Source organism: Thermobia domestica, chromosome 9 (assembly GCF_964235325.1).
Source record: "Thermobia domestica chromosome 9, izTheDome1.hap1.1, whole genome shotgun sequence".
In the NCBI taxonomy this organism is placed as follows: Eukaryota; Metazoa; Arthropoda; class Insecta; order Zygentoma; family Lepismatidae; genus Thermobia; species Thermobia domestica.
In genome coordinates this window covers 10,471,639-10,759,372 of record NC_137462.1, presented here as the reverse complement: position 1 = coordinate 10,759,372, position 287,734 = coordinate 10,471,639, and the positions used below count along the sequence as shown (strand labels likewise).

The 287,734-nt window shown below is 36.2% G+C and overlaps 3 protein-coding genes and 1 long non-coding RNA gene across 7 annotated transcripts; 2 read left to right on the top strand and 2 right to left on the bottom strand.

Moving 5' to 3' along the window:
- Nucleotides 1–1,678: 1,678 nt before the first annotated feature.
- Nucleotides 1,679–8,381, bottom strand: LOC145693892 (uncharacterized). Its single transcript, XR_014132840.1, has 3 exons — nucleotides 8,174–8,381; nucleotides 3,734–3,860; nucleotides 1,679–2,348 (listed from the first exon to the last, which is right to left on the bottom strand). It is a non-coding gene; the product is annotated as an uncharacterized LOC145693892 (long non-coding RNA).
- Nucleotides 8,382–116,366: 107,985 nt separating this feature from the next.
- On the top strand, nucleotides 116,367–142,363 carry LOC145693891 (C-signal-like). Its single transcript, XM_081770060.1, has 5 exons — nucleotides 116,367–116,633; nucleotides 128,806–128,857; nucleotides 136,735–136,925; nucleotides 139,607–139,759; nucleotides 141,976–142,363. The coding sequence occupies exons 1-5, from the start codon at nucleotides 116,508–116,510 to the stop codon at nucleotides 142,198–142,200; spliced, it is 747 nt and encodes a 248-aa protein (XP_081626186.1). The 5' UTR covers nucleotides 116,367–116,507; the 3' UTR covers nucleotides 142,201–142,363.
- A 28,670-nt stretch (nucleotides 142,364–171,033) lies between these two features.
- On the top strand, nucleotides 171,034–256,855 carry LOC145694406 (C-signal-like). Of its 4 annotated transcripts, none has more exons than XR_014133002.1 (8): nucleotides 189,159–189,296; nucleotides 215,389–215,591; nucleotides 222,186–222,445; nucleotides 224,022–224,111; nucleotides 228,248–228,597; nucleotides 229,658–230,632; nucleotides 233,319–233,824; nucleotides 256,455–256,855. XR_014133002.1 is itself a non-coding variant. In XM_081770598.1 (7 exons), exons 2-7 carry the CDS (start codon nucleotides 215,414–215,416, stop codon nucleotides 233,324–233,326), a joined length of 1,698 nt encoding a protein of 565 aa, XP_081626724.1. In that variant the 5' UTR covers nucleotides 189,159–189,296; nucleotides 215,389–215,413; the 3' UTR covers nucleotides 233,327–233,461. The 4 variants fall into 4 exon arrangements, 2 of the variants coding, with proteins under 2 accessions (XP_081626725.1, XP_081626724.1); XR_014133003.1 differs by lacking the exon at nucleotides 189,159–189,296 and adding an exon at nucleotides 192,670–192,804; XM_081770598.1 differs by lacking the exon at nucleotides 256,455–256,855 and having other exon boundaries at nucleotides 229,658–230,469; nucleotides 233,319–233,461.
- A 2,672-nt stretch (nucleotides 256,856–259,527) lies between these two features.
- BCL7-like (chromatin remodeling complex subunit BCL7B-like protein) lies at nucleotides 259,528–280,659 on the bottom strand. Its single transcript, XM_081770600.1, has 4 exons — nucleotides 280,435–280,659; nucleotides 276,329–276,404; nucleotides 270,790–270,895; nucleotides 259,528–264,138 (listed from the first exon to the last, which is right to left on the bottom strand). The coding sequence occupies exons 1-4, from the start codon at nucleotides 280,524–280,526 to the stop codon at nucleotides 264,020–264,022; spliced, it is 393 nt and encodes a 130-aa protein (XP_081626726.1). The 5' UTR covers nucleotides 280,527–280,659; the 3' UTR covers nucleotides 259,528–264,019.
- Nucleotides 280,660–287,734: the final 7,075 nt, after the last annotated feature.

Here is a 287,734-nt window from a genome sequence, read left to right as displayed (position 1 = left end):
GGATACACATCAATTTATGATTATTTGGACATATGAAACTGAATAATAATAATAATAATAATAATAATAATAATAATAATAATAATAATAATAATAATAATAATAATAATAATAATAATAATAATAATATCTACTCTAAAACACACAGCTTACAACACATTTTTTTAAAAAAATGATAAAAAAGAAAAAATCATACTTTTTCTATTTTCTTAACTGCGTTTTTTTTCTTGACAGTTCTGAACTGATCTCTGGCCGCAACACTTTTCTTGGGTAAAAAAAAGTCTACGAATAACAACTGGACAACGATTATTATAAGTAAAAACAATAATGAAAATAAATTTATCCTTGTGGCTGCTGCTTGATTTTTCACCATTGTGTTGTAATTTGCATAATAATTTACAAGCTCCTATACCAGATAAGTAAGACCACTGGGTTATTGTAATAAATAACAGATCAGGATAGACCCTAAGAACCCTAGATCTTGCCACAGCGAAATACATCACCACCCTCTCTCGGAAGCACACATTGGGGAACGTCAAAGTATTGTGGTCTATTTGATTGGTCTGTACCAAGAATTTGGAAATTTCGCTTCTCCGAATGTTCGTATTATCTATGGATTGGGGATTTCTATATCCAATTAACCACCTCTAGTGTTGTTGATTTATATTTTTTTAGTATTTGGATACTAGCCTATTGAAGAGTATATATTCGCCTTAATGTGTGGTATATTTATCTACACATTAAGAAACGAATATACAATAGCTGTCGAGGAATAATTATATACCTAATGCAACAGGAAAGAAACGGCAGCGCTTGCTCCACGAAAGGATAAATTTAAAGCCATACATTAAAAAGAAAACCGAGACGCATTGAATCGACTTGAAAAACATTAAAAAAAGCCCTCGAATGTAAGACTCACCCTTGGCGGAAAAAAAAGCCCTACATAACTTTTAAGAATGAGAAAAGACGAATAAACATGGTAAAAACAAAGAATGAAATGGAAAAATAAAGGAACATTGTACTTACAGTCCTAAGAAAATGAAATGAAATGAAATGAAATCTTTGAGTTTTACGTCCCACGCTTATACCGGTTAGGCTAAAGGAGACGGTGATAATGAGAAATGAATGAAATGGTGGAATGAAGAAAGTGGGAGGAAACGGGAGAACCCCGAGAAAACCCACGCACACGGTGTTTGTCCACTACAAAGTTCACTTGGCGGGGGCTGGGATCGAACCCGGAACCCCAAGCACCAGAGGTGAACACTCTACCACTGAGCCACCGCGGCCCTTAGTACTAAGAAGAATCCACTCATTTCGTCACTGGAATTTATTCATGTGTATTTACTAGTACCTTCTTCTTAATGAAATTACGGTACAACACGTGCTTCCATAAATTTTATAGCTATCCATTATTACGCTAGTATGCGCACACATACACACAAACACAACCACCCACATCCAACACACACTCACATACACAAGAACAATGGGTTTTATTGACAGTGCAAAATTTAGGACTAAACTTTCATAACTCCAATTTAAGACACCTTTATTTTGGAGGTTAAAAATCGAAAAAGAAAGTACATCTTAAAATTAATTAACCTCTGATGGATGAAAGCGAAAACACATAACCATTAATTTGAATTCTACATTTATTAGTTATATGTACAATGTGCACGTTTTGTCGTATAAAATAATATTCATGCTATTTGTAATGCAACAAGAAACACTGATTGTCTTTATTATTTGTAATACAAACAAGAAATATGTAGACAATGCAAATCTGTTGGTTATAATCTAAAACTTACAGAGATCTTTTAATAATATAAAATAAAAAGAATCAAATTTTTCTATAAATTTCGTATGAAGGAAAACACCTTTCATAGTTATTGAAAGTACAGAAATGCAGCATCATATCAAAAAAGCCTCACGTACTTAAGTAGGTTAAAAATGGGGACTGCGGTAAGTATCCCACTTATTATCCCATCTGTTATACCAGTAGCAGTTTCTTCCATCTTTTAGTTTTCGAAAGAGATGCCTTTACTTTGATTTCCAACAAAGCGAGGAGGAACAGGTCAACATGCTTCAAGCATGCCGAATCCTTTTCATCCTCAAACAACAAGGCAGATGGAAGTGAATATCTTTCTGCTAACATTTTGAAGATTTGTGGCATTCGTTCATTTGAAGATCTTTATTTTTACTCACGAATGATAAGTGTCTTTAAGGCTAGTTTGCACAACGTGAACTTTGCTCTTTTTTCCGCGGGAGTTAAATTCCATCGCCAGCTCTTTGGAAACCAAGCATCAGAGAAAGGTCCCTTTTCCTCCCAACGATGACAGATAGGAACACTGAAACAGAAAAAAAAATCATGAACAATCATAGTGCAATTTTTCAGGTGGGGAGAAAATTTTAAAAAATAATTACAATACGTCATGTGTAACTACAATCAATACGCAATAAAACGATTAGTTACTGCACTCGCTTGCATGAAGTCCCACTTTTAACGGCCTTCCAAACAGCGAAATTAAACTACCATTAATTTTAGTTATTCTGTAATAGCTTAACTTTTGATTTTATTGCAGCTGTTAACTCTGATTGTTCAGGAGGATCAAACAAGTTGGGGGATATAAGACTTTGTATATACAGATACCGGTACATGACAAATAATTCTGAAACACTCATAGAAGGCTACATTACGTATGTGCTCACAATATAAAATGCCACTCCAAGACCAACTTTAGGATGTGAGCTAAAAGTGACGATCAAGTATATTGATACGATATTGATACAAACAAAATGGTGTATAACTTATGTATTCCGAAAAGTAAAAAAATTGTGAGCAAACGCCCCTCACTTGTTACTGGAGTATTTTTAAAAAATAAGACTTCTAGAGCCAGAATTCTGTCACAAGCAGTAGGGTGAAAATCGTCACATTATTTGTTCTGAGCAGGGTTAGAAGTTGCGGCAGTTATTATTATTATTATTATTATTATTATTATTATTATTATTATTAATAATAATAATAATAATAATAATAATAATAATAATAATAATAATAATAATAATAATAATAATAATAACTTCTCTTTGGTGAAAATTATATTTTACCCCTCTGTTGAGAAAAATATTTTCGGGAGGAGTACTTTTATCCATTCAAAAAAAAAAAAAAAAAAAGCGCGAACACTATAACATGTGATACATTCCATATTAAAGCTTTGCTTATATATAAATACTCAAGTCAAATAAAATAATTGCTGAAGGAATAAAAATTAATAAACAGGGAAACCTTTAAAAATCTAAAATAATAAATAAATAAATAAATAAATAAATAAATAGAGTGTATCTGAAGAAGACAAGGGTAGTTGGTGAAACAGTTACATTTAAATAAAATTGGCGCAGCTGTGGCTCGGTGATAGAGCGTTCACCTCTGGTGCTTGGGGCCAATGATTCGATCCCAGCTCACTTCAAGCGGCTTTTCTTGGAGTTCTCCAATTTTTTCCCCACATTCATCATTCCACCATTTAATTCACTTCTCATCATCACCGACTCCCTTAGCCTCAGTGCCTGATCGTGGAACGTTAAATTGAATATTTCATTTATATAAAAGTATTGCCTTGTTCAACAATTATTTTAATTTAGTTAAGTACTAATAAAATATTACTACTTTCTTTCTTTTCTTCTTACTCGGCATTTTCTTACATGGGTATTATAAAATAACATGTCAAAAACTCACCTGTCGCAACTTTGGTATGTATGTCATCCTCCACAGTGATATTTCTAGAGCAGCTCGACGAGCAGAAAGGGGTCAGGTGGTCTGCTGTTGATCAATTCATCATTTGCAGGAGCATTGGCCACACGCTCTGGAAAGTGGGAGTACATACAAGGCTTATTTTGGCAAATAACATGTATTTACACCTAGGCTTATTACAACGACTAAATACATTTAACATGAAATGAAGCAGTTTAATTTTATGTAAACAGTAAAGTGGGTTTTTACTACATTTTGTATTTAAAAAAAAACAGAGCTTATAGAAAGAAAAATGAGTTGGCAGGAAAATATCAGCCATAAATTTCACATGCTTTCTGTTCTGGATATTTTCAGCGTAAAGGAAGGTGTGAAGAAGAGTCCGAAATCGTCCCAACCTCGATGCAGGAATGGCCACTTCTTAAATGGAAAGATACGCAAAATAAATATTGACAAACTTGTGGACAGATAGATTTTATGGATTATTGTCTGCCCGTTGTTAACAAGAAGCAGGGATCGGAAAATCTTTGAGTTTTACGTCCCACGATTATGCCGATTAGGCTAAAGGAGCCGGTGATGATGAGTAATGGATGAAATGGTGGAATGAAGAAAGTAGGAGGGAACGGGAGAACCCCGAGAAAACCCACGCACACGGTGTTTGTCCACCACAAAGTTCACTTGGCGGTGGCTGGGATCGAACCCGGGACCCCAAGCACCAGAGGTGAACGCTCTACTACTGAGCCACCGCGGCCCCATAAGAAGCAGGGATCGGTTTTGAGAACGGAGTGAGAGCGTAAAATATCGCATCTTGAACACAAACACAAATGACTACCTGCGTTTTCGAACGCGGACATTTTCTGACCAAAAACACCAAGGCAAGTAATTTATTGCTATGTATTGCTTCATTTAAATTCTGCAACGTGAAAGAAAAAAAAAGTTTTTATCTTACATTTATAATACAAGCTTGAAAAAATCAAGAGCTCCAATTCTGGGGTAGGTTTTATTTTTTTAAAAAAATAAAAAAAATATCCTACTCTGGGAGGGGCAGTCGTCACCCTTGGATCCGCCCCTGTTGTGTACACACCTTCCTTTTGGTGGCAGCAGATATGTAAGCCCCGAAGCAATGAGGTACGTTTTTTTTTTTTTTTTACTGATGGGGCTGCAGTGCCTCAGTGGTAGAGCGTTCACTTCTAGTGCGTGGGGTCCCTGGTTTGATCCCAGCTCGTGCCAAGTGGGCTTTGTGGTGGACAAACACCATGTGCCTGAGTTTTCTCGACACTCTCCCGTTTCCGCCCACTTTCTTCATACCACCATTTTTCACATTTCATTATCACCATCTTCCTTAGGCTCGGTGCCTTTCCTGGGGCGTGAAACTAAATATTTAATTTCATTTCTTTTTAATGATGAGGAATTGGTGTTCCACCTGAAAGCAGGTTTTTGACCCAAAGAGACTTCCGTTGTTAATGTGTGCATAAACATTAGGAGGATATTCCCTATGTCAAGAGCTCTCTTAAACACATCTGACTGGAACCAGCACCAGCCCCCAACCACGGTCCCTTAATAAGACATTTGGTTTCCTTTGAATCGTTTCACGATTAGCAGTGGAAATCATAATAATATAGTCATGTAGAGGATACTTAATTGAGCTGGAATATATTTTTTTGAACTTCAGTGGCAACATTGATAAGTATCCATCATCACATGCTGGCACTGGAGTAAGTACTGTAATCTAAAATGCGAGGGAGCTGTCTACTCAATTAATGAACAAAATACTCGAACAGTCAAAAACCCGTTACATTATTACGATTTCCACACCGAATTCTGTAGCACAGTTACGGTAGCCAAGTGTCTTGTGAGGGTGTGTAGGTGCAGCAGGGCGATGGTTGCAGTTTGAGAGTGCTCTCAACTCAAGGTGACCAGACGTCCCGTTTTGGCCGGGACAGTCCCTTATTTTCAACCGTTGTCCCGTTTCTTTCAGATTCTCAAACGGGACGCCTAAATGTCCCGTTTTTAAGCAAACGACCCAGGTGTCCCGTAATTATTATTCAAAATATAAATAGCCAATGCTAATTCTACACTCTTCCGTACCAACACTTACTGGGAAGGTTCACCCGTGCCTAGAACTTCTGAATATTCAAATGAGAATTGAGTGTTCTGTGGTTCAAGTGGAAATTGAGTGGGAATTCTGAGTGTTGAAGTAGTTAAAAGTATTGTTGGGTAATACTTAAGATAGAAACGCTGTGTTATCATTCTTACTTTGTATTTTGTAAATTGAAAACACTGCTGAGTCCCAAAATGCAATGTGGAAATCACCCCACCTCCCGTCGCCGATTCGTATGCGTCCCGTTTCTGAAAGTAAAAGTTCTGGTCACCTTGTCTCAACTGGGGTAATATCCTCCCACTGATTATGCACATATACAATGGGGGCACTACTTTAGCAAACGGGTCTACCAAATATTCATCTATTTTGTGGATTTTTTCACTAGATTTAAGACAGTAGTGCTACAAAAGGTTAAACAAAACATAACTGAGTGAGCGAAGGGGTTAGAACTTCCATAGGGCTCGTTGTTTCTAACTTTGAAGTCATACACGATTGGCATTGCAACAATTGCCGAGGGTCATTTCCCAAAGAGGTTCACTCGAGCAGTCGGTTCTACCTAACAGAAAATTCATAGGTAACATACGATGTGAAACATATTTTTGTGAAGGAATAAAAGTGTGAATGTCAGTAATTAATGTCAGTACACAGCAAATTGAAATGAATTTTGGGCATTATTCGAGCAGACGGTTCTACCAAATTTTGACATATTTCTTACAGTTTCATATCAGGTTAGAACAATGCATTTCTTTTAGCAGAGCATGAACTAAATCAGAAGCTCCATTAGTGCTTGCAGATGGACTTCAGGCCTCAGTACAAATACAGCGTGGACGTAAAGCGTAACAATTTCAGTGAATAAAACACGAACCAATTTATTTCAGCTCCCCACTAAAAAGCAGGGATAGGAGCACAGCAACAGGGTCCGAACGGCAGAGACGGGATGCGTCCGTAGGGAGCAGGCGCGTCAGCGACGGGGAATATACGTCTAAACGAGAATAGTGGAAGACCACACTTACATATGCAATACTTTCACTGATCACTTAAAATTCATTTCAATATGCTGTACACTGACAGTAATTACTTATATTCACACTCTCATTCCTTCACGAAAAATGTTTCTTATAATATTTTACCTATAAATTTTATATTTGGTAGAACCGTCTGCTCGAGTGAAGCCGCATTTTGAGTGATAGTGAAATCATTGTAAGCGTAAGTGTGCTTTTCCATTATCCTTCTTTACGCGCATAGTCCCCGTCGCTGACGTGCCTGTTCCCTACGAACGCACCCCCTCGTTGCCGCTCGGGCCCTCTTGCTGTGCTCCTGCACTGATTCCAATAGAATGCATTTGTGCTTTTTAGTGGGCACCTAGCAAAAGTTATTTCGTGTTTTATGCACTGTACTTAATATGCTACGCGTCGGGAAGGTTCTAGAACACAAGCCCCCCCCATATAGGTTAACAGCTAGATTGGTTCTTTTCTGTACCAAAGTTTAACATTTAATTCACATAGTATTGTTGAGCGAGCGTCAGCGAGTGAAGGCGGGTTAGAGCCCCGCACGGCACGTTGTTTTCTGTCTTTGTTACAATTAAACGGGAAGGGGTACCTGTGTTCTAGAACCTTGCTCCATGCGTCTACTCTATATTTAAAGTAACCCCCGTGAAGTCAATCTGCAAGTAGTAATGGAGCTCCTCATTTAGTGCATATTCTGCTATAGGAAATACAATGCTCTAACCTAACCTGAAAATGTAAGAAATGTATTAAAATTTAGTAGAACCGTCTGTTCCAGTAATGCCTCCAAAAGCATATACTTACTGTCATCTCGTTGTTTGCTTGTATTTATCAGTCTTTCGCCTTGGCAAATAGTACCACAATGCGTGCAGCTTTTATTATACGGATTCATAGTATAAGTAGTAGTAGTAGGAACGGGTTAGAAGCCCCGCGGAGGTTGGTTGGTCCTGTTCTCGACATGAAATAGGCAAATTAAAGACTTGTCCAATTTTTTTCGTATATTTTACAATCTACGGATCTGTATAATAAAACTGCACCACAGAATGACATACTTTCCCATGCATACTCACTCCCATATACGGTTTATTGAGAATAAAAACACATACATTATCATTTTACTACCTTCACTATTAACATTTTATATAGTATTCTACCTAAAATATTTAATTTGATACAGGCGTCTGCAAATGTTAACCTAATGTAGGTATCCTCGTTCTTTCTACGGTATTTTAATACACTGTAATAAGAAACCGTAGAATACTCAATCTGCTGAATTTTACACAGAATGCACCTAGATAGGAATAGGATAGGAACTATACTTACTTGTCTTAAAGCTGACCTTTATCACAGGTGACTTTAACAAAACACATTATTTATATTCACAAACAATACCATCAAAACACGATTCCGCAAATGGCTCACGATTCCCAGCATGCACTGCTCAAACTGCAGTTACAGTACGGGGAACGTCCGCGCTTTTTAGCACCTAAAAAAGACGTCTATTTTTGGTGATGTCCGACACGTGATTCTTTGTACCATTCTGGCACGTGATAAACTCGTACAATTTAGGTCATGTTTGACACGTCATTTTTGTTACCATTTTGGTACGTGATAAAGACGTTCCAAATTTTCAAAAGACGTCATTTTGAATTCGAACCCCAAAAAAAGACGTGTTTATGACGTGACTGTGCTACTTGGGATTGTACATTCCCAGACAGCCTCTGTAAACACATTTTTGTTAATAAACTCGACTAGTTTCCTCATTGCCTTTCCGCATACCTTCAAGCATAGCCTGATACTTCCCGATTCATTGAACTCCTAAGTCATCATTCTTCAGCCACTCAGAACCACGGAGGACACATCAACAAGTGGTATTCGACACACGGTTAGGATAGGTGCAGGATCGACAAGAGAAGCGGATCGCACCGTTGGAGAATAACCAGCACCATAAGTCAAGAGTACCATTCTGTTGGTTTACCACCGCAAATACATCAAGCTTAAGTTGAGACTAGTGGAATGAAGGTGTAGGAGAACATCATCGTAAAGACGCATTATCGACGCCCCTTACAGATCAACAGGATAGAGATCCAGATGTTGAGTATCTCCAGCTTACCCAGGCTCCTCCAGAGAAAGACATTCATCGTTCCAGATGACCGGGACGACGCCAGCCTCGTTGGATCTATCAGGCTAATGCTCATTCCTTTATCTCAGTTAAAACTTTTCTCTTTCCCACAACTAGTCATTTTTCAAAATTAGAAACGTTTTAATTTTATTTAAATTCAACCACAATTTCTCAGTTAAGTACCGTTTTGTGCATCAGTTTCATCCCCACTTGGTTGCGTTCATTTTCCAGTAGCGACTCGTAGTCTGTACAAGCACCGGTTGCAATGTTGCAATATAAAGGTATGTAGGTACGCGCAAGTGTTCCCCTCCCCCAGCATTCTTGAGTCTTATCCAAAAATATTCAGGAAATATGAAGAGGAAAGTCTTTTAAGCTCTATTTGTATGTTATTGATTAAATTATTTCTCTAATATTGATTTAATGTACTATCAATGTACGTTTATACACTATTTATATACAAAACCTCTACACTCATGTTATTGAACACGAGATAAATCGAATATATAGTATGTGCTGTAAACCATGGATGATGGCGTTAATCCGAAAAGAAGAAAAAAAGCAAGAAAATTGCATGCACGCAGTTAAACAAAAGTATTTAATTATATAAACTATGCATTATTTTAGAATGGAAGGTCCATCTTCTCTTCCATCTTTTGGGCTTCACATTTTTCTATGACTTTATTGAAATCTGAAATGCTGCTCGCCAAGTTTCTCTGAATAGAAAGCATCGCTACCGCAAATATTTTCCGCTTTATTTTCTTTAGGGTCCAGAAACACCTCTCTCCTCCGACAATATGCATTTTGTTAGCATTTCTTTGTATAAATATACGGTACAAAAAGTCCATTTTCAGAAACCACGTATTTTTGTCTGTAAAGAAGCATGAAATCTAAGATGTTTTCCTTCGAAAATGAAAAAAAAAAAATAAAATAAAGTAGTTTAACATTCCAGCAAATTAGGCTAAAGAAGACAGATGAGTATTGGAAGTGAATGATTTGATATTAATTTATGCTCTCCGCCGGAAATCGAACACAGAATCATGTGCACGAAAGACACAGAGCTAGGAATTAGACCAATAGTAAGACATTTTCTTCTTCGAGACTCGATCGACCCCCCAGAATAGGATTTTTTTAAAAAATAAATCTTATCCCAAGAATTTTCACCTTTGTATTATAAATGTTAAATAAAATCTATTGACTTCGAACGACCGCCCCCAAACTTTCAGCCTGGATCCGTCCCTGCTACCACCAGACTTATATTTGTTCTTTGCGAGTTTGTTTTGTGAATAACTTCTTTCTTCCAAGCGTCTGTATCTCGCTCACCCTATCAATTGAGTCAAGCGCTGCTAAGCGGAGGAATTCGTAACTATTACAGAAGCTGACCAGTTGCGGTAAGAAAGGCAACCGCATGAGTCCAATAGGGGAAGATAGGAGCGATGCAAGAATAAATCCACTTCCCCATGTTAAGAGATAGGAGCTCGCTGCCATATGCTCAATGTTACTGCTTCCAGTGGCAACGTTCGCTGCCACCGGAAATGTAAATCTCTCTCTTTCTTTCCGTTTTTTAATTGACTTTTTTTCAGAAATGCATCAATAGTGTTTTGCGCTCAAGAGCAGAGGTTTATTTTTTACTAATATACACTACTTTAATACTTAAAAATAGTTTTAGTATTAAAAAATATCCGGTTGCACAACCATGCAACATATAGTACCAGCCGCCGCTGTCATTTAATAAGAATTCTGAGCTACAATTGATGGCACAGCACAGGCACATTATTTATTTGAATTCTAACAATTGCAAGCAGACAATAAAAGACTATTACTTTGATTTTAAAAAAATAATTTCCAAAACAACTGCAACTATTAGAGAAGCGCTCACTATATGAAGATGTATGGTAAGCTTAGGCTCACATTTAATTCTGATAAATTATTTTAGTTTCTACCATTTTTCTTTTGAAATATGTAATTGTATAATAGAATCATTACATTGATAATTAGGAACAAGAATGTCATTTTATTCCAGGCTGTTGCAAATATGTTGATACTGCTTATTATGACTGATTGAACGCGTAAGTTATAAGAGACGGAATATTGCTTCTGAAGTTCTATCCCAACTGCTATTCAGTTTCTATCCAGTTTAGAAACACCAAAGAAATCAAAACCAGAACCACAGACGATTGACATTTGACCAAGGATTATGATTAGTCGACCACTTCCTAGAGGAGAATGTCACAAGTATCAAACCTTGTGGTACTAAAAATTGTTGAAAGAAGTGCAAATGAGATTCTTTCCACAATACCTCGCTGGATTCAAGAAAATAAGCTTAAATTAAACATTAAGAAGACACACGCAATCAATTTTCATCACCTGCGCAACCAGTGTTTCTTTCAGGAACAATGTTCCGGGGGGGGGGCGCACTTAGTATTCTGGGGGACAGTGCTGGTACTATTCTATTTATTATTATATTAAAGATGTATTATTTTTGGTCTTCTCCGGGGGGCACTCTCAAAACTCCGGGGGCCAGTGTCCCCCCAAAAAAAACATGCCTGGAAGAAACACTGTGCGCAACAAACATGCACAGCCTGTGAATATTTTAATTGGAAACAACGAAATAGACTATGCGAAATCAACCAAGTTCTAAGGAATTTGAATAGATACAAATCTCTTCTGTGATGCGCATATAACTAAGTTTAGTAAAATATTAAATTAGATTTATTTCACAATTAAAGATTTTACTTTAAAAACAATTTACTTTGGATTATTCCAGTCGAGTTAACATATGGCATTATATTTCGGGGAAATATATACAAAGCCAAAGTAATTTTTACAATATAGAAACGAATAATAAAAATGATGGCAGATGCTAAGCCAAAAGATCACTGCAAACCAATAATATATATATATATATATATATATATATATATATATATATATATATATATATATATATATATATATATATATATATATATATATATATATATATATATATATATATTAACGTATACTTCCAGTACCTTGTTTGTATATCTTAAACTTGCTGATACTTGTAGAGACATCTAAAGCAGAGCGTCTTAACCTTTTTTTACTGACAACACACTTTACTGAAGGTTGTCCAGGACATCGCAACACACTTGTTTGATATAATAATAATAATAATAATAATAATAATAATAATAATAATAATAATAATAATAATAATAATAATAATAATAATAATAATAATAATAATAATAATAATAATAATAATAATAATAATAATAATAATAATAATAATAATAATAATAATATCTATTATAATAGTGAAACCACTTAGTTTTCATAATAACTCTGTATAGCACTGAGCATTATTGCTACAGCTGTAGGTGTTGACTGGTACATGCCGTCTGGATTTAACCAATTATTATTAAACTTTTAAAACTTTCTAAAATTTCGCGACACACCTTAGGGGACTGAGTGACACACTAGTGTATCGCGAGACATCGGTTGAGAACCACTGATCTAGAGGGTGTCATTACGCTAGTAGTAGTGCAACATAATCACGGATACAAGCAGTGTGGAATAGGGATGGCCAAAAATTTTCGGATCCGGATATCCCGGATCCAGTGAGATCCGGATCCGGATCTTGCCGGATCCGGACCTAGATCCGGATCTCGGATCCGAATCTCAGATCCGGATCTCGGATCCGAACCCAGATCCGGATCTCGGATCCGAACCCAGATCCGGATCTCGGATCCGAACCCAGATCCGGATCTCGGATCCGGATCCGAAATTCGGATCTCGGATCTGGGTCCGGATCTCGGATCTGGATCCGAAACTCGGATCTCGGATCTGGGTCCGGATCTCGGATCTGGATCCGAAACTCGGATCTCGGATCGGGATCCGAAATTCGGATCTCGGATCTGGATCCGAAACTCGGATCTCGGATCTGGATCCGAAATTCGGATCTCGGATCTGGATCCGGATCTCAGATATTGATTGGTATCCAAACCTACATCTGAAATTCTGATGATAAAATTGAATATCTAAAATTCGTCAAAACTTTTTTCGGATTCACTAATATAGTAGGATGCTGTGCTTTTAAATGTTTCCATAACACGTTTGTGCTACCTTTGTTCTTTATGTTATTTTAACCTTGCAATATTTACTTTCTTATATAAACATTCTTATTTTCTCATATACAAATGAAATATCTTTTAGATAAGACCCTTCTAATCGCAGGAATACTGGACAAAACAAACTCTTTATTAATAGTAGATTCTGACTCACTAGAGTCCAACCATCAACAAATCTTTCACTTCGAAGGTACAACAAAAAATATAAGACTGGTTGGCGTGGAACAACAGTAGATCTTTAAACATACACACGAGAATTTCAGGAGAGCGATATGGTTGTGTAGTATTATTAGTATTAATAAAAGTGTTCGTTGTACGACTTTTTATTACATAACTTATGGCTTGGCCTTTGAGGTCAGGAGTTTGTTGAAGGAGTAAATATAAAAGAGATTTCTGTTATTTCTTCTTCACCCTCCAGGTTTCTTTAATCATACATTGCAGGACGTAACCAAAACATATCCATGCATCGTATCATTGAAGCGTTTTGTGTTTTGTATATTAAAGTGTTCAAAAATATTTAACATATTCGCATTTGTTCATGTGATCTCAGGTTCAATTCTCAGTGGAACATACATGAGAAAATTGAAAGCTGAAACAATATGAAAATAGTATTTAAAAGTCAGGAAATTAATATTAAAACTTTAGCTATCTATTGGGACTGTAAGGCTGTAGTTAAATTAACCTACACGTTTCGTGAAGATATATTAAGTCGTTATTGTTTATTTACTATAAGCTACCAGATACATCCTCAGAGGCCACTTTACACTGTAATAATCAACAGATGAAAACATTGGGAAAGGAATGGAAGGAAGGTCTCCAGAGCCTTAAATCAAGGTACTAACCTAGCATTTGCCCAGTATAACTAAGGAACAACCCTGGAAAATCCTCAGTCAGGATGGCTGGTCTCCGAATTCGAACTCGGTATAATCCAATTGCGAAGCAAGAATCCTAACAAGTAGCCTGAGCTCACTCCGTATTATTATTATTATTTAATTAACGTAATGTTCTAAAATTAGTGCAAATTAAACCCTGCTTTCTTTATTGCTGATGATATAGTTAATAAGCCTACATGAGACATCAGTCTCCCATTAAATAGGCCTTGCTCAAGAAAGAATACCAGAACTGGAATTCAGGAAGCGGGGGTGAAGAGATTAATGAGGATGAGGAAACTATGTGCGATGCAAAAACTGAGAAATTATGACTTCATCACAGATATATTCACTTACATACGTCAATTAATATTTCTCTGATACAGGGCACTCTACTTTCTATAGTGGCAGGAAAATGGCCCGCTTTTGTAAACGAACACATTAAGCGCGTGCATATAGGCGCAATATCCGTGCAAAGAAACATAGGTAAAACTAGAAAAAAATAGGGAAAGCGAGGGGAAAGTGATAAAACGCCATTCAGCTTTTTTTTTAAAAAAAGCTGAAAATAACTTAGAGCTACGAAAGACGCGAGGCGAATTTTATTGAAATGATTGTTTTTCCTTAGTGATTAGTTGTGCTAACTATGAACATGAATTAAAAAAGAAAACAAGTAGCTAGCTCTGAGTTTCGCAAACTGGTTGAAAAGAAAATATTGGATAAAATTTAATAATAAAGAAGGCATTTATGATAATTTAAACAAATTAAATTCTTGGCACGACAGTCCTTTGGTTCCTACCATCGGGCTTACGTTCATTTGAAGCGGGATTTGCATCCAAGACATTTACAGTAAAAGGATCCACAGCCTAATGCCGCAGACCACTCGACTATGGCTGTCGGGTTTTCTCGGCTAATCTGTAGCACATTTACAGTAACTGATTATTTTAAAAGTTGCTCCTAAATACTGACAATCTAAGTTTTATGTATCAAATATTTCCTGCGATAATACCATACACTCTCCGACTTCTATAGACGAAAAGCTATAGTTACCCACATTATCTAATACAGAAATAAGTTCTGATTTTCTAATAGCTGCTGATGGTGATAGTCAAGGTTCACCGAAGCATGATCCCAAACCCAAACTGAGATATTGATGTCACTGGAACGCCTGAAAAGTCATTGTGGGTAAGTGAATTGCCCACTTGTCAAGATGAAGGGCGATGGTGATGTGAAATGCAGGGCTGTCAGAGGTACTACTTATAATAATTGGATTTGTAATATTCTATGTTGCCGTAAACCCTCTTCAAGAAGATAACTGTTAATTTTAGCTTTGAAAATGTTACATAAAGAGTTTTATTGCTATCATTAGGTTACATATAAATCTCTTTATTCCGGAATTATCGGATTTATTTTACCGCTTAACTTTCACATCTCTTCTGATTTACGAATATTTAAATCACGATTATCCCCTTAAGGTCAATTAGTGATATTTTAACTTATTTCGAACCAACTATGTATATGGCTACTCTTGTTATATGGGAATAATTGAGACTAGAAGCAGTCTACAGGCTACGTTCAAAAGAATCTTGTCCGACCTCCTGATAAACCACGTCTTTCAGCAAGGTGAATTGTGGCAATCCGATACTCACATGAGGAAATCTTCCGGTTCAAGTGAAAGCTTCCATAAGAATCAGCACCCTAATCAGTGGTATGTGCCTTGCTAATTTTTCTCCAATGTGAAAGTACCTAACTTTATTGTTAAAAATGAAAAGGTTTTTATTTTAAACAAGTTGTCATTACAGTTTTCATATTTGAACACAACACTCATGAAAAGTCATGTTAAAGCGCGACTTACTCCTGAAAAAGAATATTTATCTGTTTTTAATTTCTCGTGTTCCTCAAACTACATGCGGAATTAGTGCAAGTGCCTTCCGCTCGCATTACCTAGGTACAAACGCAATGGCGTATTTAGGGAAGAGGCTTCCGGGCTTAAGCCCCCCCCCCCGAAATCTTACTTACTATAGTAAACTATATGAAATATCTTGCAGAATTTTCACATTTTCAGGCAAAGCCTCCCCCCGAAACAAAATCGTAAATACGCCACTGTACAAACGGCTACGATCTTGATACTAGCACATGTTTCGGTTTCCAGATCTCAAATATTTATATTTCAGCCTGATTCTATGTATGAATCCGAAATTTCAAATCTATATAACAGGCACCAAAATTCATAGTTTATTCTCGGTGCTCATATTGTGATTTACTAAATAATTATTAAATCTAATTGTAGGGTATACATTTGATATTTTGAGCAGACTGAGCAAGATAAATATACGTAAAAAGTAGTCAATACTTGTCTTAACTGTTTATGTTTTCGTAACTGTCAATGAAATAGGTGCATTGAGGAATTTTAAATATTCACCTCGGTCCTGCAACCGAGTGGAACTAGATTCGACATTCGAACTCTCATCCGGATCATTGTTTTTCTTAAGTAAGCCAAACATTTGATCTTTAGAGTAGAATGAAGGAAACAAATAGACTTGTCAATATTCGTCTTAATTTTCTGTAGTAGTAAGGGCGATACTCTGCCTAACTCTTAATAATCCAATTTGGTTCCCCCATGGACCATAGTGAATGAATCAGGGATGCTTTGGCCCGGGATTACGTCACCTATTGAAATTTTGCTTATGCTTATTCAGGGGCCATGCACGATGGTACGAATGAATCAGAGGTACCTTGGCCATGCTATGACGTCATTGAATTGGGAATATTGGATCAGAGGTCATGATGATTCTTTAAAATTACTAAAAATATGGTCTTGATGATTGATTACGTTATGAAATAGTACAGGTTTACGAATGCTTTCGTTCCCTTTTATGGTATAAATTTGGAGATTGTTATGCATGGACTAACACGGATGCAAATGAAATCTTTAGTTTTACGTCCCACGATTATGCCGGTTGGCTAAAGGCCCATACAGCGGAGGTGAACGCTCTACCACTGAGCCACCGCACCTCTACTGGTATGAATGAATTAGAGGTAGTTGGTTTGATCTAATATGTTCGTGTGACGTCACTGAACTGGGATTTTTAGCATGGAGCTTATGATGGCTTGTTTCGTTCCCTTTTATGGGTATAAAATTACCAAAACAAGGTTTGATCTCTTTCTTGATGACCTATTACATTATGAATTAGTAGACCCCAGTAATAGTATAAATTAGTATTAATATGAAACTCGAAAACTTTGGAGTTCCTCCGTGGCTAACCGGTTAGCGTATGCGTCTTTAACGTGGGAGACCAGGGTTCGATTCCCGACAGGAGCTCATGCGGTTCGGATTGTTATCCCTTTGATGAGATGGACTAACACTGGTGCAAATGAAATCTTTAGCTTTACGTCCCACGATTAGGCTAAAGGTGACGATGAGAAAGGAATGAAAGTGTAGGAGGAAACTGGAGCATAATGTTACCCACCACAAAACTACTTTTTGCGGTGTTTGAACCAGGGACCTCATACAGCAGAGGTGAACGCTCTACCATTGAGCCACCACCTCCCTTACTGGTGCGAATGAAGTAGAGGTATTTGGTTTGAGGTAATGTGATTGTTTGACGTCGGGGTGACCCTATTTCACTTTTGGGACCCCCCCCCACACATGGACCATAGCGAATGAATTAGAGATGTTTTGGCCCGGGATTGCATTACCTATTGAAATATTTTTGCTTATGTTTACTCAGGGGCAGGGATCACTCAGGACACATAAGATCACATTGATTTACATCAGGAGTTGGGGGAGGGAGGGGAGTATCGCACCTCGTACTCTTTGATGAGTATAAAAATATTAAAATTTGGACGTTTTTAACTTATCCTATTATCTTTTACGAGACATTTTCGTTGTATAATAGAGTACAATGATTTATTTTGGGAGTTATCGTTCCCTTTGGAGCCTTATTACGTTATATGGATGCATATTTAAAATGATTTCCTTAAATTTGATAAGCACTTTGTGATCCATTTTTTTCCGCTTCAGGTGTGAACATGGATACGTTACAATTGTCCCGAGTTCGATTCTTGGAAATGTTGAAGTTAATTTAATGTTTCCGCGAAAACGATGGTGATAGACCGAAACATGGAAAACATGAACTTACTTGACTGAGGATTGAAGCAGTGACCTCATACAGTAGAGACAAGCGCTGAGCCATCGTACACGTGTGTTGATTACTATGCAACGGTCCCGAGTTTGATTCTTGGTGCTAGTGTTAGAAAAATTTAACGTCCCACTTGAAAACGATGATGAGAAATGAGAAAACATCATAAACTTACTTGCTTGCGGATTGAAGCAGAGATCTCACACATCAGAAATAAGAGCTGAGTCACCATGGCCCATTGAGAAGTTCAGTTTGTTGATTACTATGTTATGGTCCCGAGTTCGATTTTTTTTTTGTGTGTGTGTGTGTTAGTTTAAGAAATGTTGAGTTTAACGTCCCCTTGAAACGATGATGAAAAAATGATAGGAGGAAACATGAACTTACTTCGTTGTGGATTGAAGCGCTGAGCCGCCGTACTCCATTCAGTGCAAACAGTTTCGCGTATGAAAAGAAGACGAGCAGATTATGTTACATTACACATTTCAGTGCGAGCAGTTTATACTAGGTTTATGTTTCATATAGAAAGATAGAAGATCTGTGTTGTCATCTTTTTACTTCGTGTGCGATTTTTGACCTTGAAGAAAACCTTGTTGACTCAGTGCAAAGCATTGACGTATACACATAATCTTATTGTTTAGTTGGCTGTATTTAGAGATGAATCAGACATGTAAGGTTGCTGGTTCGAATCTAGTTGTGTTCGCTGTAACTCAGGGTCTGAGCGATACTTACCGAAATTTTTCCAGTGTTGCCAACACTATCAGAATGAATCGATTCATTTAGTCGGAGCAGTTTCGTGACGAAAACTGATTTTTGTTTTGCACACAAAAATTTTTCTGAAACAGAATTTTGTTTGTACATAAAAATTTTTTCTGAAACAGAATTTGTTTGTACATAAAAAATTTTCTGAAACAGTTTTTGTTTTGTACACACAAAAAAATTTCTGAAACAGAATTTTGTTTTCGTACACAAAAATTTTTTCTGAAAACATTTTTTTCGTACACAAAAATTTTCTGAATCAGTTTTTTTTTCGTACACAAAAAATTTTCTGAAACAAAAATTTAGTTTGATTTTTTTTTCGCAAAACATTGATTTATTTTATCGGTAAACTGATTCAGAAAAAATAAATTGAAATCGCAGTACATGAAAAGAATTTGATTTTAGGATGTGAAATAAAAACAGAATCATGTTTTTGTACATTTATTTTAGCATGTGAAATAGAATACAGAATTTCTTTTTCTTCAAAGGAAGACGTGTCCGTGACGGGTACAAATTCTGTAAAGAGAAAATAAAACATATGAATATACATGGTAATATTTATTTTGTTTCCTGTGAAAGAAGAAAAAACAGATTATTAACATCGAACTAAATGATCAAGAGAGAGAGAGAGTGAGGTGAGAAAAGAAACGCAAATGTGACGTACCTGAATTCCTTTTTTTTTCTCCACGGGTTTCTGCAAGGTGATGTCATCTGAGTTTTGTTTCCGCTGTGGCCTCGTTGAAGCATGTCCCGTGTTGCGTTGATTCTTTGCCCCGTCTTTGGGAGGTGATGTTGGTGGGATTAGGGGAAAATATGGCTGTTATTCTGTTCTGGCTTTTTTATACCCATAGGGCAATGTCTCGTATGTGTCTGGTATTAATCGGCGTTTTTTATAGTTGAAACTGTACTTCTTTTCTTCAGGTTTTGTGACAAGATGATGATCGTGGGTTCTGTAAATTTTGTGCGGCGTGCTAATGGAGATTTTTTCACTTGATTGATTTATGATCATTTGCTCCAGACTATTAAAATTTAACTTTTGACTTGCAGTATAATTGAGTGTGAATCCACGAATTTTGCATACATAACTGGTTGATTTCGTGTCGGGGTCGTAGATTTCCAAGGCGTACTGTTTTGGGCCACCAGACACGAATTTTTTAATGTATGCTTTTGGTCCAATTGATTCAAGTTCATTTGACATTGAACCAAGAAATACTTCTGGTTCTATTGTGGGCTCTGATGGTCGCTGCGTGAATATCACGGAATCTGTATCGAAATATAATACTCTTTCTTGCAGCAGTTCTAAATATTTGTAGAGTTCCAGACGAGCTTGACACGTTGTAAATGCTCCAAGGACAACATTAGCATTGTGATTTTGTACTGGAACATCATCTTCATACTGCCAATAAAGGTATAACAACGAATCGTTAACAGGTAAAATTTGGTTGACTTTTATATCTGGAGCAGTTAATTTCTGATACAGTTCTTTGGGGTCGTTAATGATGGTCGTTTGGCTGAAATTGTCTCTTATAGCGAGTCGTCCCCAGAAGGCATTCAAACAGAGCTTTGCAAGACTACGACGTGCTGAATTTGTCATTATATTTGCTGCATCCAAAGTTATGCCTTCACGTTGTTGTACCACTTGAATATACTGCTGCTTTTCTTCTTCGGTGACGCAATTGGCAGGCCAACCAGAAGCTTCCAGCTTAGATTTCAAAAATGTGTTAATGTATTCGCTGAATAATCCGCCAGTCTTGGTTTCTGGATCATATACGGTGATGTCGTAATCCCAAATTTCGTAAATTTCAATGACTTGATACCCAAGTTCAATGGCTTTTTGAATTTCATAGGACACCCATGTTCCTGTTAGACTTCGTTCACTGTCCGAATGTGTACATTCAGAATCTTGATTTAATGCTGTGGCACAGGCAGCACAAAGTGGAAACAACAACTTCTTATTTGAGCGAAATGGCAGCACTGGATGAAACACATTTCTGCTAGGCAAAATCTTCAACTTGACCAATCCGTTGACATCTTGAATGTCGGGCATTTCTGGATCTCCCTGTAGATATATTCGTGGATGCCCTATTGGATACCGTCCACATTTATTCACATAAGGATACAGGGAGACGATATCCAAGAATTTTATTTCTTCGCCTTCATTTTCATTTGCGACGTGATACAATTTAATGGCATTTACACGGCCACCATAGAAGCTGTCTCTTGGATTTAATGGTGTCTTATTAGTATAAGGATGTGTGCTTAAAGAAGAGGCCAATGCTGGATTGGATTTTAACACTTGACGAAATTCACATTCCCACATTTCATGTATTTTATATCCCATGGATCGTAATAACTTCATTTTACGCTGTGTTCTCTCGTAGCGATAGTTCATCGTTTCTTCGGAGTTCTCATAAATGGGCTGATCACGGCCTGTAGGGACACATAGAGGACAGCCGTGAATTCTGCAACCTTCAAATTCATACACGTGTTCCTCTTTAGTGTCGGGATCTTTGTAGTAGCCGTCCAGATGAAAACCAGCAACATAAACTTCTTTTCCTCTCGCAGCATGTTGAATTGAATGACCCTCTTTTTCCTCCATGTAGGCAAGCCACTGCAAAGCAATCCGTGACTGATTGTTTCTGTGACGATATCCTCGTGCAGGGAGAATGCTAATAGTATTAGGTTTTAAGAAATTTCGTCGAAATACTAAATTGCACGCACTCGCCAAAGTGATAGCCTCCAGGAAAGGATTGACGTGAGTTTCTTGTTCAAAAGTGATCATGAAAGATATACAAGCCATTCGAAGTACGTTGACGTCCTGGACACAATAGTTTACCAATTCTTCTTGGAAAATAAACGTATCGTTCTGATGTTCGTTGTACCATGTCATGAATTTTTCTCGTTCATCCACTTTCATTTCATCTGCACCATAATAATGGATGTCCGGTAATTTTCCCACATACGCTTGATTTGCAGCAGTATTAAAAAAGTGTGGAAAATATCCTTTGGTCGCTGGTAAATGAAATGCCTTGGATAATTTACTTAAAGCCATTGGCATGAAATTTAAGGAGTCAATAAACGATAAGTGATTCACTTTCATGCTTAAAATTTTTGCTCCGTTCAAGATCAAAGTAGGTTTCAATTCATGTTCTTCCACTAAAGATTTAAGAATAAAATGACCATCATATCCCTTACAGTTATGTGCCAAAGATACAATAAGTTTGATGTTGGGTCGTGGTTGACGTAAATACGCAAGAAAGGCATTGATCGGATCATTTTGAAAAACATGTTCCCGCTGTCCACAAACTTCACACGGATGATGTATATCCTCATCTTGAACACAGTTGTAACATACTTGTTGGGCCACCAGTAAATTGGGCTTATGAATGAATGTGTCTTCATCGAAGAAAGTATCCTGTGTGGCTTCGATATCATAGAAGACAATCATAGCCTTCTTGGTATGTAACACTGATGGAACTCCAGGTTTTAATTGAGTCGTATCAGGCTTCATGTAGCATTGGTGGGTAGACGTAACGTGTTTATGGCATACATTACAAAAATAATCTGTACAATCATGTTGTCTTTCCCCTGTACGGACAAACGAATAAATGCGTAGACATTTGGCACACTGTTTTACCATCTTGCATATTGGTTGGCCCTTATGGTATGGTACAGTCAGATGATTTGTATAGCATGTTTCACCATAAAATTCACGATTGCATTCTAGGCACTGCTTCTCTGTATTGGTCTTACTGCATGGCGGTTTTTGCAAACATTTCTCACACATGGCCGAACAGTTCTTAACGTGTCTATTTCTGTTATTATATTTTTTGTGGCATGCTACACAATAATATCCAGTAGAAAAAACAGACGTTAATGACGTGATGATGTCATAATGAGAATTGATGCACATTAAATTGATTGGAATCTTGTCTTCGCCACCCGGCCCTTCATACAGAATATCTTCTCCGGAAAAGCTGGTGTATACGGTAAGTTTATAATTTGTCAAGTAGCGTTGCAATTGTCGTAATTCTTCCACAGATCCCCCATGGTCTAAATTCACTGATGATCTGGACAAAAGTTCATGTACGGCTGGAATAACAACACACTTGCTCTGGTTGTGATATTGTCTGTACAGTTTCTTGTTCGTATCCTTATATTTCTTTAAACCAATAGCAATCACAATTGCATACGCTAAACATTTCTTGTCGGTGTTTTTTACACGTAAAATGCCAGTCTTGCGTTTTAATAATTCGTCGTTTGATAAAAGACCTCGACGCATTCTCCCAAATCCACGGGGCACAGCCACATGATGAAAATGTACAATGAACGGTTCGTTCATGAGAAAACTATCGTTACTTTGAAGGATGCGATCAAAGGATGCCCATAAAGTCTCCAGTGTCAAATTACTTGCATGCCGGAAAGATAGATAAAACGGTTTGTTCTTCTCATCGTGGGATAAAATCGATAATCCAACCATCGATGATTCGTCGACGTTTTCCAATAAGTAATCCAACATCTGTTGAAAGGAGGCCTGAACCCACTCCACAATATCGGTGCCACTGGCCGGAGCATTAATTTGAATTTCCAGCATTCGTCCTTCGAGATTAAAACGCCGATAATGTCTATTGATTTCTCGCAAGACAGTAAAGCCAGAAGTAGCCATATTCAAATAGGAAAAAGGTAAGGTAAGCAAAAAGGAATAGGCAAAGAAAACAAATATCTAAAACGAAAAAAAAGCACGAATTAAAATTGAATTCAGAGATCACTACGTTATCAAAATGACTACACGATCAATCCTAAAAGAATGATCATATCTCAAATAGTTCTACTACTGAAACGTTTTATTGTCGTCAAACCCGGGACCAACATCAACATGTAAATGACCTAAGTTTCTGTAGTGATAAAAAGAATGAATGAAATTGTTTTTCTAACTGTGCTGAAAGAATCATTGTAGTAAGCATTTTTTCCTCTGACACTGAACTTTAAACGTATGACGAACATGAAACGAAAACAAAATCTCATGCGCTTGCTTTTCTCGAGCTAAGGCAAGAAAGACTCGAATTCGTTTCTCGGCGGAAGATCAGATCCCACATTAAACTGTAGGTCCACGTCTCACGTTGTAGGGAACAAATTCGTGCGTAGTTTCTTTGTTTACTATCAGAAACTGAGCTAAGTGGTTAGCGTTACGCACCTCTGGCCCGGGTTCAACACCCAGTATGCGATCAGATTCAACATTAAGCTGTATTCCTAGCCCCACTACTGAAGGGACGCTAAAACCAAAATCAACAAATTTCTCGTGCTTACTTCTAATGTGTGGGATGTGGCCCCGGGTTCAACACCCAGTATGCGCTCAGATTCAACATTAAGCTGTATTCCTAGCACCCCACTACTGAAGGGACGCTAAACCAAAATCAACAAATTTCTTGTGCTTACTTCTAATGTGTGGGATTCCCGGTCAAGTAAGTGAGGGTTATTCTTCCATTTGCTAAATAATTCATGTTAAATAAAACAATGATAACAATGTTATCCTCATGCAAAAAAACACTCCATTGATGTTAAGAAAACGCGGTCGATACTTACCTCAAATTCAAGGAACGGAGTAAAGTCACGCTGTCACTAGAGGTACACCTACGTTCATTCACGATCTTCGTGGAAGTAGGACTTCAAAAATGAAATTAAGAAATTTATTTAGGTCTAAAACGTGTTCAACTATAAAGTGACATCACTATCAGCCAATCAGAAACGAGGAAAATGAATCAATGACATCACGGAGAACCAATGAAAACACAGCTTTCATCATGAGCCGAAACGTGATATAAGAAGCAATCTGATTGGTTGTGACATTATTCACGTTTTTCTCCTTACACATCAATCGTTACGACATCTAGTATTGCAATTTTGATCATGACATCATACCGTTGACTCGTTAGTTTCTTACGACATTCAAATTAACACATCTAAAATGTGATTCATTTTCCTTAAACTTGATTGAAAAAATGTAACACTCATCGATATGTTACGAAACTGTCTTTGACATAAATGTAAAGTTGAGCTTTAAAAGTCCGTCAGCTGAGAAAAAATGCTGATGTAGTAAAAGCAGATTCTGCAATTTCACAATAACAAGCTTCTATGCGTAACAACAAGCAGAAATGTGTAGTAATGTAACATAATCTGTTCATGTTCTTTTCATACGCAAAACTGCTCGCACTGAATGGAGTACGGTGGCTCAGCGTTTTCTTTTTCTGATGTGTGAGTTCTCTGCTTCAATCCGCAAGCAAGTAAGTTTATGATGTTTTCTCATTTCTCATCATCGTTTCAAGTGGGACGTTAACATTTCCTGAAACTAGCACCAAGAATCAAACTCGGGACCATTGCATAGTAATCAACACACGTGTACGATGGCTCAGCGCTTGTCTCTACTGTATGAGGTCACTGCTTCAATCCTCAGTCAAGTAAGTTCATGTTTTCCATGTTTCGGTCTATCACCATCGTTTTCGCGGAAACATTAAATTAACTTCAACATTTCCAAGAATCGAACTCGGGACAATTGTAACGTATCCATGTTCACACCTGAAGCGGAAAAAAATGGATCACAAAGTGCTTATCAAATTTAAGGAAATCATTTTAAATATGCATCCATATAACGTAATAAGGCTCCAAAGGGAACGATAACTCCCAAAATAAATCATTGTACTCTATTATACAACGAAAATGTCTCGTAAAAGATAATAGGATAAGTTAAAAACGTCCAAATTTTAATATTTTTATACTCATCAAAGAGTACGAGGTGCGATACTCCCCTCCCTCCCCCAACTCCTGATGTAAATCAATGTGATCTTATGTGTCCTGAGTGATCCCTGCCCCTGAGTAAACATAAGCAAAAATATTTCAATAGGTAATGCAATCCCGGGCCAAAACATCTCTAATTCATTCGCTATGGTCCATGTGTGGGGGGGGGGTCCCAAAAGTGAAATAGGGTCACCCCGACGTCAAACAATCACATTACCTCAAACCAAATACCTCTACTTCATTCGCACCAGTAAGGGAGGTGGTGGCTCAATGGTAGAGCGTTCACCTCTGCTGTATGAGGTCCCTGGTTCAAACACCGCAAAAAGTAGTTTTGTGGTGGGTAACATTATGCTCCAGTTTCCTCCTACACTTTCATTCCTTTCTCATCGTCACCTTTAGCCTAATCGTGGGACGTAAAGCTAAAGATTTCATTTGCACCAGTGTTAGTCCATCTCATCAAAGGGATAACAATCCGAACCGCATGAGCTCCTGTCGGGAATCGAACCCTGGTCTCCCACGTTAAAGACGGATACGCTAACCGGTTAGCCACGGAGGAACTCCAAAGTTTTCGAGTTTCATATTAATACTAATTTATACTATTACTGGGGTCTACTAATTCATAATGTAATAGGTCATCAAGAAAGAGATCAAACCTTGTTTTGGTAATTTTATACCCATAAAAGGGAACGAAACAAGCCATCATAAGCTCCATGCTAAAAATCCCAGTTCAGTGACGTCACACGAACATATTAGATCAAACCAACTACCTCTAATTCATTCATACCAGTAGAGGTGCGGTGGCTCAGTGGTAGAGCGTTCACCTCCGCTGTATGGGCCTTTAGCCAACCGGCATAATCGTGGGACGTAAAACTAAAGATTTCATTTGCATCCGTGTTAGTCCATGCATAACAATCTCCAAATTTATACCATAAAAGGGAACGAAAGCATTCGTAAACCTGTACTATTTCATAACGTAATCAATCATCAAGACCATATTTTTAGTAATTTTAAAGAATCATCATGACCTCTGATCCAATATTCCCAATTCAATGACGTCATAGCATGGCCAAGGTACCTCTGATTCATTCGTACCATCGTGCATGGCCCCTGAATAAGCATAAGCAAAATTTCAATAGGTGACGTAATCCCGGGCCAAAGCATCCCTGATTCATTCACTATGGTCCATGGGGGAACCAAATTGGATTATTAAGAGTTAGGCAGAGTATCGCCCTTACTACTTCTGTTCTCTTCTTCACTGTCAGGACTTCGTGAAATTACTTTCGGCGAATTTTAGATATTCAAGTTTATCATAATTTGGATGGGATGTGGGTTTGGATAAGAATCAAGATCCGAGATCCGGATTTCGGATCCAGATCCGAATTTCGAACCCAGATCCGAGATCCGAATCCAGATCCGAGATTCGAGATCCGGATCCAGATCCGAAATCCGAGATCCGGACCGAGATCCGGATCCAGATCCGAAATCCGAGATCCGGATCCAGATCCGAAATCCGAGATCCGGATCCAGATCCGAGATCCGGATCCAGATCCGAAATCCAAGATCCGGACCCAGATCCGAGATCCGGATCCAGATCCGAAATCCGAGATCCGGATCCAGATCCGAGATCCGGATCTAGGGATGCGCACGAGTCGAGACATGTCTCGAATCTCGACTCGACTCGACTCGAATTCGAGTCGAGATTCGAGTCGAGACACACTTTGTAAAATTCGAGACGAGTCGAGACAAACGTATTTCTCGACTCGAATTTTCGAGTCGAGACTCGAGTCGAGTCGAGACAGCTGCTAAAAATCTCGACTCGACTCGAATGTCTCGAAAATTTTTCTATAATTTTTAATATTATTTTGAAGAAAGTGCTCGCTCAGAAACACTCGGTACGAGTATTTCGGAAACTGCAGGACTTGTCAGGTGTTCGAGGAGTGCCGTGGTGATTGTCTTCAGCAAGTGGCGAAACCAAGGGGAAAAGACGTCCAAATGTCGAGGGGTTGGGTGCCCCCACCTCATTACAGATGTCGAACGTTCTAGTCTGGGCAGATTGGTAAAACAGAACAGGCGGCGAACTGCGTCGAAACTAAGATCAGAGTTTAATGCTGGGCAAAGTACAAGTGTATCTGAACTAGTTTTGTCAAATTTCCGGAAATTTTGAACCTGTATTTTAAAAAAAAAAAGTTTTTTTTCGATTTTCTGGAAAAATTGAAAAAAATAAATATGTTTGTATTAGGTTAATTTTACTAGTAATGATATCTTTTTTTTTTTCAAACACGGGAAAAATTTAAGTTCAAAAATTTCAATATTGCGAATATTAAAAAATAGCACTCGAAAATAAAATTATTCCAATTATTATCTATATATTAAAATACTAGATTTACGCGTATATGTTTCTCCTCACAGAAAACTTTATGTTTGTCTCCAATCCTTTCAACAATGAGACCTCGAACCCACAAGTGCTGGAAACGTGCCGTTTTCATTTGTCGATTCCAAATTTTATGTAAATTGTCCAGTTCTAATTGAATATTTTTGTAAAAAAAAAAAAAAAAAAAAAAACATGGCCATTAGTTCTTTATTGCATTTATAGGGGTACACAAGAAGTACTGTGGGGGCGCGGTGGCTCAGTGGTAGGACGTTCACCTCCGGTGCATGGGGTCCCTGGTTTGATCCCAGATCGCGCCGTGTGGACTTTGTGGTGGACAAACACCATGCTCGTGGGTTTTCTCGGGGTTCTCCCGTTTCCTCCCACTTTCTTCATTCCACCATTTCATTCATTTCTCATCATCACCGTCTCCTTTAGCCTAACCGGCATAACCGTAGGACGTAAAACTAAAGATTTCATTTCACTAGAAGTACTGAAAGTTTTGTAAAAGTAAAGCATCATACCCTACGAGTTATATATTCCAACATCACATAGTTGTATATAGGGGTTGTATATCTGTCAGGCGTTTGTTTCATGGCCAAATGATAATGAAAACGAAGGATAACCATTTCTCCAGTCTAAGATTAATCTTCATTGTTTGGAGAGTTTTTTTTTTTTTTTTAATAAACACCGTTTATCACTGACATAATTAATTGTGTGTGTACTTTATTTACTTATTAAATAATGCATGCAAATGCATGCATACACGATATGGGCATTCAGTAAATGGATACTTGAAAATTTGAACTCAATTATCTATACAAGCCGGCTACGAGTTTTTTGTTAGCCGGCTACGGGTGCAGTGCAAACTACTCTTTGGATTGAGCTTCTTACCAGATGTGTAGCCTACCGAAGGACCACACAGATGTTATCGAAACTATTGTGCTTTGTGTTTTTTTGTATGCTTTGGCAGAAAGTTCTGTAGATATCGAAGCCCGCCAGTGAAGCCATATCTAGCATCCTGGTGCTAGATCTAGTATAATTCACTCCCATCTAGCATCTAGCATCTTGACTTTAGCATCTTGGCAAAATCTCATTGTTTCCTCTGGAGAACAGAAAAAGAACGAAAATTTAGATGGCTCACTGAGCGTTGGGAATTACCCTTGGTTGAAGCGATGGTTGGAGTAATAAAACCAGTTAGTATTCCGCTGTTGTATTGTTGAAATCACAGAAATGTTCAAAAATAAGCAAAACGTGACTCTGTACAAGATGTTTACTTACCCATAGTTTTATTATTGTCAACTGAACCCTGAGTGTCTGGGATGTTTCTGTCCCTTCTCACTTTACAACTTGAGAGGGGAGGGGGGTATGACCGCTAAAAGAAATGCTTCAGTGCTGCGTCGGAAGCGGCATGTTTTGTATATATTTCTTCCCCTGATTCTCTTTCCAATACAGAGAACCGACTCTTTAAATGAAGAAAGAACCCTGAACCCTCCCGAAAATGCAAAAATGAATGATGCGTACAAATAACAAATCTATGGATGAATCAAATAATGCAGATACATGAGAAGATGATGACGTGTGTCTTGTAATTGTTATATTAATATCCACTGGATTAAGTGAAAGTATAAAATGGATTTGATGACTGCCAAATTGACGTCACCTTGGTAAGTCATTATTTTTTAATATTTAGTAATATTAAATTAGATTATAGTTTAGCGTCGTTTTCAGGAGCAAAGCTCTACAAGACGTGAACGTACAGTTTAAAGTCGGATTTGAAACACATGAGCTCCTACCATGAATCAAAACTCGTTCGAGAAAGGCGCATACGCTAACCACATAGCAACGGGGAGCTCAACATTAAGTGATATGTATATTAAGTTGTAAAATTATATTCATTTAATTTTCACTAATATAATCTTCACAATGTAAAGCATTCGCTAGGCACGTTATCTTGTTTAAAAACAAAAAGCCTATCTCTTATGTTTCCGTCTCGGGGTTGGACTGCGGGATGATAGAAATCCGAAAGAGATGTTTTTATTATATTTTGTGCAGTAGATCTGCTCCTTCTTAATCTCCGTGTTTGATAAGAATGAACCTCCCTGGCTCACGAAAATGTACACGTAATATAACAAATCATGCACATTAAATGCCAGACTAATATAGCAAACATTGAAGATGCCCCCCTAGAAAATTTTCTTCGGCCGCCCATGTCTGGAGGTACACAATTTCGCAACTTAGTGGATACGATGTGGATGTATTCAAAGTCTACTGATTTACCCATAAAATTTTAATTTTATAACATTATTCTCAGTGAATACTATTATGGAGAACTATTTTTTTTTTAATTCGATCGCTAATTTTTTTTTTCACCAGGTCTCGGTAATCGTCTGGCACGAAAAATGAAGTTTCTACAAGTGTTTACCCAGCATTTTTTTTTTTTTTTTGAGAAAGGGGTCCTCCAGGAGTGTTATTGAGGGTGTAATTCCTACGTTTGTTATATACATATATAGATAGATATGTATAGAGATACTGCGTATATATATATATAAAGATAAGTAGGAGCGGGTTTTTAAAATTAGTTCGGAAAGATAATATGAAAATCTGGCATAATTTGCAAGAATCTATCTAGTCTAATATATATAAAATAAATAGTTTGTTTGTGTTTGTCTGTTTGTATGCGGTCTGGGGACCAGACGAGTGGACCGAGAGTTACCAAATTTTAGTCAGGGGTACCCTGGCCCAAGCCCCAGATCAAGACGATTCTTTTTTTTTTAATTCGGACCAGGAGGTCTCAGGGGGCGCTTACAGGGACATGTAAAAGTGGTAGAAAATGGCCGATATTACTGTCGAATTCGTAGTTTTCGCGGTCGCTGAAAACTCTGATCACATTAACTTACAAATTCACCCTATTCGGGCCGGGGGTCACCGGGGGGATCGGATACCGAGACAAGTAAAAGTAATCCAAAATGACCGATATTAGTGTCAAATCCATAGTTTTCGCAGTCGCTGAAATCAATGGTGACAATTCCATTAGCGATGATATGCAAATTCAGCTATAATTTTATGCGGACCGGGAAAAATCTTTAAGTTTCTACGTCCCACGGTTATGCCGGTTAGGCTAAAGGAGACGGTGATGATGAGAGATGAGTGAAAGGGTGGAATGAAGAAAGTGGGAGGAAACGGGACAACCCCGAGAAAACCCACGCACACGGTGTTTGTACACCACAAAGTTTACTTGGCAGGGGCTGGAATCGAACCCGGGACCCCAAACACCAGAGGTGAACGTTCTACCACTGAGCCACCGCGGCCCCCAATGAGGTTGGAAGCTGGTCAGTCATGGCGGGAGGTGGCACATGCCATAGGAGTGGCACAAAGTGTGATTTCCCGATTGTGGAATCGATTTCAAACAACTGGAAGTGTTCGAAGAAGACAAGGACAGGGCCGTCCACTAGCAACTAAAGCCAGAGACGATCGTTATCTGTTGTTAACAGCCCGTCGAAACCAGAATACAACTCTGCTACCGCGAGCCTTCCGAACAACAACAGGACGCATAATATCTACTCAAACGGTCCGCAATCGCCTTCGAGAAGGTGGTCTCTACGCACGTAGGCCTATGGTGTGTGTCCCATTAACTGCACGACACCGTGTTGATCGAAGAGCGTAGGCGGAGGAACATCGTGGGTGGGGACGCAATGAATGGGGCAATGTTTTGTTCTCTGACGAGTCTCGATTCAGTGTAGAGCCTAATAATCGACGTGTTTTCATCTGGAGAGAGTGTGGAACACGACACAATTCCATGTTTGTGCGAGAAAGATCCCAGTATCATAGTGGTGGACTGATGGTGTAGGCAGGAATCAGCATTGGTGAGCGTACTGAGCTCCACATCATCCGAAATGGCTCTTTGACTGCTCTCAGATATAGGGATGAGATCATGAAAACTCTTGTTCTTCCTTATGCTGGTGCCATTGGTTATTCGTTCCTTTTTATGGATGACAATACTTGTCCTCACAGAACTCAGTTAGTGGATGAGATGCTGAGGGTATAGCTCGGATGAAGTGGCTAGCATGCTCTCCGGATCTCGTTCCAGTTGAGCATGTCTGGGATATGCTTGGCAGACGAATTGCCGCTAGGCCAGTAAATCCAACAACCATTCCAGAGCTGGAAGTCACTCTTCTGGATGAGTGGCACAACATTCCCCAAGAACTCATCGATAATCTGATTGAATCCATGCCACGCAGGTGCGAGGCTCTGTTGGCTATTCGAAGTGATCATATGACATATTAAGGAACAATCAGTGTTGTTGCTTTGCCTGTTTATGGGCAGTTCGAGAGATGCACACATAACCGTCTTGTGTCATGAGCCATGTGAACAAGGTTTTCCGTGCCCCAACACCAGTATGTGCCCCATTTTTCTAGTGTATCTTAAAGCATTCCTTCTTGTATGATATATATGAGTCAAACACAAGCTTATTCATACACTATCTTAAGGTCTTGTGTGATATTTCAGCTGAACCCCTAATTTTTTTGAGCATTATATACAGTATATATATATATATATATATATATATATATATATATATATATATATATATATATATATATATATATATATATATATATATATATATATATATATATAGTGGCGGATTCAGGATATGATCAAGGGAGGGGCTAAACCATAGTTTGCAGTTTTATCCAGTGTAAAGCAGGATTGAAGCCCATTTTATGCAGTGTATATTTGAGTGTGAAGGGGGGGTTATAGCCCCCTTGGATCCGCCTCTGTATATATATATATATATATATATATATATATATATATATATATATATATATATGATCGAAAATGGCCTCGAATCCATACTCGCTGAGATGAGCAGAAGATGCCGTTTAAATCCACAAATTCAGCCCCATTAGTACTCTAAGGAGGATGGTGACATGTGAAGATAATTGAAAATTATCGATATTAATGTCAAATTCATAGTTTTGGGGCTCCACAAGTTCATTAATGACAGTTTTGGTGCCCTTTGTGTCCAAAATGAAACGTATTCTCCCCGTGCGAAGAATGGATATTCTGCTAGTCTGTGATAATAACTAACGGAAGTTTCATTTAATATATTTCTCGCTGCTCAAATTTACTCACTTGTGCGGTATATATGTGTAAAGTAGAATTAAAACCTGTTGCTTTAAGTATTTTTCCGTTAGCGAAATACATTGTATATAGTAGGACGTCGATAATCCTAACGTCAAAAATCCGAATGCGGTCCCTAGAAGCTTTTTACATTTTGTCTTAACGCTAGCGATAAACAAACAATAGCGTGTCCATCGACGTTATGTGAAGTCAGTGTTTTTACAAAATTTCATTTATATGTAATTGTTTGTCATGTATTTTTATTTTTATTTTTTCTTAGGCCTATAAGTTTTAAGTGTGACTTACAAGAACAGTGTTATTTAGAGTACAAGCAAGTTCTGCAGAAACATTAAATGTAAGTAGCCTTACGTACGGTATTGTAATTACTGTATGTACTGAATAACCACTGTATCGATAGAAGAACATACCGTACAGTATGTAAGCCTAAATGGCATTTTCTTGGTCATTTTCGAAAATCCGAACAATTTGAAAATCCGAATACCTGTGGTCCCAATTAGTTCGGATTTTCGACTTCCCACTGTATATGTTGCAGACATGTTACAGCAAGTAAGATTACTAGCATCGGGCTAACAAATAGTTTTTAAAATTCATTTTCCTGTTTTTGCCAATATTTCCGAACAAACGATTTTTTCTAATGGTTTCAAAATTTCCGGAATTTTACATAGAACAATCAAGATATCTCTATGAAATATATGTTTGATTGAACATATTAACTAAAATGATTCTGTGATTAAATGATGATTCTGATAATACCCAAATTTTCCGTTTTTTCCCCAGCTCGGAATAACAGTAAAAAAACTGTTTTTTTAACCCAAAATTTCCGTTTTTTTCACAGACCTTCACAACACTAGTCTGAACACAGACTCCTAACGATGGCGAATGTTAACACCATGACATCGGCAACTATAACTAAAATGAACACGTGACCATCGCCACTAGACCTTGGCACAATGGCAGAGCGTTGCATTGTCTGATGAATCCCGATATCTTCTTCATCATGACGATGTGAGAGTGCGAATCCGTAGTGTTCATAGGGAACAGCTCCTTGACATCTGTACTGCGGGACGGAGACAAACTGGCTGCGGCTTAATTATTATCTGGGGAACACTCAGGTGAGCATCTATGTGTCTAGTGGAGCTTGAGCAAGGCACCATGACGGCCGAGGTATCGCACGCTGCTTGCAGACTACGTACACCCCTTCATGACGGCCATGTTTCCCATCGGTAGTGGCATTTTTTGACAAGATAATGCACCATGTCGCAAGGCCAGGAGTGTGATGGAGTGGTTCGAGGAACACAGGAGCGAGTTCCAAGTGATGTGCTGGCTCCCAAACTCTCCGGATCTGAACCCAATCGATCACATCTGGGATGTGATTGAGCGTGACGTGAGGGTGCATCACCCCCTCCCCGGAATTTACGGGAATTAGATGACCTGTGTGTGCATATGTGGTGCCAACTCTCTCCAGCGACCCACCGAGGAACATTGCGACCATGCCAAGACGCGCTGCCGTTGTTATTCATGCCAAAAGGTGGATATACTAACAATTAGGTAGGTAGTCATAACGGTCTGGCTGATGTGTGTGTATATTTTAACTCGTATATTTTGTCTCGACTCGAATTTCGAGACGTCTCGACTCGAATTCGAGTCGAGTCGAGACAGAGACTGTCGAGTCGAGACAGCAACATATTTTCGAGTCGAGACACGAGTCGAGACAACATTTTCTCGAGTCGAGTCGAGACAGGCTTAAATCTCGACTCGACTCGACTCGAATGCATCCCTATCCGGATCCAAAGGATCCGGACCCAATCAGATCCGGATCTTCGGATCCGGCCAGATCCGGATCCGGCCATCCCTAGTGTGGAAGTGTACTGTGAGGCTCTGAGGCCGGGCCTACCCTGTTTTCTACGGTATACTTTCTTTATCTTTGCTTTCGTATAAAATAAAGTAAATACTTCAACATTTTTTTTCGGTAACAAAATAGTAGGTTGAAAACAATTGGAGACACTAACGTCTGAGCCTCATCAGCTCGCTCGGCAGTGATGCCAACCTGTGGGAAAAATCCCATATCGTGGGAGTTTTTGACCTTATTTTCTCGGAAAGGGATAATAAGCAGCATATATGGGATTTTTCAAGAAGATCGAAATTTACGGCTTATTCATTTAGATATTGTAAAAAGTGACTAACACAGAAAAATTTAATTTTTAATATTATAGCATACTTTTAATTAGTATAACGTGGGAAAATCACACTTAAAATGGGATTTTTTGCCACTCGACATGGGATTTCATATTGTTTCAGGTTGGCATCACTGGCTTACGGCCTATGCAACTCAGGGAGTGAAACTATTACTGCTGGGGATTGCACACTTTGTTGGGAAGAGGTGAAGGCTCGCTTCTGGGAGTTTAGTTTTTCCGTTGGAGGCATCTTTGAATGCTAATATGTTATTAAATGATTTCCTTAACACAGAGTAAGAAGTTTCTGAGTGCAATTATGTTTATATTAGTGATGATTTTTTAAAATTTAGGTATACTCTCAGGAATTATTCAGAGTAGCTGTTTTTTTTTCTACATGGTACCTGGACCATAATAGCTTGTAGAATATAAGTCTGATACATTAAACATATATAGCCTCTATAAATTTACCAAACGCTACCGTACTGAATAAAATAATAATATTTCTGTGTAATTTTAGTTTGGTTTTCCATTTCAAAGAATCATTGGGTATTTACGATTTTGTTTCGGGGGATTTTGCTTTTTTCGGGAGAGGCTTCGCTAACTTTATTCTTTGAAATGTGAAAATTTAGTAATATATATAAAACAATAAAAAGTTGCGATAAAATTTCGGTGAGTGCTTAAGCCCGGAAGCCACCCCCTTAAATATGCCACTGCATAGAATGCAATACTAAATGTGTGGGGGCGCGGTGGTTCAGTGGTAGAGCATTCACCTCCGGTGCTTGGGGTCCCTGGTTCGATCCTGGCTCGCGCCGTGTGGACTTTGTGGTGGACAAACACCGTGCTCGTGGGTTTTCTCGGAGTTCTCCCACTTTCTTCATTCCACCATTTCATTCATTTCTCATAATCACCGCTTCCTTTAACCTAACCGGCATATGCGTGGGACGTAAAACTGAAAGATTTCATGTCATTTCAATATTAAATATCTTACGTTGATTCAAATGAAGTTCCTTCTTAACATTAACATTTCTAGTGAAGTCATTTGTCACGTGATGCATTAATTAAATGCAGTATTGTACTTTTCTTAAAGTGGGAGATGCAAGTAACAAATGCTTATCTAAGAAATTTGACAGTTAACTGTAAGAATGTACTAGGGATGCATTCGAGTCGAGTCGAGTCGAGATTTAAGCCTGTCTCGACTCGTCTCGAGAAAATGTTGTCTCGACTCGTGTCTCGACTCGAAAATATGTTTCTGTCTCGACTCGTGTCTCGACTCGACAGTCTCTGTCTCGACTCGACTCGAATTCGAGTCGAGACGTCTCGAAATTCGAGTCGAGACAAAATGTACGAGTTAAAATATACGCACACATCAGCCAGACCATCATGACTACCTACCTAATTGTCAGTATGTCGACTTCTGGCATGGATAAAAACGGCGACACGTCTTGGCATACACGCAATGATCCTTGATAGGTCGCTGGAGAGAACTGGCACCACATGTGCTCACTCAGGTCACCTAATTCCCGTAAATTCCGGGAAGGGGGGCGATGTGTTCTGACGTCACGTTCAATCACATCCCACAAGGGACATCACTCAAATGTCCGGCTCCAATTTCAATGAAACTTTTTTTTTGCTGATAGAAGGCATGTATGCATCATTACTTGTGATGACAAATTTTTGCCATGGTGCATGTTTTCTATTTTTTTTAAATTAACTTTTAAGAGTTGTGATGTGGTTATTAGAGATTACTACAGAAGTCCCTTACTACCCTTTGTAAACGGAGCGTTAATGAAGAAAAGTGAAGAAAAACCATGTGGATACATATAAGTCCTGGGGGAAGTCGTATGGTAGATATGACCTTGATGGCAGCCATCTTGAAATCCGCCATTTTGAATTAAGGTCAAGTTTTCAAAATGGGAATAGGGTAATATGATACATAATTTCGGGCTAGAATTTAATTAGAAAAATAATGGTGAGGTTAGTTTTAAGATACACCCATTTGGGGGAAAGTTACAGGCATATTAATTGTTTTTACTTACTGTGTGCGTAAGTCCCTTCTTACTTTCGTCTCAAGACCTGTAAATCGATCGCAACGGCAGAGCCCGGTTTCGCACTAGTGTTTAGAAATCTTTAAACTTACTTGAGGCAATATTTGTGGATTATTGTATTGTATTTTGCCTTTAATTAAATTTGAACCCACTTCATGATCTTGTGTAAAGTATCATTAAAAGAGAATTTCTGTTTTTATGGAGAACGTAAGCATAGCAATTATAAAAGGTGAGTAAGGTGCGTATGTATTTATAAGAAAGTTTATTTTACGAGTCTTTTGTGGTTCCGCCAACCTATTCTTTAGTTGTTTTTTTTTAAATACTCATATCTCATAAATAAAAGAGCTATTATAAAATCTCTTATCACTATTCTTTAATACTTATAAAATTTTATTTATTGTAAAAGCACTGGCGAAATATTTCTTATCGCCCACTAAAATTATGGTGGAGCTCCTTCGTGGCTAACGGTTAGTATACTTGCCTTTGGCGTGGGAAACCTGGGCTTGATTCCCGGTGGGAGTTCATGTGGTTCGGATTCCACGTTAATCAGTAGGTCCACGTCTCACATAGCCTCGCTGCTGAACGGGACGTTACATTGACTACATTATAAAATTGTAATTTGTGACGACTAAAATATCAGAAATTAAAGATTATTCTTTGGGTTTTGGAACATTTTGAAAAACGTGAAAAACTGGTACTGCACCGATACAACACACCTTTTGGATTTGTCATTGTGTAAAGTGATACAAACTAAAGAAGAATTACAACTTTATGAAATTGTATTAGGACTTATTTAGAAATAAACACCAAATAAGTGTAATAGTTCATATCCGTATCAAATACCAAGTTTATGATGAATCAACTACACAACGTAGGATCCAAAAACGCTCATTGCAATTTGTTCCATCCTTCAGTCGAACCAGGAACTGAAACATAAAGAGTGACATTTTCTTTTTAAAGATACTTTGTCCAGCTAAGTATTGTGAAGGTTTATGTCAGTAGAAGGAATTGCATTCCATTATACAAGCGCAATTTCACAACTTTATGTACACATTACTAAATATCGAACACCCTTGTCCATATGATTAGCGTACGCGTCTTTGGTGCGGGAGACCTAGGTTCGATTTCCGATGGGAACTCCTATGGTTCTGAACCCACGTTAATTTGTAAGTTCACGTCTCATATAGCCTTGATGCTGAAAGGGACACTAAACTCTAATCTAATACTAAATACAAATATTTAAAGAAAAATGATGACGAACCAAGATGACGTGAATTTGGCTATCAAATCCATTTTGTGTTTTCAGTTATTTTCTAGTAGTATTTTTTCTAGGCATCCTTTCAAAAGACAGTGATGCAAATTTCGTAACTGCGAATTCCTGTTAGAAGCTATGAAATTATCCGATTAGATGCAAAATTTCCCGTCCACTAAAATAGATAGAAAAAATAAGGTAAATTTACAATATCTAACAATAAATAATTTTGAAAGATATCGCTTTCGAGGGAAAAAATGAAATGAAATCTTTGAGTTTTACGTCCCACGATTATGCCGGTTAGGCTAAAGGAGAGGGGTGATGAGAAATTAGTGAAATCGTGGAATGAAGAAAGTGGGAGGAACGGAAGAACCCCGAGGAAACCCATGCACACGGTGTTTGTCCACCACAAAGTTCACTTGGTGCGAGCTGGGATCGAACCAGGGTCCCCAAGCACCAGAGGTGAACGATCTACCACTGAGCCACCGCGGCCCCGCTTTAGAGGGGCCATGACGTATAGTTGAACTCATTCTCGTAGTATGAAAGGCATTATTTATAATTATGCATGATAGGATCACAAACAAAATTTAAAAATATTATGTGCACTTTCTTTTAACAAACATTATATTGTCTTTTATGGTGTGGAAGGGAATGTTATGTTCGAAAAAAAAAAAAAGTCCTTAACACGATTCTTTTTGCTACACACTGCATGTTCCTAGCCACAGAAAAGATGCAGCGATAGGTAGGCTATTTTTCAATTGCTTTACATTAGTTTGATGTTTCAAGTCTTTTGTGTGTTTCTGAAGTTCACTTTTACCACAAAAGAGCTCAATATTGACATGTCTTACATAGCTTTGGTTCAATTCTCAACACGGACTGCAACTACCCGTTAAATTGTGCATCCGAAAGGCACTCTTTGTTAAACCTCGCTTATCACCGCTCATCTTAATAATATATATATAACTTCACCGCGAAGCAAATGTTGCATTTCTCCAGTCTTGGGAAGTAACGTAACGCAAGTAACACGTTACTTGTAACGCGTTACTTTGTAAGTAACGTTTCCTAGTAACGCGTTACATTTTTTCCAAAGTAACTGTAACGGTAACGCGTTACAAATTTTTAAGTAACGTACCTAGTTTGCGTTACTTTTTCGCGTTACATTTCGGATGAGTAACTACAATATATGTATATTTTTTTTTTCGGAAACAAACGTTTCTTTCCTGTAAGTGAATTTCTCAGAATGGAACAATGGAGCATGAACGATGTCAGTGACCGACAATTCCTGCACTGTTCGCCTTTTCCCGTTTCGCCTTATGACCTCTAGCAATGAAATTAGCATGTAAAACCTGTTATCACTTTTCATCTTAATGCAAGGCGGAACGGGAAATCTCGATGTGCATTTTCCCGTTTCGCCTTACGAACTTTACGTTGGTAGGCTTGCAAATACATTCATAGATACAATTTGATTTGTTTATTTACATAACAAAATATAGTGCCACTTGCTGCTTTTGGAAGATGAGGACAGCCTCAGGGAAATCACGTGTACTGATTGCAAGCATCTGGAAGATTTTGTCTTAGATTTTGACAGCTCCAAGTCAATACATTCAGTGAGTGAACTACAAGTGCAATGGTACTGGTAGTCTATTTTACTTTGAATGGTGTTGTTTTTATAAAGATGGAGAAAAAAATATTTTATCGTTCGAACATTTGAAACAATACTTTTTCTTAAAAGCTGAAGATGATGGTGAACAGCTGTGGTGTATTTAGAGGTGGGGCTTCCGGGCTTAAGCCCCCCCCCCCCAAATCTTACTTACTATAGTAAAGTATATAAAATATCTTGCAGAATTTTCACATTTTCAGGCAAAGCCCCACTGAAACAAAATCGTAAGTACGCCACTGCTGAACAGAATTTAAAAGTAAAGTGGTGCCCCGGCGGGAAATATTTATCAACAATTAGGGTGCCATAATGAACGACATTCAGTAAGGGTTTAATATGAATAAACGGTGTTCTGATTACCAGGCCTACTTTATTCATGTAATGTTGATGGTATGTAATATTAGGGTTCTTTTAGATCAGTTTGCATATCCTAAAATCCCGTTGATTATAGAGTTTGGAACGACTAGCTTTAAAAAGCATGAATCGATTTTAGAGTTTTTGGCGATTTTGATTCACCCCCAGTTCACGTGTTCTCATTTCGTCAGTTGTAGTGTAATGTTTCTTTATATTCTGTATTTTCAATTTTACTTAGCAACATTGTTATTATTATATAATTAGTTTAGCAGAATAATAATAAGCAAGCATTTTTTCTAACGCATAGGGGTGGGCACGAGTCAAGCTAAAACTTGACTCGAATCCAAGTCGAGTTTCGAGTCGAGTCAAAAGTAATATTCTCGGGTCGAGTTCTGAACCGATTCACTGTTTTTGGCGTCGAGTCAAGTTTGATAAGTGGCTCGCTCGTTTTAACTCGTTTTGAAATCATGGGCTGATTGCACTGGAAAGCGAAAACAATGAGAAATGTAAGCTTAGCAGTAATATGGAATACTTTTAGTGTTGCTCACGAGAGGGGACACTGCTCGCATCTCGTCTCGTCTCGATAGCGAAACTACAAGAGATTTTTCATAACAAGCTTAGCTCGGCTCGCCTTAAGTAAGCCGATGGCTCGAGCCGGCTCGCTTGGGGTGAACCATCGGCTCGAGCTGGCGTGGTTGGGATAAGCCATCTGCGGTTCGACTCAACTGAGCGAAGGGCTCTAGCGGACTCGGTTGGGTGAGTTGTTGACTCAGCTCACTTCTCGGTTTGAGTCGATAGTGAATGAGCTGTGAGCCGATCTGCTCGAGTCGTTGACAATTCTAAACCCGGGCCGAGCACTTTTGAAGATATTTGGCCAGTGCTCTATAACTTTTAACAACGTTTGGCTCGAGCCCGAATACCCAACCTAGGCCCTCAACCCAAATTCAGAAGCTCGTGAACAATATCCTTTACTCCTAGACTTCACGACTGCCGAGGTTGGCAATCAACTACTTTTTTAGTATTCATATATAAACCGCCTATCTTTCATGTTTATACACATTGTTATAATAATAATAATAATAATAATAATAATAATAATAATAATAATAATAATAATAATAATAATAATAATAATAATAGAAGAAGAAGAAGAAGTTGTAGTAGTAGTAGTAGTACCATTGATAATAATTATATTGTCTATGTAAGATACTTGAAGAGAGTACTCGAAACTATACACCAGATTTGACTCGACTCGACTCGAAACTCGACCCGAATTCGAGTCGAGTCGGAGGAAATTTTTCAAGCCGAGTTCTCGGGTCGAGCTCAAAGATGTCTGTTTCTAGTCGAATCGAGTTTCAAAGAAAACTTGCTCGAATTCACTCGTACCCATCCCTATGAGTAACGCAGTATGGCATTTTAGTCAATGTTACATTACATTAAAATGTTCATATAGTTGTCAAGTAAAAATTTGTCCTTGCATCTACATAAATCGATTCAGAACGTGCAATAATAATAATAATAATAATAATAATAATAATAATAATAATAATAATAATAATAATAATAATAATAATAATAATAATAATAGCGGTAGTAATAGCAGTACGGAAAACTGAAGTAATAAGATTTTTTCCACATATTCAGAGTTTCGGACCTAAAAGTAACGCGTTAGTAACGCGTTACTTTCGAAGTAAAGTAACAGTTACTTTTTTGAGGCAAGTAACGCGTTACTAACGCGTTACATTTTAAGAGAAAGTAAAGTAACTTGTAACGCGTTACATTTTTACAAGTAACTTACCCAACACTGCATTTCTTCTTTCATCCTAACACAAAACAAAACTAACCACAGCTGTGACACGAAGGAGCTATTTCGAAAAGAAACAAGCTGTGCTTCATAGAGATGTGTACCAAATGATAGAAGTATAAAGTATTGTTTTCTTTCCTGTTTATTGATATCAGTTGGTGTTCTTAATGAGTTTACTCATTAGTTTAGAAATAGTATATATGGAATTTGGACATATGTTGTACGTATTTTCCTGAGAAATTGATGAGACCAGAAAAATTATAAGGACAGATGGAATAGGTTTAAGCGCATCTACGTGACTTTATCAAATATTTATTCTCCATAATGGTACCACGCGGAAAACTTGGTATACTATAATCTTTGCCTCCCTCTGTTAGCTGTTTCGTATCATATATATTGGATGGTTTTGATATTTCTTCTGATCATTAAAATATAGCAATGGTACCTGTGTGCGTGCAGAAATGCAAAAGCACAAGATAACTTCCTATTTGTTTTGGAAACAACACCACCCATTTCACGTGTGCGAGAGAAATTGAGCACAGCGAGATCGGGTGTTTATGTTTACTCACGGTCAGTTCGCAGCAGGAGTCCATGGTAAAAGATTTGGCTAACTATCTCTTCATATTGACGTGAAAACACTCGCAAAACCCTACAAATACAAAAGAATGCGCTTCAAAGAAAGTTTAGACACAGATGTTTCAATTTTCTCTTAGCATCTTTCTTCAGCAAAAGAGTCGGTTCATTGTATTCGAAAAAGGGAAGGGAGAAAGGGTGAATTTATATTTTATGGGGGGGGGGGTAACATTGTAAGTAGTATAAACAATACATACCGCTTCCGACTCGACCCTCATCCTACCTCAAGTTGTAAAGTAGAAACTACTAGAAAGGGACAGAAGTATTCAACATGACTGCGACTTGAGTTTCAGTTCACAATACTAAAACCAGTGAGCAAATAAACAGTCTTTTGTAGGATCGTGTTTTACTTCTTGAATTTATTTTTGAACATTTCTGTGAATTCAACAACAGAACGCAGTAGAAATACGGACTAGTTTTTACTTCAACCATTACTTTCGCTCCAACCCAGGGATGCCACATTTATGATTTCGTATAATACTAGATTTAGTGATTTTACTATTGAACTAGTGATCTAGTACGTACTTTGGGTAAATAGGCACATTCTAGTGATTTTTTTGCATTTTTTTCTGATGCAGACAAATGACAAGGAAATGGTTCTTAAAATAAAAGGAAGAAGTATATTGCAGTTCAAAACAAATGTAGAAACTTTAAATTTTTTTTTCTCTGACTGAGTGAAACCCCTGCTGTGTAACGACCTTAGGTAAACAACGGCTATCTTTGGTCCGCTACCTCCTTTTGTTAGCCGACATGAGATGTGTTACTTTTTTTTTTTTTTTTTTTTTTTTAAGAAAGTGAAGAAATAATTATCCAGTACATTTACGTTTTGTCAGGCACACAGGCGCAGTCTGTACTTGTTTCCTAACGAATTTTAGCAACATAACATAAATGAAACATGTGTACCAGAAAATAGAGGCAGTACAAACGGACATTTTCATCTGTGACACATTTGATGAGAAATATAGTTAGATGTCACGTGCAAGCACTCTAAACATGTCCTATCCTTTAATTCTATTCGTATGTTTATGTAGGTGAGACTGAGAAATCAAGAAACAATAATAACTGGTTTTCTTCCAGGGCAAAAATCTAAATGTGAAGGGGTGTTACACAGGGACTTTAATTGCGTCCTTTGTACAAAATTGACAAGTAATCGCAATTTTACAAGATTAACAAGTAATCGCAATTTTTTAATTTATTAGTTCTTGGGGAGAGGAAGATGGAAGCGAACCCTCGTAAGGACCTCTGCAAGAAAACATGAATACTATCCGCCACTGTTTGTTACATTACACAAAATAGTTATATATATACAGGGGCGGATCCAGGACATGATCAAGGGAGGGGCTAAACCATATTTTTCCGTTTTATCCAGTGTAAAGCAGGATTGAAGTCCATTTTATACAGTGTATACCCGAGCGTCAAGGGGGGGCTATAGCCCCTATAGCCCCCCTTAGATCCGCCACTATATATATACACAAAACACATATAATATTGAGTTTTAGTCAGGGTTTTCATTCTGCAGGAGAAGGGAGGATAGTAATACCTGGCGAACATTTTCTATTCTCAGAGTGTTGCAAATGATAGCATTTCCTTCATTATAGCTTGGCCAAGCTAGTTGCATTATATATAAGGATTAAGTTAGCCTAAAAAGCTTAAATTTTTATGGCAGTTTTACTCTGTAGCCATGTTTCTCATTTTCGGTCTACGGGACTCTGTGTCCGGAAATTTTCGATGGCTTCCAAGTCGGAAAATAAGTGTATCAAAGGCATATACAGGGTGGGCCATTTTAATTAATCCACGGAAATATCTGAAAAATGATAAAACATAGAAGAAATGTTTCAAGTACACGTTATATATTGCTAAGGGGGAAACCCAATTCCGCCAAAAGTACCCCTCCCCGACCCCCCTAAATGGGGGTAACGGGGGGTAACTTTGAAATGTCAAATGGGAACATGGGTCGAGTAATACCTCGTTCGAAAGGTCTTAAAAAACTAAGTAACGCTGTACCAAAAGATGTTTCATATTGTGCACCAGTTTCAAAATGGCCGCCATGATATGGTTCGGAAACTCCAGTACCCGTAGTGTGAAAACCATGGAAGGTAAATTAATGGAACAAATTTGAAATACGTAAATATCATAGGGCATATCGAATGATGTAGTCCCTGTGATCCCAGTGGCCTCCCTGAAGGGGTCTTGTGGGCTAACTTCAAAATTTCAATGTCCGACCGGACAACGGTTCGGGCGTACGCTTGACCTACCCAATGCTGTTTGGAAGGCAGACTTCATGCATAGAGAATTGGTGCACTAAGTTAACGCGGATGGCCACAGTTACATTTTGATTAACTATTAGCATTCATGTCATATTGTGAGCTTGAGGGACGAAACGGTGTGTACGTATATCCCCGAAATGCTTTCTGAATAACCAGCACGCATTGCATAAAAGTTTCTCTTTTTTTAGTCACTACAGCGTCATCCTTACAAACAAATGTCTCAACCACACCATACCTATTTGTAAGGTTAGCCTTAATTTACGAATTAAAGTAGAGTTCTCGTTTGAACTTTCACTTTACTTTCCACCCCACTCACATACAGAGCGCAGGGAGAGATTATTTTGCAGAACTTGGATTTCTCTCTATACATTACGGCAATTTTACTATAATATTTTTATCTCTGTTGTATTATTCTCGAGCCTTGGAACGCCTCCGTGGTTTTCCTATTTAATTTCGTTATTTTCATTTATGTCTAACCGCATTCATACTATGGGCACTAGACGTTTTCTTAGACACAGTCACCATGTCTTTGCGATCATTTTGAAAACGGTGTCTCATGTCGAAAATTTTCTTACAGAAGCTGTTTGATATTAATTTGTCTATGTAACGTGATCTTACTCGCTTCAAGCTGCTATTTGAAATTCTCAAGTTGGCCCCGGATACCTTTCAGTTGGCCCTTGGAGTCACCCCGACAACACCTCTCGATGTGCCTTACGTCAGTTAGCTACTCCAGTTTTTCTTTTGTTGATTTATCTCCAATCGCTTTCATACTACGGGTACTAAACCTTTTCTCTGACACGGATACTATGTTTCGGCGGCCTTTTGAGAACACTGCCATTCCACATCAATCGTTTTCTCCTGCAATATGTTAGATTTTGCAAGATTTATCGAACGAGGTACCACTCGACTCATGTCACTATTTGAAATTTTGAAGTTAGCCCCCAAGACCCCTTTAGGGAGGCCACTGGGATCACAGGGACCACACCGTTCGATATGTCCTATGATATTTACGTATTTCAATTTTGTTCCATTCATTTACCTTCCATGGTTTTCACACTACGGGTACTGGAGTTTCCGAACCATATTATGGCGGCCATTTTGAAACCGGTGCACAATATGGAACATCTTTTGGTACAGCGTTACTTAGTTTTTTAAGACCTTTCGAACGAGGTATTACTCGACCCATGTTCCCATTTGACATTTCAAAGTTACCCCCCGTTACCCCCATTTAGGGGGGCGAGGAGGGGTACTTTTGGCGGAATTGGGTTTCCCCCTTAGCAATATATAACGTGTACTTGAAACATTTCTTCTATGTTTTATCAGTTTTCAGATATTTCCGTGGATTAATTAAAATGGCCCACCCTGTATATTATATGTATGGTTATATGAGGCATGGATCTACAGTTTAAAGTGGAATACCGGTAACAACTTCATGAGCTTCCACCGTAAATCGAACCAGAGTCTCCCGCGATCAAGGTGTATGTGTTAACCATACAGCCACGAGGAAATTCACATAAGCACACACACATATATATTGTTGAGTTGATTTTGACTTTACCGTCTCTTTCAGCAGCGAGGATATATAAAGTGTAGACCTACTGATTAACGTGGAATCCGAACTACATGAGCTCGCGCCGGGAATTGAACCCGAGTCTTCCACGACAAAGACGCGTACACTAGCCACGGAGTTCACACACACACACACAGAATCAGAGTCCTCACACACCAAGGGTGAAAGCTGTGCCACTGAGTTACAGCAGCCACGAGGCTAGGTCGAGTCCACTTTACGTTCATAGTTTCTTAGTACATAAATGTTACGATTATGAAATAGATTTTCCTTAATGAGCTGCATATAAATAAAAGCTTTCGAAATGTATTAAACAATTAGCTCGATTTGAGTGTGAACTTAAAGTTATATCAGAGTGTAAATACGGATACGCACCAAAGCTCGAAAACTTAATACATTATTTCTCCTATATAGTCAGCATGTATCAAGCAATCGTTCAGCTTTCATTTGAGAGGATGGAAATCGAAGGCTCCTGAACAACTATGTTACTAATGTGCGGAATGTATTTATCTTACAGTGAACTGCTTCGATGCCAAGTGGCCTAACTCCAAAATTGAAATTTTCCAGGAGTGAAAGTTAAAGTTCAATATCTCATGAACAATTCATATTTCTTTTATGTTGGGAACCAAAACCATAACTACTGTATGTAGTTCATTGTTTTATAATTTAGTGTTTACAAAAATCCTTTAAAAAAATACCTATTCACAGAAGTGAAAGGTACTTATCTGTACTAGTTCTTGGCATCCAAGCAGTCCATTTACTGTAATACTAGCTTAATATACCCATTCTTAGCATGGAGGCTGTATTTGGAAGTCAACACCTGTGGAAGTATCACCATTCATTTCAGCGACCGCGAAAACTATGGATTTGACACTAGTATCAATCAATATGGGCTATTTATACATGTCTCGGTATTCCTCACCCGCTGAAACCCGGCCCGCGTACAGTGGTAGCTGAATTTGCAAGTCATCGCTGATGGAAGTGTCACCATTGATCTCAGCGACCGTGAAAACTATGGATTTGACACTAATGTCGATCAATTTGGATTACTTTTACTACATGTCTCGGTAAACGCGCCCCTGAGACCCCCCTGGTTACAATTTTGACAAAAACGCTTTGCCTTAGACTGGGACCTGGACCAAAGTATCCGTGACCAAAATTTGGTAACTCTCGGTCAACTTGTCTGGTCCTCAGGTCGGTCCCAGTAAACGTCCCCTCCGAGACCCCCCTGGTTCGAAATTTGAAAATAAACGCTTCGTCTTGATCTGGGGCCTGGACCAAGGTACCCGTGACCAAATTTTGGGAACTCTCGGTCCACTCGTCTGGTCCCCAGGTCGCACACAAACAGACAAAAAAACTCACAAACAAACTCTTTATTTTATTTATATTAGATAAGATATACTATGTAAAATAGTCTCGTATCACAATATGTGATGTACAACAAATGTTACATTATATATTATCCGTAGCTCTTGATATGCTGCAACATATTAAAGCCTCAAAATAGTTGGGCAAGCGAATAATCTAGAAGTTACGTAACCCTATTGCGTTCATGGGAACAAAAACAATAATTATAACTATGCTAAATTACTATAGACTATCAACTGCTCATTCAGAGAATTTATGAAGTCCACTTTATTGCAATAGTTTTATAAAAACTAGATTTAAACTACGGATAATAGTTTTATACAAACTAGATAATCAATTATTATTATTATCATTATATTTGCAGTACAACCAAATACAACAACATTAACTATTAGTTCTAATTAACTGAATTGAGCTGAAAATTAAATCTTGATCTTTAAAGATTAATTATTAATTTTATGCGTTCTGTACCTTTCTGAAGGAATAAAAGCTGGAATTGGTTTCAAGGCTGTTTCTGAGTGAATACTTTCTTCAAAATAATATTAAAAATTATAGAAAAATTTTCGAGACATTCGAGTCGAGTCGAGATTTTTAAGAGCCGTCTCGACTCGACTCGTGTCTCGACTCGAAAATTCGAGTCGAGAAATGCGTTTGTCTCGACTCGTCTCGAATTTTACAAAGTGTGTCTCGACTCGAATCTCGACTCGAATTCGAGTCGAGTCGAGTCGAGATTCGAGACATGTCTCGACTCGAGCGCATCCCTAGAATGTACTTACTTTTTCTCTCCTTCCATTTTCAAATATGCAGAAATAAAAACAGCAAATCAGAAGGAAATTCCCTTCATATCCGCTGCAAATCCCAGATAGAAGAAAATACGAACTACACTTCAAAATATTTGTAGTGGAGCTGAATGGGAATAGGGGTGAATGGGGGAATGGCGGTCACCTAAGCAAAAATCGTTATAATCTAGCTCGTAAAGCACGAAAAGTTTTCGCGATAAGTCAATAATATAGGTAATTATGTCTACTTTATTGTGACCAATCTCAAAATACATATCTTATTTCATTGCCAAGCTAAAAACTAAAATATGAACATACTCAATTGACCGTTATTTCCCACACGGTTGGGTAATGGCAGTCAGGGATTTCTCCATAATTTACACATGAAGAAAAAACTTCAACATTCATTAACTTTAGAATAGTTGGGTATTTACAGGGACAGATAATAAACCGCAGTTTCGTATAAAAAAGATTTTGAAAAACTACTTATTCATTGAAGTTACACGAAACGAGTTATCAGCTCTACAGCGATACTGAGAGTGACCCTGTTTTGATTTGAACACTGGTTCACATGTTTCACCATGTTGGCACCAACTTTACGAAGAGTAAAAGTGTTAATGTGCTGAATGGCACTTAAAATGTTAGTTTGCAGGTCTTGTATAGTTCCAGAATTGTTCTTGTATACCTCTTGCTTTAAGTCGCCTCATAGAAATGAATAGCAGTGTTGCCGGAAGCATGTAAGTAGAAGTTTTATCATGATAATTTCAAAGTTTCTTTTTCGTTGTTTTAAGGAATTCCATTATGTAGATAGATCCTTAACACAGCTTTTGATGCACTGAAACATCAGCAATGTTGCCAATTCAGAGTGTAAATTTATGAAAACTACGATTTCCCTAGTTCCCCTTACAGAGGCCTCATCCGATTAATTATCGGTGCAAATGAAAAATTCTTTCTTCTGCTCCATAGTTTACAAAGTCTCCAACTAAACAAACTGTAAATTAACGACAGAACGTCTATATGTATGAGTTATGAGTCAATTTACATGTTTTGCAAAAAAAATTATTTCCACCTTCAGTTACATCTGGCAATACTGTGTGGTTCCTAATGTACCTCAATCGTTCCTTCCTAGTTTAAAAATATATGCATAAACAAAGCTTCATTTCGGTATAACCATTATTTGTATATAGCTTAAGGTTCAAAAGTTCTACTATCCCAAACTCCGGGTTGCATTGTATATTGGACACTGTATTTTTCGTCAACATCTTAATATATTTGAAATATAGATCTATTGGTATTGGCAAAAAATAATCAAATGAATATATACGTCTGGATCCAGTAGAAGTTCCTTGTTCAACTTTATAATCTCTGGCCTCTGAGTTAGATTACACTTGAAGAGCTTTGTTTGGGGGTTGACTGTCAAGACTTATTTATTATAGTTTATTTTAATGTCGGGGAGCCCCGGTTACTGACTGCCATTACCCCATCCGTTTGACCGGGACTACCCAAAACGCATGTTTTGAGTAAAAAACGGTCAACACCAACATACAAACAAATGAATGCAGGAATTTATGGATTGCTTTAGAATTACATAAACATAGTGTCTACTTAAAAAGTCACTTAATAAAAATATCAAATGGAATAGTACTTTCAATGTCGAATATTTTGCCTAATATTACATCAAACGCAGCGGAAAAAAAAACGCCTTCATTTAATACCTATCACTCCTACAATGGCGTTGCTCTCAAAATTATTTTATCTGACAGGTACCAGTAAGGTGCCATCATCTGCTTCTATTTACGACAAGCTTTGCACGCTATATCGAACTGACCGGGGCTACCCCTCTCTCCCCTATTCCATTAATACACATTGCCTGTTTTCCTTCATGTAAATATTTGCTGAATAATAATAATAATAATAATAATAATAATAATAATAATAATAATAATAATAATAATAATAATAATAATAATAGACTACTTTCCGTCTACTTTTGCTTATATAAATGTTCATTCTTTCTTGTTAAATTAAACAACAACAACAAAAAAGTACAGCTGAGAAACTTCTTTAAAATAGATTTGATAGTTTCTTTTGTTTAACTCAAAAAGGAAAATAGAATTCTAAATGTAATTTTAAGCATTATATGATACATTAAATGTTATTTGTGTTATTAGTTTATCGGGCCTATCCTACTTGTAGGATTGCGCATTGCCACTGGATACAAGAAACAAACAAAACTCTTCTATTGAAGAATATAGAATTGTATTATGTGAAAAAGAGTGTAAATACGCGGGTATCATGCTTTATAATAAACTTTCCAAAGAGAAAGGCTCAGGACTGTTGCTAAATTAAAAAAAAAAAAGCCAGAAATATTTATTACAACATTGCTTTTACTCGGTAGAGAAATACATGAATTGCTGACAGTGTTAAATTCAGACTTTTGTACAAGGGGGGTGCAATAAAAATTTAAGGGGCACATTAAAAAAAAGGTCTGGATTTGGTCCAGCAAGGCCAAACACTCAAATTTTCCAAACAATTTCCTTAGTCCCACCAGGCGACTGCTGGGATGCATAAAAAGTACAAAACACAAACCATTTTTTTTTTTTTTTTTTTTTTTTAAGTGTTGAAAACCCTCCATATGAGAGAGACTGTTTCGACTTTTTGCCTTCCTCCCTTGCTCCCAGCAGTACAAGAAGGCTTCTAAAACAACATGTCTCTAAACCTAAGGAATATATATGTGAAGAATGAGTCAGGAGAATGAAGACTAAGAACCAGGCCCGAACCAGGCTAAGGGGACAGGCCACCCCCTAAACTTTTCGTGGCCCCTCCAGACCTCAATACAAAATGCACAATTTAGATATTTGTAAGAGAATTTTTAATGACTTTGCCCCCCTAACATATTCATGGCCCCCCAAACTTCTGTGACTGGTTTCGGGCCTGCTAAGAACCTTGTTTGGGGCTGTTTTATTTTGTCTAGCAAGTCCTTACTATAGTGCTCCATCTCCCAACTAGAGTTGTCAAATAAAATTAGTCGAAATAAGGGTTGGGTTGACGAGATTAAATATGTATTACGGAAAGGTTTTGATGAACATGATCTAGTGGTAAAAAAAATGAGCCAGGCAAATAAAAAGAGTAATCATTTTAAACTGAAAGAAATATAAAGGTATGAACTAATTCAAAGAGTTATTATAAGAAAAGTTAGGTAAATGTTACTTTTAAAAACATTCTATTTAGGTTACTTAAACTTTCTGCAAAAACTCGTACTTCACGCTTGACTTAACTGCACTTATAAGCTTTCTTAAGTTCGGATTTTTCTTTAGGCTGTCGAAATACTCATTGCCGCTTAAAGTCGAAGAGTTGATTGCTTATTATAAGTTCAGCTTTCATCAAGTGGGCAGAACACCTACTTCTTCTGTCAGTTCATTCCAAATTCATATGTGAGAAAACTCTTTCCCCAAATGAATTTGACGGTGGGATGCTTAAGAAAAAGGAGAAGGCCTGAAATAAGCAACTCAGAGCTTTTCTGAAATAGCATTTTCCATTTACTGCCCACACTCATGTCTTGTTCCGCCACCAAGATATCAATACAATCTTTTACTGAAGAAAATTCGTCTAATATAAGTCTTCTAACGATACCTTGTCTTCAAGTTTCAACTGTTCAACAACAGCCGATAAGTCGGTAAATTGGAGCTTGAGATTTAGAGCCATTGGTCTTAAAACATACAGCGGATTGCCATTTGGACAAAATACGGGACTTCTGCCGTCCCGTATCGAAGCTCCCCGGGACGCAGGACAAAATAATAAAATAAGGGACTATTCCTTAAAATCCGGGACATTTGGGAACCCTGTTCCCAACCTTTTTATATTTGACCGGTTACAATAACCAACACATTGCCATTTTTCCCTAACTAACGTTGTAAAGCGTTCGTGTGCATCTGTTTCTAATTTCCAAGTTTTTATTTAGCTTCGACTTTATACGACAATACAGTTTGTTAATTAGAACAATTAGGTTGGGCAAGAGGAAAAACTAATTTTCTTTTTCAAAAAATATTTGGTTTTAAGACACTTTTATTGTCGAAAAAATTAAACAAAAAAAGGAAATATTTCAATGCTTTGCATGTGTATAGATATTCTAGGATGGACGCATATATATTCTAGGGCGGGGGTGAGCTCAGCCCCCTCTTGAACATGCCTGAATTCATCACTAATTGCTGAAGACCTTGAGGTGCGGATCATACTCCCTGTCACCTTTATCTTTTTCTTTGCGCAATGATTATTGGAGTTATTTGTAACCAGTGGCGTATTTGCGATTTTATTTCGGGGAGATTGCTAACTTTCGTGGGAGGGGGGGGGGCTTTGCCTGAAAATGTGAAAATTCTGCAAGATATTTCATATACTTTGCTATAGTAAGTAAGATTTGGGGGGGCTTAAGCCCGGAATCCCCCCTAAATAAGGCACTGTTTGTAACCAATTGCATATGATTTAAAAAATCATCTTGCAGATTGATAATGAACATGTATCATTTTCTATGTGTATTTTCTTTTTTCTTTTCTTTTTTAAAGCAACAATATCTCAAACTTTTTATTTAACAAAGTTCTCTAATTTATGTTTTTTTTAAAATCAACAATTACAAACCAAAAAGAAATGGATGTAACAATGCTTTCATTTGTTTTTATTTCTATACCAACCGTAGTTATTCAAAATCATCACAACTAATGAACGGTGAGTTTATATTCAATATTTAAATTTTCATATCTTTTAAATGGTTAGGTGCAAATTTCAACAATAATGTGTTACTTTACATATAGAGTAAGCATACATTTCGGTAATGTGGTTTTCAATCCAGTTTCAGGTTACTCCATGTCCCAAACTTTAAGAAAAAAATCAGTGTACAATTTCGTCGAAGATGAACGTATTATTTGACAGAACGTCGAATTATCCAAAACACTTACAAAATATGCGATATAAATTTTTAGTGACAATTGTAAATTTCGACCCACGACGTATGTATACCTATGACCATCGAGATATCGATACTGTTCTATTTCTAAAATTTTTCGTGTTTGCAGTCAAATCATCGCCAATGATTTTATTCTTCGACGAGTTCAATGGATCGTAACTTCTGTTTAACTAATCGCTAACAAGTTGACGCTGCGACTAAGCTTCCCAACCATACGATAATTCATCGTAATATACAATAATTAAGTCTTAATGCTAAACGATTATGCTCTTGCGATAATAGTTGAATATACGATAATTTTAGAACGTACACTTTTTTTAGTTTCTGAATGTGCAAATAAATTGTAGATACTCATTACATAATTATCAAATACACACACTGAGGTTTTTAAGTCACTTCTACTAAAAATAAATCAATATCGATTTGAGAATTGGGAAATGTCAATTCTGCGTCCATTTTTTAAGTTCAATTAGGTTTGCGAGGGGACGAAAATATTGCTGTTGTTCAAAGTAGTTAAGAATGATTTAAAAAATGGTGAGGGGAGTTCGAAACTATAGATTATTATATAAGTTTTCTTAATATATTATTATCAGTACTATCATATATATATATTAGTTATCATGCGAATAAAATTGTTTGTAATATACGATAATTTTGTTCCCTGACGTTGCCAACTTTGATTACGACTTTTCAGTTTCGTGTGTTTTTGATTGAAGTTTTCATACATGAATATATATTTCTTCTATCTATTATTAATAATAAATTATTGTATGTACAAATTTGGATACGAGGAATCTGCGATCTATACATCTAATATATAAAAAATAAAGCATCTTGTGAGAGATCGAATCACCAGAAACAGGATGAACCGTTTGAAATGAATTTTTGAATATAATTATCACATGCAAGAGGGGAAAGAAAATCGTTAAGTAAAATGTAGATCTTCACCATAATTCACTAGCATTTGATGTCGTTGAGAAAGTATTGTTGTTCTTTTACCCACTATCAGCTCCTGGTAGTGCCTCCCAAAGCTCATGTGTGCCTCCTATTGTATTTATGAGTGTGCAATATTTGGCATAATTTGAGTGTAATTTGTCTTAAAATCTTCATATACATACCTTCTCCATCTGAATGGGCTCCCCCAAATTTACAGAGAAATCGGCGCCCTTGCTTACTGTTAATTTCAAGGATGTTGTAAAATAGAGGATTTGCCCATACGTATCTTCATCCTATGAACTCAGTGAAGCCAAAAACAACTGAGCATCGTCTGAGCTGGTACGTCGGATTGGCTACTCTCGTTTCCGACATGTTTGTTGGCTCGAAACATTGCGATCTTAGTGGCGCGGAGCGGGCAGAGTAGGTGTGGCGGAATTGTGACGTATGGCTTCACGATTTTGTTGTATGGGCAGATCCTCTATTTTATAACATCCTTGGTTAATTTAGTCAATGAAAGTCAATTTACGTCGTGCATTTATTTTTGAAGGTCTTATGTCTGGAGAACTATATATATAATGTGGCCAAACCCAAACTATCACTTAACTCACAAGTAAACCTTACGTTTGGGTGAATCGAGTTGCTGACTGAGACACATATGAGAAAGTAGTACTAAATGTGGTCAGTATTTCAGTGAAGTTATAGGTGCGAAGCTCCAGGGGTTTAGGAGATACAGCTACCAGAACATCACATGGAAGTACAGAATAGTCTTCATACAGTTGGAGGTAAAAGCCCTGTAAGACCTCTTGTAACGACAAAAGGTGAATAACAAATGTATGGGTACATATTAGGACTAGGGGGAAGTCATATAGTAAGGGTATACCTGACGGCGGCCATCTTGAAATCCGCCATTTTGAATTAAGGTTAAGTTTTTAAAATAGGAATAGGGTCATGTGATACATGATTTAATTCTCAAATTTAATCAGAAGAACAATGGTGATGTTAATTTTGATTTACGCGCAATTGGTAAAAAGTTACAGGGAAATTAAATATTGTTGCAGCATATGTATTAGTCCTTTACCCCACCTTGTAAATTTTGTGTTAATGATAATAATTAAATAAAAAGCAGGTGGATAAATATTAGGTCTATGGTAAGAGATGCCTTGATGGCGGCCATGTTCAAATCCGCCATTTTGAATCAGACAAAAGTTTTAAACAAAACGCATAACAGTGACACCTTATTAATAGCAAATTTTACCATAATCCATACTTTAATTTTGATTTACGACTACTGCTTTGACGGAATTGTTAACGACAAATGTGTCAAGTGTAACTCGATTGCCTTTGTGAGGTGTGCTCACTGTGAGCAGAACATTTGTGCAAGTCATGCACTCTTTTCTGAACTACATATTGATTGTACTAATTGAGGATTTTTCTGGAAGAAAGACCCAAGTTCAATTATGGCTCAATTCCACTTTGGTCATTTTTCCTTAAATTACCAACTTGTTTATACGATAACAAATGCTGGTTAATGATAAAGCAAAAATGGTTATACCGTTGGATTTATGGTAAAATTTGCTATTAATAAGGTGTCACTGTTATGCGTTTTCTTTAAAACTTTTGTCTGATTCAAAATGGCGGATTTGAATATGGCCGCCATCAAGGCATCTCTTAGCATAGACCTAATATTTATCCACCTGCTTTTTATTTAGTTATTATCATTAACACAAAATTTACAAGGTCGGGTAAAGGACTAATACATATGCTGCAACAATATTTAATTTCCCTGTAACTTTTTACCAATTGCGCGTAAATCAAAATTAACGTCACCATTGTTCTTCTGATTAAATTTGAGCCTTAAATCATGTATCACATGACCCTATTCCTATTTTAAAAACTTAACCTTAATTCAAAATGGCGGATTTCAAGATGGCCGCCGTCAGGTATACCCTTACTATATGACTTCCCCCTAGTCCTAATATGTACCCATATATTTGTTATTCACCTTTTGTCATTACAAGAGGTCTTACAGGGCTTTTACCTCCAACTGTATGAAGACTATTCTGTACTTCCATGTGATGTTCTGGTAGCTGTATCTCCTAAACCCCTGGAGCTTCGCACCTATAACTTCACTGAAATACTGACCACATTTAGTACTACTTTCTCATATGTGTCTCAGTCAGCAACTCGATTCACCCAAACGTAAGGTTTACTTGTCAGTATGCTGTGCTTATTCCGTAAAAAAATGCTAAAACTCGATTTAGAGTCTTTCAAATATTTTGTGGTCCCTGATGTAAAAACTAATTATTGGCTAAGATCGTTATCTTTTGATGCATTTTTTATCATTCCTAAAATTCTTGGTCAAGATCGCAATATTTTGATCCATTTTTTTTATCATTCCTAAAATTCTAGTTCCAGAATATCTCCTTTAAAAAGCAAATATGCTAATAATAAACATGTCCTTCAGAGGTCTAACATTGGTACATATCGAATATTTAATGAATGTTTCCTTGAAAACGTCACTTCTCTCAAGTTGCCGCAGTTGATGAGGTTCGTAATATTTGAACAGAAATAAGGCGGAATATTCCAGTACATAGCGCTCGAATAGCAAAATTATACTATTTATAAAGTGGAAGGTCGGTCATATTGTGTTCAAAGAGTTTTGATCGAATTTATTTAAGATCTTTTTCGTAGTTTTCTAATTAAACTAAAACTTGTTCCAAAGTAATCCCGTTTTACCGTAATTAACATATTGTTAACGGTTTAATCTTGTAACTTGAAATGCTTTATTATTATTATTATTATTATTATTATTATTATTATTATTATTATTATTATTATTATTATTATTATTATTATTATGTTTTTACACTTTCTCATTTTTTGCAGGTTCTCTGAGTAATCTTTAGTACGTCTTATTGGTTCATCTTTTGTCTGCCAAAATCTGATTGGGACCATTGATTGGTGTCCCGTGCGATGTCACGGCAGCATTTTTGGTGAGATATTTCTTCTCAATTAATATCAGCATAACTGATTTGTGCGAGGGTGATTCAAAAAGTAATGCTTCCTAGGTGATACCTTTATATGTGTTTAACAGATAGCACGATACAGATATCATGGAAAGATTGGAATGTCATCTAGACATGGTGGCATCATTTTTCAACATAGTCTCCATCACAGCAACACACTTGCGCCAATGCAAAACAAGATTTTTCGTGCCATCGGCGAAGAATTGTGGTGATTGCTAGCGACACCATTGTCGAACTGTTGCTTCCACCTCCGCGTCACAATTGTAGCGTTGGCCCTTAAGATGATCCTTAAGTTTGGGGAAAAGCTCAAAGTTGCAGGGCGCAAGATCCGGACTATAGATAGGATGAAACACAATGTCAACAACACTTTGCCCGCAAATGTAACGACTCTGAATTTTTTGGCGGAGAAGAAGACGTGTTGCGGTACTCCATCGAGTGACGCTTCATTTCCGAGTCGTAATGCTGTATCCATGACTCGTCGCCGGCGATGAATGTTTCTGGACACACAACCTTCCGCAGTCAGAAATTCAATGACAGCCCAATATTTTAACCGGCCGTCACCACTGGATGCCATGAATTTCTCCATTACTCTGGGACGGGAAGAGATAGGAAGGTGAAACACGTGATATTCTATAGCTTAAACATCACTGCATTAATGATAAACAGTTCAGAATGTTTGCAGTACTATTAGCCAAGTAGTGGGCTTGGAGCCATTACTTTCCGAATCACCCTCGTACTTACCGCTGTATGGATATTTGAAGTAGATATGAAATTTGAAGGAAAATGCGACATAGTAATCAGAATCCATTATCCTATCCTTGTTGAAAGTCAACTCCCTACGGTAGCTCAGTGGTAGAGCTTTCACTTCTAGTGCGAGGAGTCTCTGACTCGAACCCAAGAAATGTTTGTAGTTAACAACATCGCATTCCTGAGGTTCTCCCGCACTCTCATTGTATCAATTCTTTCATAATCATTTACGTCCATTAATTATAGGTCTTCTTCAGCCTAAACAGCGAATGCATGAGATGGTGAAATAAAGATTTAATTTCATTTCTTTCCATTTTCCTACATTGTCAAGTTCACTAAAGCAACTGCAACTGAGAACTGAACAAATCTTTTTTTTTTAATTATTATTATTTCTTTGATATCCGACGCATTCTAGCTCATCTCTCAGCCTTCTCAGTCAGGAAATGTTGAAAAGGACGCTCCCTCAATTTTTGAAAGGGACATTGAGTCCAAACTGCCTCCAACACAAGAAAGGGTTTAAACAGAGACATTCTGAATATCTATCCCTAAAAATATTCATTTGGATCAGGAGTGCTGATTGAAAGCACCATAAGACGTCGTTGGTTCATGAAATTTCGTGCAGGTGACAAAACACTGGAAAATGAGCCTCGCGGCCACCGATCAACACAGTACGTTCTGAATACTTCCTCAGGAATACCGTCAAAGGGTGCGATCGCAAAAAGCTTTCGTGCCTTTACAAACGAATTACACTTAAGCCATACCACTGTGGTTTGACGGCTCCCCTTAATGCAAAAGTGAACAGATTGGACTCACATGTGCTACATAATTTCTGTATGGAGTAACCGTGACGGTTACCTGCATCAATTGTCACTTCTGATGAAATATGTTTATGCTACAACAATCGTTAACGGTCAGAAAAATGATTGGATCGTGACGGTTTACAATTCTACCCCTTCATCCACAGGCAAAGCCCCTTTGAATTCCCTTTGAAAGTCCCGTTTGAGTACACCATGCATGGAGTCAGGAGTAACGGAGGAATGTCCTGTTCATAGATGAATTTTGGTTTAGTCTCACCAATGATTTTCGATTATAATCATCTGCAGAGAGCCTGGCGCTTAGTGAGTTGAATCACTACAGGAGTGGAGGAATCATGAGGAGGGATGGGATAGCCGTAGGGTCTCGTAAACACCTACATGTATTCCTACGGAGTACCATCATAAGTGTATGGTATCTTCACTCAGAGTAAGTGACCATGTTTCGCAGCCATACAAAACAACAGGCATGATTATCGTTTTATATATTTTAAGCTTCAAATTCCTCGACAGAATTCGCGACGACAAGAGATTTCGAACCGAATAGTAACACGAATTCCCTGCTTTTAGTCGACATTTAATTTCTTCGTGAATATGATTTTCCTCTGTTAATACCGATCCTAGATATTTGAAACTATCCACTTTATCAAAAGTATTATTTAATATTTTAACGCATCCGTAATTTGCTGTATTCAGGTCCCGACGCACTTCCATGTATTTAGTTTTCTCTGCACTTACTTCTAAACCCATGTCCCTACAAGCGTTTAATAAGATCTCTGCATTTCTTTCTATTGTTCTCCTATCATCCCCTATTAAATTTACATCATCAGCATATGCCATAGCCTGGTGCACACCGTTCAACTTTAGGCCCTGGTTGCTATCTTTGATTTTCCTTATAGCGTATTCCAGAACGAAGTTAAATAATAATGGCGATAACGCATCTCCTTGTTTCAGGCCATTTTCGACGTGAAAGTTCGTGGACAAAAATTTTTCTACCCGGACTTTACTTTGGGATTCATTTAAACATATCTTAATTAATCTAATTAGCTTTCTCGGTATTCCAAGTTCTGTAAGAACGTTGTATAATGTTTCTCTCCTAACTGAGTCGTATGCCTTTCTAAAATCTAAATAGTTGATGTACCGGGGTATTGTATTTCCACTTTTTTTGTGGCGAATGGTAAATATTTGGTCTATAGTTGATCGATTTCGTCTAAATCCGCACTGATAATCTCCAATAATTTCGTCTGCGTATGGGGTCAGTCTTGCTAATAGAATATTTGAAAGGATTTTATAGGATGCTGACAGAAAAGAAATACCTCGATAATTATTACAGTCAGTTTTGTCGCCTTTCTTGTGAATTGGAATAATGATTGATTCTTTCCATTCATGTGTCAATTCTTCCATGTTCCAGATAAGGAGAATGAGTTTGTGTATCTTGTTCCACAATTTTTCGCCTCCAGCTAAAATTAACTCAGCCGGAATTTCATCTACATCCGGAGATTTGTGTTTCTTTAATTTCTTTATAGCGGTTTCTACTTCAATTCAGTTGGGTTCTGGAATATACGGTTCTGCGGTGTGTATCTCATTTTCTTCACGCACATTAGTTTTTGGCTGCGTGTTCAGCAAATCGTCAAAGAAATCTTTCCATCCATTTAAGATGCTATCCGTGTCAGTGAAAACTGTACCGTCAGATTTCTTTAATATATAAGTACGAGGTTGATAGCCTTTCTCAAATTCGTTGATTCCCTTATACATATCCCGTATGTTTTTATTTTTACTATTATCTTCAAGTTCCTTAATTTTAGCTTTCAGAAAATCGCGTTTCTTTGTTCTAAAAGTTTTGGAAGTTTCCCGCCTGATATCTGCGAAATTTTGTGTAGTCATTTCATTCGGATTTTGTAGCCAGCGTAATTTTGCCTGTTTTCTCTTCTCTGCTAGTTTTATGCATTCCTGGTCGAACCATATTTTGTCCCTACGTATTTCCGCGTGTCCTAATTTTTCTACTGCTGAAATTTTAATTCTATCTCTAATTTCAATCCAGGTATCCTCAACATTACTGCACTCCGAATCTTCTAAAGTCGAGAATCTATTCGAAACTTCAATCTGGTGTTCCTCTCTTACCTGGCTCTCTTCTAATTTCTTTAAATTGAATCTCTCTGTTCTCGGACAATGAATATTACCTTTATTCAACGATAACCTCTCTCGTATTATCGCTGCTACCAGGGAGTGGTCAGTGTCACAATCAGCCCCTCTAAACGACCGGACATCAATTATGCTAGATTGCCTTCTTCTATCTACTAAAACGTGATCAATTTGATTATGTGTTTTCCCGTCCGGTTATGTCCAAGTGTATTTATGAACGTCGGGATGTGGGAATTTTGTACTCTTCACGATTAGGTTTTTGGATGTTGCAAAGTTCACGAGTCTAACACCGTTGTCATTACTTTCCTTATTCAGACTTTCGTTCCCTATAGTCGGTTTGAAAATATCCTCTCGTCCTACCTTCGCATTGAAATACCCTAATAGAATTTTCATATGGTATCGCGGGAGTTGGTCAAATATCCGCTCCACTTCTTCGTAAAAACTGTCTTTTATATCGTCATCCTTATCTTCAGTTGGGGCATGTACATTTAAAACAATAATATCACACCACCGTCCCTTAAGAGTAATAAAAGAAAGTCTGTCAGTAACAAATTCAACCCGTTTAATTGCTGGTAATATACGTTTATGAACGAAAAACCCTGTTCCTAACTGGTGATTTTTATTTCCTTCCCCGTAAAAGAACGTAAAATTTCCGGAATTCACAGATCCATTTCCTTCCCACCTAACTTCCTGAACTCCTACTACGTCCATCCTGTATTTCTCTAACTCTCTCGTTACGGCTTTTAACGAGCCTGCCCTATAAAGACTCCTAATATTCCATGTTCCAAATCTCATGTCCATTTTCTTTTGTTAAGGTCGTGCCAAGTTATCAGTTAGAAATCTTAAAGATGAAATATGTCGAAAATGAAAAAAAAAAAAATGGACTTCATTTCCTTGTGCAGTAACAACTGCCTCTCTGTTCTCTCCATGCGACACATCCTGGAAACCACATTTTTTGAGTGTATGTTCTTTTACTTTGCACAGGAGTGTAATTACTTTCATTTTCTTTTTTCGTTATTATTATTATTATTATTATTTTAAAAATTCTTAAAAGCCTTTCTTTCTCAACAGGAACTGGAGGCAAAGGTGTTTCCTTAGTGAAGTACTTCTATCTAATCATCACCCCCACCTGTTGCTCAGACAACACTTCCATTAAACAGTTTAAGACTATCTCAAGATGATTTCTTCTACAAAGACTAAAGTGTTTCATATGGAAAGAACGGCCTTGTTCTGATCTTAGTAAATACGTTCCAGAAGGAGACAATTTCAATATCAAATCAGAACACAAACTCACTGTACCTTTGTTCAGCTGAGTTAACCAAGTGATGAATTAAGTATATATGGACATATAACAACCGTACCAATTCCAGATCATACAGCGTTAACATGTGACTACAATATGGAATATTGTCCAGCGAATATCATTTTTGTGCGACAAAGACTGTTAAATGTTTCCAGAAACAATTTCACTCACATCTACATTTTGCGAAAGTGGTTCTGTATTTTCATCTAAATTGAAACTTATGGACCAACAATTGTGCTTTCGAGAAATTTGGCAATGTTAAAATTACAAGTCGAAAACTTCAATTCTCTATTGAAAAGCGATAAACTCATAATCACATTACGAGTTCTGTGAAATCTCTATTAAGTCTTGAATTACATTACAAGACACAAAGCTATTACACTGAAGTTATTTGTGCATCAAGTGTTTGTTTTTTAGCAAATCACCCAAAACCCACTTAAGTGTCTCGTCTTTGAATAATAATATGTTAAATAAGAGCAAACAGTTTTCTACATGATAAAAACTCCAGGGAGCGAGTGGCTACAATTTGGATTCTTTATTCCTTAGAAGCATCCTTATGGATTCGCATTTTGTGAATGTTCTATTGGCATCCACATGCAAACTAGTACCGCAGTGTGTTAAGAAGAGTTCAAATATGGATTTTCTTTTGTGTCAAGCACCAAACGTTGAGTTGATGCCACACCTTTCACCAAATCATCAGAAACCTCACGGCTGTCTTCTTCTTTGGATAGCAGCAGAAATTTAAAACGGTGTCATCACGTATTCTAACAATGTATATATATATTGAAAAAAGAAAGAAAACAAAAAGAAAAAGAAAGGTAAATTAATAAAAATCGGGGGAAGCTTTGATTAAGTGGGGTGGCTGGATCAATAGATAGATGGGGTATGTCTACCACCAATCTTCCTTGGATCTCTAGGAAGATTGGTGGTGACTGGATGGGCAGGCAGGGGAGTAGACTGGTGGACAGGACAGGTGTTTGGGCCGCTGGGCAGACGGTCCGGAAAGGGGGAGACGGGCAGACGGATGGGTTGAGGGGGTCTTGGAAGAAGGAAGGATGGGGGTGTGGGTGTTTGGCTTGACGGGCGGATATACACAACATATACACGTACGCACATCCAAACGCCTACATTCCTCATCACCACAAACACAGATGCGGCGAGGGACCACGCGCTGCGATCCAGATGGGTAAGTATGTAGCATTTACAGACTTTTACACAATGGTTGATCATCTTCGGATAATTCTTCTGCTTGCTTTAAATGGGTGTTCAATGCGTCTTCGTTCGCCTTTCTCTATATCCAACAGTTTTTATTTCTTCATAATATATCTCTCTATGATAACAACCATTGGCTACTCAACCTACATTTGTTCTATTCTTTCACACACTATGATAACAAGTACTCGCTTCTTTCTTCAATATTATTTGATTCCTTTTCCACAGTTTCCATTAGGGCATCTCTCTATCAGAATGTAGAAAAGAGTGAAGAAATGAAGCAAAAAGTGTCACTGTTAACCATATTGCATATTCTGCTAGAATGTTGTGATGGGAGAACGTGCTATCAGGTCAAAGTCTGACTGGTATCGAGATGTGAGAAAAGTTAACTAGTGGACATGTGCCACAGACAAAATCACTCGAAAGAACCCAATGGATACAACATCTGTAACGTAAAATAGCAGAGAACGAGAAAAATAACTGGAATAAAGGAGTGGTGAAAGGGTGGAGACAGTGTGGTGAAATAAATAAACAAAAATATAAATAAATAAATTAAATAAAGAAATAAATTACTTAAATAGATAAGTTATAATAGATAAGAAATATAAATAAAAAAGTTAAATAAATAAATAATTTAATTAATTAATTATAACTCCACCCCATACATCACCATCATCATCATCATTACCATCATGCTAAACCTAATCACCAACCACACTGTCTCCAGTTTCCTTTCACCCGAATCTGTTCTCTTTCTACAGTATTTCATATTACAGTCGTTGTATCTACCTGCGTCTCTAGTGATTTTCTCTGTATCATGCCTTCAGCTTTAATGTTTTCTCTTCTCTTAATATCTACCCCAGACTTTGACCTCGTAACACATCCTTCCATGCTAATCTTCTAGCATGAGATTCAATACGGTGATACTGACACTCGACTGGACTTTCGTCTAGTATTCTCCGTTTTCTTCGGTCTTGGATACACTTTGATGACGAGACACTCAATCTTGAAAGCTAAATCCTTTATTCCTTCAGTGTGCTTTTGTTCATAAACATCGCATACAGTACCTTTTATGTCTACAGATCGCACACAAACATCGTTTATACACAGAGGTGGCTCGTGAGGAAAGTCATACTGCTATAAGTTAAAGTTTTATCGCTTGAGACTAAAAGAATAAAAGTTATCTAATGTATTAATTGGTGTATACAACAATTAGTACATTAAAAAGTTTTCTTCTTTTACTTTGAAGCGAAAAAGCGTTATTTTTAGCGGTGTAACTTACCTCACGAACGCCTCTGTTCACACATCCACAAACAGTTAGTGTTTCTTTTTCAGTTCTTTCGACGAAGAAGAAAGAAGAAGAAGCCATACCACGACATATTATCTGTCTGTCTTGTTGGGCGCTTGTGCTTCTGTCTGACCTGACGCTGGGGTTCTTGATATCTGTCCTGAAGCCTGAATCCTAAATGTTGATCCCGACCTGACGCCCTCTGTGCCCTTATACCCGCCCCGAAGCCAGCCTTCTCCTCTGCCTGCTTTCCCCCCATCTATCTATTCTTTCAGCCACCCCACAAAGCTGGGTAATAAAACAAAGTTGTTTCGTTTTATTTCATGATGCTTTTTGCTAACAAATTTGAAATCTACAAAATTCTGAATGGAGTACATTTAGTGTAGAAGAGGAGTCAGTGGTAATATTTAGTTTTAGATAGATATAATCATCCTATATGCCTTCTGATACTCGAGGATGGTACTAAACTTTATACAAGTTAATACCCTGCGAATCTAATTGGATGGACAAAATGTGCCAGGTTTTATTTTCGTTAAACTACTTAGATATAATAACATAATTTCTTTTCAGGTAATACCTTAAGAGCCTGACATACTAAAAAAATACAAAATTTACCATTTTACTTTTGCTTGTTTTTCATAAGAGCAAGGAAATAATGAAATCACAATCATTGATAATGTTACTGTACAACAGCAAATATGAATATGAAAAATTTTCAGTGTTGACATCCATAGAAATTTCGGAAGTTGCTGAAACTACGTTTGGCCTATTTCGTTCCTTCCCCCTCCCGGGCAAAATGAACTCACCAGAACTGGCTCGTGGCGCCCTGCAGTGTTGTTGCAGTGGCTTCCTGGAACGTAGTTGTTTTTTCGCTCGGACGACAATAACGCACAAAACAGGGCCATTGTTGCGAGTGTTGTGTTAAATTTGTTTCCAAGTGTGTGAGTTTCCGCTCTGTGACCAAAATGCCGCCTAAACTAAGCCGGGTTTGGGAAGGTTATGTTGCGGCTCTTTATGACCCCACTTTAGTGTTTCTGTCATTAGAAAACAATGCAAGAAGAATGGTTGCAACATCAGTTTAAGTGGAATAAAAAATGTTATTAAAAGGTACAAGGGCAACGAAGCTCCACCATTTGGATCACCAACGAAGTTGCCTAGGAAACGGGAATGCACCAAGGCCACCTCCACCATGCAGAGGAAACTTCGCAAAATGGCAATGCAAGAAAATCCGCTAACACAAAGGTGTATGGCTAATCGTCTTGACGTGTCTTTTGGGAATGTGAGCCGGACGTTACACCATCAACTCAAGCTGGAAAAAGTCATGAAAGCTCGCGGCCATCTTCTCACAGATGCCCACCAAAAGGAACGAAAGTGTAACGCCCGGAAGCTGTACGAACGGCATCTGGCAAAACAAAGGTGGATGTACGTTGTAACGCTCGATGAAGCATGGATTTATCTTCCCGACTGCAGCAAACCGAGAGCCATCATGTACCGAGAGAAAGGCACCAAGAACTTCAGAAGGTGGGTCCGTGTCTGTAAAAAATCCTTCCCAAAAGGGTCCATGGTCGTTACTGGCTACTGTTACCGAGGTAAACTGAAGATTGGTAGGGTGGCAAAGAACTGCAAAATAAATTCGCAGTATTTTCAGGAGCAGACCATGCGGCCGATCTACGATCTAAAATGAATCACCCAAAATTCATTGCAATATGTTTTGTAATGAATTCTGTCTTTTCTATTAACAATACAATAAGATTAGATAATAATAATAGTATAAAATTTTAGTCAGATAATTTATTTCAAAGAATATTTCAATAAGAAATGCTGTTTCCTACGTCCAAATAGTGACGTAACTTGTGCCATAACATTTTTTTTTTTTTTTTTTTTTGCTGAACACTTGGAGCGGCGCTCTCTGAACTCTCACGCAGTAAGGAGAAATGTAAATCCCAGCAATTAATAACTGTAGACAAACGTATCCGCTATATGTCTGAAATAATACATTGAGACTTCTCGCACATTCCTGAAAATACAAGAGCTAGCTCTAGTAAAAATTTGTTTGAAGCAGTATAAAACGCTGTTCCTTTGGCTCTTCACTAGTGATTCAAAAGAAGAAGTGAAGTAAATTTTTGTAAGAAGAGCATACGTTCCCTATGCCTGTGCATTACCTGCCTATAAAATGAAGAGAATAGATAGTTTCTTTAAACCAGTGTCGAAGAAAATAGCTACATATGAAAGTGAACACAATAGGAAAGAAAGAGAAACAGAGGTTGTGAGTGATAAATTCGTTGTTAGTGATTCAACGGTAAAATCTGTGTCTGTGACTGAAACCGAAGTGGTAATAGAGAAAACTGTATCTGATAAACAGTGTGAAGTGTACGCAACGACAAGTAAAAGTACAGAAGTTGTTGTGAGTGTTAATTTCCCAGACAACGGCGAAGTTTCGGACTATGTGTTTAATTCGAATTCAACAAATCCCCCACTGACAGATCAACAAAGAAAAACTGTCTTGCCTAATGTGCTTGTACCTGATACATCTTTCATTTTCCCGATTCGCTGTTATGGGGAAAGGAAATTGCGTTTTCAGAAAGATTGGACGGCAAAATGGGAATAGCTAGTATTTTCTCCTGTGAAATGTGGAGCCTACTGTAAATACTGTGTTATATTCTCGTCACAATATGCAGGAAAAGGCCTGCATCAGAAAGTTGGAAGTTTGGTATCAAAACCTTTCGACAATTGGAAAGACACAACTGAAAGATTTACAGAACATTCTACATCGAAATTCCATCAGTTTCCAGCAGCAGAAAATTTTCTAAAGATCATGACATCAAAAATGGAGGCTGTTGCTGCGCAACTGAGTGATCAAAGAAGAAAGGGAAAAGAACAAAACAGAGCGGCTTTGAGAGCTTTAGTGGAAACTGTCATTTTCTGTGGAGAACAAGAATTGCCTTTACGAGGTGACAAAGACAGTGACAGTCCCTTATCTCTAGAAAAACCGCTTCTAAGAATGGGAAATTTCGGGCATTGTTGCGATTTAGAGTACCTTATGACGAAACTTTGCGAAAACATGTAATAAACAGTCCCAAGAATGCAACTTACTTAAGTCCTGAAATTCAAAAGAGACGATAGAAGTTTGTGGAAAGCTCATACAAGAAATAGTGAATCGAGTAAATCAAAACAAATATTTCCCCACTTTAGGAGATGAAACGTTGGACGAGAGTGGGAAAGAACAATTTTCGTTATGTGTTCGTTACACTTATGAAAGCACATCGAGAGAGGATTTCTTAAGTTTTTTAGAACTATGTGATTTGAATGCCGAAGCCATCAGTGAGACAATTTTAAATAAGTGCAGATATCTGGGATTAAATCTGGATTATCTTGTTGGACAGGGATATGATGGAGCAGCCAACATGGGAGGAAAAATTAGTGGTGTGCAAGCTAGAATAAAAGCGCAGTTTCCAAAAGCTACTTACGTCCACTGTGCTTCTCACCGACTGAATTTGTGCTTTCTCATTCTATGTCAGTTCCTGACGTGAGAAACGCCATCGGTGTTGTGAAGGAAGTATGCAATCTCTTTAGCAACAATGCTTTAGCGAAGGAAAAACAAAGTAAATACGAAGAAACTGACACCAGAGAGCAAGAAAAAACTCGTCAATATGTGTGAGACAAGATTCATGCAACGTCAGGACTCATTGAATGTATTCTGTGAGCTGTTTGAACCAATAGTTGTGACCTAGAGAGATTTACCTATGATCCATCGAACTGTGGCACAAACTGCGTCGACGCTTTTTGGCTACCATAGAGAAAGGTTATTTTTTTGGTGCCAATGAAAACGTGTGAGCTGATTTTTAGTTTTACTCCATCATTGTCGGCCTATCTTCAAAATCCGAATCATGATTTGGCATCTGCTGTTCAATATGCTGAACAAGTAACAAAGAAGCTGGAAAAAGTGCGAGAAAATGCTGATTTACAGTTCAGTGATATTTTCAAATCTTGTTCCAAATTAGCAAAGGAAATATTCGGAAGTGAGATACAGGACCCTCGGGTGATTGACGAACAAATGAGAAGGTCAAATCCACCAAGCTGTCTCCAGAAGAGTATTTTAGAAGATCAATATTTTTTTTTTTACCATGTTTGGATGATTTAATTTCTGGACTCAAAGAAAGATTTTCTGATAACAAAGATAGTTTATCTTCTCTAGAGATTCTGCTTCCAAAATATGCTGATGAAAGAAAGCTGAAAAACCTTTCAAATATTGAATTCTATTGGGTAACTTTTGTTTCTGAACCTGTCATCAAAGCAGAGTACAGCCTATGGTGTGAAAAATGGCGAGCAGAAGCAAACAACCCTCTCGATATAATGGATGTATTGGATGCATGTGATCCAGCCTTCTTTCCAATCAGCAAGCTACTCCGAATTTTCGCTTGCTTGCCCGTTTCAACAGACAAGAAGAGAGATCCTTTTCTTCGTTGAAAAAATCAAATCATATATCCAAAACAAGATGGGTGGTGAACGGCTTACAGGACTCGCATTGTTATCCATTCATTCCCAGTTATCGCCTGATGTTGAAAAGGTTATTGATGTGATGGCTAGCAGTGGAGAGAGGAAAATACTTCTTTAACTCTACTACTATTGTAATTTTTTGAGTAACACTAAATATCAGGGAGTTACCTAAGACTTCAAGTGCATTTAAATACTTTTTAAAAACATGTTTACACTATTATATTCTTGTAGTAAATACAACGTCTCATAATATTAGATTCTAATTGGTAAATGTATGGCTCGTAGTTTTATGGTATACGTTCAAACAGGTATTTATACCCCTAACACTTAAATTCTTCTAAAGCGAATCTGCACCCATAGATATCTTTCCGCCTCTAAGAAACAATTACCGGTACTAAGTTAGTGCAATTTCATATCGTAGTGAACTATGAAAGTGGTGCAAAAATAATCCATTTCACTATTTCCATAAAAAGGGTTCGTGAGCAATCTCCAGTGTGCGAAACACTATAATGATACGAAAAATGATCCGCTATATTTCATCATCAACCATCTTTATAATAAATTTTACATTAGGAGCCCGATTAAATAATGATTTGCGTGGTCGCAACCCAATATTTGCAATCAGCTTACGTCAAACCACAGAAATGCATAGTGCATACTTCGAGCATGCACACTCGAAGTCTACAAATGGAGTGTACACTTCGTCAAAGTAGTTTTTGTTTCGCACTTCGTTCCAGAGTCTCATTGTAGTGGAATATGGAACCAAAGATGTTATAAATAGAGGATCTGCCCATAGTTATCTTCTATTAAATCGGTGAAGCCAAAAAGCAACCGAGCATCGGACGGTCTGATTGGCTACTCTCGTTTCTACCATCGTCTAATTGGCTACTTTTGTTTCCGCCATGATTGTTGGCTCAAAATATTGCGATCCTATTGGGCGGAGTGGGCAGAGTAGAGGTGGAGAAAGTGTGACGTATGGCTTCAAGATTTTGTTGTAAGGGCACATCCTCTATTTTATATGATCCTTGTATGGACCATTGATAACAAAAGAACGGAGAATTTCGCATACTTGAATAAATAATGTTTTTTCTTTTCTTTTTTTTCTTTTTTTTGGATGACTGACTTTCCAGTTATATTAAAGATAAATATATCGTACAGATTGACAATATGGGGTAACCATAAAATGGTCTTAAGTCATTTTATGGTTTAAGAGTTTCTTCCATGTGTACCAACAGCTTCAGCTTTGGCGTATCTGCAAATATTTGTCATTTCGGGTCTCTCCCGCAGAGATTAACAAGAGTGAGCGTCATGGCAATATATATATATAGCATATGTATATGTGTGTGTTGTGTTGCGTTATGTGCACAATAAACTCGTAACAGCATAAAACCCACTAAACTATCGGCAATGTTCTATTTTATTAGGCATGCTTGCGCAAGGAAATATTTATTAATCCCCGAAAGAAGAATAGCACTGGTGTGGTTATGGCGCTGATGACACTGTTGCGAAGTAGCTGAGAAATTTCATTGGAAGCGAAAGTAGGCAACTTGCAAGAGCGTTAGGACACTGAAGATAGTTCAAAACTACTTTGAGAGAGAGTTCATATTTAGTATAATTGCTTCCTGTACGGTAGATTACACAAGAATGGCACTGTGGTTGTCGTAGTTCTACCGTATTGCTTCAATTATAGCAAGGGCGACCATCAGGGGGGCAAGGTGGAGCGCTCGCCCGCCCTCTAGGGGAAATTGCACTTCAGTAGATCGAAAGCCCAATATATATTTTTAGAATAGTTACCGCAGCAAAATTTGAGAGTATATTTGAAATGTCCCTCCTAGACATGGACACCTCAACATGGGCGCCCTTAAATTATAGGCATACTGATTGGACTATTTCTACCATATTGCGCTAATAATTGCAAGGTTTTTTTTTATTGAAAGGATAATGTTTTTTGTAATTTGATTTTATTAATTTATTTATATATATATATTGATAGTATATTATAATAAAAGTTTGCATGGACGGGTTAATATGTTTGTATGTTAAATTATTGTTTATTAATATATTGAGTAAGTATATTTTCAAGGATCTTATAAAATAGAGGACCTGCCCTTACAACAAAATCTTGAAGCCATACCTCACAGTTACACTACCCCTACTCTGCCCACTCCGCCCAATAGGATCGCAATGTATTGAGCCAACAGTCATGGCGGAAACGAAAGTAGGCAATTAGACGATGGCTGAAACGAGAGTAGCCAATCAGACGTGCCGATGCTCGGTTGTTTTTTGGCTTCATCGATATAATAGGATGAAGATGGATATGGGCAGATCCTCTATTTATAACATCCTTGTATATTTTGGTGTTAGATATTATAATTGTTATAATGTTGTATGGATGTTTTATTATTAGGATTGTACTTTTTTAACTGACTTATTGGACTAACTTTTTACACTTAGTGTATTTAATTACAATATAACACCACCAATTATTTATGCATACAAAATAATTTAACTGATTTTTACAAAATATTAAACACTACATAATTAAGTTCCTACTCTTTCTTTGTGAATCTACAAATTTTACCCGTAAATCTTCGAAATACTGCCTCCATTTTCTTAATCTACATCAAAAGTTAATACTTACAAGGATGACAAGGAAAGAAGTGGTGCAGTTCAACAACATGAGGACCAAAATTTACAGGAAAAGCTATGAAATACCAATTTATAAGGATCACATATACTCAAGGTGGATAACCCTAATTAAAGTAATATGGTAAAAATAACAAAAATATGTAAGATTACTATGTTACAATCCCTCTTTACTGGTGTTCTGTATATATTGTATACAGGGGCGTCATTTCAGACTTTGCTTGAGGGGGGCAAGAGCACCACCGACATAAGACTTTCACGTTTTGTACTAGTATATTAGTAGACAATTTATTAAAGTATATATATATTCCTCAAACTCTTGGGAGGGGCAATTGCCCTCTCTTGCCCTCCCTAAATGACGCCCCTGATTGTATACACTCCAACACTCGCGTGCACTTCACTACGCTTTCGGTGCCCTATATATCTTTTGATATACACCCGCTATCTCTCCCACATGCTTCCCACTGCAAAAATGATTACTCATCAGTTAATGATACAAATCCCCTTGTCCAAGACCCCTTATAACTACCACTGATATAATAACAATTTTATGAAAATTAACAGACGGTTTTATGAAAAAATACATTATGTATGTTGCGTAATGGCTCTCATTGTTCTAATATAAGGAAAGAATTATTTGTCCATAATCTTTCCATAGTGGGTACAGTAATGGGATTATATGAATTAAGAGGAATTTGTGAAATCTTTGATAAATGAGTAAAAAGAAAGTTTTGATCTGTATTGCACTTTTGATCAGCTGTCAAAAATGCAAAATGTATGATAATTAGCATATTAGGCGAACTATACACTACGAGATCAATCCTAGGAAATATCTTATGTTATGACATATCTTGTAGGAAAAATGTTATGACATATCTTATAGGAAATCCTACCCTTTTTGTGCCATACAGGTGAAGAGTTTTCCTGTCTGACCGAATGACGTTTATCAACATTGTGAAATAGTTCTATTTAATGAAAGTACAAAGTTGAAGAATAACAATGCTAACCACACTGCACATCCCACTGATATTAATATCAGGCGCTATATTGTTAAATCGGATACTTCTAAGAGAGAGAAAAAAAAGAAGAAAAAACATAAAAGTAAGGGTGCTTGTATACTTTTGGTGCACCACATTTTAGAAGATTTACAAATAAAATTTAATACTTTGCATGAAAAGACATATTTATAAGGAACAAATTTCTGCAAGCAACATAATTAAATACAAAGTAATACAGGGGTGCCCACAAGGGGGGTTATGACGCAAACTGCGTCATTGAAATATTTGGGGGGGGTTAAAAATCTATATAAATATGTTTGAGAGGGTGTAAAAATTAATCGAAAAGATTTTTTTTCATGGAAGAACACCTACGGATAGACAATTGAGGGGGGGCGTCATGGATATGAGGGGGGGCACCACTGAGTAATACACCTGTATTTTATGTTTACAACTGTAGGGTTACTAGTGTAAAATCATTATTAATGCTTTAACGACGGATAAAATAGGTGAGAGACAATGTTTAGCAAAAAGGGTCCAGCTAATTTTTCTAAGAAATGTTACAATTTCGGTAGTGTCTATTCACATTAGTTTAGGTTGCTTCAGGTTAGTTACGGTTATGTTACGTTAGATTATATTAGTATATGGGTTCAGCACAATTTTCAAAAAATGATAGAATTTCGCTTACTTCTGTTAATATTAGTTTAGTTTAAGTTAGTTAACGTCATTAGGTTAGATTTAGTTAGGTTGTGTTAGATCTAAGTATTTGCATCTTCCATTTCTCCTGTAAATTTTGTATATTTTGCCTACTTCTGGACCCTTTCTGCGAAACATTTACATAAGTGGGTGCATATGAAAGATGACCGGTGATACTATTTTTCAGCACCGGTGTATTTCTGTATAGTTTACAGAAGCTATAATTTATGTTTACAAGTGGAGCACTACTATCACGATACCATGATAAGTGCTATTCAAACTCGTATCATTGCCAAAACCCACCTGTTTTCACTACATTCACTGACGCGGTTGCTTCCTTCGCTCGCACCCCTGGCTGACGCTCGGGCCCCCGCGTTGCCCTGCCCTGACTCGGTTAGATAGCATTCGTACTTTCTAGAGGCTATCTAGCACAACTTGGTTTACGTTTTTTGCACTATAGTTTTATACTATATATCCGGCCCCCGTATTTGTACGCAAATCGTAAAAGAATTGTAGTTTATCAACAATTGCTTTTGGTGGTCCCCTTGAGGGATTTTATCTATGCTATGTGAATAATTTTAATGTCGGTCAACGCAAATCATTTAGGAAACAGTAATAAATTATAATTTTTCAACAATTATTTCGAGTGGTACACCTAAAGTAAACCTGGACGATCAGAAGATACCTCATCAGTTGTGTTTTCACTTGTTTTGTTTTCACTTCCTCTCACCTGATGTCGCTTAAATTGAAATCTTACGAATTTTCTTTCCGAAATAGAGCGTGCTCTCAACAAGAGAAATCTCATAGGATCGTTCAGAACACAGGAAATGACATGCGATCTGATGCCATACACGTTGAGATTTTGACTCTAGGACAAATCGTAAGAGATTTCCTAGGATCTATCCTATAGTGTATAGCAAGGCCTAACAGGCCTTACGGTCGCTCACACAGATCAAGTGCAAGGAAATATGGTAGCTTTCAAGTGAATTTGTTTGTTTAGAATCAAAATTAGAGAAAATTAGGCCTATCTACCTATGAATTAACATTTGTAGCTGTAGCCAAAGAGAAATGAATAATCTAGGTATTTAATATTCTGTGCCAAAGCTTAAAATTTTAATTCATATGCCATTAAAATTTGTCATTTACGTGCAAATATCTGCATTACCGATAGTTTAATTACCACAATTAAGATACACAAACCATATAATATTTATGCACAAATGTTTTTATAGCTTTATTAAAGAAACGATTTGGTTGCTTTCCCTACATTATTTTAAATCCCATTGGATACTCAGAGAACATAACAAATACGTTTGTTATTTGTGTAACATTTTATATTCTATTTGTAAAATCACTAGTATGTATATTTATCAAGTAAATTATTATTGGATCAGCACACAAAAATATTAACCTCAACAAAAATATTAAAAATATGCCTTTCAAAATCTTATTAGGTCATTTTACGAGAAACAGCCATGTTAGGCACACAAGTATACTATTACGTACTGTGCACTCGCAGACTTGTAAACTTGAGCCTTTTGACGCACTTTAAGTGACGTCAGTTCCGGCAATAAGCGTACTTTGAATTTGGACGTATCTTTTGGATACGGCCGTAATTTGCAATGTGACTAACTTCAGTATAATTCCAGGGAAAGTAAGTTCGGGAAGAAAGAGGAAAATTTTGCATTGCACTGAGATCGCAAAGTTAGAAAAACACAACTGAGTGATATAGGTAACTCGAACCTAAGGTGGTACCTGAAGATATTAAGCCCCAATTGAGATTATGAAAGAAAGAAAATAAATAATTGGCAAATATTTCAGTGTGTATTTTACAAGTCATTAATCAAAATAGGAATATTTGATGCCAATAAAATGAAATTAACTTTCAAATTTTATTCAGATATCTCCTGTGTCCTCACTACGGACCTTCTAATCATATTTCAATTGTTTTAAGGTTCAAAATTATGTTATAAATTATAATAAATGTGTCCACGTGTTTGTCAATATTGGACTGTTGTTGAGTTGAAAGTGTTCGTCGCACAACTGAGAACAAGTATTTGGAAAACAGACATATCAACCACATTACAAAGTTTCAAGTTCAATTAATATATTAAGCTTTTGTGTTATTTAAACGAAAAATTGGAGAGTTTGAAAATGGAAGATAAGTTGGAGCACTTGCAAAGACTGCTAAATGAGGACAATATGTGGACTCGACCACTTGCCTGGGGATCCGCCAAAACAGGTTTGTCAAGAATGCAACTATTTTTTGGTATTATGGCCTTTGTATTATTCAATATGTCATTTGGGTTTGGAGGCCAATTCATTAGCAATCTGGTTGGATTTGTTTATCCTGGATATGCATCCATAACTGCACTTGAGGTCCAGACTGGGAATGAATATACCAAATGGTTATCCTATTGGATTATATTTGCACTATTTACAGTTATTGACTTCTTTCTCGATTGGATTCCAGTTTACTATCTTTTGAAATGTTTGTTTCTCTTATGGTGTTCAACCTATGATGGTTGCATGATTGTGTATGCAAGAGCAGTACGTCCAGTTTACCAGAAGATTACGGATTTAGGTTAGCTTCATGGTACAACAACGAAGGAGTTACTGAAAAGACCTTCATGATCAAGCGTTTACATTGTTTTTTCTAAGATATGTATATATTATTATCCAAGTGTATATTATATGAAAATAATTTTTATTAATCACAAATTTAAATTAGCTGGAAGTGTTTTGCTATAATACATTGTGAAAGGATATTTCGAAATTCTAATATATTTATTTGATGTATTTATTTAGAAGTTTTTATTGAAATACAAGTAATAATGGAAATTAGTGTCAATATCTGGTTCGACTCTTTATTTATTTATTTCGAAAAAACAACAGTCAAATACCTAATTACAGTTTTCCATCATTGTATGATAATATACTTTAAAATACATATATAATAGCATGATAATGTGATAGCAATTATATGATAATACATATTAAAATACATATATAATAACATAATAATATAATAGCAAAATACCTGTTTTATACGTTAAGATAGACATAGCACGATCTACAGCTAATTTATAAATATTATAGAATGAACAGTTTGTTTATAATTAAAAATTTCTATATCTGGGTGCCGTCGTGACATATTATTATACAATAAACAATTCTTCTGACAAGCGATATATCCAACGTATTAGTCCTTTGCGCTGAGGGATGGAATATGACATGGGGTCTCGTTGCTCTGTGGGGGACGTGAATTTTGATTTCTAAAAAAACATTCTGAATCTATTGCACTATTAATTATTTTATCTGAGAAAGATAACATGAAATGAGTTCTCCTGCTTTCAGGTGATTGTAATGAATATTTGTTTCGAAGTCCTTCTTAGTTCTCAAATTTTGGATATACCCTTGTTTCTTTATACGTCAAAATCGCTGCATATTCAAGCTTAGACCTTACATAGGCAACAGCCTTATAACCTTAGACCTTATATAATGTTTTGAGGACATTTATGTTAGAAATATCACTTCCTAATCTCATCACAAAACCAAGGTTCCTAAAGGCCTCACCAACTACTCTGTTGACGTGAATATCGAATGACATGTTTGACTGCAAAGTGACTCCAATATCCGTAATGTAATCCACTCTCTCAATTGGCGTTTGACATAGTATGCACATTGCGTACATAGTTCATTTTTCTGGTGTACGATACTACCTTGCATTTTGTAATATTTAACAGCGATTTGTAATATTTAACACCATTGGAAAATATCATCAATGTCACTTTGCAAAGAAATAGCGTCTAATTCCTTGGAGATACTGCAATGGATTTTCAGATCGTCGTTTCATGTACAGGATGTCCCTTCATAGTAGATATCAGTAGTTATTCAAACCAATGTTCATCATTTGACTGGCTTCGAGGCAGGTACACGTGAACGTGCTCTGCCAGTTCCACGAGATACACAACAATCAGAGATGAGCCCATATTCTTTGCATACCAGTGTTCACAAAATTTGCAGATCGCAACCACATCAGTGCCATTCCAGATTTTGATTTGGGAGGGTGCAAAACACTAGGGTCCTTATGCAGAGTCACTTTGACGCGTTATTAGTGCCATAGTAAAGAGTTGGACTTAACTAGCCTTAGGTCCTAGATGTCAGTAGATTTTTTTAAAGGTTTTTGATTGGCGTATTATTTTGTGGATTAAAGTATATACAAATATCAAATTCCACGGGAGAAGGCAATTGCGTCTACCCGTGGCCCAAATGACGCCCCTGTCACCACGCAACGCTGTCACAAACTAAAATGCAAAATTTGCGTTACATTGACACAAATCGTTATGAAATGGAGAATTTTATTTGACCCACAGACCACTGGGCTTTATGCAGAGTCGTTCTGACGCTTGATTAGTGCCATACTAAGGACTAACATATGTTTCATGTAGTAGTCAGGTCTTTAGTATGACAATGTTTTGTCACTGAAGAAGTCATACGCTGCAAATTCATTTTCGTAAAGTTGTACCGCATTGTGCAGGTTCATTTTGACGTATGATTAGTAGCTTCATATTAAAGATCTGACTGCTGGAGGAAACATAATCGAACTCTTTAGTATGGCACTAATCACGCGTCAGAACGACTGCATATAGCCCGTTATGTGTAATTTTAAAACAAATGACTTGTTATCACAGTGAACTTCTTTGGATTGATGTCTAGTAATGTTTTAGATTCGGCGAAGAAGACGGACTACTTGACACCGGCCCGAGTTGTCAGGACGTTAATAGAAGAAGTACTGAATTAAAAGTGGGAACCTTAAGGAAAGTACTGAATTAAAAGTGGGAACCTTAAGGAAAATCATATAACACAAGTTGGGAAGTATTTCGCTGTTTGAGACCATGAGAAGTCAGGAGTGACTTAGCTTAAGGAACATTAATTGACATCTATAGTGATTATTTGTACAATTATGCTGTAACACTGGCCAACAATGAAAATGTTTACTAATTTTAGGCTGCTGTTAACGAGTATAACAATGTGTTTTGAAAATTGGCTCGAATTTCGAAGAAATATGTTATCGCTAAATTTGCCCCGGCACGCAAAATAAGATTTCGTGATAGCAGATGCCTTGTTATTTCAATGAACATCAAATTTTTAATGGTTAGCATTATCACTGTCCTTATTACTGACAAAATAATCATCAACCACATCACGCTTCAGTTTAAAGAGTTTGCGAGGGTCCTACGAAGTTACACTTTCCACTCCCGGATATGGTCTTGATGAGATATTGGGCTAAAGTGTGAAGTGTTTTCTTTTAATCGTTATATGACTGAATTGGCCGGAATGTGCCGCATAAGTGTGTAAACGATGCGGACAATTTCCATTATTTGCAACAAAGTAACGTTTGCTAATCAAAAAGAAATTTTACACCAGTCGTAAAGAAACCGTACCATTTGAACTTCAAGTGTAAAGTGAAAGATGTGGGCACGACACATTGTTGTAATAATCGTTCCACAAACTGGTGGGACTGGCTATATGAAAAAAGGCCATATATGCCATTTGCAATTTCAATGATATGGAGAGAGCCGATAGATCACAGTTTAAACTGCTATTTTCGCATGGTTTCTCTACGACCATTAAAAAAAAAAAATAAATAAAAAAGAACTATAATTTATTCTAATATCCCTTCAACAATTTGGGCAGTACCGTACCACATTCTGAACAATTACATGTTCCTGCCCCATCTGACTCCTGAGTTTCATTCGATCACTAGAAATATTAAGTTGGGTTGGGAACAAAATCACCTTTTTTATATTTTCGTATGCTCGAAAAGCAAAATTTGATCTCCGAAGATCGGAAATCATGCAGCCACAATTACCTCTAGCTCCTAACTTTGTCTCTATTTCACAGACTTCTTGCTTCCATTGCAGTAATCTAGAGACCTGCACGGGCCGGGCTTGGGCGGGCCGACTCTGTTATTTCTTTGGGCCGGGCCGGGCCGGGCTTGGGTGGGCCGACACTGTTATTTCTTTGGGCCGGGCCGGGCTTGGGTTGGCCGACACTGATTTCTCTTGAGGTCGGGCCGGATTGGGGCCGATCAATTGCAATTCTTTAATAATTATTGACTTTCGTTAAACGATAATTGGAATAAAGCCAAACGTTGAAGAAGTGTGTCCGTAAAAAATGTTACAGAGAATGCAATAGAATAGCTATTTACAGTTTGTGTTGCTTAGCGGCTCCCTATCACTATAGAGGATTGCAGGCATTATGCGGTAAATTGAGCTCTGACCTTGACCTTCACTGAACTCAAAATATAAAAAGAAGGGGTGGGAATGTTTTGCTGTCGCTAAACAATATTGATATCTTCACTTTATGCTAAAAATCATATAAGTTAGATTTTTGTTACAGGGAATGGACTTTTTGTTCTCTCGATGACAGGCAAAGTTCTAGGAGGCAATGGTACCATTCGGAAGGCAAGCGTCAGGTTGTGAACCAAAATTTAGAAAATGTTTCTGAAGGTTAGGTCAAATTTAGTACTAAATTTTGAGAGATTCGGGCTCGAGCTATTTTTTTTTTTAAATTTATCGAGCCGGGGTCGGGCCACAAACTTTTAAAATTTATCGGGCCTGGGCCGGGCTTGGGCCAAGAATTTTGAAAAACTTATCGGGCTGGGCCGGGCTCGGGCCGAAAATCTCCAAAACTTTTCGGGGCCGGGCCTAGGTACGTTCGGGCTGGATTGGGCTCGGGCCGAAAAATTCGGCCTGTGCAGGTCTCTACAGTAATCATAAATTGCTATTGCATACCGGTACCTTTTTCCCATACGTTGCATAAAATTCAAATATGTCCCTACACTATTAAACAACCGAATATCGCAGTAAAACAAACACGTAAACAAGGCCGCTGATCCTGGGGGGAACGGACCCACCCAAAGCTCATGTGTGCCCCTATTGTATTTATGAGTGTACAATATTTTGCATAATTTGAGTGCATTTTGTCTTAAAATCTTCATATATATATACCTTCTGCATCTGAATGCCCCCCCCCCAAAAAAAATACAGAGAAATCGGCGCCCTTGCATGTCAATACAATTTGTAAACGAGTTTTGACTAGTTTTAGTACATTTTTTTTCTAATAATGACAAGAGGATTAGACAATTTTTTCACAGTCTTTCTGTTGTAACTTTCGGTACGGGTATACAATGCGAAGAACTACTTCCAGAGGTGCAAGCAGTACCCAAAGAATGACGATAGAGGGCAGGAATATGCTATCTCGCAACAACTATTCAGTTCCAATGTCAAGGCAGGGAAGCAAGAGAACGATCTTGGAAATCGGTGAAAATAAAATAATATAAGGAATAATGCCATTTACGGGTTTTATCTTACTTTACATACATGTGCTGCTTACTTTACATACGGGATAACTGCCATTATTGTGAACCATTCAAATTTGTGAAAAGTATATATCCAAGTCGTTTTTATTATTATTATTATTATTAACCATCTCTAAATTTAAGATGGGCCAAATGAAGGGTAGGGGGGGGGGACAAGGAATGTCCATGTGTGTGCTTTAATGAGTACTTTGGCCTATCTGTTGGTGACTCTTCGTACTATTTCACTGCGTACCAAATTTCACAAAATTAAATCCCCACGTTAAGCGGGTTTGCATATCCAGGCTCCTAACTATGAAAACATTTACGCTCAGTCCAACCTCAATCATTTCACGAATTCGACCTGTTTAACGTATGTTATTAGGACATAATATCGATTGTGATTTATTCTAAAAACACTTTTATACATTGCAAGAGCTGTAACGTCCAAATATTTACTGAGAACTCATAGTCGTATCGGAATAAACAAAAGCGAGTATGGAACAGTAAACTGCTATAACAAAAGGCAAAAGAAGATATACAAAGGCATACAAAACGGTCGAGTGGTTTGGGTCCATACACTATCAATCACTGCTTAATCAATCAAAAGCATCATTGCTTAAAAGCTTTTCGTAACAAATATAATATTTCACTTGTTTCTCGTTCTACATTTAGAATTGGTAAAATCATAACTTATAGAGGATTATAATAAAAGCATAAAAATTACAATACCAATCATGTATAAACTATCCTGTAAGTTACCAACTTTGGGTCAGATTAAAACTCAAATATTTGTTTTCGGATTGCACTTAGAAGTAAGTCCTCTCTATATAATCCGGATTGGAAATATTTATACGCATATTTTTTTTTATTTAAATATTTTTACTATTCAATAGTATATACACTTCATTTCCAAAATCAAAATCTCGAAAATGTATATTGTACAAGTGCAGACTCGCAAATAAATGATTATTTATCATATATATTGGTCTCTATTCGAAATTCTATTTAATCGAATCCGACAACAACACAGACAGAAACTTCGAGAAGAGGTGAAAAAAAAAGAGAAAAAGGCGTTGTACCCGGCGTGGAGTCGAAGTAAGTTCGAATGGTGCTTTACAAGGCGAACGCCTTAGACCACTCGGCTATGGTAACAACTAGTGATTGTCGCAAAGGCTTCGAGTAGTAGTTGTTATTACAGAATAACATTTTCTATTGCCTAAAATTTAAACCTAATTTACTTTGATATAATATATCTATTAATTTGTTACATGAACACGTTTTCGTTACTTTGATGAATGATGTATGTTGTTGATATAGATTCTATTACACGTTCTTTCGTAAATATTATAGAAAGTATCAGGGTTATTTATGATCTTTCATGGACATTGAGTGGCGCATGCGCAGTACACAGACAGTTCAATTGGAAGGCGAGGAAGGAAACGCTAACACACTGTTGGAATGTTTCATCGCTGTGAAGTATAAAGAACAGCTAAAATGTATTTTACGCTTGTCATTGCGTAAAGAATCACCAGGTTAATGTTTGTCCAAGTTCTCACTAATCAACTGGACTCATGAAAATAATTAATATTGTCATTACTGCACAATATGAAGAATAAAGAATGTATATTACACCACATTGTTCTCGAATTCGAACTTAGCTAAGGAAGGGACAATAAACAAAATGTGATTTATTCATTCAAATTGAGATAATTCAATGAAACTAGAAATTACACAATCAAAAGGAAAAATATCGTTAAAAAGACAATAATACTTTTATCCGAGATGTGAAATAAAGTTATTAATTAACTGAAATGAAAGTAATATTGGGCATGATATAGAGTAAGTAAAAACAGTAAATGTATTCTTAGAAACGTTCAAAGTAAATTCACAAATGCTTTTTGAAGATATACTACTCTTCCTTTACGTTTTAACGAACTAATAAGTAAACAAGCAAAGGAAAAGAATGAAGAACGAAAGTATTGCTCTTGAAAAAATATAATAAATAAATGAAACTTAAATAAATGTTTACACAAAAAATAACACACTAGTACTTCGTGTAGTCACCTCCAGAGTCAGTAACTTCTTGAAGTCTGGAGGGGATACTAGATACAAGTCTCGAGCAATACGACGGTGTGTCACGAAAATGTTGCCACAGTTCCATAACATCATTTTGAAGAAACGTTTGGTCTCTGTCTTCACGTCTCTCTTCCCATTCTTGCACCATGTAGGCCCACAGATGTTCAATTGGGTTCAAATCTGGGGATAGAGGGGGCCACTCAATACAAATTAACTCTGGATGTTCACTTAGCCACTCTCGTGTTTGCCGGGAAGTGTGAACAGCACTGTTGTCATGCATAAATATATATTCTTCCTGTTCGGGGAAGTTTCTTTCTAAGGACGGTAACAACGTATTTTCGAGGATATTAATGTAAACACTGCTGTTCATTCTCTCAGGCACCGCAACCAAATCTCCAGAACCAGCAGCCGTCATGTATCCCCAAAAGTGTGCTGATATTCGTCCTGAACAAGAAGTTCTGATAATATTTTCTTCAGCATACCTGGTTCCGCGCGGTCTATACAATATAACTCTGCCTTGCTGGTTAGACTTGAAAACCTTCTCGTCGGTCCAGATGACTAAGTCCCAATATGACTGAGGTTGGGTTATGTTATTCTGTACCCATTCCATTCGTCTGCCTTGTGAGTTTCAGTCAGGAGAATCTTCCTAGCGGGTCTTGAACAGTGTAGACCAGCCCCCAATAATCTTCTTCTTATTGTTTCGTGAGAACAATTATATTCTCTGGCTTTGTCCAAGAGGATTGACGTGTGGCGTAGAGGTCTGTTGATTACTTCTGTAACTAAAGCTTGATCTTGAGCTGCAGTTGTCACTTTTGGCCTTGCACTTCTTGACCGAGACCTGAACCATTCACCACCTTCTTCATGTCGCTGAACCCATTTCTTGACCGTTTTCTTGTCACATCCCAAATCTCTAGCAATCTGAGGCACAGTTTGTCCCATTTTTATTATAATCCTCTATAAGTTATGATTTTACAGATTCTAAATGTAGAAAGAGAAACAAGTGTAATATTATATTTGTTACGTAAAGCTTTTAAGCAATGATGCTTTCAGGACGTGATCTGAGGGACAATTTGAGACCCCTCTCGAGCTAAAAAATTTCCGCCTTCTGGACCATATATTCGATCGTGCTCAATGTGGATTACCAATGTTTGCCCTCCACCCACATATTGAAATTCCCCCCGAGGATAATTTTCTGAATTCACCACTGTTTATAAATAGTTTTTCGTTACAAATCAGAGGATAATAGAGTAGTGAGTATACTTCATTTTTTTAGCTATGGATTTAAGATTCGCAATTCATATAATGTTCCGTTCTAATCGAATTTGAAACAAAAGAAGTTTTCAATGAGTTACTCAAAGAAATATTTTCAGCCTCCGGATGAAAATAGGAAGACACTTAAAAACAAACAATTTGATACCGGGTTTGAACACACAAACATGTGACTGATAATGTATCGACCCAAACCACTCGACCATTTTGTATGCCTTTGCACATCTTCTTTTGCCTTTTGTTGTAGCAGTTTACTGTTCCATACTCGCTTTTGTTTATTCCGATACGACTATGAGTTCTCAGTAAATATTTGGACGTTACAGCTCTTGCAATGTATAAAAGTGTTTTTAGAATAAATCACAATCGATATTATGTCCTAATAACATACGTTAAACAGGTTGAATTCGTGAAATGATTGAGGTTGGACTGAGCGTAAATGTTTTCATAGTTAGGAGCCTGGATATGCAAACCCACTTAACGTGGGGATTTAATATTGTGAAATTTGGTACAATAACGAATGGACAATAACCTTATAACTTTATTTAAATGATTGTTCGTGTAATTCAACGATATTCATTTTGTACACGGTTTTCAACATTAAAAAGCCAATTCTCGAAAAGGTAGTTTTATGACATTCCTTCTTTTTCTCCCTTACCCTTCAAATGTATCCCTACTGAATTTTAAATATAGTATCAAAAGGTACTTCTATCTAATGAAAGAATGGGACCACGAGTTCATCCATATGATTATATGTTTCAATCTATTTTAATGAGTATTAAGCACAATATTCAATATTTGTGCCTCTGTAAAAGGATGTAAGCAGTAGGAACCAAATTTAGAGAAGTATATATTTAAATCCTAGATAACATTTACCAATTTATGTTTTTGACAACTCCCAAAATTAAGACATGAGCCAGTAAACCCCTACCAAATTCTAAAAGGAAAGTGTCAATACTTATATACTATCGAAGCGAATTGTCTCCTGTTTTCATTTACATACACTACAGCTTCTTTAAAGAGGAAATGATATGTCAATAACCTCCACATTTTGAATTTTTGACATTTTTTTTACCCATAAAAGGAAACAGGTAGTACCAACCAAATTTACAAAAAAAAATATTCGAGTCCTAGAACATTTATCAAATTTTGTGTTTCTACAATTCCCGAACTTAAGGGGTAGGCCAATGTAGTCTTCCCAAAGTTTAAAAGAAGTGCGTCACTGTTACTATGTCCTATGAAAAGAGAATTGTTCCTGTACTCAACCACATAACCATATGTTGTACTAAAACCTGTAGATGATGTTTTTTTTTTACTGTAAGCCGACATAGATATGCTAAATAAAAAAATGTTCTAGCCTTTCTGTATTCGAAGAAAGGAATGTACTTGTTCAGACTTATAGTGTCAACAACATACCTATTAAATGTGTGTCATCTCAAAAAGATCTAGGCGTTGTCTTTGATGAAAAACTCTCTTTTACGAATTACATCTCTTCGATCTCATCCAGAACTATGAAATTACTTCGACTACTCTACATATTTCCTGAAATACAAAGCCTCCCTACAATTACAATGTTTTATAAAGCTTTTATTATCCCCATCATTAATTATTGTTCACCTGTGTGGAATATGGAATCTATCACGCATTGACTCGGTCTTAAACTTCACTATAGCCACAGTTATATTTAGAATTCCTGAGTTACGTTACCACACGAGACAAGCAATAATGTAATTAGTGAATTTATGTTCCTCAGACAAACGACGCTGAGCTGCAGACCCCCTTTCCCTATATAAGATTATCAATGGTAAGATTGATTATGATTTTTTACTATCACAGATTAACTTTCGAGTTCTTCCCCGGCGAACTCGCTCTTTGCTAACTTACCAGACACCTAGGTTATCAATTGTAAAACGCTCCTTGTTTTATGGACTAACTTATCATTATAATACATTGCTAACATCATGTAATATTTTTGGTTCTGAACGAAACTTTAGAACGCAGCTAATGAGTACATTGTAAATTTAGAAATGAACCTTTTGTGTTTGTATTTTATTTTATTTATTTATTTATTTTGTTATTGTTATGTTGTGCATTTTCAGTCAATTGGCTTAGTGCTCTGTGAATAAATAAATAAACCTAATCTAAGAAGATAAATGAGGTCAATAAACAACCACACGGCCATATTCTTAGGCCAAATTTTTACCCATAGAAGGGAATAAGCAGGACCATCTAAATTTATAAAGTTATATACTAGAGATGGCGACAAAGTCCCGATTCCCGCGGAACCGGTTCCTCAAGGAACATATTCTTGGAGATCCGGTTTACAGAACCGGTTCCAGACCTGGATCCGAAAACCCGGTGTGCCGTAGTGATCTTTACATTGGCATTATAGAGTAAAATGAATGAAAAAGGGATTTAATTTAAGATTAGAAACAGCGCTGTTTCCTTCTATTTTTTAGGTAACCTATTTACCTTCCTTTTTCCTCCCTGTATTTCACTACAGTATATTTTTGCGATAGAGAGTTGGTGTTTTCTTAATTTAAATGATCTGGTATTATGGTTAGTCTTTTGTCAATGTCATGTGATTGATATACTTAAATTTGATTGGTTGTTTACCCTTCCGATGAAGGAGCCTTAAAAATAAGTGATTGGGCCCGTCACTTGTTCTCTTCGCGAGGTATGTGTTACACCATATTTAATATTGTGTATAGTATATTTTATTTGTGAATTTAAAATCTATTCTGGGTTATTCCGTGAGTATATAGAAAACATGTAGATAGAAAATTGTTAAATATTCTAATTGAACTATCAGTTCAAATATTGGTATTGAATTTCTATAATATAAATAATTGTATTTCAAATATGGTTTACGCTGAATGTCTTGCGATAGGGCAGGAGCCATCTTGGAATTTTACTTCATGCAACATGTGCCTGATAAATTTTTCAGTAATTATAAATTTCTTATGATTTTTGCATGAATCGAAATTGTTTAAATCTACTAGTAGTTGAAAATATTTTTCAAAATCGGACAAACTTTTTCGAACTTCACAAATTCGTTGTTAGATTCAACATTACGTTTATTTTTTTTTCAATAATAATAAAATTTGTTAATGTTATCTGAATTTTTTGTGTTGTTTATCAAGTAGAGTTATGTTCCTGCAACCTTTGAAGACTTATTATTATTTGTTGAACTTTAGCATACCATTCTCTTTCAGTAGCTTACATTTTTACGTGCGTTAAGCGGCGTTGTAAACCACATACCTGGCCCGGGAAACTCTTCTCGGAGGGGCTACTTGTTTGAGTAGAGGGAAGGGAACGTAAAACTTTCTTTCCTGATTTTCAAAGTTTTAGTTTTTCTGGGAAGGGACGGTAATGGTAACATTACCCACATGGGCTGTTACAAAAGAAGAGAACAAGTCATTTATTTTTTTATGGTATGCTTTAAAAGTTTAAAGTCAGTTATAGTCTTCATTGGTAATATAAAGCAGGCGGGATTGAACCCAATTCTTGGCATATGTTAGTCAATATCCTTGCTTACTTGTTTATATTCATCATGGCTTGTGGTGGTGATAGTTCCTTTTTATGGATAAGATACCACTTTTTAAGGAAAATGAAAATGTATAACACGTAGAGCAAAGAAAGGTCGAATCAATATTTTTGAAAGAAATTGCTACAATGAATCCAATTGACCAAAGACAGGTCGTAGAAACGTTATCAGAAGGAGAAGCAAAATCACTACTCTATAGATTCCTTGCAAATAAAACAGCTGACCCACAGTCGTCTGTTGACCTTAATAAGCAGGAGGTAGTTAACGTAGCACCTGTGAGTAATACAAATAAGGTGCCTGTTGTACCAAGTGTTCATTCACCTTTTGCTGGCTCGCTAGTTGATAAGAATGTGCAAGGTCAGCAATGTAACTTAACTTCTTCTTCGAATGCTTGTTTTTCAAAACTAGAACAGAATTCCGCAGCTTTGGTACTTCGATCTTCCTTTGATAATTTACCAAGTTGTGATGGATCTAACCCTATAGTGTTATATGAGTTTGTTAAACAAATAGACGAGTTTTATAATGTAGACCGTTTTCCTTTCCCGGCATTACTGTATTCTTTAAGAGGAAAAGTATCAGGTCCTTTAAAAAATGTATTATTGGAATTGCCTAGTCAGCTTCGTACCTGGGAGCTCACGCGAGACGATATTTTTCATAATTTATTATCGGAATGTGCTATACAATCCATAGTTGTTGAATATATGTATAAACCCCAAGGTCAGGCAGAGAACTTGAAAGACTTCGTTAAACGTTTAGTCACAGTGGAACGCTTGCTTAAATTAAATTGTGGGGATGAGAGATTAATAAGTTTCATCACCAGTGGCGTTCTGCCTCGAATTAAAGGGAGGTTATTTTATAACCAGAAACCTAAAACTATGGGTGAATTACACCGATTGGTTAACGACTATACCTTTCATGAAATATATTCTAAACAATTTGATTTTAAGGTGCGTTCTCAAGTAGGGTTGCCACTTGTGAACAAAAACTTTACAAATAAACAAAAACAAAAACTGTTGCGTGCTTTCTTTGTGGCGGTCCGCATTTAAAACGGAACTGTAGTTTAAATAAAAGTTCGTCTACCTCTATGTCGTTTGTTGGAAATAATGAAAAGAAAGTGTGCTCTGTAGAAGATAGTGGGGGCATTGCCTTGGTGAACCTTAACGTTGGAGATTTTTCAGTCGTCTCTGCCTTAGATTGTGGATGTACGGCTAATTTAATTAGTTTGGACCTTTTTAATAAAGTCAAGAACTTAGATGAAGTCCGTGTTAATTATAAAGACTTTTTTCGTGGAAAAACTATTAACAGAGAAGCATTAGTGTTATGTCCTTCAGTGTTGCTACCCTTGGTTATAGATGGATATAAGTTTCAGTGCAAGTTTTATGTGATGAAAAATCTTGAATATGCAATTCTTTTGGGACTCGATTGTTTTCGTCGAGAGGGATTATGTATTGACTTCGATAAAAACATGTTATATTGGAACAAGTAAAAAATAGAAGTTCCCTTAGTAAAATCTTCTCCCCCTCCCCTCTTACTTATAACAAAAAGAAGTCTGTTGCTGGTTTTTATCCTTCCAGGGAGGGGAGTGTGAGCGAAGCTGCCGCCAAACTTTTCTTGGGAGATTCTTCGCCTCATTCCTGTAGGCCCTGGACTTGTAAGAGAAATTCTGACAACGGAAGTAAACATCCTAGTAGGGAGGATTTGGATGCGACCAGGGCACCGCAGATAAGGAGCCGTAAGCCTTCTAAGCCGACCAGGAGCGACACAGTGGGACTACATGGTTACAGGTACTCTTGCAGCGAAAATTTTTCTTTCAGAAATTTCATTTGCCTTCATCAAATTTAAAAAGAAAAACAAATGTTACTTCGAACTCTAATTTTGAGAAAATTAATATTTCAATGTTAGAAAATGAGCCCGTGCCTGGGCCTTCTTCGCGACCTGATGTAATGTAGTAATGTAGTAAATGACGAAAACCGGTGAGAAACGTGTAAATTTTGATGTTAATAATGTCAATTATGATAATGAAATAGGGGCCGATCCATTGTTATGTATGTTACAGTCAGGTGATGAGAGTAAGTGGGATATTACTGTAGAAGAGAGAAAGAAAATTATAGATGGTATAGACAAAAAGTTATTGGAACAAGACAAGAGGTTAGGGGCTTATGTAGATAGGTTATTGAGTAAATATGATAATGTGATCACTCATCGTATAGGCTGCTTAAAGTGATTTTGTATACCATATCCAAAGAAAATCAGATGAAGTGATACGTGAGAGACAGTACCCTTTTTCGAGAACTCAGCAGAAGGAATTATCCCATATTATTGAACAATTATTGGAAAATAATGTTATTCGTCCTTCACTCTCTGAGTTTAGATCTCCTTGTTTTCCAGTTAAGAATAGGGATTCATCTTCCAAGCTAGTAGTAAATTTCGCTCGGGTGAACAATATCATTTGTGGAGATGGGGTCCCGTGTCCGAACCTCGACGAGTGTATTAGTTCGCTTTCTGATGCAAAAATTATGTCAATATTTGATGCCCGTCGAGCTTTCTTCCAGGTCCAGCTGTCCCCTGAGAGTAGACAGCTCACCGCCTTCGCTGTACAAGACAAATTATATGAATACGGGCGTGTACCGATGGGAATCTGCATTGGGACACAGGCTTTAATGAGGGCTCTTAATGATATACTGGGAGACTTAAGAGGAAAGGGAGTTGAATTGTATTGAGGAACACAATTCCATGCTTGAACAAGTTTTCTCTCGTTTTCCGAACAGAGGCCTCACTCTCTCTCTCGACAAATGTAAGATATTGAGGACAAAAATTGAATTTTTGGGCTTCTTGATCGAGGACGGTGAGATTAAGATGTTACCCGAAAGGATACAGGCAATTAGGGATATTAAACCCCCTCAAAACCAACGTGGCCTTGTGAAGATTCTGAGCTTTTTAAATTTTTATTCTCGTTTCTGTAATGACTTCGCGGGCCTTATCGAACCCTTATCGAGAATGCGTTCTCCACTTGAGAAATTTGTTTGGGGTCCCAGAGAGGACTCTTGTTTGGAGCAAATAAAGCGAGCTTTTGAAGAACAGATTATTTTGTCCATCCCCAATTTAAATAAAATATTTTATTTGCATGTAGATTCGACGTTGAAATCTCAAGCCGCAATTTTGTCTCAGAAAACGGACGAGGGCTTGTTGAAACCAGTTTGGTTTTTCAGTAAGACTTTAAAACCCGCTGATTTTAATAGAACAATATATCAATTGGAATTGCTTGCCATATATAATGCGTTGATGCGCTTTCGTTCATTCTTGAGTAACGAATTTACTATATTTACAGATAATAATGCTCTCGTACACATGTTACGTAATCCGAAGAATTTAGGTCGTTATGGTAATATAGTACAGAATTTATTTGAATTTAAATTCAAAATTGTGCACATTTCGAGTGCAAAGAATTTCCAAGTGGATTTTTTGACGCGGGTTTATGAAATCAACCCCACGGATGTAGATGTTGATCCTTGTTCCATTAATTCCGCGGAGAATTGTATGTTTAGTCTATGGAGTTTACCATTGTCACATACAGATATTGTACAACATCAAAGAACAGAAGGTGATACTAGGATATCTATCGGGAGGTGGTTGGACATGGTGGGGAATACCAAGATTATAAGATTGTGAAGGATATCTTGTATCAAAATACTAAGGCGAAATATTCAACTTATAAGGTTTTGGTTCCCCGTTTACTTGTCCCTATGTTATTAAGTTATTATCATTCAATGTTACCTAATGGGGCTCACCTTGGGATTTTGAAGAGTTACAAGAAAATTTCCAAAAGAACATGTACGACGAAGTTCGAGAGTATGTGAGAGGGTGCCATGAGTGCCAACTCTCGAAGGCTCGAAACTATCTTCCTCAAGGGCAGTTGATCTCAGAATATTGTTCTGAAGTGAATGGCCATAACTACGTAGATTTGGCTGGGCCTCTCCCGTGTAGTTATGGATACCGGTACATTCTACTTTGTCTCGATAATGCGTCTTGATTCCTTCATTTAGTTCCTTTACGTAATGCAACAAGCAAGCTTGTTATCAAAGCCCTAAATGATATTTTTTGTCGTTCTCTTACGAGCGATAGGGGTCCGTGTTTTTCTTCCGTAGAATTCAAGAATTTCCTCTTTGGAAATGGAATAAAACATATTAGGAGCTCTCCTTACTTTCCTGGTGGAAATGCAGTCGAGAAATACGTGAGATTAATAAAAACTAGCCTGAAATCCTATTTGAATGGAAAACAGGAGAAATGGGCATATTTTATAAACCAACTGCAGTTTTCTCTAAATACTGCTGAACATTCAGAGTTGAAATTTTCTCCATTTAGATTGTTTCTTGGGAGAGATCCTATTGATACCTTGACGGTTAAGTGGAAAATTTCCTCTGAAGATATTGATGGCCCTAATAATGCCACTATATGGGATCAAGCTTTAGAAAACATGCACAAAGCTTGGGAAGAGAGACGAAGGATATATAATAAGCGTACTGTTAATGTCACCTTTGCTGCCGGTGATCGTGTTTTGATCAAATCACAGCAAAAGTCATCCCAACAGGATAAGGTTACAAAATCATTAGCCTTTAATTGGTGGGGTCCTGTTACTGTGATTGCTAAACCTACGGCAAATACATTAAAATGCAAAACAAACGATAATAAAATAGTCGTGACACATACTACTTTAGCTAAGCTCTACAGAGAGCCCAGAAATGTGTGTGGTGGAACCATGTAAGGAAAATTGTTGTTTCTTGAATTGTATATTTATTGTTCATGTTCATCATCATTCATTCGCTACTAACCCTTTTCATCATCATTTCATCTCATGCTCATTACTATATTGTATTATACATATGTGTTTTTGGTATAAAATGAAAAATATTCTGAAGAATTTTTTTAGGGGGGGATGTTGTGCCGTGGTGATCTTTACATTGGTATTATAGTGTAAAATGAATGAAAAAGGGATTTAATTTAAGATTAGAAACAGCGCTGTTTCCTTCTATACTGTTTCCTTCTATTTTTTTTGGTAACCTATTTACCTTCCTTTTTCCTCCCTGTATTTCACTACAGTATATTTTTGCGATAGAGAGTTGGTGTTTTCTTAATTTAAATGATCTGGTATTATGGTTAGTCTTTTGTCAATGTCATGTGATTGATATACTTAAATTTGATTGGTTGTTTACCCTTCCGATGAAGGAGCCTTAAAAATAAGTGATTGGGCCCGTCACTTGTTCTCTTCGCGAGGTATGTGTTACACCATATTTAATATTGTGTATAGTATATTTTATTTGTGAATTTAAAATCTATTCTGGGTTTTTCCGTGAGTATATAGAGAACATGTAGATAGAAAATTGTTAAATATTCTAATTGAACTATCAGTTCAAATATTGGTATTGAATTTCTATAATATAAATAATTGTATTTCAAATATGGTTTACGCTGAATGTCTTGCGATAGGGCAGGAGCCATCTTGGAATTTTACTTCATGCAACATGTGCCTGATAAATTTTTCAGTAATTATAAATTTCTTATGATTTTTGCATGAATCGAAATTGTTTAAATCTACTAGTAGTTGAAAATATTTTTCAAAATCGGACAAACTTTTTCGAACTTCACAAATTCGTTGTTAGATTCAACATTACGTTTATTTTTTTTAATAATAATAAAATTTGTTAATGTTATCTGAATTTTTTTGTGTTGTTTATCAAGTAGAGTTATGTTCCTGCAACCTATGAAGACTTATTATTATTTGTTGAACTTTAGCATACCATTCTCTTTCAGTAGCTTACATTTTTACGTGCGTTAAGCGGCGTTGTAAACCACATACCTGGCCCGGGAAACTCTTCTCGGAGGGGCTACTTGTTTGACTAGAGGGAAGGGAACGTAAAACTTTCTTTCCTGATTTTCAAAGATTTAGTTTTTCTGGGAAGGGACGGTAATGGCAACATTACCCACCTTGGCTGTTACACCGGTTCCAGAATCGGATCTTAGGAACCGGTTCCAGACCTGGATCCGAAAGCCTCCAAAGACCCGTAAATTAGGTACAAAGTTCATCTTCAAAACACTGCAAAGAGGACCCCACGCTTGTGCCCTCCTCACCCAGACCCGCTTGTGCACTCCAGAAAAAAATTGTCTACCAGTGGGTGCTTAGCCAAATGAGTTTGCCAGTTTGCCTGTTTAGCCAATGAGTTTGTCAGTTATCCAGTTGGTTTAGCCAATTGAGACAAGCGGTGGTCTGTGGCTTCTATCATTTCATCTAGCACACTGTCCACAGCCTGTCAGCAGCTCGGGTTTAGCTTAGGGATGGCCACAAAGTCCCGATTCCCGCGGAACCGGTTCTTCAAGGAACAGATTCTTGGAGATCCGGTTTCCAGAACCGTTTCCAGACCTGGAACCGAAAAACCAGGCTCCTGAACCGGATCCTGGGAAAAGGTTTCAGACCTGGATCCGAAAACCAGGTTCCGCAACCTGATCTTCTAGAACTGGATCCGTTCAAAGCCGAAAACCGGTTCCACTAGGAACGGGTTCCGGATATCACTCTTATATACATATGGGTCCTAGATAACGTTTAGCAAATTTTGTTTTCATAATTCCCAAATTTAAGGGTTTGTCCTATGTACCTCTTGCAAATTTTAAAAGAGAACATCCTAAGAAGAAAATGAACGCCTATATTCAACTATACATATAATCATATAACGTGTTAAGAGCTCACGAAACAAGATAAATTACGTTAATAACCGACCACGTAGAGAACAGATGGGAATACTAATATTTGACAATTTTTTGCCGACAGAAGGGGATAACCAGAACCACCCAGTTCTATAGAACATTTATCAAATGTTTCTTTTTCGACAATTCCCAATTTTAAGGGGTGGGCCAAGGCACCCCTTTCAAAAATTTAGAAGAGTATATCAATGTACCGATGTGTTGCAAAAGTGAATGGCCTCCTACACGCAACTTAATAAACGTATAACGTGTTAAACCCTAATGAAACATGATTAACTGGGTCACAAAATTCCACAGTTTGAATTTTGGGTAATTTTATACCCATAAAGGAGAACAAGATGCATCACTGAACTTTACACACTTGTATATACAGTATTTTTCTTCTAGAGAACAATTACCATTGGTTTGACGATTTACGCATGTGTGTGTGTGTTGGTGTATATGTGACATTTGCGATTCATATACTATGTCTCTTTTGTATCAACCGTTTTGGCTTTTGTAACAGTTTTTTTTTGAATCAACTGTTTTGGTTTTTAGTTATTAGATTTATCTGCATTGTGTGTGCTATAATTCTGTAAATAACATAAAAATTCTCAATGAATTCTATACCATGATGTCACCGTCCTACAGCTCATTTTTGCGATTTAAAAGAAATATTGAAAAAGGATAGGTTTATTTTGAACTTTATTAACCAACCCTCGTATAAACCCAAGTGTTCTAGAAACTCTTTGTCAACGCTTTGGAATGTTTGTTCATCTGTGTTAGTAGACTTCCGTTCGATTTCATAACCATGTATGGACATACGACGCAGAAACAACAACCCTCTTTGTGAACGCTTTCAGTCCCGAAAGAAACGGGAAAGTTGCAAAAACACTTTACTTCTTGGAGGTGCTCAACGCTGATTTGATTATTTAAAATGGCCGCACTTCTTCGGCCAAGGAGAGTGAACTTGGTAGTATACGTCATCATCGGGGCGCTCGAGCACCTAGAACTTATACACAATAGTTGACTGGACAAAGGGGCAGTTGCTCTGCACCTAATCGACGAGGTAATCGTCGACGTTCGTTCCAACGCACTTCTGAGAGCAGCAGTTAGGCTGCCTATACTCACTTTTACTAATAGTCAATGACGTGCACGTAAACGTTTTATAGTAAAACTCAAAGTGACAAAGTTTTTTATCCATATGTGGAAGTGATAGTTTGTCGTTCTTCACATCAAAATTTTTATATAAGTGTACTCGTCTAATAATACGGCGACAACTTGGAATTCTCATCGAGGAAGTACCAGTTAACATTTCAACGTTGGACTTCAACTTCAACAACTACGCATATATTTGAATACAGGACAGAGGGGATGCAGCGTCAACAGGCTAGCCGAGGAAACACGTGAGTTATTTATCATATTAAGCCACCACATTATCTGCTATTCAAGCCACCACACCGTTGTATTACTGATATTGAGTTGTTAACAGTAGATGCATTTGAAACATACATGCTTGTAATATTTGTGCTTACATAGTAACATTACACTCGTTTTACCAAAAGGTTATTTTGTCATTTGTTGTAATATCATATGTGTAACTTAACCAATATTTTATTTACGTTGCTTGCATTTTCATCTACCATATTCCCAGTTATCGTAGGTGAAACTGTAAGCATGGGCAAGTGATCGTATACGTCATGGTGTAACTGGGAATCACAATTAAGAAAAGGGGATATATGAGAAATAAAAGTTGTTCCGAACCACGACGTAAATAACGATTACACCCGAAATGGCTCAACCGTGACAAGACGTACTTTAATCTTCGGATAGAACTGCATTTAATTATTTCAGAGTTCATTTATTAAAATACGAAAATAGTAAACATTTGAATCACGTAGTTGCAAGCAGGCAACTGGGCATAGAATCATGCGTAGATTGTTTTAACTCGTGAAAAGAAAAGAGCAAGAGGAAAGAAAATAAATAGGGTTTGAAAAAGAAAAGAAAACACAAAGTAAATTCAATTACCACGGAAATATAATTAGTACAATTTGTTTTGTAAGAAATTAAAACATTTTTGTTTGTTCGCGAATTTTTCTTCCGCTAACTTTTCATAGTACGAAAGCACCGAACAGCTGATCATAGCCACACACACACACACACACTCACAGTAGTATATGCGCCTCTGTAAAATAATGAATGAATAACAGTGTGTTTGTTTATGTTGATTGTCTATCGAAACATTTTTACAAAATGAAAATTTGAAATAAAATAAAAACTTTGTGTAACTGAAATAATGAAATAGTTTGAGAAAAGTGTTTGTTTATATTGTTACTTACTTCAAGTGTTTGTTTTTGCATGTTTTGTATTGTGATTTGGTTTGTTTTAAGTTAAGTAAATATGGAAGCGAATATTTTAGAACAATTTCAGGCAATGTTAACAGAACAATTAGAGAAACAGTCTGAGAAATTAGAGCACAAAATTGATAGTACTAACGAGCGAATAAAGGAATTGGCAAACGAGTGCGCGAACAATAAGTTAGAATTAGAGAATAAGTTTGATTGTAAATTCGATCAACTAAGTACCGATATTATAACTACCAATAATTCCATTACAGAGGTTCGCGTTACATTAGCTAATCTAACCAAACGCGTCGAGACAGATAACGCGGAACATAAGAAAAGTATTGATGAGTTACGAGAAGTTGTTCGAACGGTACAGGTTGAGTGTAGGCAAGCCACCGAAAAACAACAATGCGAAATTAATGTTATTAAAGAGGAAGTGCAAGGGGTAAAAGATCAAGTGGATGAAATTGAAAAATGTCAAGTACTTATGAATGGGAAGTGTGAGGTTATTGGTTTCCGTGTAAACAAGCATGAAAACACAATACATGAATTGAACGGGTATGTTAAAGAACTCGCGGAAAAAGCAAGTGAGATAGGTGAAGAAGTGCATGCGCACCGGCAAATTTTAAAATTAAATAGTGAGCGATCCGATGGAATCGAACAGACCTTAGAAAGTTTTAGAGAACATCATAAAGCTAGTGTTGAAATGATAATTGAGCATTTCGAAAAACAACCCGCTGTCATTGTAAAATCTGAACATGATCGCGACTTCACGCATGAAATGCATAGGTTAGAAAGAATGAATCGTGAATTGTTGGCGCGACAAGAGCACATTGAAAACAAACTACAACAACTACGTACTAATGCACGTAGGTCTCCATGTAAGGAAAGTCAATCTGATCATGAGTACCACGACTCAGATTATCAAAGTGAGGGATTCGAATCCGATGGATCTGATAGTAGTGTGAAACGAGTATACTCACGTAGAATTTCTAAGCCTAAACGCGTTATTCAAGTCAGAGATTTACAGTACTTACCAAAATACACCGGACTTCCGGATGGCACAACTGCACGCTCATATATTCAGGATTTGAAAGAAAAGGCCCGAGTTGTAGGGATATACGAAGATGATTTAGTTAACCTCATCCCCTGTCTCGTTGAACAAGTTGCTAAAGAATGGGTCACAAATTACCCTCGAGAATTTGAAACTTTTAGTCAGTTTGAAAGAGCATTAATCGATACATTTGATTCAGACACCATTGTTGCTAGCCAAATTGCTTCGTGCAGAAGCAAAAGATTTGATCCCAAGACCCACGACAATGTTCGCAGCTTTGCTACCAAACAGTACCAACAATTGAGAGATTTGAATCCGGAAAGCTCACCGGCGAAGATCATTGCAAGTATTATTGATACTTTACCGCGCAGATATCGCGAAGAACTGACGTTACATCCGTGTACTTCTTTTCAACAGTTCTTAGCAAGCATTGCCAGAATTGAATCATTACGACTTACTGAAAACGGTAATATGAAGAGAAATTATAATACGTATAATAGTAATAATTATAAAGATAATCGTACATTTCGCGTGCAACAAGCTCGAACGACAAATAATTCATCTAATGCCCAACAAGGGAATAACAGGCGAAACAATCAGGGAGACGGTACTCGACAAAACTCGCGCGATACAAACAATCAGAATACTGAAAATGCACAGATGAACAATGAACAGAATCGAACCCAAGTACCCCGTAGTGAAAGGGACAATAATTGGCGTGGTAATAATAACCGAAGACCAGGACAACGTCGCGGGAACAATAGAGGACGGGGAAATTATAGACACAATTGGAGGGCCCAAAATAATAATAGGTCAAACCAGAATCGAACCCAAGGCCAGTCACGCGAAGAATCGGAAAACTGAATGAAGACGGGTTTCAAGGGGGGACATCCGTCGAAACAGCCACTAATCAAATCCCCAATAATGTATTCCGTGTTCGAAATTTCACATTCGAATCTGATTCAGATTTAGATCAGGATGCTAGGAGTGACGCTGAAGACGATAAGTTTGAAGAAAAGATAGTCAAAGCGTATGGTAGGCAATATTCTGCTTACATTAATACATGTGTGAATGGAATTGAAGTAAAAACACTGTGCGATACAGGAGCAGAGACGTCGTTAGCCTCCTATGACCTGTGGAAAGAAATTACAAAAGAGATCTCATTTCCTAAATTACAACCAGCTGATGATGTTCTCATTGTAGATTATAGTGGAAAGTTTAAGAAAAAGTGCAAGGGTAGGACCGTTATACCAGTTGAAATAGATTGACTTACATTTACATTGGAAGTCTTTGTTGTGGCAGACTTAAATGAGAAATTTATAATGGGCTTGAATGCATTAGAACAATTACAAAGCATCATCAATCTTAGTCAAGGTAATATTTCATTAGAATATGATAATATTAGGGTGGTTGTCTCCCTTTTGCCCATCGAATCACCAGACCGTGACGATGACAGTGAGTCTTGTGTTGGATCAGCTGACGAAGATGATGTCAGCGTAAGACAACCTTGTATAAATAATGTTAATTGTGGTCAGGAAGAAACTGTTCTTAAACGGGTAGCAACATCACAACAATTGAAAGCTGCTGTTGATCGTGCTAGTACATTAGGCCCCCATCAAAAGGAACAACTCTTGGATTTATTGTTTCGATATAGAGAAATTTTCACGAATTATCCCGGTAGATGTAAAGGTTTTCAGTATGAAATGGAGATTGATACTAATGAACCCTTGGTTCGTAAACAGTATCCCATAGCATACAAGCATTTACCGTTTGTACGAGGAGAGATTAAAAAGTTGTTACAACTGGGAATAATCACTAACAGTCAATCTATTCATAGCAACCCCATTCTAGTCGTCCCGAAAAAGAACAATAAACAAAGATTATGCATTGATTTGAGGGCTGTTAATGAACATTCAGTTTTAAGGCAAGTTAAACCAGAACGAATAGAAGATTTGTTAGCCAAATTGCAGGGAAAACCTTTTACTAGCGTCTTGGATTTAAATTCCTCGTATCATCATTGTCCTCTACATCCAAAATCTCAACCGTATACGGCATTCAATTTTGAGGGACAGTGTTATCAATATCAGCGAGTACCTTTTGGGTATAGGAATGGTGGGCAAGCTTTAAATGCTATGATGTCTCATGTATTGGGCCCAGAGTTACACAGCAAAATCATTCGGTACATCGATGATAATTTGATCACAAATGACAGTTTCCAGGAGCATTTACAGTTGTTAGATCAGATTTTTGCCAAGTTCAAACAGTATAATATAACATTGAATATCGACAAGTGCTTGTTCTGTGCACCAGAAGTATCATTTTTGGGTTACATCATTAGTCCCGAAGGAATAAAGAAAGATGAACGGACCATAAAAGCAGTTAGGGAATTGCCAGTACCCACCAACATTAAAAGTTTGCAATCTGCGCTAGGATTATTTAATTGGTGTCAAAATTTCGTACCGGACTATGCTACAAAAGCCGTTCCGTTGTATACATTGGAAAAGAAGGGTAAAAAATGGCAGTGGACTGAAGAATGTGAGAAAGCTTTCAATCAAATTAAAGATGACATTTGCGCAAATATTTTGCTGTCACACCCTGACTTCACAAAACCTTTTTACGTCCAGGTGGATGCTTCGACCGTCGGATTGGGATGTAAATTATGGCAAGAACAAGGTGGGAAACCACGAATCATTCAGTGTATTAGCCGTACTTTGACCTCATGTGAACGTCGGTACTCGATTTCGGAACTTGAATGCCTTGCAGTTATATACGCTTTGAGAAAATGGAGACCCATGTTGTTAGGAAGACGAATTATTATTGTCACTGACCACCATGCTCTTTTATTTCTTAAACGTGTAAAATCTTGGAACAATAGGCTATCACGCTGGAGTGCGGAAATTAGCGAATTCCAACATGACATTGAATTTGTAAAGGGAGAGAATAATAAATTTTGTGACGCCCTTAGTAGATTATTTCCATCGCATGAACATAGATTGCTTAAGGTACATTCCTTTCAAGTATTACAAGACGAAGTTCTTAACATCTCTCCTCAGCGATTAGCAGACCTTCAAAGAGAATGTCCAGATTACAGAAACGTCATACGTGTTTTAGAAGGAATGGTGGACGAAATTGAATTTCGAAACAGTCGGTCATGGAAACAAAATTATAAGTTAGAAAATGATATTTTGCTAGTTCGAGACTTTCACCATCTTAATAAGTGGAAAATTTGTATACCACCAGTTTTGGTGCACAACATACTCACCGCGTACCATTCTGATGTAGGCCACTCAGGCACTGATAGGACTATTGCATTCATTTCTAAGGCATTTCATTGGAAAGGATTAAGAACTTCAGTCAAAAACTTTGTGAGAGATTGCATTATATGTGCTCGCATGAAACCAGACCAACACCCACCAGCTAAGCTGTTAGGCACCATCCCGTCACGCCGACCGCGAGATTGCATTTCCATTGACATGTTAGGAGCGTATCCAATTGGAAAATCACAGAAGCGTTTTGCTCTTGTTATTATGGATTTGTACACACGGTATTGTACAGCATTTGCATTAAGGAATTCTACAGCCAAAGCGATTGTTAGATGTTTTGATGAATATTACTTTCCTATGCTTGGACTGCCTCGATTTATTCTTTCAGATAATGCGCCAGTTTTTCACTCTAAATGTTTCGTTCAAGCTATGAAAAAATACAATGTGGTCGTGAAGTATTGTACTGTCTATCACGCTCAAAGTTCTTTGGTAGAGAGAGTGAATAAAGAATTAGTTCAAACGTTAAGAACTTTATGCTCACAATCACATACGGAGTGGGCTGAAAATTTGACACAGGCTGTACTTTTGTATAATTACTCTATTTCACAAAACCTAGGAGTTTCACCAGCTAGTTTACATCTGAACATAGATTCTTCACGTCCCATATTTTTGCATTTTGGTGTTAATGTTAAGGAAGATGTATCTGACGAGGATGGGATAAATTGGAGCAATAAATTAGTTTTGGCCAATATGAAACGAACTGAAAAAATCAAAAAGAGGAATAAAAGGTGGAATGAAACCCAAACACACAGACGTCTAGTGCGCGTGGGAGACTTTGTATTTGTGCGACAGCATAATGTGAGCAGCCTTATAAAGAAACAAATCGCAAAGTTTTTTGAACTTTTCCGTGGGCCATATATATGCACTAGTGTGTCAAGTAACGACAGGGCAGTTGAGTTACGGGACCCTTTGAGTGGTGAAAGCATAGGATATCAATCTATGGATAGGGTCAAGATCTGGACGCCTACACCACAAACGTATAATACTTGGCTACTGTTGGCCAAGAAACATTTACCTGAAGATGAAATTGGTAAATTGCAGAACCTTCCCCATCGACTTGAGACAATCGATGATCCGTTACCTCTGTTGCAACCTGAGTGTGAAATTCATAACCATCAAGAACCCATGAGTGAAGACAGTAACGAAACACAGCTTAAACAACGTTCTGTACGATTAGAAAATATGCACAAGATAAATCATTTCCTATATAAAACACGTGATTTGTACCTCACTGATTATTGTATGCGCTCGCCAGAGTGGACCAGTGAATGTATTAAGGTGATTATGCCTAACTACTCCAGTGGACTCCAATTATGGCATTAAAAAAAAAGAGTAAGTGAAATTAAAAAGTAAGGAGTCATACCTTTCTTCTTTTAGAGACAACTATAGAAACCTAAAGATTGTTACTTCCTTTAGTTAATTATTTCCCATCGAATTTCGAAAGTTAGGAATTTGTTTTTCAGTCTCAAGTGTGTGCACACGGTCACCGACGCGCCCAGCCAGAGGAACCACCAGTATCCATTCATAATCAGGTACGTTTATTTAAATACCATGTTTTATTCTTTCTTTACAGTTTTTGGAGATGAGAGATGAATGTGAAAAGCAGAGGAAAGACAGCATTGGAAATTTTAAATAGGTAACCTACTTAGATCGCGAATTCGGACTTTGAAGTTTAAAAAAAAAAAGTTGCCCCACCACTTTTGAAAACTTTGATTATCCCGTTTCAGATACGGAACTTCTGTATCGAACTTTTGTTAGGATGCTTATGTTTTGTATGTTTTATTTCTTTTCAGATGCTTCCAGTCTTGGGAACCAAATGTCATTAATAAAATTTTACTATTTTATTTTCTTTGAGTTTTATTCATTTACCTTGTATGATTATATGAACATTTAGTTGTCCCCATACCATTAGGCATTTAGAGAAATGATAGGCAATTAGAGATATTTTAAAATTCAATTAGAGAAATACTAATGAATGTTACAATTAATTATGAAATTTGGATTTTTGAAAAAAAAGGAATGTTTCTCCTTTAGTTAATGAATCTTTTCATCTGACTGTCATTAAGTATGCCCAAGAGCATAATGAGTTTTGTAACATAAGACTGGTTAGGCGTCGAAATACTGAAAATTAAATAATACTTAGTATGGTTTTGCAAGTAATTGGAAATAATGTTGAATTTAAGAAATCTGTTTACGAATTTATTCACGTATAGCGTTCGTTATGTAAAGTCAGTGGGTATTTGTTGCGACACTAATGAAGTTTTGAACTTAATTGAATTCAATTACAAAAACTGTTTTGCAAGTTAAGAAGAGGTAAAAGGTTGAAAATTATAATTCAACCCTTAGAGGCGTCACTACTATTCTCTTTCAAAATTAAAGTGACGAAATCGGGGTAGCGTCCGATTGGGCCTCAGCTAGTGTGTGAATTTGGCCTTTGGACACACACACTTCTAAATTCCATTTCGGCTTATGACATTCTAAATCTATTTATTTAAGAACAAGATATTTAATTTGACGCTTAAAATTTCACATTTTATTAGATATTCATTTTTAATTGACGGAAAAGAGATCATAAATTGCGTTTATTTGGGTTTTTGGCAAATAACTTTTTTCTTCTTTTCTTCCTGTAGTACGCTTTTCCCGAAGTATTACGTACAGTCATAATAATGCTTCGAGAAAACTGTACTACCAATGATCATCTGTACAATTTGGTATCGACGTATAAAGTGTTTACTTCAATTAGGTAGCATTACCTACAATATATTTGGTATATTTAAAAGTAAAATATGTTATTAAAAGTGAAATATTTTATTAAGTTAAGTATTTCGCATCGTAAAGAATTCAATGTTGAAGTATTCTCGTTATTTGTTTAAGTTTGAATCAGAAACTTGTTTCAGTTTAGTGAAATGTTTTCGAAAACAGTTTTGTTTAGTTTGAAATGCTTTTGAAAAAAAAGAGAGAGAGAGACGTATAGTGGCAGTAAGTAACTGAGATTTGCGAGGAAAAAGACCACTGGTAATAAGAACTATAATTGGGCAAAAATGGAATAAGGACTAATAAGTAGTTTCCACGTTGCGGGTTAATGCCGGTGTCAAAGGCTATTTTGAAGAGCGACACCGATGTTGCGTTTCAGAATACTAGCGATAATATTCCCATAGAGGGCGATAATTGCGTATAAGGCCTATAGAGAGGCAGACGCTTATACTGAGGACCACATATATATTGCGAAGTGTGCACGATGCCAAGGGCAATGAAAGGCCGCATCTGTGTTTTTCGAGGTTGATTTTTCCCTCGTTATCGTTGTTAAGTTCCCAGCAAAGGGTGCTGGAGGAGGCAAGAAGCCTATATTTTTGCGTGTTTATATTACTAGATGACAATGGTCCACAAGGTTGATATGTATATCCTTTTATGTTCGATGTTGTGAATGCTTGGAAGATATTTCTAAGAAACGCCCATGCTTTGAGGTGAATTCATCCCTCTTATGTTGTGTAAAGTGTCTTTGTAAAGACAACCGCAATATGAATTATTTTGGCTCAGTTTTGTAAGTGCCCATAACCCAGCTAGTTGCCATTAAACGTCTATCACAAAATCGTTGTTAATAAGTTGTTATAGCCATGTTAAAAATAAATAAATAAATAAACTTAAGATGTTAAGATTAAATGTTTTTTCAGAATTAAATTTATGTTAGGAGAATACATCAACTTTATTACGTAACAGCAGATGCTAAACTGTATTAATATTTAATGAATGAGTTATAAATATTATGGAAATTTGATAATTAAATTCATCATCGATTTTGAATTCATTAACATTATCGGTTTGACCTTAGACAAAATTCGATGAATACTGTTTTAAATTTTGAAATGAGTGTATTTTAGAAATTGAGGAAATATGAATAATAAATGCCATAAGGTGAAATTAATTGAATAACGAATGTGACATTCTGATTGTAAGAGATATGGTCACCACCCGATATGGCTAAATGTATTGATTTATTCCCGATTGTGACTTAATACCGGATATGACGATATTACTGATGTTGATAAGTGCATTTTTGCCAGGAGGCCGGCACATTTTTTGGCTAGCGCTCTTTAAAGGAATGCAATTGTAAACCTACTAATTTTTGTAGGTATGAGCGGGCCCAAAATAACTAATAGTTATTGAATGGTTAATGATATTGAGATGCAGGGCTGTAGTATCGAACTTCCCCTCCCCTAGGGTATTCTCATTGTCCTTTTCATATGTTTATTTTCTTAAAATACCTTCTTTAGGTCTAGATACTGACAGTCCAATTGGGGTTGAAAAATTTTACCCGGTTATGACATAGCTACGATGCGTAAAGCATCTAGCTGGGAGGGACAAAGGATTTCGTGCAGGAGCGATTTATTTAAATCGTCGGGGAGCTCAACGACCCCGCACACTCCAGTTATGGGAAATAGTAAGTCGGTGCCTTTTGGTCTTCGGGACCAATTCATTAACCTATATTTTTGTTTAATTAACGACTTACGACCTGAGGTGTCAACCAATGACACTCAGGATGGCACTATGTAAGGCCTAACCGCCGTTTAACTTATGTACATATTAAAATGTTTTAAAGTTCACTAGTTAGGTTATGTAATGCAAATATATAGGGTGATATTTTAACTACTTTGCATATTATGATATAATCCGTAAAAATGTTAGCGTATAAGCAGGTCTTGTTTAGTTTTGAACTTTACTAGTTTATGAATAGATTTTGCATATTTGGTGAACAAATGTAATCAGAATTTGAATTTCGTTCATATATCATATTACATTTATATATTATGTTTGCATATTCCAATTATTATTCTGGAAAACAGACATTTAAAAATGAAGAAGTAATGTTAATGTGGAAAACATATTTAAAAAAAAATTGCTTTTATAATTTTCACAAAGGAGAGAATACCTAATTATGTTCCGTTTGTTTTAAATAACCTATACAGGTGAAAAAAATTTCATTTAATTCACTTTATTAGAGCTTCATTCATTTCAATACGAGAAAAGTATTAGTTGAAACTTTCGCTACATGGTTCATTTGAACAGAACGATTGTGATTAACGAAGTATTTTGTTGTTTATCCGATTATTTTTTGTGTCCGAAAGTTTAAAAAGGAGAGAATATCGTTTTGAATCAGCACTTGTCAATAAACTCACACAACTATAACGAAAATTTAGGTTGAATTTGAGCATTTTGAGAATTGAGAATTTAAAAAATAAATAAATAAATAAATAAATAATGGAAAGAAATTGGTTTTTTGTACGATTTAACAGTAACTGATAGATTCCATTGCTTATAGTATGTTGAGGCAATCAAGTTTAAATTTGATAGTCACGTTGACATTGATAATGGTCATCGAGCGAACAAAATGATTGTGTGCAAAGTATTTTGAGCTGTATATGTTTGAGTTCAACTGAATGGCAATTGAGCATTACAAATAAGTTAGGGCTATTTTGAGATGCCAAAGGCTGTATAGAGCGGCATTCTTATATGAATTTATTGTTACTACGTACGTGTATTTTAACGTGATGTCAAAGGCCATTAAGAGGGCGACTCACGTTTAGAGATGTTACTTCCTGAATACCTAGATTGCTCCTAGATGAGTAGGGAAAGTGTTTAATGTGTTTAGAGGTGGATTGTAAATCCCTCTTATTATGTGATATGCGTTTGTGATTAATGCCCGTAGAATTGAGTTGTAGTTTGCCTTTGCCAATAAGATGTTTGTTGAAAATGAGATTCAGAAATGATTGTATCAGCCAAAAGTTATATGTTCGCCAATGTTATACAAGTTCCGTGCACTAGTATTGACGCCCGCATACTTGCTGCAATTGATGAACAAGTAAAATAAAAGTTTACGTTTGCTGTGAGCAATGCTGATTAAAAAAAAAAGTAAGCTGACATGTGATTCTAAATCTATTTGAAACAATTTGATGAATCTCTTGTTTGTTGTTTGAGCAATACAATTACTGAAACTTGATAGTATATTTGATTTAGATTCCTTTAGTATTTTGATGTTTAATAAGTTGAAATATAGTATTCCGAATAATTAGTATGTGAATTATGGTATACTTATTTTACAAATTTCTGTTTTAAAAACTCTTTTGGATTATTAATACTTTATATGTATGGATATATATTAGTTGATATAATCATTTGATGTTATATTAGATTTTTATGTTTGATAATCGAATGTTATGAAAATTTTGAATAAGAAAATTTAAGTATCAATCTTGTTGTAAGAAGGTGCATATACACACATTACACTACACAAGCTACATATTAGGAATTTCAATATTACCGCTCGTTACGTTGTGAGGCTACACTTCCGAAATCGCTATACACATTTTACTATTGTTTAGTAGTTAAGTATTTTCTATATTGATGTTCATTTGTACATTTATTTGGTTTAACATGTTTAAGTATATCATGTGTTTTGCAAAAGATAATTGAAAAGTGAATTAAAATATTTTTTATTATGGCGAGAAACCAGTATTTGAAAAATAAATAAATAAATAAATAAATAAAAGAGACTATAAACTGAAAAAATGAACAATCTATTAATGGTGGCATAAAGGTGGCTTTGTTTAAACAAAAGGTGGCTTAATTAAAACTTAAAAGTGGTTCAATTCGGACTTAAAGGTGGCTTCATATAAGTAAAAGGTGGCTTTAAAGAACGTAATAGGTGGCTTTAACAAAGGTGGCTTGTTGTCATACAGGGTGAATAACCACACAGTTACTTAGTGAAGTGCAATATATAGTGCAGTCCCAATACGTCGAATTTTCATAGTGAGTTCCCAACGATCTTCGCTTCATATACAGTGTAGTCCCGATATACTGAATCTTCATGGTGAACTCTCAGTGACGGTTGATTTATATACAGGGCGTTCCCAAAATACAATGATCATTAAGTGACATTCCAGTATGGACTATTAACCCCTCAACGGCCAGGGTTCTCTTCACAAATTGAAGCAATTTGCTCGGACACTGCTCGGGCCCCAATAGGATGTCACCGTCCTACAGCTCATTTTTGCGATTTAAAAGAAATATTGAAAAAGGATAGGTTTATTTTGAACTTTATTAACCAACCCTCGTATAAACCCAAGTGTTCTAGAAACTCTTTGTCAACGCTTTGGAATGTTTGTTCATCTGTGTTAGTAGACTTCCGTTCGATTTCATAACCATGTATGGACATACGACGCAGAAACAACAACCCTCTTTGTGAACGCTTTCAGTCCCGAAAGAAACGGGAAAGTCGCAAAAACACTTTACTTCTTGGAGGTGCTCAACGCTGATTTGATTATTTAAAATGGCCGCACTTCTTCGGCCAAGGAGAGTGAACTTGGTAGTATACGTCATCATCGGGGCGCTCGAGCACCTAGAACTTATACACAATAGTTGACTGGACAAAGGGGCAGTTGCTCTGCACCTAATCGACGAGGTAATCGTCGACGTTCGTTCCAACGCACTTCTGAGAGCAGCAGTTAGGCTGCCTATACTCACTTTTACTAATAGTCAATGACGTGCACGTAAACGTTTTATAGTAAAACTCAAAGTGACAAAGTTTTTTATCCATATGTGGAAGTGATAGTTTGTCGTTCTTCACATCAAAATTTTTATATAAGTGTACTCGTCTAATAATACGGCGACAACTTGGAATTCTCATCGAGGAAGTACCAGTTAACATTTCAACGTTGGACTTCAACTTCAACAACTACGCATATATTTGAATACAGGACAGAGGGGATGCAGCGTCAACAGGCTAGCCGAGGAAACACGTGAGTTATTTATCATATTAAGCCACCACATTATCTGCTATTCAAGCCACCACACCGTTGTATTACTGATATTGAGTTGTTAACAGTAGATGCATTTGAAACATACATGCTTGTAATATTTGTGCTTACATAGTAACATTACACTCGTTTTACCAAAAGGTTATTTTGTCATTTGTTGTAATATCATATGTGTAACTTAACCAATATTTTATTTACGTTGCTTGCATTTTCATCTACCATATTCCCAGTTATCGTAGGTAAAACTGTAAGCATGGGCAAGTGATCGTATACGTCATGGTGTAACTGGGAATCACAATTAAGAAAAGGGGATATATGAGAAATAAAAGTTGTTCCGAACCACGACGTAAATAACGATTACAATGATTTCTGTAAATAACTTTTTTTATTAAAAAAAAAGCAATTTGCCCAGCTCTCCACTGAGGAAAAACTTGCAATTAAGGCTTAGACAAAACAAGCAAAGGTCAATTCAGGAGAGTGTTCGAAAAAGCATCCGGTTTAAATTCACAGAACATCTTATGACAGTAACGTTGTTTACATTAGGTATATTTCCACAATTTATTTTAAATTTTCCTTGATAAACTGTAAATAAAGTATGTTCAATTAATTTTTTTATATAACACTAATCTCTGCCACGAACTGTCTTCAGCCTACGCTACAGAGGAATGTGTATTACTGTCAGGGACTGAGTTTGCTATAATGAATTGTTTGCAATTATCTAGAATAATTATTTAGCGAATCTACAAAGCTTCTGAAAACAATATTAACTATACCTATGACGTCAGCAAAAGGTGACAAGCGTTTTTCCATGCCGAAAAGAATTGACACTTTCAAGGAATTGAATGTCCCAAGAAAGGTTATCACCATTGGTTAAGCTTTCCATAAAAAATAAAAAAAGTACCTGATAAATAGAATACCAGAATTCAACCAGGGTGTATTAAACAGATTCGCTCCAATCAAAGTGAGAAGAATGGACTTTACTAATTAAATAAGGTGACTAATCGGATAAAATGTTCTGCATTTTATTTTTATTTTTAAAACAGAATTTTATTTAATTTAACACGTCACATAGCATTTGCATCTAAAATTTTGCTGATTAGTCAATGAGCCAAGTTTATATCTTCTGTCTCCGATTCAGTGATTCTTCCAGACGTGTTTTTGGAGGACATTGCCTCCCCGAAGCTCTCAGAGTGCTCCCGCGGAGGAGACCAAATTAATATGCCTATAATATAATAATAAATAGAATAGTACCAACAGTGTTCCCCTGGAATACTAAGTGTGCCCCCCGGAACATTGTTTCTTGAAGAACACTGCTCCGATCGTACAGTAACACCAGAAATCATATTCCACCGGCCACCATTGATATACATACATACAGAGGTTGTTCAGCCTACGTTTGGCCGATTTCGTTCCTTCCCCTTCCCTGGCAGAATGGACTCATCCGATCTGGCTCGTGGCGTCCTGCAGTGTTGTGCAGTGGCTTCCTGGGAACGGAGTTGTTTTTTCGCGCGGACGACAATAACGCACAAAACAGGACCATTGTTGTGAGTGTTGTGTTAAATTTGTTTACAAGTATGTGAGTTTCAGCTCTGTAGCCAAAATGCCGCCCAAACTAAGCCGGTTTTGGGAAGGCTATGTTGCGGCTCTTTATGACTCCCACTTTAGTGTTTCTGTTATTAGAAAACAGTGCAAGAAAATGGTTGCAACATCAGTTTAAGTGGGAAAAAAATGTTATTCAAAAGTACAAGGGCAACGAAGCTCAACCATTTGGATCACCAACGAAGTTGCCTAGGAAGCGGGAATGCACCAAGGCCACCTCCACCATGCAGAGGAATCTTCGCAAAATGGCAATGCAAGAAAATCCGCCAACACAAAGGTGTATGGCTAATCGACTTGACGTGTCTTTGGGAACTGTGAGCCGGACGGTACACCATCAACTCAAGCTGGAAAAAGCCATGAAAGCTCGCGGCCATCTTCTCACGGATGCCCACGAAAAGGAAGGAAAGTGTAACGCCCGGAAGCTGTACGAACGGCATCTGGCAAAACAAAGGTGAATGTACGTCGTAACGCTCGATGAAGCATGGAATTACCTATCCGACTGCGGCAAACCGAGATCCATCATGTACCGAGAGAAAGGCGCCAAGAACTTCAGAAGGTGGGTCCGTGTTAAGAATCCTTCCCAAAAGGGTTCATGGTCGTTACTGGCTACTGTTGCCGAGGTAAACGAAGGTTCGTAGGGTGACGAAGAACTGCAAAATAAATTCGCAGTATTTTCAGGAGCAGATCATGCGGCCGATCTACGAGCATGAGATTTCAACAATGTACGGAAATGACGCCAATCTGGTGCTCATTCACATGGACAAGGCCTCATCACATACCTCACGATCGTCCCTCGCATTCTACAGGGAGATGGGGGAGGCAAGTGGTATGCAGGTGATACCTTTCAATGAGACACCTGTTAAATCTCCAGATGCAAGTCCTATGGACTATTGTGGATTTGGATTGCTGAAGCGGGCTTTGGTAAAACGGCCTGTGACAACTGTGGAAGGACTTTGGAAAGCTGTGCAAAGGGAATGGGACAAGATTTCCCTCCCAGTTCTTCAAAGAAGCTTATTACAGTGGAAATTACGCTGTCGGGCTATTGTTAGGAACCAAGGGAAACACATCGAGCATTTACGAACCTGGCGCTATGGATTCTAAATTTTTAGGTAAGTCGAAATTGGTCAAATGTAGACTGAACCACCTCTCTCTCTCTCTCTCTCTCTTTATATATATATATATATATATATATATATATATATATATATATATATATATATATATATATACAGAAGACAAATAATCTGTTCCATCATAAGGTTCGTAGATAGAATATTAAGAAGAGGGATATTTTTGGGGAAGTGGGATGACTTTTATATACTGTACATACATATTAAGAAACGACTGAAATGTTCAGGGTGGACTGAAGATGGCCTCCTCCTAGCTACGAGCCTGTAGCAACATTAAAATCTATCAACTGCATCAAATGGCCAACGAACGACATACCTTTTACCGCCACAGAAATGAGATTTTCTCGAAAACTACGGATTGTAATTCCCCATTATGCATTTCACTTTGTACAGCTCACTGAGACCTGTCGATTAATAAGTATATGTTATCTTTGGACAATATAAATAGTCAAACAAAAATTAAAACTTAGTAAATATTCATAATTTTGGGTTATATCTCGCTAATCATGTGTACACCAACAATGTGCAACAGCCGGCCCCCGGGTCAGTCCTGGCCCACTGAATCTTTTCATCCGACCCACCTGACTCCTTATTGAAAATATATTTCTTACGTAATATTAAACTGAATTGAAAATATTTGCTGGGTAACTAATGTTCATCTTGGAAAATATCATCCGAGTTGGAACATCCCGTGTACCACAGAACATTAAGAGACTACTTCAGAACAGAGATGTGCGTCTACGCGTAAAAAACGATAGTTTACGTTTACGTGTCAACTATGCGTAGACAATGTAAACAACGTAGACTATGTAGAATATGTCAACAACACGTAATTTAATATGGCATCGTGGACAATAAAGGAGCTTTCTTTTGTCGTTACCTTGCGAAATTGCGTACAAAATAAAATGCCTAGACCAGCGAATAGTAACTTTCGAATACTTAGTTTCGTCTTGATGAAGGAAAATGAAAAATATTATGCATTTTGTAAAATATGCAAGAAAAAATTGGCAAATACAGCAGATTCAAGACTGCAAGCCCACAGGTGAGAATTAGTAAATTTCATTATGAAAGTGGAAAATCTAAAGAAGTGGTATGTGCAGAGCAGAGTAAACATACAGATTAGATAATTCTTTCTACTTTTTATATGTTAGTCGTTTCCCTAATCTTTCGCTGCACCGAAGCAAAACAACTGAATGAGGAAATATGAACAAACGAGCAACGAAATTCTTCCTTACATTTGATAGTGGTTGTCTACATAGTCTACACGAGAAGAGGTGTAATGTAGATTACGTATAGTTTACAGTAGACAATCGCGTAGACGTAAAATTATAGTTTACGGCACATCACTGCTTCAGAACATGAAGGTAATATCCCACTAAAATGATAAATAAATAGAATTTTCCTGCTTTTCTTTAGTATTTTGGTTAACGTTATAAGAGTTTTTGTGTTCCTGTAATGTTAATGTACATTGAATGAGTTTCTCCATTAAATATGGCCATTCCATTGTTATGAAAATGTTATACATTGTTCCGTACGGCCAAGGGTGCCGATTTCTCTGTAATTTTTTTTTGGGGGGGGGGCATTCAGATGCAGAAGGTATCTATATGAAGATGTTAAGACAAATTGCACTCAAATTATGCCAAATATTGTATATTCACAAATACAATAAGGGGCCCACATGAGCATTGGAAGGCTCGGGCCCCTTCGCCCCTCCAGGATCGGCGCCCTTACATACTGCCTTCGACGCCAGTAAGTCCTCTGTGATTGGCTCACCCTCTGTTCCAACTTGCACATACCTGCTGTACACTGTTCTAATGGAATGTTTGACGAGGATATTCAGCAGTATTAGTTTCATCATTAGATGGCGTAGTTATCGCTCAGCATCTATTTTTAGACTTTTTCTTTCTGAAAGCTATGCATGAGGATATATATTCGCCCATATATTTTCTGTTGAGCTCAATGAAGTCCATCGATTACAATATGTTTGTCGCTTGGAAATTCTCCTTTGCTTCCGTGAAATACTAAAAGTATTATAGAATTTGTTCAACGCAATGTCGTGGGCAGGGAGAAATGCCTCCCTCCCTCTACCGTTGAGTAAGATATTATGGGAAAATAACCATTTACTACATTAAGATATACTGTACATTCAAAAATGACGATTGGTCTGAAAGGATATGAGATTGTTTGAAGGCCTCCCTCTTGATGAAATTCTGTGTACACCATTAAATTTATGTAACAATTTTCAGATTTAATTTCTTATACATAGTATATCTGAGCAGGACCCTTCCCATTATCTCCTTCGCCACAAATGTCCATGGCAGCCAGAATTTTTTTGAACACGACCGTTACGACCGTTAATCCATCACTCTACACAATTTTACATTTAATGTGTTTCACAGTATTTTTTCCATGTATTAGAGTAGTTGTTCCACCCGAGTCTTTGTCCCTCTGTGCACTATATAGGTTAAAATTACACTTAATTAAAACCTTTTACTGTTACAATTGACTTTACTCTTCTTTATTTCTCTTTTCTTCTTCTTCTTGAGTTCCGTGCCTAAGCGGTTAGCGTATGCGCCTTTGGCATGGGAGAACCGAGTTCGATTCCCGGCGGGATCTCATATGGTTTGGCTTCCACATTAATCAGTAGGTCCCGTCTCATATAGCCTTGCTGCTGAAAGGGACGTTTAAACTCAAAATCACCTCAACTTTTTTTCTTTTTTTTAAGTTTATTCACCAACCACGCAGGTGATGACACCTATTAGCATCAGACAGGCAAGTTAATGGCTAACGATAACACAGGGCATACGCGCCGACTACGTGAGTGCTCCGGGACCCACACAAATAATCTTGTAGGGGCGAACCCACAAGATTTTTAGTTTGAACCCAGGTTTAAACTAGTGGTGGGCACAAAAACCGGTTTTTCGGTTTTTAGAAAAACCGAAACCGGTTTTTGACGATTTCCACAGAAATAGTTTTATGTGTTTTCGAAAAGTTTTCACCGAAACCAGTTTCAGTGAATATCGAATCGGTTTTGGAGAAAACCGAAACCGATTTCGGTGAAAACCGAAATGACGGTTTTTCGGGTTTCGGTTTTTATAGAAACCGGTTTTCGGTTTTTATATAAAAAAAAAACAGTTTTGCCTATCCCTAGTTTAAACCCGTTTCTCTTAAGCCAGCCGTGTTATCGACTCAGCTAGGGCAGCCCCAACTTATCCTATCGGTATATTTTATTTTATCACAACACAACCCTTATGACAGTGTTCATAAAAGATTTTCTAAAAATAACTCAATCAAATATCGAGACTATAAAACGTCCCGTCAATGGTATGCACCCACATAAATTTTGGAAACTCGGCGCCATTGACACAGGGTACTGGCATCTATTAGCATCAAGCAAGCAAGCTAATGTCAAGAGACCGTGCAGGTAGCGACATGCATTAGCATAAGACAGGCAAGCCAACGGCAAGCGATAGCGCAAATAGCTATCTATAGCATCAGCCAGGCAAGCAATATCACAGTTAGCAACATCTATTAGCATCAGGTAGGCAAGCTAACGGCAAGCGATAGCGAATGTAGCGACATCTATTAGCGCCATTGTTTATTATTAGGATTAGCGTGACGCACAAACGTCATTTATTATTATAATATCTACAAAATAGTAATTTAAAATAGACTTAAAACTAACTAACTAAATAATTAAAAATCTAAAATTGTGGGCAGTAACCCCACTTAACGTGCTGCTAACAGCAGAATCAAGATAAACAAACAATCTGTTCCACTCCGAAGAGTAGCCATGTCATGGTTTGATAGTGAGAGCAGCAAGTCATCGATTACGTAACAGTTGGATTGCCAGCGTTTTCACCTCGACGTGACAATTTCACTTGCACGTTTATCATTTCTTTGGACCACTGAAGACAGACGTGAACCTCACACACCTACTCAATGAAGTCAATTTTAATCACAGGATGCAATCGTGGTATTGGATTGGAGTTGGTACGGCAACTGGCTCAACAGAAACCACGTCCTCAACATATTTTTGCAACATGTCGTAAACCAGACGAGGCTAAGGTAAGTGTTTATATAATTCTAACGTTGCCAACCGTCAAGATTTTATCACTATTAGAGCAAAGGTGACTTCAGGATTTTAATCTTCAGTAGGCCTGCCGTCTTCGTTTAGCTTTGCTTCAGGATAGAAAGCTTCATATATTACTATACACATGCCTAATAAGCAATTTTTTTTTTTATAGCTATATGCAGCGACGTCGGAACCGGGGCAAAAGGGGGCAGCTGCCCCCCCCTGAAATTTTCATGGAGGGCAAGATACTCGTTTTGCACCTCCACTTTGAGACTGTAAAAACATAAGATAAAAGTGATTATATGAACTAAATTTTGTTACTTGATGGTAATGTGAAAACATTCTCTATTCCAGATTAATCTTTCTATTTGAGACATGAGAACGGGCCCTTTTTTCTCGCCCCATATTAGATAGGAAGATTTAGGAAAATGAATTGAAAATTCTCTTTCTTTCCATTGGTGTACATTCTCAAAACACTAAATTCTTTAAGAATTGTTGTTTAAGTGATCGTAAGTCTGCAATATAAAACGAGTCGTTGAGCGAGATTTTAAAGTTTAAAAAAAGATAATAGTTTATATGCGTGACAGGACGTTTAAATATATTTTCTATAAACTTAAATTATTCTTGCAAACAATATGCAGAGTGCAGTAAGTTTTATAGTGAGGAAATATGTATTCCTTGTGAGTACTAACGAATGACAGTATTTAAGACACGTTCTTGCTTGAAGAGGGGACACGTTCACAAACGTCAGCAAGGACACTTCCGACAGGGATGTATGCAAGGGTGGGTCCTGGGGGTCCGGACCTCCCCCGAAATCTCTACTATTCTGTATATTGAACTAAAAGAAACAAGATGGTGGGAAATCAGAAATTTCCATTGCATACGTATATACAGTACAGATGGTTTAAAAAGAATATCGTAACATTTAGGAATTATACAGTTTAGTATACTTGTTCGTAGTTGAGTTAGTGCACCAACCGCGTTGGTGTAATAATACTGTTTGATTTGGTGTTCCTCTTTCATAAATTTTGTTTTCTCCATGTTTCTGTGCCTTTTTTTTTTTATGCAAATACGGTATAATGTTTTGAAGCACAGAGTGTCCTATATCTAACAATCAATTTATTTTTTTCATATTATCCCAGGGGTAAAATGGGATCTGAGAAGATAGGGGACGGTAGGTAGCGGCATGACGTCACGCCGGCCCCTGCCTCTGTTTGCTCATTGTAATTTTTTAGGAACTGGGTGGACACCGTACATAAGGTGTGGAGACAGCGTCCCCTCTCGTTCCCCCTCACTTTGATCCCTGAAAAGACACACTAAATGAACCACATAAAAAAAAAAAATTAAAAAAATGCGACAGCTCTTCTAAATTTTAAAACAGGGTGGAAACGTTTTCTTTATGTTTAATTTCTTGGATTTAAAATCAAAATATAGACATTTCTCTAAATAGTTTTCTGTCTGCTGTGAACCCAATGATTTGTGATTATAGAATATTGTAAGCATTATTATTATTAGTTTATCAGCCCCACCAAGTGTATAACGAGCAGCCGTGCCGCACTGGTAGCGTTACGGCTCCGCATTCGAGAGGTCCGAGGTTCGATCCCCGAGGCCAGCCATCGTGAAGGTTATTTTACGGTTTCCCTCAGGCTAATGCTGGGATGATACGTTCTTTACGGGCCATGACTTCCTCTTGTAATTACTTCTTCTTTTCCTTCCTCTGTTCCTTTTGCGGGTTGTGTGCTCGCCGAGGGACGTCATCCCTTAGTCACGTGAAGGGCTAACTTGCTGAATGGCCTATAAAAATTCAAATCCTATCCCATCCACAAAGTCGATGGTCTAATTACTAGTTGGCGAACCTTCGCAACAATTTTTCAGCACACAATTATTATTTACAGAGTTGAAATTTTGGTTCACGTGACATTTGTTTACAGATTCTTTTATCTTTGTTTTTGAATTTGTGTTGTTTTACCAGCACAACAGAAAAAATGAACACTGCTTAAGTTCTCGGAAGGAGCACTCAGTTTACGCATTAACGATCGCTTGAAACCCCTAACTACCCTAATCATATAACGTTCACTTAGGCCATGTAGGAGAGAGTGCTGAAACCTGTAAATCAGTCTGACATTGAAATAAGAGTTAACTTTGCGTTATTAAATCGTTTGCTGTTTATGTAGTTATACAAGGAAATATATATGTTACACATGTGTTCATTACTTTATTCCTTACTTTATGCCTAAACGAAAAGGAACTCTTCTTGACACATGGTTAACATCATCAACAAAGAAAGTATCGAAAAATACAAGTCTTCCTGGTGTTTATGAAAAAACTTCGCCAACTACCAGTGCCAGCCAGCATTGGTACAGAAAGTTGACAACAAAATACATCTCAGAATTCTCTGCAATGTGCCTAACTTAAAGCCGGATTCCATGAACACCTCCAAGCAGCAAATTGAGCAAAGCGTCAGGCAAATTGCGACAAATTCCCCCAACACTCCCACACAGTACTTGCCTAAAGAACTTGAGGAGGAAAGATCTTGTGTAACCAAACAAGGGGGAAGTTCGAAATTCCTGTTTTAGAAAATATAAAACTCAGCCGACTAAGGGTTTCAATTTTTTCACGAACTGCACGCCGATCTTGCCGCGAGGAATGGTTTCATACATTCCCTGGGTTACATTAAGATAGTCAGAAATTATGTTTTGTGTTTTGATTGTATAAGGCATATCATTTCACAGGTAAAATGCTGATACAAGGAGTTGAATTGACTTTTCTCGCCATAGGGTTGAAGAGCTGGAAAAATGCCGCAGACAAATTCAGAGCACATTATAAAAGTGGACTCCATTGTCCAAACAATGTCCGTATGGGCATTTCCAACACAGTTAAAAATATGTATATAAAATGATAAAAATTGTAGTTACCAACAGGCATTTTTTGTAAGTAGTACAATTTTTACTATTTTGTATATTTTTAACAACGGATATTTGACCAACTCTCGCGATACCATATGAAAATTCTATTAGGGGATTTTAATGCGAAGGTAGGACGAGAGGATATTTTCAAACCGATTATAGGGAACGAAAGTCTGCATAAGGAAAGTAATGACAACGGTGTTAGACTCGTGAATTTTGCAACATCCAAAAACCTAATCGTGAAGAGTACAAAATTCCCACATCGCGACATTCATAAATACACTTGGACATCACCAGACGGGAAAACACATAATCAAATTGATCACGTTTTAGTAGATACAAGAAGGCAATCCAGCATAATTGATGTCCGGTCGTTTAGAGGGGCTGATTGTGACACTGACCACTACCTGGTAGCAGCGATAATACGAGAGAGGTTATCGTTGAATAAAGGTAATATTCATTGTCCGAAAACGGAGAGATTCAATTTAAAGAAATTAGAAGAGAGCCAGGTAAGAGAGAAATACCAGATTGAAGTTTCGAATAGATTCTCGGCTTTAGAAGATTCGGAGTGCACTAGTGTTGAGGATACCTGGATTGAAATTAGAGATAGCATTAAAGTTTCAGCAAAAGAAAAATTGGGACATGTGGAAATACGTAGGAACAAACCATGGTTCGACCAGGAATGCATAAAACTAGCAGAGAAGAGAAAACAGGCAAAATTACGCTGGCTACAAAATCCGAATGAAATAACTACACAAAATTTCGCAGATATCAGGCGGGAAACTTCCGAAACTTTTAGAACAAAGAAACGCGATTTTCTGAAAGCTAAAATTAAGGAACTTGAAGATAATAGTAAAAATAAAAACATCCGGGACATGTATAAGGGAATCAACGAATTTAAGAAAGGCTATCAACCTCGGGCTTATATATTAAAGAAATCTGACGATACAGTTCTCACTGGCACGGATAGCATCTTAAATAGATGGAAAGATTTCTTTGACGATCTGCTTAACACTCAACCAAAAACTAGTGTGCATGGAGAAAAGGAGATACACACCGCAGAACCGTATGTCCCAGAACCCAACCGAATAGAAGTAGAAACTGCTATAAAGAAATTAAAGAAACACAAATCTCCGGGTGTAGATGAAATTCCGGCTGAGTTAATTCTAGCTGGAGGCGAAAAATTGTGGAACAAGATACACAAACTCATTCTCCTTATCTGGAACAAGGAAGAATTGCCACAAGAGTGGAAAGAATCAATCATTGATCCAATTCACAAGAAAGGCGACAAAACTGACTGACTGTAATAATTATCGAGGCATTTCTCTTCTGTCAACATCCTATAAAATCCTTTCAAATATTCTATTAGCAAGACTGATCCCATACGCAGATGAAATTATTGGAGATTATCAATGCGGATTTAGACGGAATCGATCAACTATCGACTAAATATTTACCATTCGCCAAATACTCGAAAAAAAGTGGGAATACAATACCCCGGTACATCAACTATTTATTGATTTTAGAAAGCCGTACGACTCGGTTAGGAGAGAAACATTATACAACGTTCTTACAGAACTTGGAATACCGAGAAAACTAATTAGATTAATTAAGGTATGTTTAAATGAATCCCAAAGTAAAGTCCGGGTAGGAAAATTTTTGTCCACGAGCTTTCACGTCGAAAATGGCCTGAAACAAGGAGATGCGTTGTCGCCATTATTATTTAACTTAGTTCTGGAATACGCTATAAGGAAAATCAAAGATAGCAACCAGGGCCTAGAGTTGAACGGTATTCACCAGGTTATGGCATATGCTGATGATGTAAATTTAATAGGTGATGATAGGAGAACAATAGAAAGAAATGCAGAGATCTTATTAAACGCTTGCAGGGACATGGGTTTAGAAGTAAATGCAGATAAAACTAAATACATGGAAGTGCTTCGGGACCGGAATACAGCAAATTATGGATGCGTTAAAATATTAAATAATACTTTTGATAAAGTGGATAGTTTCAAATATCTAGGATCAATATTAACAGAGGAAAATCAAGTTCACGAAGAAATTAAATGTCGACTAAAAGCAGGGAATTCGTGTTACTATTCGGTTCAAAATCTCTTGTCGTCGCGAATTCTGTCGAGGAATTTGAAGCTTAAAACATACAAAACGGTAATCATGCCTGTTGTTTTGTACGGCTGCGAAACCTGGTCCCTTACTCTGAGGGAAGAACATAGACTGAAAGTATTTGAGAACAAGATCCTGAGCCGAATATTCGGACCCAAGAGGAACGGGAATGGGGAATGGCGGAAACTCCATAACGAGGAACTACATAATTTATATGGTTTACCCAACATTGTTAGGGTCGTCAAGTCTAGGAGGCTTAGGTAGGCGGGTCATGTAGCTAGAATGGAAGAAAGTAAAAACGCTTTCAAAGTCTTGACTGGAAGACCAATCGGAAAACGACCATTAGGAAGACCTAGGCGCAGATGGGAGGACAATATTAAGATGGATCTAGCAGAGATTGAAATACAAAGTAGAAACTGGATGCAGTTAGCTAAGGATAGAAGTTAGTGGAGAGCTTTTGTGAACGCGGCATTGAACCTCCGGGTTCCATAGGCCATAGAGTTAGTTAGTTAGTTAGTTAGTTATTTTTAACTGAGATTTAAAAGGTTGAAAATGTTTACACCATATCACAATCCAGCACAAAACTAGCACTGGATTTATTCATCTTAAAGATGTAAACCAAGATGCTTCTCGTAGATGGAAATTTTACCCTCACGAAACTGTTTATAGCTGCATTATATTATTATTATTATTATTATTATTATTATTATTATTATTATTATTATTATTATTATTATTATTATTATTATTATTATTATTATTATTATTATTGTCCAACCATGTTACATTACGAACATATGTTCGTATTATCTTACCTATGTCACATTCCCGCGTCTATTTTGAAGACAGTAGTTCAAAACCAGTTTGCCCCCAGCTGAAAAATTCTTCCGACGCCACTGGCTACATATATTGACTGTGTTTCTTTGCAGTAAAAATATAGGACGTTATGAGAGTAGTTCTGACGCATGATTAGTGCCATATTGGGTTGCCAACTGGCCCGTTTTTCACCGACCAAGCCGGAAATATTGCCGTTATTTTGATTAAAGCAAGGATGCAAATAGCCACTCGCCCACTCGCCCACTCGCCCGGGGTGAGTGGTTCATCGGTGCGGGCGAGTATTTAATATCATACCGAAAGTAAGTAAATGATTTATTTTGTGGAATGTGGGTTAATAGCTTTTTTTTCTTGGGCTAGTAAAATTTTGTTGCTTATTTGCATTCCTGGATTAAAGCCGGTGACGGATACAAATTTCTTACCAGCCCCTTTATGACCGGTTTTTTTCAAATTTGTATCTAGTTCGAAGTAATTTCATCTAAAGTCTGTGACAAACATCTTGGCATTTCAGCTAAACGAATAAAACGCAAGCTCTCTGACGTGACGTTGTCAAGTGGTAAAGGGGTGTGGCTATGGCTAAGCTGACAAACTACAGCACGATCAGGTGATAGGAGATACACGTGGATGTGTGCAAAATAAACGTGGCAATACCACTGGCCTCTCATTTGCTAGCAGCATTTAAAGGGAACTTGGAGCGCCGCCTTCAAATGCCAAGATGTTTGTCACGCAGTTTAGTTCAAAGTATATATTTAAAAAGTAACTTTCGTTCTATAAAACCAAAACTGTCACCTTTCACCATCTATCAACGATTAATATATTTTGTTCATCAGTTTAGATAATTTTAAAGAGATGACAGAGACTGTACCAGGAAAATGTAAAATTTATTTGTAAGGAATTTTATACATTTATTGAGGGTGAAAAAGGACTTTTTAGAGCAACTTCTTGTAGTTGAAGTATAACTTTAAAGAATAAATTTCATTTTCCAATTCCCAAATTGTCACGTAAAGATCAATATACCATTGTTAATCTCTTTCGATAATTTTAAAGACGTGGCAGTTACTGGCAAATACAATCAAATGCTCACTTCGGATTTCAGTTTTTCATCTATACCACAATGTATCTATTAAGCTTATTCTTGAATGTACAAAGAAAATGCAGAATACAGATGCTAATGTACTTTTGTTCACATTTTCTTCCCATAGATGGGACGGAACAGAGATACTTACACTTAGACCTATATCATAGGTAACTTTGAGGGGGTGCATGCTTTTTTCATTTTCGAGAGTTGGAAACCCTAGTGCTATGGCAAAGAGTTAGACTAACATATGTTTCCTGCAGTAGTCAGGCCTTTAGTATGACGTTAATCATACGTCAAAACGGCTCTGCATAAGGCTCATAATCTTTCGACGTTTATATTTTTCAATATTTTTGCCTGGTTATTAGTCCATAAAACGCTTTATGAAGAAATAATTGTTTTTATCCATTCACACAGTGTATAAATTTGTGTCCTACAATTATGTCATTAACTATGCACCCAAATTTCCGGTCTATAAGAAAACGTATGCAAAGATTATTGGTTTATTTAATAACATTCTGTAGATACCACTAGGACTAGCTCGGGAGAGTAATCCTTCCGGAAGTAGAAACGAGAAACACAGTTCTGATTGGTTGGCGTTATCCACTTCTTGCCTCGTTGCATTAAAATAGCAGAAATCAAACGATTGCTGCTGTTGGCCTTCGTCGCCGAGTGGGCTAGCGCTATATGCTAGTAATAAAAGCCTCTTTTGGCGTGAGTTCAAACCCGGCCCAAGGAAAGTTTTTTAAACATTTTTTTTTACATTTTTATAATACTTATTAAACTAAAATAATATGAAAATAATACTTAAAAAGTGATTTATTTACTTTTGTGCAGATAAGTAGTTGTAGTACTTATGCCCTTGTACTCCATGATATAGGGCTCGTTTTGTTCCCCTTGTACTTCATGATATAAATTTTGTGACCAACTTAAAACAACTGGCTAGGATAGCGCGTAAAACAGCTGGCTAGAGTAGCGCGAGGAGAAACGTACTTCCGGGAGTATTACTCTCCCGAGCGGGTCGTATACCACCTGTCTCACTCAGTGATGCCAACCCGTGAGAAAAACCCCATTTTGTGGGATTTTTGACATTAATAATCGGGAATGGGATAAAGGGATTTTTTGTCAAAATTAGCAACAGGTATATGGGATTTTTCATTTAAGTATAGGCCACGTCAACAAAATTCTCTGCGAGTGGGAAGTAGACATAATGAGTCATCAATAAGCGTGTCAGTGTTATCAACTTTTAGACTGAAATTTTTTCTTTGTTATCGGGAAAGTGCATGGGAGTGAGGAGTAACTTTGTCATACGTGATTCATAAAAATCAAGTACCAAGAAACGAAATTGCTCCGATATTTGAAGAATGAATGTAAAATACTTTATATTAAACGAGAAACAATCAATTTGCAAACGTTCTACTCGAAATTTGTAGAGAATAAAACTTTTCTAGCATCATTTGGCTCTTATAAGGTGATGGTACAAAGATCTGATGGTCACTGCACTTCTGACAACGTAACTAAATATAGACCCACCCAGGCCTGTATTTAGGTAAGTGGTATTCTGTACTCGAGCACAGGGCGACAGAATTTAGGAGGCGGCAAAATTTTGTATTTTTTAAAGATTCCAATAAAATATTTTTTAAAACAACTAACCTGCAGAGTCCTGCGCAAGCGCGAGAAAATATGTTAACGTGTTTAATTCGCTGTAATTGCAGTAGTTTCAAATTTATTTTTAAAAATTCATTCTCTTCCACCCCCACTCCAAGGGTTACAGTGGCGTATTTACGATTTTGTTTCGGGGAGGGCTTTGCTAACTTTCGGGGGGCTTTGACTGAAAATGTGAAAATTCTGCAAGATATTTCATATATATTTTACTATAGTAAGTAAGATTTCGTGGGAGTCTTAAGCCCGGAAGCCCCCCTAAATACGTCACTGGTTGAGGATAAACTCGAACATCATGAAAAATGATATCGTTAAACTCGACAAACTCGAAAACTATGAATTCAACACTACTATCTGTTGTTTTCGATTACTTTTAAAATCTCCCTCCCTCCCTCCCTGGGGAGTGGAGTATGACCTTGAAGTTGAATTGGATTAAAATTGTCACTATTTATCTCAGCGACCCTAAAAACTGTGAATTTAACTTTAATAATAGTAGTTTTCAGAGCAGGGGAATTTTGTGCCGGGGGCGGCAAATTATTTAAAGCACAGGGGCGCACCAATATATAAATACGGGTGTGGGTCCACCTCAGTGGCGTATTTAGGGGGGTCTTCCGGTCTTAAGCCCACCCCGAAATCTTACTCTAGTAAAGTATATGAAATATATTGCAGAATTTTCACGTTTTCAGGCAAAGCCCCCCCGAAAGTTAGCAAAGCCCTCCCGAAACAAAATCGTAAATAAGCCACTGGTCCACCTGCTCTTGATTAAGGAAATAGTTATTTAATTCTATTTTATAAACGTGGAAGATTGAAATTTTTGACAATTCACACAGAAATTCAAAACGCTACACACGTATACATAAGTATCATTTTGACATATTATTATCATTATTATTATTATTATTATTATTATTATTATTATTATTATTATTATTATTATTGTTATTATTATTATTATTATTATTATTATTATTATTATTATTATTATTATTATTATTATTATTACCACAACGTGAGAAATTTAGACGCAAAATGGGATTTTTTGGCTCTAGAGATGGGATTTTGTAGCGCTTCAATTTGGCATCGCTGGTCTCACTTTCTATATCTTTGATATTCTTAGTTGTGACTATGTTTTTGACTATTTATTTTTTTTAAAAAAAAAAATTGTGAGCTTTTCGAAGAGATTTAAAAGTGTCTATTTCATAAACAGTGCTCCATACAAAAATCTTTTTCGTACAAAAATGGTTTGTTTGCAATGATCCTTTCGGTGATATATCGAATTAATCTTACTACTTAATATTTTGTATGGCTACTTGTGTCTGATGATTGGGAGATAACTGTGAGGCAAACGTGCACTTTTTCTACGCTCCCCTGATTTTTCTCATCATCTTCTTTTTTAAAAAATGCTTTTATTTCTACCTGTGGATTAAAAATACTCGACATTTTATCTGAATGAGAGAAATAGAAAGGGAAGGAATGAAAATTCGTGTATCATTTTTGCCTTTTCCCAGCACAGCCAATCACATACCAGTGAGAATCTGAAATAGTGTTCGTAGTTTGAGGGAAATTTCTCTAATCTAGGGAAATTTCGTAGGTAAATTCAGCACAAAGGGAAAAAGGGATTTTATCCGATAAAACTTGAAAATCCAGGGAAATTCTCGCGCAGAGTAGTTGATCAATATAAATGTTTAAATTTTCTTTGCTCCTCAGATATGAACCAATACAATAGCAATTGTGTGTGTGTGTATGTGTGTCTTTTCAAAGTAGCATAATTTTTACCCATTCTTGCTTGGTTGTATTTGCCATGGGCGCGTTAAGGGGGTGGACAAAGGGGGGCAGTTCCTTCCCCACTTTTTTTTAAAGTGACATTAATGTATATAGATTAATTTCCAAGTGTACAGTTATTGTATGTATTATTGATTCATAGAAAAAATGATGTCATATAATATTTGCCGGTGCGTGAGTACGTATTGGTTGTCTTCCTGTGGAGTTAAGAAAGCTGCAGGAAATACATTTTAATTGCCACAGAAAATGACCCAAAATTAACCTATCGGAGCGCAATAATTCCAGCGTACTTTCACTTCTTACAAGGGCTCGATATGTTAATCACCCGCTTTGAAACTAATTGAGATGATATTTCGCAAAAAAAGGAAAAGTATTTCACAAGTTATTCTTTAATTGCACAAAATTGACAGGTCCTAAAGTGTCTTTTCTTCTTCCTAATAATAAGGAATATTGATTAAAAAGAGAGTAATAAGAAACAACTACTTTTCCATTGTTTTGCAGTGTAATATACGAGTGGAGTGATGTGTTTGGGATGTATATACAGTTAAATTTATTGAATTCAACATAATTCTAGGTTTTAGGATTATTTTGTATAACTGGAGTGTAAAGTAAATCTAAGTATTGTTGAGTTTTGATGTATTCCAAGAAAGTGAAAGCTACATCTAATGGCAACGAACATCTAATGGCCAATGTTTTGGGAAGCTGCAAAAGCAAACATTTCTTTAACTGTCGTAGCATATGCTTGTAATACTTACTCTTTCATTTTCTAAGAGTAATAACATACATTTATTAGCATGTGTGGAATTAAAAATATAAAGTCGTTCATTAATCCACAGTTTCACTTCAACTTTTCCAAAACAAACCTCATTATTCATTATTATGATTAATATTATTCTTTCTATTTATTTGTTATTAAACAATCTGATCCCAGAGTTTTCCAGACAGAATTTTAAGATGTTCATGAGCAAGGAGCCAAATCTGTTTTTTACTCCTTCGTTATTTAAGAGCACAAATGGATAGTACCTATTTGCATTGCTTTTGTCAATTTACTCAATAAAATATGAAATACGATATAAGGTATTTTAACTGAAAAAGATAATATCCTATTAGTTATACAATCCTCCGTCAAATAAAGTGTCAGCAAGAACCAGGAAAACTAACATTGATATACAAATATTCAGATCGTCTTGCGCCCCCCCCCCACTTTTAACGTCCAATCGCCGCCACTGGTATTTGTAGTGTATTTCTTGTTGTTGTTGTTGTTGTTGGTAAAAAGAAAAGTGAATAGAAAAGTAATAGCAGCAAAAAATAAATGAACGAGACAAATTTGGTTGGCACTTCCTTTAATATTGACAAATTAATATTATCAAGTAACTTCTGTCATAGGAAATGGAGTCTAAATAAACTAGGGTAAATTTAATAGGAAAAGGGAAAATTTTGTCAGGCGAGGGAAATTTTCTTAAGGAAACCTACAAACAGTAATCTGAAAGCGAAACAATCAAGCATTAACAAATGCAAGTAAGCTATGTAGATGGTTTTTTTATATTAAATAACGTGGTAGCTGCGCTTATCAATCGAAATGTACAGTATTTTGCATGTTTTTTTTTATGATTCTAAGGTCAAACAACGGGTATTGCATTGCCTCGGGAGAAATCATCTGAAATTATCACTGTGTACAATAATGATGATCAGGTAAGAGAAATGGCTAATGTAAAAGATACTTGTTAGAAAACACGAATTACTGTTTCATGTCTTTTATTATTACATTTCTCTTTCAATTTGCAGGATCTTCAAGAACTTGCCAACAAGGAAAGGGGCATTCATATTTTACAACTTGGTAAGAACTGTTTAAATCCTTATTGGCATTAAGGAAATACATACCGTATAATTTACCAGATGGAGTATGTAGAAAACATTCTTAAATATATCTGTGATCAATAGACTTTTATGCATGGAGTGCAATAAGGTTTGGTGTTAGATCCACCATTATTTCTGGACAGGAGCCTATTGTTTTTGAAGTGGCAAGTTAGTATTAATTATAAGAGGTACACTCATGTCAAAAATTATTCTCGCATGTCTATGTTGTTGTAGGAATATAATTTGATAACGAATTCGCCCGGTATTTCATATAATGTTAGTAAGTGTATAATCGACAAGGACATGTATGTAGCAAATTTCATGTCAAAAGAGCAGTAAATAAGAACAATAAAACGAAAATAAAACTTTCTTGTCCATTTAGCAACATTTTGTTTTACTCATTCTAATTTTCGTATTTATAATTCTTTTCCTATGAAATTTACCACAAATATGCATTACTCGATTATACACAAAGTATCAGTATTAAAATTATCCTGCAAAATCATTATCAAATTATGTTCTTACATAAGTCAGTTATGGATATGCGACAATCATTTTGGATATGAGTGAACATATAAGGTAATGAAACAAGCCTCTCTGAAACTATAACAACTGGTTTCCAACGTATATTCTGTAGAGCCATCTACTTTCGTTAAAACCGGAAGTTGCGAAAATGTTTTGACTTACTCATTATACAGCTTTCTAAATTCCTCAAGATGATAATAATCTTCTTCATACCGATATATTTCCTCTAGATTTCTCTGTAGTAAGTATTTGAGCTGAGGGAGAGATGCAAACAAAACAAAAAAGTTTTTGGGAAGGGTGATTATATTTTTCCCATAAAAATAAACAAAACTTTAATATTTATTTTATTTTTGCATTTTATGATTTTCTTATTCAACTACTTCCTTTCTTTTGTATCAGATTCTACAATTCGTCGTATAAGAACCAGAGTAACGTAACTCCATTTTCGTAGGTTATAGGAGAGGAGATTTTTTTTTTTTAAATTTTCGAACAAATGTTTTAATAAAATGGTAACAACATTATTGAATAACAGACAAAGCATGGTAAAGTGTGGTTCAATAACCCTCAATGACACCAGATGGGACTTTCAGAATTAGGTACACTCATGTCCAAAATGATTGTCGCATGTCTATAACTCTCTTCTATTAAGAATATAATTTGACAATGATTTTTCAGGGTACTTTTAATATTGATACTATGTGTATAATCGGGAAATGTATATTTGTGGTAAATTTCATAGGAAAAGAATTATAAATACGAAAATTAGAATGAGTAAAACAAAATGTTGCTAAATGGACAAAAGAAAGTTTTATTTTCGTTTCATTGTTCTTATTTACTGCTCTTTTCACATGAAATTTGCCACATACATGTCTTTGCCGATTATACACATACTAACATTATATGAAATATCGAGCGAATTCGTTATCAAATTATATTCCTAGAACAATATATGTATAGACATGCGACAATAATTTTGGACATGAGTATACATAATCCAAGAAAACAAAATTTCATTCTTGAAGTTACGTTCCTTTGGTTCTTATACGACGAAAAGTCCGTATTATGCATCCAAATCTACCACTGATGTAGTTTCAGTTGCCTAAGCATCTTGGACAATGTATCTTGCTGCACGTGCTTTTACAATCGCATAAATCCAAACTGGAAGTCAAGAGAGTGCTACTATAAACATGAAAGAAACACCAAATTATGCGTTGGAATCAAGGATGTTATATAATAGAGGATCTGCCTTTACAACAAAATCTTGAAGCCATACGTCACAGTTTCGCCACCCCTACTCTGTCCACTCTGCGCCACTAAGATCGCAATGTTTTGAGCCAAAAATCATGGCGGAAACGAAAGTATCCAATCAGACTATGGCAGAAACGAGAGTAGCCAATCAGACGTCCCGATGCTCGGTTGCTTTTGGCTTCATCGATTTAATAGGATGAAGATATATATGGGCAGATCCTCTATTTATAACATCCTTGGTTAGAATAAAATTAACTCTCTTTTTGTTGTATCGTGTCAATATGCTTGAAAATGAAAACTTGGGGACAATGTTTATAACTTTTCCTTTTTGAAAAATGAAATAAAATCTTTAAGTTTTACGTCCTACGGTTATGCCGGCTAGGCTAAAGCATGCGATGATGATAAAAAAAAATGAAGGAAATGGTGGAATGAAGGAAGCGGAGGGAACTTAAACTTTACTTTGTGCATGCATGTAAAAATAATAATTCCGTGGAACAAAATCTAACCATTTCATTCCAAATATAGATGTTTATTATTATTATTATTATTATTATTATTATTATTATTATTATTATTATTATTATTATTATTATTATTAAGTATTCTGCCTTTTGGCAAGTCCTGGAACTAATTAGTTTTTTTTCCTCTTCTTAATTTTCAGTTTGGGTCTGGAAATGTTTCTTCCATGTTTCTTGATTTTCAGTTTCCTCTCAATATTTTCTATTTTTCAAATCATGGATTACTTGTGTTCTTCTTCTTCTTCCTATTCCTTGCTTTCTCATAACAACATTAATTTCTTTACATTTTTGTGGTTCAATATTACTCTAACTGTATAAACAATTCGTTGATATAAAGAGCCTATTGCGTCTACCAATTTGCCTTTTTCTTTATCAATGACTGATTTTCTTTAATTCTTGAACGTTTTCCGCCTTATGCAGAGTTGTTTTGCCGTATGATTAGCGTCACACTAAAGGCCTGACTACTGCAGGAGACATGTTAGTCGACCTTTTTAGTATGGCACTAATCACGCGTCAGAACGACTCTTCATAAGACCCTGCATGTCTTTTTTATTATTATTATTATTATTTTTTCCCCATAATATAGTACTTGAATTCTTTAGCACGTTATAATGAAGAAAGTAAGATGCATTTTTAAAGAAAAGAAGGCCTAAATTTCCTAAGGAAAAATCCGATGTGTTTTTAGCTTAAATGAGTAAGCGAATCCCCTGTAGTCAGGGCCGGCATTATGGGGGGGGGGGGGTCGAGCCGTGCCACCGCCCAGGGCGGAAAAATTTGATAGAGAAAAGAATACTATCAAAATATAATGCTTTGGAACAGGCCCACATCGAAAAGTAAAATTGTGTTTACCTGAGAATGCAACTTAACTCATATTCAGGAAAATGTTCACTCAGGAAATTCAGAGCATACCCTTCTCATTTTCAATTATCAAACTACTAGCCAAAGGTATCTCGTTCAATATTTCCCGTGCAGCGGCGGAGTTAGATTTTCAGCTAGGGTGGATAAGATTATCAAGATTTCTTTTATATTATTTCTACTCCACAATGTTCTAACACTTCACTCCAAGTATGCAAAAGTTGCACTCCACTTGAGACAGGCCGTTCTAGCCTACAACTTCTATAATAGAGACATTTAGATTAAATGCCGAAGCACAACATTGGTAGAATGTAATGGAATGACTTGTTGCAATAATACAGCTTTTAGGTGAACAATGTCTACCGTTACGGGAAACATCAGATAAACTTTATACAAGTAATAATGGTAATTTTATGAAACCGATAGAACTCTTTGCAACTTTGACAGCGTCATGGCCGAACACATTAAAAGAACCATGGAAGGACAAAATAAATACCATTACTTCGGAAAATATGTCCAAAATAAAATTATTCAAATTCTTAGTTAACAAATAGAAAGTAAAAGACTGTCTTTGTTGAGAGCTGCAAAATATTATAGTATAATATTAGACTGTACGCAAGATATTTCTGGTACAGAGCAAATGACAATAATCGTTCGTTTTGTACAAATTACATACAGTAATGGAGAATACCTTGTAAAAATTTGCGAACACTTTCTTGGTTTCGTACCAGTAACAGACACCACTGGTCTAGGACTGACTGAAGTAATAATTAAACAGCTAAAGGAAATGAACATTCCTATCGAAGATATGAAGGGCCAAGGATATGACAATGGTTCCAATATGAAAAGCAAACATTCAGATATTCAGAAGAGAACTTTAGAAATAAATTCCCGAGCCTTTTATGTTCCTTGCAGTAGTCATTCACTAAACCTTGTCGTTAACGATGCAGTCACAGCATCTCAGCACGCCGTTTTTTTTTTTTTTTGTATAGTTAAAAAGTTTATGACTTTTTAAGCGTTAGTTCTACGTTGGACCATACTAAAGGAACATATTGGCAGTCTCACCTTAAAAACATTAAGCACCACAAGGTGGGAAGAGCCAAATTGATGCTCTGACTCTACTTATATATCAAATAGGAGAAGTTTATGATGCCTTACTTCAAATACGTAACGACAATAAAACATATAGAATGGTCACCCACGGTGCTCTGTATATAGGAAACCAGCTGCGTGACTTTCCTTTCCTTTGCTCATTCGTTATTTGGTATGACTTTTCACTCCACATAAACATAGTATAGTAAACAAAAGTCTCGAAAGCATTGATTGTCATATGTTGGATGCAGTCGGGTTTCTTGAAAATACATCTGAGTACTTTGAGAGGAGCAGAAATGATGCAAAGTTTTAATCTTACTTGATGCGATAGAGTTGGCATCAGCATTAGATATGGGTGATCCACGGATGGTGCATGCTCGAAGTCGATACAAAAGACAGTTTCAGTACGAGGCAGAGTGTGAAGATATTGAAGATCCACAAACAAGATAAAAGATCGATTTTAATTACAAAGTTCTAGACGTGATTGTGTTAGCTTTATCTAAGAGAAAAGTTTGAGCAACTTAAACATCACAGCGAGTATTTCGATTTTCTTTATAATATAAGTAATCTTAAAGGTATGCCACCTGAACTTTTGTCTGAAAAGTGTACTGAACTTGCCAGCATTTTAACACGAAAAATAGAAAGATATTAACCCTAGTGATTTGAAAGACGAACTAAAAGTGTTATCGGCTATAATTAAGCGTAAAAGTTCACCAAAAGAGATTTTAAAATTATTTAAGGAGCATGACTCTACTCCCAATGTCAGTGTTGCACTTAGGATTTTGTTAATCTTACCGGTAACAGTGGCAAGTGGAGAAAGAAGTTTTTCGAAACTTAAGCTTATTAAAAACTATCTAAATTCTGCCATGTCTGAAATATGCTTGAGTGGTCTAGCGATGATATCAATATAACACGAATTGGCTGAAACATTGGACTACGCGAATGTGATAAAGGAATTTAATCATAACAAAGCAAGAAGAGTTTCTTTCAATTAAGGTATGTTAAATGTATGTATATTGTGTTTTAGTACATTATAAGGCTCAGGCTAATCACTTAATTTTGCCGTAATATCTTATTCACTATATTATCTTCATGCTTCATACTCTATTGGAAACACCTTTTGATATAACATTAGCTTAAAAATTAAAATTCTTAGTCGTGACTAAAGCATATTTTTTAAAATTTTATTTTCTGTATGCACTGCTGTATATCACAGATATACAGCGGAATTGGACATACTGAATATTATGTCGTGTATGGAGTCGTTTAAATATTATGTAAGCATTCGAGGAAAGCAAGGGCGCCCGTGTTGTGGTTTCCAGGAGGGGGCAAGTATAAGCGACATTTCAATTGTAGTCTCAAATTTTGCGATAACTATTTTTAAAAATCTAATGGGTTTTTGATCTTCCGAAGTACAATTTCCTCTAGAGGGGAGCAACGCCCCATCTTTCTCCCCTGATGGGCGCCCTTATGTGAAAGTACTGTCCAGAGCGGCAAAACTGCTAGCACCGGCCCTGCCTGTAGTTCGACGTTTCTTTGAGTCGAGTAAGTGCGAACCATACACTGCCAGATATATATATAGCTCATAAAAAAAAGTCGCATACCGTAATTGATGTCAGGTGCTATTATACAAATTAAATAACTACTTTTCCAGAACCAGGCTATTCTTTATTTACTGGTACAGAACACTGGTATTTACTGGTACTGGTACACATGCACAGAACACTTCGAATTACTTCATAGATATTAATTGTTAACTTCATGCTAAGAAATATTACTGTCTTTGCTTTTCCTTGCAAGTCTTTTAACGTTCACACTTGTATTCTCCAACTCCTGCTCACAAAACTGTCGACTCCATAGACTATCAAACGCCATAGACTATCGTCCTCTTAGACTCTTCACAGTCTATTCACTATATTATAACAGTCTTCACAGACTATTTTCCATACAAACGTCACATACTATTTATTTACATTTTTCACAGACTATTCACCATACTATAGACTAACATTCTTCACACACTATTCACTAGTACACCAGAAAATCGAGAACCTCTCCAACTTTCAAGCAACGTTCTTGTATACTTCAACTGTTTTTTGAGTTTTCAAGCAACCCTCGTACATGCGGAATACATTTTTAATTTTTCTGTCTCAATGTATCAGTGACAACTAATTGAAAGTGTGCAAAAAGTTAACCTTCTATCATATTGGAACATTTCCGTATCTTCGTCAATGCTGAAATTTGGATGATCTTACGTAACACTCTTCGTCAGTCCCTGTAAAGTTTTTAATGTTACGGTAACATTTGAAGTTTCAGTATCGTGTTCTCGCACACATCTGCCGTATTTTCACACATAATGTTCACACCATTTGAGGAGATGTATGTTGTTCCGTTTCTTGTGAAAATTTCATTAGACCAACTTTAGGTTCTAACGCGTCGATGTATGAGTTTAGCAAGAACTAAGATGGAGTTGTCTCATTTTCTTTCTGTAAAGAAAAATATGTCTTACTACTTTTTAATCAGTTCGTGTGCACAATGCGTAATATCACTTGTTTCTTCTATTTATTTTTATATCGTCACTTTAGAAAGACAAAGTGAGGCAAAAATCTATCTATGCTAATATGTTAATTTTCATTTTTAAATTTGGTTTCAAAATAGGTCTTACGTTCACTAAATATTAATTACTAGCATCAATTACCCGCTTCGCTGGGTTTAAATGAGGAAAATTAGTAATATGTTCTGTTAGTCAGTCACTTTTTACAGTGGTGCCCACCCCCCCTTATGTCTATGACGCACCCCCCAATTGTCTATCCGTAGGTGTTCTTCCATGAAAAAATCTTCTTTTCGATTAATTTTACCCCCCCCCTCATCAAACATATTTATATAGATTTTAACCCCCCAAATATTTCAATGACGCAGTTTGCGTCATAGCCCCCCCTTGTGGGCACCCCTGCTTTTTACTATTACTAAAGCGTACTCAAGTTGACAGAAACAAAGAAAATATAACGAAAAATCAGAAATAATAAGTAATCCATATAAATAAAAATTAATTACTATTGTGGACTGAATTTGGATTTAAACGGCATCGAAAATGTCACTGTTTATCTCACAGACCCCGAAAACTATAGATTCGACATCATTATCGATCATTTTTATATACCTCTTCTCCTCCCCCTCTCCTAAGTTTCACCGGCAAAGTAAGATGATAAAAGTCATCCCAGGCCTGAACCTCATCTATGTTGAAAATTTGATGGAGATCGGTTGGGTAGTTCAAGATTTATTAAGTCACAAACATAACCACTTTTTATTTATATAGATAGATAGATAGCACAATAGATAGATAGATAACACAATATATATGCTTTGATAATTAGCATAATATTGTTGTAGGCATCACTCAATCTGCCATAACATTCCTTATTTCTTGATGCACAAACGCTAGACGTATTCTAAAGTATGCTGTGCTTACATTTTTTTTTATTATTATTTTATAAACGTGATACCTGTACAAATACAAATATTTGCACAGGGAATCCGTAACCCTACCGTCGAGTTTGTGTGTGGTAGGTAGAGGATATAATAGCCTTCATATTCTTCATCTATACGTTTTTCCTTTCAGACGTGACGGATTACAGCAAATATGATACAGTTGTTAAGAAAGTCAGCGATATTGTCAAGGATGAAGGTTTGAATGTTTTACTCAACAATGCTGGGATAGCATCTTCGACTACATCTCTTGACCAAATAAATCCTGAACAGATGCTGAATGTTTTCACAGTAAATACAGTTTGTCCATTAATGTTGACCAAGGTAGGTTTTTATGATGCGTATTCTCAATTATATTCTTTCTTGTACCTTTTCGACTCTTTAAATTAGACCCTATGTTGTAGATTATTAAAAAAAAATTATTGCAATATAATTTGTCATTTACAGATAAGATTGAACTTCAAATTATGTTTTTCATGAGTGTGAGAAGTTTTGTAGAACAATTCTGTCTAAGACTGTCTGTCGGCAGATATCCGAGCAAAAAGAAGTTAGACATAGCGAGAAATAGGTATTGATAAGTTAGACATAGCTACAAATATATGTTGATAAGTTAGACATAGTGAGAAATAAGTGTTGATAAGTTAGACATAGCTACAAATATATGTTGATAAGTTAGACATAGTGAGAAATAAGTGTTGATAAGTTAGACATAGTGAGAAATAGGTATTGATAAGTTAGACATAGCTATTGTAGGTATTGATATGCATTCAGCGTCCGTGGTTAATCTCCGTTCATATTAGGATCACGCAAGTGGACCTTATATATTGTAATTTTAGTACGTACGTAGGTCTGTTACTCTTGAACGAAAGCGTATTTTTGAATTATGTTTTTTGCAATAGACAGCTAAAGCAATTATCTCGGCCAAGTAATGGAACCACTCCGTTAACATCTTCACGGGTAACAGTGACTTTTACTTTCACGGTGGCTATCCATATCCCGTTTGAAGTCTATAACATTTCCCAGCTTCTATGCAACCTGAACAGTTCTTTAATGGATCAATTCGTTAACACCTTCATACGTAACGGTGACTTTAACGGCAGCTACCCATATCAATTTTCTATTATTAAAAAAGGTGTATAATTGTAAAATGCTAGAAGTTACACATCGCACCGTTAGATGGCCTCAACAGGTTGAGATCTACCGGATGAAATTGAAACACGTGATCTATTTTATTATCTATTAGTGTTCATTACTTATTGAAAGGAAGAAGTAGGTCTGTTAATTACGGATTCATTATTTGGATCTGTATAGTCTGAAAGTCTATTGAGAATGTGTATGTGTGTGTGTGTGTGTGTGTGTAAAATAAAATTTGGATTAGCCCGACACAGTCTTAGAACTTTTAGCATCCGTTTATCTATCTCTTTTTATGTCAGAGTTTGACATGTAAGATGGATTAACTTCTTTAGAAGTTAGAAATGATAAAATGTTAAGAATCAGTTTCGTTGTTTATTTGTGTGTGGCAAGTAAAATATTACAATTTTCTGCGTGCAGTGCATCACTCCGTTCACTGAGAGAGTATGAATGTGGAAGTCTGCGCTGGATTCGTGTCTCCAGAATGAATCGCAGATGTTGAATTATGTTCAGGTCCGGGCATTGAGCGGGCCAAGAAAGATCTTTAACTTTATCCCAATGTTCCTGAAACCACGCTCAACAGGTCAAATTATATAAATAGACACATTATTATCGTGAAATATGGTGTCATTAACCCGAACAATATCTGGAACATAGGATCACCTGGTTCCCAAAACTGACGACATAATCAGGGGCAGTGACGCGACCCGGTCAGCGTCAGCACAGGGCCCACTGAAAACAAGGCATCACAGAGCTGCCACCGTGTCTCATGGTTGGGGGAGACTCTGCTGATCATAAGCTTTTTGAGCGTTCGCCACACACATAAAAATTGTCCGTTGTTTGAAATAAGGTGAACCATGACTCATTTGACCACATCACACGTTTCCGGTCTCAGTGGTCGATGTCGCATGTTCGCAGCACCATTGGCGCTTTTCTAAAGTGTTTTGGTCTCTTATCAGCGGTTTCGCCCGTGCAAATGGACTTAAGTACATCCATGTCATATAACTCACGGTGAACTGTGATTGTCGACACAGGCTGTGGCAGGTACTACTAGAGTTCCTTCTTAGCTTGTAACACAGGCCCATTCGCTGTGAGTGACAACCTGCTTTAATGCTCGGCGGGACTTGCCTTTGAGGGTTTTTCTTCCGACCACTGTTCCTCTTCGCTGATGCTTTTCCCCATGAGTTTTTTTAGACCATCATCACCTGAAATACTGTTCAACAGGACATATCCAATACACTTGCCACCATCGTCATGCTCACACCACATAACTAACAGCCAATAATTTGTATAAGCTCTCGAGATATATATATATAAGACGCTTAAACAACCTATGTTCATCATGTATTGGATTACATTTCATGCAGTTGGGACGAGTAATACAAAATGTGATACAACTAATTAAACATGAAAAATACAGTATTATTCCTTTGGTAGGAATAAAATTAATTTCAGATTTTATTCGATAGCATTTCATCCGGTACAAGCGCATAAATGATGCCAAATGTGATAATTGGCTAGGAATATTTACTGTTACTTGAATGTAAAAGTTTTGTTCTCTAACAAAAATGGCACTAGGTTCTAAAAGTACAGTGTATAATAGTGCCAGGTACACACTTTTTGTTTCTTGTTGATTTTCTTTTTTTCTTTTTTTTTAAATCTTAAATTTACTTTTACTGGCGAGCTACATTCGGTGGGTCTGCGAGACGTCATGTCATTTGCCAATCACTGGCTTTGTAGCTCATGTTGAATTGGTCAGTTGATTTACTTTACTGCATATTTCTTAAAATGTATTTTTAAATCTGTTTTAATATAATGGAGGCTATTTTATGTCACTACCTAGCTTTAACTCGCATCTTATTTCGTTTCTGTAGGCTTTTCTACCACTACTGAAGAAAGCGTCTGAAAGAAACTCCAATCTGCCTATTGGGCCTTCACGAGCAGCTGTTCTAAATATGAGTTCAATTATAGGATCAATAACTACGATTATTCCTCTGGCTGGAATATACCCATACAGATGTAGCAAAGTAAGTATCAAGTAATTCTAACTGTATTCTTACTATTAAAAGTTAATCAGCCTATGACACACACGCAATAATTTTCTACTAATACAGTATCATCATCATAGTTATTCTGCCGTTTTTGGCAGGTTACTTGCCTCAAACTAAGAGTCTTCAATGCATCACAGTCAACTAATCTCTCCGTCTTTACTTAAGAATTTTCTGCTTTAATAACGTTCATAAACCGTATCATCTTTTGCCCCTTCCTCTTTTCTCTGCTATCATACTTTCTAGCACGTCCATCATAATGCAGCTCCTTTCCTGTTAATGTCCATGTTGACAGAGTGCGATACACCACACGGAACATTTTATGAGTCTATGTCTCAACTTTTAATTCAAAATATCTTTTCAATGATTTGTCCCTGCAACCCATCCGAAATAACGCTAAATGTTTTCTGGTTTCGGACTCAAGTATTACATATCTTGAAAGTTTTCGACACCAAAACTCCTTTTGAAGCTTCCACCTCCTATCATATCATTCGCTTGGCATGATATATTTGTCAATTAGCAAACAATAACTTTGCTGTATGCTTTATTCGTATAATGAATGAAAGGTACCCACAAAACAAATAGTGCCACAGCAGGAACAAATCTATTCTTGAACATCGAACACAGATAAAATTCAGCTTGTCATTGCTGCGATATTTACGACACAGATTAGCACACATACATATCAGGGTCATCGTTGCTAACCCAAAATATCAGTCGAGTTGCTAAATGGTGAGAATTCCAGTAATTTAAGTGGATATCTTTAAAATGAATAAAATATCGAATAATCAATATACTGTATAGGCATGTTAATATAATTTCTGAGTTATTTAATTAAAGTAATTTCCATGATATTTAAATCCACTGATCTCATATTTTATTCTAAATTAATAATTACAGAAGGTCTCTTGTGACTACATAGCGTACGCATCTTCGGTGCGGGGGACACAGATCCAATGCCCGGCGAGAGCTCATGTAATTTGGACATCATATTAAACTGAAATTCATGTCTCATATAGTTTCGCTGCTGAAAATAAATACTAAACTTTAATAAAATCGCGTCTTTTTTTTTTGCCAGTGAATAATTAAACTTTTAGAATAAAAATTTCAGGATGATTGATTATATTATTTATTCCCAGCACACATCTATCCCACTTATTAGTCATCGTTGCTGCTGCTTACTTCCTCTACCTTACTTTAGTACGTGTGAACCATTACCCTTAATTGAACCTGAGGCTAGAAACGAGTAACAGGTGGAATTTGACAACAGTTTCTTGGTGTAGTAGTCTGTAAGATATTTTTTGTTACCAATTAGTTCCTGTTTTAGACCTCAGCAATCTGGCTGCAAAAAATATACGATCCACCACTCCATTTCAATTAAGAAGACTTAAAATATATGAGTTTAGAAAAAAAGAGGAATACTGGATTGAAGTCACCATATTTTTCTTGCTTCTAACACTAATCCAAAAGTATGGTGGGCTAAATAAGTCTAATATTAAATCTGAAGATGTTAACCCTGCACCTACTTACTTAAATTAGTGAATATAGGCAATACAAAACTAAGGAAGTATGTGTGGAGCTAGTCGTAGGGTCGTTTAGTCTTTGCAGGGTCATTCCTTCAGACAAAACACTACGAGGTATTTCCCTACGGTTGCTAGCGTAAATATCTATGTTGACTCGGGTCCAGGGGCGGATCCTCCAGAAGAGGAAACTTTCTTATTATATATATATATATATATATATATATATATATATATATATATATATATATATATATATATAACCCATCCCAAAGTTTGGAGCCCTTAAAAGTAGCAGTATGACAACCCACCGCCCCCCCAGAACTCGGTCCTGGATCCGCCCCTGCTCGGGTCAACTCGGTCTGCGGTGGCAGTGCCAAAAGTTCTCATGTTACGCTTTTGTGATTGGAGACCTGGATTTGATTTGATTCCTGGTGGGAACTCGTTCGAATCAGCTACGATATTAAAATGTAGTTTCAAGATTCATATTATTTGTGAGTTGAAAATGGTTTTTAATCTACAAGACAACAGAAAGTTGTATACTTAATGATCTGTATATTTAAAATTGAAAATAGATAAAAGCTTTTTGATACATTCCTTGGATTAAGCTCTATATGTTTAATTCATTTGCATAAAATGTTCATCCTTACTAATTATATTTTAAATTTATTTCAGGCTGCATTGAATGCTGTAACACGTTCGTTAAGTCATGACTTAAAGGAGGACAAAATATTTACAGTTAGCCTTCATCCTGGTTGGGTGATAACTGATATGGGAGGGAAAAATGCCAATTTAACTGTTCAAGAAAGTGTCAGTAGTCTGCTTAAAACAATTGCAAATCTATCAGAGAAGCATAATGGAGGATTTGTACAATATGACGGCAAAGAACTGCCATTTTGAATATACAGCAAGAGAGAGATAATTTCTTTATGATCGAATACGTCAATTAGCTATCAATTATTGTGTATTTCAAACTATGCTCTTTTGTACATATTTGTATTATCTCTTAAGTTGTTACAAACTTAAGAAAATACAGTTGTATTATTCTAATTGATCCAAAGAAGACGTTTCTTATTTCCTACCAAATTTTCTCACATTTTCCCCCCAAATTCAAGCATATCCTATTTTGTAAACTATAGTTAAACTACATTAGAAAGTGACAAAACGTTTCCTTGTTTTACAGAACTTTAAACAGAAAAGTAGATGTCAATTTATGTGTTACGACTTGGTTCACCCTCTTGCGAGGAGGAAGGGAAGCAACGACATGAGACAGGGGACTCTCGATTCAGCCTTTTTGCGGTAATTTTTCCCAGGATACTTTGTGGTCAGTGACTAGTGATGGGTAAATTCCCGGGAAGATATTTTTCGGGAATATTCCCTGGGAATATTCCCGGGAAGATTCCCAAAATGGGAATTTATCCGGGAATTTATGTTCAATCAGAAAGTAAATTGCATTCTATTACTATATTATGATTTCAAAGTTGAATTAATTTTTATATCACAGCATATTATTACTGTTGTCCACAGAGGATTCTTTAAAATGTATATTCTGAAGTCTACTATGTTACTTTATTAACACTTTATTATATTTAGAGAGTACTCATAAATGTATATTTATTTATATGTTCTATCAATTAAATATGTGTGAAAAAATTATATAGTAAATTATATAGAAACATTCATAATTCTAAATGAATGAATGAACAGTTTAAATTTATATGTATTTGCTCAACTTGACTCTATTACTGATATTATGAACACATTAAATTTATAAATGTTATAAAGCAATTAGATTGGGTAAATGCTAGAAGATACGTGTCTCACCAATTTATCAACATTTGCGCATTCATATTTATGTTCACAAAATTTGCAAGATACTTATCTTTATATTTTAGCACGTAACATTGCCATACACGACCTTTCATTCTACCTATTTCTCGTAATCCCATACATTAATTCACATGTAAAAGAAGTCCGAGTACCTCTTCAGAAATTCGAGTCAGAGAGGGGAGACTGCACGACGTCTATTACTAATGGTGATTCAGGGTTTATTAATAGTACTTCATCTCTATTTCTACATAATTCTAAATTATTTTACAAAATGGTTCGTTTTCACCATTTGTAAATAAGTATTTTGCTAATTTTAGCTGTTCTTTAGCATTGGGGGCCAGCTTTTGCACCTACTTTTTTGCGATATTCTATTCCGATACGGTTGTTTTATGGTTTCATACGGTAAATAACGTTACCATTAAATTCAGACAGCATTGCAGAGCGAGCGTTAGCGAATGAAGGCGGGTTAGCCCCGCATGGCACGTTGTTTTCTATATTCGTTACCAACAATTCACTTTCTTTTCTCACATAAATCACTTCCACTTACCTTTCCGTTTTGTATAAATCCCTTACTGCCTTAAAAAAATGTGTTCGATACTTGCTTGACTACTTGAACATCACTATCAACTCATTTCTTCCACAAATCATCCTACTTTTTGCTAGTTTTGGCCCCCCAATACTAAACAATTACCTTACTTTTTAGTGTAAATGGAAATGGAACTTAAAAACTCATATTATTAGTTATATAAAGTACCGTCAAATAATTTTAATTTTTTTAACCTCCAAACCCTTTAAAACCTGTTAGTAAATCATAATATATTAAAATAAAGTAATTAGTCATATGGTTCTTATAATTTGGAAGAAAAAGTAAAGAAATGGAAATAAATTCCTTCCCGGGAATTTATAGGCCAGGGAAAAAACCCGGGAATATTCACATTTTTAAATTCCTTCCCACCGGGAATATTCCCACTGCCCATCACTATCAGTGACGTCACCTGGAGATATCGCCAAGGATCTTATAAAATAGAGGATCTGCTCATATCACAAAATCGTGAAGCCATACATCACAGCCATACGTATCCTATGATTGGTGATTTTCTTACCTTTGAAAGGTTATTTCGGATAATTTCTTCTCCCTCCTATTTGTACACCCATACGTACAGCATGTAACAATCGTATAATATACATCTGAAGCAAAGACTTAAATCAAAATAAACGACAGACACACTATATGTCTACATATGAAGACCACAATGTTTTGAGGCAACAAATATGGCGGTCATTAAGTTGCCTATTAGGATGAAGATACATATTGGAAGATCCTCTATTTTTATAACGTCCTTGGGTATCATGTGGTTTCGTTTAAGAGGACGAGTGAAATCTGTATACACAGAAGTTCCTCCACAAGATGTCACGTACAGTGAGCCAATCAGAAAGCTAAACGCGAACTGGGGCTACCTGTTATTTTATATATCTTGGACATGAGAGGCGTTCGAGCTGCACAAAATACCATCGAAAGAAGTCTGAAATCTGATATATTGATATAATCTTCAAACACTAACGTTATCCACAATAACTAGAATATGTTAGGCTTACACATGAACATTATAATCAAGGAACTACGTTATTTCTGAAGAAAATCTTGCTTGTCTTCCTCTAGAAACCGAGATTCTACGTGATAACATTTCTCAGCCAACCGCGTCACTGTATGTTAACGTGAAAACCATGTCCTAAGCATAGTACTTTCAAGGCCGTCGCGTGGGTTGTAAGCGCCCGGGACGAGAATTCCCAGGCGCCCGCTTTCCCCCAGTATGTTATGTAAAAAAGCAACCAGTGTTTATTTTGTTCTTCTAGATTTAAATATGCAATATAAGATAAAAGAAGTTGGTATTATGTCGATTTTTTAAACGTGAATAGTTTTTGTAGATAAAACTTAAAAGTTAATGAAAACATGGTTTTGAATTATTGAAATCGAGTGCTATTCTTGTTTATTTTGAACTTGATACACATCAACATAGTAATAGCATAGAATATACAAATAACGATACAAATATTAAATTCCAAGATTTATAGAAAAATACCTTCTCACAATGGGCTGGAGAGAGTTCCAGTTGAATCATCCTAGACAATGTTTTACATTAACGGTAATTTTTAAGTTCAATATTCTATCGGAGTCCCTCAAGGATCTCTTCTAGGTCCGCTGTCGTTTCTTCTTGTTATTAATGATATTCTTCTGTGTAATAAAACTTCTCAAGTTATTCTTTTTGCCAACGATCTCAAATTATTCTCGAAAGTAAGTTCAATTGATGTGCGTCAAACTTCAACAGGATCTACAGAAAGTTCAAACATGGTGTGATAAGAATAAAAGAGTCCTGAACGTGTCCAAATGTAAATCTCTATCTTTCACGAGAAAAGAAAATCCAATTAACTTTACCTATACAGTAAGTGGCACTTCCTTACCTACCCCAAATACTATCAAAGATCTAGGAGTTATATTTGATAGCAAATTAACCTTTGCTCAACAGTTTGAAACAATAACGAGTAGCGCATATAGAAACGTAGGTTTAATTTAAAGGATAGGACAGGATTTCTACAAAGAATCAACAGTTATAAGGTTATATTTTTCGTATGTGAGTTCAAAATTAAAATACTGTTTTACTGTTTGGACGCCAAATGTCACTAAATACTCTGATGCAATAGAAAATATGCAGTTTAAATTTTTTTAAAATGCTTGCATACGAGAAAACCGGCTTCTACCCAAAGTATGTAGTATTGACGTATGTTGTTGCAGTATTTATATATTAAGAAGTTTAACACTCCAACTAATATTGGGAAATAAAAATCTCTAACCGTTGGCCGGAGATGACATGATATGTGGTAAGCGTACTCAAACGTACTTTCATACATATTTTCTGTTTATTACATTATTTTGTATGGAAGTTTAGTTTTTGTGAAAGATAGAAAAAGGAAACTTAGAGTGGAAACACCCTGAAACTCAAGCTATCCTATGCCGAAAGTGTCGATGAACCAGCGATGGGCAACTAGTGACCTCTCGGCAAAAATTTGATACCCCGCAGCGACGATCCGTTGTGGCCCCACTTCCATTTTGAAAATTATATCACCAGCGACAGAGACGCGACGAAATGCCAATGAACCACAAAATTACTCCCCCAAAATATGTTAATGCCTATATACGTGATTTGTTTATATTAAATTGAGTCTAAAAATACTAAAGAAAGTACTAAAGAAATATGACGTTATGGCAGTTCTGCCCTTTGGGATTCATTCTTTTTAAAATAGGCCATTAAACTTCGCCTGTCAAAATGAAGACCTGTTGTGATTGATGCACGTCTCTTTAGAACAGCGTAGCCAAGCATTCGATAAAGCAAATTATAAGGGTCCATGTGACCGCGGTCGTACCCAAGGCCGCCCTATAATATATATCTGTTCGCATGGAATTATTGCTACTTCAGTGGAAGTATGTGAAAATTATTATTATTATTATTATTCACTCAAGGGGCCCAGGAGGCAATCCCTGCCTTACCGCCCGTGCGACAGCCCCTGGCAGCGAAGACTTCATTTGGGCCTCACTCCTTCGATTCGTGGTGGAGAATCCCGAAGGGACCAAAACGAACTATCGCTAGTCATGTGCATGCGGTTATTATCATATATTATTTTTTCCAACCAAATTATTTTTAAAGTGAGCCCCACGGTTCAAGAGTAACATCTGTCTCTATATCTTTAAGTGAAAAACATTGAGATGAGTGCGTATAATTGTATGAATTTCGATGGCAACTTTCGCCGATCATTAGAAAGTGAATATGGGAGAACTATGAAATAAAGAAAATAGATGCGCATAATTTTATTATAAAATTATATGGCGAACGCATTTTTTCTGATCCCAAACGGAATATATACGATTAAAAAAGCACTCTCATTGACCAAATTAAAATCACCTCAACGATTTCTCCCTCTACATGCGACGTCTCCCTCATCACCTGCATGGCGAAGTCAGAAAAGCATGCGCCTACGGATCATAAGGTTGGTGGTTCGCGCCCACCCCGGGGTATTTTTATAGTATTTTTTAGACTCACTTTAAAGTAAACAAATCACGCATATAGGCGATTTAACATATTTGGGGGAATAATTTTGTGGTTCATTGGCGTCTCGTCTCGTCTCTGCTGCTGGTAGTAGAATTTTCAAAACAGAAGTGGGGCCAGGCCCGGAGCCAGCCCAAAAATGTAGGGGGAATCGGTGGAAGTTAGGGGGTCGATCCAAAACTATTATATTTCACCCCCATGTTATAGCTCATTTGCAAGCTTACCATGAAAATTTTAGAGTGGAGCCAGTAATGATTTAAGGGGGCGGCCTCTCTCTATATCCCCTGCATATGGGCCTCAGTGGAGCCACAACGGATCGTCGCTGCGGGGCATTCAACTTTTGACGAGAGGCGACTAGTTACTCATCGCTGGTCCACCGACACTTTCGGCATGCATGAGATAGCTAGAGTTTCTGGTTGTTTCCACTATAAGTTTTCTTTTTCTACCTTTCACAAAAACAAAACTTCTATACAAAATAATGTAATAAACAGAAAATATGTATGAAAGTACATTTGAGTACACTTACCATACATCATGTCATCTCGAGCTAACAGTTAAAGATTTTTATTTCCCCAATATCAGTAAACAGATAAAATGTTGAACTTGACAATCTGCAATGTATATTAATGGCTCGTGAAAGAATATAATCAGGGGTAAAAGTGAATGGTAACGCGGCGGAACGCCGTCCCCTCACCTCCAAAAATATATATGGCGTCCTCCCGGTTTTAAAAAATTGCAATGGGCAAAGATAGGCAAGCGGGACGGCGTGACGTCATGCCGCTACCTACCGTCCCCCTACCTTTCCAGATCCACTTTTATCCCTGAATATAATTATGAAGAAATACCCCAAGAGATATATTTAAACTGTAGTTTCACATAACATTAACCTAGATGTTCAAGTGGGGTATTAAACTTCCTCATATCTAAATACTGTAACAACATCCACTAATACTACTTCTATCACTCATTTTCAAGAATTTACTTTCACAATTTATATGTGAGTTATTTTGACTATTGTTTGTACATAACACTTTCTATTTTATTATGACCGAAACACGAGTTTTACAACATTGATATTGTAAAAGTATACAATTTGCTGAAGACATTTCGAACCAAGTTTTCCCCCCTTAATTAACAGCGATGTCGTAGAGTAGTGGGATAAGCATTGGGTACTGGTGGTCCTGGGTTCGATTTCCGTTGGATAATTAAAGGAAATATTTATCATTTGTAATAATGTTGATTATTCTAATGTAAGAAACCATGAAAAATATTCGATTTCTCTCGGTCTTAGTATTGAGACGACTTCCTTCAGTGCACTCGCAATAGAAAAATGAACTACGAAACATTACTACAAGATGGTGTCAGCCGTATCGACCTTGATTCGTACTCTGGGAACGTAACGTGTATAGCGAACAATTGATGAATACGTAAGGCATATCGTTAGTATGGGTCAAAAATACGTCTGATCAGTGGCATATTTAGGATTTTGTTTCGGGGAAGGCTATGCACAACACGGAGAAGCAAGTGGGAATTGCCCACCTGAGATTGAGAATTAAATATATTTTAACCGATTGTCTACTAATATAATAGGAAAAAACATGAAATTCGTATGTCGGTAGAAGATCTTACCCCCTCCCTTCAGTAAAATCTGAAATGACGCTCCTTTATACACACGTTGAACATTTGTACAGTGAAACCTGTCTATGTTGGCCACCATCGGTTCCATCGAAAAGCCGCCAACTTAAACAGGTGGCCAACTTACAGAAAATAAGTGTGATATGTGTATTTTTAGAATAGGTTTTCTAGAATTACTTTATTGTAAAATTTTAATAAGCAGTGGCACGACAGCTACTTATAAATAATGTATATAGAGTAATCATAAAAATTTACAGTACTAGAAAATATTACTATAGTATGTTTAATATATGTGTATACCTTTCTCTTCCTGAAAACTAGTCTGGTACATTGGATTATTCGGATTGAAAATACAATAACACAAACAACCATAAAATAGAAGCGTATGTACACAGTTTATTGAAATTGATATTATAGCACACTGAGTTATTCAGATTGAAAACAAGAAAAGCTGTTATAAATATAGAAATTCATATGAAATTTATATGACTTCTTTTCAGTTGTTACTGAATGGTGGTTCGTTCTAGACGTATTTTTAAAAGTTCTTTTTGACAGATATGCACATTCTAATATTGTAGTTAACTACCTCTTGTTAATGAGCTAGAAGTTTTTCCCTCGAAGCAAAAGATGTTTTGAGAAAATCTTGAGGGAATTCATACTTTAAAAACTCCGCTTTCTTTTGACAAGCCGACAGGTGTCAATAGTTGACAATTGAGATGATTAGTTTTAACCTTGAGAATTTTCCGGAATTACTAAAGCTCCCCACTGATGAGAGGAGCTGATATAGTTAATGGTTTTACCAAAACAGACAGGGTAAACAAATACGTACAACCATTTTCTGAATTCCTGTACTTGCTTTTTCTTATTCACACCTTTCTTCACCACCCCTTTATCAGGGTAGTCTTCTGGCCATTGACCTCCAAGAGCAAATCGCGCGAATCCTTGCTTCTTTTCTCCCGTCGCAAATACAGAACATCTACCTCTCATATGGGAATTCGAAAGAGTTAAGAAAAATAACAAAACGGTATTTTGCGTGGCCAAGATATGCAGGTAAATTTATCATTATCATCATAGGATAAACATTGCTTCAGTGTGGCCAACTTCCAAGATAGACAGGTGGCCAACTTATAGAGTAGTAAGTAACGAATGTCTTATGGGAAAGTGCAGGTTCAAGACGAACTAGGCCAAGATAAGCAGGTGGCCAACTTAGAGAGGTGGCCAAGTTGACAGGTTTCACTGTAATATCATTTCAACTTAACTGATTTTGTTTTAGAAATAAATAGAAATATTCAATTTTATCTGTATACGTTTTTACCTGAAAGAAAATGTTGACAAGTTGAAGCTGAAATATACTGACAGTAGTTTTAATGGCAAGAATTGGAGACTGGTGAATCTTATGTGATACTAGCAGCGTTCACCCCGCTTCGCTGCGGTCACCCCGGAACGCAATAAACTTTGTTACTTAGATAATTTTTACTTTTTCGCTTTCAAGTGATATGATAAAAACCATAGAAGATTGCAGTAAATGTTAACATTATATCGCCTGTCATTTATGTTAACCCGCCCCGCTTCGCTGCGGTCACCCCGGAACGCAATAAACTTTGTTACTTAGATAATTTTTACTTTTTCGCTATTGCAGTAAATGTTAACATTATATCGCCTGTCATTTATGTTAACCCGCCGAGTGACACGTTCATGCGGGTTGCATATAAATACGTTTATTTTTACCTATGATGAACTAATAACAAAGGATTTGTACGTTATGGACACTTGAATGGTCAATTATCTCAAGACACTGGTAATTAAAAATTAAAGTGATATGATAAAAACCATCTAGGGTCCAAATCCTAATAACCCCCCAAAAATGAAAGAAATTGGTTCAGCCGTATTAGCGTGATGAGCGGACAAAATTTTGTACGTTCTCTTTTATATATATAGATGATACACACAAAAATTTAGCAGTGAATCTAACCTTTCATTCTATTCACAGAAGAAAAAGGAAGCATCCTCTTGGTCTACCTAATTTCCCGAGTTACTTATTTCCCCCCTCTTGATTTTCTTTAATTCAATTATTTTTCCTTTCTTTATAACTGAACGATGTAAATATTCCTTTGCTATAATAACCAGGGCCGGTTCTTGACATTTCTTAAGTGTAAGTAAACAACATTTTGGCGCCCCCACCTAAATTATAATAGAAGATTAGAAAGTTGTGATGAGCAAACATTCTTCAAATAATTGTTTAAAAAATTGCAAATCTCTTCAATCTGTAGTTTCCCTGTGAATATTAATGAAAAATGGCGCAATTGATTGCCATTAACTAATTGATTGTAGATGAATAGGGCTACTCAACAAAGTTGCAATAATACAATTTTCTTTATTAAATAAGAACAAGACACAACTAAGATATAAGACGAATTTTGACAAGTACAATCGAAACATAAAGGTCGAAACAGAATGAAACTCACGAGCTAACAACATTAACACAGATTTGATTTTGACAAAGAGGTATGCTCTTATGCTTCATTAAAAGTATATTTACATAGTATTTTCTAGTGATATAACTATGACAATTAGCTTAAGTTCTCGTTTCCTTTATTGCTGAAAAGTTAATGTTACGAAAATACTGTTCTAGCTTCCAATTTGACAAAATCTCATGTTATTGCATCCGTATCCATTTCACTGAGTATGTTATTTTTAATGACCTTCGAAGCTAGTACATTTAATTGTTCTTGAGATACAGCTGATCTCAAATAATTCTTTATTAATTTTAGCTCAACTTGTTTAATGCACAACAAATAACAAAAGTGTGTGCCTTAATAGATATTTAACCTAATTTGTCTTTGATCCACTGACGGAACTTCAAAATCAGGACCCCCTGTAAAAATTCTTTTCAGGGCATTTTAGGCCTATAAAACAATTGAGTCCTTTCATGTCTCTTTCCAACATAGACGTTCGAAATCAGGCAGTGAGTAACACAATGTAAACACAAGCAGTAGCGCACCGAGGATCTCTCTTTGGGTCCGAAATTTTTTTCGGAATGGCCTACAAAATGCAAACAATTTTGTGTATTTACCCCCTGAAATTGTGCTAATTTTCTTAAAAATTAAAAGTTCTGGGGGGTCCAGATTCTCGGACCACCTCTGTCGATACATTCTGAACACAAGTAACTAATAATCAAAACTCTACTTTGCATTAGGACTACTACCAAATGTTTAAAAGTATCGCTCCATCTAAATTTAATACGAGAAAATCGGTTGATAATGGTTGTTACACTTATAACACAATGAGCTGTAACGTATACCCTATGATTGATAGTGAGGGTTCTGAAAAACAGAAGTGTTATTTATAATCCTAGAGGCCTTTCGATTACAGTTCCAATTTCGATTACAGTTATACTCTTTCGAGTTATATACGCACATACTGCGTGAAAACTAATTGTATTCAAACAAATATTGAAATACAGTAGGAAGTCAAAAATCCGAACTAATTGGGACCACAGGTAGTTCGGATTTTCAAATTGTACAGGTTTCGAAAATGACCAAGAAAATGCCATTTAGGCATAAATAAACTGTATGGTATGCTCTTTTATTGATACAGTCCTTATACAGTACATACAGTACTTACAATACCGTACGTAAGGCTACTTACATTTAATGTTTCTAAAGAATCTGCTCGTACACTAAATTACATTGTTCTTATAACTCACACTTATAACTTAACTTCTATAGGCCTAAGGGAAAATAAAAATATAAATATGTATGACAAACAGTTACATATGAATGAGCTTTTGTAAAAACATTGACTTCACGCAACGCCGACGGAGAACCCTATTGTTTATTTGTCGCTAGCGCTAAGACAAAATGTAAAAAGTTTCTAGGGACTGAGTTCGGATTATCGACGTCCTACTGTATACCGTATTAAATTAAACACAGACCCGTAACCGAAGAGTACGTATCCATACCATTTTAACAATAAAATTACTGCAATCAAGTAAAATAAACTTAATGTTAGAAACTTTTGTCGACTTGCAAATGCTTCGTTAACACAAACTGGTATTGACAACTCTCCACCTCAACATTTATATGATTATCACTTTCGAAATTTTGTCCAAAAGCCGAAAGGAACTTTTTTTTTACAGCGTTCATTTGCCTCTCATCTTCTTTCAAGTTTCGTAGCTTTCTTTTCTTATAAAGTGCTCAATTTTTTCTTTTTTTTTCATTGGCCATTATTATTACATGATAAACAATGTACATTGAAAACACACATTATAAATAATCTTTAAAAAACGAAACGAAACGACTCAGGATAGAAGTAGTAGTGGCCCCGTTTGGCCCGAATGACTCATCCTCACTCTCTTTTATGACCGGGATTTTTGAAATTTGTTCCCTTTTACGGCTAAGATGAGTAGTTTGGTACCTCGATGCTGATTGGTTGATAGAGGTCACGTGACTTTAGGCCCCGCCCACGCGGGAAACTCAAATTTCCAGGTCACATGGTATGACGGCCCTGCGGGGAAATCCCTAACTTTGGATTTTTGAAATTTGTTCCCTTTTACGGGTAAGATGGGTGCTTTGATACCTGATTCTGATTGGTTGACAGATGTCACGTGATCTTAGACCCTGGGATATTTGAAATTTTTTCCCTTTTACGGTTAAGATGAATGCCTTTCTACCACAATGCTAATTGGTTGATAGAGGTCACGTGATCTTAGGCTCTGGGACTTTTTTTTAAAACTTGTTCGCTTTTATGTGTAAGATGTGTGGTTTGGTACCTTGATTTTGATTGGTTGATAGAGGTCATATGATCTTAGACCCTAGGATTTTTGAAATTTGGGTACCCTCTTTGATCAGTACTTTGCTACCTCGATTCTGATTGGCTGATATAGGTTACATGATCTAGACCCGCTACACGGTGAACAGATTACATGGTATAACGTGGGGAAATCCCTCACTCATTCGTTTCATTTTTAAGGGTAAGATGAATGTTTTGGTACCTCAATTTTGATTGGAAGATAGAACTTACATAATCTTAGCCCTACCCCATGTAGAAATTCAGAGTGATATGACGGTGATCACCCTTGACCGGGATTTTAGAATTACATCCCCTTTTATTGTTACTGTACTGAAGTTCACCTTAAATATTATCGTTTCCTTTTAAGAAAGAAAGATGGTTCTTACCTTATATGTTTACGTATGGAGATCCTATCCTTGAATTAGTAGCCTATGTCTCTGAAAGGATATATTTATTGTTAACATTGGTGAAAGAGGGGTCCATTCTTGTCGCTTATAGATTTCTTATAACACGTTGTTGTGGGTTTAAGCGATCTTTTTAACGCTCAGCGTTTTATTGCTCAGTAAGCGCTTCATTAATGGAAACAGTGTTGACAGATTTTTCTTACCAAAACTACTCCGATTCTTTTCGAAACGGTTCCGCAGAGTGCAAGAATTTTTAAACTAAAAAAATTGAAACAAAATATTTTCAAATCAAAAAAATTGAAACAGAAAATTTCAAACAAAAAGTTTCAAACAAAAAATTTTCGGACTAAAAAATTTGAAAGTAAAAAATTTCAAAAAAATTTTGAACTAAAAAATTGAAAAATTTTGTCGAACTAAAACATTTAAAAAAAACAAAAGTTTCGAACTAAAGATGTAAATCAAATTAAAAATTTTCAAATCAAACTTTTTATCGAACTAAACTTTTAAAATTTTCGAACTAGAAATTTAAACTAAATTTTAGAAAACTAAAAAGAAAAATCCTAATAAGTGTTTCCAGGCATCGAACTCAGGTCTTTCAAACCAAAGATGTGTATGCTAACCGCTTAAATGAGATCGGATTTAATCATGCTTGGTGGGTTTCGAACCATGGTCCTTGAAAAGAATACACTTATACTTTAAGAAAATAAATCTGGCAGTGTAACGGTTCCGTTCGTGGATTAAAATAAAATGCTGATAGACTTCTTTGTGTGTTGACATAGAACCACATATGATTGAAATGCAAGCGTCAGCGAATGTTGTATCGTATTACTTTAGTTTTACTACGAACGTCTCAGCATGATTAATGGAAAAAGCAAACATTTTTTCTTACGGAATATGAGGAAAATGAAATGTTGTCACAATTTACGACAGGTAGTTACATGATCCTGGCAGAAAGCATTTGGGATGATGTCATGATCGGAATTGCGATACTAGATGTTGTAACTATTGAGAAACGTGAGTGACGTCACGATCGATTGTTACACATCGTTTTGGTTCGTGATTCATGACAAAAGCAGCGTTTTGATTGGTTCGTTGTGACATCATTTTATGAATTTCCTCGTTTCTGATTGGTTGATGATGACATCGTTTTCACAGCGAGCTAAATAAAAATCTAAATTTCATTTTTCAAATTCTACACCGCTCTCAACTGTCAAGTGAAGAAGGTCTGCTTTTTAAAAGTGTCTTCATTTAAGCTTTACTGCACCGACTTTTTGTTCATTGAATTTGAGGTAAGTTCAGTGAGATTTTATTTTTCACACAAGATTCGAAAATCATTTTTATTTAATATTTGTGGGCGGATCACTAATATAATGTTTTACTTTTAGTACGAAATATTTAGGCTATGTGGAATTAGTGGAATGGGAAAGTGGAAGTACCCTGAATAAACTCACGAAATCGAACCCACACATTAAAACTAAGCACGAGAAATGATATGGTTTGCTTATTTAGGTTTAGCGTCCCTTCAGCTTAATGTTGAATCTGAGCGCCCGTCGGGAATTGAACCATGACTAAAAATGTGTGCGCTTAGTTTTGAAAAGAATGCATTACAAAGTTTCGAAAACTACACTTGAGAATAATATGGTTCGATTCCCTTTGAAAGCATCATTTTAGTTTAGCGTCCCTTCAGCTTAACGTGATATTCGAGCAACCACCCGGGATTGAACCAGGGCCAGAGGTGTGTACGTCAACCATTTAGCTTAGTTTTGAAAAGAATGTATGATAACGCATGAGAATAATAAATTTCAGAAAAGGCTTGACAGCGTTCCGACGTGAAAAGCAAACCCACCGAGGGTTGAACCAGGGCCTTCCATGTTAGAACCATGTACGCTAACCGCTTAGCCATGATGAAAATAAAAAAATAGAGTGCATGAATATTTGGTTTAAAGTTTTACGCTATACAGATTTTGTTTTGACAATTACATATGCGTAACGTTAATGTTTGATGAATGTCTTAAACTTGCAAACGCATTGTTTTAGTTTAGCGTCCCTTCAGCTTAACGTGATGTTCGAGCAAGCACCCGGGATTGAACCAGGGCCAGAGGTGTGTTCGTCAACCATTTAGCTTAGTTTTGAAAATAATGTATGATAACGCGTAAGAATATTAAATTTCAGAAAAAAAGGCTTGACATCGACCCGACGTGGAAAGCAAGCCTACCGAGGATTGAACCAGGGCCTTCCACGTTAGAACCATGTACGCTAACTGCTTAGTCACAATAATAATAACGCTATACAGATTTTGTTTCGACAATTACGTATGCGTAACGTTAATGCTTGGTGAATCTCTTCAACTTGCAAACGCATCATTTAAAGGTCGTTGTGAGTGGAAAAAATGCTTACGCGTACTTTGTCACATCTCAGTACTGTTGAAACATTCATTCATTTCATGCATTCTTTTTATCACTATAGAATGGTAGGTCAGTTATATGCTGATGTAAAGGTCTCAAGTTTGGTTTCCAGTATGACAGCAATAAAACACTCATTTCAGTAACATAATTATTATTTTTAAAAAAAACTTTGATTTCTAGTACGTGTGCTTTAATAATGAGATTCTGAACGCACCGCCAGGAATCAAACTCAGGATTTTACATGAATTGCTTAGTTAAGAATTTATCATATATGTTATGATTTTCTGTTTATCAGGCGATTAAGATTTTTCTTTCTTCTTTTCTTTTGTAGTAAATTCACGCGGGTCAATTCCTTTTTTCCGTATTACATATTTGTTTTACCGTAGTTGTACCTGTTTGTTTGTTTTCTCCTGTTTTTAACCATGGCCGAATCGGGTTTTACTGTTCGTAATGAAATCACTCGTCATTATAGACGATTTAACATTGAGGGCAGAATGCTCGAAATTCAATTTAACGCACCACCCTTAGGAACCGATATTATCCAATACGTGCATAACAGTTTCCAAGCAATGCTGGACCATTTATTAGCCAATGTCGACGATGAGGCGATGGTTGGTTTATCGATAATATCACCACGCAATACCAATAAGCCATTTTGCGTGAGTTTTCGCCAAGCACGAAACCTGACACTGGAAACGATGTGGGCCTCGTTCGAAAGAGTTTTACAAAGTAACAATTCATTTCTCCTGCACGAACCATTCACCGTTCATTTTCATCGTGTGGATATTCCAAGAGGATACGGATATGGAGATCGTTTAGCCCAAGGAATACTACAAAAACGAAGAATTGTTACGTTGCAAGCGAGAGATTGTACGCGTAAAAAATCAAGATTCAATGTGTCTGGCGCACGCCCTTGTTATTGCTATTGGTCTGAGAAAATACAAGAATATAGATATGAAACGTTATAAGCAGTATCAACGCCAATCTAAATGTGTTGTGGACGATGAAGTGAATGCGTTATGTGCAAATGCAGGAGTCAATTTGGATCATGGTGCCAGTGTAAATGAAATTCGACAGTTCCAGTCATACCTCAAAGAATATAAAATTACAGTGTATACCAGTTTCACAGGCCGTGACATCATGTATGAGGGGCCCAACGATAAAAATCGCACTCCCATAAATTTGATTTGTTTTGCTGGCCATTTTGACATTATCCAATCTTTAATTGCTTGTTTTGCAACCAAGTTGTACTGTGAGGCGTGCCATACAGCAACGTGTACACACAACTATCAGGAACGATGTCTCACTGGAACATGGGTATCATATGAAATACAGAAGGCAATAGAATTAGGATATCAACCGGTGGAAATCTTTGAAATTTGGGATTATGACATTGAACAATACGACCCCATCACGAAAACAGGTGGCTTATTCACGGAATACATCAATACGTTTTTGAAATCGAAAATGGAAGCTTCTGGCTGGCCAAGTTCCTGTGTCACCGAAGAAGACAAAACAAAATTCATACAAATCGTCCTGGAGCGTGAAGGCATTGCATTGGATCCGACCAAAATTGAAAATAATCCTGCACGAAGAAGTTTATCTAAGCTTTGTGTTAACTCTCTATGGGGAAAACTTTCTCAGCGTACAAACTTTAGCCAGACCACAATTATTGATCGGCCGGAAGAATTTTATGAAAAACTCACTTCCCCGACATTAAACTCCATCAAATTATACCCATCAATGATACCATGTTATATGCGAGTATATATGGGAGTTATATGGGAGTACAATGAACATGTGGCTGTTCAAAACCGAAACACCAATGTCGTTTTAGGTGCATTTACAACATGTCAGGCACGTCTGGAACTGTACAAGTACCTGGAAATGTTGCAGGAACGTGTTTTATACAGGGTGTCCGAGAAGTCCTTCTCTGATTACAGAAATTGATAACTCAGGCTAGAAATAAGATAGAAATATGAAACTGGTGTTGAATTGTTTACAAACTATAAAAGGTTTTGTCTGTGTTAGGTTTGTTCTGTTTTACCAAGTCTCAATTTTGTTTGTTTTAGGTTTGTAGTACGTAAGTAAGAAGCCCAAGAAGCCATGCCAACCAACCAGGAGAAGGCACAGTGTGTCCTGTGGTACCACGAGACAAGATCACCAACCCCGGTGCAAAGACAGTTCCAGACAACATTTGGGAGGACTCCACCTGATGTCAAGAGCATTAAAGCCTGGTATGAGAAGTTCAAGAAAACAGGGTCGGTTGCTGACCTTCCGAGGTCTGGTCGACCAAGAACCTCAGCAGACACGGTGGAGGCTGTGCGGCAGTCTTTTCTTAGAAGTCCTAAGAAATCGGTGCGCAGGGCCTCACGTGAATTACAGATGCCAAAAAGCTCAATCCATGACATTTTACACAAACGTTTATTGTTTCGTGCTTACAAAGTGCAACTCGTTCAGGCCTTGTTGCCCGACGACGGTACACGTCGATATGACTTTGCGGTCGAAATGCTATCACGTGTTGCGGACGATAATGGTTATCTCAGACGAATTGCCTTTTCCGACGAAGCGACATTCTTTGTCAGTGGAGTAATGAATCGCCATAATGTACGCATTTGGGGTTCAGAACCCCCCAGGGAGGTCAGGGAGTTCACCAGAGGTAGTCCAAAGGTGAATGTTTGGTGCGCGTTATTGCACGATCGAATTATCGGGCCATTCTTCTTCGCTGAGGATACCACCACATCTGCAGTGTACCTGAATATGTTGCAGCTGTATGCTGTTCCTCAGCTGCTTCAGTATCGCCCCAATGTCGTTTTTCAGCAAGACGGTGCACCACCTCATTGGGGTTTGGACGTCCGTGCCTATCTCGATAGAACATTTCCTGGGCGATGGATTGGTCGTGATGGACCAACAGCTTGGCCTCCACACTCTCCTGACATAACCCCATTAGACTTCTTTTTATGGGGTTATGTCAAGGATGAGGTCTACCGAACATGTGTACCAGATCTTGAAACCCTGCAGCCACGAATAAGCACAGTCGTTGCATCGATCCCTCCAGTGATGTTGGCTAATGTGTGGATGGAAATTGAATATCGCCTAGATGTGCTACGTACTACCAAGGGTGCTCATGTGGAAGTGTACTGATGTGACCAAAACTTTTATAGTTTGTAAACAATTCAACACCAGTTTCGTATTTCTATCTTATTTCTAGCCTGAGTTATCAATTTCTGTAATCAGGGAAGGACTTCTCGGACACCCTGTATTTCGACACGTATTCTGTGATATTTACAGAAAAGCCTGGAGAGCCAACCATTGAACCTTCAACGTACTTGGGATGCTTATCGGATGAGATGGAGTCTTATGGACAACGAGCATACATCAAGACATTTGTTAGTGGAGGGCCAAAAAATTACAGCTTAGAAATATACAATCCAGACACCAACATCACCAGCTACATATGTAAAATTAGAGGAATTACATTAAACTATGATGCAGGACAGCAATTAAATTTCAACACGCTAAAAGAAATGATTACAAATCAATGCCGTGGACAAATCATCATTACCCTCCCCAATAAAATATGCAGGAGCAAAGACCACACCATCGTCACACGCAAAGAAGAAAAAAAGTACAGCATCCGATATACAAAACGTCGATTTAAAGAACTCAATTCTTATGATACGGTTCCGTACGGGTACGTTAAAAAACGGAAGTTGGAACTGGAAAAAGAAGATGAAGAAAAAACTGTAAATACCCAATGAGGCCGCCATTTCTTTTTCCTTTTCCTTTTTTACCTTCTTGACCACAAAGCAGTAACACCAAGAAAAAATAATGAAGTACCCAGAAGAGATCATAAACCACCAACACCATCAGTGGAAGAAATGTAGTCATCTCGTACCCAAGTGGGAACCTTGACCATAAAGGAGCAACACCAAGAAAAATGCAGTACCCAGAAGAGTTCATAAACCACCAATACCACCATCAGTGTAAGAAATGCTGTTATCTTGTACCCGAGGAGGATATGAAACTAAACACATCCATCTTTTACAAGTAAGTTTTATCCCTCTTATCAATATTTACTCGTTTTTATTGTTTCAGAAAAAAAAAGAAATTCATAAAGTAATCCGTCGTTTCTTCTTTTTCTTTACAGGATACGTCTACAAGATTCGAAGATGATGACGCGTCCAAAATATTCATTAACTAGATTCTGTATTTATTGTGTTAATAAAATTGTATGAGAAAAGAACATACCTTTCGTTAAAATACAACAAGTTGAAAAAAAGAAATATGTTTTATTATTTCTTGAAACCTTGAACACTTGTTTTCAAATAATGGTAATCTTGAAAATTTAAGGTGGAAAATATATCCAAGATTTGGTTTAAATGATTAGTCTGAAAATATTTTCTTCGAAAAATTAATTAAAGAATTTTTAGTGTCCAAAATTTGGTCTTTAATTTTTAGTTCGAAAAAAAATTGATTTGAAAATTTTTAAATGTGGTTTACATCTTTAGTTCGAGACATGTTTTTAAAAATTGGTTTAGTTCGAAATTTTGTAAAAAAAATATTTTTTGGGTTAGAAAAATGTTTTTCGATTTTTTTAGTTCGAAAAAATTTTGATTTGAAAATTTAGTTCGAAAGTTTTTAGTTTAAAATATTTTTAGTTCGACAAAATTTTGTTTCAATTTTTTAGTTCAAGATTTTCTGAAATTTTTTAGTTTCAAATTTTTTAGTTCGAAAATTTTTTGTTTGAAACTTTTTGTTTGAAATTTTGTTTCAATTTTTTTGGTTCGAAAATATTTTGTTTCAATTTTTTTAGTTCGAATTTTTTTTTAGTTTTTGAATATTTTTTTTGACGAAAGATCTTTAGTTTAAAAATTCTTGCACTCTGCGGAACCGTTTCGAAAAGAATCGGAGCAGTTTAGGTAAGAAAAATCTGGCAACACTGTTTCCATTAATGAAGCGCTTACTGAGCAATAAAACGCTGAGCGTTAAAAAGATCGCTTAAACCCACAACAACGTGTTATAAGAAATCTATAAGCGACAAGAATGGACCCCTCTTTCACCAATGTTAAATATAAATGTATCCTTTCAGAGACATAGGCTATAATTCAAGGACAGGATCTCCATACGTAAACATATAAGGTAAGAACCATCTTTCTTTCTTAAAAGGAAACGATAATATTTAAGGTGAACTTCAGTACAGTAACAATAAAAGGGGATGTAATTCTAAAATCCCGGTCAAGGGTGATCACCGTCATATCACTCTGAATTTCTACATGGGGGTAGGGCTAAGATTATGTAAGTTCTATCTTCCAATCAAAATTGAGGTACCAAAACATTCATCTTACCCTTAAAAATGAAACGAATGAGAGGGATTTCCCCACGTTATACTATGTAATCTGTTCACCGTGTAGCGGGTCTAGATCGTGTAACCTATATCAGCCAATCAAAATCGAGGTAGCAAAGTACTGATCAAAAAGGGTACCCAAATTTCAAAAATCCTAGGGTCTAAGATCATATGACCTCTATCAACCAATCAAAATCAAGGTACCAAACCACACATCTTACACATAAAAGCGAACAAATTTTAAAAAAAGTCCCAGAGCTTAAGATCACGTGATCTCTATCAACCAATCAGCATTGTGGTACAAAGGCATTCATCTTACCCGTAAAAGGGAACAAATTTCAAATATCCCAGGGTCTAAGATCACGTGGCATCTGTCAACCAATCAGAATCAGGTATCAAAGCACCAATCTTACCCGTAAAAGGGAACAAATTTCAAAAATCCAAAGTTAGGGGTTTCCCCGCAGGGTCGTCATACCACGTGACCTGGAAATTTGAGTTTCCCGCGTGGGCGGGGCCTAAAGTCACGTAACCTCTATCAACCAATCACCATCGAGGTACCAAACTACTCATCTTAACCGTAAAAGGGAACAAGTTTCAAAAATCCCGGTCATAAAAGAGAGTGAGGATGAGTCATTCGGGCCAAACGGGGCCACTACTACTATAGAAACAAAAATTTTGATGATTGATAAATGGACTAATGGACATTATCAAAGTGAGCATTAAGCAGTAGACAGCAATTTTGAGGCACTGATATTAGGAACTTTGGTTTAAAATTTACCTCAGAAATGATCAAAAATTCAATTCGTACCGCCCATCTTTTCTTAAAATTCGTCCCCCATCCCTGGACAAATGGACAACAAAAGCCTAGTAGCTTGAACTTCGATAATATGCATTTAATTTACGCTGACCCATAACTGTGGTCACTGAACTGAAACCTTATGTGGGGATACTGTTTATTCTCTAGCAAGGTCGCGAAAGGGTTGTTGGGAGAGGAATGAAGAGTTTTTTTACATTTGTAATTTGTGCATATGATGGGATTGTGAAAAGAATGCCATGTATTTAGTCGTACTACCGTAGCGCTTAATATAACATCTATTGAAAATTTAAATTTCCCTACATTTCATCTTATGTTCGTAAAACCTCCCCGTAAAATCTCTCCTACATGTCCCTGCACCGAGAGAAGTTTCCCCTCAAACGAGCATCAGTTGTGAGTGTGACATTGGCACCAATTGATGTACGAGTCCATTTTAATTGTAAAGCGATGTTTTACAGCCAACCACACAATGATTCGATTTTGTCCTTATGATGTATTTTCTCTGTACCTCAGCCTGTACAAAATTTATTTGAAGCTATTTGGAAAATTTTTCATCATAATATTTTCTCTTTTAAATATTCACATTTAAAACACAAAAATCATTCTTCACCTGGTGCCTCCTGCGAGCGCGTAGTTCGCAGGATTCAAAATTTGGCCCTGATAAAAAAATAACTAAAGTCCCGTTATGTTGATATTCGTGCAAGTTGGTATGGAACACCAGTCTCGCTAATCAGCTCCTCTTAGTTTTGGTATTACTGACGACGACCGACTTGAATCATAACTAACAACGATCGAAAGTATGCTAAGAGAAACGAAATAAAGTAACAACTAAGAAAAAGAAACAAAAGAGTAAAATGAACGAAAGAAAGTAAAAAGAACGCAGTTCTTATATGGAATGAAATTAGACAAACACAATATAATTTCTGAACAAAGACAATAGGAAAATGAAAGTCAAGAAAATTCTTAGAAATGGTAAGAAGCATTATTCTTATACGTGGAATGCGAAAAACTAACAAATTTATTCCGGGAGGGGCTTGAGCCCGATAGCCCTCCCCCTAAATACGCCACTGCGTCTGATCAAAAACAAAAGTTGTTGTTTCCCATCAACTGATTATCTTTCTACTACTTCTTCTTCTACTACTGCTGCTAGAAATATTAATGTTTAAACCAATTCATATGGACAAAAAGACTTGAAATCGAATAATCAAAAACTTCATAAAATATAAAGTATGTAGCCAAGTCTCGACTTTTCAATAATAATAATAATAATAATAAAGACATAACAGAATTACAATACCAATTACGTAAAAAATACCTTACAATTAAAAAATAATAATTGCCACGACGGAAGTTAAACCCGGCTGTGTGCCAAACGAGTTTCTACTTTGCCAATCTTTTTTCCTTTAATTCGCCCCAATCGTGGAATTGTTTGCCAATGGCACCTTACGTCCTTTCGACTTATTCCAAAAATGACAGGAACACGAACACAGAAATATCGAGGACAGTTAAAATTCCGATGTTGCTCTTCAGAGGGATTCGAACCTCCAATGGGCTTCACAAGTCAATAGTCAGTAATCTGCCACAAATCCCTTATACAAAGAAAAGAAAATAAACTAGTAGGTACGAAAGATAAAAATAGAGCTTTCAATTTCTACACGTGTTGATACAATTCAAAGAATGCGAAAATAGTCTCCCGTCTTTTCTTCTTTGGAAATTAGAAGTTAAAATAACGAAGAATGATAATGTAAATCGGGATCATCGTTAATAACGATGAGGTAGCATCAACTTGAACGTTTTGTGATATTTTCCTCATTGACGAAGATATATATAACTTGTTTTCAGTTACAGAAGGAAATCTCGAGTAAGTCATTATGACACTCACATAAAGAACGTCATCTTATAAGATCATTAGTATCTTGTGTATTGTCATGCATGCAACGATTTTAACTAGCTAATAGTTTGATTGGAAGCTGCAGAGACGCGGTAAGTAAGTGGTCAGCGCATTAAATTTCTATTTAGCGGACACGGGTTCAAATCCCGGCTGGGTTCAAACTTTTTCAAATATTTCAATTTCAATTTACACACACACACACACAGTGTGACAAGCAAGATCTCCTCTCCAGAAAGAAAAAAGATGAAATAAGGAGAATTGGAGAAGTTCTGTTAATGGAAACTATGATTACAAACTTATTTACAGCTGTTGTTCTAGATTTGCTATTTCCACCTACTTTCAAGCATTTTCTGATTTATGCGTGGTCATTTTTATTTCTCTAAACATACAATATATAATGAAATAATACATCCATACACAACAATATTGAGAATAATATATGGTGTTCATTGGGTAACACACTCTGAACGATAGAGATTCATCTCAGAATGAAGAAATATTTCGTGCGTCATCTACTCACAATTTTACTTGCATAAAACCTGACTCAGTACCGTGAAAAGTTACTTGTAAGTTGGGTTGCATCTCCCCAGGCGTTTTACAAACTGTATATTATCTGGACCGCAAGTAATAGAATTAGAGCACTTTTGAGGGATAGAAATACTTTTGTAGGTGGCTGTACATCAAGCTTGTATCGGTAGAATTGCCTCCTTAATGTATACGTTGTTTGCATTAAACTATTTGCCATTTTTTTAAAAAAAAAGTCACAGAACTGATATATATATGGGTTTGGAAGAGGTGGTGGAAGTACGAAAATGAGGTGTTGGTGAAAATAATATAAGTATATTTCTGGTTTATTGTGGAATACGAGTAGGTTTGTTTTTTGGATTACAGCTTTCGAAAGTAAAAAGTTAAAAAATTTAAAAAGTACGATAATTAAAGTATGTAAATCAACTGAAGTCTTCGGTGAATGTGCATCGGTACAGTGCGCCAGCAGACACGCTGTCTTTTTATGTTTCTAACTTAATAGTGTGAAGAATGGTAGTGAATTTGAAGTGAATTGCGTGAATTGAAGAAATTTGGCTGTATAATTATATGAAGAAAGGTTGTGAATTGAAGTGATTTTTTTCTTGGAAGGCAAGTTTTCCGTTATCAGTGGTCAGTGTTATTACGGTATAATAATGTAGCTTTGTGAACACGAGTGTTATACATAAGGAAAAGCAGCGATTATCAACAATTCCAATTTAGTGGTCAAAAGTGTGTAAGTGGATATTTTGAGCCTTTGTACTTATAAAACTTACATAAGTAAACAAGGTTTTGCCAAGGACCTGAGTGGCCTACTTCGGAACTAAATAGTGAAGTCTAAGAAACTTACAAATAGAGCAAGGATTCTTGAAAATTCTTTCACAAGAAAAGAACACAAACTAAGTGGTAAAGTACATATATAGATTTACATAAAAGGGTGTTAACTCAGATAGTACCGGTAGATATTGTAGCATGTGGATCGGGTGTGGTAAATACTTTCTGATATAGCTGATAATATATCTTAGAAACTTAGTACTTTAGTAGATAAATAGTGCATGTTTTGTTTCTGAATAACAGAAATTGGGAAAAGAGTTATTATACTTTAAGTATAAATTTAAATATAAATATGGATAAAAGTAAAAATACCTTTTGTTTTCAAAAATGTAAATACAAAGGAAAGGACAGTGGAGAGAAAATGGTTGCTTGTGATCTGTGTGGTGATTGGTTTCACCTACTCTGTATAGGAATAACAGCTGAGGAAACAGAAAGTAGAGACATAAAAATGAAGAAAGTAAAACGAAAAATAGACGAAAATGAAATAGAAGGCTTTTGGAGCTGTGAAAACTGCAAACGGGAATGGATAGACTTAAAAAAGGGGAAATATAGTAAAGCGGAAGACGTACAAAACCTATTAACTGTAATACAGCAACTTCAAACAGAAATAGACGAACTGAAGAAAGTGATACAAAAAAAGAGATGCACGTGTGGAGATGAAACCAGTCAAACAAATACAGGTATGAACTTAGAAGATAAGAATTCAGAGACGGTAGAGGATAAGAAACAAGACAAAACAGAAATGAAGAATCCAGCAATGGAGGTGCCCAAGCCAAGCAATAAGAAACAAAATTTCCAAGAAGCCACAGAAGGAAAAAGCTCCGAAGTATGTGAAAATGTTTGTGAAAGGAGACAACAGAGAGAGAGCATATCTGGAAAAGAAACAGGTAAAAGATTCAACACCAGACAGAGTAATCTTGAAGAAATAACATACATAGAGACAATTGGGGAAAAAGGAGAAAATGAAGTAAAAGAGCAGGGAAAAGAAGAAAAAACCAGGGAAGAAAAACAGCAAGTTACACAAAATCAGAAAGAACAGGCAATAAGTGAACAAGAAGAAAAATACTGGAAAATAGTAAAAAGAGGAAAAAGATCGAATGCAAATATAGAAAGTAAGCAACAAAATCGAAATATTAAAAATATCTTACAGGAAGAAGATGTATTGGTAATAGGAGATTCAATGTTGAAAGGTGCAGCGAAATTCTGCGAAAAATATGGAGTAAAGACCCAAGTTTTCCCAGGAATTAGGATAAATGAATTAGAGAAAATGATGGAGAAAAATAAAAAAGAATATAAAAATCCAAAAGTAATTGTAGTGCATGTAGGAACAAATAATATAGGGAAAAGAAACGGAAAGCACTTGATCCAAGAAATGTGGGAGTTCCTAGAAAAAGGTAAGGAACTATATCCTGAAAGTAAATGGGTCGTAAATGGATTAATATATAGAAATGATGTTTATGAAGATACTATAGAAAAGCTAAATGATGGCATAAATTGGGTCTGTAAACAGTTAGAAACGGTTTATGTAGATGCAAATAGAAGACTAACCAAATATGAAGCAGCAAATGATGGAATACACCTTAACTGGAGGGGAGGATGTTTCTTAGGACAACAAATCTTGGAAGAATGTGAAAAAATCCTTGAAATAAGAATTATGGAACGGAATTATTGACTGGAAGGGAAAGCAAGATGGAGTAAGGTTGCCAGAAATGAAAAAGTAAATAAAAATAATTCTGTAAATATAAAAATAGGTTGTTTAAATATTCAGGAAGGGGGAAATCAAACAGAAAAATGGAAGGAAATTATCGAAAATATGGAGGAACTAAATATAAACATAATGCTAATTACAGCAACAAACATGAAGGATGAAATTGCTCCACCTTTGGAAGATACTAAGTACATGTGGGAAGGAAGAAATAGAAAAACTGGGGAAATTAAAGGAGGAGGAGTTGGAGTTCTAATAAATAAAAATATAAGTATAATAGAAAACAAATTAAGATGCAAAACCAAAGATGTAAAGGATCACTTATGGATAAAGGTAAAGCTGGGGGGAAAGGAATTATATGTAGGTGTAATATATTGGAGACCTGAAAAAAATCTAGAGTGGAACACGGAAATATATAATTGTGTAAATGAAGATTTAAATGAAATAAGAAAAGAAAATGTAGATTACATAATAGGAGGAGATTTAAATGCGCATTTGATAGAAACGGAAGGAGAAGTAAACAAAAATGGGCAACTTTTATACTCACTAGTAGAGGATTTTAATTTAGAAATAGTGAACATAAGACAAACACCAGTTAAGAAGACATACTTCAAAAGAGAGATGGCTACTACTATTGATTACTTTCTTGTTAGTGAAAAAAGCAGGAAAATGGTTAAAGAATTTGATGTTGATGAAGAGGGAATTTACAGTATAGGAAGTGATCATAGATTAATAAAAATGGAGCTATTTGATCAAGAGGGCAAGAGAAATTACCCAAAAAAAATAAATAAAAGAGATCAAAACAAACCTACTATTAGAAGACTGGAAAAAGAAGAAGAGGTAAAGAAATATAAAGAGAAATTAGAAAAAGATTACACAAATGAACTAAGCTATGAATCTTTAGTAACAAAAATTAAAAGTGCTGCAGCTGAAGTTACAAATGCGAAAGAAGGGAAGAAAGGTTATAGAGAAAGTAGAAAGTTCAATTGGACCAAAGAAACGGAAACAAAAATTAATATAAGAAAAGAAAAAAGCCGAACCCATAGACTAATACTAAAGAAATTCAAGAAAGGAGAAATCGGGAAAGAAGAAGTAATTCAAGCATGGAACGAATATATAAACAGCAAGAAAGATGCACACATAGCTAAAATGAAAGAAATTAGAAATTTCAATGAAGAAATAGCAGAGGAAATTAAGTCAGGAGGGAGAGAAGCAGGGAAAAGATTCTGGAGATATGTTAGACAAAAGCAAAACGAAACAGAAAAAGAAATTATTCTTAGAAATGAAAAGGGACAAATAATGAAGGACAGGACGGAAATTGAGGCGTACTTAACAGATTGGGCGATGAAACAAAATTGTGAAGAACCGAAAAATGAAACAAATAAATTAGCAAAAATGAGTAATGAGAGTGCAGAAGAAGAAAGTCAGGACTTAACTAATGATATTGAAAATATGGAAATAGAGAAGGCTAGGAAAAAGCTAAGAAGAGGAAAAGCAACAGGAACAGATGAGGTGTCAAATGAGATGTTAATAAACTTAGATAATAAATATTTGGAAAGTTTAAAGAATATTATGAATAATATACTTGAGTCAAGAACCATTCCTCCAAGTTGGAAGCAAACGAAGATTAAGTTAATATATAAAGGAAAAGGTAGAGATAAACATGATATAAAAAATTATAGACCAATAGCGATTACCAGCTGCGTATATAAGTTTTTTGCAATTATTCTAAGAGATAGGTTAATGAACTGGCTAGAGAAAAACAAAATTTTAAGTGAGTTACAGAATGGATTCAGAACAGATAGAAGAACAACAGATAACATCTACATTATAACACAACTGATAGAAATATGCAGAGAAAGAAAAGAAGATTTCATAGTAGCATTTATAGATATTGAAAAGGCGTATGATACAGTCAAGAGAAATATATTATGGGAAGTAATGGAAAACATAGGAATATCAAAGAAATTTATTATGCTCCTTAAGGAATTATATAAGAACAACAAATACAGATATGAAATGGGAAACGTAAAATCAAAATGGATAGAAAGTAATAAAGGTTTGAAACAAGGATGTCCTCTATCACCAGTTCTATTCCTCATATACTTACATGAAGTGGAAGAAGCATTGATCAAAACAAACAGAGGGTTAGAATTAAGATTGCAAGGAAAAGAAAAAGTAAGAAAAATCCCTGGCACTCTATTTGCAGACGATGTGGCTCTGATGAGTAACAATATAGAAGATATTAAGGAAATGTTAGAAACAGTAGTTAGGAAAGGAGAAGAAATTGGTCTAAAAATAAATGAAGAAAAAAGCAAGTTCATGGTTTTTAGTGGAGACATAGAGAATAAAAATATACAAGCAGGAAACATAGAAATAAGCAGGACTGAAAAAATAGAATTTTTAGGAATCACACTTGAGGAAGGAGAACAATACTTAGTTGAACATGAAAAAAAACTGAAAAATAAAGTACAAAAATATACAGCAATTATAAAAAATAAAGCAATGTGGTCATACAATAGATATGAGGTATCAAGAATATTATGGAAACAAGTAGCAGTACCGGCGCTAACATATGCAAATGAAGTAATAACTTTAACGGAAAAAACCAGGAGTATTTTACAACAAGCACAAAATCAAATAGGAAGGTTTGCCCTAGGAGCAAATAAATTAAGTGCAAATGTAACAATAACAGGAGAAATGGGATGGAGTGATTTTGAAAAAAGAGAAGGTGTGAGTAAAGTAAAATATCTTGGAAGATTAAAATTTATGGAAGAAACAAGATTAGTAAAAGTGGTGCATGAGGCCACTAAACATATGAGAAAAGGGGAGAACACGAAATGGTTTAGGAGAGTTAGGAAATTAGAAAGAAAGTATGATCAAACTACCCGCTGGCATAGAGAAGAAAATTATAAAAATTGGGAAAAAATCACAGAAAAAACATTTAAAGAGAAAGCGCAGGAAAAGTGGTATGAAGAAGTTGTAAAGAAGAGCAGTTTAAAAGGAATATACACACATAAAAAGAGTTATGAGAAAATAAATTACATGAACAATGATTTAGGAAGCATTTTACTTTTCAAAGCCAGGTCAGGGAGCCTTGAAACAGGGGTAAGACTGAAAAAATTTAAAGAAGTGAATGAAAAATGTCAATTATGTTTTAAAGAAGATGAAACATTAGAACACATATTGCTAAAATGTGAAGAAACCCAAAAAATCAGGGAAAAATGGAAATGGATCGATGAAATGAAAGAGGAAGGAAATTTGGTTAAATTAGCTTGGAGGCTAGGCTTTAATGTAAATGGAAGGGAACTAAGTGAAAAAGAAATGGAAAAAACCAAAGAACTTCTTGAATTTTGGTGGAAAAAGAAAATGGAAAACGTTAAATGAAAAAAAAAAAAAAACAGTACTTACTTTTTTTCTTTTTTTCCAGGATCCAAACTTCCGAAGAGAAGGAAGGAAAATACCTTGAACCTGAACCTGAACCTGAACGGAACGTGAATATTTGTCAATGAAGTCAATATTAATTACAGGATGCAATCGTGGAATTGGTTTGGAATTAGTCCGACAATTGTCTCGGCAGAAATCACGTCCTGAGCACATTTTTGCAACATGTCGTAAACCTAATGATGCAAAGGTAAAATCATAAAAAGTAATATTATGAGTCAAGTTTATTTTATGATGCACAAGATGGCCTTGCACTATGGTAAAAAAGAAGTGCAAGGACATCTTGTGCATCACTTTCGTTACACATGTGTCGTCTCAATATATGTTTTGGTGACAGTGTAGAGGCCAAGTTTATTCAAAAGGATTATTTATTTTACGGATAAATTCTTTTAGGGGGCAGATTTTTGTTCTAAAAATTGGTACTCTTTTTTGCTAAATATAGCCTCATTTTTGTCAGTTTATGTTGGTTTCAGTTAGGTTAGGATAGGTTTGGGCTTGTGTATAGCCCGCTCCCCCAAGTTCTTTGTCACTGGAACTGGAAGAGTTACTACTACTACTACTACTTATGGTAACTCTTTACTTTGGGCAAGGCAGTGATATACTGTCACTGTTAATATTATTCACGGGTTGTCACTGATTCTTTGTTGTTCCTTATTCACATGGATATTCGTCGCTAATGTCGGTGCCGTTCCTAATACAGATAGTATTGCCAAGCGAGCGCTAGCTAGTGAAGGCGGGTTAGAGGGGACGTTATTTTCGGGTTAAATTCTAAAGTTGGGCGTCCGTTTCCAGCAAAATTTTTAAAATTTACAGGAAAGATATGGATTCTTTGATCATTTGTGTGCTTGATAATATATAAGAGTCTCGAAAAATCTGTTTATTTCTTATATATAAGCGGTTATAAACATGGGACTATACGGTGAGCGGAGGGAATTACTTGGCGCAAGGTAACCGAACAGTTGCATTGTGGGAAAGAAACGAGCATTTATGTTATCAACATGGCGAGGGGAATTAACTAACAGTTTTAACATTTGTGAAGCAGTATGTTGATAACGAGCAAAATCTTTTAAAAGTTTGTGAAGAGCACGGATTAATGAACCTAGTAACAAATTGCAGAAAGTGTGGAAAGGAGATAACAGCGAAAAAACGTGGCAAAAGCGGACGCCCAACTTCGGAATATACGCCTTATTTTCTGTCTTTCGTTCTTGGGAACTGTAACTGAGGGAACCCGTTCAGATGAATCGGTTATTGTCACTGCCTTCCCTAAAGTAAAAGACTTGTCCTACTTATATCGAGAACAGAATCCAACCAACCCCTGCGGGGCCTCTAACCCGTCCCTACTACTACTACTACTAGTATTGCTACTAACTACCACCACTACTACTTATACTAAAGCCTCCTTACCACAAGATTTACATCTTAAATCTTGATAACATATAATTCCGATTCATTATGAACTAATATGAATCGTTAGAATCACTATGATTCGTTAAAAATCACTGGGGGGAGCGGGCTATACTCAATCCTAGGTTTGGTTTCATATTTGTATTCATACACTCTTAGGTACTCTTCCGCTAAGTTGAAGTAGTCCCGGTAACGGGCATTATTTAGTTTTCCCCCCAAATCATTTGGTAGTGATTCTTGCTCACTTGGTAGTGTTTACGGTTCCTTGTTTGTAACTGTGATTTAGTCGTATTTTTTTTTTTTTTATTTGGCTCAGGCCCGTCTTTCAGATCCGGCATCTGAAAATTTTGACCGGAACGGGTTATCATCATTGCCATTTATTTGTTTTCTTATCTTTATTGGATATCCATGTTTGAAAGAAAAAAGGTGAAAAGGAAAAGGGAAAAAGGAAAGAACAAAAGAACCACAGCACAAGAACAAAACAAACAAAAAACAAAGAAACAAACAATAATAAACTATGAAAAAAAAAAAAATAACAACAATTTGCTTGCAAAGTGCTACTCTGCTTAAATCTATCCGCACCTATCCTGAACTATGCTACGTAGTATTTCAATTTCTGATCCAACAATACGATATGTAATAGTATGGAATACGATATAAGATACTTAAATAATACATTCTATTGTTATTAATTCTTATCTACTTATCTATATATATTATCTAACTAATCTACTCTTCTATTTTGCTGTTATTTGTTTATTTTTATATTTTATTTCCCTGTAGTCTTAACCATTTAATTCCTACTGATTGATTTCTTTTCTTAATTATTAAGATGTTTTTTAAAGATTGTAGTCTTATTATGTTTTTTAGTTACCTAGTTTCTAATTTTTATTTTTTTAAAATTGTAATTATGGTTTCCTTTTCTTATTTAATGGTTTATTATTTATTTATTATCATGTATTAATACATTTATTAGTTAGGTTACTATTTATTCTTTTTTCCCTCTTGTTATTCCACATGAGTGTTTAATGATATTGTTTAATTAATTTTATATTTCTTTATTAATTATTTGAATTGTTATATTATTTAGTTAAGTTTTATTTAATAATGTGTTGCTTCATCTTCTTTCTTCGGTTTTCACCGTATGACAATGGTTCCTCTCCCGTATGCTGTATGGTTATTTATCAAACTGCACTCCTCTTCACTTTTCACAATAAAACAGATCATTATGGTTTTTCACTGTATGATTGGTTCTCTCCTGTGGTCACGGAACACATTTACACTAAGTTTCACTTCACTAATATCTTCCACTCTTATATGACCTAAATTTAATAGTTATTCATGAAGTATTCTGTGAGTGTTCTCAGTTTCGTGTCCATGCCATATCACAGTCCTGTATGTGCTGACTTGAGGTCCAGAACCCACTCAGAGCACTTAGTGTGGATCCTGGTCCGTTGTGTCCTTCCGCTCGCACACCCAGGCTGGGACCGTCATTTCGGCCGAGATCGACTGAAGCGGTCACTAAGTTCACTATCTCTGAGACACTCCTCTTCACTTATTGTCCATAACGCAATGAGGTACACCCAAAAACCCGAAAACCCGGAAACCACGAACACAAAAGCACACATCCGACGCACACACACAAGACCATGCGCATCCGGAGTTCCATCCGGTGTAAACCGGGGATGCGATGATCCACTCGCTCCTCTCCCCCGGGGGGCACGGAATACCAGTGCCATCCTGAAGATTTTCTTCGGTCCGCAAGATTTCATTCATTCAAAAACTCTCAAAGACACATCCACTCTAATTCTATTATGCATTCATTTATGCAATGCTTATTCGTTTTCATTGTAATAAGTTCTTCTTCTTATTTCTGAATAGCTGTTTGCTATTCGCTTTAAGATGTTAAAATCATTTTCGTTTTCAATTATTTGTATTAGATTTTTACGTCTGATATTTTCCCTCTCTGGTATTACATCTTCTGTCAGAGGACACCAAAAGACATGGTGTTCTGGTGTTCCAATTTCGCCGCATTCACAGATTGCATTCTCTTTGACCTTTATTCTATACAGGTAAGTTTCATAGGGGCCGTGCCCACTGTTATGAGCAAGCTTAACAAAGATATTTTTATTTATTTTATTTTTATTATTCATAAAATTTGCATATGCAATCTCAATTTTATATACAGATTTAATATACATATTTAATTAGTTTAGTTATTCTTTATACATTAGATTTCAAGCAATCATTCTGATATTATTTTATTTTATTTTAAATTTCATTAAGTTTAGTGGCATAACAGAAAACTGATTTTTCTTTTATATATTTATTGGAAAGTTCCATATAATTTTTGAAACTTCAGGGAGATAGAGGTTAGTGACCTCTACAGCACCAAAGATTTCCAACCTATAGTATCTAAAAAATACCATAAACAAGATTCTCTTAATGTGTTATAACTATTATAAAAATATATTGTAAGAAAAGGAAAAAAATTCTAAGGATGGACAAAACAAAATTTTCGACAAAAAGTCGCTGAGCAATCTTTTGTTAAACTATACACACCTAGATACGAATTTTCAAATACAATACGTGAAAAATTGTTTCACTGACCGCGATTTTCACACTTTTAATGGAACCGCTACCTCTCCGGTGGGGGTGGTTCAACAGTTCTGGGTGCCTAGTCAGCGAACCTTCATCAATTCAATTTTCATATTGTTCCAGGGTTACCAGAAGGTACTGATATATAAAATATATTTTTGAATATAAATTCCAACCTATAACAATTCTTAAACAGATCCAATATAGTTATATTAGTATATAAAATCGCGATCCTTACCGTATTTTCTTTATAAAATAGCTATTTTAGCAGTTTGCTATTCTTTGCTTAATTTTAAACTCAGTATGTTAATTCTGGCACCCCCGGCATGCCTTGGAGTGTGATGAAGGGTAGCAGAAGACAATTTTCTACTACCAACAAGTTATTTTGTATTTTTTCTGTTTTTTTTTACAATGACAACTCCACCCAAGTTTAGAAATGTAAAATAGAATATTTAAATATTGGTTTTCAACTTTTGTTACATGTCAGTTGTAATTCGTTTATCAGTAATATCATTAAATATAAATGTAAACAGAGAAGGATATCGGTCACTGAGAGAGGTTGTTTACATTCAAAAAAGAAACAGTAACCGCTAGAGGGATACACCTGTCAGGCCTCTCGCAAGCAACCCTTATTGTGAAAGAAAGTCCCGCTATCCTCTGACAATTAAAAAAAAAAAAAAAAAAAAAAAAAAAAAAAAAAAAAAAAAAAAAAAACCTTTTGAAAGCCGCAAAGGAGGCGAATTTTGGTAAAAACTAGCTTTAGTGTGTGTAACAAAAGCAAAGGAAAGTAAAAACATTTAGTTAGTTGAAGATCGACAGTCGCCAATGTCAGACAATAATTTTTTTTTATAAAAAACTGAGAGTTGAAGTCATATCTTCATACATACATAACTTCAGCCGTAAAGAATAGAGCACAGTGTTATATGGACATCTGTTATAAAAAGATATTTATTTTGAAGAACCACATTTTATTTGGTGGTAAAGTATATAATCGTTATTAACAAAGTTACAACTGAAAATGTCTAACAAGTAAACGAATATCAGTTGCATACCAAAAGTGAAAACACTATGTGTTCATAGCTGAACTTCATTTTTACATCATTGAATTATTTTATTAAACACAAGATGCCAATGTGTTTTATCAGCAATTTCTATAAAACAAACTTTATTCTGAATAGAAGATAACATCTAAAGACAGTGACTTCCGATGAAGGATAATTGGACCTCTCCTGGAGAATCATCTGGAGTGAAGTGTAATTACAGTGACTGTAAATTGAAATATCTTGTTTAAACAGTTTAGTAACAGTGAACATTTAAATTCGAGAAAAATCTCTATTAGTATTCTTTTTTTAAAAAAAAAAAAATCATTTAAGCAGTCATCAAGTTAATAAAAAAATATATCTATTGAATATCTAGTGTGTATATATCTATATATTGCGTGTGGTGTTGTTGTGTGTTCAGTAGTGAAATTAAAAATAAATATATGTGCATTTTCTAGAAAGTGTGTGGAATTTTTAATTAAATACTTAGCCGCAGGGTGAGTACAAAATAACTTGTAATTTTTTTTTTTTTTTTTTTTTTTTTTTTTTTTTTTTTTTTTACTTTTCAGGCATTTCAGGATATGTTGTGTCTGCCAAATTTAACTAATGCAATTTAATGATAAATTCACATTTTCTTAATATTAAAATAATATCTGACCTAGTCAGAGCTTCAAGCAGCATTACTGTCCCTAACGGGGCAATAAAACGTTAATATAAAACTCATGTTTACAAAAATGTAAATTCTAACTTTATTGTATTTTGGCTCTACCGACACTAAATTATTTTTTTTATTTTTGGCTAATCTAAATTTTTATTAATTATCTACAACATTTACATATCATTTGCATACGTTGTACATTCCTGTGGTGAGAGAATGAGATGGGTATTAAAAGTACCTCCCACCTGCCTCATGCTCTTCACACCACTTAGAAAGTGAATGACACCTGGACTTGGATCTAGATGTTTTAACTTTTTCCTTTTATTAATTGTTGGAATAATATCCCATAATCTTCTTGATTTGTTTGAGTTTGTCCATTCTAAGTTCCATATTTCTTCTATAGTTTCTTCGATCTCCTTTGTTGTTACTGCCTTGCCAAGAAGATCCATTAGCTTTTCGTTTTCTTTCTTTTTTAGCCAGTAGAATGCTGCTCTTTGTAGTATTACCAGATGTAGTGGTTTTATATGTAGTAGTATACATAATGCTTCATTTGCACGGTGTTAAATGCTCCACTTAGTCTTATAAATAAATTTCTTTGAGGTCTATTTATGGAATCTCTAATTTTTTTGTTCTCGAAAATTCGATGTACCCATAGACTTGAAGCATATGCCATAGTCGCACATAGTATTGTATCATGGTATAGCTTTAATATTTTATTTGGTAACTTGTATGTATTTTTGCCAATTGTCATTAGTTTGTTGGCAATTTTATTACTTTTTTCAACTATATACTGTACATGTTTCTCAAAGTTTAAATTTTCATCTATTGTTACGCCTAAGTATTTAAATTCTGTTACTCTTTTTATTTTCTGATTTAATATTTTTATTTGTGGTTCCCTAGTTAATTTGGTTCCAAAAAGCATAAACTTAGTTTTTTTCGCTGATAGCTTTAATTTATTTTCAGAGCACCAGTTATATAGACTTTCCACTACTTGGTTAGTTTTTGTTTCTATTTCTCTTCTGGAATTTGCTGAGGTTATTATTACAATATCATCAGCAAAGGCTATGATTCTATCTATTGACTCATTCTTTGCCATTTTCTCCAGGCAAGGCTGTAGTTGTATATCCCATATCAGGGGTCCCAAGATTGAACCTTGTGGACAGCCCTTTTCATTTTGTATTTCTTTATCTCCCATTTCTGTTTGTATAACTACTTTTCTGTGTTGGAAATAGTCTTTTATTACGTTTTGCAGATATTGTGGAAACCTTAATTTCTTTAAATTCTCTAATAACGCTGGTATCCATAAATTATCCAATGCTCCCTCGATGTCAACAAACAACGCTAGAGCATATTTCTTTTGGTAGTAACTATTTTGTATTTTTTCTTTAAAAACATTCAGTGCATCCTCGGTCGATCTTCCCGCTCTAAAACCATATTGTAGAGTGTCATTCTGTGTATTTCTATACTTGTTTATCCTATTAGCTATAACTCTGTCATAAATTTTGCTTATGTTCTTTAGTAAACATATTGGTCTGTAGGCACCAATTTCTAAGGGGTCTCTGTCCAGGCTCTTAAGTAGTATAATTAACTTCGAAATTTTCCATTCATTTGGGAATGTTTGTTTCTTTAACAATATGTTGTAAAGTCTTGTTAAGTAAGGGACCCGTATATCTTTATTCCTTTTATATATTTCATTTGTTATTTCATCAAGATCTGGGACCTTACCCGTTTTTAGTTTCTTTATATTTTTTTCTACTTCATCATTTGTTACCAACTCGGAGTCGTCCACATTTACTACTGTTGCTTCTCTTGCATGATTTCTTCTTAGCTGCATCTGTCCCATTGTATCATCTTCCATCGTATCCTTAGGAAAAAAATTCTGCATTAATTTGTCTAGTGTTTCGTCTCTTGTTTTTGTGTACGTTCCATCTGCATTTTTAATTGTACATAATGTTGTAGGATTAATCTTTTGCATAATTAATTTGTATGGAAAACCCCAAGGATCCATTTCTATGTTTTTCGCCAAAAACAATTCCCAACTTCGTTTTTTCTCCAGTAATACCGCCTGTTCATATTCGTCCTTTACCTTTCTATAATTTTGGAGCCTAATATTTTTGAGCCTCGGTTCTAGGGTTGCCTGATAACTTTTTCTTCTTGCTTTTACCAATTTTTTTAATCTTTCTAATTTTGGTTTCCAAAAGTCACTGTATCCTACTTTTTGCACTAATTTCGGAGTGGATTCTCTTATCGCGGTTATTGTGGCTTCTTCTACCTTTATTACCATATTGTTAGCATCTTCTGTTTGTTCTAATTGGGGGAGGTCTAGCTTGTCTTTAAAAACTTCCCAATCTATTTTCTTTATATTTAATCTTTCTTTATTCCTTCCTTTATCCATTTTTACGTCGAAGGTTATGACTTCGTGGTCACTGGTAGTTTGTTTATCGTGAACCATCCAATTTTCTATTTTGTCCATAATGTTTATTGTGCTGATTGTTATGTCTATAAATGATTCGCCTCTTGATCCTACGAAGGTTGGCTTGTTTCCAGTATTTATAATCGCAAGATCGTTTTGCATGATAAAATCTCCCAATTCCTCTCCTCTTTGATCGGTATATGGTGAACCCCACGCTGTGTTCTTGGCGTTTGAATCTAACATTATTATGATCTTTTTTCCAGGGTTTTGTCTGATTATTTGCCGTAGTTTATTTAGAAATGGTTTAATTTCTTTACTATACTGAAAATAAGAATTTATTAGCCAGATTGAATCAGTTCCTTGTGTAATTTCAACACATACAGTCCAATTATCACAATATTTTGAGATTTTTAATACTTCTAGATTTTTGTTCATGACCACAATCACTGCTAGGGAGGCCTCACCACCATAAATTATTCTCGCTGATGTTGGGAAAGCTACTAATCTGTTATTATACGTATATGGTTCTTGTAGAGCGATTAAATCGATATTTTTTGTTTCCACAAATCTTCTTGCTTCCATTGTCGCGAGTTTCGACCTGTGCGAGTTGTTTTGTGCAATTTTTAATGTTAGTAAGCTGTTAAGCATGTTTGGTGTATACAAAGGCGTCCATACCAGTTTTGCTGTAGTCGAAACAAATTCTGCGGTGGGCGTTCACCATCTGTTTGTATACATTCTCTAATTCCCAGTGTATACCTCTTCTCTCATATACTTCATTTATTAGATCTACTAACTCCCATCCATTAGCGGGAAGATCGTATGTTCTCAGTTCTATTCTATCGATTTCTTCTAGCGTAGGGTATGTTATCGTCCGTCCCTTGTCATGTAGATCTCTAATTACTTGTCGAAATGCCACACTAAGAATGTTCTTGTCCTCCAATTTGGCTAATCTATATTGATGGCTCATATTATCATATAATTGTCTTGGTTCCATCAAAATTGGTTTCGTATTTTCTCCTTCTTTCGGAGATTGAGTTGATGTAATTTTGTTATCTTGAATTGGTTCTTCTTTGATTGGAAATAGATATTTCTGCTCGCCATTCACAAAATTTATCTTAAGTGTTGTTTTTTCTTCTGCTGCTGGATCTGGAATAGTTCCTTTGTCTTTTTTCTTACAATATATGTCAGGTGGTTTCTTAATAGTATTATTATAATTTTCTATTTCAGTTTGTATACATTTATCCTTTGTAGATGCCATAGCTCTTCTTTTTCTATCCAAAAATTCCTCCAAACGTTTTTTGTCCCTTTTGGCCTTGCTTGGTGATTTGTTTTTCTTTTTCTTGCATACTTCTTTGTGTCCTTTATCCATAATTTATTTTGCTGATTATCCTTTCACGCGCTACCCGATATGAAACACATTCCTCAGTATTTGGAGTTTGGCATATTTTGTGTCTGAGTTTACATGGAATGCATACCTTTTTGCCTTTATCTTCACAGTCTTCACTTTTGTGGCGAAGGGATCCGCAATATCTGCATCGTACTTTGTCCTTGCTTTCGCAATATTTCGTGATGTGGCCAAATTCTTGGCACGTGTAACATTGTGGTACCACAATGAAATCTTTAACTTTATGGGATTCATAATCGATATATATGCGATCTTTATTAATCAACATTTTCCTTATGTTTGGTGTGACCTCTATAACCAGGTGGCATTTCTTTTGCCCTCTCTTACCAGCTCTAAATCTTGCCTTTATGTTCTGGGCTTCTGCTAATTCTTCCTCCTCAAAGTTCTGTTGGATGATAGCTTCTATGAGGTCGTTGTCTTTTATTTCAGTCGGTACGCCATACACTATCATCAATGGGTTTCGTTTCCTACTTTCCTCAAACTTGAAATCTCTTTTTATTTGTTCTTTATCCTTTATCCTGTTTAGGTCTTCTTTTGTTGCGGTTTCCAATACCACAATATCCTTTGTCGTACGCATACCAGTTATTTTTAATTTTTCCTTCCTTGGATCTATTGTTTCTGTTAGTCTTTGAACAGTTTGCTTAACTGTCTCTCCTTCGTTGGGTCTAAATATTAGGATAGGTTTGGTTTTAGCTGTTACTTCTAGGATTTTCTTTTCTTTCTCTGTTACTTTTCTCCCTCTCACTACTTCCGACCACGTTTGTCCCTCATCTGTTTCCAACTTTTCCTGCTTTTCTTCAATCTTTTTTGTTAGTGCCTGTATTTCGTGTATTACTGCGTCTGTGTCGGTTCCCTGTTTGTTTCTTAATTCTTCAATCTTGTCCCTGTAGATATTTTTCTGTTTCTCCCATGCTATCTCCTCTCTGCCAAAAGATTGCTGTGTCTGTATTAACTCCTCCTTTACTTGCTCGTATTTTTTCTCCAGATATTTGTAATCATCCTGCAGTTTGTGTACTTGTTTCGTTTTTTTCTTGTAATTGTTTCTTTAGTCATAAATAGAGTGTGGACGTATGGTATAAATATTACAGTACAAAAAATACGAACCAACTTGTGCTAGGTGTCTACTGAAAAGCACGTTTGCTATGTAATGGTTATGCAAGGGGGCCCGAGGAGTGCGTCCGTAGGGAGCAATCGCGTCAGCGAGGGCAAGTTTTAGAATAAACGAACGTTTACAACGGATCAATATAAGTCACAGTCCTGGTTCCGGAGCCATTGATGGATTTGAGGGAGATACTAAATAGCATCCACAGAATTAACCCTAATTTTAGAAACGATTTTCGTGAAAAAAGGGGCATGGTCTAGATTGGAAATAGGGGTACCGATACAACGTTATTACATCTACCGGTACCGTATTGCCTTTAGGATCTTAGCACGTTCAAAAATCATATTTTATATGCGGCGTTGTATTTGATGAGAATTTGCTGTAGGATTGCAAAATTATAAGGGATATACATATAGCATTTACTGTGCAAAATTTGTTCCTAGAAGTGTTATCCTCATTTAGTAGGATGTTTTATATGAGTGTCTTTGATTGATGATTGAAGGACCGGACCAAGCGAAGGAAGGCGAAAAAAAGGTTACGGCGTTCGGCAGGGGGAAGGGGAAGGGGTGCTCTGTAGTTCATCACATAGGTGATATCTGTATTGTCGTTATGTGGACAAGCTATGATTTTGTACTGATATTTACCTTTTTGTTGTATCTTTTAATAATAATAATAATAATAATAATAATAATAATAAAGAATTTTATTGTCGTTAAGCTATACATAGCAATAGACAACGTCAAAATGTGATACAATATTGATACGTAAGTATAAATAAATAATGATCTATAACTAAATTAATGATGAAATGACATTGCAAAATAAATTACAATAACAATATACATTTTAAATACAAGTCAACACGAGATTACAAAATACGTTACACTTCTATCGAACAATTAAAATACTCCTGTAAAGAATAAAAGGGCGTTGCAACTAACCAATTGTATAACTTACTTTTAAATTTATCTATATGTTCATCTTTTAGTGATGCAGGCAACTTGTTATACAGTTTTATTCTAATTGTCTCATAACTATTTAATGATTTGGACAGTCGTTGATATGGGACATTTATGAATTTACTGCTTCTAGTATTATACGAGTGGATGTCTTGCCTGAGTTGTAAATTTGGTGATTACTTTTTACATAGAGGAGTACTGCGTAAATATATAGATTGATTATTGTCATAATTTTAAGATTGATAAACAACGTATTGTGCCACAGTATAACCCTAAGTCAGTGATCACCAAACTGTCGATCGCGAGCTGCTAGCATCTTGCGGAGATATTTTCGGTAGATCGCGTTAACGCTCTGGTTGACCAAACTTGATTCCTCCACTGAGGTGACGCTGACAATAAGAACCGCCTGTTCCTCCCGCGCAGCTGCCAGTGTCAGTCTGATTACTCAGTTGATTCTTTGGCCTAGGCGTGGGGTTGTACACGTTTTGTTTTTTGTGTGTACATTAAACATTTGCTAAATTGGATAATCTGATTTTATATTTAGTAGAAGTGTAAGTTTATATCCAATAAACAAATGTAAAATTTTTTTAAAAAAGTTGGTAGCTCACAGGAGAGTTTAAAAAGGGTACGAAAGCAAATAAGCTTCATAAGTTTGTCAACCACTGCTCTAAGTTACGTTCCCTTACTTCTTATTTGTGTCTATGTAGTCTTTTAGTAAGTTGCTTCAATATAGAACTTAAGAAGTAGCTATTTTCTTCGTAAAGCTAGAAATAATGTAAGAGAAAGATTAGGAAATTTTCCAGTTTCTGTCAGCTCGAATTCTGTTTTAATTTACTTTGGTATTTCTGTACGGTATCCACTAATCCTGCTATAATTCAAAGTCTTTCTGCTACGTACACAATACGCTTATTTCACAGGATGGCTTACTTATTGTTACCGCACTTCAACGATGCCCTGTCAGGGACGGAAGCACTGGTTTGCATTTTCGATTATCTGCACAGTGCTTTCTTTATGAAGGGTTTCGTCGTATTCATTTTTGTTTTATTCCTTCATTAGTTTCAGGTATATTGTATGCATAAAATTACACGCTTCAACAATACTGTTTTTTCCTGATGCAATAAATTATAAATGTATAAATTTTGATAGTCTTTTTCACAGTTGTTAGCAAAACAATATATAAATTGAATTATTCTAATGTTAACAAACACTAACATTTTTTTTTTTAAATTAACTATGGGAACCCTTATCAGATAGTTACTTTTTTAGAAGATTTCGGCAACAAAGATTATTACATATTATTCACTTAGATATTCGAAATTGTAAATAATTTTATTTATGTATCCACAAAGTTTTGAACTAACTTGTATGACTACAGTTCGACGTACGGTTTGCTACATAAATGACCGATGTTCCACTACTACTATAAAATCAGCGACAAAAGTTGTTTGCGTTTGGTGAAATTTGTTTTGGGAATAACGGTGATATGGCTGGAAAGTACACAAAATTACATTATTTTTAATTTACTGAAAACTATACTCAAATTGTACTTCCATTCTGAAATTATTTACGAAACTAATTTCAGCAAACGAAAAGAACTTATGTCGCTAACTGTACCTGTTCTTATCAACAAACAGGATGCTGGAGGCTAACCACACAGAGACAATCAACTACTTCTGACTCGGTTTGCACACTCTTCGGTCGAGTTTAATCACTTTCGTACTCCCACCAACAGGAACTCGTTACATTTCCATAGCCCAATTCGGAGGATTAATATTCCCTTCACGGCTCGATTGTGCCTTACGTGGGTCGTCCAACACTGCTTCAGGGATTAATCCTATATCTTAGGATATATTGCTCTACGTCTGCGCGGTTCATAGCTTGCATCATTGCAATTATTTAACTACATTTGGTCGGAGTATACGTTCACGCCTCAATGGCTAAAACGCTAGTTCTTCCAGTCTTGAACAACCAATTCTGCAGAACCCTTGCTCTTACGAGTTGCGCCTGTAATCTTTTTGAGGGGATGGTGAAGTCTCTCGTTTGGTATTTAAAGTCAAACACACTGTTGATCAATGTCTTTCGCTCTTTTCAATTCCCTACAGGAAATCTCGCTTATCTCGCGTAGGGATCTCAAAAAAAATTGAGAAATACCTAACGGTACACACAATCCGTATGCAAAGTTTCAATCTGATATCTTGAAAACTAAAGGCGTGATTTTTTTTTTTTTTTTTTTTTTTTGAAATTTGCCTTACGAAAAAATAAAAAGTCACGCCTCTCCGCCCCCACTTGACGCCGCCAAGTTGATCATCCGGTTCCAAAACGCATCTGGGATATTCTTTGGTCCATCCTTGACTTGACCATTAAAAGAACCCGGCCTAAATACTTGTTATAGAACCTAAATAAGCGGTCAAAGATAATGATTCGCCATGGTAACAAAAGTTACCAAAAATCCTAAAAGGGTTCATCATAACTCCAAACCTCCATGACAATGAGGGCTAAAATTGAACTTGAACGTCATCGGAAATGTTATTCATCTAAATGAGCAGAAAACTATGAATTTGACGTTAATATTCGGCGTCCCAGGTATTTATAATCTTTTATGCATACATTTTGACGCTTCGTATTTCCCCCTCCCGTGCCAAAATTTAGAAAAAGGGCTTCGTAGTCGATTATGTCTTGTGGAGGTCTATCTGTACCAAATTTGGTCGTTCTAGATGACTGACAGATACATACGCATGTTATTTTATTTCTATTAGTGTAGATGGAAGAGATAAGCTACATTTTAAATAAGTTTGGTTATACAAGGGAGGATAAGAAACTGGGGTTAGAAGGCCGATATTTCTAGAGTTTCGTCTGTTATAGAGGAATGATAATGGAATTGGCAACTGTCTGTTATAGAGGAATGAGAAGTGTGCGGTAATTTTAATACATGGAGTTGGCAACTGTGCAGAGTTTCAGTCACCCGCCACCTACAGTGCTAGTTGTATGTAAACACAAATGGCGACTCGTTTGGAAAACTTGTCTCGCGAAGATGTCCGCTTAGTTATTCCATTTCTGTGGGCGAAACATGTAACCGCGGCTGAAATTTACCGGTAGGTGATAAAGGTTTACGAAGAGACTGTAATGTCTCGTCAGCATGTCACAGAATGGTGTCGAAAGTTTGCAGATGGTAGAGAAAACGTCATCGGCAAGTAGCACAGTGGCCGACCAAGCACGGCATCAACAAAATTAGAAGACAGCTTGCGTGGAGGAGCTGACTCAAGACAACAACTCCAAGCGACTTTCACCTGTTCCCGCTCTTGAAGAAGCACCTCGGAGGCCGTCGCTCCGCGTCGGGCGAGGAGATAAAACACTTAATAACAACGTGGCTAACACACAAAGGCAGGATTTTCACCAGGAGGGAATTTTCAAACTCATACCACAATGCGACAAGTGTCTCGACTGATATAGGTATGTCAAAAAATAACGTACTATGTACTATCTGTTGGCTGTATTGGTCTTATGCAATAATATACAGGGTAGCCCAAAAGTAGATATACACCCCTGCATTGATCAAGTATAATATTCTAGCTTATGGGTTTATTTCCTTCGGCTGTTTCGGGCTTAAGGTATAAGTAAAAAGACATTAAGAACAAATAATAAAGAAACTAAGTCTACTTGATGGATAAGAATAAGAAATTATATAAAGTGCAATGAGCTAATCAGTACGATATTGTATACCTACGTTTGGGCCACCCTGTATACACCGTTTCACTGCAGGCTTGGTAACCTTACTTACTGGTCATTCCTCATAAGTGAAGTAAGTTACAAAAATATGTTGAAATAGTTGTGAACTTACTAATTGCAGAGTAGAGTATTATATTAATTTTCGTCTTTATTTGCAGGAGCTTCAAGAAATTGCGAACAAGGAAGGCGGTATTCATATTTTGCAACTTGGTAAGAATCACCTGACTTCTGTTTCGTTTCTTTGTTATAATGTAGCGTCCCTTTTCAGCATCGAGGCCATGTGAGTCGTGTACCTACAGTTTAAAGTGGAATTCGAACTATTCTAATACTTTCAGTGTTCTTCCGCCTCGTGCGCACCAAAGATATAGATACTAGCCACTAGACTAATAGAGAGGGCTGCATCACACGAATTCTAATTACTCTTCTAGGTAATATTGATATTTTATTCATTACTTGGAACTTGTTATTCCTTTCCAAACACCGAGGCTTATGAAACTGGAATTACTAGAAGTGATTCCAAGTAGTACTATAGTTTTATTCGTGACAAGTAACACCTGGAATGATGTGCACATAAACCACGCCTTCCATGATTAATATCTCATTAAAAATCTGTCTCCAGTTGTCTGGTTGGATTGAGGCGTAACATTCCTTTCAACATCAAGGCTATATGAGACCTGAACCTTCAGCTTAATATGGGATCCGAAACACATACCTGCTTCCACTGGGAATCAAACCCAGGTCTCCCGCGCGGAAGTTGTGAATGCTAACCATATACAGAAGGTCAATCACCTAAGTTGGCCAATTTTACAGAGTTGATGACGAGCACAGCGTAGGAGAAGGAACCAGAAGTCAGTAGTCCGTGAATCCAGTAGTGAGTCACGTACAACACTGTGTGAAAGTTGTGGTGAACAGCTATTATGTCTGTTAAAGTGGCACCTTATTGGGAAGGGTAAATATATGCACTTTCCGATGCACAATTCAGTGCGTCAGTGATTGTGAAAATGTGTGCGGCAAGGGGCAACAATATCAGCAGGCGTACAGTAGCAAGGGTAAGCCAGCGCTGTAAAAGCACCGGTCCTAAGTATCAAGATCAAGTCATGAGAGTGAAAAGGAAACGGGCATGTCCAGCCAGGAAAATTTACGCACCCAAAGCAACCTTGCCACCTCATGCAGGATATCACAGAGCACAGGGTGTCGTATCATAAAGGATAATTTGGGACTGAAAAAACGTCATAAGGCGATGGGGCATAAGTTATTACCAAGGCACATTCAAAAGAGATTCACGAACGCAAGAAACTTGTATGAACAATACCTCTCAGGTGACAAATAGCAGTGGGTTGTCACTCTGGATAAAGCCTAGATATCTACCTTGATGACACCAATGAGCCCAGGGTCATTTTTTATTCACAACATGATGCGAAGGGTCGCGGCGAGTTTGTCTGTGAATGTCGCGAGAAGTTTCTGAAAGGCCTCATGGTGGTGGCAGGTTTCTGCACCAATGCATCGTGTGGATTCGAAGGCCATGGTGAGTGCAGCCTACTTTGAAACGATTATTATGGAACCCTTATACACAAAACATCCCATAGTTGTATGGCAGGAACACCCGGAAGGTACGAATCCAATGGAGAAAGCATCCAATCACACTGCTCGCAGTTCTGTCGCGTATTATCGACGTATGGCCACGGAGATTGGTGTGTCTGTTCTACCCTTCTCGTCCATATCTGTGAAGTCACCAGGTGCGTCGCCGATGGATTTCTGCGCCTTTGGTCCTCTGAAACAAGGCCTCGCGCAAAGGCGACCCACCACCATAGCGGGGCTCTGCAAAGCTTGTCAAGCGGTGTGGTCTACAATTCCCCTCACACACCTTCGACGCTCACTGCTTCAGTGAAGATTGTGTTGCAGGACAATAGTCCAGGCTCGGGGGCACCACATCGAGCATAACAGTTGGTGGAGGAAGGAATTATTGTGAGCAGATGAGCGCACAAACTGTGGCCATCTTAGGTGAATTGACCTTCTGTAGCCACAAAGGGACTCCTAATAAGCTATTTCGTGTAGCCTACAGGACATAACCATTGGACATTGAACTAAAAATTATAAAGATATTTTCTTTCCTGTTTGATGAAGTATCATCGAAAGTGCTTAAGTCATAGGAGTAGTATTTTAGACAAATTCGAAGTAAGCAATTTGTTATAGTATATTTTTTGCATCGGGAACAATACAAGATACAATAACTATTTTTTTTTTTCGTTTGGTAAAAGAAATTGTAGGGGCCTGCGGTGGCTCAGTGGTAGAGCGTTCATTTCTGGTGCTTGGGATCCCTGGTTCGATCCCATCTCGCGCCAAGTGAACTTTGTGGTGAACAAACCCCGTGTGCGTGTTTTTTTCGGGTTTCTCCCACTTCCTGCATTCCACCATTTCATTCATTATCTCATCATTACCGTCTCCTTTAGTCTAGCTGGATTAAACGTAGGACGTAAAACTCAAAAGGTGTCATTTTCATTTCGAAAGAAATTATATTCTACTAAATGTTTATCTCTTTCAGTCTTGTTATAATGTTGTTAAAAAAATCTCGGCCGAAACCCGCGTTTGTTTGATTTAATTTCAACTGTAAGATAAGAGTGCAGGACTTTTCAAAAAGAGGTGGGTGACCGAGATGTTTTTGAATAAGACTGTACATAAAATAATTAGGCAGTCAATTTGAATTTGAAGTCTGACAACAAATGTATGCACATTTTGATAAAGGAACGTTAATTAATGACAAATTCTTTTCCTTTTCAGATGTAACTCATTACAACGAACATGATGCAATTGTCAAGAAGGTTGATGCTATTGTGAAAGACGGTGGTTTGAATGTACTGTTCAACAATGCTGGCATTTCAACCAAGTTTACACGTATCAACCTGGTAAAACCCGATCAGATGATAGCTAATTTTACAGTTAATACAGTTGCTCCATTGATGTTGACGAAGGTAAGAGGTTTTAATTTTTTCAGCTATCTATACTATAGATATACCACATTGACTTGACACTTAGTCATCCGTTTCAGGCGCTGCTATCGGCTGAAGGAATTCCACTCTCTTTCGCTAAGGCTCTCTCGCTTAGCAACTGCTGAACTCTTATTGGTTCAACGCGTGGGTGTGTTGAGGTGTGACCTTTAGTTCACATTTTTGCCACGGCTCAAGACATTTTGGCAGCATAATAGCTTCATATGTAAGCAAGTTCTTGTTATTGATACATTAGAGTTTAATATACTTTTCAGCACCACGGTTATATGAGACGCGACCTATGGCTTAAAGTAGAATCCGAAACACTAATGAGGTTTGTGTTGAACCCGAGACCACGCTCGCGTGGCTGCGAAGAAATACAGAAGTTGTTGCTATTATTGTGAATAGTAGAAGTAGTGCTCATTAATAATACAATTTTCCGAAACTAATATAAATTAAGGAAGGTCGGCAAGATTGCGTATCGCTTTTTTATTCATAGAATATTATAGTTCGTCCATAAAACATGAATTGAATTGAACTGAATAGTACTTTTAGTAGTAAACAACAGAGAAAGCTTAGTACTCACCGCAATATTTATAAAACTAAGGAACGTTTTCGAGGATCATGGTCCTCATCAATAAGTCCGAAAAGGTCAAAAATTAAGCGAGAAAACATATGTGAAACGTAGTTTCATAAAATACCAGAATTTCACTGAATAAAGGCTATGAAGATACGTTAGAGTTTCGTAAGAACTCTGAAATTGAGAACTTGACATATCAAGATCATATCTTACCAAATATTGTACCCAAATTAACACAGTGAATCCGTACCATTACTTTCGAACTACTCTGAGATATAATTTAGAATTTGCTTTGAAATAAAACACAAACATTTAATATTTTGAATGACAGAACAAACTTTAAAGAATAGGTAGAGGTAAGTATATATGTTAGGGATGAGCTTTGAAACGTTCGGTGTATTTGTTCAGAAGTATTGGCAGGGCACTTCGCCTTAAGTGACGTAAAAGTTTCATGATCTAAACAGGGGCCGTCTAGTCTCCCAAGATAACTCCTCCAAACAGAATTCGGACTTCTCTCTCCTCTGATAAAATTCTGCGCTTCTCCCCGAGAGCCTATTGCAGTGTGCTTCTGTTCCGAGCCATTTTCCGGGTTCCGCCTACATACCTCTTTTTTTTCTCCAAATATTGAAATTAGTGCCCTAGGAGACACCTCCCATAATTCATATGATGATCGACGTCAGAGGATGCCATCAAGGTAGATTGTAAAGCTCTGACGGTAATGTCCTCGACTAACCTCACTTGGTGGCGATGATCCCAGCGAAATCTTGATGTTGAAGCGGAGAATGAACCTCTGACTGTTCAAAACAGAACACGGAAGATGTAGACCTCAATATAATGTATGGTCCTCGTTGCTGATCGCGGAAACAACCTTTAACTTTATAATTCAGCATTCCTCAATAAGTTATTGAACAAACACTGAAACCGTGATCAAAATCAGAAATATGAAAGAGGTAAAGGACACATAGGACATTTGCTTTAGGGTGCCTAAGCTTAAGACCATTAAAAAATAACAATTACACAATGCTGTATGCACCTTTTATAATACAGAATTATAATTTTAAAAAATCAATTTTGATAAAAATTTTCTTGTGTGTAGATCCTGGTGGGAATCGAACTTCTGGACTCCAAGGTAGCTATCCTCAACATATGGAAAGGTGAAGGGATAAAACATAGGTGCGTGTATTGGGGAAAAGCAAAATTTACGACTGAACTGCGCTCAGTTGGGACAAAGATGAAATTAACCCGATATGGAGCGTTTTTTTTTTCTTTCTTTCTTTTTATTTACATTGGAAACCTTACATAGTGCAGCTATTTCGAAACCTAAGAAAAATAATAGCAGTGAACGGTGACTACCTTTACAATGATCAAAGATTTCTAAAAACGCAACTCAAAGGTTAGTTACTATTATTAAACCAATATCATCTTGAACACTGAACAAAAAGCTTGATTTAAATACGATTGTATGACCAGTCTGAGCCATCGTTAATGGGTGTAGACTTACCGTGCAGCCCAATCAAAATGGAGTAGGTGGCAGGTGAAGAAGGCAAATGTGCACATCATTAATAGCTGAATTAAAATTTGCTTTAGTAACCATCCGCTTGCGGTTTAATAAGGCGGACAAAGGAAATCAGTACGTTATTTGTAATAGGATGTGTTGAGAGGATATTTTACAGAATTCACTAAATAAGGTTGTTAAATAAAAGATAAAATTTGTTGCGTAATGATCTAGGAAAACGATAGAAAGAGTTAGTACACCGACACTTCTCATCATATGTGAGTTAATGGAGATTCTCAAACCTCACCCAAACCCTGTTACGGAATCAACATCCGGCGTATCTATTGCGTAAATAGTTAAGAAATTACATAACACCAGGAACAGAACATAAAATACATTTCAAAAGCATTGTGAACAATAGTGCATCTCTTGAGATAAAAGTTAATATACTAGGAAACCCCAATAAAATCAGATTATCTTCAAGTGATATTGCAGACATGGAAGCATCAATGTCTATCAATTAATTGTAGAAGAAGTTCATAATAAGAAATCAAGTTCAAGTGTATTATTTTTGGAACTAATTTTCAATCAGTACTACAGTTTTAGGATTCAGATTTCTGGGTTTTCAGCATCTGTGGCCATTTAGCCCGTCACGTATGAGGGATGACGTCCCACGGCGAGCACACTATTCGGGGAAAAGGAAGGAACGAAGCGGTCTGGGACCTATAAATTAGGCGCCACACCGGCATTTGCCTGGTGTGAATGAGGAAAACCTTATTAAGAATAGCTAGCCTGAAAAAGCTTTTTCGACCGAGTGCTCCCGCTGGGAATCGAACTCGGGACCACTCGCATCGAAGACGAGAGCGTTAACGGCTACGCTACGCGGGACCAGTTCTACAGTTTTAGTTAGGCATGTTTGGGAAACTTGAAGAAAAAGTGTGTTTTATTAAAAACATTTCTGCTCTGCGTTACGGACAAATTATGTACAAGGACTTGGCTTAAACCGGACTTTGAAGTCGAAAACTCATTGAAATCCAGGAAGTTCGTCTGGATGCTATCACGTCTCAACACGAAGACAGATATTATTACATGATGAGTAGACCTTTTTCCATTTCTAGCAAACATAATTCCCAATCAGTTTGAGACCTTTTACCCCCACTTCCCCTTCCATCATAGAAGTGTTGTTTCATCTATGTGGTTGTCATGCGTTCTGCAGCGTTTCCATTTCTACATGCTGCTTCGACTTGGCTGTTATTCTCTTTATTCAGGCGTTTGTACCGTTACTGAAGAAGGCGTCCGATAAGAATTCCAACCTACCCATGGGAACTTCACGAGCAGCTGTCCTTAATATGAGTTCGATTCTTGGTTCAATAGCTGCTAATGATCAAGGAGGATTCTACCCATACAGATGCAGTAAGGTAAGTGTGTATTGTAATAAGAAAAAAAAAAAAAAACTTAATTTATGGTGCCTGTATGTTTATTTTGTGAACGTTTTCAGGAAATTTTGTTTCTGCTTCGTAGATGTGAAATTATAATCATAATTGAAAAAGCGAACCTGGCCACTACGATTCATTCTTTGGTCTTTCTGTTTTAATGAGGCCTAACAAATTTGTCACGGAGTGCTTTCTAGACGGTGACTTAGTCTGTTTAGGTATGACGAAGTTATAAAGTTTAGCTGAGTAGGAATCAGATGAGGTTCCACGGGAAGAAGGGGAGGGGGAAACAAAGGTTTTCTTTCATTTTTACTTACTTCAATAATTCGTTAGGGAGTCCAAGTAGTGTCCTTTTGTTTGGAAGTCCTAGTCGGTTTGATACAAGCAGTGCAGAGGTTAACCAAAATATTTTGTACTTTTGGAAGTATATAATTTGAACTGTTAGTATTTCTAGTTTTGTAGGCCAGTCATGACAAGCCTCAAAGGAGAAGGCGTATAATTCATCCTTTGCACAGTTCTGAATCATAGAAATGCTATGCATTTATGATCGTAATTTCTTTTTATACAGGGTGTCTATCGGTCACGAAAAAGTCACGAAATCAGAAAACGGTCATGAAAGTCACGAAAAAGTCACAAAATTTAGCTTTTGGGTCACGATTTTTTTTTAACTGTGCAAATGTAAGTACAGATTGAAAAATTTTGTTCTATAAAACGTCAAAATTCACCGTCAAAAATGTCTATGGCCGGCTTTAGACGCTACCAAATCGCAAGCAAAGTACGTTTCTATAGCATGGATGAAAATTCGGGCTAATTCGTACCCAAATTCGCTCTTGAAAATGTTAGGAAATCTTATGATTTGGTACAGAAAAGGTCATGAAAAAGTCACGAAATTTCATTTTGGAATTTTAGTAGACACCCTGCTATAACAAGAAACAATGAACCATTGTCTGTTTCGTCATGACAGAACGATTTTCTTTCGATGCTACATGTAGGTAGAGTTCAATTTATTAATGTTTCCTCGAAAATTCGACAAGATCCCTTGCATACTTTGACATTGTATTGTATCTGAAAATAAAGCAACTGAACTGGCCTTCGAGGTGAAAGATCCTATCTTACGTTCCGGAAACTAGGACACTAGCGAAAACACGAGACTTCAGCAGAATGTTTTTTTTCTATCCCATATTTCGCAGTTGTTTCAGGTTTTGGTAAGGAGTTCTTAAGTGACACTTCTGGTTGTTTAAACCATTAAACTAAAAATAATATTTTTGCTAATCCTCTTTGTTTTTCATTGAAAATAAAAAAATTTAAAAATAGTGTTTGTTTTAGAAATTTAGAAAAATGAACCGCTGTATTTGGCTACGACATCAGTTAGCAAAGAGACATTTGTATGAAATTTAATGTGTTTTTGTCCTACAAATGACAGTTAATTTTGCGGACTCATAAAAACCAGCCACCTTCTTAGACAATGTACAGAATGATGAAGTTAGTCCCTGCAAAAAAAAAAAAAAAAAAAAAAAGTTTTTCCTTTGCTTTTCATTATCATACTTGTTTGTAATACACAGAACGTATACTATTTCATGTGCTTGTAGAACAGTAAAGTAGATATACAATAATAACGAAAAAATGACTGAACCTGAACCTCCTGCATACCGCGCGGATGTGTTAACCACTATGCCACCCAGTCCACTTCCCAGAACAGCCACACACTCTCGGTCGGTGTTCTTCATTCCGATCACGTGGGTTTTACCACGGGCCATTGCTGTGATTGGACAATCCTGTTTCCATATACCGAACACCTTATGACGGTTGTAATTTCATATACTCGTAGATATTAATGAAAGAGGAAACAACCGATTTTTTAACATACTAGATCTTCTGTAGATGTGAATTCTGTAACGCACAAAGAGTGAAAAAGTGACCGACGGGATCGGGACCTCCGGCATACCGTGCCGATGTGTTAACCACTACCCCACCCAGTCCACTTCCCAGAACAGCCACACACTCTCAAAGTCGGTGTTCTCCATACACTATCTGCTGTGTGTAAAAAGAATCCTTTGTTTCTTCTTTCATCAATACATAGGTATAATAATAATTTCTATATTCTTTAATGTATTGCCAACTTTTGTTTTACGTTTTTTTTTTTTAGTTTTATTTATTTATTCTTTATTTTTTAATTGACAGGATGCAATCTTTTACTGTATTACATTACGTTATGTTGTGTATTACCAGCATTTTTTTTTTTTTTTACTGTTTTCTTTTTCTTTTTACTCATTTTCATTGTTCATTATTATTAGTAATTATTCTACATTCATATTGTTTCTACTGTACTTGGTCATATTATTTGTATTATTTGATTTGTATTACCTTTGCCATTTGAATTAATTTGTCATATTTTTTTTTGTATTCCTTCGGCTAACTTGTGGCCACTGGTTGTTCGTGTCAATAAACATATTTTATTATTATTATTATTATTATTATTATTATTATTATTATTATTATTATTATTATTATTATTATTATTATTATTATTATTATTATTATTATTACATTGCCATAAATGCAATACAAAATTTATAAATTGCGATGCAAATTTACATTTGTAGCGACGCAAAAGGCAATATATTGTCTGGCCATATATATAGCCAGAAAAAGGATAGAAACGAAATGAAAGGCCTAATCTGAAACTTTTGGGTTGATTGAGTGATTGATTTGTGTTTACGTTCTTTGTCAGCAGTGAGGTTGTATAGAATGAGACCTACAGTTCAATATATATATAAAAGGACAACTAATCATACATCATTTGTTGGAAATTTACATTACTTGTTATACATGTAGGCTGTATATTTTTGTTAACACGTAATGTATTGCAACACTTCCTTTTATATTGATGTGAAATTTGTACATATTTCGTATATCGAATGTGAACTCATAGTCCAGGAGACGATCCCCTCCTTCCAAACGTTCCTTCTGGAACAGCTAACGGTAGGAATATAAGTTTTATTCAGACGACAGTTTTTTTCTCTCCGTACATCGTAATTGACGAAGGGAACAGAATAATTCCTGAAACTTCTCACAAGATAAATATACAGGCAAAATAAAATTATTTTTTTTTTTATTAAGTTAATGATGATGTACCAGACATTCTTGTTATTACATTATAAGTATGTAATAGTTTTAATTAAATTCCGCTCAGTAACAATAAATAATTTATTTTTGACATACCTACCTTTAGATCTTAATTTATTTTTGCTTGAGAGGGCACGGTAGCTCAATAGTACAGCGTTTATCTCTTGTGCGTGGGGTCCCTGGTTCGATGCCCGTCCAAGTAAGACATCGTGTCCGTGGGTTTTCTCGTGGTACTTCTATTTCCTCCCACTGTCTCATTCTACGAATTCTTGCATCATCATTCACTTGCTTTAATCATCCGTCTCCCGTATCCTAAAGGGTATAATCATGGGATAATCTTTAAATTCAAATTATTCCATTTTATTTTATTTTTATTTTTGTTTGGAAGATTGATGTGAGTGAATTATGAAAATAAAGATTCTCACTCACTTTACTTTAACAGTTCTGTTGAGTTTTTTATTTATTTATTTAATCACTGAACATCTTAATATTAAAATATCCCACCAGAAGGGGAGCAGGACCCCCTCTGGCTTACGAAAATGTACACATAATATACATAATATATAAATATCAGTCGTAAAATAGGAACCACGGAGATGCCTCCCCCCGGAAAATTTTCTTCGGACGCCCCTGCCCATCAGTTGTATCGGGCTTCTTTGACAGTTATTGTACTATACGTAGTGGAGTGTAAGAAGACTTACAAATGTTATATTTTGTGTAGTAATCTGCTAAGTTAATTAATATCGTAACCTATTATAGGGAATGGGAAGAAAGAATATTTATTTTAAAATTGAGCTAGTAAATTAAACCACTTAGTTTATTCATATATTGAAATATAAATAGTAAGTATATTGAAATATAAATAGTAAGTATAATAATAATAAGTAATTTGGAATTTCTTTTAGGCTGCATTAAATGCTGTTACTCGTTCCTTGACTTATGACCTGAAGGAGGATAAAATATTGGCGGTTAGTCTTCATCCTGGTTGGGTGATCACCGATATGGGAGGGAAAAATGCTACGTTAAAAGTGGAAGAAAGTGCCAGTGGTCTGCTCAACACGATCGCAAACTTATCAGAGAAGCACAACGGGGGTTTTGTACAGTACGATGGCAAACAGTTGCCATTTTGAAAACAGATGTAAAGATAGAAATGATTAGTTTGTGATTCGAATATTCTGTGATTTGTTATCCTTTTTAAGGCTGCTTTGTAATCATTTAGTGTATTGCCTAAAAAAGCCAGTGGAAAGTTCAAGAAATAGTACCAATTTATTTTAATTAAGTTAACTAATGATATATAGTAATGTTCCTCGCTAGTCTCATTTGTGGTTGTTCACACTTTCTAAAACACTACTCATACAAGAATTTTATAAAATAACTTTCAGAACAAAGAGAGGAAAGAAGTAGAAACCAGCTTCCTGGAAGTGAATATTTACCAATTCTCTGTCGTGTTGTCTAGCATACTACGGTGAACTTGCGTATGAGCATTTCGCCTACCAAAACGTCAGTTTATCATACACTAGAATAATACCCGTTTTTCGCACGGGAAGAATACGTTTCAATTTAGACATAAAAGGTGAATTCGGATTTAAATGCTATCGGAAGTGTCACTGTTCATCTCAGCCACCCCGAAAACTATAGATTCAACACTAATAACGGTCATTTTCGATCATATATATCCTCCTCCCCCTCCCCTAAGTTGCACCGTTAAAGTGAAATGATAAAAAACATCCCAGGCTCGAACCTCATCTATGTTGAAAATTTGATCGAGATCGGTCGGGTGGTTCAAGAGTCATTAAGTTATATATATATTCCCCTCCCCTATATTGTACCATTAAAATGAAATGATTAAAACCATCCTAGACCCGAATGTCATCTATGTTGAAGATTTGATCCAGATTGGTCGGGTGGTTCAAGAGTTAGTGAGCCTCATGCAGAGTCATTCTGAAGCGTGATTAGTGCCATACTAAAGAGTTCGACTAACAGATGTTTCCTGCAGTAGTCAGGTCTTTAATATGATATTAATTGTACGTCAAAACGACTCTGCATAAGGTGGATTAAGTTATATATATAAATTAATTCATACCTAAAGTGTTGTCTTGTTAGTGAAGTCTGGCTAATAATTTTATATGGTTCAGGCTGTGTATCATCTGGGCGTAACTTGAAGGAAATAGATATGAGATGAATTTGAGCTCAATCGATGTATACGATGTCCAGGAACATTGTTGAAGTTTATCGCTCCTTTTCATTACTGACGCAAACTTAGAGAGTTAGGGCGGAACCCGAATCACCTAATCCGTTGTGCTCTCTTAGCGGGAATTGAACCCAGACCGCGTACACCAAAGGCGCGCACGCTAGCCACTAGACAAGCGATGCTCAGGAGATATATATGTATATATATTTGTAATAACAGGAAGCGTGTTTTAAATTCTTTTCTATTATCCATATCCTGTTTATCAATTGGCTGAGTTTTCGGTTAACTGTGCTGTCTCCCTTCCTCGAGCCTGTAGTTGGGAATTGATTATGGGCTGTGCGTTTGAGATTGGTTATGAGAATGGAAATTATAAATTTGGTGTTTACCGTGGTGCATTCCTTCCTATAAGTTCGGAGAAGGTGGCAATTCTGATCACTGAAAATTCAGAAATTTGATTCATAAATAGAACATTATGGAAGTGCTTCTTACAGTAAAAAGGCATTATATAGAGAACATTGCAAAGATTTAAATATGCCGACAACCGGTAAATTTATTCTAAAAATGTATGTAAAATAGAGCTTATATATATTAACTCGAATACATCTAATTGTGATTTGATGATAGCAGCAGGACTTAAAACTGTTGAAATCGTTAGAAGATATTTCACTAACAGGACAATTATACGTGTACTTTGTGATGTATAATTAATTGTTTCGGTATTTATTTCGAGGAAAAGTAATTACAGGTTGAATACTTGAAACTGGGGAAGCTATATTCCGATTTATTAAATAAGTAATTTAAAGTTTAGAGAATTTAGTTTATTTTCAGAATCGAGGCTATATGAGATAGGATTGAACTACCACGTGGGTTTGTACTCAAAGTTTTGTTCCCCAGTGGGTGTTGAACCTGAAACCATGCGCACAGAAAGGGTTTGACAAGCTAGCATAGATAATGTTCTTGCTTTACAGTTGGAAGTTCTCTGGTTAGAATCCAGCATCTGCTCAATCTGACACGTTTCTCTCAGTGACACGAAGGATGATATGTTTTAACCCCTTTAATGGAGAGCGCGTTCCGAAGATGACGCTGAATCCAAGAGTACCTTTACAGATAGAAATATTTCATCGCTCTCAGGGAGACTTAGTCTTTTTAATAAGCAATTCACGTCATCTTTGGAGCGCGTCTTTATTCCACATTAAACGAGTTAATAAGTCAGCCAATTTCCTTCCAAACATAATTCATTTTTCATTGCTTACTGTGTCCAGTTTAAAATGGCTGCACAGCGTCATCGTCATGAATTATGTTAAATATAGAAAGTGGAAATGAGAGGGAAGATCTTTTTATCAAGGTGTGGGTATATGCTTCACTTTAATTTCCTGTATATACTTCTGTAAAGAAGCCCAGGGTGGGAGTCACAAGTGAAACTAATCAAGTTAATAAATAAAAATGTACACAAGAACAACACTTTTAATTAAGGTTTTGACATGAGGGTTAGAGGGAGAAGGATTGGAGATCAGAAATATTGAGAAACTTTGAAGTAGCTATTGCTTTTGTGAGGACATATTTCAAGAAAATTTAGACAGATGGGTACATCATTCACATTGAAGGAATGATTGTCTCTTTTAGTTTTCCTTTGGAGTCTTACAAACCTTTTAAGAAACGAAGTAGAGGGCGATAAGCTATAAGATGTAGTTTACAAAATTAATTATATGAAACATAATTAGCATAGTACTTAGACTATTAAAACCAAACTCACATCTTTTTCTAAATTCTTTTCTACTATCCATATTCTGTTTATCAATTGGCTAAGTTTTCGGTTAATTGAGCTGTCTCCCTCTCACTTGCAAATTAACCTTACGGAATACGATTCTCTTAATAATGAGCAAAACATACAATGTCCAATGTTATTTACTTCATAATACGAGGGAGTACCCAAAAGAAACCGAACGTATTTTTCTAAAAAACTTATTTATTCACATTTTAAGCACAAACCTTCAATCTCCTTCAAAGACTCTCTGTTTGCACTAATGCACTTGTCTAATCTTTTATTCCATTTTTCAAACATTCTTTAGATTTAACCGTGTGCGTGGGTTTCCTCGGGGTTCTCCCGTTTCCTCCCACTTTCTTCATTCCACCATTTCATTCATTACTCATTATCACAGTCTCCTTTAGCCTAACCGGCATAACCGTGGGACGTAAAACTCAAAATTTCATTTCATTTCATTTCAATCCATTCTTTAGATTTATGTTTTGTGATGCTTGGCACCGTCTGCGTAATTTTTTTCATCACCTCAGCAACATCAGCAAAACGCTTTCATTTTAAGTTTCGTCACCTGTAATAATTTTTGAAAACAAAAAAATGGATCATTTCATGGCTTTTCTTACAAAGCACAGCATGCTTCCACGCGACCTTGTTTTTGTTCAGCCGTCAGCAATCATGACATGAATTTGGCCCTTTTCATTCCCAAATCTTTTGTCAAACTTCGCTGCACTGAACTCCAAGTCACTCTAGACAGCGCCACAATTTCTTCAATGGTCCGTCGTCTATCTTTGTTGATGATTGCACGATTTTTTTCAACATTGTCGTGTGTTCGGGCCATGGAAGGACGACCAGAAGGAGGTTTGTTATCAATTGACATTTCGCCATTTTTGAAACGTGGAAGCCACTTAAACACTTGAGATTTCTCCATAGCATCGTCCTTGTCGGAGATGTCTCCATAGCCGTTTTTAACATTTCAAGAGTTTCTCTTCCACTTTTTCCGAGCAAAAAACAGAATTTCACCGCCGCACGCTGTTCACGAAAATTAATCATTGTAAAAACGACGATCACTATAAACTATAAGCCCTATAGTGATCAGTTCCACTATAAACCCTGCCGAAACTAGTCTTGACCTTCTTCAGCGAAGGCACTCGGCTTACTGACTCAGGAATGTTTGCTCTATGCGCTCCTAGCGGCAAAACGCTGTACTACTAAAGCTCTGCACACCAAAAAATTAGTTCGGTTTCTTTTGAGTACTCTCGCGAATATTTGCATAACAGTTTAAAATTTGCATTATGATTGTCCAAATATTTTTGAAAAAGATTAGGAAATAGAAATGAGACTGGTGAGCTACTTTAAAAATTATATTTTGCAAAGAAAATAAGTAGCAAGTTGTGCGAGATATTGTTCTGTTAATGTAGTAAATTTGTTATCTTGATAGAACTGTTGATCATTAAACTATCAAAACATATAAGTTATATATTTTCTCTAGGTATTTGCAAAACGAAATAATAATTGTGTTTAAATATTTACTTATGTAAAGATAAGAGATTTATTGTGGGTTATTCTCTGCTAAGAATGTGAATGAGATGTTCAGCGGCTTCTAACAAAATTAAAAAATAAAAGAAATGGTTAATATTTATTTGCAAAAATGAGGCATTGTTAATATGTATATTTGTAATAATTGTATATAAAATGCTTTTGTAGTTTGTTGTAATTTTTGTGATGAATATACATTTTCTATGAAACTAGTAGTAATTTTTAAATAGATATGTTACTATTTTGAAAATAAGTGGTGTAACTTTTTTGTTGTTTGTTTGTTTGTTTGATTATAGGAAAGCCAGTACCCAGCAAGTAATAAAATGCAGTTATTGTAGTTACTAAACGAAATAGGAAAGTTACTAAACTAAATAGTTTAGTTCTTTCGATAGCTCTTTTGAGTTATATGATTAGTGTATGCACCGTCGATGCGGGAGACCTGGGTTCGATTCTCGGTGGATTTCATTTTGTTAGAATCCCAAGACGTACGAGGGGTGATCAGGAAGTTAGGTTACAAAGCGTGCACTGAAACGTGTATATCGTCGCTGCGCCTCGAAGAACCGCTATGTGAGATTTTTGTAGAAAATGAGTTATGTCGTGCAAATAAACCGGAAAGCTCTCAGGCAGCGTCCCTTATAATGTCATAAGTTAATATTCAATTGTTTCGCCACAGCAATGAAAAATTATATATTGAAATTAAAGGCTTCTGGTTCTCATCACGTATGCATTGATTGATGTATACAAATCCTCTATGTGCTTATAAAGGCGCCAAAGGTGCTACGTAAACACAAAAATAGTAATATAATACTGTTGAAGCGAGCTACAGCAATGTCCAGTGCATTAGGGATGCGCACGAGACGAGTCGAGACAGGATTTTCCTGACAAAATTCGAGTCGAGACACAGCTCTTCCAACAGAAAAATATCCATTTTTCGAGTCGAGACATCTCTTTTACAGCACATTTTCGAGACGAGACAGTCTCAAATCTCGTCTCATGCGCATCCCTACAGTGCATAATATACGCAGAACCAATTTTAATATATTTTTTTAAGTATTTCCGTGTATATTTGTCAAAATTTTTAGTTCGGAAGTTTTTTGCTTCTGAGAAGTTGTGGTTTTAATACATAGCGGTTCTTCGAGGCGCAGCGACGATATATTATTTCATACAAGCAATACAGCCAACAGATAGTATATACAATAGGTTATTTTTTGACATAATATTCATTCGGGGATAGGTTTGAAGATTCCCTCCTGGTAAAATCCTGTTCTTGCGTGTGCAGCCACGTTGTCACGAAGTGTTTTCCCTCCTCGTCTGAAGCGAAGCGACGGTCTCCTAGGTGCTCCTTGAAGTGCGGGAACAGGTGAAGGTCGCTTGGAGCGAGGTCCGGGCTGTAGAGAGGGTAGTCGATGATGTCCCAGAGAAACTACTTCAAGAGCGTGGTGGTCTTCTGGACTGGATGCGGGCGGTGACGTTTTCTCTACCAGGCGAAACCTTTCCACCACATTCTGCGACATGCTGACGAGACATTACAATCTCTCCGTAAACCTCTACCAACTGTCTGAGCGGACTTCTTTGCGAGGCCAGTTTTCCAAACGAGTCGCCATTTGTGTTTACCTACAACCAGCGCCGTAGGTGGCGGGCGGCTGAAACTCTGCATAGTTGCCAACTCCATGTATTAAAATTATCGCACACTCCTCATTCCTCTATAACAGACAAAACTCCAGAAATTGTAATCTTAGTTTCCGATCCTCCCTCGCATATAGCCTCGGTGCTGAAAGTAACAAGTTTCAAACAAATCAGCTGTCCCCGATGATCTAGTGACTTGCTGGTGCACTTTGGTGCACGGGGTCTCGGGTTCGATTTCCGGTGGGAGAGCCTTGAAATTTGAACCCATAACAGTAGTTCGAATTTCACTTTAAACTGTAGGCCTACGTCTTATTTAGCCTCGATGTTGAAAAGGGAGGCTAAACTCCAATCCAACCGAAATTTCTTTCGACAGCACGTAGGGTATTTAGTATGATAGGCGAACAAATATATTACGTAATACGAGTAATCGAGCTTCAACCATTCAATATATAGAATGAAAATGCAGTTTATCTGTTTCTTCCATAATAACACGCAAAAATTTTCCTGTTTTAGTGAAGTTCTGCGTTCGTTCTGTGTAAGGTTTTCTAATCACATGTTTAGGAGTTGAAATCAGTCAAGATCAAAGGAATGGGTAAATGTATCCCCTTTCCTAACTTAGAAAAATGTTTCAAGATGATTTTGATAAATGTTTTCCGAACTCATGAAAGATGATGTGTTACTTTTTCCTTCAGAGTTAAGAATCATTTTCTTGATTGAGGTTGAAAGCGATCAATGATAAGAAAATGAAATAAACCCCTCTTCCAACTTGAAAAATGTGTTCTACGGATAAATTTCGTGAACATTTTCCAACTGTGATTAAATATCTCCTTTTTTTTCAGACTTTAGCTTGGGGTTGGAATCGGTAACGGATTGGAGATAAATTCGCCTTCCCGTACTTGAAAGAAATTAACGCTTCTCGCTTCTGTTCTGCACGGCGATTCTAGTTCTTACTACAAGGATATTATCATTTATAATTTGCGTTATAATCATCGTAAAATGTAATAATTTTGATAATTTCTGTCATCCTTGAACAAAAACTTATTTCCTAACGATACCACTAGGTATAGAGTATACATGATCCTTTTACTTAGGTAGGTATCTCAGTAACATAAATCACACTGCACAATTCCAAATTATGATTCTGTTACATTGTGAAGAATGAAATATCTGAAAGGGGGCGCGGTGGCTCAGTGGTAGAGCGTTCACCTCTGGTGCTTGGGGTCCCGGGTTCGATCCCTGCCCACGCCAAGTGAACTTTGTGGTGGGCAAACACCATGCTCGTGGGTTTTCTCGGGGTACTCCCGTTTCCTCCCATTTTCTTCATTCCACCATTTCACTCATCTCTCATCATCACCGTCTCCTTTAGCCTAACCGGCATAACCGTGGGACGTAAAACTTAAATATCTGAAACCATCAATTCGCCATGTTTTATATTTTTAACACACCCTATTAATTACGGAATCTGAAAAAAAAAATTAATAAGATGTTCGAAAACTTGAGAATGGGCTGTGAAGAATGTGGCATAAAAATAATTGTTAGAAAGGGAAAAGCCATGGTGATTGGAACGAAGCAGTCGGTGTCAAATATAGAAATAGGAAGGGAGAAAATAGAACAGGTGACTAGTTTTGGATACCTGGGTAGTATTATTAGTGATGATATGAAGTGTGAACGTAAAATAGAAGCAAGAATAGGAATGCCGAAAGAAACCTTTAGGAGGAAGAAAAGTCTGTTTTGTGAAACATTGAATAAAGAGTTGAGAAAAGGACTCATAAAGTGCTTCGTGTGGACTATTGTATTGTCTGGGGCGGAAACATGGAAATTACGCAGAAATGATGAAAAACGACAGGAAGCTTTCGAAATGTGAGTGTGGAGAAGAATAGAGAGAATTTTAGTTGGGTCGAACGGAAAACGAATGAGATGGTGTTAGAAATGGTGAGGGAGAAAAGAACAGTTTTAGATATTATTGAGAAGAGGACGAGAAACTAGTTGGGACATTGGCTAAGAAGGAACTGTATCATGAGGACGTGCTAGAGGATATGGTGGCAGGAAAGAGGGAGAGGACGAAGAAGGTTACAATTGATGGACGATATCAAAACAAAAAATGTATGTGAAGACGAAGAGGATAACGGAAGACCGTGGAGCATGGAAGCTTCTCAGTTGACCTATCAATAAGGGTAGAATGTCTATGATGATAATGATGATGTTAGTTGAGAGCCGACCAGACGTAGAAGAATCAGACAGCTTATGCGAAAGACACGTAGCAACTTAAGTAACAAATCTCAATAAACAGATGAGTTCTTTACCTAATTCCTGAACGTGTCAGCATATTACTTCCCTCTTGCACAATGACTTACATTCGCCAGCATTTCTTTGGATTTCAGGGTTAATAAAACCCCGTAAGCAACGTTGGTTCGGAGTCAGATGGTTGAGACAAATAGAAACCGAGAACTGACAGTGGTGCCCTTACAAGAAGTGCCACGAGGTCAAGGTTTATCAGGAGACATGCGAATTCCCGATGTTGTAGTGGAGAGGATCCTGAAGCCGAGGGCCAAATGATGAGGCCGTCGATCCCGAATATTACTTGAAGAGAAACCCATGTGAGTCAAGCGTATGAAAGTGAGGTTGTTAAATGCTTCTGCCTATACTGCATGTATGAGCCGACTGTCAAGCAATAGTAAACCTGCAACAACGGAGTCATGACCAGGACTGAGTACCATCGAGAGAGAGAGTTCCAAAAAATCATTCTGAATAGCAAGATACTGCGCTTGAGATCCATCTGCATCACACTCTCCCACTTATTCCTTCTTTTACCCTCTATCCTTGTATGTTATCTTCTAGAGAGAGTTGCCCACAATAGAAATAGTCGAATTTGAACCACTTACCTGACTAGTATATTCCCTTTCTCCACCACCAATTGTGTTTGATGGGACGGTGAATGTCTCGCCATACCGCTTTGGCAACTTGAAGAAAATCCTGCAAGGTACGAGGAGGACGTCGAGCAACTGCATCTTTGAGAAGTCTAAACTCACAGTAGTGCATTGATGAGATCTCCGGGAATTTAACAGGGATAGACGAAAAAATAGGATCACTCATATTCCAGTCTATTCTGTCTTCCTTGTTTAGAACGCCTGGGGTGACCGAGTGGCATGGCTGAAGGCTCTGTCCGTGTGGATCTATGCATTTGTGGTCTCGTTATCGTACAATTGCAGAATGCGTGTGTTATACAGAGTTTATGATGGTGTTCTACAGGTAATTGGCGTTGTGTTTGGTATTGGAGGGCACTTCGATGAGTAGGAACGTTCCCCGACTGCACTGTCCCACCACCACCAAAAATCCCTTGGAAAACTTTTCCTTGCACTGCAACACAAAGAACAGCTCTTGTGGTCTGTTTGAGGGTAGAAAATGGGTCGACCTCTGTTGGTCTTATCTAGGTAGAACCACCCATCATTCAGGGTACACATCCATTTCCACTTGTCTCTTGCGAAGTGCGTTTCATTCATTTTTCTGGCGTTAATGAGCGTAGCCCTCTGTAAGGTGGTGTCTGCGTGTTTCATGATACACTTCTAATTCGAGATTCTTCTGGATGATGTTGGAAACTGTGTCTTTTGAAATATTATGTCGTATGGCCAGATTTTTCTATGTTAGTGGGTTGTCCAATATCACTGCTTTTCTAATGGCGTATATAGTATAGAGAGTTCGAGCGGACTGAAGCCATGTTACCACAATTTCAGGCCGACCACACACATACTATTCCAGGATCCTGTTGAGCATTTCGTCGAATGATTATATCCACACCAGCTACCGTCTCACTATTGTTGAGTGGCTGTAATGGGCGGTGGAAAATTCACAAATAAACCACTTCCGGAAGGTGGTCAGTTTTACCTTTATCGTTCTACGGATCGTGCTCAACTGATACTGCTGTCAAGTACAGGGCCCAGAGTAATAGCAATGTATCGGGACATAACAGGACTTAAATGTGTCGTTCGGGAGTGCCAGTGAAAGTAGATCATTTTTATAATGGGCAACCTTCTGTATCTTTAAGACTTTCGTTTCTTTTCGCAATCTAGACAGTAGATCCCAACTTTAGTTCGTAAGTTGTAGATAGACACGCCAGCCCAATCTCCGCACACCTCTTTTAAATTTGTTGAGCTACAGAGCTGGCACTCCCTACCTGCACAATACTATAGGTAACCAATCGTGCCGCTAGAGGGTGCTACTTTATCGGGTTTGTAGGTTATTATATAAAGTTGAAAATCACTAATTTCCTTATCTTTCCGAAAATAAAAGCAGAAATATATTTATGTAAATTGCTTTAGATAGAATTGAAAAGTCATTTTAGACTGAAAAAATCCACAATGGAAAATGGGAAATAATTATTATTAAAGTTACAGTTCTGGAGATGACCTGAGCTTCCCGATTGCCAGAAGTGAACACGAATTTTTTTTTTTATATATATACCGGCTTAAAAATACCATCGTAGCATTAACCTAGTAGGACAGAAAATGTTTGGAAAAGTAAAAATGACCGGTGGGGCTCGAATCTGAAACCTTCCTTTTAGTGAGAAAAGAACAAACGGTTTCAGTTCAACGTTTATAGCATTAGATCTTGGAGAAGAAGAGGGAGTTATTCGTTTGTATTTTATGGAGCTTCTTTAGGCTAATTGTTGGTACTTAACTGGATGTCAGTTAAGTTCTAGGAACAAGGTGATCAAAAATACTGAGAGAATAGGAATCAACTCTTGAGGAAAAAAAAAAGGTGTGCTCGCATCCGAAGCTAAGTTTGGATTGAAGATTAGTAGTGGATTCAAGATTGTTTCTAGAAAATATACGGTCAATCAATAGCATTTGGTATATTTCATGGAATATATAGTTGAGTACATGAGTTACTTTTATAGTTTAAAGTACTATTACTAATTCTTTATTTGGTATTCAGTCATACTTACGGACATCTTAGAAAGTTAAATTGCAAGGTTGATCTTCACAAACATTTGACACAGGTGTGTGTCCTCAGACATTAGCTTTACGACGAAAATACATATAAAATCAAGCTATATAGTGACATTGATGATATACATAATCTTTTTTTTTAAAAAAAAAAGAAGAAAAAAATTACCTGCTTTAATTTTGTGCCTAATAATTAAAACTTATTCCAACACCATACTCAAATACGTGTATGTAAGATAAAGGCTGACGTACAGATTGACAGGCCCAGATGATATAAAAGTGAGACTTTTTTTTTTTTAAACTTTGATATGTAGTGATGGTATTGTGGCTTGTGTGATGTATTGATGGTGGCTTTACTCTCCAGCCACCTATGTTATAGAGGCTGGGTCAACCACTCAGTCGCTTTGGAACAAGGGAGAACGGAAAATAAATTCCGCCTACGGCTGGAATAGAATCCTCTACACCTGGTTGATAGGTAGATGCCTTTCCGACTACGCTACCGTGAAATAACATTTTTAGCTACTTACTACAAAAGTTTCAGTTCTCCTTTAGTGGAATATAAAACTAAATTTCTGGCCTAACAGCTCTTAGGGGCTAGGGCATACCAGTAAGCTTTTGGCCCTCATGCTTTTGGTGTGATGTGTGGTCACCACATCGACTCCCTTCGTTGTCAACGCTGGCTTTCTAGGCTAGGGACCTTCGTTAATACCTTCATCTTCCCAATTAATCTTACGACACTAGATAGATCCTGTAATGCCAACACCATCTGGTGAGTATGAATGATCACTCACCTTTTCTATGACCAGGACCCGGCACTGCTTGATTTAGCTGATATCAAGAGAAGTGGTAATCTAGTGCTGTTAAGGCATCTGCTAGAGTGGAATATTGTTCATTTGAATCCTGTCTGTCCCACACAGCTTTCAGTTTAGTCCCTGTTTTCATAGAGTTCCAAAGCTTCGTAGAGAAACATCTTGACAGATAAAAAGGTAGAGTATCCTGAAATAGTAAGTGTCAAATTAAACGGTTACTCTACCCAATCATCAATTGTAAATGCAGACTTGACTTAAATCATCTGTTATCAATATTGAACTCTGTATTGCGGATGTAGTAGTCAACTTTGTTCAAGAAAGATGAATCTTCGAGTTTCCATGATTAAAAAGTGTGTAATGCGAAATGAAATTAAATTAAATCTTTAAGTTTTACATCCCACGCTTAGGCCAAAGGAGACGGTGATGATGAGAGATGAGTGAAATGGTGGAATGAAGAAAGTGGGAGGAAACGGGAGAACCCCGAGAAAACCCATAAGCACGGTGTTTGTCCATCACAAGGTCCACACGGCGCGAGCTGGGATCGAACCAGGGACCCCAAGGGCCGGAGGTGAACGCTCTACCACTGTGCCACCGCGCTCCCCTGTGTAATACGAGTTGAAAAGAAGTTATTCTATGCTGAATTAGAAACTAGTCTGAGTTACCAAATTCATAGGAAATATAGAACTCAATAAATAAAAATATACAGTATTTTGGGGTGCAATCGGAAAGATATATAGAATCCACATAAACCCCCCCCTTCCCTTGCACACTTTTATTATAATTTATATACGCCACATTTCTTCATTTGTCAAACTTGTTCTTTGAGTATTAAAGCTGATTGTACTGATTAAAGCTACATGGTACATGTTCATAAGAAACATGACTTCGGTTTTCTGACATATTTGTCATTTGTATGGGATGGAACCAGTATAATAACTAATAATAAACAGATACATTAGATGTATTAAAAGAGTGCATTCTATTATTTTTTAAAAATGCTAATAGGCGAAGTAAATGGTTTCCATCCCATGAGGTCCTAAAAACACAATAACCCATGCTAAACAACAAAATAAAAATCACCAATAACAACCAACTTAGCTATGAAAGTTTGTATCTCGTAATCAATAAAATGTATATTTCTTTATCAGAAGTCACAATTACCTTCAATGCAGGAAACCCTGGTTTGATTCCCAGTGGGATCTCATGGTTCGGATCCCACGTTAAGTTGTAGGTGTACATCTCAAATAGCCTAGATGCTGAAAGGTGCGTTAAACGTCAATCCAGCAACATAGTGCCTGTGCAGGACTTGCTATACTTGAAGAAACTTGCCTCTTGTTTTGCAGAAATATCGTTGGTTGTGCCTGAGACACACGAACTTCTGAACATTTTTGCACTATATTGCCTTTGTTGCACTTTTTACTTTTTCAGTTAAGTGTCAGGAACGATTTTGAAAATGAAGAAAGAATATCTTCAGGGTTCTTCTATACTAGTCTTCCAAACTATGCTATGCGTGTGTCGTAAGTCTTATGTCCGTCCCTCTGTCGACAGATATCAGAACAATGGTAAGAAATATCGAGAAGCGGGTTTTTTGCAATCGATTCAGGGTGCCAAGAAAAGATTCCATTTCCTTCGTTAACAATCTATTCAAACCGGAAGTGGTTCGAATTAACCATTTCCAGTTTCAGCATTTATCGCCATAGAACAAAAACGGCAATTGATAGAGACAATGAGTTTTCTGATTTCCATAGTGGGACCATGGTAACTCAGTGGTAGAGCGCTCACTTCTGATATATGGGGTTCCTGGTTCGATCCCAGCTCGCGCCAAGTGAGCTTTGTTGTGGATAAACACCGTTGCATGGGTTTTCTTGGGATTTCCCGTTTCCTCCTCCTTTCTTCATTCCACTATTTCATTAATTTCTCATCATCACGGTCTCCTCATAAGCGTAGGACGTAAAACTCGAAGATTTCATTTATTATTATTATTATTATTATTATTATTATTATTATTTATTTATTTATTTATTTATTTGGGACGTCTTTATTTAATATGAACTAGAGTTCAACATTTTGTTCTATTCTCAAATTTTACATGACTTTAACCATGTCGGTCCCAGCGTCCTCCATCTACGATCATCCCCTGTGAACAGTTTTCAGTGTTGCCAGTCTGATTTTAAAGTTATGAAGAAATAATAATTTCGTCATATTTTGTCCCCTGTGGGGGACGCCGGGGCCGACATGGATAAATATATATAGACTTCAGATATTCTTAAACAGTTCGACAGATCTCTTAAATAATTCTTGACAAGACGCACTTTCACTTTTCAGACATAAAATTGTAATTTTTAAAATTTTTCTTTCTTTATTTTATTTTATTTATTTATTTATTTATTTATTTATTGTAGTTTAAACACACGACTACTTTTGCTACTATTACCCGAAAATATGATAAATCGCATAATCGAACGCATTAGGGGCCTCGCATAGCTTAGGCGCTAATGCTCTCACCTTTTATGGGAGCAGTCCCGGGTTCGATTTCCGGTGGGAACACTTGGTCAGAAGGGTATAAAAGGCTTTTCAGGCTACCCATCCTGAGTGAGCTTTTTCCTGGGTTTTCCTCTTCCACACCAGACAAATGCCAGAATGGTATATAACATAAAGGTCCTAGGCTTCTTCCCTTCTTCACCAATGCTCCGGGTAGTGTGATCACCTAGAGATGTCATCTTTCATACGTGATGGGCTAAAATGGTCATAGATGCCGAAATCCCAGAAATATGCGAGGTGTTATCAAAAAGTACAGTGAATAATTTTATTAGAAGCAGAGTAATAAGCTTACGTGGAATTTGATTTAATCTTCAAAATATTGTCTTTGGCTAGCAGTGCACTTATCTCAACGTTGAATCCATGACTGGAAGCATTTCTGGAAGGTTTATCAGCTGCTCTGTCGTGGCTCTCTCAGTGTCAGGAATGGTGTCAAAACGTTTTCCTTTAAGCGCGGTTTTAATTTTTGGGAAGAGTCATAAGTTGCATGGTGCTATATCTGGAGAGTACAGCGAATGTGGACAGACAAGAATATTTTGTCTGCCAAAAACTCGCGGATCAAAAGGAAGGTATGGCGCGGCACGTTTCCGTGGTAAAAGAGGAAGACATTTGCACATTTAATAGGCGGTTAAAATGCTTTTCACGGACCCATACGAGATGTTTAGTTCTTCGGAAAGCTCTCGAATAGTAATTTACCTGTTTGAACAAATCACTTTTGCCACTTTCTGTACGTTTCCATCTGTTCTTGACGTCGAAGGACGTCTCGATCGTTGCTCGTTTTTAATCGACTTCTTGCCGCTTTTGAATTCCTTATACCAATTGTAAACAGTCTTCAACGCCACCGCTTCATCGCCATACACTGAGTTTGACATTTCGTGATCTGCTTTTTTTTTTAAGCTTAGAACAAAACTTAATATTGGCGCGCGACAGACACTCTTAACACTTCCTCACTCTTCTGCCTCTGTAAGCCAAATAATATGTCACAACTCATTCAAACTCGACACTGACTGTACTAAAGATTTAAGCTACCGGGCTTACTAGTTGAAATACGTACAACATCGATATATGGCACTGTGCAACTACATTCACCGCACTTTTTAATCGCACCTTGCAGTTCCTAATTTCCTAATAAAACGCTTTAGCTCTTGCTATATTTGTTTTTCTCTAGTGATTCTTATTCCAATAGGTACCGCGAGTTAGTTTATAAATAAGCTCATTCATATTTTAAGAAAATACAACCTGCTGCATTTTGTTTAAGAGTTAACTTACACTCACCTATTATGTGCCCTGTTGAAGGCAACAGAATTAGTTGTCGAAATAATACTAGAAGTATAATAATCCGATCAGAATCCTAGGGCACATTATACGTGTGTTTAATAATAAGATAATGTATAATTTTTTCTTAAGTCAGATAACAATCAATAGTTAATGCTAAGAATCGGTTATGTTTTAAGTATTTGGTATTTTTGTTGTTTAAGCGGAGATCGAGAGCAAGTAAAACGTTCCTATTGTGATGAAAATCAATAGCATATCACTTGACAGAAGCTGTCAGTGAGAGCACACTCGTGTAGGAGGAGGAGAAGAAGGAAGGGGGAGAGAGAAAAGTAAATTATTCATATTAAATATTGTAGGATTACTTTAGGTCAAGGTACAGGCTTTTAGCGCCGGTTCACACGGAATAACAGAAGAATGTGGAACGTTTCTGGCAGCAATGCAATGCGGGGAGAATGTTCACACTCAGTTGAAAACGTTTGTCTAGTTTTCCAGTCAACATGGATGATCGTCACCATGAGAGTGTTCTTAAAGCTGCAACTAGTAAATAAACACAGGAAAAAAGAAAAGTATTGGTTATAGAAGTTTAATGATAAATACTCTATTTTAGGGGTTCACCTCTGGTGCTTGGGGTCCCGGGTTCGATCCCAGCCCCCAAGTGAACTTTGTGGTGGACAAACACCGTGTGCGTGGGTTTCCTCGGGATTCTCCCGTTTCCTCCCACTTTCTTCATCCATTACTCATCATCACCGTCTCCTTTAGCCTAACCGGCATAATCGTGGGACGTAAAACTTAAAGATTTCATTTCATTTTTTTTTCTATTTTAGGGGTAAATTTTGAATCCTTTATTTCCTGAAGATAGTCCCTTAATCCAACTGACATGATAAAATCCCAGCTGGAGGTAGGTGGTAACTATGTTCCAAAAGCAATGCCCGACTGTTCAACCATTTCCTCGTGAAGTGATCACAAACAATATGCGAGTTCTTTTGTGGCTATATGTTTAGCCTTGGGCGTGGGAGACCCGGATTCCATTCCCAGCAGGAGCTCATATGATTCGGATTCCATATTAAGCTGTGGGTCCACGTTTCATATAGCCTCGGCGCTGAAAGAGACGTTAAACAGCACTCCAACCAACAAACAAAAAGCAACATTGCTTTCAGTATAAAGAACGAAATTACAAAAGAATGCTCCCTTCCTCCTTTAAATGGGAATTTTCCAAAACCCTGGGACACAATCTGCGTATTTTTAATGACGAGTTTATATACTAAGTTTCATCTCCCTTACCTGACAGAATAGTGAGATACTGAATTTTTCGCATAAATTCTTATGGTTTCCCCCTAAGATACACATTGTAATCAAAGTAACATTATAAAATACAAAGAGTGAAAAAGTGATTGACTGGACCGTGACTCGAATCCGGGATCTCCAGCATACCGTGCCGATGCGTTACCACTATGCCACCCAGTCCGCTTCCCGAACAGTCAAACTCTCTCACTCGTAAAGTCGGTGTTTTCCACTCGGGCCACATAACATTATATAAACTGTTTGAGGTAGGTGACAACTGCTTTCAAAAATTTATTTCAGACGGTTGAGCCGTTTTCCCATGATTTTATCACATACAAGATTAGTTTCGTTTTTATACATATATTAGACTCGTATTCTCCACGAAAAATATGTAAATTTTCATATATAAACACTTGAAATTATATGAACTTGGAAGTTTGAACCACACCCACCCCCCCCACTTTTACAAACTTCTGCGTACTCTATAACTCCACTGGTTCTATGCCTATTTTAACCAGATCTACATCTTCCATTTTTACATGCGGAAACAATTTTCACAACAATCACGATGGTAGAACCACTTTGTGTGAACAATGCACAAAGCGCGACACGTGATCATTCAGTCCAGCAGATTTTCTGCTCGTGTGAACGATACCATTTGATGCAACAGTACTGGAATTCAGTCTGCATCCTCAAGCTCGTAAGTTTGTGTGGCCGAACCCATTGCTTCGTTCAACCGTAGTTATCAATGCGAAAAGAGAACCGAAACGTTTCCACTTTAAAGCATGCTGTCAGTCCGTGTGAACCGGAGCTTACGGGGCAGAAGAGGATTGAGTAATTGATTCAAACGAACCTATTAACTTAACATTTATTTTACACATGTCGGTATATTTTGCCGATTGTAACTGAAACAATTGAATTAAGACTTCAAGGAATCTTGTCACTATAACCGTAACTAGTTGTACTAGATGACGAAATGTATAAATTCGGAGATAAAATAAAATGTACAGAATATTTCAAGACGTTCCTGTATCCTCGGGATTTTCAAGTTTCGTAAAAAAAAAATAAATAAATAAACATAAAATATAATAAAATAAAAAATAAAAACCGAGATAATTCAAGATTTTAAATTTTTATAAGAATTAAAATTTCAAGATAATTCGGGATTTTACATTTTTGTAAAAATTAAAAACCCAAAATAATTTGGACTGTTGAGGCAAGAGAATACAATTTTGCATTAATCCCTCTTCTTTCCCATATTAAACTGTATTTTCACTAATGTGATTATCTTTCGTTGTATTTACCTAATTCTAGTTGTTAAGTTCGTTGTTCTAACTGAAGTTTGTCTCTGATTATTATTATTATTATTATTATTATTATTATTATTATTATTATTATTATTATTATTATTATTATTATTATTATTATTATTAGTTTAAAGTAATGATGTGTTCTTAATTTCAAACTCTTTGTTATATTTTCCAGTAAACATTTACTGTAAGCTGAAGATATGGCAGAAGAAGAGAACCAACTTTTGTGTTTGCCTAGTACATTTCTCTCCCCATATGTCTACCACTTGATTGTCGAAACAGCAGTACACAAGGGTCATTTGCCGACTCCAAGTGAATATGTTGATGAATGTCTGTCGTTCAAGTGGGAAAAAATTGCCCCATTGCTCAGTCTTTCAGGTAACTTTCTTTGTTTCTTTTCGTAAATAATAAGGAATTGACAGTGTAAAAATACCGTTTCGTTGTACTTTTACGGATGGTAATATTGAAATAAAGTTTTAACCCTTCGTTGGTAACATACAGATAGTGATCAGAAAAATGGAAACACCTGAACGAAATTGCAACTTACCAGATTAATATGGTGTCGGGCCACCTTTCGCCTTCAGAACAGCCTTGATGCGACGTGGGATGGAGGCATAAAGGTCGTGAATGGTAGCAAGTGGAATTTTACACCATTCCTCGTGCAAAGCATCGGCCAGTTCTGTGAGAGAGGGTGGAGGTGGAAATCGTCGCCGGAGTCGTGTTCAACACCACAGATGTTCAATTATGTTGAGATCTGGGGATTGGGCGGGCCAGGGGAGGTGTTGAACTTCATCCCGATGTTCCTCAAACCACGCTGCAACAACGCCAGCTGTGTGAATGGGTGCATTATCATCCTGGAAGATGGCATCATTGTCCAGGAACAACATCCGGACCATAGGATGCAAGTGGTCTCCTAAAATTGCGACATAATCGTTGGCAGTGATTCGTCCGCTAAGTGTGACCACAGGACCCAATGAAAACCATGATATGGCGGCCCACAGCATCACCGAGCCGCCGCCATGTTTCACAGTTGCGCGGAGACACTGCAGATCATAAGCTTCTTTGGGCGTTCTCCACACATAAACACGGCCCGTGGTTGGGAATAGGGTGAAGGATGACTCATCCGACCATATCACACGTTTCCAGTCCTCAACGGTCCAAGTTGCATGGTCGCGGCAGCATTTGCGGCGTGCGAAAGCGTTATGGTCCCTGATGAGCGGTTTGGCCCGTGCAACACGACCCCGTAATTTCATGTCATGTAATTCGCGGCGGACTGTGATTGTCGAAACAGGGTGGGGGAGGTGCTGATTGAGTTCCTTCATCACTTGCTCTGCAGTGGCACGACGGTTCTGCGTGACAATGCGCTTTAATACCCGGCGTGACCTGTCACTCATAATTTTCTTCCGCCCACTGTTCCGTTTCCCCGATGTGGTTTTCCCGTGTGTTGTGTAGGCCGTCATCACCTTCGACACTGTCCCACGCGACACACCTAACACAGTAGCCACTGCCGTCACACTCACTCCACATAACCGCGCACCAACAATTTGCCCTCTTTGAAAATCTGAGAGGTCTCCCATTTTACACTATCTCCATCTGCTGCAGCCACTGGACACTGCTGTTCCACTGCGCCTGACGTAGTATGGAGACCGACCTAACACACCACCACCAGCGGTCCGGCGCTGCGGGCGCCACGACACCACTGCTAACCCATACATCTGACGTGTTGCCAACTACAGGTGTTTCCATTTTTCTGATCACCATCTGTATATCATACACCGGTGGATGGTAATATGGGGTTACTGATAACCTCAACACTATAAGTGCATGTTCTGTTAACATCAGGTATATGTACAATAACACGAATAGCTGTTCTTGTCTTTCTTGGTGGACCAAGTGTGTCAGTTTCTATCTTTTTACGATATTGCCTGAGTGAGGACTTCAGCCTCCGAATCCGATACTTGTATTTCCGTACTGACTCATACTATGTTTCAATATTGCCCTGTTCATTCCTAGAAACGCCATCAGTACTGTACTCAGAATCTTATTCCAACTCAGAAGATTTTTTTTTTTTTTTAAATTAAGATCAGATACGGTCATAACTGCAATTATGTCAAAGTGTTCAATGATTTTATTAAAGAAGTGTACGAATGTGAATAGTAACAGGGGTGGCCAATCACCCCAACACTCTCATAATTCACTAAAGAAAGGTGATGTGAACGAGGAACGCATACACGCTAGTAAACACTGTTGTTTCCGAAGTTTACAAGAAGGCGCACAAATCTGAGAATAGTATTTCTAGTATTAAAGAACAGAATAATCCGAGATGGGGTTACGCGTCACCCCTGTTACCAACGAAGGGTTAATAAAGCTGCATCGTCTGCTAGAATTGCTTAGGATATGACTCATTTTTAGATACGGTATTTGGATCAGATGACATCCGTTTTAAAACATAAGAAATAAAAATGAGAATTTCTAGGGGGGGGGGAAGTATTGAGAGAGAGATTTTTAAGGAAGGAATAAGTGCTTGGATTCACTGTACCCGTCGACACTCCATAACTCAGCTGGGCTCCTTGTCTACTCCTGAAGATTAGTGCTGGCTGTATCCTGATTCTGTGTTAATGTCTGCAGAACTCCAAAAGGTCTGAACAATTAACCTAAAAGAGGCAGTACCTCAAACTCGCGTTATTGTTCGTAAGCCGATCGCAACGCTGACAGACTGTTAGCGAGAATTATTGTCTGTCCAACTGACTAACTCACGATAGACTCTCTAGCAAGTGGGTTAGAATCTCTCGATAGACTGTGACTGCTAGTCTGAAATCCTCCGGCACACTGTAACTGTCGGCAACGAATCTTCCTGTTAAGTACCTGTTCCGGGTTTTCCTGGGTTTATAAAGTTAAAATTTCCTAGCGTTGCTGCTGAGTCGGACCTCATGTCGACTGGCAATCGACGTCAGAAATGGTTAGATAATCAGGAAAGGAACTCTCTCAGCATTTATTACATAAAAATGTACATTGACACAGTTAATATTACATAATGCAAACAAACACCTTTTTAATTCTTCAAGAAATCATTAAAATACGGAAGAAGACATATCATGAATTCTCAGACTGAAATGAACTTCATTACTAAAAACTGTCTTTCCGTGTGTTGTTATTTTCAGTTTTAGCGAACAGCTTTATGCAGCGGAAAAGGAAAAAAAAAAAAAAAAATCAGACTCACAAAAATAATGTCAACTTCCTTGGGATGAATAATTTCTCGTTTTCAAATAAATCGATAGATTGATAGGTGGGTGATCAATATAATCAATAAACGATAAACACTGATTTCTCTACAGTACTGTGCGAAACATGAAAATTGTTTTTTTAAAATAGGAAAATCTATGATAAGAATGAAAATACTCCTTTATGGGAGAAATCAATTCTTTTGGCCCTGATAAGTAAGTTGCGTTCTATGGATATCAACGGTGTTGCCTTTTCATTCAATTACATATAGAAGTGAACAAGTTCTAGTTCTTGGCTTTGTTGTTCTAACTGAAGTTTACGTGTGATTTTTCTTATTTTGATGTGCAAAGTATGAGCGGAGAGGAGTTCTTATCCTCGTGGTGTGGTTAAGTTACTTCAATTTAGGATCCGAGTTATCAGGAATGGCAGGCGAGTACCGGAACCCTCCAACTCGAACAGACTGAAAACACTATTCATACAACAATCTATATATATATTATTAAGCACGAATGTATGAGTTTCTGCTAAACTATGATACTCCACTAAAAAAGATATACTTGTATCGCATCAGCCAGTTCCAGAACATGCTTTCTCCTTTTCTTCTTCTTCCACAGTGGGAACAATAATGATGACTGACTCGAGGAGTCTGAGCAAGTGTTTCACTTTTTGTTCTTAAAACTCCCTTTTACATATCTTATAACTTGAGAATGATATTAGTAAAGTTAGGAAACAACCAGTTGAATTCTCCTTCTGTTTATCTTTAGAAGTATGTTCATGTTCCAAAATTCTTTCACTTGATTTGTACCAAATTCAAAGTTGTATGTATTCTTTCTGTATATGCTTAGGGTAGCCGATGTGGTGACCACATATCACCCAATGAAAATCTTTCTGGCTCTTCATGGCTTATAACGTCAAAGAAGTGATAGCGTATATATAGACCAAGAGGGAAAGGTATAAACATATGAATCAACAGTATGCTGTAGTACAGTACTGCCAAAAAACAACGTACACGCATTCATCTGGAGCGTTTTTGATCTTAGAATTTTTTTTCCTCAGTCGTTAAAGATTAGGATGTTCACTAATCATCAATAGACATCCATAAAAGTCATAAAAACACACACACAAAAGAAAGAAAGAAAAAATACACGAGTTTGCCACTGTCACAAGAAATATATAGTACCAGGTAACCCATAAGGGGTGGAAAGTGGGGCCAACCAGAACAAATGTCGAGGGGTCTGTGAAATATGTCTTCTTTTTAAGTGGGGTGCCGCGGTGGCTCAGTGGTAGAGCGTTCACCTCTGGTGCTTGGGGTCCCGGGTTCGATCCCAGCCCCCGCCAAGTGAACTTTGTGGTGGACAAACACCGTGTGCGTGGGTTTTCTCGGAGTTCTCCCGTTTCCTCCCACTTTCTTCATTCCACCATTTCATTCATTACTCATCATCACCGTCTCCTTTAGCCTAACCGGCATAACCGTGGAACGTAAAACTCAAAAATTTCATTTCATTTCATTTCTTTTTAAGTGTTCTTCGTTCAGTTGTGATATTTCTAAAGTTTGAAATTTCCGACCACGACAAAATAATCATATATCTTATCGAGATTAAATTAAATAAAATTAGGTTTAAAAAATGTGGACTTAACAACTTTTTAAACACCCTATGGTAACAAGAACAAAGTTTAGTCCATTGATAACACAAGAATTTAGTAAGTTTTGGATTGTTACTTGGGTCTTTCCATAAAAGCGGAGGTGGCAAGTGGAAACCCCATGAAATTTAGCGGCCCTGCATAGTATAACTCAACTTACCGTGTTCATTATCACAGATACACAATAAATTTTTAATAGATTATTTCTATCGTTTTTTTTTTTGTTTGTTTGTTTTTTTTAATTGTTTAAATAGAGTTCACATTTAAATTCTTCGTAACGAACATGAAGGTCAAGTATACAGGGCAGATAATAAAATATAAAATAAAAGTCCTTACTTCAAAGGTGTTGTTTGTTTATTTATTATTTATTTAACACATCCTGTGAGGCAAGTCGTCACTGAAATCATGAACAATCGGCAACAACAATTGAAAAAAAAAAAAAAAAAAAACCTCAAGGGGATTCCTGGTCTTTTCAATTACGAAGCAGAAATACTAATCACTAGCTCACATTCACGCTGTTATTGTTTTCACCACTCCCACATCCCAGAATCTCTACTAACTGAAGCACTCGGTGATCGACCTGTGTCTTTAGTGCTCGAGGTCTCGGATTGGAAAATGAAATGAAATCTTTAAGTTTTACATCCCACGGTTATGCCGGTTAGGTTAAAGGAGACGGTGATGATGAGAGATGAGTGAAATGGTGGAATGAAGAAACTAGGAGGAAACGGGAGAACCCCGAGAAACCCATGAGCACGGTGTTTGTCTACCACAAAGTCCACACGGCGCGAACTGGGATCGAACCAGGGACCCCAAGCACCGGAGGTGAACGCTCTACCACTGAGCCACCGCGCCCCTCTCGGATTTGATTCCCGGTGGAAGAGCATCACCTTTACGGTGGTTCAGACTTTAGATCCCACTTTAAAGTATAGGTCTCGTTCCAACTGTACGTTATACAGCTCAAAGAACATAATATCAATCGATCAGTCGAACCCTTCCTCCGCCCAAGATAGATACGTGGTGGAGTCACCAGCAACAGTTCATGACATTGAAAATAGGTAAATCGAAGGTGAGGGTTCCGCATCTTAAAATCATTGTCAATAGCTCTTTATAGGTACAGTCCGCAGCAAAAAACCTGCAACATGAGCATGTAAGTTTATTGTGAAACGACGAAGTCTTTTGCTCCAAAATAAGTGTGCAGGAAAGGACGCCAAGGTTTCTCCTGGCGTGATTCGTGCCACTTAGACGTTATGTTTATTCCCTGGACTGTTAGCCATAGTTTCACAACAAACTTACATGCTGATGTTGCAGGTTTTTTGCTGCAGACTGTACAAGGAGTTACAGATACCGTGGAGGCCAAACAAAGCAAATATAAAACAGCCTATTTCCGTTAGGGAACCGCTAAAAGTATATGAGGAATAGTTGAACTTCTTTTATTTTGTTCTTCAACATTTTATTTCCTTGTATTCTATTGTCGGAACAATAAACAGTTATCTTCTGCTTGGAGGCCCTTCTAAAGGAAAGATCGCGATATAATATTTGAAGTATTTTACAAAATCCGGGAGATCCGGGCTCGATTCTCAGGGGAGCTCATGTGGTTCGGATCCCACGCTAAGCTGTGGGTCTACGCCTCATATAGTATGGCTGCTGAACGGGACACTAAAACCCGAAATCTACCAACCAACCCAAATGTCAAAGGGTTCTTATTCACTGACTTTGATAATAGAATACAAGCACAATTGAAGGGTAAGGGGAAGAAAGAAGGAATGTCACAAAATTGCATTTTCGAGAAAACGGCGTTTTAATATTGAAAACCGTGTAGAAGCCCCTTTTTACATGCACATTTCTACATCTACACATGCATGGTATATACAGTCAAAAAGAACCAAGAGTCAGCAACAGATAGGAGAAAGTACCCGATAAAGCACATGCATGGACATTCCTTGTTTTTTCCCCTTACCCTTCAATTGTAAAAAGCTAGATGCTGTGTTCTTTATTTATTTATTTATTTATTTATTTATTTATTTATTGTTGTAATTATAAACATCAATTTAACGTAATATCTGTAGTGGCAGGGCGATTGGATCTAATGAAGGTCGTTACATATTTCAGATAATTTCAATATACATGAGCAAAGCAGCGATTGGTTTGAGGAAACGGTATCAAAACTGTCTGTAGTGTTCGCTGAATGCCATTCCTTGCTGAGGAAGGGAAACACACGACACTTGAGTCATCTTAAGGATTTTGCTAAATGGACAGCGACAGAGGAAGAAGTTGTAGAAGCTTATGAGTTGTATCTAACGCCTGAGAAAACAAGTTCCGTCGAAGCTTCTCTTCTTCTAACGGCTATTGTGGAAAGAGCTTTAGGAAACGTAAGTAATTATTTTAATTCAAACGAAAGCGTTCCTTGGGATACGTTTATTTTACAAAACGACATCACTGATATTTTTTGTTGTTGTTTTGTTTTGTTTTAGCAAAATAAGATTTTCATTAACTTTTTAGGAGGAATTTGAAGTTCTTCTTCCTAAATATTAGTAACTACTGTTGTTATAGTTATTTCACACGTTCAGTCTTTTTAATTGCTATCCATTTCCTTCTCTTACGCTTAAAAAAGCCTTGCGACTTACTAATTGCATAACTAAATATAGGTAAAATTCATAAAAACATGAGTTTTCCAAAAGTCAATCCAGCCGTTTCAGAAAATGGACACCTTATTACGTCCTTTCTCTCTTAAAAGACAATTCATAACTTAGTGGTCCCGATGTGGCTCTGGATTTAGAGTGAAACTCCCAACAACATACATATATACAGAATATTGAAACATAATTAATTTTAAAAACTGCCCAAGGAAAATATTCATTTATTTGGTATATTCAGGATAATTTGTAAAATGTTTGCGATGGATACGTAAGACTTTGCTGAGTCGGATAATGAAACTACTTCTCTGTAATAACGAAACTAGGAATAAAGTCCTAGATGCAACATATTCTTGGGACGCTTAATCGATTGCAGAAAACTGCTTCTTGCTTTCTCATAACGTTTTTGCTCTATGGAAATGGATAGTGAAACCAGAAATAGTAGTAAATTTGTACCACTTCCGGTTTTAGTAGAGAGATGATGGTGAAGATGTTTTTTTTTTTTTTTTTTTTGAGACCCTGAATCGATTGAAAAAAAAGCAGTTTGTAGCCATCTGACCTCGTTTTTGTTCTATGGCATTCAACGTTTAAACCAGAAATAATTAATTTCTAGCAATTCTGCTTTGAATAGAGGGTTAATCAATGTGATGGAATCTGTTTCCTTTGAACGCTATATCGATTCCAGAAAATCACTTCTTCATATACTTTACCGTTAACAGACAAGACACGTACTATAAGATACGTTCAATAAGACTCCCGCTCTGGTATTTATGCATACCATAGTTTGAAAATCTAAAAGATGATTCCAGGGACAATTTTAATAAAGAAAAACAAATTTAAAAAAGTTAAAAATGCTTTCCAAAAATAATTAATTTAACCCTTTGACTACCAACGGGATACATGTGTCCCATGCGAATAATTCAAACATCATTGGAAATTTGTTTTTAGAAAATTCTCAAAAAAAAAAAAAAAAAAAAAAAAAAAAAAAAGTGTTGTTCTCTCATCGGGTCAGATGTGGCCAGGAGACGGTGTTTAGTTTCCAAACCTATGTACAGATGTCAGGAATATCTCACATTAAAGGAGACGTACATATTGTAGAATGTTCACATTAAAAAAAAAAAAAAAAAAGTAGTCAAAGGGTTAAAAGTAGAAATCCATCCATATAAAGGAACAATAAATAAATAAATACAATTACGTAGATTTCAGTCAAACTAAGTAAATCGGATATTATTCATTAACTTCTTAATTCTTGCTGTTGTTTATTTTACAGGTTATATCCTATTATAAACAATATGTAAATTTCTTTTTATAGGTTTATCTGTTAAATGGTCGACAAGTCCCATTTTTGTTACGAGATCTACTTGCTACAGAAGAACTGCGTGAGACGCTAGGACTTGTTCCTGTAAGTATAACTATATATATATATATATATATATATATATATATATATATATATATATATATATATATATATATATAAGATCAGCAGATTAAGCTTATTTCCATAGAATGGTTTAAATTGAAAAAAATATAAAATTTGAAAGTTAATTGTAATAGTAACAGTGGTGTATTTAGAATTTTGTTTCGGGGGGCTTTGATGTTACTGACGACGGCCGACTTGATCATAACTAACAACGGTCGAAAGTATGATAGGAGAAACGAAAGAAAGTAACAACTAAGAAAAAGAAACAGAAGAGTAGAATGGACGAAAGAAAGAAAAAAAGAAAACAGTTCATACATGGAAGGAAATTTGACAAATACAGTATTATTTCTGAACAAAGAGCATACGAAAATGGAAGGTCAATGAAATTCTTAGAAATAGCAAGAAAGATTATTGTTGTACGTGGAATACGAAAAACTAGCAAATTTATTACTGGGGGGAGGGGGGTTGAGCCCGATAGCGCACTTAATATGTACTGAATAGTAATAACAGTATTATGAACTTAATAAAAATACTAGCTTGTTTGAAATGCTCCGAGATCCCTTATAAAATATCGTGGAAATTTACTGGGTATTGCATTGTTTGAAATATTTACTATATATTTTTCGAATCATACTTAGTTTAGAAGTGTCTAAATCTATGCGCGATACATTTTAAGACGCCTAATCACTACGAAATTAAAATACAGGTAATTTTACAGTAATTATATGATATCTTCAAATAGATCAAATATAATGGAAATCTGGAACAAGAGCGCGCTAAACAATATTATTTTGCATGAAATACCGTTATCACGAGATTTTTTTTTTTTTTTCAAACTTGAGACCGGTTTTAGACTGTAGGAGTAATTTCATGGAAGCATTGGAGAAAAAGATTAAAAAGATTGCAGAAGCTCTCAGAGGAATTCAGGATAGCAAGAGGGTAGTTAATTCAGCAGAAGTGAAAGAATTGATAAAAGGTTTAGGAACCAGAAAAGAAAGGACTGTTATGTTTAGTGTGGACGTTAAAAGTATGTTCCCCAGCCTCAAGAGAGAAGAAGTTCTAAGAGTAGTAGACAAGGTGATGAAGGACAGAAAAATTGAAAACTGGGATAAGGAGAAAATGAAAAAAGCTTTAAGGTTTGTGTGGGACAATAGTTTCTGCAAGATAAGTGATAGGATAGTGAAAATGAAAGATGGATTGAGCATTGGATCATGTATAAGCCCAGTAATAGCAGATCTGGTAATGAATGAGTGGGAGAAAACAGTGATAGAAAAAGGTGGTGATAAATTAATATTGTTTTGTAGGTTGGATGATTGTTTTGGAGTATGGAAAGGAACCAGAAGGCAATTGGAGAAATTTATTGGAGAATTGAATGATGAAAGAAAAGGTATCATGTTAGAGAAGGAAGTAGAAAAAGAAGGTGTAATAAATTTCTTAGATATCGCAGTAAAGAGAACAAAGGAAGGAAATTTTATAACATCGTGGTTTCAAAAAGAATGTGCATCAGAAGTTTACTGCAATAAAAGAAGTGATGTCGATGAAGGAACAAAAATGAATTTCATTAGGAATATGGAAGAGAAGATCAAAATGATAAATATGAAGGAAGATCAAAAGGAGAAAGATATAGAAAGACTATGGGAACAATTGAAAGACAATGGTTACAGTGAAAAGGACAAGAAAAGGAGCAGGAAGAGAAGAAAGAAAAGTGAGAAAGAAGAAGAGAAAGAAAAGGACAAGAAGAAAAGATGTCATGGTATTGAAAGTGCAGGGGTGATATCAGAGAAGATAAGAAGAATTCTTAAGAGAGAAGGTATTAAGACGTACAGGCAAGGAGGAATGAAGATGATAGATATCATAAAGAAAAAGAAGATGAGAACGTCAGCGGAATTATGTAAGAAAGGAGTGATATATGAAGTACCGTGTGGGATGTGTGATAAGGTGTATATAGGAGAAACCAAGAAGAGAATGCAAGAACGTTTAAAACAGCATAAAGATGATGTAAGATTGAAGAGAGACACGAATGCCATTTACAAGCATGTAGATGAAACAGGCCACGAAGTAAACTGGGAAGGAGCGAAAATATTGGAATATGAAGGGAGACAACTGGTTAGGAAGTGGAAAGAAGCGAAGAGGATAAAAGAAGTGTACGTTAAAGCTATGAACTTGAATAGTGGTTTGAGTATTAATGAAGAGTGGGAGGACATTTTGAAAAGAGAAGAAAGAAGAAAAGTGGAATATAAGGACAATATAGGGTTAAATTTTATTTATATGTTTTTCAATATTCACGTAGTTAATTAGTAACCAATATTCAGGTAGAAAATTTAGTATTCAATATTAGGTAGAAAATTTCAATATTTAGATAGTTAATTAGTATTTAATTTAGTTAATATATATTAAAAAGAAAGATTATTTAACAATGTGAGTTTAAAATTGTCACAACAATGGGCATATATTTTGAATTTTAATGAAAAATGAAAAAATGATTCTTGATTGATAGAGATAACAAATTATGTTATGTTATCTATGATTTCAGTTGGAGTAGTAGTCTGAAGAAGGAAGTGATATACTTCCGAAACTGTTACATTTCTCGTTAATTTATTATAAAGAATATAGACAGCCTTGTAAGAAAGTTATGTTTAATTTGTGTTTAACGATGAAAGTGTGTTATCTTCGTGATGGTGTATTGAAAAGTTAAAGTAGTATCGAATAAAGGACAACTTTACAACTTTAAAGGATAATATTTTTAAGTCTTCAAAAAGCAAAGCTTGGACAATGAGAAACATTATTTTCCAATGTTCTGTGTACTACATAATCAAAATCAACAACTGTAATTATTCGGAAACATATAGTTAGATAATCTTACAATTCGATGAAATTGTGTATCTTTTACATACAAAATCCATGATTAAAAGAAAAACAAAATTGGTACTAAATTCAGTGTCTATAGCGTCCAATTCCGATGATGTGGTGTAGACAGAGAAAATCATGAAAATCATGTAACACTGAAAAGTTTAACTCCATTATAAAATATTATGAAGTACATATAAAAAGTATACATAACGTATTGTAAAGTATAACTCCACTTGACCAACTCAGGCAATAACTGAATAAAATAAACAAATAAAATGTATGAAAAAGAGACACGAAGTCAGGTCGTTACAAATAGAACTAAAATAAAATTTCTTGGCCAATAGTTACTATGTTCCTCACACACGATTACATCAGACACCTACTCATCAACGACAACTTTTTGTTATTGTCGGAGAAGACTGTTGTTATAAACAAGCAACTGAATGGGAAAATTCATTGTGTGTTCGTAGGACTAACACTTGACATTCTGATGTGGGAGTCAAGAAACAACATACTCTTGCCTCAGGAGAGGATGACAATTGTACATTCGTGACGTCATCAGTTCTGTTCTCTGTTTGCGGGATTAATCTTTCAGCAGGTTAATGTTAATATCGCCAACACAACTAACGTGCTGTACGTCGTATATGCCGTCTACCCTGGTTTGCTGTTTTCGAACCGAAATCTTATCAAGTACGTGTAAGATATTGAGGGACGCCAGCTGGGTTTCGGTAAGATCGTTATCCAGCTAGCCAAGATCGACATCGAGCGTGCAATATCAGGCGCCTGACCCAGATAGACAATCAGCAGCAGCTGTACGGACAGCTTTTCCCGTGATTGTTCGGCGTGGTAACACGTGTTAGGTGAGTAGTTTGGGATGTTGATCGGAAGTCATGTTGGGATCGCTACAATCTACCATTTTACTTATTTATTACACCAACTTTGGATAGATCCGTGAATTCATATTGGCCGTTCTTAAAGGCGTTTCCACTAGGATATATATGATCGTAGACAAGTCAGAGTAGTTTTCAATATCTGTTTACTTTCGCATTCGTTTAACCATGACACATTTTACCTATATTTTGTTTCTTTCTTTGTATCATATTTACTACTGGAAATACTTCCTCCAAAATGAACTAAAATTTGGAATCGAAAAGGGACAAATATAATAAAATATTTTTCTTTAATATATTACGTAGTTCAAAAAAAAAAAAAAAACTTCTTGCGCAAAAACAATATTAATCAGTTGTCAATCTTTTCCATTTTAGATTGTATTGTTACAAGTCTTGTTTGGGACTCCCCAGTGTCTTAATCTTCGCAATGTGTTGTGGCATGGCTTTCCATCTTCTGAAGAAGTCCACCCACAATTTCCAGCAACGCTTCTAGTGGTTGTATGTTCCATTGGAAAGCTCTTAATATTAAAAGACATACCACTATCTTCCATTCCATGCAGAACACAGGCGCATTTTAACTGTTTGGAATTATTGGAACAAGTTGGCTTTCCAAATATTCAGGAACATGCGAATGAAGCTATGGAAATAATTTCTAGCAGTGTTTTGGTTTCTTCTTCGCATAAATTATTCTGGGAAAAAGCCATTGAGCATCATTGCCAAAAAAGGTAAGTGTTCGCTAACGTTTATACGAGCTAGCATGACTCGTGGTTCCATCAGGGGGACTTAACAATTGTCTTTTTGTCCAGCAGCTTATAATTGTGTATGCTTCAGTAAAATTCTTAGGTGATAAATCTTAAAAAGTATTGGGTGATGTACTGGGATATAGAAAGAAAATTTATAACCTTTCTGCATATAAAAGAATCCAACTTACAATGTAATTCCTTAGATGAATATTGAGCTAGCTTTACTACTAAGTAATGCTTATGGCTGGGCACCATTTCTGGTATTAACATTTTCTAATTGATTTGGTCTATTAGAATGTTATTTGTTCCAGTCTTAAAGGACGTTTTATGTTGAACAATTCAAAATACAGCGTGTTTCAAAAAGAATGACATGATTTTAAAAGTCCATATATATTGATAAAAACACACTACAAAAATGGAATAAATTGTAAGATACTCACAAAATCTTCAAGTGAGGCTATGCTATTCTCTGCTTGTACGACGAGTACACTTTTGCGGACTTCGCTCACGCGTTTGCCGAATTGTGTCCATCATTTTATCGGAAGTGCGAGGCCGACCTGGACTCTTACTTTAGCAGAAGCATCCTGTCTCTTCAAATTGGCGAAATCAACGACGAATGTTTCTGGGTGCAGGCGTATCAATGCCAAAACGCCAACGAAAAGCACTCTGGACCGAAACCAGTGATTCAGTCTTTGCAAACTGCAGTACACAAAACGCCATCTGTTGAGCGTACGTCATCTTACTTCTGACTGACTGCAAACTAAGAAGACGCGTTGACTAACATCTAACGGTGATTTTCTGAAACTCTAGGCCACACACATTCGATCAACATTCATTTCCTTGCCGGCACGACCCATGTTCCGTAATTATTACTGTCGAAAATCAGGTCATTCTTTTTGAAACACAGTGTATGATATTCAATCTAAGTCTTAATTTTGCGATTATGAAAATAAATAGAATTTAAATAGGTAACGCCTCTTTAATCGTAACCCATTTCCACAACTTACGTAACGTTTCTTTTATTTATTTGTTTATTTTTTAGATATGGAAGAAGCTTAGTGATTCTATTACCATTCTTGGAACATATGATGCGAATTATATTTTGCATTACCAATAAATGTGCAGAACGGATCCTAACTGCAGAGTCTGCTGTGTTTTACACAACAATGGATGAAATTTTAGCTCCCCGTTTGTCGGACAACGAAGAGAATGGGTTATTAAGTGTACTTGGATGTGAAGTGTTGGAGATGTTACATGATCTTTTTGTACATTTAGCAGGTCCAAGAATTCGAGACAAACTGAGTCACGGTGAATGTAATGTAAGAGATATTCCGTTTGTATTGTGTAACTTTGTTGTAAGTGTTGCTTTAGTGATAATGTTGCAGTTTGAAAAAACAAGTCTTGTGCGTCCGTTGAAATGCTTACAAGTCGAAGGAAACAATTTATGTTCCTCTTTACACAAAACAAAAGAAAATTATAAAGCACTCTTTCATATAAGTTCGATAACTTTGAGACTGTTAACAGAGTCAAGTGAAAAGTTGTCTTTATGGCGGCAGTTACCACGTCCCAGCCATGAAAATTTACCTCACAAACAATGGGACAGTGTGGTTGCTGAGAATGAAGAATATTCTCAATTGATTTTGGCTCTAGTTCCGCATGTTCACGGTGTTTCGTGGAGCAGTAGTAATGAGATTATCTTGATAAATGGTTTGAACATTAAAATATTGACGTTGTATCGAGATAGAAAGGAAAGCGAGTTTCTCTCGTTGCTGAAACGAATTCTTTTTCAAGTGTGCGTAATTTGTGATAACGTTGAAAGTGTTCTAACAGAGAGATTTCATTTGTTCAATCAACGTAAGTTACATTCTCGACAACGTGTGACATACTGTCGCATGCTAGAGATTGTTCCAGTATTGCATTTGTCTCTAAGTAGTGTACTTCTGGTAGTTTTGCACCAACTGCAGAGTGTAAATGTTGTTACTTGTTTGACAGAAGAAAAACAGCTTGGATGGTTGAGGTGAGAAATTTTCTTAAGTATTCACAACTAATGATTTCTCGTACAATTGCCTGTCTGCCTAAATATGGAAGTTGAGTATTCACAACATGCATAATTATGAATTTCATAAACAGTTTCAAGGTATATTCGTCTCTTTTTCATTGTAACTAATTAAGTTTTGCAGTTAAAGTGATTTCATTGTGACAAATCTTGGTGTACTCTCCACTTTTATCTTGTATTGAAAAATGTATAGATATGACTTTCTTGAACACCGTTTTTGTTTTTATAAGAACTTTTCAAAAATCAGTACGCATGGAATAAGTCACAAAATTCTTGTGATTTGATACAAATGAAATATTGTCTTGAAAAGTCTTTCGTAAAAGTAATTCGTTGAATTGGACAACCTGTTTCTGGTTTGACACGGAAAGCAAACAGGGGATTTAAGTACGCAATATTCCGAATTAGATCCCTTAAAGCAAACATGTTGGAGGAAAAAAAATCGTATCTAGTTTTTTTTTATCTTGTTTCTCTGAACTTTGCGTGCTGTTATCAACTGATCTAAAGTTCAATATTCCACATCCTTTTTATGTCGCCATTTTGCTTTTAATGCATGTTATTAGGTTTAATTTTCAGGATATGAAATCCTTTAGCAGCAAAACTTTATTAGTCACTGAAGAAGAGGTGGGTATGCCTTGAAACCGTGTATGAACTCTTTACGGATGTTCTAGGTAATTTTATTTAATATGAATATTTTACTCGGTATCCAATAATGTCTGTCAGCAATTAGGAGTTGAGTATGTTTATACCTTAGCCCGACAGGCCATTTCTGTCTTACTAGATTGATTTCGGAGATCGTTTCATTCTCATTGTTATTAAATCAACTTGATTGTGACTAGAATTAAGGAAACCTAATTCTGTAACAAGATCAGACAATCCAAGTTATTATTAATATAATGGAAATAATAAACTAAACCAACTTTTATCAGCTGTAGAACTGTTAAAAGAACATCAGCGGATCGAATATTGCGACTGTTACGAAGCTAGGCGCTTTCCATTGTAAGGAGACACAATGAAGTGACCGGCTGTATTCTTGAATAATGTTGCCTTTTTAGATCTTGACCTTTGAGAAAAAATAATTTTGTATATATTAATAAAACACTAACTTTATTTCAGTGGGAGGGACGCTTATAAACAACATATTGTAGTTTTTTAACGTCCCAGGATTATGCACTGTGTTTAAGGGTAATGAGGATAGATGATAATAGTGGCAGGAAACGGGAGAAACCCGATGCAAACGGTGTTTGTCCCCAGAAAGCCCATTTGCCACGAGCTGAGATCGAACCAGGGACCTCAAGCGCCAGAGGTGACTACCACTGATGCTCCTTGAATGGTATAAAGATACAACATATACAGTAACTTCAAAATAATAATAATAATTATAATTGCTATATGTTAAATTTTGTAACTTTTTTTTTTTTATCCCGTATTCTCTTTCCGCGAATTTTTACATATCATTCCCATCTCCTTTAGCCTACAGGGTATAACAATGGGAGAACATTTATTTTCAACTCATATTTTTTTTCAAAAATGGAATGTGATAGAAAATTTATCCAACCCTGCATTAGGGATGAGCAAACTGTCCGAATAAATTATACAATATTGGAAGGAATAGATAATCTTACAATTCATCCAGACATATTTAAATCCGATATGGCCATTTCTACCCTTTTATAGGTAATGCGAGGAGCAGTTAAAAAAAAGTTCCCGGCATTCTGTTGTAGCTCTTTATTACCACAATATAAGTGGACAATTACTTAATCGTCTTCGAAGTTGGCACCTTCGGAACACACACACATATACATACTTATTGCACCGCTCCTGCGATTGCTGAAAACACCTGAGAAAGTCCTCTTTTGGAATCTTCCAAAGTTCAGCTGTCGCGTTAATTTTGATCTTTTGTACATTAGCAAAACGGAAAAGGTCCATTTTTAGCTTTGGAAAGAGCCAAACATCCGATGGTGCTATTCTGTTATTAAGGCTATCGAACTCTCGGAATCAGATTTTCCCCAATTTGCACATGAACTTGATGTTGACGCGTTGCTCGATTTGTTAAATTGCACCAACTGATCACTATACATTTCTTCGTTCAGCTACACTACTCGTATACTGCCTGTTAAGACGTGTTTACACTTGTTAAATTCAGAATTAGGCAACCTATGAACTGTATGGCCCAAGATTCATTATGATTGCATCACAAATGCTAGAATTATATCATTTCGGGAACTTTTTGATTACTCGTCATACGTCATAATAGATCAATGATGTTTCAACTAAATTATTAAAATTTTATTTGATAAAAAAAATGTACTTATTATTATCTTAATATATATCGCACCACGGCTGCAATACCGCCACAATTAAAAAAAAGTTAGTTTTGAGTAAATCGCATTTGAAAGTGTTGATAATACGAGTACATTCACTTTAATATGATTTTCTAGTGAAACTAGTACTCTCACGCAGTTTCTAGTAAAGCTAGAGAGCCATGACACTTATATTGCCGGATAGAAGGAAGGCTCACAAATCCGAATACATACATAAACTTAAAATTGACAATTTTTGAGTTATGGCGGTGTTGTAGCCGTGGTGCGATATGTTAGCATTTACAATTTTTTTTTTTTCTGTTCATTATCGTAATGTTTCTTTGCAGGTTTTTAAAATCTGTCCTTCACTATGTGGAAAATATCGCCTCCTATACTAACAGTGAGAAGAACAGGTGGGATGAAGCGGCTACTCTCTCCAATGAATTCTGCCAGCATTTTAAGGAAAAAATAGTTTCATTGTTTCATAGCAAGGAATAAAAACATTGAATATTATTACAAATGTATCAGCTAATTGGCTATGTATGAATTTCCAGACCTGCGAAGATTATGTTTTTAGAGTATACTCTTGAGAAAAAAATACCTTAATGATAAAGCGTCTGAAGAGAAAATTTTTCTTCAGCTTGGATTTTTTTTTAGTTTGTTCTGCACTTTTGATTAACGTAGCGTCTGAAGAAATCGGAAAACGTCCATTAGAAAGACTCAGATGCAGATGGGAGGATAATATTAAGATGGATCTCGCAGAAATAGGAGTACAAAGTAGAAACTGGATCCAGTTTGCCGAAGACAGTCAGTGTAGAATGGCATTGTACGTTCGGGTTCCATAAGCCATAGAGTGAGTAAATTAGCGTCTGAAGATTTTTAAGAAGTATTAGATTCAAAGTAATGTATGAGCAAAAGTCAATATTTATCCACATTATTGTTATGATTATTTACCTTTTCGCTGCGGGATTAAATTTTCGGGTGGTTCCTGTAAAGGGGCAATTCAGCAGCCAAAAAATAAAATTTTCATATTTTCGTGAAATATGGTTTAAAGACACGAAAATAGTCACAAATTGTATCTAACAACTGCTACTCCTACGTTTTGAACTCTCTTCCGATTTCGAATCTGAAAGACAGTCAACTTCATCCTCATCTCCTGATATATCTGAATCAGAATCTAGCAAAAATGCAGCTATCTGGCTGTCGCTGATTGTCTTTCTGCTGTCTGGCATTGTTTCCTGCTGTACTTCGCTAGCCTCCAACCCGCAAACACATTACAACAGAATGACGTAAAGCTTTCGTATTCATTCGTGCTTAATTGCAGCGTTCCAAGAAAATGCCGCCAGTTGGTAGCACAATGCAACACATTATCATTACATGTTCCGTATTGTTACAGTGAGCGACTGAAATCGATTATAGCAACGAAGTATAAATAAAAATAGACGTTATAGAATTAAAGTAGATTTCAACAGCGAAGGGCAAAAATTCTCAGATTGACTAAAGTCGAAAGAGTTAAGGAGCTTGCTTACCAAAACTCCTTTATATATATATATATAGGGTTCATTATGAAAGTAATGAGCATTGCTTTAGAAAAACTGTTTTATTGTTACAAATCTTTAAAATTCCTCAACATACGCTCCTTCTGCATCGATACACTTCTGGAGACGTGTTTTCCACGCCTGGAAAGCATCTTTAAAGTCCTCGGCTAGAATGGCTTTCAAAAACCTTGTAACATGGGCTTGAATGTTCTGCACGGAGTCCCAATGATTTCCTTTGAGGTGTCTCTTCAAACGGGGAAACAAAAAAAGTCACTAGGAGCCAGGTCAGGACTATAGGGGGGGACCACGGATTCTGCTCCGGGCCAGGAAGTCGACGACGGTGAAGGTGGTGTGACTTGGTGCATTGTCGTGGTGGAGTTTCATTGAGTCTTTGATGTCACTTCGAACACGGGCGACCCTGCGTTTCAGTCTCTTGAGCACTTCTAGATAAAATCCTGCGTTGACAGGTTGTCCTGGTGGCACAAACTCGAAATGGATGATTCCTCGAACGTCGAAGAAGACAATGAGCATGGTTTTGATTCGGGATTTGCTCATGTGCGCCTCTTTGGGGCGGGGGAAGGATGAGGTGTGCCACTCCGCACTCTGCCTTTTGGATTCTGGATCGTATTCGAACATCCAGGATTCGTCTCCAGTTACGACCGAGTCTAAAAAGTCCAGATCACTTTCACACAATGCCAACAACTCCTTGCAGCGCAAAACTCGAAGTTCTTTTTGTTCGTTCGTCAACACCTTCGGCACAAGCTTCGCACAGACCTTTCGCATTTGCAGGTCCTCGGTCACTACCCCATGTACCGCAAATGTTGACATGTTTAGGGTGTCCGCGATTTGTTGAATGCTCACACGCCGGTCTGAGCGCAACACTTCACGCACACGGTTAACGTTGTCGTCGGTCCTGGCCGTTGTTGGACGTCCAGAACGGGGCTCGTCGGCGACCTCCTCCCGACCCTCCTTGAACGACTTGTGCCATTTTCCGACCTGGGATCTTGACAAACACTCCTGCTTGTAGGCCTCTTTCAGCATCTGGTAAGTTTCCGTAGCATTCTTACCCAACTTTACGCAAAATTTTATGGCGTAGCGTTGTTCGAGCGAACCCTCCATCGCGCCGTGCTACAACTTGTAAAAACGTGCTTCACGCGGATCGACATCCACACGCTGTCACTGCTCGCAGCAGACTGACTCCGGGCGCGTTTGGAAGGACAGACCACCCACTACTTTTTCTGCGCCGGCAGCGCGTGCTGCGGTAGATTGTTGTCAGGGTAGCATCATGCTCATTACTTTCATAATGAACCCTATATATATATGCAGTGCCGGCAAAAAAAGTTTTACATGCAAAGTGCACGAAACGGGGTCAAGCGCCGTTCCTCGCCATAAAAATGTTAGAGAAGCCTGATGATGACGTCAGTCATTAGCGCGCCACTTGCAATCTTCCCTCGCCCAGCAGAAGTTGTATGCCTCGTGGCGTTGTACGGCGAGATAGTTCTTTCTTTGCTCTGTGCAGCTAGATTTTTGTTTAAGTTCTTAAAAGTTAGTAGTTTTCTTTGTTCAGATTACAAACAATGGGTCGTAGAAAACTGACAATGACAGAGAAATCCCGAGCCTTAACTCTTTTGAATAAAGTGATTCGGTAATGGCCATACCCAGAGATCTTGGGGTGTCTAAAGAAACTATTTATCAACTAAAGCGTTCAGTGGCGTCATTGGCTCCTGGCACTGTACCAGATAGGAAGTCTGGCTCCGGTGCACCTAGGAAGACTTCACCAAGGACTGATAAACTTCTAAAGCGTGAAGTAATGTCAAATCCTTCCATAACGGCTGTAGAATTGAAAAACAAGTACCCTGAGCTCCTCCAGAACGTCGTAACTAGGACAGTTCGTCACCGTCTGCAAAAGGATCTGGGCTTACCAAGTCGCCGTGCTGCGAAGCCCCTGCTCACAGCAGCGATGAAGAGAAAAAGGCTCGACTTTTGTAAGAAATATTAAGATTAAACATCACTTTCTTCCACTCTTTAGATGTCCAGTGACGAGAGCACTTTTAGGTTAATTCGGGCGCCGTCCGAGTACTGCTTCACGATATGACCTGAAATTTACACTTAAGACCGTTAAATACCCTGATGGTGTGGGGTGCATTCAGTGGTAACAAGGGCAGAGGTGGTTTGTACTTTCTTCCCAAGAATGAAACCATGAAAGCAGGCAATTATGTTAATGTTTTGGAAGAACATTTACTTCCTTTTTGGGACATTCATGAGTGTGATTATTTTATGCATGATGGGGCCCCGGCCCATATATCCAAGGCCGTGCAAAAGTTTCTTAGTGATAATAATATTACTCTGTTAGAGTGGCCAGATAATTCTCCTGACCTTAATCCAATCGAAAACGTCTGGAACGTAATAAAAAAAAAAAAAAAACAAGGTTCAAGAGACACGACCGACCAACACGAAGGATCAAAAGGAAATGATCAAAACACTATGGGTATCCATGGACTCTACATACTTCGCCAGCCTGGCTGAATCAATGCCTAAACGATTGCAGACGGTGGTAAAATGTAAAGGCGATATGACAAAATACTAATTGTAATGTATTAGCCACAATACTTTACTACTATGAATTTGTAATGCTTTCTTGTTTGTTTCACAATGTAAATATTTTTTTGCCGGCACTGTAGATATATATACTCTGTCCATATGAGAAAAATTTCAAAAGTTACTTGATGAATTACCTCCAAATTCGGTCAGGAAATAGAAAAAAGTTAAGAATCGAAGTTCTTTGATGGGAGTAGATATTCAAACCGGAAGTAGTAGTTATCAACCATATCCGATTTTTAAATTGATCACTATAAAGCAAAAACGTAACAGATAGCAAGAAGCTGCTTTTTTTTTTTTTTTAATACAATCTATTAAAAGTCTCAAGAATACATTTCATATCCATTCTTAACTTGACTAAAACCGGAAGTGGTAGAAATCCAGTACAACTTTCAGTTTCAATATTGGTCTTCAGAAAAAGAATTAAGTAACAGCGAGAAGTGCTTTTTCAGAATCGATTTAGTGTTTTAATTGCTCGCCATAGAATAAAAACCGTAATAAATAGTGAGAAGCAGTTTTCTTTAAGTGTCCCAAAAATATTTTCCATCTCTACTAAAACCGGAAGTGGCAGATCAACCACTTCCAGTTTTTACATTGATCGTTATAGGGTAAAAACGGTAACAGAGAGAGAAGCAATTTTCTGTAATCAATTAAGCGTCTCAAGAATATATTGCATCCTTAATAAAACTGGAAATTAGTACCACTTCCGGCTTCAATATTGAAAAAGATGACGCCATGCAAACCAAATTCTCTCACGTGACGTACAGTCAGCGACAGAAAGATCTTTCCGTTTGATGAAATTAGTTTCGTAAATCACTTCCGAATGGAAGAACAATTTGAGTTTTCGATAAATCAAAAAAGAATGTAATTTTCTGTACATTCCACAGTTATTCCCAAAAAATAAATTTTACCTAGCAGAAAGAACTTTTGTCGCTGAGTGTACATGTGACACTGATACTTGTTACTTAATATGTGGAGTTTGGGGAATGGAAGTATCACGTTGCTGAAAATTTATAATTTTTTTACTTTGTCTTTTTTTTTTTTTATTGAATCACACACCATTAAACTATATACAATCACATTTTATACAGATTTTTGTTACTATAATATCCACATTGTCTTTATAACAGAAAATAAAAATCAGAACGTACAGTGGATCATTTTATTCAATTATCCAGAGAAAGCCGAATCATCCGTACCATTTGGTTCAATTAAGTACGAAGAATAGTTTTGAGCTTTTCTGGGTTACAGGAACAAAACAATCGAAACAATACTATTTGAGTTCTGATATTTCATAGTATTTAAACCTATATTCTGGAGAGGTATTAGAAATTGAATCAGTACCTTATATACGCGCCACTTCCCACACACTCACTTTCACTCATTCCCAAAGATTTTTTTTTTTTTAAATCAATATCTTTGGCTTATATATATTATATATACAGGGTGTTACAAAAAATATCACAACATTTTGGTAATAGATTTCTCACATCAAAATAAAAAAAAAGTTCACATGGAACTGTGGTTGTAAGTACACTCATGTCCAAAATGATAGTCGCATATCTATAACTGCCTTCTTGTAAGAATATAATTTGATATTGATTTTGCGGGGTACTTTTAATATTGATACTATGTGTATAATCGATAAATTTATATTTGTGGTGAATTTCATACGAAAAGAATTATAAATACGAAAATTAGAATGAGTAAAACAAAATTTTGCTAAATGGGCAAGAATTTTTTTTTATTTTCGTTTTATTGTTTTTATTTTCTACTCTTTTGGCATGAAATTTGCCACATTCATGTCTTAGTCGATTATACACATACTAACATTGTAAGAAATACCGGGCGAATTCGTTACCAAATTATATTCCTACAAAAACATATTTATACACATGCGACAATAATTTTGGACATGAGTGTACATACTTTCATAGTTATAGCGTGCCGAAAACGTGAAAAAGTGAACTTTAAGGGTCTATAATTTTACTACTATAGGACTGATCGCAGTTGGGTCAAGACACCACTGAGGAAGTAATATGTGAACTATCCAAATATCCATCTTTCAGAACCTCCGGAACTTGCTCATTCATTTTTAGAGATGCTTTTAGGGAGTACTTAATCACTCTCCAACTACGTCTCTAAAATTGGTGTGCAAGTACTGGAGCATTCTTAAACATGGATATTTGGATAGTTCACATACCAGTTCCTCAGTGATGTCGACCCTAGTACAGTAGACCCATAGTTGTGGAGCTATGAACATGTTTCACGTTGTCAGTACCCTATAACTCCGAAAGTATTCATTTTTCAGCACAAGTTCATGTTTTAATGTAAGGAATCTGTTCTCAAAATATTGCGACACGTTCCTTTAACACCCTGTATACTGATGTATCCGTTGCCATTATTATTCACTCAAGAAGCAAGGAACCACACTCGATTCCCCACGATATTTTATCTCTGAATTTTTCCAATTAGTAAATCCATTTGTAATTTCCTGCAGCTTTCGAATTATGACTATAACTTATCATATTTGTTTGGTTAATAGAATTCATACTTACCATAACATAATTAAACATAGCCTCTGCAATAAAAAGGAAGAAAGAAAATTTCTTCTATCGAACTGTGAACATTTAAACTGTTTTCTGCTGTAAAACTTACATGAACAATCATTATATATAAATGTAGTATAGATTTAAAGACTTTAACACCTTATTGTTAGCTCGTTACACACAATTTCTAAATTATTCAACCTAAGAGTTGATCATACTTTTATATAGAACATTTTTTTAACCACAAGATTCAAAAATTCTTTCATCCGTTTGTAATTTAACAATAAATGACACTCAGTAATGTGTATAATGACAATGCCTAATGAATTTTAGGAATAATACATATGCTCACACTTTTGTAATTAAATAGCTCAAAACAAATTGTTGTCACCGTCCTACGGCTCATTTTTTGCAATTTAAAAGAAACATTGAGAAAATAGATTTACTCTGAACTTTATTAACCAACCCTCGAATAAATCCAAATGTTCTAGAAGCTTGTTGTCATCGCTTTGGAATGCTTGTTCATCTGTGTTAGTAGACTTCCGTCAGATTTCGTAACCATATATGGGCATCCGTTGCAGAGACAGTGATTTTCTTTGTGAACGCTCTCAGTCCCTAACAAACGGGAAAGTCGCAAAAACACTTTACTTCTTGACAGTGCTCAACGCTGATTTGATTATTTAAAATGTCCGCACTTCTTTAGCCAAAGAGTGTGAACTTGTCATCATACGTCATCACCGAAGGGCCCCAGCCTGGATGACATATACGCAATAGCAGAATTGGGGGCAACGGCAGTTGCTCTGCGGACAATCGACGGATGACTCGTCGATACTCTCTCGCGCCTTCTCTTTTCCTAAGAGCAGCGTTTAAGCTGCCTATCTACTAGAGGGTTATACACATATAAGTATTCTGTTAATACGCTCAGTGTTAAGCCAGAATAAACAAAGTTTCTGAATGTGACAACGGCAGTGCGTGTTTTCGTACAGTAACATTTACATAAGTGAAATTGTCTGATGGTGCGTCGATAACCTCATGGAATAGGACTCACATTTACCACATCTATTGGGAACTCTCAGTGCGGAAGCAGCGGTCAAGAGCCAACCTTGGGACTTCAACTTCAACAACAACACACATCCTCGAACACAGGACAGCGGGGGAGTGATATCGACAGGCTGGCCGAAGAGACACGTGAGTTAATTACCCTAATGCCACCTCTTCGTCTATTATTTAAACAAAGCCACTAGCGTAAAAACAGTGTTAGATTATTCATGGTGAATACATTGTAAATACAAACGTATGTAATATTTGTGCTTTTATAGTAGCATTATACTCGTTTTACCAAAAGGTAATTTCATCATTTGCATAGTTAATATCAAATCCTATTGTACTCGTAGCCTAACAAATTTATTTACGTTGTCTACACTTCCGTTTATTGCGTTTCCGGCTACCGCATAACGAAACTGTAGACATGGGTAGGTAATCGTATACGTCGTATAGCAGCCGGAAATAAGAGGAGAAAAGAGTGCAGTATGAGACTGAGAAATTAATTCGAACCACGACGCAAAATAACGATTACACCCGAAATGGCGAAACCGTGACAAGACGTACTTTAATCTTCGGCTAGAACTACATTTAATTATTTCGGTGTTCATTTATTAAAATACGAAAATAGTAAACATTTGAACCACGTAGTCACAGATAGCTACTCAGTACAGAATCATGCGTAGATCGTTTTAACTCGTGAAAAGAAAAGAGCAAGAGGAAAGAAAACAAAAAATAGTGCTTGAAAACAGAAAGTAAATTCAACTACCACAGAAATATTAGTAGCATAATTTGTTTTGTGCGAGATTAAAACGTTTCGTCCATTCGCGAACTTTTATTCCGCTAACTTTTCACAGTACGGAAGCACAGAACAGCTGATTACACATACACATACACATACAGACACAGTTGTAGTTACACATGCACCTTTCATGAGTAAAGAATGAAAAAACGTATCTTGTGTAAGATATTTGGTTATGTTTATGTCATTTGCTAGTGAAACATCTCATTTAGTGGAAATTTAAAAGTAAGTGTTGTGTAATAGAAATTATACGGGCTTTAGAAAAGTGTTTGTTTACATTGTTATTTACTTCAAGTGCTTGTTGCCGCATGTTTCGTATTGTGATTTAGTTATTTGTAAGTTAAGTAAACATGGAGAGTAGTATTACATTAGAACAAATTCAAGCATTATTAGAGAAACAGTCTGAGAAATTAGAGCAAAGTTTAGAGAAACTAGAAAATAACAGTAAACGCTTAGAGCATAAAATTGATACCAATAACGAGCGAATAGAGGAATTGGCAAATGAGTGCGCGAACAATAAGTCAGAATTGGAAAGCAAGTTTGATTGCAAATTCGATCAGCTAAGTACCGACATTATAACTACCAATAATTCCATTACAGAGGTTCGTGTTACATTAGCTAATTTAACCAAACGCGTCGAGACAGACAACGCGGAGCATAAGAAAAGCATTGATGAGTTACGAGAAGTTGTTCGAATGGCACAGGTTGAGTGTAGGCAAGCCACCGAAAAACAACAATGCGAAATTAATGTTATTAAGGAGGAAGTGCAAGGGGTAAAAGATCAGGTGGATGAAATCGAAAAATGTCAAGTACTTATGAATGGGAAATGTGAGGTTATGGGTTTCCGTGTAAACAAGCATGAAAACACAATACATGAATTGAACGGATATGTTAAAGAACTCGCGGAAAAAACAACTGAGATAGGTGACGAAGTGCATGCGCACCGGCAAATTTTAAAATTAAATAGTGAGCGATCCGATGGAATCGAACAGACCTTAGAAAGTTTTAGAGAACATCATAAGGCCACTGTTGAAATGATAATTGAGCATTTTGAAAAACAACCCGCTGTTATTGTAAAATCTGAACATGATCGCGACTTCACGCATGAAATGCATAGGTTAGAAAAAGCAAACCGTGAATTGTTGGCGCGACAAGAGTACATTGAAAACAAACTACAACAACTACATACTAATGCACGCGGGTCTCCACGTAAGGAAAGTCAATCTGATCATGAGTGCCACGATTCCGACTATCAAAGTGAGGGATTCGAATCCGATGGATCTGATAGTAGTGTGAAACGAGTATACTCACGTAGATTCTCTAAGCCTAAACGTGTTATTCAAGTTAGAGATTTACAGTACTTACCAAAATACACCGGACTTCCGGATGGCACAACCGCACGCTCATATATTCAGGATTTGAAAGAAAAGGCCCGAGTTGTAGGGATATACGAAGATGATTTAGTTAACCTCATCCCCTGTCTCGTTGAACAAGTTGCTAAAGAATGGGTCACCAATTACCCTCGAGAATTTGAAACTTTTAGTCAGTTCGAAAGAGCATTAATCGATACATTTGATTCAGATACCATTGTTGCTAGCCAAATTGCTTCGTGCAGAAGCAAAAGATTTGATCCCAAGACCCACGACAATGTTCGCAGCTTTGCTACCAAACAGTACCAACAATTGAGAGATTTGAACCCGGAAAGTTCACCCGCGAAGATTATTGCAAGTATTATTGATACTTTGCCCCGCAGGTATCGCGAAGAACTGACGTTACATCCGTGTACTTCTTTTCAACAGTTCTTAGCAAGCATTGCAAGAATTGAATCATTACGACTTACTGAAAACGGTAATATGAAGAGAAATTATAATACGTATAACAGTAATAATTATAAAGATAATCGTACATTTCGCGTGCAACAAGCTCGAACGACAAATAATTCACTTAATGCTCAACAAAGGAATAACAGACGAAACAATCAGGGAGACGGTACTCGACACAATTCGCGTGATACGAACAATCAGGATGCTGAAAATGCACAAATGAACAACGAGCAGAATCGAACCCAAGAACTTCGTAGCGAAAGGGACAATAATTGGCGTGGTAGTAATAACCGAAGACCAGGACAACGTCGCGGGAACAATAGAGGACGGGGAAATTATAGACACAATTGGAGGGCCCAAAATAATAATAGATCCAACCAGAATCGAACCCAAGACCAGTCACGTGAAGAATCGGAAAACTAAGTGAAGACGGGTTTCAAGGGGGGACATCCGTCGACATAACCACTAATCAAATCCCCAATAATGTATTCCGTGTTCGAAATTTCACATTCGAATCTGATTCAGATTTAGATCAGGATGCTAGAAGTGACACTGAAGATGATAAGTTTGAAGAAAAGATAGTCAAAGCGTACGGTAGGCAATATTCTGCTTACATTAATACATGTGTGAATGGAATTGAAGTAAAAACATTGTGCGATACGGGAGCAGAGACTTCGTTAGCCTCCTATGACCTATGGAAAGAAATTACAAAAGAGATCTCATTTCCGAAATTACAACCAGCTGATGATGTTCTCATTGTAGATTATAGTGGAAAGTTTAAGAAAAAGTGCAAGGGTAGAACTGTTATACCAGTTGAAATAGATTCACTTACATTTACATTGGAAGTTTTTGTTGTGGCAGATTTAAATGAGAAATTTATAATGGGCTTGAATGCATTAGAACAATTACAAAGCATCATCAATCTTAGTCAAGGTAATATTTCATTAGAATATGAAAATATTAGGGTGGTTGTCTCCCTTTTGCCCATCGAATCACCCGGTCGTGACGATGACAGTGAGTCTTGTGTGGGATCAGCTGACGAAGATGATGTCAGCGTAAGGCAACCCTGTATAAATAATGTTAATTGTGGTCAGGAAGAAACTGTTCTTAAACGGGTAGCAACATCACAACAATTGAAAGCCGCTGTTGATCGTGCTAGTACTTTAGACCCCCATCAAAAGGAACAACTTTTAGATTTATTGTTTCGATACAGGGAAATTTTCACGAATTATCCAGGTAGATGTAAAGGTTTTCAGTATGAAATGGAGATTGACACTAATGAACCCTTGGTTCGTAAACAGTATCCCATAGCATACAAGCATTTACCGTTTGTACGAGGAGAGATTAAAAAGTTGTTGCAACTGGGAATAATCACTAACAGTCAATCTATTCATAGCAACCCCATTCTAGTGGTCCCGAAAAAGAATAATAAACAAAGATTATGCATTGATTTGAGGGCTGTTAATGAACATTCAGTGTTAAGGCAAGTCAAACCAGAACGAATAGAAGATTTGTTAGCCAAATTGCAGGGAAAACCTTTTACTAGCGTCTTGGACTTAAATTCCTCGTATCATCATTGTCCTTTACATCCAAAATCTCAACCGTATACGGCATTCAATTTTGAGGGACAGTGTTATCAATATCAACGAGTACCTTTTGGGTATAGGAATGGTGGGCAAGCTTTAAATGCTATGATGTCTCATGTATTAGGCCCAGAGTTACACAGCAAAATCATTCGGTACATCGATGATAATTTAATCACAAACGACAGTTTCCAGGAGCATTTACAATTGTTAGATCAGATCTTTGCCAAGTTTAAACAATATAATATAACATTGAATATCGACAAGTGCTTGTTCTGTGCACCAGAAGTATCATTTTTGGGTTACATCATCAGTCCTGAAGGAATAAAGAAAGATGAACGGACCATAAAAGCAGTTAGGGAATTGCCAGTACCAACCAACATTAAAAGTTTGCAATCCGCGCTGGGATTATTTAATTGGTGTCAAAATTTCATACCGGACTATGCTACAAAAGCCGTTCCGCTGTATGCATTGGAAAAGAAGGGTAGAAAATGGCAGTGGACTGAAGAATGTGAGAAAGCTTTCAATCAAATTAAAGATGACATTTGCGCAAACATTTTGCTATCACATCCTGACTTTACAAAACCTTTTTACGTCCAAGTGGATGCTTCGACTGTCGGGTTGGGATGTAAATTATGGCAAGAACAAGATGGGAAACCACGAATCATTCAGTGTATTAGCCGTACCTTGACCTCATGCGAACGTCGGTACTCGATTTCGGAACTTGAATGCCTTGCAGTTATATACGCTTTGAGAAAATGGAGACCTATGTTGTTAGGAAGACGAATTATTATTGTCACTGACCATCATGCTCTTTTATTTCTTAAACGTGTAAAATCTTGGAACAATAGGCTATCACGCTGGAGTGCGGAAATTAGTGAATTCCAACATGACATTGAGTTTGTAAAGGGAGAGACTAATAAATTTTGTGATGCCCTTAGTAGATTATTTCCATCGCATGAACATAGATTGCTTAAGGTACATTCCTTTCAAGTATTACAAGACGAAGTTCTTAACATCTCTCCTCAGCGATTAGCAGACCTTCAAAGAGAATGTCCAGATTACAGAAACGTCATACGTGTTTTAGAAGGGACGGTGGACGAAATTGAATTTAGAAACGGTAGGTCATGGAAACAAAATTACAAGTTAGAAAATGATATCTTGTTAATTCGAGACTTTCACCATCCTAATAAATGGAAAATTTGTATACCACCTGTTTTAGTTCACAACATACTCACCGCGTACCATTCCGATGTGGGCCACCCAGGCACTGATAGAACTATTGCATTCATTTCTAAAGCATTTCATTGGAAAGGATTAAGAACTTCGGTCAAAAGCTTCGTGAGGGACTGCATTACTTGTGCTCGAATGAAACCAGATCAACACCCACCAGCTAAGTTGTTAAGCACCATCCCGTCACGCCGACCACGAGATTGCATTTCCATTGACATGTTAGGAGCGTATCCAATTGGAAAATCACAGAAGCGTTTTGCCCTTGTCATTATGGATTTGTACACACGGTATTGTACAGCATTTGCATTAAGAAGTTCTACAGCCAAAGCGATTGTTAGATGTTTTGAAGAATATTACTTTCCTATGCTTGGACTGCCTCGATTTATTCTTTCAGATAATGCGCCAGTTTTCCACTCAAAATGTTTCGTTCAAGCTATGAAAAAATACAATGTGGTCGTGAAGTATTGCACTGTCTATCATGCTCAGAGTTCTTTAGTAGAGAGAGTGAATAAAGAACTAGTTCAAACGTTAAGAACCTTATGCTCACAATCACATACGGAGTGGGCTGAAAATTTGACACAGGCTGTACTTTTGTATAATTACTCTATTTCACAAAACCTAGGAGTTTCGCCAGCTAGTTTACACCTGAACATAGATTCTTCACGTCCCATATTTTTGCATTTTGGTGTCAATATTAAGGAAGATGTATCTGACGAGGATGGGATAAATTGGAGTAATAAATTAATTTTGGCTAATATGAAACGAACTGAAAAAATCAAAAAGAGGAATAAAAGATGGAATGAAACCCAAACACACAGACGTCTAGTGCGAGTGGGAGACTTTGTATTTGTGCGCCAGCATAATGTGAGCAGCCTTATAAAGAAACAAATTGCCAAGTTTTTTGAACTTTTCCGTGGACCATATATATGCACTAGTGTGTCGAGTAACGACAGGGCAGTTGAGTTACGGGATCCTTTGAGTGGTGAAAGTATAGGATATCAATCCATGGATAGGGTCAAGATATGGACGCCTACACCACAAACGTACAATACTTGGTTATTGTTGGCCAAAAAACACTTACCTGAAGACGAAATCGGAAAATTGCAGCATCTTCCCCATCGACTCGAGACGATTGATGATCCGTTACCTCTGTTACAACCAGAGTGTGAAATCCATAACCACCAAGAACCAATGAGTGAGGACAGTAACGAAACACAGCTTAAACAATGTTCTGTCCGATTAGAAAATATGCATAAGATAAATCATTTTTTGTACAAAACACGTGATTTGTATCTCACTGATTATTGTATGCGTTCCCCAGAGTGGACCAGTGAATGTTTTAAGGTGATTATGCCCAACTATTCCAGTGGACTTCAATTATGGCACTAAAAAAAAAAAAAAAAAAAAAAAGATTGTGGGTGAGATGGAAAAGTAAGAAGTTGTGCCATTCTTCTTTGAGAGACACCAATAGAAACATAAAGATTGTTATTTCTTTTATTTTCATTATTCCCCACCGAATTTCGAAAGTTAGGAATTTGTTTTTCAGTCTCAAGTGTACGCACATTGTCACCGACGCGCCCAGCCAGAGGAACCACCAGTATCCATTCATAATCAGGTACGTTCATTTAAATATCATGTTTTATTCTTTCTTTACAGTTTTTGGAGATGGAAAGATGAAAGGAAAACCGGAGGAAGGACAGCATTGGAAATTTTAAATAGGTAATCATTTTAGATCGCGATTCCGGACTTTGAAAGTTTAAAATGGCCCCACCACTTTTGAAAATTATGGTTATCCCGTTTTGGATACAGAATTTCTGTATTGAATTTTGTTAGGATGTTTATGTTCTGTATGTTTTATTTCTTTTCAGGTACTTCCAGTCCTGGGAACCAAATGTTATTAATAAAATTTTATTATTTTATTTTCTTTGACTTTTTATTCATTTACCTTGTATGATCATATGAACATTTAGCTGTCCCCATACCATTAGGCATTTAGAGAAATGCTAGGCAATTAGAGATACTTAAAATTCAATTAGAGAAACACTAATGAATGTTACAATTAATTATGAAGTTTGAATTAAAAAAAAAAAAAAAAAAAAAGTGTGATTTTCAGTTAACGAATTCTTCCATCTGACTTTGTTATGAAGTATGTGCAAAAGTATAATGAGTTTTGTAATATAAGACTGGCTAGGCGTCAGAACATTGAAAATTAAATAATACTTAGTATGGTTTCGTAAATACTTGAAAATAATGTTGAATTTAATAATTTGCTTATGAATCCATTCACGCATAATGCTCGTTATGTAAAGTCAGTAGGTATTTGTTACGACATTAATGAAGCTTTGAATTTAATTCAACTCGATTACAAAAACCGTCTACAAGTCAAGAAGAGGTAAAAGGTTGAAAGATATAATTCATCCCCTAGAGGCGTCACTACTTTCTTTCAAAATTACAGTGACGAAATCAGAGTAGCGCCTGATTGGGCCTCAGCTAGTGTGTGAATTTGGCCTTTAGACACACACACTTCTAAATTCCGTTTCGGCTCATGACATTTTAAATCTATTTATTTAATAATAAGATATCCAGTTTGACGCTTAAAATTTTATATTTTATCAGATATTTACTTTTTATTGACTTAAGTAAAACACTAAACTGTAACTGTTTGGATTTTAATTAAACCGATTCCTTCTTCTTTTCTTCGGGGTGCGTCGTGCTCATAAAATAAAATAATATATTAATTGTATGTAAATATGAAATGTGACAGGCCATCATGTCGTTTGCGAGGAAATGTTATATTATTTTGTGGGTACGATGGACCCAATGATAACCGACACAATTTGGTATCGATGTATCAAGTGTTTGTTTTTAATTAGGTAACAATTATTTATAATAAAATTGGCTCCTAAAAATGGGAAATATGTATAATATAAATTGGTTACAAAATATTATGGAAATCAGATAGTCAAAACTATTATCAGCATTAAATTCATCGATGTTAGCAATTTTGAAAAAAAAAAAAAAAAAAAAGTTTGATAAATGTTGCTTTAAGTTTTGAAATAAATTTATTTTGGAAATAGAAAATGTGAATAATGAATCAAATCACGAATATGACATTTCAATTTTAAAAGATGTTTGTTAAATGCAATGATTAATTCAGGATGTGAAAATTTTCCAATTTCAGTTCTTTTAACTTCCCTTGTATGAAAAGAGTCCGTTGGTTCTCAAGTGAACATTGTATAATTTTCAACCCATTGATTATCATGGTCGGACTTGTAGCATTGACCTTGTTGTCTTGTTTCATTAAGGTCATTACAACTCTGTTATTTATTTTTCATTACTCATATGAAAGAAAAGATAAGCATGACATGCTTGTGTTGGTTGCCGATTAGCGTTCCCTTACGCACTCATAATCTTATCAGTCTGCTGAAAAATTGTCATCTTAAATTGTAAATGATCATAGTCTTAAATGTGTAAGCTAATATTCTCGATTGTGACTTTAATCTCGGCTATGACTTATTCCCGGATGTGACGATATTACTGATGTTGATAAGTGCATTTTTGCCAGATAGGCCGCACATTTCGTATTGGCTAGCGCTTTTTAAAGGAATGCAATTGTAAACCTACTAATTTTGTAGGTAGGAGCGGGCCAAAAAATATTAATAATTAATAAATGGTTGATGATATTGAGATGCAGGGCTGTAGTATCGAACTTTCCCTCCCCTAGGGTATTCTTCTTGTCCTTTTCATTTTTTTTTTTTCTTTTCAATACCTTCTGTAGGTCTAGATACTGGCAGCCCAATTGGGGTTGGAAAATTTTACCCGATTATGACATAGCTACGATGCGTAAAGCATCTAGCTGGGAGGGATAAAGGATTTCGTGCAGGAGCGATTTATCCAAATCGTCGGGGAGCTCGACGACCCCGCACGCTCCAGTTATGTAAGAAAATAGTAAGTCAGCGCTCATTGATCTTCGGGATCAACTCATTAACCTATTTTTTGTTTAATTTATGACTTACGACCTGCTTTGTCAATCAATGGCACGCAGGATGGCGCTTCGAAAGGCCTAACCGCCGTTTCACTTATATATATATATTGAAATGTTTTAAAGTTTATTAGTTAGGTTATGTAATGTAAATATATATAGATTGATATTTTAACTATTGTGCATATTATGATATAATCCGTAAAATGTTAGCATATAGGTGAATTTTGTTCAGTTTTGAACTTTATTAGTTTATGAATAGATTTTGCATATTTAATGAGAAACTGTAATCAGAATTTGAATCTCATTCACATATTGTATTACTTTTATATATTACGTTCGTATATTCCAATCATTATTCCGGAAAATAGATATTTAGAAATGAATAGGTAAGCTCAGTGTGAAAAACATATTAAAAAAAAAAAAAAAAAAAAAAAGGTTTACTTTTGTAGTTTTTACAAGTTTATCTATTGCTCAAAGACTCACACAAAGGAGAGAATGCCTAATTATATTTTGCTTGCTTTAAATGATTCATACAGGTAGAAAATTTTTAATTTAATTCACTTTATTAGAATTTTATTCCTGTCAATTTGAGAAAAGTATCAGTTGGAACTTTCGCTACATAGTTCATTTGAAAAGTGTAATTGTGATTAACGAATTACTTTGTTGTTTATCTGATTATTTTCATGTTCAAGAGTTTGAAAGGAGAGAACATCGTTTCGAATCAACACTTGTCAATAAACTCACACAACTATAACAAATTTTAGACTGAATTTGAATTTGAGAATTGAGAATTTGAAAAATAACAGTAATAATAATAATAATGGAAAGAAATTGGTTCATTGTACGATTTAACAGTAACTGATAGATTCCATTGCTTATAGTATGTTGAGGCAATTAAGTTTAAATCTGTTAGTCACGGTGATGTTAATAATGATCATCGAGCGAACAAAATGATTGTGTGCAAAGTATTTTGAGCTGTATACGTTTAAGTTCAACTGAATGGCAATTGAGCATTACAAATAAGTTAGGGCTATTTTGAGATGCCAAAGGCTGTATAGAGCGGCATCCTTGTATGGATTTTATTATGTACGCGTATGTTGACGTGATGTCAAAGGCCATTAAAGGGCGACTCACGTTTGGAGGTAGATACTCCTTATTATCTCCCGAATACCTAGCTTGTTTCTAGACGAGTAGGGAATGCCTTTTCTAAGTATTTAATGCGTTTAGAGGTGGATTGTATATCCCTCTTATTATGTGATATGTGTTTGCGTTTAATGCCCGTAAAATAGAGTTGTAATATGCCTTTGCCAATAAGACGTTTGTTGAAAATGAGATTCAGAAATGATTGTATCAGCCAAAGGTCGTATGTTCGTCAATGCTATATAAGATCCGTGCACTAATGTTGATGTCCACATACTTTTTGCAATAAATAAATAAGTAAAATAAAAGTTTACGTTTGTTGTGAGTAATGCTGATAATTAAAAAAAAAAAAAAAAAAAAAAAAGTGAGTTGACATGTGAATCAAAATTTATTTGAAACAATTCGATGAATCTCTTGTTTGGTGTTTGAGCAATACAATTATTGAGACTTGATAGTATATTTGATTTTGCATTCTTTTAGTAGTTTTGATTTTAGTAAATTGAGAAAGTAGTGTTTTGAATAACTAGTATGTGATTCCTGTCATGACCATTTTGTGAATTCTTGTTTTGAAATTTTTTGGAATTATCAATATTTTGCATTTATGAATATACACTGTTATTGATATTGATATAGTTATTGTGATATTATTTTAGAAAAGTTAAGTATTAATTAAGTTTGTTGTAAAAGGTGCATATATACACACATTACACTAAACAAACTACATATTAGGAATTTCGATATTACCATTCGTTACATTGTTAGGCTACATTTTCGAAATCGGTATACATATTTTATTATTGTTTAGTAGTTAAGCATTTTCAATATTAATGTTTACTTGTACATCTATTTGGTTTTGCTTATTTGAATATATTATGTGTTTAGTGAAAAATAATTGAAAGATATATTAAAGTACATTGAATTATAGTGAGAAACCAGTGTTTAAAAAAAAAAAAAAAAAAAAATGAATAAACAAATAAAAGCAACTATAAACTGAAAATATAAATAAACGAAATAATAATGAACAATCTATTAATGGTGGCATAAAGGTGGCTTTATTTAAACAAAAGGTGGCTTAATTAAAACTTAAAAGTGGCTTAATTCGGACTTACAAGTGGCTTCATATAAATAAAAGGTGGCTTTAAAGGACATAATAGGTGGTTTTAGCAAAGGTGGCTTGTGTCATACAGGGTGAATAGCCTCACAGTTAATAAGTGAAGTGCTATATATACAGTGCAGTCCCAATACGTCGAATTTTCATAGTGAGTCCCTAACGATCTTCGATTCACATACAGTGTGTTCCATAATATAGTGATTTTCTAGTAACACTTCAGTACACTAGTGGAGTGAATTATATACAGTATAGCCCCAATATATCGAGTCGTTATAGTGAACTATCAGTGACAGTTGATTTATATACAGGACGTTCCCAAAATACACTGACCCTCAAGTGATATTCTAGTATGGACTATTAACCCCTCAACGGCCAGGGTTCTCTTCACAAATTGAAGCAATTTGCTCGGACGCTGCTCGGGCCCCAATAGGTTGTCACCGTCCTACGGCTCATTTTTTGCAATTTAAAAGAAACATTGAGAAAATAGATTTACTCTGAACTTTATTAACCAACCCTCGAATAAATCCAAATGTTCTAGAAGCTTGTTGTCATCGCTTTGGAATGCTTGTTCATCTGTGTTAGTAGACTTCCGTCAGATTTCGTAACCATATATGGGCATCCGTTGCAGAGACAGTGATTTTCTTTGTGAACGCTCTCAGTCCCTAACAAACGGGAAAGTCGCAAAAACACTTTACTTCTTGACAGTGCTCAACGCTGATTTGATTATTTAAAATGTCCGCACTTCTTTAGCCAAAGAGTGTGAACTTGTCATCATACGTCATCACCGAAGGGCCCCAGCCTGGATGACATATACGCAATAGCAGAATTGGGGGCAACGGCAGTTGCTCTGCGGACAATCGACGGATGACTCGTCGATACTCTCTCGCGCCTTCTCTTTTCCTAAGAGCAGCGTTTAAGCTGCCTATCTACTAGAGGGTTATACGCATATAAGTATTCTGTTAATACGCTCAGTGTTAAGCCAGAATAAACAAAGTTTCTGAATGTGACAACGGCAGTGCGTGTTTTCGTACAGTAACATTTACATAAGTGAAATTGTCTGATGGTGCGTCGATAACCTCATGGAATAGGACTCACATTTACCACATCTATTGGGAACTCTCAGTGCGGAAGCAGCGGTCAAGAGCCAACCTTGGGACTTCAACTTCAACAACAACACACATCCTCGAACACAGGACAGCGGGGGAGTGATATCGACAGGCTGGCCGAAGAGACACGTGAGTTAATTACCCTAATGCCACCTCTTCGTCTATTATTTAAACAAAGCCACTAGCGTAAAAACAGTGTTAGATTATTCATGGTGAATACATTGTAAATACAAACGTATGTAATATTTGTGCTTTTATAGTAGCATTATACTCGTTTTACCAAAAGGTAATTTCATCATTTGCATAGTTAATATCAAATCCTATTGTACTCGTAGCCTAACAAATTTATTTACGTTGTCTACACTTCCGTTTATTGCGTTTCCGGCTACCGCATAACGAAACTGTAGACATGGGTAGGTAATCGTATACGTCGTATAGCAGCCGGAAATAAGAGGAGAAAAGAGTGCAGTATGAGACTGAGAAATTAATTCGAACCACGACGCAAAATAACGATTACATTGTTCTTAATATTCGACCAAAGTAAAGTGCAAATGACAATTGCGGCAGAAACATTATACGGTATCAAAATTACATTTATTAATTCTACTTTATAAGAAAAAAAAATAATCTATTCATGCGGTAATACAAAAGTGGCACCACCAATAATAATGCTTTTCTTATAGCTACAGAATGAAACCAGGTTAATTATTGGGGGAGGGGGTTCTTTATAGTTCAAAACAACAAAGGTAATTAAATGGTCTCGTTTATTATGATTTCTCTAATGGGTCTTATAAGAATGTAATGTATTATTACGTCCCTCCGTTACTACTGCAATAGATAGCTAGAGAAATTATTTCGGCCAAATTAGTTCATGGCGTAAACCCGTGAACATCACGGGTAACGGTAACTTTAACGACGGCTACCCTTATCTCATACATGAAATCATTACCTGGTGTTACGAAGTGTTTTAGACTTTTTTTTAACCTTTTAAATTCTGTCTTTTTTCAGCTAAATAATAAACTTTCAGTCATGCAGCTACAGCATCATCCCTATTTATCGTAGTACCATGATTCGTACCTCATCCTCTTCAGAATAGAACAGTCTTTTAAACGGTACAATTCACATGTCTCCATTATGTATCTGAGACGAGAAAATCGTGAAAAAAGTGATTCCCCCCCTCTGAAGTCCCCCTTCTGTTAAAGCAGAAATCTGAAACAAATCTCAAAAATACTAAGGGATGCACTGAATGTGTGTGCAAAATTTCAACCTTCTATGTGCAAAAGTATGCCCGCCAAAAAATAATACAAATAGGCCTTAAAAAATTCCTTTGTTTCAAGTTATGACGTCATCACACACTATGCCTCGACGCAGAAAGGTGTGAAAGCATACGTATGTTCTACAATGGCTCCAGCTTGAAAAAAAAAAAAAAAACCAAAGCAAATAGCTTTGTTACTACTTTTTTAATTGAATAACGAAGACACTATCCTAGTGCCTAAAAATAGGCAAGATAATTTAAAAGGGTTCCTACCATACTGTAAACTACTCAGCTTTAAACAGAACATACCAAAGAAAATCAAAATATTCATATTAAAATAATCGAATACATTTTGGATTTGTTCCATTACTCCACAATTGTAACAACCATCTGGACATATGCAATCAAGTAAATAAAGGATTTCAAAATACTATTTAAGTTGCTCTTATTTTATGAATGTAAAATTTATCTATCAGCGCAATTGCAAAATATTTACCGCGGAAGAAAATTGATACACTTACAGATGGAAACGAATTACATGAATTTTATCCCATGATATCTTTGATGCCTAAACGCACATCCTGCAACCGATATCTTCATTGGAGTTCATCTAAACTAACTCAAAATCATTACAGTTGCTGAAAAGTTAATACTTTCTTTAGTTTGAGACAACTTTCTAATGACAAACAATAAAATATCAGAAATTTTTATTCATAATTCTCTTCAACAATTTAAACTGTTTAAACATCTGTTTATAAGATTAGTTGACTGATTAGTGACAACTAACTTTGCATGCACTCCACAATAGAAAAAACCTTTTCCGCCTTTTTTTTTTTTTTATGTTAGTTTTCGCTCTTAAGCAATTAATATTTAAAATGGGAAATTTCGTTCTGTTTGTTCCCGACGATTGTTTCATTAGTTCTTTTGCTACCTTCGAGGGAATACGTTACCACCTTAAATTTAGCACAGAAGATTGTTACGGTTTCTAACTGAAAAATGTATGGTTTAACAAGCCAATAAATATACAAACCGAGAGCTTCACGTGTTGATATAAAATTTAGAAAACTAATAGAGTAACTACCGGACACGAGCATCACGAATTATAAAGAAACCATAGTTAAGACTCTCCAGCGTTATTGTGATAATAAATTTACGTAATCGTCGTGAATGTATCAATGAAAGTTTCTTATATTTACACACATCCGCACTTGTTCTGAATTAGTTTATCTACGCTGAATTCTATTTACAGTATCTAAATAGAACGAACCAAAAATTAAACAATTCAAGTACGTATGGTACGTTCTTGCATTTATTCAACAAGAACATGTGCAACTGTTTTACTGTTGTGTACTATTTTATTTCATCATCTACGACTGATCAACTGCTTTGAACGAATGATGATGAGTTAGATATCAATCTGACTCAAACAACAGAAAGCGGCGGCAAAATGTGCGCTTAAGCTCCAAAATTTCGGGAAAAGCGACAGAAGAAATATTCTTTGGTATCAACTTCTAATTACAAAATTCTACCAAAATTGATTACATACTATAAGACACATAGTCTAAGTTACAATATATGTTGGCAACGATAAATACAGGGTTATTACAAATGATTCATCTGGTGTTAAAAGTCTTATAATTTCAAATATTAATGCCCATCTATTTGTACTAATAATCAATGGAAAGAGCGTACTTTAAAGTTTTGTTTATGTTATTGCAGGTTCCGTTGAGACTCGCCAAGTGGCAGGGTGATAAGTTTGCAAAATGGCGAATAATCAACAGAAAGCATTTTGTGTGATGGAATATATGAAGACAGAATCCGTCACCACCGTGCATTCCGAAGACAGTACAACATACAACCACCAGCCCCCCAGAGCATTCTGCGATGGTATCGACAGTTTAAGGACACAAGCTGCAGTTTAAAAACACTGTTGCGCTAGCGAACATTGACAGGGACATGCTCGAACGTGTATGGGCTGAGCTTGACTACCGCATAGATGTCTGTCGTGCAACACCAGAAGCGCACATAGAACATTTGTAATGATGTGTCAGAAACTTGAAAATGTGCTTTTTCAAATGATGTATCAATCATTATTTTGTATGTAATACTTTGTGAAATACATTCATGCAAAACCCGATAAATCATTTGTAATAACCCTGTATTTTACATTAAGATACACAAATTCTTGTATGTATATTCAATGTTTGTACACGGTGCTTCGCAAAGAACAGTAAATATTTTGGTAGATGACAAAAATGGTACTTCGAAGAGCGCCAAAACAAATATTTTGCATTTTTGATTAATTTATTATCCAATCCTGTAATTATACTTGGACCAACATTAGAAACGAATCGACAGCTCAAATTATGTGGTTATTTGTATTGAGAAGGGAAGCTACGTGGTTAATGTTATTAAGGTCATAGAGAGAGAGAGGGGACAATCATAAACGCTGTAGTGGTAATTATACATGGGGGTTTCCGTAGAAAGGGACAATAACATAACAATGTTGCCGCCTTGTAAACATGTTCAGAAGTGGTTTTCAACAGAAATAGAAAGACTACAGCGAAATATTCATGGCGTGACAACAAGGCAATACGTGTCCTCCAAATGTCAGATTCATTTCTTATTTTGTTCCAAGTATAACTTCAATTTTTTAGTGTCCTAGTCTGAAAATTCATTATCCTATAAGTTATGCAACATTTGATTTTAATCGTTCTAGTGCCAAACAACTTGTCATGCTACTGGATGTTAATGTAAAATATTATATTATTCTTATTACAAACTGGACAGTAACATCGAAACTGCAAAATATACTATTATACTGCAAAATATGAAGAACACTGGTACTTCTCAAATATATATATATATAATGTTAAAGAGGCCAAGTTGTGCTAAAGGACATGAAAATCATTCAAGATTGCAGCCAAGGAAACCTCTCCCCACAGTAATGAAAGATGATTTCGCTGAAATTTCATACAATTCCTACCAAGGATTTGATTACGCTCAACTACTTGCTAATTACACTTCACAATGTGTTTCATAAATGAAGACAATATGTTATTCCAATGACTAAATTCCGTCAGACCATAGAATACGATATCTTAAAATCAAATAACCAATGAGTACAATTACAACACACCATTTAAAAAGCGAGATGATGAGAGTAGATAGTTATGAATGGAACGCTCGCTTCCGGAGCAAAGGATCATTGGTTTGATTTCAAGCCATATGTTTCTGTAGATGGGTTTCCTCCGCATATCGTGTTCGTCCTCTTCTTTTCATCATCATTCACATATGGTATTTTATCAGACTCTTTATACCCGTTTTAAAAGGATATAATCGAAGGTCATTACAATGAGTCCACTTCAAGAAGCTGTTTAACTAGAGACTTAGCAGCGGTGAAACATATGGTAAGTTCTATTGCGCTGAGTTGCTGCTCACAAAGAACCACATATTATTTAACCTCTGTCGGTGACCTAATGCACTTCGACTTTATCATTCGATATATTTCATGCAAGTTTTACGCACCGTTATCGAACACCTTTATCGTCGAATAATCGTTATCTTACCTACTAAATTATTTACTATTTCTCTTTGAACACCCTATATATACTGTAATGAACAAGATAACACAATACTCTTAATGAGATTTACATAAAAATATGACTTCCTTTGATTTTCAGAATAAACTTTCAAGAAGTTACAGACTCCTATTTCTTACGTGTAGTACACAAATTTTGAACAAATCCTGCAGCATATTTGAACTGGACATAATGGCTAAGTTATAATATTAAAGTTCCACGCCACCACACACTATAAAAATAGTACATTCTATTCACATATATATATATACAGTGGCGGATCCAAGGGGAGGGCTATAGGGGCTATAGCCCCCCCCTTGACGCTCAGGTTTACACTGATAAAATGGGCTTCAAACTTGGTTTACACTGGATAAAACGGCAAACTATGGTTTAGCCCCTCCCTTGATCATATCCTGGATCCGCCACTGTATATATATACATACACACACACATGAATGTTGCAATGCACATTTTCACTGGCTGTTAAAAATCGTCCTTGTTACAACACAAGGTCAAGTATTAGCACGCAGAGAAAATTCCACATTACAAAAATACAATTATATTAATTAATTACTCATACCATTAACTGGTTACAAGGGGCACACAGATAAGATAGGTATTAAATATTATTTTTTTAATTATATTTGGAAATTTCCAAGCAACAGTTTTAACAGTGGCGGATCTAGGCCGGGGCCGGGGGGCTTGAGTGACAAAATTATTGAAGCTATTAGTTATATATTTTTGAAAATTTATAGTAAATTCATGATATACCTATCATAGTCTGGGTTCTGGCCCCCCTCCCCTAGTTTTTATCTTCTAGATCCGCCCACTGAATTTTAACTGTACTGACTTCCAAAGTCATTCGATATGAATTTAATGATTGACAAACGAACACCCACGGTCTGTTTCATTACTGCTCCCTCTTTCCCCACAAGTAGTTTTAATTACTTCCAGTACTTCATGGTGAAACGTAACACGTTACGTAAATCCCACACATATCAACAGACTCCCTCATAGCGTTATAATATATGATCGTACGCATACTGTTCAAAATGAACTTACATATTCAATGTAGTTGCAACTTAATTTTCTACTATTGTCTTCTATGAATATATTAATAAGAACGAATCAGAAAACCTTAGATACTGCAAATGGTATAATAAATACAAAAGGATAGCTCTTACTTAAAAACAAGTGGATTGAATTTTACAAAAGGTCAGTTTAATCTTATTTGAAAGTAACAATATTAATGATCTAATATTCGTAATACATGGAGGTTATCAGGCTCAAAATACATTATTTAAGAAATAAAATTCAACTCGAATGTCAGGAAGAAGAGAATATGTGAGAAGGTTTCCCTCCCCCTTTGAGTTACGTAGATATACATACAAATGGGACTGTTTTCCAACACAACGGAACGGATCATCATAGATAAAAATGGCTTCTGTGTTTGGAGATGATTATCCTCATGCTACAACAATATTTAGGTAGTACTGAGAGTTTCAAAAAGGAAATTTTACTCTGAAGGATAATCCAACGCCAAGTCGAGGTGTCCTCGAGCATTAATGGAGCAGCACTTCGTGCCATTCTGCGAGACAATCTTCAAGTTAGAAAGCGGTGTACCCTTTGAGTGTTTTGTATCTTGGCCGACGATCAGATGGCACATTGTTTTACATGGTGCCGTGAAATGCTGAAAAAGTGTGAAAATATTGACAGAGCTTACAAAACTTGGTTGAAAATTATAACATCCCGACCAAGGCTCAGACCAGTGTGGATGTTGGTAGACCCGCAAGGTTTTTAAAAAATCCAGATCAGTGAAGAAAATCATGGTGGTCGTATTGTTTAGTGTAAGAGGAGTTGTGCTTGAAACAAGATAGTCGCTGGGAAGCGGTATATCAAGGAGTGCCTACCTGAAGTTACCGAAACTCTCAAAAAGCTACGTCCGAGCTCAAGGATGGACACATGATTTCTTCACCACAATATAACACTCTCAAGTTTCCCCCCGAGTATTTCACCAGCACTTGAATAACATAAAATTGTTTGAGCACTCCCCTACAGTCGTGACCTCACTTCACGTTGTTCCCCGAGCTGAAAAACACTGAAAGAAAGGCGTTTAACGAGCGATGACGATCTGCTAAAAGCCTGGGACGACAGGTGTACTCCGATCTCAGATTAAGCAAGACAGACTGGTGATCGGCATTGTTTTGAAGAATCCAAATGTACTGCAAAACTTTCCTAGTTCCATTTCTATTCACTTGAAAAGAAAATATTTTGTTTGAGTCAAGCATGATACACATTAAAAAAAAATCTTGAGGGAAATATCTTATTCTCATTGAAATATGTTTTTATTGAATTAAAAGGAACAATTATTCACAATGAAATCGTAAATTTTCAGATTGATTTCTCGGTAAAGCTATTTATTTTTGTTAAGATCAAGTAGTTTTACCTCAATGGTAAAAGTTAAGAACAGAACAGACAGTTTGAAATTGTGCAAAATTGGTACCTACTGTGCTAAGAGGGGAAAAGGTCATATCGTTATGAAGATGACCGTACTAAGGTTCAACGGGATATGTAATTATGAGTATCATGGTGCTGTAAATATGGTAACATTGCTCACTATTTCACGAACATACAGATGCCTTATCAGAGCGAATCAAATAAGTAAAATTACGTTTATCATAATAAGGAGAAAAAATATGGTTCCCTCACACATTTATATCTTCTTTGTAATGGTAGTTTGAGAAATAATATGTTCTGTAGTACATTTTGCACATATTATGGGTGAATGAAACATCAAACACACCAACAATACTGAAACTGCTCCTCATGGAACGGATATTTTATCATCTAAAATACATTAAATATTTCACTAAATATCGTTTTCAGCAAATAGTACAACAGTGGTACTTTTTCAACACTGGAAGGGCGAGGTGGATCAAATTGACCCATATCTAATTTTCTAGTGGAATAGCACTAATATTTATCATGCACTTTGCTTCTAACTTTGTGACTTTATACTTTCAGTATAGTAAACTTCTGTTTATTATTATTATTATTATTATTTTATGTTTCCGAGTGAAACCTAATAAGATATTCCTACAAAGCCCTTAATAAGATATTCCATGTTGGCCCATAAAAATAAAATAAAATAAAAAAAAAAAGAATATGGGTCAAAATGACCTACTACCAGCATTTTACGTAGGTACAAATAGCAGTGCTCCAAGAAACCGAAGAAACATAAAAGTAATTTTGTATGTATATCGTAGTTCATTAAACAAAAAACAAATTACATATAAAATATTCGATCAAATATTTCAGTGGACGCTACCCGAAATATTCCACATATCGCAAGAAATGAAGCTTGAAGCTGGCAATACGGTGTTCACTTATTTGCGATTAAAATCATAAAGTTCAGATATAATAATCATTCACAAATTACAAGTCTTGAACATACAATTAGCATTCATATTTTGTAAATTTAGCAGCGAGTGCATTCCCTAAAATACAAATGTTATCCATTTGTTCACATCTTATATTTTAAAGGTCACTGATATATGCTGTAAATATAATAATTTCTAAGATACTGTTACTGTCTAGGACTAATAAATTGTATTCATAAAGAAGTTATCAGATAAAAAAAATAGCCTACTGCCAACGAAACATGTAATTATCAAAGTTAGTCTCTAAGTTATGTTTTCTTATATACGAACCATCATATTTTCGATGAAGTTCGTGGGTCTTCAAAACGTGAGCAGTTACAATTTTAAAAATTAAAAGTAAGAAAATTACTTTAGTGCGTTTATTACTTATACTCTCCTGATTTTCCTTACCTTTATTTTACTTTTTAAAACTAACCCCCCTCCTTACCGCGTTGGGGAGACTCACGAACTACATAGAAAGCCTGATGGTTCGTGTATGAAACAAACTCCGAGGTAGATGTTTGAAAACCACCAGGCAATTTATTTTATCTTTACACACACACACTTACATCCTCAGAAAATATCACGACTTCAATTACTGAATCGCATTTCGCAAGAGACGTAATGAATTAACTGTAGGAATATATTACGGTTTCAATTTAAATAACCTACTGGGCTTTGATGACAGTCACAATCACTAAATGTATATTATTTAAACTCAAATAAAGCACGATCTGCACATTATTTAAATATTTCCAGCTATAATTGATTTTGCCATACTTCTCACAATAGCGTACCAACTACTTGACTAGTTTCCTCAACATCACACTTCAGTAACCAATGGGAGTAAAAGATGGGATTATGTCGTGAACAAAACTAAAAACCACATATACTATTTAGTCAAATTACGCAATGTAAGTTCATTACTTTTGAACTTGATTGTATAAAGACTATTGCACTGAGATCTATCGTAGTCTGCAGACTTCACAATGTTTTATACTAGTATTTCACAAATGCATTAATCATAATGCATACTTAATTATTCTATGTATTCTTCCATATTAATTTGCACATTTGTTTCGTCAGGTATGAACAATCCATCAGAAGTAATTTTCTAATTTACAGATTAGTAAGCAGTAATGAAAATAACAATAAAATGCATTTCATTTTATTTGTTGGAGATTTAATATTTCTGTACGATTTATCAAAGTCATAAAAATAATAAAGTCATAAGATTTTCAATACAATTTTAATAAAATATTGGTAGTGTATGAACACTAACTTTTGGAATGCAGTATCAAATAACCGTATGGAAAAATATTTAATAACAATTTTAGAACAACTCTGTTCACATTATGACCTATCATATTCACTCTGACAGTATCTCGTTCGACGGTGTTCCTTTAAATGATGCACACTCCACTGATAATTCGATGTAAACGCAATAATTTCCTTGGTTTTGTTACTATTGCCAAATTCAAAATACTACTTTGCTCCCATATTACAATGAATCACAATAAACAATATAAAATTTTAACAACGCATAAATAACGATAATAATTTTGTGAATCAATTTAAAACAGAATATTATCTTAAAGCATTACATTCTTTAACATCTATCAACTGAGTAGCTCAGAAATTTATACGGTAGATCACTAAACATATTCCATACTGGAAGTCAGTGTATAATAAATCGGAATACTTACTGTATATTGAAAGAGAGTTTCAAAAGTTAGTTATTAAAAATATCTGAATTACAATATAAAACATTACGAGATTTTTTTTTAAGATACAAATAGCGCTGAATAAATATTTATCATAAAACGACATAGCGTTGCTGTATAATTAATTACAGCTTAGGATATGACAGAAGTCATAACCATTAGTTCATTCAACTGTAATTACTTTCTTTGAGGAAAGGGGGTCGAAGAGATTGAGGCGTCAAATTTGCATGGCTAAACTTTTATACATTTTGTATATTGACAATTATACATTGTCTGGTACCCCTATTCTTCTTTGTTTCTCAATAATATAGATTATATCTATACGAATATATATCTATATATGTACACATACACACCTCCTGACTTAAAAACACTCATATACACACACACACAATCAAGTTCAGCTACCTGCCAATCTTCTCGAATGTACTAGAGAGCACCATTTCATGCCTCCATATTCCTTCTCTCTTAAAATCAATGTCGTTTGAAATATTTTTCTTAAGAAGAAAGAAAAAAAAATCTCTCATCACAGTATGTGCTTAAAGCACTGTGTACGGTGATCATTCTGTCTTCATCCGCTTAGCTGACGGCTCACTGCTTTGAGAGTTTGAATCCTCAGAGAATGCTAATTGTGCAGAGAAATCAGTTGGACCTTGCGAATCACTGACCAGAGAGAAACCTGCAATTATAAAATTTTACAACTAAATAACCATTAACATATGACCACTGTGTACATACTTCAAGAAAGCCTGTACTTATTTCAGTCAATTATTGTATTGTTCACAGTAATACCAAAAAAAAAAAAAAAAAAAGATAAATGAATTTATAAATAATGCTCCATACATTGTAAATCCAAGCAAAAGATTTTTTCTTTTTATTTAATTAATCTTTTATTGATTCATTTGATTTTCCTTGCTTTTGGCCGATTTCAAGCTCAATGAATAGCAGTACTGTTAGGCCTCAAAGAATACGCATCTCTTATTGCATATAAATCGGATTTTTTTTTTTAATTTTACTATTATTAGAATTAGTTCCATTGAAAGATTTTCTTAAATTTGGCCCCAAGTAGGTTTTATTTGTGGAGGATAAAAACATGTCTGTGTTGTTTTTCGGGGTTCTCCCGTGTACTCCCACTTCCTTCATTTCACCATTCGTTCATTATCATTGACGTCTCCCTTACCTCTGAGCATAACTCTAGGACTAAAAAGCTCATATTTGGGAGTAAATTTATCCCTGCTCCTAATTTAAACCACAAGCAACACTCCTCAATGGAAAACATCGAAAAAAAGCACACGCCACATTTCATAAGCATGTGGTAATTTGTGGAAGACATTTTAAGACGGGATGAATTCATTCCCTTGCGTCTCGCCGATTTCAATCCCAAGCAGAAGGAAGTAATAAGATTCCAAAGGAAACGCATACTATACTTCATACAAATAAGGGAAATTCATAGTGGAACACTTCTTTTAAAATTAAATTTATTCCCTTATTTTTGACTAGTTTCAACCACAAGCAACGTAATCACTGCACAGTATCAGAGAATATATGTCAAGATGTATCAAAATACAATAAATTTTACGGAAATTATTGGGAAAAGTGTTTTGTTATGACTAAAAAGCGGGATCTGTGGAAAAATAAAACACCAAAAATGGCAAGCAAAACAAACTTTAAAAATAGGACTAAAGAATGACAATTCATATTGCAAAAATTAATGCATTCACTGTACTTGTATGTCACTAATTTACCAACAGTACTAATTAATAACTTGGAAAGTATTAATAACCAGAATGCATGAAGTACGACTATATATCATTACAAATCTTAGAAATAGAATCATAAACAAAAACTACAGAAAAAATACGCTAATGAAAACCGTACTCGAAAACTACATTTTTAAAAAATAATTCGTATTAGGAAAACAGCACTTAATAAAGCACCCATGACATGAACACACAATTTCCTTTTTATTACACTGTATCAGAAGCATTTTCTTCATGTACATGCATTGGTGTACATAACGGGGAACGTGCCAGGTTTTACCCTCCTTTACAAGAATTATACAATTCTAAAAAATAAATAATAAATTTAAAAATCATATAAAGATCAGGGTTCCCACTTTCTTTCCCCGCCCTGGAATTTTGGGTTTCCAGGACAAATCAATTTTTCAGGGCTTCGACATAGGAAGGTATAACAGGATTTCAACTGTATGTTCACAACTCACAACAGTGAAATGAAAAGTACAGAAGCTTATGCAGTGAATATTAATGCAAGTACAGTATTATTAATACACAATAATTAAATACATAAAGCGGAGCGTAATGTGCTTTTTTTTTTTTTCAACTTCCATTATACGGTAGCCACCCGATCCAGATCCAACACATGTATTTTCATTCTTTTTACATAACATTTTAATTGTGCACCGAACAAATTTACACTTGCTCTGTACTTGACTTTCTCTTTCAACAGCCTTTATTTTCTCCCGCTCTGCCATATAGCGCTGCCTTGCATGGAAGGCCTGATAAGTATTCATATGAATTTCAATAGCATTCATATGAAATTTTACTGAAGAGTAAATACTGTTGTGAAAATAGACTGAATATGGAAGATTGATTCTGGTACAAAGCACAGTTTCTGGAGGATAGTGCTAGTGAAGACAGCATCCAAGAATGGGTTGACAGACTAGTGGATGAAAGAAGAAGAAAAGAAGTTTTCCCAGCCAACCACACTGTAAAAAAAACAACCACCCACACATGCAGGATCATGACAAATTATTATTGAGCACTAAAACAAGAATAGCAAACAAAAATAGCAATCAATTAAAATCTTCATTATAATTATGAAAAATCTGACATTCAGTATTTCCGTAAATTTCAAGGACACAAATGCATTTTCAAGGACATTTCCACAATGTTTCCAGGACAAAATCAATTCAAGGACATTTCCAGGTTTTCCAGGACGAGTGGGAACCCTGAACGATATGAATACAAAACTCACGCGTTCTCTATGCAAGAAGATATTTGCGTTTCAAATTCCGAAAGCAATGACATATTAGCGCTGATATTATCGGCGATATTAATTAAACTATCAGCGATATAAGTGCTGAGGCTTGAAAACGATCGTTCGAACATCTACTGATGTGAAAGGAGAATATTCAAAAAGCACGTCACTACTTTGGGATTTACAGCAACATCAACGCGCTTTCTGTTATTTCGTTGATCAACAATGAATCACCCCTTTCGATGATGAACACTAATTTCCATATCTCACTGGTGATCTGTATTCCATAGTAACGGCGAACAAAACTTAAGAAGCAGTCATAAAATGGCAAATATTGCTAAGAATCACAATCAACTACACTTATCCACGATTTCTTGTAAAAATGGCAAAATATACCATTTTGCCACAAATACAGTTCTTAGAAGGTACATTTGCGGAGTGTCCCCTCGGGATTCGTGTAAAATTGATTCAAATACAAAGTTCTCCGCGGCCCAATGTGTATTGCACTAATTTTAGCGGCCCATACTGGTAATTTGTATATTTATGGGCCTTCATATATCCGGAATTCAATCATTTACTACTATAACGCTCGGACACAAAATTGCTTTTAGATTCTTTAGATGTAACTGGACATGAATGTGGGCATATGGAAAACAAACTGGACCAAGTACTGCTTCTCTGACACATGTTACCCACCCCGGCCGCCAATGTACCTTGTTAGTCATAACATCATCTTATATACACAAACTTAAGCTAGAGTTTAAGTTCCATCCCCTTATTCTTGACGAGTTTCAACCCCAAGCAATACGAAAAGATCTCTTAACCATGAAATAAACCACATGCCAGGTATCATTAAAATACAACACATTTTACTAAAGTAACACGCATCAAAAGTGGAAATATGCACGACCGGACAGAACAAGCAAAAATTTTACATTTGTATGTTAAAAATATCAACCGAAAAGTAATCCTATGTACTCAGAAAATTTCTGGTGTATGTAGTACCGGTAGGAACCTACTCTTCATTTGTTCATAACAGTAGTTCATTAAATTAACAATCTGCACTGGAGTTCAGCGTAGGGAGCTCACTTCTTGAGAGAGGAATCCCTGATCCGATCGGAAGCCATATGAGTTTGTGTTGTATTCGTGGAGTTCTTCCACATTCTCATTCCATCAATGTTTTTATAATCATTCACATTCAATAAGAATTCATCTCCTTTAACCTAAGGGACATGAACGTAGTATTGTATATTTTACAAGGGTACTTAACTTCAAATTTTTATCCATCTTTATTATTGGAAGTCCCGCCAGACATGGAAGACTTAGCTGTTCTACATCTCGGCAATCGCTTTAAATTCATCGCTCCTGGGAGACCGTTGTTCATTGACGTCACCACAAGAAAACAAGAATTCTTTTACCTTTGTGTTAGCCAAGACTTATGATCACTTTATTGTAATTACGGAAATGGAAAGAATTTAATTATTTGTAACTCATGGTAATCAACTTTAGCCAGCAACTCTCCTCACCTTTAACTTTCACCTTTGCTTTACTTTATTGCAATTTTTGGTATTTATTTAGTTGCGCGCAATTCAGCTTTTTAGTTTCTTAATTCGGTGTACGTTGTAATTTTTACTTGTTCAATGGTCTGTCCTTTGCTACTGTGTTTCCCCAACTCATGCTACGTAGTGCGTCTTCGGAAGCTACCTATACAGTTTTCGAGGATGTCTTAAGAGGGCTAATCACTGCGAAATTAAAATACCGCTAATTTTACAGTAATTATGTGATACCTTTAAACAGATAAAAGATAATCGAAATGTGCAACAAGAGCGCGCTAAACAATAGTATTTTGCATGAGGTATCGTTATCACGAGTCACCTAGTAGCTTTCCGTTTGCAACCATTTATAAACGCGAAAATAAATGCCGATTTTCTAAATGGTTGGAAATCGAAAGCAGATAAGTGAGTTGTGATAACGGTATCTCATGTAAAATAATATTGTCTAGCGAGCTCTTGTTCCACTTTTCGATCATCTTTTATCTATTTTGAAGATATCACATAATTACTATAAAATTAGCGGTATTTTAATTTCGCGTGATGGGGCCTCTTAAAATCAAACTGAATTCCACCTTGGATGTTTATGATAAGTTTCCTGCTTCGAACTGGAGAATGTTCTGTCATGTTCTCGTGGAGTTGAGGACATGTGTACTTGGTGACCATCAGGACCAAGGAGGGCAAGCTGTTTTTGTGGTTTGGAATATTCCACGGTGACTTTTGGCCAGACGTGGAAATATTGTCCGACGCTTCTTATCTGACGTCACACACGAGTCGAGAATAAAACCATTGAACGCAGTACTTTCGGGCTTCTTTGCTCTACGATTTTGTTTCGGCACGTAGGTGTGTTATTTGGAGTGCTACGGTGACCATCGTGGATGGACTTGGACGTTTTCACCTGTGTGAGAGATAGTAATAGTTGATAGCTGCGTATCATCTTTTCTTTCCCTAATGAATGGTTGCTGCCAAACGCTATCTGAAATGTGGGGTTTTCATTTCGAGTAAAATTCAGCCCTGTGTTTGACATGTTGTGGTAATGTTATTTTAGCTCTACTAATTGTAGCTACGTCTAATCTATATGTAACTCTTTACATGGATCTAGTCAGTCATGACTAGTGGTAGATTACGCTTCCAATTTTAGTCTTCACATTTTGTGTATGGTTTCTGCAAAAACGTCAACGTATCGTTTCATTTCAGTGGGATTTAATTTCATTTTTTAAACATCTCCAGGTGATTTTCGGTCAAAACCGGAATACTTTTAAGTTGAAACACAACACTTATTTATTTATACAATTTACATTCCATAAAGGAGAACTACAAATACGAATATAACATAGCTATCCGGGCACAGTCTAAGAGTCAAATTTTGATGATGAAATATGTTTATTTTTATATACACCTCACGTACAGAAGCTTTCAACTGTGGGTGTAAAGAACAATGGGAGGAAATTATTACGGTTGAAATGGAAACTATTAAAGAAATGCCGAAATATTAGGGGATTAAAAAAAAAAAAATACTGGAAGCAATTAGACAGAGGAAGAGAAACTGATTCGGGCACTGAGAAAAAACTGCATCTGAACACGTTAAGTACCGCGCGAGACCACGTCGGTCTCACATGAAATATTTCCTTACAGCCACGTGGTGCCAAGTTGGTCTCACACAACCTCTTATTAGCTTATGGCCTATGGTGACTCACTGATCTCACGTTTTATATTAAAATCTATTGCAGTGTATAGTAGTTAATGAGAAAGAGGCTTGGCTTGTGGAATTCTGAGTCTAACGTGGTCTGTATTACTCGAATAGATAGTGCCGAAGCAGCATAATGATAGACTATTTTTTTTCTCTTCTTAGTACGAGTACTGCGTTTAAATTTCTTTTGTACCTGTCTGTTTTCATCACTACCCCCACCTGAAGAGTAATATTCATCGGAAGTAAACACATCACAGAACAATGACTCGTTTTCACTATTGTCATCTTAATCGGATAACATCCTGCGAAAGTTCACGTATCCGCTTTTCTTCCTTAAAAGCATCCACCATTTCGAAGAAAAGTAAAAATTGTAGTCCTGAAGCTTATCTGCACTATTATTTTACAAACCACATTACCGAAAGATCTGAGTATTACTCAATTCACTCAAAACTGAGGCGAGACAATAATCACGTGGAGTAAAAGTCAATAAAGCGTGCAGAAGTTGTCGCTATATTAAACTTGTCACTAACTTATGTATTTGCAATTTTCCCGGGAAAATCCGGACACAATCGGCTAAAATTTGAGTGGTAACATGTTGGTCTCACGCGGGTACTAAGCTTATTCCAGGTGGCGGTTTATTTGAGGCCGTGTGAGACCAACGTGTCACCATAAGAAAGTACCAATACTACAGAATTACCTACAATGAGAAATTGTTACTTAGAATAACACACAGAAACGACAAATGAGGAAAACACATTTGGCCACAGGAGGATGTTTTTGTAGCGACATAGATGGCATTTAACGTGTTAAAAGACACGATAGAACAAACAATAGAAGGAAAAAGAGGGAAGGAGTGAAATAAAGGTCAGCTGAAAAGTGTGGTATACGGAATAATCTCCGTTCATGCCAAGTGATCTACCAATGATAGCAGAATGCCTATTATGATGATAATCTACTTTGATATGTATAGTGTGTCTGACAAAAATTCGCTAGCACTTTCGATCAATTCATCGTTCTCAGGCACTTACAAACTAAAAAACTGTAAGAGGTGCCGAACATATGAAACCTGATCTGAAGTTAATGTGAAACTTACATGTATTTGAATCCTCCGCCATAGCAAAGTTGGAATTCGAAGAATCCATGGCTGCTTTCCTAGCAGGTGTGTTCTCCTTGTTAGAATGGTCTTTTCCTTTCTTTTTCTGCAAACATTAAAACAATTGTTTTCAACTACTCCAAACTATTGACTTATATCAAAGTACTATGCGCATATTTAACTGTTCCCGTATAAGATACATAATTGTAACAGACCGATTAACGGTTGTTTACATTCTATTTGAATTGGCTCCCGGATTGTAATGTTTACCCGTATTGCAATGTTTACCGGTTGTTTGAGGCAGCGTTAAAGTTGGTTCGTGTATTATAATACTGCACCCTAGTGTTTCCAAAGATTCGTTTTGACGTTAATTGGTTTGTTGCAGATGAAATAAATGACACGAAAAGTGATCAGTTTTATATGAGATACGCTAACACAACAATAATTTACCACTAAAACTTCGAACTGTTTCTTTCCACAACTGTTTCGCGTTACTGTCCATTCATAGTTTAATATAGTACAAATTTACTTTATATTTTACCTTACCTCATATACGTATGTCTGTCAATTATTCACGTGATACTACCCGTGTTTCATTTGTTATGCGCCCTGATGTTCATTTGTTACTCATTCTGATGTTTATTTGTTACTCATTCTGGCTATCACTACAAGAGGGCGTTTGAATCGCTATGCGGGCATTTACTTTGCAAATGGCGACCTGCTTGAACAGTGAGAGCAGCGGTCGTCACAGCAACGGGAAATGTTTTCAAGACGTGGCTAGGTGAGTTTGAAAATTTATGTTATGTGGTTATTTCTGATAACTATGAAATGTCATTTAATAGATAGAACGGCTGCTTATTTGAATAGAGTTTTGTATAGTAACAGGAGATATATAAATTTGTTTTAGTTCGTAATTGATCATGTAATATTAAAACCGCGATTATTAAGGTCTGGTGACGCGACTAAGATGACGTAGTTGACCACCATGAAGTAAAGAACATAGAAGGCGGTCTGAGTTAGGCTCCTTTAAATTTGGAAATTTGATAGCTAAAATATATATTCGGGAAGTTAACCTTATCTAAATTTTAATCTTTTGGTGAACCGAGACAATTAGAAAGTGAAGAAATTAACCGAGGAGCCTGACTTCAAAATTAATTTAAACACCGTTAGGCCCAAGGCCGCCAAATACCATCTCCGCCATTACTGGTGAAGTATAGTAATGGCAAGGGGGATGTAATTTTTCGAAGTTGAAGACAATGGGCCACACGGACGGTCTCCTGCGTTTGTAGGGTACCGAACTGGTGATCCAGTGGAATCAATTTTGGAGTGTAAGAAGTGGGAAGGATTGGACTCACATAATCTGTGGAACTTTCCTAACTGGTAACATCTTTTCTTTGTTTTCTTGTTCAGTTATGAAGTGCTTCAAGATCACCATGCGTAGTTAAATAGAAAACGTTACGCGTCTTTCAAGCTCATTGTCATAGTCCACTCATGTACTTATAATTGCATGCCATAAGCATGTATGATCGAAGTATTAAATCTTATGTACTTGATACGTGAACCTGAAAATTTTGTGTGTTGACATGATAAACTTTACTTTGCACGCACTCCTCCATAGTAATGTGCTTTGAGATTTTCTTTTTTGAATGTTTAGGTTAGGTAGGCTTAGTCTAAATACATTGATACATTATGTCCCATAATAGTGTTTTGTTTCGTGAAATATTTGCTGTAGGTTATTTATGTCGGCTAGGTTAGGAAATTAAATTTTGTCCGTGCTTTCGAATTTAATATGTGTCTGTAGGTAGGTTAAATCTGAAAGATGTGTCCCATAATATTTTGGTTAGGTTAGAGAATGTAATTTTGCCTGTGATTTCAAATCTAATATGTGCCTTTCGTTTTGCCATGTGATATATTTTATATTTTTTTTTCGGGGTGAACTTCACTTTGAACGCACTCGTGATAACTTGACGGTTTATGTTAGAATATTAAATGCTCTGTAACGTATGCCATTGATAAATGTTAATGATGATGAAATTTCTTTGGGAGTGCCTTCATTTATATACTACTGTTTTGTTTTTAAAAAAAATACATTTGTGTAGGTTAGGGAAAAGTATATCGTAAGTGTATTGCCGGTGATAATTGTACTTTGAACGTGTTCTTCCATATCGTGTGTTCTTTTGATATCATTTCGTAATATATTTTGTATGTGCGCTTTCCATATTTCATCGTGTGTTTTTTTTTTTTATACTGATTAGTAATACATTTCTGCATGCGCAATACGTGTGAAATCGGGAAAATTGTGCTTTGAACGTGTTTTATTATTTAGTGATGTGCCCTTTTCATAGTATCTAGTAATATACTCGTTGTTTCGCAACATATATTTTAAATTAGCTTCTTTGATGTTGATATCGGCCTGTGCTGATCCGGTGAAATTTTATTTGGACATATTTTCGGATTTAATATCATTATTTCTAAAACTATCACTTCGTGTAACGTTGATGTTTACTTTGAACGTGCCATGATTATAGTTATGTGCCTGTTCATTAAACATATATATTTTGCCTCATCGAAACCAATAACTTTGGAATATGTCTCAACTTGCTTCACCCAACTAGAATATGATTCCTTACGCGTATCCATCCCTCTTCAAGCTTAACTGATTATGAACAGAAACAATAATAAGTTAAAATGATAATAGTTGGAAAGGCGTTTCAATATTTGAACCTGTCGAGTAGATTAAATTTTTTTTTTTTTCTTTCACTCACTACACATTTGTAAATATTTCATTCTTCATTAATAGCAGTGTTTTTCCACGTTATATGTATTATAAAAATGATGAATAGGCTAATGTGAAGTATGAAAATGCTACTTATTCACTTTAAGTTAAAAGAATGACGTTGTAGTAGTAATGATATGGCCTATGTTTGTATTTTATTTGATATACGACAGGGATAATATAAAGAATGAACGCTTAATTAAGATGTTTATTTAGAAATATAGAAGTAGAGAGGATGGATCGCCAATTTTGTTTTAGTATTAAGAATTTCCTATATGTATCAATGTTGAGAATCATGTTTGATAATACGAATATGTTAAACCACTATGATAACATATTTCCATATAAGATGTTGATAAAGTATCTTTGAGATACCATGATGGAGGCAAATGTTTAATGACACAATTTTTTTTAAATCTGTTATTATGTAATCGTTAACTAATGGCACAAATAAATTAGTCTTGAGAATTTGACTTTATGATTTCAAATGCAATTCATAAACTTGAACTTAGAAGGTTCTAATTGCTTATTTTCTTTATATATACTAATTAAGCTGGACAATGTTGACTCTTATTCTTGGTTGGCCACAAAACAAGAATCTGGAAACTTCTGATGATAAATAATAGCTTTATCGTTGTGTCTTTCTTTTCTTTTGCTAAAGTTAATGCAACCTGAACATTAAATCTAATATAACCTTGATTTTTTTTTGATACCGTAAAATCGGTTTGTTATATAATGCTACACAAATCAGACATGGTACTGATATCACTGGCTACCACCTATCTTAATTTTACTAAATCTAAGCTTTCTTTACAGTATGAGTGCAAATAACAAAGTAAGATTTTTATTTGCAACAAATAAGACCTAAGACCCACAAAATTACCTTTCACTAGATGTAGATATTATTACTAAAGCACATGAAAAGTTGTGGTTATATATAGATATATATATATAAGGTTCCATACCCTCACGCACAGTAACTGCATGCTCTTACTACGAACATGTGTTATTGTGTTCAAAGATAAACAACACCAGATGACGGACGGAGACTACCAGGAAGACCACAAAGACGACCGACCTCCCTTTCAAGAAGTTGTCTATAAACTAAAGTATCAGCTGACAGTTAATCATTCACCTATCAACACCTTTCTCCTGAGACTGCTATGAGCAAAGGACATATCCTCTAATCATCATTCTCCCGAAGCTGCACTGAGTGAAGGAGTCATTCACGCTACCTAAAGACAAACTCACCTTTTCCGAGGTCACTTCTGTGCGCCAAGGACTATTTTAACTGTGGAAATATCTTTTTAGATAGTTACAAAGAAATTTTGTAAACTGTTTATAGGACTTTAATCTTCTTATAAAAGCTGAAGGGTTTAAATCCCAGACGTTTATCATTTAGACCGAACACGACGTAGTCTCAATTCTTTTATTGCTGCTCAATTTGACACGATATTAGCTTTTAAACTGCTTCTATTATTTCCGATTTTTCACGGTAAGGTAACCTGTACTTTCTAACATACAAGTACGAATAGAAGATGGTTTCGTACTTATTTGTTTCAACGCACAACAACAAAGGCTATGTAAAGCAGACGTGAAAGTTCTGTTATTGCTGCCGTCCTGCATCCAAGTTTCCAACGCGAATGACTCTGTGTAACCATACACTGATGAAGTCCTCTGGAGGGTTCTTTTACGAATCGCTAAGTATGCGATACTGTCTAGGACCGAAAGTTTGTTTCAACAAAGGAAACTCACAGAAATCTTCTTAGAGGGTGCAGAGGAGTTTTACACAGATGTCTCTGAAAAAGATGCATATATTCCTGCTCCACGTATCATCCAACTGTACGTCACCACTGACCGTGCTGAATGAGTTAACGCATTGTTCTACTGAATGACAAAGAAAGAGAAGGGATTTTTGGTTCATCTTGTTTTTTAGATGTTACGGTTTGTAGTCAATCATATTACAAAAAAATCAGATGCAATCACCTCATGATATCACTTGGAGAATATCTACTACAAAACGAATTATTAAACTTTTATACATGATTGAGAAACAAAATGTCTTTCTTACTACATGAACATACGGCACATATGTCTTTCGGCATTAGTGTTGTATTGCCAGACCAATTTGAAAATCGAAAAGTACGAAAATGTACTGCATTCGGTTATATTTGGTTAGTTTACATTAAGTTACGTTAGATTACGTTACCTTAAGCGTGTAGTATTAGTACACGGATCCACAGTAGAAGCAGTAGTAGGAATAATAATAATAATAATAATAATAATAATAATAATAATAATAATAATAATAATAATAATAATAATAATAATAATAATAATAATAATAATAATAGGAGTAAAAGAAAGGGGTTAGAAGCCCCGCAGGCTTGGTTGGGTTCTGTTTCCGACATGAAATGGGCAAATTATAGACTTGCCCAAATCTGTCTGTACATTTTACCATCTATGGAACCGTATAGTAAAACAAGTGTATCTCTCCGAGAAATAGTCCATCCGCCGCTTACAACATCAAAAACAACCAACAAATACAACCACTTTCTTAACTTTTACTATACCCCTTACCTGACTTACACTCATTCTTCCTCACATGCAATTGGTCCGGCGATAAAGCACTTAAGCCTATCTATCTTTCAGTCACAAAGCAGCTAAACTAATTAGTCAATTTAGCAAAATTTGAAGTTTCCAAGAAATTCAATCTGATTATTGATAACAGATACAGAAAGAAATCGTATACACATAACTCACCTGTTCACTACTGGATACTGGAACCCACTTATAAATCTTCATCGTCGTATCTCCTATAGTTACCCATTTCTTCTCCCTGGAAGGAAAGAACACACTTTCATTAGATTCACTTGCGTCTGGAAAGGAATAGAGAACACCAGGCTACTATTTCTCTCTCTCTCTTAAGAGTCAACGTGCCTTAAGAATTACAATTTTGATATCCGTACATGTCATCCAATTCACACCTTTTATTTAAATTTCTGAAAATTTTATAAAATTCGAAGACGAATATTCATTTGGCGAAACTTGACATTCTGTCCAAGGACTTTTTAAAAAGTAAAATTATTTCAATGGAAAGACATATTTTTTTACTTTTACGGTCTAGTACTTTTATTTCTTTGTATGATTTACTGGATGATTGTGGTAATTCCATTAAATTCGTTCCTCGATAAAACTGGATTTAAAAAATCCAACGTTTTAATTCAATGTGTATAAGTTTCAGGTGGCTACTGAATAGAAAATTCTTGAAACACCGAAATGCTGAACAAGACTGCATTATTCATAAAAATAAATACTTTACATGTTACGTTTCGTTCTTCCAAGGTCTGATTAGGATCTTGGTTAGAAGATCGAAAGCTAACATGTAAAGTATTTATTTTTATGAATAGTACAGTCTTGTTCAGCAGTTCAGTGTTTTATTTCTGTTCTTATTTGCAAGACGTGGAGCAATGTTGTGTTGTCAGTAGGAAATTCTTGTAATTGATTACGTATGGTTATAAATCAGTGGTCGCTAAACTTATAAAGCTTCTGCACTACTAATATCCTTTTTAAATCCTACTGTTAGCTACTAAAAGAACTACAAACTATTTCTTTTTAAAAAATCTTACATTTGTTTATTCCCTATAATCTTAAATTTCTAGTAAAATGAAATCAAACTATTTTGACAGATTGTTAGCCTGTTTATAGTATTTTCAGGCCTTAACTGGACTTTTAACTTCAGACATTAGTTTTAGCAGAGATAAAACTAATGCAGATGGTTTGATATTTGGAAACGTCACCATGAAGTTCACACGATTCACATTTTTAGTTCTTTTTATTTTTTTGGTTTGAACCATTTTTTTTAAACCAGCTGGTGTAAATCAGCCAATCCTGAAAGTAAACACTTCTTAAAAAAAAAATTAAAAAAAAAATAACTAGCAAAATTGTATGTAGGATTTTGACTTCAAAATATTCCATGCCTTCTTTTTGAAACAAAATAAAATTAAAATAAAACAAGAGAAATACGTACATTTATATGATACGCTTAAAGGTCGCATATCTAGAGCTTTGTTTTGGGTGGTTCTGTATATTCTTGAAATTTTACAGTCAAGTTTTATATAACCACCATCATGGTTTACCCAGTCCTCAAGGTTTCTGAAGTTTTAACAAGAGGAATTCAACATATGAAGGGTATGAGGCAAGAACATGGTAATCCACAATTTTACTACTTTAAGAAATTAGAGGTTTTCTGGTGCACAATCATTTTCAAAGTCAGAAAGATGATTTTTCACGTAAGACTATACATGAAAGACTAAACGAAACGTATGCGTTGCTCTCTATCCAGTGCTGCATAACTCAGCATTGTTGGTTACCATGTTCTTACCTCACACCCTTCATATCTTTACGGAACCCCTCCTGCACCCTCCAAAAAACTACGGAATATATTTAAGTTAAGCCAAATACAACTGCACAACGAACATGACTGAATGAATGAAATATCTATTAGTTATGCCTTTACTCACAAACTTTAAGCTTCCCTCAAATAAAAATTATGACTTTAGAAAAACTAAATATTAGAAAGAAAAACCCTTCCCAAAATACTTTTCTAAATCCGCCACTGATTCTCAGTGTAAAATGATCTTCAAGGTTGTACCGCAAGATTACTGTTAAATATATAACCAAAACGAAATATTAGTTATGCCTGTACTCATAAACTTCAAGCTCCTCCCAAAGTACTTTTCTAAATCCTCTACTGATTATTTGTATAAAATGGTATTCAAGGTTGTATTCGGAAAATTATTCCTAAATCATTACACAGCTACAGTATAACAGAAATGTGGAAGTACGGTTTGACGAATATATTGAAAAACGTACGCTTTGACGGATATATAGAAAAACATAAGTTTAATTTTTGCGCTAGAAGCTAGATTACTGAGCTCTTAGAAATGAAACACGGATTACAAACTGAAATGATCCAGAGAAGAAAAAAATGTTGATAACTCAAAAGTTAAAGGAAAAGAAAAAAAGTTGATAAGTCAAAAGTTAAAATAAAGTTAAATAACCTAAAATTTCCCTCAAATACTACATTCTTTATGTTTGCTTTAATTCGTAAAACGTGCTCCATCCATCTTGGTGGTGAATTCCAGAGCGAAATATGGCATTTAGGTCATGGAAATCTTATCTAACTATAGAATATACCATAAGAAAGCTATTTAGATAGAAAAATCATGAATATGAAAAAAGCCAAAATTTCCAAAATTCTCGTTTTTTTTTCAAAAAAAGTCTGCTTTTTATGTGAAAAAACCATCAATTCAAAAAAGCCAGCTTTTTTGCATCTCTAGCTGTACTATGAAAAAAATTTGGTTAGTAGTTTTCTTACTTTTTTAAATTTTAATTTTGTATTTTGCGATTTCAAAATAGGTATTACAGAAATTTTTATTAATACAATAAAATGTGCTAAATACTCATATAATTATTATTCACATTGCGTGGAGGAAGGAACAGATTTCTCGTCGTCTGCTGGTAAGTACAAATGTTTTCATGAGATATCGCGACAATCACTGAAACCGCTTCCCCCTCCGCAAGGATTGTAGCCTTAATTTCTCTCAAATTTCAGCTAACTTCGCCACAGATCCCAAGCGCAGTCCCGTGCGTCTGTGTTGCTTTCCATGCACCATGGTGCTTACTAGTAGTTAAATGTATGTCGACAGATGGTTGATGGTTGGTCGCTCCTTCCTCCGGTAAACACAACTCTTGTATCCGCTAGATGGTGCTGGTGTTTCAATCTCGTACTGAAGCGCAGTGAAGACATAGTTAAAGCCACGAGACATTTATATTTTTAGTCTATTTATTTATTTATTTTTTGTACTTGGTGTAAACCAAAATTAAAACAATAAATTTTGCTCCAATTATTTGTTTACCGCCGGTAAACGTGACTTCCACGCTGCTGTATGTATCTCTCCGCCAAATAGTCCCTTCCGCCTTTATGTGTAATGCAGCTTACATCAAAAACAACTAACAACTAGTATTTTCTTAACACCAACTGTTCCCCTCACAAACCAAAATAAAATCTCCAGCTCATCTGTTAAAATTTTCTAAAATTCGTCCGGCGATAGAGCAGTTAATTCAGTTTATTCGTCTTGAATTAATATTCGGATAAATACTCCTGGAAATGCCCAAATTTCTACCCGAAACATTTGATACTGTTGTACACAAGACAACACTCTATACGATCTGTGCCTTAAATCTAAATTCCTCGAAAGAGGAGGGAAAAAAAAGTCGAGTAAATTATTCTTTCCGTTCCTTATTTTGTTTAATATAAAAGTGATGGGGTTGTCTTAGAGTAGCTGTAACTACAGATTAAGAATACAAGGGAAAATGTATAAAACAGTGACCAATTTGAATGTATACATGTTCTTAGTACTGATAAATAAGTTCCTTAAAAGCATTACTATTCTCTCCAAATTTACCTGTAAAGTTTAATTGAAATGTCCCCGAATTCTTAATCTGGACCGTTTTGTTCCTCTCTCATGGTAAAAGACCTCCAGTTACTACGGAAAATTGATATTTGTAGTCTTAATGATACCAATATTTATTTTCATATATGGATCGGAGTTCACAAATGGGGATAAAAATGTATATACTATAAAAGATTAAAGAGATTCGCGTATTTAATGTCAAAAGGTCACCTATAAGTCACTTCCACAAATAGACTGCCGTAGGAAACTGTCATTTAAACAGTCAGCAATATATGATAGAAATCATCATTAAGTTTAGAATCTGACAATCAAAACAGGTACACTAACATATAAACATAGTAAACTTATCACTTACATCCATTACCATTACAGAAGAAAACCATTACTTACCAGTGTCGAACTTTGTCTACAACTTGCATTACTCTCTTTATATCATCTTTTGCTCGACTCCTGGTTTCTGCCCGAACAGATCGAGACATCATTTTGATAATGTTTGGTTACGAATTTTTCTCTTTCTTGCCGCTACAACTAACAGGAAGAAATTAAACGACAATTGCCGAACACTTCCCACTTCCAGTGATCCGTTCTCCTTGCAGGAAACAGACAATATTCGAATAGATGGCACTGCAATGCGTACCTTTTATTTACGTAACAAATGCGAACGAACATATTAAAAGGAATTTTTACTCTTTTATTCCACATTTTACATAGCCAAAGTTCAATAATTACTTGTTTCTTACTAATATTGAAATTGTAATATATCTGTTGAGAAAATATATGATAGAAGGGGACTTATGCGAGGTCTTTGACATATGATTAGAGTCATACTAAAGGCCTGACTACTGCTGGGGAAAAATGTTAGTCTACCTCTTTAGTATGGTACTAATCACACGTCAGAACGATTCTGCAAAACACCCAAAATGTTTAAACAATTGCATTATTTTGATCTGCATATAGCCTATCTATAAGCAGTCCCATCATGTGGATAGAACAAGCGGGTGTTGCCCCTGGCCCTACGCCACAAAAAAAATGGTTATTTGATTTAGAGTTTTGTGTCCCGTTCAACACTGGGGCTATATAAGACATAAGACCTTATGCAGAGTCATTCTGACGCGTGATTAGAATCATACTAAAGATTTCGACTAACATATGTTTCATGCAGTAGTCAGGCCTTTAGCATGACACTAATCATTCTTCAAAACGACTCTGCATAAGGCGGATAGGATCTCTATATAAGATAGGCTATATAAGATCTACAGCTTAATGTAGGATACAAATCACATGAGAACCTATTGGATCTCTCTCGCCGGAGGTTTGTACGCTAGCCAAACACTTACGAGGGAGTTTTTTGGGCGTTCAACGAAAGTAACAAGTCTACTCTTTTTAATTTATTCTCTTGGGATTCAAAACATTAGAGATGGTGAACCATCATTTTCTAAGATATTTTAACCATTTATTTGCGGATGGTACTTTGAAGCACCACGTATTGAGTTCATCGCGCAATATGAATTGTGTTGAAAACTTCTTTGAATAATGAAGTACGGTATACATATTTGATTCAGTTGTAAGCAGGTAGTAGGATTATCCCAGGCAACACGTACGTGTACGGCACATGTGCACTATCTATGCATAAGCCGTACATGTGCACATGTGTATTTGTGTGGATGATGCACACATACATAACGCATGCTTAAGCCGTACATGTGAATTTGCCTGGATGAAGCACACATGCATAACCCGTGTATGTGCACATGTGAAGTTGCGTGGGTTATGCACACGTACATAACCCGTGATTAAGTCGTGCATGTGAACATGTGCATTTGCATGAATGAAGCACACATTTATATAACCCTGCCTAAGCCGTTATTTGCACATGTGCATTTGCGTGGATGAAGCACACGTACATAACCCGTGCTTAAGCCGTGCATGTGCACATGTGCATTTGCACGGCTACTGCACATGTGTACGACACGTCTAAAATACCGTGCAAGTGTATACTTTTACTTTCATTCTACTAGTATTTAAAACATGATATTAAATGGTAGTTGTCGTTTCTCCTCCAGGCGGTGTTATGGAGACTTTTCGACGAATGACAGTTGAATGACTGTAAAATGACCTATTATTTTAGACAATATTGAAAACCCAATAGAATTTTTACATTAGTTACAGCAAAATTTGAAACTATATTTGAAACGTCGCTTATACTTACCCCCGTTTGAAACCACAACATGGGCGTCCTTGGGGACAACTACAAATTAATTTGTTATAACTTATTATACCTTATTAGAAATACTTTATCAGAACTGCTAAATATATTTGAAGTAAGATTCAAGAAAGATAACTATGCTTGAATTTAGCAATGATTAATATTTGCTTACTATATTGACTAGAGCTTTAATTATGTGTTATGATACCTTTACTGATTTAGTACTTTATTTGTAACCTGTGTTACATACATTTTAGGATAACTTTGGTTGTTTCGACTATTTGATTGTAGATATTACAGTACGATTAGAATTTATTTTATATTTGAAATATGACGTAATATTAAGAAGGGAAGTATCAATGAGCTAATATCGAAACCTACCGTAAAATTTCACTCAGAGGAAGGAAATCCCACAGAAAGACCACACACAAAAAAGCAGCTGCATTTTTGAAGTGGAATTAATCAAAATGGCAGTTTGAAATGTCGCGTATTCATGTCGACAATTGCACAATACGATCAGTATCACCCTTTGTAAACTGCCTTTAATAATAAAAAGTCAATAACAACAATGTGGGTACATACTATATCTAAGAAGAAGTCGTACGGTAATGTGAACCTTGACGGCAGCCATCTTGAATGAAGGTCAAGTTTTGTAAATAGAAATACAGCAATATGATACATGATTTTGGGCTAGAATTTAAGCAGAAAAACAATGGTAGGAATAGTTTTAAGACAAGTGCATTTGGTAAAAAGTTACAAGCATATTTATTGTGTGTGTTTCCATGTGCACAACTCCCGAATGAAGCAGCTGTCCAACAATTTGTAAAATACAAAAATATAGGAAACATCCTCTATATTTTTCTAATTTGCACCAAATGTTGTTGAGCAAAGCTACACACTTGTAGGAGTTACATTTCAATCGTGACAACTTATTTTTGGACAGCTGCTTCATTCGGGAGTTGTGAACATTGAAACTTACACAATAAATATGCCTGTAACTTTTTACCAAATGCACTTGTCTTAAAACTATTGCTACCATTGTTTTTCTGCTTAAATTCTATCCCAAAATCATGTATCACATTGCTCTATTCCTGTTTACAAAACTTGACCTTCATTCAAGATGGCGGATTTCAAGATGGCTACCGTCAAGGTTCACATTACCGTACGACTTCCCCTTAGGTATAGTAAGTACCCACATTGTTGTTATTGACTTTTTATTATTAACAGGCAGTTTACAAGGGGTGGTACTGAACGTATTGTGCAATTGTCGACATGGATACGCGACATTTCAATCTGCCATTTTGGTTAATACACTTTAAAAACGCAGCTGCTTTTTGTGTGTGGTCTTTCTGTGGGACTTCCTTTCTCTGAGAAAAATTTTACGATAGGTTTCGATGTGAGCTCATCGTTACTTCCCTTGCAAGTATGAAGTATTGATAACTAATACTTTAACTATGACTTATTAGGAACACAAGTTCAGACTATAGCTTGCAGGTTCAAAATTACTATTTTTCTTTTAAGAAGTGATGGTTACCAAGTTTTAAGAGCAAGGACAATTGATTTGTACAGTAGTGACAGCTATTATACTGGATTGCAGATATGTTATCTACATAACTTTATTTATATTGCAATTAGCAGATAGAAGTATCTTATTTTATAAATACTTGGTGATACAGATTCCTTTAATCATCTATAAAGGACATACTTATTAATAGCATTTAGATTTGCCTGGTTGGAATCAAATAACAGCGTTAACAATGATCAATATTATTACCCATTTGGAGAGAGTTTTTAATTTTTGAGTTGATACAACAAAAATATACGGTAGAGGCTTATTATGTACTTGGAATTATAGATTTTACTAAGTAATGCCATGATTATGAATTATTACGATTTTGAGGAACGTATTGCTATGTGTTGGTTTTATAATAAGAACTAAATGGTTTAGAATATCACGAATTGACTGATGGTTGTTAGAATATTGTTATCTATTTAGAATAGATACAAGGGAACGCAGCTTGTGACAAGTATTATCCTATTTGAATTACTAAAACATAACTGACAAACTGACATGTTTTGTTTTTATATTATAATATAAATGGTTTGCAATTTTATGTAATGCTAGCTGAAGAGTACATTACAGACATTTATTTTAATAGATAGCCGGGCCAGCACAACTAGTGAAAACTAATATTTTGTTTAAAGCTATTTAAGCATGATTGAAATTATTACATGATTCCATTTTATTTCACTAGATAGGAAGGCAGCGCAACTACTGATAACTATTATACTATTTTAACTATGAAAGAAATTAAAGTTGAATATGTTTTTGCTTTATAATAAGATATATTTGGTTTACATTTATGGATGAGTTTTTTGATTAATCCACTAGTTATTTATTTATGTTAGATACGACAGTGGTGCCCACCCCCCTCATGTCCATGACGCACCCCACTCAATTGTCTATCCGTAGGTGTTCTTCCATGAAAAAAATCTTTTCGATTATTTTTTACACACCCTCAAGCATATTTATATAGATTTTTAACCCCCCAAATATTTCAATGATGCAGTTTGCGTCATAGCCCTCCTTGTGGGCACCCCTGGATACGAGGTAGCACAACTAGCGACGTCTATTATTTTATTTGAAGTATTAAATTCGTGAATGCCAGACTTATTTGTTCTTTTATTATGAGATGTATTTGCTTTACATTAAAGTTGGATATTTTGATTAGTACAATACTAAAATCTATATATGTTAAATAGAAGGCAATACAACTAGTGACATCAACTAACTAGTGACATCAATGTTAGGTTGATTTGTTTACTTTTTATTATAAGCTATAACAGGTTTACATTTAAGGATTGATATTTGATTACTATAAGAACAAGATTATTCATGTTAGATAGGAGACAGCGCAACTAACGACATCTATTAATTTATTTGAATTATTAAATTCATGAGTGTCAGATTGAATTGTTTTACTTCAAATATTCGTTTATTAAATAGTAAGTATCTTTAAAATGACTGCATCGTAACAAGATATATAGGCGTTAAATACGACTCACTATACCCCATTTCTATGTATTACATTGTGTTTAAATTATTAGATTCTTGAATGACAGACTAAGACGTTTTGCTTTTATGCTAAAAGACTAATTATTTCGAATATTTAATCAATCAATAAATAAATATTAGTGAATATGCATTATATGTTTATTTTACATAACTTTAACCTGCATTTATTTTGTTGTTCATATCAACTTGTTATTGTAGACATTGTTTTCTTGTTAAAGAAATCTAATAAGGTAAATATAATTGCATAATGGAAGGTAAATTGAAATTATATATTTGTAGCTTACACATTGAATAAATATTGTTTTGATTCATGAGTTGATGACGAAAAGTTGAACAAACACACTGTGAATTTTATATTTTTATATCAGTAAGCATAACATTAAGGATAACTTTTAGGAATATGGACTAATTTTCTTGTACTGAAGAACAATATATTTTTATAAGCAGAAGTTTTTTCAAATACAGGAAGTTTTAGTAATCATAAGGATTATTTACAACTAATTGATAATACTATATCGATGAGACTTGAGTTTATGATGTGGAGATATATCAGGAGAATACGATGGATGAGAAATATCTTGATATTTTTATTTATGAAGATTCTCAATGTATTTTTATTTAATATTTGAACGTCGATTAACATTTTAATACAGACATCAAGTATTTTATTTTAGATTGATTATACACAAAACTATAGAGTATTTTCAGTACTGATGAATTACATGATGATTTGCTTATAGATTATGATGAAGGTTTGAAATCCTACCAAGACAATGTTTGGGAATGGATAAATGTTTTAATCATTTTATAAATGTTTTGATACATGTATTTTAATCAAAAGTTTTAACATAATGAAGGATTTGTTCATAGTTTACCACATACAAAGAATTATGCAATTATTAGAAGTTTATTGACAATTTATATCTTACATGACAGTCTTGAGAGTATATTAGCATTAATAATTGCAGAGAACTGTTTCTTTATGATAATTTGTTTTATTTTTCTTCAAGATATGTTTTATTTTACGTCCGTTGATTGTATTTGATCAGTATAGTGACAAATGTTTAACTGTGTTGTAACATTTGAATGAATTTGATAAAATGATGCCAACCAATTTGTTTATTAGACATTTATGATTATTATCACTCTTACTATTGCTTTTAGATCTTTTTATGTAGAAAGAGAAATTGATTTCAGCAAATTGTGTTTTATGTGGTAGGACAGTTTATCCTGTTTGGTGTTCCAATCTTGTTCTTGTATTTTAATCTATATTATTGCATTAGAGGATAATCAAATTATTTTTATTCTTACACGTTAAGCTATTACTTACACATTAAATTACAAATTTCGCACATATTAGTGTATACTACAACGAAACGTAATGATATGTTACCAACATCATGAGGACATTATTAATTTTGTATGGAATACAGATATTTATTTCCATTTTGGTATTAGAAATATACCATGTATATACAGAAATTATTTGCAAAATCTCAACTATTATTTATTGAAGAATTACTAACAGCGTTTTTATTGCATTTTATTATTAAATAAATCATGTTTGTGTTCTTAGGAACAATATTAACTATTTGTTACCTTATATGTTTGTTCGTTTAACATTTTGTTTAGATTTCAGCAGTTTGATACATACGTAATGTCTTTTCAGTTTGATTTTTTCTTCACAAGGTAATGGTACAAGATCATATAGATCGTATTGCTTACATATTTTTGTTTTACTTTATCATAATACAACAGGGAATTATCATATATACACTTAATTACATTCAGGATAGTATTTATTAATGCTTATACAGCACATTTTTTTTATCAGAAAGCTGTAGTCTTAAATTCGTTTGAACCTATTTAGATAGAATTTCAGCTTTTATGCACTTTATCCTGTTTGATAGTTGAACCATACGACATTTTAACTATTGTCCATGACTATATTCTTTAGATTAAGAGAAAGAGAGACGGATAAGTAATGCAACTGTTTGATAACGAAAGTAATGAAGGAAAGAGAATGAAATGGAAAATTAATCTCTTTTGGAAAACTATACCGACACGGTGTTATTTAACACAAAATATTTTTCCTATGATATTGAATTAAGGACCTTGTACACTAGACCTAAGCAACATATCATTATTTTATTGTGCTACTATCCATCAGCTTAACCAATTAAAATGATTAGAGACAACATACTTTCGGACAGAAGATATTGATACATTTCTTAGTATGGATATTGGTGATACGACGATTCAATGCTTTACACATTAGCTACGACATGATTATGCAACTGTAAGTTTTTTTCTGAATAGAACATTTATGTGAAGATTGAACTGAAAGGAGGAGTTGAGTTTACACCATTATTATTTAACCTTGTTTGGAGTATACTATAAGAAAATTT

Coding starts and splice junctions, on each gene's coding strand:
- LOC145693891 (XM_081770060.1), top strand. CDS start 116,508: ATGAAGTCAATTTTAATCACAGGATGCAATCGTGGTATTGGATTGGAG. Junction 136,926..139,606: donor GTCCATTAATGTTGACCAAG/GTAGGTTTTTAT, acceptor TCGTTTCTGTAG/GCTTTTCTACCACTACTGAA. Junction 139,760..141,975: donor ACCCATACAGATGTAGCAAA/GTAAGTATCAAG, acceptor AATTTATTTCAG/GCTGCATTGAATGCTGTAAC.
- BCL7-like (XM_081770600.1), bottom strand. CDS start 280,526: ATGATGTCTCGATCTGTTCGGGCAGAAACCAGGAGTCGAGCAAAAGAT. Junction 276,405..280,434: donor GTAGACAAAGTTCGACACTG/GTAAGTAATGGT, acceptor CTTTCCTTCCAG/GGAGAAGAAATGGGTAACTA. Junction 270,896..276,328: donor CAGTATCCAGTAGTGAACAG/GTGAGTTATGTG, acceptor TAATGTTTGCAG/AAAAAGAAAGGAAAAGACCA.
- LOC145694406 (XM_081770598.1), top strand. CDS start 215,414: ATGGCAGAAGAAGAGAACCAACTTTTGTGTTTGCCTAGTACATTTCTC. Junction 222,446..224,021: donor TGGAAAGAGCTTTAGGAAAC/GTAAGTAATTAT, acceptor TTCTTTTTATAG/GTTTATCTGTTAAATGGTCG. Junction 228,598..229,657: donor GAGCATCATTGCCAAAAAAG/GTAAGTGTTCGC, acceptor TTTATTTTTTAG/ATATGGAAGAAGCTTAGTGA.